This window comes from Halichoerus grypus, chromosome 10 (assembly GCF_964656455.1).
Source record: "Halichoerus grypus chromosome 10, mHalGry1.hap1.1, whole genome shotgun sequence".
Taxonomy (NCBI): domain Eukaryota; kingdom Metazoa; phylum Chordata; class Mammalia; order Carnivora; family Phocidae; genus Halichoerus; species Halichoerus grypus.
The window spans coordinates 33541620-33785412 of NC_135721.1; the positions used below are offsets into that span (position 1 = coordinate 33541620).

Sequence of the window (243793 nt, forward strand, 5' to 3'; positions counted from 1 at the left end):
TTTGAATTATCTTTCACCTAATGCTTTCCTCAACCTACCCTTGCCCATGCTGAACATCAGACCACTCACGAGTCTCCTGCGTCTCCCACAGCTTACAGCTTTTGGTTGAGATTTCTCCACAGAGAAGAGCCCCCCCGCATCATGGGCAAGTCAGGCAATTTCAATGTGCAACTCCCTCCTCTCTCGAGGGCTCAGGCCACAAAATATTTCTCAAGCGCTAATCACTGCAATGAATACTGAATTACCAGACATGCCCCTGCCTTTCAGGACCTCACAGTGTCACTAAAGATGTCAAAAAAACATCACTAGAGCTGTCACAAACTCAACGAGGTGAGAGGAGCCCTATCATGATAGGGCAAGGAAGCTGATTTGCTTGGCAAAGCAGAGCGCCTGACGGTCCCCTCTCAAATCGCTAAGGGCCAGTTAGCCCGGTTAACCAGGACCCTCAGGAGCATCAGTCCCCCCACCAGAAGCCCTACCATTAACACTTCTCCATCCAGAGAGAGGCTTATTTATCCTTACTCCGTCTTTCTTATCTCTAAGCCAGTTCTCTATGGCCCCCAGACATTCCCCCCATTTCCATGGCGACTCAACAGGCTTTGGCGGGGAGCCTGTCAGAAGCTTCGTGAAAGTGTAAATAGAGTGTGTCTACTGTTTCCCCCTTATCCATACACTTATTTGGCCCTTCAAAGAGCTCTAGTAGATTAGGGAGGCACGATTTCTCCTCACCAAAGACAGGCTGCCTTTCCACAGGAGGTGGGGCTCGCTCAAGTACTCCATAATCCCACCCTGAGAGGTGCTGCTGACTGGCCCGGCGTGGAAACAAAACTTGTGGGCCATTTCCCAGAAGCCCTCAGGCACCCTGAGGTTCTTGCGCATGGAGGCCAGTCTTTAGAAAAGGCTCTCCTTTCGTCCTGCCCTTCCATGATGTTGATCTTCTTACTTATTTGGGGAAAGACGTGTAGGCAAAATGAAAATAAAATACAGGGTGCTTACTTTCCACGACTCGGAGATTTAAGGCACTGTTAGCCGTCTGAACTCAAACAGAAGACAGTGGTAAGGTTATCTGTATCGCATTTCATTTTATGACACATCACCTTGTTTACACCCCTCTTCAGGTTGTTTATAGGGTATAGAATACCTTTAAACACTCTGGTCCTGTTTAGCCATTTTTTTTTTTTCCCATCAATAAAAAATTTTAAAGGCAGCCATTGTTCTAAGAAATGACTCTTGTACTTAGGGCACAAAGATGCTTTAATGGGGAAAGACAGTTTGTCTTGTATCTTGGCCTCCCGTATCTTTTTGAACCAGGCTTTGATGCTCTGCGGAGTTTTCTGACTCCATCGTCGAGCTATGCAGCATTTTGCAGTTATTAAGAGCAAATGAGTTTCTTCTTTAAACACAGGCCTCTGCTTAGCACATTTAGTACTATTTGACTTGGGTCTCAAGATAGTGCTATTCCCGGAATGGACTTCACATGCTGCAATTTTTTTTTTTTTTAATTACCCACAATCCTATCACAGATGCTGAAATGAGCTTTTTTTTTTCCTACAGCCTCTCCAACGACTTGCTGAGATAAAGAGACTTATACAGGGTACTTGTGGGTTAGGAATTTCCAGGTTAACTCTTTAATATGCAAGTTGTTACATATATAACCCATTCATGCTACTTCTGAAACTATCTTCTGAGCAAATACTTCAAAATACAAAAAGATCCAAATGCATGCAGATGTTCCTTGAAACACTATTTAGAAAAACAAAAAATGCGGATTAGACAGCAATGGGATAAAATATGTAAATTACAGCGTTCGATGAAAAAAGCAGGATGCACACCCACGTATGCAACTATGTAAAAATGCGTGTGAAAAAAGACTGGAAGGAATGCACACAAGGAAAAATTTTGCAAGGATGACAACCCAAGTAGCATTTTTTTTAAATTTCCGGAACTTTTCTTGCATGTTGTGATGTTGCTTAATTAAAAAAAAATGATTTTAATTAGATAATTGTTTCAATGGATTAAAGGAGTAGCTCAATCTTTTCACCTAAAGTAGGAGCAAAATCTCTCTCTCTCCCACTTTGTTATATAACCTTCATTTAAATTGGAGTTTTGGAAAGTCAGCCCCACTAACTCCCTGATCCATAAAATGTGCTTGATGGCTTAATACTAGAGTTGAAATCACAAATGACTTTAGAAGCCAGCAGGGAGGGAAGGGAGTTGTGCTGCCTGATGCCATCTGGAGAGCTTAGGCCTGAGCGCACAGGTATTTCAAGGGAATATGAGGGTTTGTTTTTGTTTTTGTTTGGTTTGGTGTGTGTGTGTGTGTGTGTGTGTGTGTGTGTGTGTGCGCGCGCGCGTGCGCACACGCACGCACTTGCCAATCAAGAGATTCATGCATGCGTGATTCTCTTGATTGGCACATTTTGGCCTCTAATTCAAATTCAAAAATAAAGGCATTTGTGGGCCAACTAGTACATGTCTACCAACTGGAATCAGCCAGCTGACAGCCAGTTTGTGACCTCCAGCATAAAACCCATTTCTGAAGTTACAGCCAACTGCCTGATCTCCGGGCATTAAGGCACCCCGACCTTCCCCATGTTCTCCTGCTCGCTCTTCTCCAGTGAGCCCTACGCCACTTCTGGCTGTTTTTATGAGGGTGATGAAGGATAGTAGTCCCCAGAATTACGAAGCTTTGTGAATCGGTCCCTTGTTGGAAGCCTTTCTCTTTCCAGACCGTGAAAGCTGGTGACATTTGTAATATTGATTTGTTTTTCTGTCTGTCGCTTACACTTAGTGTGCCGGGAGGAGTGGATTCGATGCCGTTCAGATATGGCCAGTCTCATCCCTGAGCCCCGTCAGAGCTATCAGATGCTGCCAGCCAGGCCCGGGCTGTTTCCAGCTCGTGGATCAGACTTGAGGAGTCAGTGTGTATATTACTGTGTGGCGGCACTGGTTTGCCACACCATTTTCCCAGTCTTCCCAGGTCCTTGGATATTTGACCCTGGATGCGCAGCAAGGGGCAGCTAACACCTCAGGACTGACCATCATTCCCAGTCCCTGCTATACCATGGACCATCTGGCCCCACAAGTTTTCGTGATGTCCGTGGGAGCTGCCCCGGGAGCCATGGCAAATGGCACCAGCAGGACCTTCTAGGAGCTTGTGCATTGATCAACTAATTAACCACCCATCAAGAAACAAATGAATTGAGCCTCCGCAAGTAGCCAGCTTTGGCTTTTACATAGTGAACCACCCCTTCCTTCCCTATCCAGGACGTATTGTGGTTACGAATGCCTCCTATTCGTTCTTGGTTTATTTTGAGCATGGCAGATGCTGCCAGATGTTTACTTTTAACGTGAGGAGAATTGCACTGTTCTTGTGGTTGAGGGGAAAGAAGGGGGAGCTCAGGGCTGTGGGCAAAGCTGGCAAGCCCCTCCACGGCCCAGGCCACCGGGGGCTCCTTCCCTCTCCCCTCCAGATGTGCACCAACCCCCACACCCATTTTTGCCAAGTCAGCAGATCCAGACTATTCCAAGCACGGAGGACCCCGCAGGTTCCAGAACCCAGGCAGCAGCACACATGGCCCACCATGTGGGGCACACCTGTGTAACTCGGATAGTGCCTGGGCTCCACCGGCCCTCACGGCACCCTCAGAATGGGATTCCCCACCATGGAGTCCCCTTCCAAACAGCTCCCTCTTTGGCAAGACCAAAAGGCAGAATTTCCTTGTGAATGATTTGGACTATCTGAAAATCACACTTTGGGCAGTCGGGACCATGGTAGGACCCCAAGACTAACCGCAGGACCCCACAAAGCATGATCCATTTTGCAGCTACAACCCTGTTGCTGGATCCCATCACTGTAGAGTCCAGTAGGACATAGGGGATCTTGTGTTCCCAAGGGGAGCTGAAGCTGGTGGCAGAAGCCAATGCAAATGCAGGTTCTTCCCACTGGGGGCCAAAGTCTTCCAAAGACATGGCAGGCAATTATTTACAATCCGTACCCTTTGAAGGAAAGTTCCTGATTCCGTGTCACCTTCTGCCACCTTCATCTGGACAAAGAGGGATGCTCTATTCATTTGTCCATCCTGTCCTAAGCATAGACCTGTCCAGTCTACCCTCTGCCCTTCTGCTTTCTTGGGCCTTAATCACCTAAAGGCTAAAAACGTCTTCTCTTATTTTTTTCTTCCTGGTGCCCAGAAAGCAGGACCAAAAAGCAGAAGTGCCTAACCCTAGCTTCATAAATTATGCCCTGGGGGACCTTCACATGGATTCATTCATATCATGCAGCACCGGTTTCTTCATCTGTCAAAAGGGGACATAATAATACTTATTTTACAGGATAGTGGCGAGGTATACATCAAGTTGGTAAATCACTGATCCTGTCACTTCATAAGTCCTCAATAAACATGAGCTGTCATCATCATTATTGTCTTGTACTGTTGGGTTCCACAGCCGACCCTCTCCAAGAGGTCCTGAGGCAGGATGCCCATCTCTCTGGGGGTCAAGGTGTCCGGGCCCATCCAGGCTACTCCAGCAGTGTATCCAGCCAGATGTGGTTCAGTACATGCAGCAGATGAGGCAGGCTGGGAGGGCCAGGACAGGACAGGACCACCCATCGGGCTGGGGAAGGTGCTGGCAGGACAGCCTCAGCTGCAGCTGCCGGGCAGCCATCCAGAGTGACAAGCAGAATGCAGTGTGCAAGGGTGTGGAAACAGACAGCAGGTGGCAGCTCAGCAACTGTCAGCAGCGGGGGCAGGGAGCGGCAGATCTTCCAGCATTTGGGAACAGGGTGTCCCTACCAGCAGATGGGCCCCAGCAATGGGCAATTCCAGAGGGGTATTCTGAAATCGAAGCAGACACACAGCATCATGAAGGTCCCTCAGCGGATCCCAGCACCCACGAGACGCTGGATCTAGTGGGGAAGAAGGCAGAGAGAATAAAGCAGGGCCCCAGACAGATTATCAAGACAAGGCTGCAGGCCCACAAAAAAAAAGGCGGGGGGGGAGAGGGGGCATTGCCAGAGGTTGGCCTCCAGCCTTCAGAAGGGGAGAAGGCCTTCGTGGAGCAGGTCCCACCGTGGTCCAGCCTGACCCGTGACCCCTGGGCCCAGGCCAGGCTACTCAGCAGAGCAGTCAGGGCAGGCCTGAGATTGTGCTCTCCCCACGATGAGGATGCAGGCGGGAGAAGCTGAAGGTCATCATGGGGTAACTTCTCTCTCTCTCTCTCTTTATCTGTCCAGCTACCGCACCAGTTTTCCTGATTCTTGCCCCTTTGCCTGTTATTTTTCTCCCCCAGATCCTACTTGCTAATAAGGAAGAACCAAAATAGATAGGGTCAAGCTTTTTTAAATGAAAAACCCAGCCCATCAGGGACCAACAGCTCTCCTGACTGTCATCTGGCCAGTGACTTGGCCACAGGCTTCTGTCATGTACCCAGTGGAGGGAGCTGCAGTGGTAAACACAGCTGGAGGGAGCTGGACCCCAACTAAGGAAGGAAGGTGAAGGTCCCCACAGCCCCTGCCTTGGGTTTGGCTCCCATGTGTCTCTTTCTTAGGCCCAGCTGACAATGCTTCATAAACTCTGTTCTGGACCCATGTCTTCCCAATGACCCTGAAGACTTTGTCTTGGAGACCAAGTGACCTTGGGAGCCATGCTCGAGGTTCATCTATGCTGGACCCACATCCCTGAAGATATGGAAACCTAATCCATATTCATCCATGTAGGTCAGTCGGCCTCACACTGTGCAGCTATGTTAGCCCCTAAGCTACATTTCTATACTATCTCTCAACCCACACACACACTCTTAGTCCCTAGCTTCCAAAGCATAAAAGCACAAGCAATGAAAGTTGGGACCTCATAAGGGCAGAAAGCAGTGACCAGGGCACCCCTCACCCCCACCCCAGTCTCTATGCACTTCAGCTGTACTATCCCTTTCCCTGTCATGGCTGGGCCTCTCCTCCTGAGCAAGGTGGTCCAAGGAGCGCTAGTGACCTGAACTTGGTGGGAACAGGCCAACTGCCTTCTCAGTTTGCTCTCAGGTTTAGAATATGGTTACTGGTGTGCATAACATTTGGATCCACCAGGAGCTAAGTTTTGTAGACTCCATCCGGAGCCAGGGTCACAGGACCCTTCCTCACCTCCAGGGATTCCTGGATACATAAAAGGCAGATGACCAGCGTTAGCAGTTGGAGGAAACGTAATAGGTACCTAGTGATAAAGAGCTAAGAAGCCATGCAGGAATGATAAGACAATCCAGACAGGAGCAAGGGCAAGAAGCCTCTTCCGCTCTAGGGCCAGAGGGAGAAAGGAAAGTGAGAAAGTCTGTCCAGTGGGAACTGCAACCACAGAGAGAAGGGTCATCTGATACGAGCTGGAGCCATGAAAAGACCTAGATTCTGCCAAAGACACCAAAGGAAGCAGAGAGAAAGAAATGCCCCACCTCGCCCCCTCCTCCCTCCTTCTCATCTTCTGCCAGGGTACCCCCCCTCCAATTGAGTGAACTTCCCTGGAAGCCAAAAGGCAAAGAGACTGAGAAATGTAGATCCTGCAGAGCAGCCTGCCAAGGTAAAGGAACTGTTCTGAGGGCAAATAGGCAATTGACCAGCACCAGCTAAGAACAATGACCGACCAGGCCTTGGATAGGCCAGTTGCAACTGTCTCTGTTTTAGGGAAATATTAGAACCACCTTCCCAAGGAGCAGCACCCTCCTTAGACCTCCCCGTCTCACAAAGATAGAAATGGATCATCAGCCCCGGATGCCCTGGTACTGTGTACACACAGAAGGTTATCTCATCACAGCAGAATGATACCCCTGAAGGAAACTGGGCAGTGTTTGTAAAGAGATGGTGCCCACCCTCAGGGGCTGTCTGGCTTTGTGTCCTAATTAGGCAATAGGGGATCCTTTGAGCCATTTCCTACCCTGGAAAAAAAAAGGGGGGCATGCCCTGTGCCTTGCTGAATGGTGAGGCATCTGGCTGAGGACTAGGAGGGAGGCATTGTCCAGGGCACCAGAGAACTCACCATGCTCCCTAGAGGAGATCAGAGAGCCCCTCTTCCCTTCCCTCTATCTCCTCCCCTAAACCCTGACCACATTTGGCCCAGCTCCCTTCAGGCATCTTCCAGGGACTCACTCAAGATCTCAGCTTGAGCTGGACATTAGGTTCATGTGCCCCAGCGTCTCCCTGTCTCCCTTTCTCCCTAAACCCCACCCTAGGAGCCAGTCCTCAGATGGAAAGCGCCCCCCCCCCCCCGCAAGGCCTTCAGCACAAGGATCCTAGGAATAAGGGTAAGGGAGGAGGCAGGGTGGGGAGAGTAAGAGGACATTTCTAAAATTCCTGGAAGAGAAGGAAGGCTTTACCCAACATGGGTTGAGAGTCTGAATATGAGGCCAAGACAACAAGCAAAATAGGAGGATCCTCCCCCACCCCATCTTGGTCCTCCTTTGGCAATCACAGCCTAACTTCTGCTCAGACATTGACATTTACTAGTGTTTCCCATAAGTCTCATATCCTCACCTTGTCTGCAAGTTCTCCACAGTCAGGAGCCCCACCTGCAGAGCCCAGAGCCCAGCACACACCTACCCCTCACCATGCTGCACAAATACTTCACAACGGGTCCTATGCTGAACAAGTTACCTAATTTTCAAGGCCTGTTGTGAAATGCAAAGAGGAGCTCCTTGTTAACAATTATTAAAAATTACGAGATGATGACAACAGAGCATTGAACAAAGCACAGGACTCAGAATTCTAAGTGGTCCTATGGGGTGTGAGTGGTAGCTTGCCTCCAAAGATTCCATCATCAATTCCTTACCTCCCTGTGTTTGCATGCCACTCCCACATTAAGAGGTGGAGTCTAATTCCCTTCCCTTGAACCTGGACTTGAACAATAGAACACAATGGAAATGACATTCTTAGACCTTCAAGACCAAGTCATATGAAGCCTTACAAATTCTGCCGGGGGCCTCTTAAACACTTGCTTTTAGGACACTCCCTCCCTCTTCAAAACCCAGCCAACATGCTGTGAAAACCCAAGTCACACGGAGAAGCCACGTGTAAGTCAACGGCCCCTGCCTGAGTCCCAAGGGGACAGCGAGTGTCAAGTGCCAGTCATGTGAGCAAACCACCTCGATCGCCTAGCCCCGCTGAACCTTCATAAAACTGCAGTCCCAGAGACATCTGACTGAAACCAGATGAGAAACCCCAAGTGAGAACCACCCAACCGAGCCCAGTCAATTCACAAAAACATGAACAATTATCACAAATTGTTGCTTTTAAAAGCTAAGTTTTGTGGTGGTTTGTCGTGCAACAATAAATAACTGGGACACGCTCCAAGGAATGGCATTCATTTGGAATACGATGTGAACGGCCTAGGTTGTGTGCCCCAACAGCCCTCCCCAGCACACAGTAGGAGCTCAAGAAAGGCTAACCGCAGTTCCTGACCACCGGTGTGTTGACACCAGACATGGGAACCCCCTGGCCCAGGATGTGCCCTCCCACCGGCGGATGTCCTTTGTCGTGACATATTTGCCATCTGGTTTCAATCTGACACCTCCCTGGCTGAGGAGGGCTTGGATACTGCTGTCTCCAGAGATTCATGACCACTTCCTCCCACCCCGTTCCTACCCATCCTATCTCAGGAAATGAAAAGCGATTTTTCCCCAGGGCCTGTTTACCCATAGCAACAGAACAGGATTTCCAAAACCAATCTCACGGCCAGTTCCAGTATCTGTCTTCACTGGAATAATGATACAGATGCGGCACCTGCCCTCAGATTCCATTTTCCGCTCTTGGCGTTTGTTCATTTGTTTCTCCAGGTTCTTCAAACATCTGATTACATTTCATACTTCGGATGAAAAGTTGTGAAGATGGAAGATTATCAGACTTTGTCATTTTCGTCAGCCGCCCTCTCTGCTCAGCCGCTTCTCGCAACCCTCATTCTCTCTCCTCACCCTCTGCCTCCCGTGAGTTCCCCTCGTGCCCTGTGAGCTCCTCTCCCAGTTGTGGGTCATACTGTCCTCTCCCCTGAAACCCTTCGAGGGCAGCAGCCCGGGGACGATACCAAGTCAGCATGTGGCCTGAAGCTGACAGAAGCTGCAGTCTGGCTGGGGATGGAATTCCCCCTGTGTCAACCGGACAAAACGGGGTCTGGGACCCCAGGCTAACAGGCCACTCCCTCCCTATGGGGCTCCTGATCATATGGCCCCAGTTCTTTTTTTTTTTTTTTAAAGATTTTATTTATTTATTCGACAGAGAGAGACACAGCGAGAGAGGGAACACAAGCAGGGGGAGTGGGAGAGGGAGAAGCAGGCCTCCCGCCGAGCAGGGAGCCCGATGCGGGGCTCCATCCCAGGACCCAGAGATCATGACCTGAGCCGAAGGCAGACGCTTAACAACTGAGCCACCCAGGCGCCCTGGCCCCACTTCTTATGACACCAACTCCCCCAAAATTCATCCTTCCCTGAAGTGGGTGGACGGTGTAGGCAAAACTAAGGGGCCAGAGACCCAAGGCATGAGACTGGGATGTGGAACCACGGTGGGGGTCCTAAGCCTGAGTCTCCCACCAACTGCTCGGGAAAAACGAAAGCTTCCAGTGAAACCCAGGCCGTGCTTAGTCCGCACAGCCTGACGTGTATTTTCATTTTGCGAATATAAATCGCCACTTTGGAGATTTTGGTTGCAAGACTGGTCCCCAAGTGATTTTCATTTACTACATTACTTGCAGGTAGTCTCCTGGGCTACCAGGTGGCTGGTGGCCTCAGGACCAACCACGAAAACGCAGCAGGAAACATTCTGGAGCTAATGACCGATGCTTTTCCCCTCGGGAGCTCCCTGCTGCCCCCACGCCCCACCTCCTACTCCAGCTCATTGGCAAGCAGCTTCTGCCTCAAGGGAAGGATGTGATAGGGAGAAATGGAAAAACACAAGCTTTGATGTCTGGGCAAGATTAAAATATTTAGGAGAAACATCTTGAATGAGAGCAGGGCTTCTCTCCACCCTTCCTCTACACTCCCCAAAAATAAACAGTGAAGATTCCTCTGAGACAGTGAGGGGAGGAGAAGGAGGGAAGGTGATAAGGACTGAGAACAACGGAGAGGCTGGTGGGTCCCTGGAGTCTGCTTGAGACTCTCTCTCTCTCTCCCCCCCCCCACTGCCCCTCCCACTCATTCTCTCTCTCTCAAATAAATAAATAAAATCTTTAGGGGAAAAAAAACTTGGACCCAGACCGGGACCCCCTGCCAAGCCTTCCCTAAGAGCATGGCTCCACCTCATAGAGCAGCTACTCTTTCTTTGGTGTTAACATCTGCAACCTTTCCTTCTCTCTATCAGCCCAGTATTACACTGCATTGTGGTCCTTGACTAACAACAGGTCTATATGTGCTATTGGACGGGGGCAGCTTGGGATGCTTTCTGCATGCCTTGTAATTGGCACATAATAGGCATTAAATTAATGCTTTTGTAGTTAAATTGAATTGTCCACCCAATTCTCTTTTTTAAATTAAAAACAGAAATCCTCATTAAAGCACCTACAGAGCAAAGGAGATCGTCCTAAAGAGCAAGCAAAGAAGAAAAACACAATTGGATAAACCACCATCAGGTCTTACCTGTTCCCATTCACAGCTTAATTTTTCCCACAGCGGTTGCTCTGAGTCTTCTCAGTTTGATCCTTCTCCCCTCCTCCACTCTCCTTGAGCCCCAGTCTTACCCCCAAACCCCTCATTCTGAGCTCGGTCTAGGATCTTGTCTCTTATCTTATTGAGAAAAAGAAGAATGTCTGATATGAACTCCCTCAAATCAGAAGGAAAATCTCTCCAAAATGATTGGCCAAAGGTATAGGGGCAGAGGGAAACTCACACACCATCTGGGTGAGACTGATAAAATCTTATTGGAGTGCAATTTGGGGATGTGAATCAAAATTTCACAGAAACTTTGACTAGATGGTCAACTTCTACAACTTTATTCTGAAGAAAGTATTGAATAAGTGCACCAGAAAGTCCACAAAACTGTTCTGTATAGTGTTGTTTCTAAAACACACCCTCCTAGGGGCGCCTGGGTGGTTGGTTAAAGGTCCCACTCTTGAGTTTGGCTCAGATCATGATCTCAGGGTTTTGAGACTGAGCCTGCTTAAGATTCTCTCTTTCCCTCTGCCCCTACCCCTCTGCCCCTCTCCCTCTCTAAATATAATAATAATAATAAAGAAAATTTTAAAATGAAAAATAAAACACACCCTCCTAGCCTTGTTTTTATACCGTTTTGCTTTCTGGGCTTCAGCTACTCAGGCCTTTTTTTAGCTTCTCTTTCTCCTCTCCCTTTCTCTAAAATCCCAAAAGTCCGTACATCCCACCCTAAAGTCTCCTCCATGTCTCTTACCCCAACCAATTGCTTCAACCTAGCCCAGACACTGCCTAAGCCACCTATAGAATATTAAACCAGGCACCCTGAGGACAGAGCATCCTTGTAGAGGGCACACAAAGTAAGGCTTGTGAAGGACCACTCCAGAGGTGAGAAAAGAGTGACCTATTGGTGCTTGCCAACCCCTGGCCCCTGAGTTTCCCTGACTCCCACTATGGTTGCACCACTCTGCCTAGGCATGGACAAAATCCTTCTCTCCTAGTTGATCTGAAACAGACTGGAATTTTTCAAAGGGGACTTTAATTCTCTTTGTGTGTGTGTTTTTAAAGAAGGGAAATAAATTCGATATACAGAACATTAAAAAAGAGAGAATTTGCATGTTTCTTATCTTAAAATAATGCCCACCTGGCAAGATATCTCTTCCCTGGTAAAGATCACTGAACTCCCAAGCCCTGGCTCCCTGTCTTTCAGTTCTGTGTGCAACCCCACAGCACAGCCCACCTCTCCTTCCCATTGGAACCAAGGGGGTGACAAGCTGGACATTGAGTGAAATGGAAATCGTATCTTCCCTTGTGATTTTTGTTCCATATTTTATTGTAAATTTTTATCTTTGAAAACATGATCCCTGAACATGTTAAACATGTTTTTCAACAATACCAAAACATATGTAGTGAAAAAACTTGCTCCCTCTCATCCCTGACCCAGACCCCCAGCTCCCATCCCCAGGGGCAGACACTGTTCTCTGGTGAGTGTAAATGGAGATACATATGCCCTGGCATATTCTACACCCTGTTCTCCTTGTCTTTTTCATTGGATATATCTTAGAAATTGTTCCATAGAGGGGCACCTGGGTGGCTCAGTTATTAAGCGTCTGCCTTCGTCTCGGGTCATGATCCCGGGGTCCTGGGATCGAGCCCCTCATCGGGCTCCCTGCTCCGCGGGGAAGCCTGCTTCTCCCTCTCCCACTCCCCCTGTTTGTGTTCCCTCTCTTGCTGTGTCTCTGTCAAATAAATAAATAAATAAAATCTTAAAAAAAAAAAAGAAATGGTTCCATAGTATACAAATAGATAGGCCTTATTATTCTTATCAGCTTTTTCTCATAATCCACACACCAAATTCCCTATTGATGGATATTTAGCTTGTTTCCAATCTTTTGCTATTATGAACATGGTACCATAAACATCTCTGCATGTTTCCCTTTGTATATCCCTTAGAAAAATGCTAGAAAGGAAATTTCTAGGTCAAAGCAAATGTGTATTTAAAATTTTGATAGATATTGCCAAATTGCCTCCAAAATTATTGTTCCAGTTCATACTTCTATCAACAATACGTGAGTGTTAGCTCCCTCCCAGTTTTCCCAATCATCCACCAAACTTTTTTATCTTTGCCAATCTGATATATAAAAAATGATGTTTTGTTATACTTTTATTTTGAATTTCTTTTAGAATAGGTGATATTGAGCAAGAAGTGTAGCATAAGCTTCAGAAAACAAACTCTGGTCCTTGACTGCTTGGGTTCAAGTCCCAACCCAACCATTTATTAATTGGGTGACTTTGGTAATTCACTGAACCTATGTTTTTGGTTCCTCATCAAAAAATGGGATTCATGGGGCGCCTGGGTGGCTCAGTTGTTAAGCGTCTGCCTTCGGCTCAGGTCATGATCCCAGGATCCTGGGAGCGAGCCCCGCATCGGGCTCTCTGCTCAGGGGGAAGCCTGCTTCTCCCTCTCCCACTCCCCCTACTTGTGTTCCTGCTCTCACTCTCTCTCTCTCTCTGTCAAATAAATAAATAAAATCTTTAAAAAAAAATGGGATTCATGATAATAATACATTCTTCATATAGTTATTGTGAAAAAGGCATAAGTGAATATAAATGTTAATTATCATTATTATATTTTCATATGTTTAATGACCGTTGTATTTTTTCCTGTGACATGTCTATTAATGTCCTTTGTGCATTTTTTTATTGTTTGTTATCTTTTTATTTCTGAAATACAAAAGGTCTTTATATATATTTGGGAGATTAACCCTCTGTCATATGTGTGGCAAATATTTTTCCCAGTTTTTCCTTGCCTTTGACTTTATTTATGGCATTTTTGAATTTTCAAAGTTTTATGTAGTTAAATATAACAATCTTTCCTTTTATGACTTTTGAACTTTAAGCTGTGCTCCAGGAATCTCACACTTCTTAAAGTAAGAATGAATAGCAACTAGAATGACTTCCTGCTTTTACTCCCTGCCTTTCCTCCCCTCACTTTCTCTCTGTCCTATGAATGAGCCAGGATTACCTCCTAATACCTCCTCAGTGACTTATCCAGGTTCAGTCTCCCTCTCCCGTCTATAGTCAAGAGTAAGACCAAACAAGGCACAGCCTTGCTCAACGGTGTTCAATAACTCCCCATTACCACATGAGCTAAGAACAAGCTTCTCATTAGAAGCACCTGCCTAAATGACACCAACTTACTTTGCCAGCTGGTGATTCCCCTAAATGTCTCTTCGATATTCCCCTAATAGTCTTTCCCTCCTCTCTGATTCTCATCACACTGTTTCATCTTTGTAAAGCCTCTGCCCATCTCTGCCTACCAAACTTCTCTTCATCTTTCAAAACTCATCCCAAACACCCCTTCTGCATAGTCTCCACTGATCCCCAATAATCAGACGTGAGCTTTTCTTCCCTTGTACAAAGCTACCTTCTTTGTTCTTTTCCTGAGATGTACATCTCAATCTGTCCTAAATACACCAAGAACTCTAGGGGAAATATGAGCTGCATTTCATTTATCTGTGCATCTGCCCATTTCCTTAACCTTTTGTTGAAATAAATTGTAGACACAAGTAATCAGATTAATGGGGGGGGCAGTGGCGGGGGTGAGGGAGGGATAACCAAGGAGTTACTATTCTCTGGCTAAACCATCACGCACAAGCAGCTGGGCTGGAGGCTGCTGGAGCTTCCTTCCCCAGATGGGTCTCCCGGGCTGTGTCAGATGATAGGTATTGGTTAATCTTCTTTCAGGTGCAAGTGAAAGAATACCTTTAAACAAAAAAGGGACTTGCTGGGGCGCCTGGGTGGCTCAGTCGTTAAGCGTCTGCCTTCCTCTCAGGTCATGATCCCAGGGTCCTGGGATCGAGCCCACATCCGGCTCCCCGCATCGGGCTCCCTGATCCACGGGAAGCCTGCTTCCTCTCCCACTTCCCTGCTTGTGTTCCCTCTCTCGCTGTGTCTCTCTCTGTCAAATAAATAAATAAAATCTTTAAAAAAAAAAAAAAGGGACTTGCTGGGTGGAGGAGCAGGTCTCTCTCTTCTCTCTCTCTCCACCCTCAGCCCCATGTCCTGTGTGTGTATTGGCTCCATTATTGGAGAGGCTGTCCCCTATGAGGGCAAGAGAGTGACAACAGCTCTCGTGGCCTATGGTACTTGCACATCCTTTCAAATTCAAGTCCAAAGAGAAGGGGTCTCTACCTCCCTCCTAGCAGCTCCAGCAGAGGTCTCATTGCCTTTCTCTTTCTTTTAATGGGTTAGATGTCCACATAGAGCCAATCACTATGACCACAGCCATGTATTGCCCCGACAGGTAGGGCCTGAACACCTCTCCACTCTCAGAGCTAAGGATTGAGTGGATTCTATGAGCCCATGGGCATGGTATACATCCTGAAATCACTCCACAGAAGGAAATTGACATAATGTTACCAAAAGAAGGAAGAACAGATGCTATTGACCAAAACCACCCAATAACCACTGTGCGGAATGCAGAGCACGGCTGCCCTCCTGGAAGAGGGGGATGGGCCTGAAGCCTCAACCCTGAGCTACTTCTCTCCTGCCTGCCGCTCTCCCCTGCCCTGTAGGCAATGGGTCTAGCTTCCAAACACAACATGGTCCCCCAAGGTTTGTGGCTTAGCCGCAGGACCAGTGTGAACAGATCCTAACCAAACCCCAGACCAGGCGATGGCTGGCGTGGTCCAGCCGGCTCTAAGTTATTAGAACCAGGAGTCCCAGCTCCAGTCCCAAGAGTTGTACAATTGTTTATCTTTGTTGGGGAAAAACTGCAGCCAGAGCCATAAATCACTGCCCAGCTGGATGGCTTCACTGAAATGTTTGTTTAAACAATGAAATCTCCTGACGGACTGAAAATATAGGACGGATCACCCCGTCCTTCTCGGGCCTAGTCTCGCAGGCTGGAGCCTGAAGCCTGCAAGAAGGACTCAAAATTGGCTCCCCACCCCCCACCCCCCATCCCTCCCACCCCCAATATCAGCACTAAAGAATGAAGCCACAGCATAGCTAATCTGAAACAGCAGATAATGCAAAAGCCATGTCTATCAATCTTTGAAATGCAATCTCCAGAGTGGTTTGCATTGGACGTGCCTTCCTAATGGAAGTAGCATTTCTTGGCTAATGTGCACAAAGAGGCTGCTTAAGGGGTGGTCCCTAGGACACAGCATGGAGCACGGGAGACCTGGCTCTGCCCAGACCACTGTGAGGTGTGGGCAAATGACTTCTGCTCTCTAGACCTTGGTCTCCTCACTTGCTACACGACAGAGTTATACTTGGTCTTTACGTTTTCTTCCAGCTCTCACTTGCTAAGTAAGGCAACCATGTGTTTACATTCCCCCAAGAAAGACTAGATAAACAGGAGGGGGCAGGGAAGGGAGAGGGAGAAGGAGGAAAAGAAGGGTGTTGAACTGGATGGTTCCCTGAAGCCCCTTCCAGCCCCGGGGTGCTCCCTTCTTTGCTCTCTGGTCCTTCAGAGAAGGAGGGAAGGTGAAGCCTCAGACTAGGAGCCTAGTTGGCAGACCCATAATCAGGGCCCAGTGCGCTCTGAGGAGGAGGTTAAAGGGTGACCATTCATGGGTGTGGGTGACATAGACCAAGTCAGACTGCAGGACGGGGCCTGTGCCCAAGCAGTACCTAGCTGTGGACGGAGGGAGCCCGTCGGGCCTGATGGGGCTTGATGGGGGCAGGGGAGCACCCAGAGCAGCTTCCTTCCCAGCCCCCGCCTAAAGGAAGAAGGCAGCAGAGACCTGAGCCTTTCCAGTCTGGGGCCTGAGACCCTGGCTCTGTGATAAGAGCTATGACAGGGCTGTGATAGAGTATGTGAGGCAGGGTATCGGACCATCTGGTCTTGGGTTTGCCAAATATTTTCAAGAACATACTATCTGTCCCATACTGTGGGAGGCTTTGAGATGCAAAGCTGAGTAAGACCAGGGTCTTTCAGGGTTTGTGATGAAGTATTCCAAAGGGGCAAGCGGTGGGATTGACAACAAGCGTCATGGTGGCGATTGGGAAAGAATGGATAAGGGATGGGTTAAAGATTATGTGAGGGGGTGTAGGGGGTAAATAGCATCTCTAATTGCTGTGGAGTCTGTGACGGGATTTTATGATGGGATGGTGTGGGGGGCCCATAAACTATAAACTGAGAATATGATGGAGCGTGTGCTGGTGGGTGTAACGGGGTTTGTGAAGGGGTAGTTAGGATGCATGATGGGTCATTAACACAACAGCCTTTTTCCCAGCAGCCCTAATGAGATCAAATTCTTCCTCTTAATGTGATCTCAGTAACACTTTATATTTATCATTTATAGCACTTACTACAATTGAAAGGAGTTCATTGTTTGTAATTATTTGCTTAATTCCTGTCTCCCTTACTAGGCTCTAAGAGCTGCAGAAGGAGTAGCTTCGTGGGCTCTTCACTTCTGTACCCCCACCCTCCACCCCACCCCAACACATAGCCCAGGGCTGGACACATAGTAAGTTCTCAATAAGTGTGATCAGACAAACAACTCTGTGATAGTCAGGGTGGCCAAGCCCTTCCCCAAATTCTTCAGGGCAGTTGGACGTCCTTGGAATAAGGAACACTTTTGTGTCAAGAAATCAGGTGACTTTGGTTCTGTTTGAAGGGAGGTATTGCCCTCTGGTGGCCAAAAGGGAGAAATACACTGAGAGGAGGCCGCCATCCCTCCCAATCCAGCCTCCACTAAGGGGCTGGGGGCCTGCAGCCACCCCTCCGCTTGTGGTCCAGCCCCCAGCCACACAGGAATCAGCCCCAGCTTTCCTGCAGAATGGTAGGAAATGGAGATCATGCAGACCCTGCCCCTTCGTCAGTTCATTGACCCTCCATCGTTTTCACATCATGGTCACCCAGCCCTGCCTGCTTTGGGCTGGGCTCAGCCCCACTTCTCCCTAACTTTGTACTCAGCCCTTCATCCTCGAAAGCAACTAGAACAGGGAAAGGGGGCACATGCAAACATCCTTGATGAAAATTTGAAATGAAAATTTCTCATCATCTGAGGTTTCACTTGGGACTTTGACCAAAACAGGTACAGAAATAGGATGGGGGTGGGGGCGAGGATTTTAATCAGGACTCAGTCACCATCATGTAGAGTAAAGATGCTGCCATTTTTTGGTGAAACTGGATTGACCCACTCTGGACAGTGGGTGTTGGCAGGGCTGCTGGGAATACATAACTTGTTTCTATGACTTCTCCTTGACAGACGAGTGCATTCCTCTGCACTTACTCTCTTCCTCCCCTTCCTCTCCTCTATCCTTCCCTTAAAACCAAATATCCCTTGGCCCACATTACAGTGGTGCCCAGACTTTTGTTTTTCTTAAGATTGTATTTATTTATTTGTCAGAGAGAGAGAGACACACACACACGCACACGCACACACACACATGCGTGCACACACACACACACACACACACACACACACACACACACACGAGCAGGGGGGGGAGGGGCAGAGGAAGATGCAAGCTCCGTGCTGAGCAGGGAGCCCGATGTGGGACTTGATCCCAGGACCCTGAGATCATGACTTGAGCCGAAGGCAGACACTTAACCGACTGGGCCACCCAGGTGTCCCATGCCCAGACTTTTTTTTAAAGTCCAACATTCAAACTAAGTTTATAAGACAGAGAAAATGGAACTTTACCTGCAACATAAAGGATTAGTTCCTTTGCAGTGTGAATGACTACAGTTTCACTCATTCAACAAATGTTTGTTGCACACGTAAGTCCTACTACAGACACTAGAGATTAACTAGGCAGCTCCCCTAAGGGAGCTTAGATTCTAATGGAGCATCCTTTAATTATACAGCTTTACCATGGAGTTCCTCATCCTCAGTAATTAATTGGAGTAATGATTTCCTCTTTGCTACCTCACAAGGCAATATGCATATGAGATATTAAGAGAGAATTGAACATTGAAAGGACTGGTTCACAGAAACACAGTCACCCTATAGAGTTAATCATATATATGTGTTTTGTACTTGTCTTTTTATATTTCCATGGAACATGTTTTATTTTCCTTACTGCAGTTGGGTGAAAGAAAGTGGCAGCGTCCCCCAAAGCCAACCAATGTAAGCATGCTTTTATTTTCCTTACTGCAGTTGGGTGAAAGAAAGTGGCAGCGTCCCCCAAAGCCATCCCATGTAAGCATGCCAACTGAGCACAAACAGTGCATTTGCTAAGCAAACCCAGGTGTGTGTCCCTTTGCCACTCCCCACTCTGACCCCTAACTCATTCTATATGGGAATGCTGAAGCTGTTATGGCCAGGGGTGTTCCCCTAAGGACATGGGAGCACCTGAGTATCCTCAGTCAGAATGCTGCTCCCCAGTGGACAGCTCGTTTCATTCCTTTCATTACTTCTTCATTACTTAATGAAAGACCTCCTTCTGCTCCCACAACACCACTGTCTGCTGGAGCCCAGGAGGCCCAAGACAGCACTGTTCCAATGCTACAGTTCTCACCAAGGTGGGGAAAAGTCTCCCCCACTATGCTTGGCTCTTTGTGTTAATTTTCCGAAGGGTGGCCTGGTTCTTTCCATTTCATTACAGACCCCTCTGTTCAATAACTTTAAAAGTGTTCCCCCAGGGCAAAGTTGAAAGACATATAATACAACCCACTAATGCCACCTTATAGCTCCCTTGTGAAGCAGCTCTGAATTTGCACCCCGCACCTAAATCCTTCCCAGCTTCAGGGTACGTCTGCACCCCACCCCCAGGAGCAATCAATACCAAGAAAGAAAGAGAGGCTGCCCACAGCCTTGTCCCCTACCTTCTTCATTCAATTTGGTCCTGACAATTGATTCTAAATCTTTCCTCACTGTTCTCTCGGGAGGCCCACAAAATTCCATCCATGTGTCCTACAATTCTTACCACAGAGATATAGAATCAGTCTCCCAGGGGACACTTACTGTAAATATGTAGGTTGGATAAGTGCAAAGGATCTTAAATTAAGTTATTAATACAAATAAATAAAATACAATAAATCAGAGTAAGAGAAAAATGGATTAATTAATAAAATAACTCTGCCAGGTTGAACCACACACATACTCAGAGCCCTTTCTCTAATCAAAACAACTAAAACATAAAAGTTAATGCCCTGTGTTTGTTCTAAGGTGACAAAGCTAGAATCTTTGACAGGAAAACACTTTAAGGGCAAAAAGAGAGGGCAAAAACTCCATCAAACCATCCTGGGTAGAGTATAATGCGCAATGAACCTTCAGATCTTATCACTGGGTCTACATCATATGCGTGTGTAACAGAATGGAGAAAACTGCATTTCTCAGAACTCCTCTCAGGGAGAATACTAGATATGGTCAGAAAGAATATTCTAGAAGCTGCTTGAATGGAGATATGGGCAGGGGTGGCAGGAGTCAGACCACTAAGGGCAACAACAAATGCTCAAGTGACAAAGGGTGAGGGTTCAACTACACTCTAAGGAGACAGGTTGTTGTCTAACTGGTGGGGTGTGCATTTTGGGGGCCAGAGTGCGATTGCTCAGGACAGTGAAGGGGAGGTGGAGACTGCAAGGAGGGGCCACTGAGGAGAGGCAACTTTATAGACAGAGGAACAAAAATAAGAATTGCAGCAGGTCTCTCATCAGAGACCATGAAGCCTGGAAGAGAAAAGACTGACATATTTAAAATACTGAAAGATTTAAAAAAAAAAAAAAAGTCATCCCAGAATTTCATACACAGTGGAATATTTTTCCAAAATGAAAGAGAAATTAAAAAATTTTCAAACACTACCTAAGACAATAAAATATCAGTAGGTCTCTCTTATAAGAAATGTTAAAGCAAGTTCTTCAGGAAAAAGGAATATGATAACAAACAGAAATCAAAGCTACACAAAAAATTAAGACCTCCAGAAAAAGTTAAAATTAAAGTAAATATAAAAGATTTTTTTTAATATTTTATTTATTTATTTGACAGAGAGAGAGATAGCAAGAGCAGGAACACAAGCAGGGGGAGTGGGAGAGGGAGAAGCAGGCTTCCCGCTGAGCAGGGAGCCTGATGCGGGGCTTGATCCCAGGACCCCGGGATCATGACCTGAGCCGAAGGCAGACGCCTAACGACTGAGCCACCCAGGCGCCCCATAAAAGATTTTTTTTTATTTCTAATTACTATAGTAGATAAGCGACTGCCTAAGCCAGAATAGCAGTAAAGTATTGTAGGTTTAGAACATAAAAGTGAAATGGATGACAGTAGCTTAGAAGTCAGGAGGAAAGCATAGGGATTACACTGTTAGAAGAGAAAAAAATTGAATAAGGAACAGACAAAACAAGGAAAGAACAAAACAAATAGAAAACAACTGGTGAGATGTTAAATTTTGATCCATATGAATGGTCTAAAAAATCAGATGAAAAGACAGAGATTGTCATGTGGGATAGAACAGTGAGATCTAACTACATATCTAACTATATGCTGTCTACAAGATAGCTGTTTACTTTTAACCAAGATATACATTGGTTAAAAGTAAAAGCATGGTAAAAGATATACTGTGTAAACACTCATCAAAAAAAGTATGGTGGCTAGATTAGCATCAGGCAAAGTAGACTTCAATACAATAAATATCACCAATGATAAAGAAGGATTAGTTATTTAGTGATAAAGGGGTCAATTCACCAAGAAGGCATAATAATCCTAAATTTGTAAGCACCCAACAACAGAGCTTCCAAATACATGAGGCAAAAACCAATAGAACTGAAAGGAGAAGTAGATTAATACACAATTACAGTTGGAGGCTGTAATTAAGTTATAAAACAAGTAGAAAGAAAATCAGTAAGGATATAAACAATCTAAACATCACTATCAATGAACTTGACCTAACTGAATTTATAGAACACTCCACCCTACAACAGCAAATTTCGCATTCCTTTCAAGTGCGCACCAATCATTTACTGAGATAGACCAATTTGGGGGGGACATAAAACAAACCTCAACAATTTTAAAGACTTGAAATTATGCAAAGCACTTTCTCTGGCCTAACTGGAGTTAAACTAGAAATTAAAACAAGAAGATACCTGGAAAACCCCCAAATATGTGAACATTGTCTGATGGGAGTATTCACTAGGTTGTTGCTGCTTGGTGTGAGATATATCCCTCTTCTCTAGCGCCTCATCAAAGTCCTTAGTAAAATCTGTGTAGTTTACTAATGCTTTAGCCCAGTAGGTGGCAGACTAGGACCCACAGGACAAATCTGACCCTTGGGCAGTTGCACTCTGGACTGTAAGCTAAGAATGGCTTTTAAAATTGTAAAGCGTTGTGAAGAAGGAAGAGAAGAGCGAGGAGGAGGAGGAGAGGAAGGAGGAAGAGAACAAGGAGGACCAGGAGGACGAGGAGGACAAGAGGATGAACAGCAACAGCCTAAAACAGTCTAAAATATTTGCCAACCTGTCCTTTAACCTCATAAAATGAGTTGAGAAGTATTTTCTCTCCTATTTTCCGAAAAAGTTTGTGACACATTGGTATTATTTTTTTCTTGACCTGTTTACCAGAAAAGCCTGGAGTTGGGGTATTCTTCGTGGGAAGGTTTTGAATTATAAATGCAATTTCTTTCATAGATACAGAGCTATTCATGTTTTTATTTCTTCCTTTGTCAGCTTTGATAATTCATCCCTCTCTGTTAAAGTTTCCATCTGCTATCATTTTCCTTCAATTTGAAGGATTTCTTTTAACATTTCACATAACACATTATGCCAGTGTTGAGTTCTCTCAATTTTGAGGGTTTTTTGTTTTGTTTTTAAAAAAAAAAAAAATTTTTTTTTTTTTAAGAGAAAAAGAGCATGAGCAGGGGAGGAGCAGAGAGAGAGGAAGAAGCAGACTCTCCATGAGCAGGGAGCCCGATATAGGGCTCGATCCCAGAGCCTCGATATCATGACCTGAGCCAAAGGCAGATGCTTAACTGACTGAGGCACCCAGGCACCCCTGGGTTATTTTGGTTTGGTTTGGTTTTTTGTTTGTTTGCTTTTTAATACCTTTGTTTTCATTTCATTTGAAGGATTTTGAATGACCTTTTCATTTTGGAGGTTATTTTTTTGCTGAATAAGGAATTTTAGGTTGACATCTTTCTTCTTATAGAACTTGAAAAATCCCTCTTCTGGCTTTCACTCTTTCTGATGAGAGGTCAGTGTTTGTTCCTATCTTTGGTTTCTGTATGTAATGTGTCTTTCTCTTCTTGCTGCTTTTATGATTTTTCTCTTCATGATTAGATTGTAGCAATGATATGGTGTGTCTTGGTGTGGTTTTCTTTGTGTTTATACGGCTTGGGGTTTGTTGAGATTCTTGGATATTTGAATTTTTAGCTTCTACCGAATTTGGACATTTTTCAGACATTTTTTTTCCAATATGTTTCTGCCACATTCACTCTGTTCTCTCTTTCTGGAACTCTAATTACGTAAATATTAGACTCCTGATATTATTCCCACAGGGCACTGAGTCTCTGGGGGCTTCAGATGGGAAAGTTGCTATGTTTGCACATTCATAGATATTTTCTTCTGCAATTTCTAGTTTATGTGCTGTTGAGTCCATTTAGTGAATGTTTCCCTCTGGGTATTGTATTTTTCCGTTCTAGAAAATTTAATACTTTGGTTCATTTTTAGATTTTATATTTCTCTTCTTGCCATATTCATGTTTTCCTTTAAATCCCTGAACATCTTTAAAATAGTTCTTTTAATAGTTCTTTGTATGCTAATTCAATAATCTTTGCCATTTATAGATCTAGTTCTTATCATTGATTTTCTCTTGGGTATGGGTAATGTCTTCCTTCCTCTTTGCATGCTAGTAAGTTTTTATTGGATGCTGCTGGACAATGTGAATGTTACATTGTTGAGTGGCTGCATTTTGTTCTTTCTTTGAAGATTATTGAGACATGGGGGGGGGCAGATAGTTGACTTAATTAAAGATAATCTAAAAGCTTTCAAGGTTTGTTTTTGTGCTTTGTTAGGGTGGATCTAGGGCAGTGGTTCTAAATTAGGTACGCTTTTCCCCCACACCTATCCCCAGGGTATTGGCAGTCTCTAGAAACATTTTTGGTAATCACAACCAGGAAAGTGCTACTGGCTTCTAATGGTTAGAGGCCAGAGATGCTGTTCAATATTGTAAGATACACAGGAAAGTCCCCCAAAACAAGAATTATCCTTCCCAAAAATATCGATGGTACCAAGAATGAAAAACCCTGATCTGGATTACCTTTACTCTAGGGCCAGTGTTACCCACCTACTAAGATAACTACTAATGCCTCAGATAGTTAATGTCTCTCCATGCTCCAGTCTGGCTGGTTGGAACTCGAACATCTTTCAACCTGATGTGAGCTCTGGACATTGTTCAGCTTACAGCTTCCTGGTAGTTGTTTTTCCAATAGTTGGCCCTTGCCTGGCTTAGGAGAGTCTTACCCCACACATGCACAGCTTAGTATTGACCCAAAACTCAAGAGAACCCTATGTGAATTGCTGGAGTTCTTTCTCTGCATAGCGTCCTCCTTGCTAGTACTCTGTCCCACAAATTCCAGCTGCCTCAGCCTCCCGGACCTCTACTGTCTGGCATTTCAATTCAATGAGCCCTGCAGACTGTGTGTGGATTGCCCCCCGTCCCTGTGCTGGGTACTAGGCAGAAAGCTTCAGGGATCAAAGAGTCCTCCGTGTGTATCTCCCATTTCTGCACATCTTGCGAGCCGAGGCACTAACTTCTTTGTTCCTGATTATCTTTTCAAACATATTGGTACAATGAACAGCCTTGAAAATTAAAGATAGTGTCTCCCTGTGGATCAAAGCACAGGTTTGTGTACTGTCCAGTGTTATAAAGGTAATGTCTCCCTGCAAGGCAAAAGTCAAGTAGGCTTACTGCCCATTATAAATGATTCTGGTTCCCTAAGCTCAGTGTTCCTCTTCTGTAATGTAACCCACTGCCTGTGCTTGTGTCACCTGGACCTCTTCACATTGCCCTGTGGGAACTGGGACTCAAGAAACCAGTGCAAATGCAGATGCTCTGGCTGTTATTGCTGTGAGTAATAAAGTCTTTTGTCTTTGACCTGGGAGTCTCGTGTCTTCTGCCAGCATCCATGAAAGAGCAGCAAGCTAACTTGTTAAGTTGTAAGTAGAATTTCCGCCTCCTTCACAGTTCTTCACATACCCATTCTAAACTAGGCACTACAATAGGGCTCTGATCACAAGAAGTGAACCACGCACCAAAAAAAGCCATAATCTGCCTTTCTGCAGTCTATAGTCTGGAGCAACAAAGATTTTAAAAGACAAACATAATTTTTAAATGGCAATAAATATCAAAAAAGAAATCAAGAAGTTACAACAAGAGAATGACAAGGGGGATGATTTTAAATGAAATGGTTAAGGGAGGCCTCTCTGAACAGGAGATATTTAAATTGAGCCTGAAGGATGAGAAAACAAGCAGACATAGGATGAGCAGAAAAAGAGCTTTCCAGGCAGAAGGAACAGCATCTACAACGGTCTCCTGAAGCAGAACCGAGTTTGGCACATTTGAAGACTTGAAAGAAAACCAACACAGATAAAGCATAGTGAGCCATATGCGTGTGTGGTGTGCTAGGTGAGGATGGAAAGATAGTCAGGGTCTGAATCAGAGGTTCTAAACCGTGACTCTACTTCTGCATCTACTTTAGGAATTTGTAAAAATGTCCAGGCCTCAGACCTCATCCCATATGAATTAAATCAGAACGTGTAAAGTGGAGCTCAGCCACCAATCACTTAAAAAATACTCCCAGGTAATTCTAATGTGAGGATGGGGTTGACGACCACAGATCTGGACCCTTATAGAAGTTTGGGTTTTATTGAGGAGTTTGGGCTTGAGTCAAAGAGTAATAAAAAAAAAAAAAAAACCACTGAAGGGACTTAAGCATAGAAAAGACATTTGATTTGAATTATTTTTAAAAAGATCTCTGGCTGATGTGAGAAGAACAGATCAGTAGTTGGAGCAAGGAGATAAATTGGGAAGTTACTGAAATTGACCAGGCAAGAGGTTAGAGGCTGGGGCTAGGATATGGCCATGAAAAGAATATTGGAAATACTGGGAATCCGGGCCAGATGAGTAGAATGGGGCCAGAACATGAATGCTGTGCCTCAGGACCTTTGTAGATACTGCTCCTTCTGCCTGCAAGGCTCTTTCCCTTGCTTATCCTATGTCTCCTCATCATTTAGGCTCAGTCTAAAAAATACCAGGTTGGGATGCTTGGCTGGCTCAGTTGGAAGAGCATGTGACTCTTGATCTTGGCATCATGAGTATGAGCCCCACGTTGGGTGTAGAGATTACTAAAAATAAATAAATAAATTTTAAAATTTTTTTTAAAATAAAAAAAATACCAGGTTAAGGAAAATTGACTTAATTCTGTGGGTATCAGAGGAAGGGAAAGGTATTTAAAAATCATGAATCAGGATTGCGTCCAGGTGAGCATGACAAAAAACATGACTTGCAGTGGCTTAAACAGAGGTTTATATATTTTTTTCATATAAGCAAGGAAGGAGTAGCATTTGTTCAGCTACTCGGTGAGGTCAGGAGCAACAGCTTGGTTTCTCCCTCATGGTTGCAAAGTGGCTGCTGCAGCTCCTTTGTAACCACATTCAAAGCAGTAAGGAGGGAGGACAAGTGGCACCAACCACAATTGTCTCTTTTAACAGGCAATGACAAACTTTCCCAGAAATCCTTCCACTCACTTCTTGCTGGTTATAACTGTGACTTCTTTACCTGAAGGGAGAGTAGAAAAGAAAGGATTTCGTTTTTTTCCAGATTTTATCATGCAAGGCAACAAGAACTGCCGAGTTTAGTTCTTGAGCTAAAGAATAATATCATCAAAGAGGTGTTTTAGGAAAGTACAGCTTGGGGACCATGGAAAAGTGGAAAGGAAAGAACTAGAAATGGAAAGGAGTTAAGAGGTTCCTGCAGTCAGTCAGTGGGATGAAGATCTGGATTAGAATGAAAACAGGAGAAATAATAAAGGGCTTCACGTAAACAGCATGTCTACTCACAGCTATAGGCGTGGGTACATGTGTTTCTGTGCTTTCACGTAAATGTGTATCACTTTTTGCAAGGTTAAAGAAATTTATGTAAATAGATGCTGATTTCTGTGCATTACCTTTGTTTTTCTCTGCGTCTATGACTGTGTCATTTATTCATTCAGCAAATACTTCCCGAGCCTCAGCTTCGTGCAAAGCAACGTGCCAGGCACTATGGGGAACACAAATATGAGTCAAGCACAAGTCAAGTGCCCTTGAGAAGCTTACAGACTAGGAAAGGAGAAAACACGTGTCCCCTTAGCTAAAATGCAAGTCAGTGAAACGATAAATATCATAAAATTATGGAAGTCCAGAAGAGAAAGTCATTACCTTAGCTAGAGAGGTAAGGAGGGAAGGTGGCATTTGAACTTGGCCTTAAAGAATTAATGGGGGCGGGGGGGGGGGGAGGAATGTAGGCAGGAGGCAAGTGACAATCAATTGGCTAGAAAGGGCAGTGAATAATAAACCTGAAAGAAAGCTGATCTGAAGAATTCGGATTTTATTTTGTAGACTAGCAAGTACCGTTGATCCTCGAATGACACAGGTTTGAACTGTGCGGGCCCACTTACGGGTGGATTTTTTTCTATAAATACAGTACGGTACGGTAAGTGTATTTTCTCTTCTTTGATTTTCTTGATAACATTTTTCTTTTCTCTAGCTTACTTTACTGTAAGAATACAATATATATATGTACTGTAAGAATACAATATATATACAATATATATATATATGTACATATAACATAACCAAAAATGTGTTCATTGACCGTTTATGTTAATGGTAAAACTTCCAGTCAACAGTAGGCTATTAGTAAGTTAAGATTTTGGGAAATCAAAAGTAATATGCAGATTTTCAACTGTGGGGGGGTGGGAGCCCCTAACCGCCCCCCCCCCACTCCCACCCGGCGATGTTCAAGGGTCAACTGTATTGATTCGAGTCCTACCAAGGGAAAAGTACTGCGCCAGATCCTGAATTTCTACCTGTGATTACGTGTCTATGTTTCCATATATATTTTTGGTGAACACGTATATGTTTTAGGTATGTACACAGCAGTGTTGCCCTCTCTGTTTGAATAGTCCATTTCTTTGTGCGGACATTTACACCTAACCTTGGCTATGTGTCATATATGGCCAGCAGATGGCGCCACAAAACCATAACTAGCAAGGACCATTCTGTCTCTTTCAGCCAAGTAGCATCTCAGACCCCATCAGGCCCTGCATGGAGAGAACCCAGGGCTTTCTAGGGCCTTTATCTGTTTCCATCGTTAGCATTATTCACCATTGTGTTCCCACGTCTAGTAGGGAGCCTGGCAAACTGAAATAATAAATATGTATGGAATGAATTGATGAAATGCTAACATGCTCCATGGGAGACATGGGAGATGGAGGAAAAGCAGAGAAGTACAGAGATAGTGGTGGGGATGTCAGCCACGTTCATAGAAGTCCCAGAGGGGTCCAGAGGGGAATTCATGAGAAAACAGTAAACTCAGCCATTGCTGCCACCTGCAAAACTTCCCCTCGTAATGTGGCATCTGACCCTGATTCTTTCCTTCTGCTTTTATTGAGTGCCCAGTGAGTACGAGGACCTGTGGGAAATACCACCTCTGCTCTCTAGGCGTTCACAGTCTAGGAAGATAAAGTTTATTTTAAAAAACACAACAACCAGGGGCGTCTGGCTGGCTCAGTCAGTGGAGCATGTCACTACTGATCTCAGGAACTTGAGTGAATTTAAGCCCCACGTTGAGCGTAGAGCTCACTTAAAAACCACAACAACCAGGGGCACCTGGGTGGCTCAGTTGGTTAAGCGACTGCCTTCGGCTCAGGTCATGATCCCAGGGTCCTGGCATCGAGCCCCACATCTGGCTTCTTGCTCAGCAGGGAGACTGTTTCTCCCTCTCCCTCTACCTGCTACTCCACCTGCTTATGCTCTCTCTGTCAAATAAATAAATAAAAATTCTTAAAACACACACACACACAACAACCAATACAATTCTCTCTGCCTATTGCTGAGAAACTTCCTTCCCATCCCACGTGAGAAGTGCTCTGTTAAGGAGAGAGCCACAGAGCCAGCAGAAGGTCCAACTGGGTCTATTTAGAGACCTTTTGGCCCAGAGACCTCTGCCGAGTGCCCCTCTGGCCCCTAACACCTCCTCCCAGACCCCTCTCCACCCCAGCTGCTTCAGGAGACTGTCTCTCCCTCAGATCTGGGCTACCCCAAGGTCTTGCCCTTTTCTGGGACCAAACCTGTGCCCTCTCCTACTCACCCTACCCGTGCTAGCAGGAGAAGGAAGGGCTCTGATTGCCCACAGTGATTACTGCCCTGGCCCTTTCACACAGGAACACAGAATCCACCTTCCATACTCACTTTGCCCTCATAGGAGAATTGAGGCTCAGACTTCTACAGCAAAAACCTTTGACCAACAAAGATCTATTCAATGGAACCAATTTCAGGTCAGTTGCACATATGAGGGGCTGGGAATATAAAGCACTTTAATGGTCTGGTTGACTTATCATGCATGGGTCTGGCTGCTTCCCCTTCTCTCCCCCGTCCTCCCCTCTGCCTTGCTTCTTTCTGAGCGGCCAGCAGCATGATTTGTCATGCCATTGCTGGTCAAGGGCTCCTCATGGCCCTCTGAGAAATCTCACAGACCTGAGTCTGATATTCAGGACCCTCTACAAAGTCCAGGACCCACCTCCTATTCCAGCCATTTCTTCTGTTACTCCTTTGTACCCACTTTTGCCCTATGCTCTCAGTACCTTGGATGTGCTTGCACTTGATCTCTCCTACACCTTTGCTGATGCATGACCTTCCCCGCCCTGGACGGTCCTCCGTCCCCATCTCTACATGGCAAATGCCCACTTGCCTTTCAAGGCCCACTCAAAAGCCAACTTCTTCCGAAGGCTTTTATACTCCGCCCCAACCTGGTGTGGTCCTCCCTCCTCTCTTGGCAGCCGTTAATTGTCGGCTTCATTCTCTTAATTCTCTCTTATGTGATCCCAACTCCTTCGATTCAGGTCTAACTCCTGCAACAGAAAAGCTGTCTTTGAGTCACTCGATACCTAGCAATTTGTCTGACACGTAGTAGGTCTTCAATCAATGCAGAGGAGGTGAGACACTTAAGGGTGTTTGCTGTACTTCAGGGCTATGAGATACGGGCCCAAGGAACCGTGAGCTCTAAGGGACACACGATATGGATGCTCTTTCCATGAGGAGATGAAATTAACACTGAGCACCTATTAGGTGCCTTCTGGCCCCAACCCATGTCCATCAGGCTCCTGGCCTCCTCAATCCTCAAGGACATGCCACTTTAAAAATATCTCCCCTTCTTCCCTCTGCCATGCCTATCTCCCTTTCCCTTCCTTCCTTCCTCTACTGAACCCTAGGGCTCCTGCCCACAAAACCCTGGGGAGAAAACAGAAGGGCTTAGGGAACCCATCCCCTTCTGAGCACGGAGATGAGGAAGTGATGGTCAGAGGTCACTGTCTTGGTCAGTTCCCGTTTCTGGAGCAAAGATGCCAAAATCTGTTCCTTTTTCTTGTGAAAAATGTAGGGGTTTTGACTTCCAAAATTCCCAGAACCAATACTGTCACTGTGAGCTGTCTGTGTTTCTGTCTGCCCGAGTCTGTATAAAGGGTCTGCCAAGGCTTCCTAAGCCTGCGCCTCATGGGTGAGTGTCTAGGGGCAGCCGTGGAAATGACACCTCATCTCCTATCCCTCCCCAGTTCTGCCGACACCATTAGGCCCGCCTGCGGAGGGGCAAGTGCATTAGGACAGGCCTGTCTCTGGCTCCTATTTCCTCCCAGGGACTTGCAGGAGAGTCCCTCCCCATGCCTTTGTCTGGCTTCTCAGAAGCCCCTGGAGAGGGTGGAAATTTAAGCTGTAACGTGGACTCAGAAGCGATGTGGGTCAGTTTGGGAAACTCTGGCACTGCCCTGCTTCCAAGCTTGAAGCCATCCCATTCCAGGGGCAAGTCAAGTCACCACCCATCACCGCTCCCAGCCTTGGGCCAGGGCATCACCTTCTGTGCTGTAGACCTCTGAAAAGGTGGACAGCACTGCTCAATGTGGAATCAGACTCTCCTGAGCCAGAAGCAGAGAGATGAAGAGGGCCAGCATGGGAAGTATTGGATGCAGAGATGGGGAAGGGTAGGAGACAGAAACATGCACATCTCCAACAAAGCCAAACCCAGAGGCTAAAGCCAGGGTAAGAAAGAGTGAGAGGGCGCCTGGGTGGGATCAGGCCTCATTGGGCTCCCTGCTCAGCAGGGAGTCTGCTTCTCCCTCTCCCTCTGCCCCTCCCCCTGTTCGTGCTCTCTCTCTTGTTCTCTCTCAAATAAAAAAAAGAATGAGAATGGGCATTAGGATAAAGGTTTGGATCACCTTGTGAAGGTCAGAGTGGTTTGGGGTAAGTAATGGTGTCAGGCCCTCTGGACTGGGCCCACCTGGAGGTTGCAGGTAAGAGAGGACAGAACAGGGCCTAGATAGTAGGTTCTCTCTATATATGCAGTGAGCAAAGATTACAGCTTTCTAGCAGGATCCTTATCTCCCCTGGTTTTCCTTTGATCTCTGCTTCTGTCTGTACCTGCCCACCCAATTCCTTCCTCCTTCTCTCATTCATTCACTCATTCAACAAATATTTAAAGTGTCTTTCCTGTAAGGCAAGCGCCATACTAGACAGTGAGTCCACAAAGATAAGTAAGATTCGATCAATCCTCGACCTTGTGGAGCTATTATCGAACTGGGAGCATATATTTATTAACAAATTGGTCACAATCCCGTGTGAAAGGGGAAATAAGGCAGGCAGTGAAAGAAGATTGAGGGAGGAGAATATAGTGGAGGGTCAGGGAAGCACTCACAAAGATATCTGAGCTGAAAGTCCAAGTGGGACTCGCCAGCCAGAGAAAGGAAGTGTGGATCTTCCTGGAGAGTGTAGTAAGCGCGGAAGTCGGGGGGGGGGGGGGTGAGTTTCCAGTAAGGGGGCAAATGCCATTCTTGATTGGACAGATCCCGAGTCAACCAGCCCCTGCTCAAGACCCCAGGGGCTACCCTCCTAGCAGAGGTTACCTGGACCCCAACCTAAGGTCCTCCATCCAAATCTCCCCTCCCCCCCCCAGTTACGTTTTGGTCCTGTCCAGGGGAAGCATCGGAGCTATCCCAGGCTAGGCTGACCCCAAGAATGACTCCACACTCTGGAACAGTCTGAGACAGCCTCATTCCTCGGGCCAATTCACTGCTCAGGCCGGCTCTACTAACCCTGCTCCCCGCCTCCAGCTCCTCATGCTATACCACTCAGGGGCCCGCCTGCTCCTGCGGGGTCAGCCTCTCCCTTCAAGCCAACTCCTGCCCTGCTCCCAAGGCCTGTAGTAAAGCAAGGCCTGCGCAGCAAAGCCACAGAGAGCCAGGGCCTAGAACGTTTGGAGATACCGGGCCAGGGCCTTCCCAAAGTGTAGGCTGGGACTTGCAGAGGCCTCACTGCGCAGAGCTTCGGCATGTCCCTTCGCAGGGGCCCACGCCTGCGGTGTGTGTTGTGCGCTGCGAGTCACCCCAGAGGCTGGGGGCCCGCTGCCTGATCAGCAGGGGTGCAGTACCCCTCCCCACAAGGCCCCCCCGAGACAACCTGAGCCAGGGACAGGTTGAGAGGGCAGGAGGCTGGGCCTGGCCCGCTGCCCGCGCCGGTTCTCGAGCTCCGGGAGCGCTCCCAGGGGAGGGGGCCCCCGCCGGGGCCCGGGCTGGGAGCCGGGCCGCCCCCGCCAGCGCCCCGCAGCGCCTGCGCACGCTCCCTCGGGCGCCCGCCCCGCCCCGCCCCGCCCCGCCCCTGGCCCGAGCGAGGCGCCGCGGGAGGAATTCCAGCCATTTCCTCTGCGCTGTGCGGTATGTGGCCTGCGCGCTGCCCGACCGCAGCGCGGGCCCGGAGGTGGGGCCCGGAGGTGGGGGCCGGCCGGCGCGGGCCCGTCACCAGCCGCGTCTGGCAGCTGCCTGGGCCTCGCTGCCCCGCTCGGGATTCCCGGCCAGCCGCCCCTCGTCCCGGGCCACCAAACCGGCCTTTCCAGCAGCCCGGGCCTGTGCGGCGCCCCCGGGCTCGGCTCCTCCCAGCGCCGCCGCCGCCCGCTCCTGCTCCCCGCCCCGCGCGGCCGCCCTCCAGCCTCCTGTGTCCCCGCTGCGCCCCCTCCCCGGCCGCCGCCGACCCTCGGGGGTCCCCCAGAATCCGAGTTTGAAACTGAAGTTCGCACTTGCTGCGTCACCTTCAGGCAAGTCCCTTAGCCTTTCTAAGCCTCAGTTTTGCCATCTGTGAAATGGTGACCCTAAGAATAATGCAGCCTCATTTGTGCCGCCCTGGGGTTAAAGGAGGAAAATGACGTGCCGGACAAATATCAACAAAAAAATGGTTTTTGTTTCTCTAGGTATCCTACTGTCCTTAGTTTTCCTAGATCTTCCTACCCACCCTGCCCATGGCCTCTTCCAGTCTAATTTGCCACGGGAGCAGTCAGGGCCAGCTTTACAGGTAGGCATAGTAGACGGCTGCCTCATATACGTACACAATGCCGGAAGGTCCAAAGGTGGAGTCTTCCTATGGATTATTTGTCCTCTGGCTTCTTGAAAAGCCTAAAAGACAGCTGTTTACTTTTTTTTTTTTTTTTTTAATGTAGTCTGAGAGCAGCCAGACACATACTGATTAGGAAAAGATGAAGAGGAGGACCTGGACGATGGGTCTGCAAACTTGGACTCTAGTTTTGCTGTTCTGGAACGGAGGATGGGCCACCACGTGCTCTCTGGGCTCCTCTTTCAAAGTGCAGATCCCCAGAGAGACAGAACATTCTTTCAGACTTTAACCCTTTGGAGGAGCAGCCAGGAAACAGAGCCATAGCCCCGGGCAACTGGGAGGGTGGGGTACGCTTCCCCCACCACCCACACCTGCCTCACCCGCGCCCACAGCTGCCATAAATAGAACACTAGGTGGTGTTGGAAAGCCCCGGGTTTAGCCAAGCCTGATCACCGACTGCTCTGCAGACACAGCACTAAAGAGCCATTCTGCCTCGGTGTTCCCCCAGATGGCCCCTTGTTTTGATTTTATAACTTTCATTCCAGCCAGAGTCCCAAGGCCAAGAATCAGCCCTTGCAGCAAGATGTGCCCCCCTCATTCCCCACACATGCTACAGCCACAGACCACATAAATCCAGGTAGAGACAGGTCCAGAAACACAGGTGCTATAAATATCCTAGTCCAGCCAGGAGACTGAGCTCTCAGGCAACCCCCTTCCCACCCACCCTTCTCCGAGCCTGGCACTTCCAGGCCCCAGCCTTGCTGCTGGCTGGTCTACCTCAGTGGGAGGGGTGGACTTCATCCATATCAGAGGCCTGTTTCCCCTTTCTGTCTCTAACGGCCCCTGGACTCCCAACCTAAGGGTTTTCCCTCTACTTAGGATACCTCTCCCTAACTCCCAACTGTAGGTGCTTCTTCTCTCCCCTGGTATTTTTAGAAGGCTTCTCCCATAGAACCCCCATGCTGAGGCCAGTCTTCAAGAAAGGCTGACTCCTCTTTCAAGATGGATGAGATGCTGCCTTTGGCTGGAAGGTGACAACCTCAAGCAGATTTTAGAATTTACAGTTTGATTCTAAATTTTTGGTAGCACTTTTTGTGCGGGGAAGAAACAGGCTGGAGGAGTAGATCTAAAAGAGGGGAAAGGAGAGGCTAAGAGTCTGTGCAATGAGAGGATTAAAGTCCCACTAGAAAAGAGAATTGCTTTCCCAGCAGGCTGGTTCCCAAGAGTTTAGTGGGATGTTCTAAGCCAGTCTCCTGGGCCTGGGACTCCGTGGGGTGCAGCTCACTGAAGCAGAGCCTGTTGGGCGGCAAGAGACTCCACGGGGGGGGGGAGGGGTTGGGGGGGGTTACTAAAGTTCTACCACCTACGGCTAAGGGACTCAGACACCAAAAAAATGTCCCCAGGAAACTCAAAGGCCCGATGGCTTGGAGAGAGGGGAGCAGGTTCGAAGATGATGAGTGAAACAGACCTGAACTACCTGTTTTTAAATGTGGTTGTAAAAAGAAACTTTAACTAGATAACTGCCCGTGTTAACACATAGTAGGTAATCCTTCTAAAAATGTGGTCACCTTCGTCTTCCAATGTGGGAGCATGCTCTTCAGCCCCTGTGCTGAGGAAGCACTTTGCCACCTCTGGCTCAACGAATCCCATGTCTGTAGAAGGGACCGTCAACTCTTCACCGTGGAGGAAGCGGCTACCCGGCCAGCACAAGAAAGGTGTGAATCCAGGGATCTGACTCTAGCGCTCACGACTTGAACTTCTGCTGTGGGATAACCAACTCTGCCGGTCTCTCTGGACCAGAAATGGAAGCAACTCCACTGCCTTTCACAGTGAGGGAGATGTTCCTGCAGCAGCCACCTAGCAGGCCTGAGTGATTGCAGCCTCGTTGAACTTGATGGCTCTCCTGAGCGGCCCAGGCAACCAACTCCAAGACCCCAGTGTGTAGGGGAACAACCTGTCCGTAGGAGCAGGATTCTGAATGGACTGGATGCAAGTCCCTGACTTGCTGACCCTCATCTCTCTCACTGAAATGCAAATATTCACTAAAGAGGTAACTATCGAACCTGCCTAGTTACATACCAGTGTGGACATTTTTTTTTTTTTTTTAAGATTTTATTTATTTATTTGACAGAGAGATAGACAGAAGAGCACAAGCAGAGGGAATGGCAGAGGGAGAGGGAGAAGCAGGCTCTGCACTGAGCAGGGAGCCCGATGCGGGACTCGATCCTAGGACCCTGGGATCGTGACCTGAGCCGAAGGCAGATGCTTAAGCATCTGAGCCACCCAGGCGCCCCACCAGTGTGGACATTTTACCATACTTAAAGTATTAGGGAGATTCACTGTGGTAACCTAAGGTGAAGGTAGGAGAGAAAGCGGGGCTCCCCCAGACAAGGCGTCAGGCCATACCAGAGCAGAGCAGAGATTTCTGGGGTCCTGAAGGACCACAGGATGAGAAATTGGTGTTCAAACAGCTGTTACGGATGTGTAACAAAAACATCACCTGGTTCCCAGGAGCTCATCCTTTCTCCTAACTCCGCAAACACCAAGTTTTTATTAGCCTCCTGGGCGGCCTTCCCCAGTCCTCCTTCTGGAAGTGCCAGAAGCAAACCCTGGAGATGATTAGAGGGCCGCCGACTCAGGCTGTGAGCGAGCCCAAAGGAATGGGTCTGGCTTTTGACCAGGATAGAGCTAAGCCCAGAAGAGAGCTGAATGAAGATGAGGACCAAGTGATTAACTGGGGCCTGGACAGCCAGGGACTGAAGCACGATCTCATTCACCAAGATGGTGAGCAGATGTGTTCTCTGAAACGTGGACCACATGAGGGAAAACCATCTTCCCTGAATTTGGAAGCTCTTCTTGCCAAAGCAGTTTCTTGTGCAGGCAGAGAGGGAAGAGGCTTCATACGGAAATGTGAGAATGGATGACACAGCTTTAGGTGGACTGACAGACCTCGAGGCTGCCCTGCCCTTCCCCAAATGCCCATCTGGGAGGTTGGCAGCTCCATGACTGTTAGAACTCAAACCTATTTGGGGGCAGCAGCCCATGTGACGAGTGTCAGCCCGAGCCCTGGATGTGTACTCTGGGATGGGGAGAGGGGTGGATGTGATGAAGTACTTTTAGGGCTTTTAGAGAAACAGGAAGTTCTGGAATCGGACTTCTTTCAAAACCAGTGGACAATATGGCAGTCAGAATTGTCATAACTGCTGGGTGCAGCCTTTGGAGAAGGTGAAAAATTACAGAGGGTGGGGGTAGTTGCCAGGCTGGGTCAGGGGCACACTCTATTCAGAGAGCTTCCCTAACCTTCCTCCATCATCAGGAGCCCCTGAAATTCCTCCTGAGACCCAACACTCAGTCTTGCCACCATCATCCACTTTTCATCCAACAGGATTAATCTCAATGTGTCCTTGTCCCTGTTTGTGTCAATTTCTACGATCTCCCTGGCTCCCAAGTCACCTTGTCTCCAGGCCTCTGATCCCCATGAGGCCCGGTCTTTCCCCTATTCTGTGGCCTTCTTCTATCTTCCCTAACTCCTGAAATTCTTCCCCCGTGACCTCTAGAGTTCATAATCTGTCTTGGGGCACATGGGTGGCTCAGTAGGGTAGGTGGCTGCCTTCGGCTCAGGTCATGATCCCAGGGTCCTGGGATTGAGCCCCGTGTTGGGCTCCCTGCTCAGTGGGAAGCCTGCTTCTCTCTCTGCCCCTGCCTCTTGCTCTGCTCTCTCTCACTCTCTCTCTCTCTCTCTCAAATAAATAAATAAAATCTTAAAAAAACAAACAAAAAAAGCCCCGAACACTACTGTTTTCTCCTGACCCCCAGGGATCATATTTCAATTTATTCTAGATCCTGGTTCACTCTCACTTTTTCCAACACTGTCTTAACTATTGGTGATTGCCATACACACACAGATGACCCTTCCAATACCCAGGCCACTCAGTCCCTTAATGCCTCTCCTCCAATAATTTTCCCTCCATGATTATGATTGTTGCGATTACCCACAGCTACAACTCCTCCATAATCTCAGTTTCACACAGCCCACTCAGTGACCCCAACCTTCTGCCTTTCCAGCTCACTTCCTTGCCTGATCCCAGCCATCCTTTGACCCCACCAGAACCTCCACAATCTGTTGAACCCACCAGCTTTTGCTATGGTCCATGCCTGTGATGTTCTTACTCCCCTCCTGACCTCGTGTAAGTTTCTGATCAGTCATTATAATTACACCCCCAACCCCACCTCTTTCTTCTACACACTCTCAATTCTTTGCCTCTTTTCTTTGTCACACTCACCTGGCATGACGATAGACCTAATGAAACCCAACTCTGACTACTCCACATCAGCGGCTGAACATGGCTCGAGAAAAACACACAGCCACACAGCTCGATCTCACTTTAAATCCATGCTCTTGGAACTTCACTGGGTCCTTAATGCTGCCCAGTGGTCATACTTATATTTCCCTGATCTGTTCACTCACTTAGGCTCCTAGATGACAGTTCCATACCTTCTTTTCTCAAACTCTGAACATTTCCTTCCCACCCTCACTCTCAGCTGCTAATTGGGTTCTTTTTCCAGTGGAAAAATACAAGCAACCAGAAGAGAGCTCTGCAGATGCCCGCCATCACACCTCACCTATTCAAGGACATTTCTTCAGCAACTCTTCCTTTTCTCTCCTACACCAAACTGTCACTCTCTGCTGGACCATTTCCATGGGTACACAAGCATGCCATTGTTTCTCCCAAATCTTAAAAAACAAGAAGGTCTTTTAATGGCTGTATTTCCCTTGGCAGCCTCTGTCTCATTTGTTTGCTCCCTTTTAGAGCAAACTCCTCAAATAATCCTCTACTCTTGCTATGTCCAGTTCGTCTCCTCTAGTTCTCTCTTAAACCAACCCCAAATCAGGCTTATAGCCCTACCACTCCACAGAAATTGTTCTCGTCAAAGTTACCATGACTTACATGTTAACTAAATCCAGTGGCTAATTCTCAGTTCTCATCTTATTAATAGCATCTGATCGAGCTGACCATATTCTCTTCCTTGATACACTTTCTTCACTGGGCTTCGAGGACACCACACTCTCTTGGTTTTCTTCCTACCTCACAACTCCTACCTTCTTGGTCTCTTTTTCTGGTGCCGCCTCTTTTGCCTGATCTCTAAATGTTGAAGTACCCAGGCCTCAGACCTCAGTCCTCTACTCTTCCTCATCCACCTCTTTTGATCTCATACAGGTATGTGGTTTTAAATACCATGGATACGCCCATGACCCACATTTATTTCTCTAGCCCAGACCTTTTCTCTGAACTCTAGACCTGTATTTCCAACTGTCTGCTCCATATCTCCAAACGTGGGATGTCCAAAATGGAACTCATGAGTTACTTCCACATACTTGATCTCCCTGCAGCCTCTCCCATCATAACTGATGGCAACTCTATTCTTCAGGTGCTCAGACCCAAACGGAGTCACTCTTGACTCCTGTCTTCCTGTTACATAAACATGAGATCTGACAGGAATTAATTCTATCTCCGGAGTACATTCAAATCCAACCACATCTCATCTCTGTCATTGGTGCCGAATGAGTCCAAGTCACCATCATTTGTCACCTGGATTACTACTGTAGCCTCCTGTCAAGTCTCCCTGCTTCTACTCTAGCCCTCAACACAGAAGCCAGACTTATCCCTTTAAAATATACCTTAGATCATAGCACTTCTCTAATCAAAACCCTTCAGTAGCCACCCCCTCCATTTCTTTCAGAATAATTCTTCAGTAACTCCCTGTTTCTCTGTGTAAAAATCACACCCCCAGAAGGGTCCTGCATCCTCTATCCAGTCCACTCACCCCTTACCTCTCTGTCTTTCTCTCCTGATACTCTTGGCTTCGCTCATTCTGGGAGTCCAGCCTCCTTGCTGTTCCTGTGCCTTGACACACAAGGCATGTTTCCACATGGAGGTCTCTGCTCTAGCTCTACCCCTTGGCCTGAACACTCTTCCCCAGAAATCTACCTGATGAACTTTCTCACTCTTTCAATCTTTATATCTTACCTTTTGAATGAGTTCCACCCTAACCACCCTGTTTAATACTGAAATTTGCCCTTTCCCCTATATCCAGACACTCTGAATCACCCTTAACCTGCATAATCTTTGGGGTTTTTTTTATCCCCATGGCACATATTACTTTCTAACATACTGTGTAATTTACATCTGTTATGTTTATTATCCATCTGCCCCCACTCCACACACACACAGAAACACATACACAGGAATCTTTGTCCATTTTGTTCATAAATATATCCCAAATGCTCAGAATAGTGCCTCGAATATGGTAGGGACTCTCTCTCTCCATATATATATATATATATATATATTTTTTTTAAATGAATGAAAAGAATCCAAACAGAGGGGAACTTATTTCCTTGGCCATCAGAAATGGCTAGCCCAAGAGCAAAGAAGAGAATGGAACTAGCAAGAGCAACTGGACCTGACTAGCAACACGTGATGAATGAGCAAAGTCAGGTCAAGTTGAAATGAACAACCAAGCTGCATGCTTATAATTACAGATAGAAAGAGAGAGAGAGAGGGATAAGATCTCCCACGTGGTAGGTAATAAAGTGACTTTATTTACCTAGCACATACAGAGTAAATACAGGCCTGGGTCAATGACACTGACTTACCCAATTGCCATTCGTGGGTCGTTGCTTTTTAGCTGCCCTCCCAGCCTTGTGTGAGCCATTTACACAGTTTGACAGAGAGGCACCAGAAGGAGTAAAAGCGAAAAGAGAGGATCCTCTGAGTGAGGTCTTGGGAAAAGAAACCCTCTCTCTTTTCCTATTCCCCTAAGTGCCTTCTCAGTAGAGGATATTGAAGTATCAGATGTTTCAGGAATTCTCCAGGCCCATTTCACGAGAATTCCGCAATCATTGGATGCAGACGGGTTCACAGTTCTGCATGTCTGGCCCCCACCATGTCTACTGTTAACACAGGCCTTCTGGAGGCCATTCCTTCCTTTCCCTCAGGGATTGCAGCCTCGAGGCTGACGGCCAACATATCCTTCCTCCAAAGATGCCAGTGTTATGAAAGGAGCCTGTGCACTCAGGATAAACCAAGTTAAGTGAGGCTTCTAAGGTCCTTCAGACTATTTGGTTACAGACACCGGAATATCAGCCGTGTTGCTGCCCCAGGGGCTTGAGGCCCGAGTAGGGTCTGGGGCAGGAGGCTTTCCCTATCCTAAAGAGAAATAGAATGTCAGAAGCCTTTACAGTCTTGAGACTTCACCTCAAAACGTACCTAAACAACCCCCAAGCATCCCTTTGTTTCCAAAAGACTGTGGGCAGAGGCTCTAGAAGATGTCTCTTGACCAGACATGATAACAAGACCCCAATGCACGGAAATACTCACACCATAGTGCAGTGCCCTTTCCACAGCGGGGACACACTCAGCTGTACCTTTCATCATGTAAAATATGTGTGCATTGATGGAGGCCACCTGGTGCTAAGAGAGTGGCCGATAGACATTGAAATAGGGTAAGCCCGTGTCATTGTCTCCATAGAATTCTTCCATTCTTGAGGAATGCATTCCTGTTTGTGTAACCCAAGTACAATAGGGAACCCTGTGTTGCTCAGAGTAAGCACAAAAACACAATAGAAGAAACAGCACTCCTGGAGAGAAATGTAATTTAAGTGAGTTAAAATATTTACTCAATCTCATGAGAATAAGTCAAAGGGGTTAAGTATATTCTCAGTAGACAAACTAAACTCTCTTTTTTCCATTCACAGCTGCCCCATTTTTTTTCCTCTTCACTCTCCCAAAACTCAACCCACACCCCTCCCCCACACCCCACACCTCCATCTCTCTCTCATTCTCTCTCTCTCTCTCTCTCACACACACACACACACACACACACACATACACACACACAGCTCTGATGCTTTTGCTCTTTTCCTGCCTCCCTGGATCTTTTCTTTTCTCCATTTCCAACATAAGGGTTTCTGGCTTACTCAGGCGGCTTCCAAGTCTTAGCTCCTTCTGGTTATTATTCTGATGAGCACAGGAGCAGAGAGCTGAGCTGGAATCTTAGGCAGCAGTAGGTAAAGCTATACTCTTGTGGAGATATTGCATGATCCTATACCTCTCCTCCATGTCTCTTTTTTAGCCCCCAGAAGGTGGTCCCAACATCCACATCTGTCAGCATTTTATTTCTAGGGGAAAAGAGAATGAGATGGGGAGAAAGGAATAAAAGGAATCAGAACATGTCTGGGGAAGGAAAGAGGCAGAGGTTATTTGATCTCTCTATACTTGGATGCTGACCCCAAACAGCATCTAGATTATCAGTGGGTTCTGAGACATTCCTATATTAGCCCAATGGCTAGCAAAAAAAGAAAGCCAGCCACAGCCAACAAGGGGTTAAGGCACAAAGTTAAAATAGAGAGGATTCTCTGGGCTTCTGGACCTGACTTGAAACCTTCAGTGTGAAGGCAAGTGCTGGGGAAAGAGAGAAAACATGGAGTTGTATTTTGGATGATGGGGGTTTTTTTTTTTCTTTCTTTTTTTTCTGATTACAGAAGTCATATACGTTCAATGTAGAAAACCAGAAAAATACAAGAAGGGATTAAAAAAAAAAACAATACTTGTGATCCCACCACCCAGATATAACCAGTAATAACATGTTAGTTCACCTTTCCAATGCTGTTCCAGTGCCTAAATATTCTTTTTAATCCAATTATAAAAGCAGTGTAATGCTTTTTTTGGAATTTTTTCTCATGTAACAATATATCATAAATATCTTCCCAAGTCATTAAATATTCTTCAACAATATGATTTGTTAAAGCTATTTATGGTTTTATCCTATGAATGTGCTATATAGATTTAACCAGTTTTTTGTGGAAGAGACTTTAGGCTGTTTCTGAGCATGGAATTTTAATTGTGGCAAGGTTATCTTGCACAACCCCTGTTTTCAGGCATGCTGACATCCATCCCTACAAGCAGATAAGGATCCCTTTAAAATCCTATACCCAAGAGAACCTTGCCGTGGCAAAAGTAACTCTTTACAAGCATTCAGTTGTCCTTGTGTTCTTCAGAGAAAGCCTGGCGTGAGGCTTTGAGCATCCTTACCTCTACCTGAGAACGCTAGACCATTCTTGAGCAGATGGAGAGAAAACATTTGTCATTCTGTCAGGAAGTTAGCCTAAATCCTTCAGTGCATTTGTGCTAGTCCCAAACTGGATATTATAGAAGAAAAGATGTGATTTCTGCCCTTCAGAAACTTGGAATCTTCTTGGGTTGATAAACATACAATTATGAAAGAGTTAGGTAGAAACCCAGGACTGTGTATGACTAAATGCTAACTCTGGTTCAAAGCACAATGGCTTTAGGAAGTGAGGAAGTATAGGCTCAATGTGGACTTGGGTGATTTGAGAAAGGTCCACAGTGGAGATGAAGCTCGGAGGTGGAGTGGACAAGGAGCATTCCACACCGAGGGGCCACGGCACCAGAGGCACAGGGATGAAGCACGGGAAGCAAGCTGGTGCATCTGGCTGCAGCTGAGGGAGAAAAGGCCAGTCAGATCAGGTAATTCACGTGTGGGGCACATGAGCAGAGAGCCAAAAAGCTTCTGTAGGTATTTCCCCTTGTGCTGCCAGTGTTAAACCAAGAAAGGAAACATTAAATCAAACAAATTCAAGCCGGGGTTTGTTTTTGTTTTTGTTTTATTAGTGGTGGAGATGATTCATAAGCAGAACTTCTCAAAGCCTTTAATATGCTGATGTATGTGGCAGAGTCAAGAGAGGGGAATCGGATTTCCCAAGAGTCTCTAACCATAGAACAGTTTTTGTCATGGAACATCTATCTCCTCTGGTGTTCCATGAAGCACAATTAAGGGCTAGTGAGCCACTGAAGATGTATGAGCTGGAAAGCAACACATGGGGGGAAAACAAAGTTTTGGAAGACTGATCTCATGGTAGAACGCAAGGTGAACAGGAGAGAAGAGTCTGGATTCAGACAATACAATTAGATGGTTGAATCAAGATTCAATGTAAGCAGAGGGGGCGTTGAAGAACACTGGGGCAAAGAATGGAGAACAAAACCTTGATTGTATGCAAAGTCTTTTGTTGGATTCTGGGGAGATATAGAAGCGTCAGAGTGCCTGGGTCTTATAGGAGTTTGAATGAGTATTAATCAGGATTTTGATTACAAGGGACAGAAACCAACTTGGGCCAGCTTAAGGAAAAGGGGGGTATTCTTAGGGAAATGGAAATGCTTCACGAAGAACCGGATCCATGTACTGGAAATCTGATAAAAAGTTCCCTGTCTATCTGGTCTCAGCTTCTCTGTGTGTCTGCTTCATGTTCTTTATATTCTGTCTCTCTCCTCTCCTCCCTCTTCTCCCCTCCTCCCTCTCCTCCCGTCCTCTCTCCTTTCTCTCATTTGTGGACAAAAATGGCTTTCCTACCTGAGTTTGCATGTTACACAAACTTTGCGTATAATGGTTCCAGACACACAGGAAATTAACTCTCCATCCTTCCTCCCCAGTTTCGGATTTCCAACAGAAAGAATCTTGTTGACCCAGCTTGGGACTCACCACTCTAACCAGGAGGACTGGTTTTAAAATAGAAACATGGTTGCAGGAGACTTACCCAGTATGGAGAGAATTAGTGTGGAGGCCACTTACCAGGGAAAGGTGTAAGCTGTGGGGTGATACTGTGACCTTTAATTGAAAGTATACTTCCGGAAGAGGTGAGCAGGAACAGGCTGCCATTGAATGGATGGACGACTATGAAGCTTTGAAGCAGCTTCATTAAAGAATGCATGTCCCTGTCCCTTTCCCAAACTCCTTCAGTTCCCAAGTCCTGAAGGAATCTAAGGATGAGGGAAGCCGGAGACCACAGTGGTTAAGAGCACATGTTTGGGGTTAAATTGTCTGTATTTTGGATCCTGGCCCTGAGGACTTGAGCAATTTGTGTAACCTGCCTGAGCCTCAGTTTTCTCACCTATAGAATGGATATCATGGGAATTAAATACTTGATGTGTGTAAAGTGCTTAGCATAATACCCTCAGTGACATAAGCAACATAATTTTTTAATGAAAACTAACTGATTGGGGCTGAAATTTCTATCAAGAAATCCAAATATCTTTGATAAACTGGGAAAGGAAAGATGAATTGGCATGGGCAAGTGGGTCCGCTTGGTTCTCCAGATATCCCCATGTCCATGGCCTCTGGGATGGGGGGGTTGGGGGAGAATAATAAGCCACGGAGATCTTGTGGCGCCAATGGGGACTTCAGAGGTCACAGGTCATTTGGGCTAGTCACACTTCCTTTTGTTCCTAGAGATTTAATATTTAACTGCCTATTAAATGATTATGATTTGGAGGAGAGAAGACAAGAAGAGGAATTGCTTTCAGCTGGCCCTCGTCTTTAAATAACCCGGGTACAACATCTTTTAAACACAAAGGAGACCATGTGCAAAACATTAGTTAAACTCAGATATAAATCTAGTCTTTGACCAGTCCAGAGCTAATCAATATGCTTTCCTACTCTCTTTGAACTTTGAGTTTGCTGGCAACAACAAAAATCCCAAACCCCATCCAAAACCATCGTCCAGACAGCCCCGCTCCTCTGCTCCCCTCCCTCGTGTCCTGTCTTGTTGACAGAGCTACTCTCGTTACCACATTCATTCCAGTGGTGATTCAAATTCTTCTGCAGAAATGGACTTGAAAGACAGAAAATTGCTCTTGTAATCAGCAAATGAGGAATCCTGGACAAGGAATACAGAGCCATGAGTATGGATTCACTCTTTGCTTTCACAGACGTATTTTTCTCCATTATTTTCATTGAAAATTACAATGAACTTATTTAAATAGCAAGGTAAACGGAGATGGAAAATTACCCATAATAAGAATTTCGATGAAAATATAGCCTGGGGGCGCCTGGATGGCTCAGTCGTTAAGCGTCTGCCTTCAGCTCGGGTCATGATCCCAGGGTCCTGGGATCGAGCCCTGCATCGGGCTCCCTGCTCGGCAGGAAGCCTGCTTCTCCCTCTCCCACTCCCCCTGCTTGTGTTCCCTCTCTCACTGTGTCTCTCTCTGTCAAATAAATAAATAAAATCTTTAAAATATATATATATATATAGGCTGGCCTGGTTTCAAGCACATCAAGGATACTTGGTTTAAACTGCAAATGCACATCTATTTGAAATGTGTTTGTTTAAATGTGTCAGTTTTAGGCACAACTAAATTACTCTGTTGCTTTCCAAAAATCAAGAATTTGCTTTGAAAAAAATCGTGCAGTTTGATGTACAAAGCAGAGGGGGAAGAAAGTAAGTAGTGGGCGAGAAAGACCCACCCAAGGGCTACAGCCAGCTTCCCTAGGAAGATTCATGACTAGGCCTCAACACGGTCCTGCAATTCATTTCAACAGATTTTACTCTAACTCTAAATCAAGCAGCAACTGCTACTGTTACCAGAACTGTCTTTGTCTCAAAAAGAGGAAAATTCAGGATATGCAATATAATCCTCCAACTATCTAAGAGAGAAACCAACCCATCTGTCATAAGAACTGAAAACACCAACTCTGTAGAATACTACACATTCAGGGCGCCTGGGTGGCTCAGTTGGTTAAGCGACTGCCTTCGGCTCAGGTCATGATCCTGGAGTCCCGGGATCGAGTCCCACATCGGGCTCCCTGCTCAGCAGGGAGTCTGCTTCTCCCTCTGACCCTCCTCCCTCTCATGCTCTCTGTCTCTCATTCTCTCTCTCTCAAATAATAAATAAATAAAATCTTAAAAAAAAAATATTTAGAATACTACACATTCAAGTTTCATACCTCAATATTATATATCTTTTGTTAAAAAAAAAAGCAGAGGGAGAGGAGCATACACAGAGGTGGTTGGATGCATCAATGATAAAGTGGCTTGAGTTGGTTAATTATAACATACAAAAACCATTCTACCTATTGCAAATCCTTTTCAGAAAAAGATAAGAAAATTCAATCGACAACACTTTGAAAACCTTCTGAGATACAACAAATGCATCCTTGCTCTTACCAGATGTATAAACATTTAGGTAATGCAGGGGTTTCATAACTGGGAGCATGTCATCAAATGCAGTGCTAATACTTTGTTCCTCCCTTTGACTTGAATGACATCTTCCCTATTAGGATCATTATTGCTTCATAGTGTAGGAGGGAAGAAAGGACCTTGAAAGGTCATTTGCCTTGCAGCCCAGCTAGCAGCATTGGTGTTACCAGGGAGAAGCTGGTTAGAAATGCAGAATCTTGGGGCGCCTGGGTGGCTCAGTTGTTAAGCGTCTGCCTTCGGCTCGGGTCATGATCCCAGGGTCCTGGGATTGAGCCCCGCATCGGGCTCCCTCCTCTGTGGGGAAGCCTGCTTCTCCCTCTCCTACTCCCCCTGCTTGTGTGCCCTCTCTCGCTGTGTCTCTCTCTGTTGAATAAATAGATAAAATCTTAAAAAAAAAAAAAAAGAAATGCAGAATCTTGGGTCCACCCCTGTCTTACTGACTCAGAATCCGCATTTTGACAGGACCACCAGGTGATTCGTATGCATGTTGGAGGTTAAAATAGACTACTGTAGGTCATTCCCTTGCCTCTGATCAAACTGTACACAGTGGACAGACTGGTCTCATTCAGCTAATTTCAGGTCCTTTATAGTTGGTCCTATTTGAGTTATTGAGTATATGTGCTGCCGAAGCGAGCACCCTATTTGAGTTATTGAGAGGAAAGGGGAAATACACTCATTTAGGGAGGTCTTACATAGCATAACAAAGCAACTTTTTTTTTTTTTAAAGATTTTTTTTATTTATTTGACAGAGAGACACAGCGAGAGACGGAACACAAGCAGGGGGAGTGGGAGAGGGAGAAGCAGGCCTCCCACGGAGCAGGGAGCCTGATACAGGGCTCGATCCCAGGACCCTGAGATCATGACCTGAGCCAAAGGCAGACGCTTAACGACTGAGCCACCCAGGCGCCCCAACAAAGCAACTTTTTCGGTACATTCAAGTGCCTCTTCTTGGAAGCCCTGCAGATGAAGTCAAAGGAAAGAGAAGCAGAAAATGGAATGGGTTCAAGTAACAACCTCTAATAAAGTAAGGGTAGTTCAGAAGCTGAGTCTGTAAGGGATGGGAGGAGCAATTTCATCAAACTACCAGTTCCAAAATTGTCTCTGCACTGTGGGTGATTTATAGCCCTGGAAGTTTAAAGGCTTGAGTCTTTCACTGTATTTCATTCAGATTAGTAATTTTTATCTAGTACTTCCTTGCAGCTTAAAATGAAGGCTCTGGAGCTACCAAAATGAATCTATCTGATGATTTGTACACTCATTCTGTAGCTATCCTGCAGGTTTCAGATTTGTAACTGGCTGGAATCCAGAAAACAAAAAACTCTGTGGGTTAATGGTAGCCCAACCTCTAAGCCAAAGGCTGAAGATTTAGGATAGTTAAATATGTGTTCAGTGGTCCTCAAACTTAGCTGTACATTAGTCACCTGGATTACATTTTTTTAAACAGCTTTCGTGAGGTGTAAATAACATACAATAAGCTGCATATGCTTAAAATGTGTAATTGGGTAGATTTTGATATATGTTATTTACCTATCACCACACTCAAGCTAATCATCCCTAAAATTGCTTGTGCCCCTTCGTAATCCCTCCCCCCATCCTGCAACAACTTGCTTTTCTGCCACTATACATGAGTTTGCATTTTCTAGAATTTTACATAAATGGAACCCTGCTTTTTTCTTTTTTGGTCTGCCTTCTTTCATGCAGCATAATTATTATGAGATTCATCCATGTTGTTGCATATTTTAATAGTGAGACCTTTTTATTGCTGAGTAATATTCCATTGTATGGATGTACTACATTTTGTTTAACCATTCACCACTGAAGGACATTTGGGTTACTTCCTGTTTTAAACAATTATGAATGGCACCGCTATAAACTTTAATGTAGAGGTATGAATATATAAGTTTTTACTTCTCCAGGCAAATGCCTAGAAGTAGGTGTGGCAAGCATACATTTAACTTTAAAATAAGCTGCCAAACTGTTTCTCACAGTGGTTCTACCGTTTTACTTGTCCACTAGAAATGCGTAAGAACTCCAGTTTTTCCACATCCTCTCCCGCAGTTGATACGGTCAGCATTTTTTATTTTCGCCATTCTAATAGATATGTAATGGTATCTCCATTATGGTATTAGTTTACACTTCCCTAACGACTACTGATGTTGAGAATCTTTTCATGTGTATATTTTTCATCCGTATTTCTTCTTTGGTGGAGTCTTTCAAATCTTTTCCTCATTTTTTTTAACTAGGCTTCACCCAGTGTAGGGCTTGAATTCACGACCCTGAGATTAAGAATCGCATGCTCGGGCGCCTGGGTGGCTCAGTTGGTTAAGCGACTGCCTTCGGCTCAGGTCATGATCCTGGAGTCCCAGGATCGAGTCCCGCATCGGGCTCCCTATTCAGCAGGGAGTCTGCTTCTCCCTCTGACCCTCCCCCCTTTCATGTGCTCTCTCTCTCTCTCTCATTCTCTCTCTCAAATAAATAAAATCTTTAAAAAAAAAAAAAAAGAATCTCATGCTCTACTGACTGAGGCAGCCATGCCCCTCCTCATTTTTTATAATACATTTTGTTTTGTTTACTTAATTGTTGAGTTTTAAGAGTTCTTTATATATATATATATATTTTTTTTTTTTTTTTTTTTTTTTAAGATTTTATTTATGTATTTGACAGAGAGAGACACAGCGAGAGAGGGAATGCAAGCCACCATGGCTCAGTTGTTAAGTGTCTGCCTTTGGCTCAGGTCATGATCTCAGGGTCCTGGGATGGAGCCCCGCGTCAGGCTCCCTGCTCCGCGGGAAGCCTGCTTCTCCCTCTCCCACTCCCCCTGCTTGTGTTCCCTCTCTCACTGTGTCTCTCTCTGTCAAATAAATAAATAAAATTTGAAAAAATAATAATAATAATTTTAGAATAAGTTTGTCAATTTCTGATTTAAAAAGCCTAGTAGGATTTTGATTGAGATTGCATTGAATCTATAGATCTATTTGGGGAGAACTGGCATCTTAGCAATATTGATTCTTCCAATCCATATATTTAGGTCTTCTTTTATTCTTCTTAGCAATGTTTGTTCAGTGTACAGGTTTTATGCTTCTTTTGTGAAGTTTGTTTCTAAGTATTTGATATGTTTATGCTCTTATAAATGCCAATATTTATATAATTTCAATTTCCCACTGTTTCTTGAAAATGTTTAGAAATACAGTTGATTTTTAGTATTGATCTTGTATCCTGCAGCCTCACTAAACTCACTTAGTAGTTCTATAGCTTTTTTGTACATTCCATAGAATTTTCTACATAGCTAATTATGTTACCTGATAATAAAGACAGTTTACTTCTTCTTGTCCAATCAGGATTCCTTTTTTTTTTTTTTCCTTGTCTTATTACACTAGCTAGAAGCAGTACAATGTTAAATAGAAGTAATGACAGTGGACAAGCCTTCTTTGTTCCTGCTTTTAGAGGAAAAGCAGTCAGTCTTTCCCATTAAATATGATGTTAGCTTTATGTTTTTCACAGATGCTCTTAAGTTGAGAAGTTCCCTACTTTGCTGAGAGTTGCTTTTTTAAAAATCAGAAATGGAGCTTAGATTCTGTCAAATCCTTTTTCTGGTTCTATTGAGATATTCCTATGGTTTTTCTTTTAATTATATGCAACTGTAAGATATTCATATGTTAATATGGTAAATTAAATTGATTTAAAATGTCAAACCATCCTTGCATTCCTGGGGTAACTCCCCCTCCCCCGATTATTATCTATTCTCTTTTTTATATATTTTTAGATTCTATTTGCTAAAATTTGCTTAAGAATTTTTGCATCTGTACTAATGAGGAATTTTGGTTTCTAGTTTTCTTGTAATATTGTTGTCGGGTTTTGGTGTCAGAGTAATGCTGGTCTCATAGAATGAGTTGGGATATAGTCCCTCCTCTTCAATTTACTTGCAGTGTTTATATATAGAATCAGCATTATTTCTTCCTTAAATATTTGATAGAATTCACCATCTGGGACTGAAGTTTTCTCTGTGGAGAGATTTTTAACCACTAATTCTATTTATTTGATAAATATAGAACTATCCAGGTTATCTATTTCTTCATGAATAAGTGATAGTAATTTGCATTAACCAAAGATTTTTTCCATCTTCTCCAAGTTGATAAAATTTATTGGCATAGAGTTGTTCTTAATATTTTCTTATAATACTTTTAACATTTGTATTAATATTAAAATATCTGTAATGATATCACCTCTCTCATTTCTGATACTAGTAATTTATATCCTTTCTCCTTTTCCTGATAAACCTGGCCACAGGTCTATCAATTTGATTGATCTTCCCAAAGAAACAGCTTTCAGTTTCATTGGTTTTTTTCCTCTAATGTTTTTATTTTCTATTTTGCTGGCTTCTTCATACTTATTATTTACATTTTTGTGCTTAGTTTAGGTTTAATTTGTTCTTTTTCTAGTTGCTTAAGGTGGAATCTAGGATCATTAGTTTGAGACCTCCCTTCTTTTCTAATATAAGTGTTTAGTATGTTAAATTTCCCTGTAAATCTATGTTTTGGCTGAATCTCAAATTTTGGTAAGTTGTGTTTCCATTTAGTTCCAAATATCTCCTAATTTCCCTTCTGATTTCTTCTTTGACCCATGGATTACTTAGAATTGTGTAAATTTGTTCCCAAATATTTGGATATTTCCCAGATATCTTTTTGTTATTACCAGGTTTTGCCCCAGATTAATTCCACTGTGGTCAAAGAACACATTTTATCTTATTTGAATATTTTAAAATTTCTTAAGGCTTACCTTACAGCTTAGAATATGGTCTATCTTGGAAAATTTTCTGTGTGCACTTGAAAAGAATGTGTATTCTGATGTTGTTAAGTGGAATGTTCTTAAAATGTCAAGTAAGTCAAATTGGTTGATAGTATTATTCAAGTCTCTCATATCCTTAATGATTTTCTGTCTACTTGTTCTATCAACTATTGAGACAAGAGTATTAAAACCTTTATTATAATTGTGGACTTGTTTCTTTCTCCTCTATGCTTACAAATATTTCACTGCCAAGTCCACATATGATACCAGTCAATTCAGAATCTCTGGGAGTGTGATTCAGGCATCAGTTTTTTTTTTTTTTAAACCTCTGAATGATTCCAATGTGCCACCAACTTTGAGAACCACTGCCTTATGCAGTCCACATTATGGATTCAACAGATTCTCAAATGCATTGTCTTATTTAATACCTTTGAGGTAGGCATTATTCATTCCCATTTTGAAAATGAAATTAAGCCAGGGCACTTGAGTAGCTGAGTCAGTTAAACATCGGACTCTTGATTTCAGCTCAGGTCATGATCTCTCAGTCATGGGATGGAGGCCCACATCAGGCTCCGTGCTGAGCCTGGAGCCTGCTTGGGATTCTCTCTCTCCTTACCCTCTGCCCCAACCCCCTGCTCACACTCCCTTGTGCGTGCGCTCTTGGTCTCTCTAAAAATAACAACAACAACAAAAATTAAATTTTTTAAATTTAAATGAAATTTTAAATTAAATTAAGTCTTGGATACTTGTCCAAGATGACACAGTTGATCAGAGAGTCTAGCTGGGATTTAAACCCAGGTTTTCTAACTTAAAGTTGATCACTTTGAGCTACTTGTATTTTGTTCTGTAAGGTATGTTTATGGACTTGAATTCTATCTGTATTTCTATTCTGTCCCTCTAACACACTCTTCTGGGTTGTGGGCGGGAGCCATGTCTAACCCAAAGCTTATAATTTGCACTGGACCTACCACAGTGTCTGTACTCTGGAGATGATTCTAAGGTTTCTCTTCTTCCTCTTGAAATATCTAAGTGTCTGGGGTCATCTGACCACAAAGTAGTCATCAATCTGCCTTTTTCATGGTCCATCCACAACCTAAGGTTGAAACCAGGCTGTAATTAACCCTGACATACAGGCTCGTCTCCAAAAACCTTCTCAGGCTGCAGACTATCAGCCTGCTTCACTCCATTAATATATGACATTGGCAACCAGGGACCAAGTTTTGCCCCCAGCCACCCATACAAATTTGGGGCAAGATTCTGAAGGAAGAGCAGGTTTGAGTGGATGCATCTCCTATGTGTAAAGGCTGTCTGAGTGCTTCCAAGTGCCAGCATGCCATGATTAATTATGTTGGCCAAGGATTAATATTTAAAATCAGGAATGATTTGAATCATTCCTCCAGGTGAGTTGCTCAGCTGCCCCCAGGGAAAGGATCAATAAAAAAAAAAGACCATTAATGCTTTAGAGACAATGTGCATTCCAGAGAGATAAAGAGAAAGACTAATGAGATAGACAAGGACTAAAACTCTTTGGTGTGCTTTCTCTCTCTTGTTCATAGGTATGTCAGCTTTAGTATAGACTAATGAGTCAATGTGAGTTTGTTCCTTCTCGTAAATATTCAACTATGCAAATCCTTTTCCCCAAACTGCCTTCTTGGACCTATGTTCTATATCTGTTATCTTCAGACCCCCTTACCTGACTTCTCTCGTTATCAATAAGTCACATTCTGAGTTCAAGACTTGGTAGTTGCTAATGTGACTTTTTCTGTGTTCTGAATGTTTTCTCCATTATTGCCCAAAGTAAAAGACAACCACAAAAAGTGAGGGAGCTTGGGTATTTTTTTAAAAGGATTATTTGTTACCCAAACAAGTCTACAATATTAAAGGTATTTAAAAAGAAAAACATAACTCATTTTTCCACCACTTTCTCTGCTCCCAAATTTCTTTCCAGTCTTCATTTAGATAAAGAACCTCATGATACAAGGTTCATATAATTCCTGTGTTCTACTTTCTTGTTTAATGTCACTTAAACACTTTTCATTGTCCTTGTATAGTCTTCCTAATTTTCATTTTTTGTGGCTGCATGGTTTTCCATAGATATACCACAATTTGTTTAACCATTCTCCTGCTGCTGTGCATCACGTTGTTTCCCAGTTTTCACCATTATAAGTGATTATTCCATAAACATCTAAGTACATATAAAGATTTCCTCTCTTCTTCTTTTGAATTATTTCCTTTGTAGAAGTTGCTAGGACTGGGGGTGCCTGGGTGGCTCAGATGGTTAAGCATCTGCCTTCGGCTCGGGTCATGATCCCAGGGTCCTGGGATCGAGCCCCACATCAGGCTCCTGGCTCAGCGGGGAGCCTGCTTCTCCCTCTGCCTCTCTCCCTGCTCATGCTCTCTCTCTCTCTGTATCTCTGTGTCTCAAATGAATAAATAAAATCTTAAAAAAAAAAAGTTGCTAGGACTGGGCACCTGGGTGGCTCCGTCGTTAAGCGGCTGCCTTCGGCTCAGGTCATGATCCCCGGGGTCCTGGAATCGAGCCCCACATCGGGCTCCCTGCTCCGCGGGAAGCCTGCTTCTCCCTCTCCCACTCCCCCTACTTGTGTTCCTGCTCTCGCTGTCTCTGTCTCTGTCAAATAAATAAATAAAATCGTAAAAAAAAAATTCATTAAAAAAAAGAAGTTGCTAGGACTGCTATTGCTATGTGGAAAGGTTTGAATGATTTTAAGGGGTGATGAGCCCTTAAAAAGGCAGTACCACCAGGTTCATAGCCCATGCCATATCTTGATTTATAAAATTAATTATGACACGGAAGAGCCAAGATACTTCCTAAAGCATCACTTCAGTCTTATCCCACACAGTGGTGCAAGTAATAGAAGACGAATGTATCTCCATTAGCTTATTCCTTACTCCATTGTAGCCTACTAAAAAAAAAAAAAATCAATTCCTCCCATTTTAAGTGATGACCTTTGCAATAAGTCTTAAGAAACTCCACAACAAAACCACGGGACAAATCAATGCACCTCCTGTGATAAACCCTAGAAATGAAATGAAGGCATACAATGTGTGCGGCAGGAGAGCGGTGGGGAGGGGATGCAGGTCAGATATGATTGGAACGCCAGTGTCACAGTTGTCCCCTGCAAACTGGTCTCTGGGAGCTGGGTCAAGGCAGCCAAGTTGAAAGCCAAACACAGACAGCAGCTGTTGAGAATGTAAAGTCTCTGGCCAGAGTGGGTAGAGAGCTGGGTGTGGTTGCCCAAAGGCCGATTTCCACCCCACCCTATAGGCCCAGTGACGGGATGAGAGGAGACAACTTCCCGTGGTGTGTTCCAGTCCTCCTTTCTGGGCTTAGTGGGAACGTCTGTGAGTGCTGGAGAGGGCTGCAAACTGCCTGTTGCACCACACACCTCCCTCAACATCATCATCCCTGGAAGACGCCCAGTTCTGAGAATGCCAGCGTCCAGAGAGCCGGGATCCAGGACTGACCTGCAACTACCACACAGTCCCAGCTATAGCCCTGGTATAAAGGACAAGTAAATCCCACCGAGGGACTAAGTGAGACTTCAGGGAGGATGCGGGTCTTTCCTACACTGCACAAGTAAGTGCTGAGCTGCACGGGCCACGCCATCCCCTTCAACTATTTCTCAGAATGTTTGACTGGGAGCCCCTGCAGGCTACATCACTGAGCAGAGAATCTTCGTTATGCATTTCAACATCACTTTTCTTGGAAACTCTGACTGCTCCACTGTCCAGAAATAATCCGTCAAATTTTTCACTTTGTTCAAGTCATAATGTGAAACTCCCATAATCAAATTCCCCGCATTAGGACCCCTGCTGATATTACATAACAATTGAGTCAAGAAGGAAAACAGGAAGTCAGACACTGACTTTTCTTTTTCTTTCTCTTTTAACTTTTTTTTAAAAGATTTTATTTATTTGAGAGAGAGAGAGAGAGAGGACACGAGCAGGGGGAGGGGCAGAGGGAGAGGGAGAAGCAGGCTCCTCACTGAGCAGGGAGCCCCATGCGGGGCTCAATCCTGGGACTCCAGGATCATGACCTGAGCCAAAGGCAGACAGACGCTTAACCGACTGAGCCACCCAGGCGCTCCCTCTTTTAACTTTTTAATCATGAAAATTTTTAAACACACACAAAGCGAGAGAGAATGGAATAATAAACCCCCATGTCCCCACCACCCAGCTTGAACAATCTCCAAATGTGCCAATCTTGCTTCATCTGTCACCCCGCTCCACTCCTATACCCCCACAAATACGCACATTTTTCTTTTTTTTTTAAAGGAATTTTTAAAAGCAAGTCCCAGACACAGTGTCATAAATACTGCAGCATACATCTCTAACCAGCAAAGACTTTGTTTTTTGACATAACCTCTGTGGGCACTAGTATTAATTTAGGAACTATTGATATTTGTTAGGCATTGAGTATTTGGTGCAAGATATTACAGTAAGATCCCTTACAGTTTATTTCATGAAATCTCAGCTCAGCTGAGAAACACCTCGGAAATTCACAAGCTCCCCAGGAGGAAGAAATGCCCTGGCCTGGAGAACATTACTATTTGCATTTCACTCATGAAGAAAACTGCTCAGCCAGCTCAGGGTAAGCTGTGGAGAGGCTGCAGTCCAGGAGATGGCAAAGCTTGGAACAAGAGCCTGACCTACTCCATCCCCCCTTGAGATTCAGGGTATTAGAAGGGCATTGCTTCCTCATCTGAAAACTGGCTTTTTTTTTTTTTTTTTAAACTACCTTACACCTACCACTTGAATTTACATTGTCAAGATAGAAACACCCAGGCTTCTTGAAAAGGTAACACCTTTAAAAAGAGCAGAAGATGGGCACCTGGGTGGCTCAGTTGGTTAAGCGACTGCCTTCGGCTCAGGTCATGATCCTGGAGTCCCTGGATCGAGTCCCTGGATCGAGTCCCACATCGGGCTCCCTGCTCGGCGGGGAGTCTGCTTCTCCCTCTGACCCTCCCCCCTCTCATGTGCTCTCTCTCATTCTCTCTCAAATAAATAAATAAAATCTTTAAAAAAAAAAAGAGCAGAAGACTTTTGACAAAGCCACTTTATTTACAGGCAGGTATGCATCGAGAGCACGGGAGATGTTGCTTCATGCAAAAGCAATCTCAGTGTAAGTATTTCTGTTTACTATATGCTGTTCCTTGGCAATCCTGCACCTAATCTATATATCTATACTCAGGAGATTTAGGCAGAGTAGCTACATTGGGTTGGCTTACCGCAGTAAGGATGGAGACTGCCTAAGCATAGCCTTGGGGGGAGTCTTTGACTCAAGGACAGACTGATAAACCCGCTCTCAGTCACGAAGATCCCACACTGGCTTTGGGCTTCTGCCTGCCGCCGGGCCTTCTAATTGAGTCTCCTCTACTAGAAACCCCAGGTCAGCTGGCATAGGCAGGCAGCATACTGCTGATCTCCCCTTGTTAATGCCCTCCTCCACCCAGCTCTCATCACTTTATGCAATTTGCTACCACAGCATCTGTCTCGGACTCTGATTGTCCCAGTTTGGACAGGATGCCCTCTTCAGGTCCAGGCAACTGTGGCTGGAGGTTGGGACAAGTTATACAAAGGGGCTGCTGGGGGCTACAGTTGTGGGTGAGGGCTGTGCCTAGAGAGTGGGACGGATTTTGTAACCTGAGCCAGCACTGTACGTAATGCCCACTAGAAACTGAGCTGTTCTCACATAGTTTGAGAAATGTTCCCTCCGTCTAGACCACCCTTCAGATGCCTGAGGTATATGACTTGCCCCTTTGCCACCTTCACTTCTTTCAGGTCTCTGCACAAGTCCCCGTTATCAGACAAGCCTTCCCTACCACCCACATCCAATAACACACATCCACTGCCGCTAGCAACCCCTTTATTCTGCCTTGTTTCCCCTTATCACAACCTGACACATATTTATTATTTTTTGTCTATTTTGGCCACTACTGTAACCCCTCAACTTAGAACAGTGGCAGGTATAAAGCAAGGGCTCGACACATTTCTGCTGAATGAGCAATCTCCTCAACAACAAGGTCTTGTGGGGCGCCTGGGTGGCTCAGTCGTTAAGCGTCTGCCTTCGGCTCAGGTTGTGATCCCGGGGGTCCTGGGATCGAGCCCCGCATCGGGCTCTCTGCTCAGGGGGAAGCCTGCTTCTCCCTCTCCCACTCCCCCTGCTTGTGTACCTTCTCTCGCTGTGTCTCTCTCTGTCAAATAAATAAATAAAAATCTTTAAAAAACAACAACACTCTCTCTCCCTCTACCCCTCCTTGCTGAGCATGTGTGTACTCTCTCTCTCGTTCTCTTTAAAAGAAATAAAGGGCGCCTGAGTGGCTCAGTCATTGAGCGTCTGCCTTCGGCTCAGGTCATGATCCCAGGGTCCTGGGATCGAGTCCCACATCAGGCTCCCTGCTCGGCAGGAAGCCTGCTTCTCCCTCTCCCACTCCCCCTGCTTGTGTTCCTGCTCTCACTTTCCCTGTCTCTGTCAAATAAATAAATAAAATCTTAAAAAAAAAATAAATAAATAAATCTTTAAAAAAAAAAAGGGGGGGGTCGCCTGGGTGGCTCAGTCGTTAAGTGTCTGCCTTCAGCTCAGGTTACAATCCCAGGGTCCTGGGATCGAGCCCCACATCGGGCTCCCTGCTCCGCGGGAAGCCTGCTTCTCCCTCTCCCACTCTCCCTGCTTGTGTTCCCTCTCTCGCTGTGTCTCTCTCTGTCAAATAAATAAATAAAATCTTTAAAAAAAAAAATACTATATCCCTCTCAGAGCTACACCACTGAAAGGTGTTCCTTCAACAACAGAAAGATTTATTACTTTCTTCCCCCACAGAAAAACCGCAAAAATATTTCCAACTTGACTCTAGTAGTGAGTTCCAAGTTTCATTAAAGAACTGGCCAGATGCTTCCTCCTAGCTCGTGTGGGAAGAAGTTAAGATAAAGAGCATTTGAAACTCTACCTCGACACACCTGCCTCATACCTTATTCCCTTCTGATACGTCTTCCTGTTTCCCCCAGGTCGGGGATATAGACCTGCCTCCCCAGGCACCTGGGGCTCTGGAAGCCCCCCGACCCCTCTCCACCTGGTATTAATAACAGATGGCTCTTAGTGGATTGCACACCTGCTATAAACCAGGCGCTGCCCCTTACAAATTGTCTCAAATTCTTAACCCCCAAACTGGAAAGAGCTGTAACCTGAGTGCTGTCTGGACAGCCCCTGTAACCTTGACTTTTTCTTTTTCTGCCTTTGTTACCAAGAATCACTTTCTTCCAGTGTATTTGCAGAAAGGGAGTTGGTCTCTCAGCTCCAAAGCCGGTCCAGGCTGCGGCCTGTTCCTCTGCTTTCACCTGCTTCTAAATTCCACATTCAGCCAAGGTCTCCGCTCGCTCTGGTGTGGGTCCTAGCCTATGCTCTGAGGCTGCCATTCTTCTTCAATGTGACACTGACGTGGTCTCAGGGGTGTAGTAGACAGAATAATGGCCCCCCAAGAATGCCCATATCCTGGATCCTGTGCATGTGTTACCTTACATGGCAAAGGACTTTGCAGATGTGATTAAGTTAAGGACCTTGAGATGGGGAGATTATCCTGGGGAACACGGTGTAATCACAAGGGTCCTTATAAGGGAAAGAGGGAGGCAGGAGAGTAAGAGTCAGAAAAGGAGAGATGGTGAGGGAAGCAGAAGTCAGAGAGATGTGAGGAAGGGGCTGAGGAATGCAGGCAGTCTTTAGGAGCTGAAAGGGGTAAGAAAACAGATGCTAGCCTAGAGTCTCCAAAAGGAACACAGCACTGCCAACACCTTGATTTTAGGTCTTCTGACCTCCAGATGGGTAAGATGATAAATCTGTGGTGTTTTTAAACCACTAAGTTTGTGGTAATTTGTTATACTAGCAACAGAAAACAATTCAAGGGATGACGCAGGGAAACCACACTTGTCTTTGTTGTCTTATACACACATGTGTAACCCACTTCATTGTAAGTTTGGGATAAGTACAAGGGGAAAAAAAGGTGGATATTAAATATGATTGTTCCCAGAGCCCAGTGGAAGAAGGTCCCTTCATCATCCCCCATTTCCTAGCACTGCTCACCAGTCCAAGGCCCACCCTCTTTTTCTTCATTTCCTCTGTAAACCCACTGTTCTCTTCTCCATGGCGAAATTCATTCACTCAGCAAACATTTACTGAGTACCTACTATGTCCCAGGCACTGTTCTAGGTATTGGGAATAGAACAGTGAACACAACAGAAAATAATACAAGCTATCACAGGGCTTATGTTTTAATGGAACCCTCCTTTCATGATATTCCCACCCAACAAGGTCTACCCAACCCTTACCCTCTACCCCAAATATGATCATCTGTAATTACGATAGAAATAACCCACAACAATATACTTCTCCAAAGTCTGAGTTACTCCATTAAGGATCATGCCATGTAGTTAGATGATTCCCAGAGTAATCCATGGTACGCTTCATTTCCCCAGTTCTTGTTCTCTTCCAAGTCCCTCTGCCAACACAAAGTCAAGATACCCCTCCTTATTCTTCCCGTGGTCTTCTGATCTCCTGTGAGTAACTCTTAGATCACATACACACACACCCCAAAGACAACCATCAGTCTCAGTCTAAATCCATGTTAAGGAGGCTACCTTCCTAACGGTAACATATTCTGCCCAACTAAATAAAGATATGGCTTTACTTTTTTATGCAGAGCAGCCCCAATCCCCCCTTCTCAGCTTCCACCTGTAGACTGCCTATGTGTGCACCAGAAACACCACCTGTCACTGTGTCTTTCTAAAAGGAAAGACCTTCAATTGTTACCATCATCCCCTGCTACCCAGAGAACAGGTAGAAGTTTGATAGATGGGCTTTTTTGATACATCGGACCATGTGAAATTCCTACCCAGGGCTTCCTCTACTAACAGATTCCACTAGGAAGTGAATCCGCACTCTGTGGCCACCATCCATAACAAACCCTGGAGCGTTACGAGACTTTTCTTCTTCCAGTTCTAGAAGGAACACCCAAGGGTAAGTACATTTTTTTTTTAAAGGTTTTATTTATTTGACAGAGAGAAAGACAGCCAGAGAGGGAACAAAAGCACGGGGAGTGGGAGAGGGAGAAGCAGGCTTCCCGCGGAGCAGGGAGCCTGATGCGGGGCTCGATCCCAGGACCCTGGGATCATGACCTGAGCCGAAGGCAGACGCTTAACGATTGAGCCACCCAGGCGCCCCAGGGGTAAGTACATTTTAATCACTTAAAATGATCCTCCCCTCTTCTCTTATGGTCTTTTTTTAAACAAATAATACACAGGTACCGTCAGGCAAATACTTTTGATTAAAGCAAATGTTAACTCTCTGGGCATTGAGAATTGCAGACGGAAAGAGTAAGCTATCGATTCTTATTAAGCTTACCACCATTAGCTCTATAAGGCTGGTTGCGGAGTAATTATTGCAATATAAATAATACATGGATTCTGTGTTTACTTGGTGCCAGGGACTTTACTAAGTTGCATTAGCTCATTAGTCCTCACCAACGAGTCACCTCACCTGTCCATATTTTACAGATGAGAAAATGGAGGCAGGAAGGGTTAAGAAAATTGTTCCAAGGTCACACTGCTCTTTGGTGGCAGAGCCAGGGCTCCAATGCGGGCTTTCCTGCCAGCCAGACCCTGACCACTATACGATACTGCTGCGCCACGCTTTAATAACCGGGAGGCTATTATCCAGGGTAGTACCTTCCCATTACAGTGGAAAACTTCCAAGTGAAGATAATAAAGGAGGAAAGGAAAGCCAGGTTTCATGAGCCAATACGATCACCCCGAGAATTAAAGATAGATAAGAAGAAACCTGAAGCCAGGAACAAGAAATGCTTTTTAAATTACAGCCAACTGGGGCTCCTGGGTGGCTCAGTCAGTTAAGCATCTGCCTTTGGCTCGGATCATGATCCTGGGGTCCTGGGACAGAGCCCTGCTTCGGGCTCCCTGCTCAGTGGGGAGCCTGCTTCTCCCTCTCCCTCTGCCTGCCGCTCTGCCTACTTGTTCTCTCTCTCTCTATCTCTCTGTCAAATAAATAAATAAAATCTTTAAATAAATAAATAAATTACAGCCAATTGAGCAATGGTCAGTTGGAAAACTTGTGGTTTAGGGTGGTGGTGTCGGGACTGGTGGCAACATTTATTTTGAAAGTGTCAAGGACTGCCACCTCTATTTAGATGTCTTTAATAAATGAGAGTCTAAAATACTCTAAAGAGAATCCCAGCAGAGACCACAAGCCAAAAATCCTTGGCTTCCAAAATAACGGGGGCTGCCTCTTCCCAAGTTACCATGCACAGAAGCAAAACTTGGCAGGGTCTGAAACAAAGGATTTTGGTCTTGTTCCTACCATTGGTCCCACAGAAGGAAGCAAAGCAAACCACTGGGTTCTATCTACAGCAACTCTGAGCACCCAGACCTTGCCAGGTGCCGCTCAGAAGAGGATCCCACCCTGCTCTTTGCCCAGGGAAATCGGCCCTTCTGGAGGCAGCTTTTAAAGACCTAAGTGCGGGGCGGGATTCTTCTACCCTTACTTATTTTCTGCAGAGTTCTGTTTCTTGGGGAACTTTTCCACATATAATCGAGCTGCTACTCTGACACCATTTTCATTGAGTAATTCATGGTGATGTCACACCAGCCAGGCACTAGGGGAAGCCCTGCTTTTATGGGTTGGCTCTTAATTTAGGAATTTTTATTTTCTGACTTCCCTCCCTTTTTTGCTGGACTCCACTGCTTTTGAGCAAGATGCCTGAGTGGTGAAGTGTTGCCTGCTTTTGAGAAAAGGAATTCCTGCTGGTTGAGAGGCAAGTGACTGAGTGAAGGCAAAATGTGCGTCCTGTAATAGTACATCTTAATTGGAGAGCTGGCAGGAGAGGAAGGATGTGTGGGCCCGGTGTAGGCTCTGTGCTCATGAGGGGGTTCATCAGGCCAAGCCCAGAAGGCCGGCTGGGGATTCACAGCTGCTCCCTGGTGGGTGCCACAGTCCTGTGTACCCGGGGAGCCAACGGGCTCCTCTCCGGCACCTGGGCAGCCACATCTAACCCACATCCCCACCTTCCTTCCTCACCTCTCCGCTGTTCTGTGCAGCGAGCTGAGCCGGCAAAGGCAAAGGCGAGCTTGGCAAACCTCGCCTGTAAAAGCCTAATCCAAACAGCATGTCCGCTGAGCTCAGCGGGGTGACTCATGCGCACTGATGTGTGAGGCCAGCGAGCAGAGATTAGGATCTGGCCCGCCCGCCAGCCTACCCTGCACTTCCTTTGATCAACTCTGATGGTTTTTAATTCTGCAGAAGCGGCTTCCTGCCAGGGGCAAACACTTCTTGGTGGAGGCTGGAGCCCTGTCGCTGCTGACCTATTTGTCAGCGGCGAGGCCGGTGTGTGTGATAGCGCAGGGACATCCTGGGCTCGCAGCCCACTGGAGCCCAGAGGGGAGCCTGCCTCTCTCTCTCTCTCCCTCGGAGGTGCCCAGGGCGACATCAGAAGCTGGCTCCTTAGCCAACACTGGCAAGGCCACGCGTGTGAGCAGCCGGGGCCTCTAACCCTGGTGCTGGCGTTGGTTAAGTCACCCGGTAGTAAAGAAAAGTGGGGCTCTCTCTAGGGGATTTGTTTTTTCTTTTTTGTAAACTGGGGCATCTCTAAGGACAGTATCTGGCACAAAATGGAGCACTCTCTGGGTTCTTCAAAAGTTCTTTTTTCACATCTGTTTTGCTGGAAATGGAACACATTTGGAGTATATGACTCTCTTGAACTTTTTTTGTCCCCAACTTGAGTGGAATGGGTTTGCCTCTGGACTCTTCCAAATCGCCTCAATGACCGATGCCAAGCAGAGCACCTGAAACCCGGGTCTCATTCTCTCTCTTTCCCTCTCATGCCATATCTTGCTCTCTCCTTTTTCTCTCTTTTCTCAGAAAGTGGATGAGTGATTCTCAACCTTGGCTACACGTTTTAACCACCCTGGGGAGTGCAAGGGGGTTTCAAAAAATCCCTATGCCCAAGCTCCACCCCAGAATAATTCAATGAGTCTCTGAGGGTAGGACCAGACATCAGTCATCTCTAAAGCTCTCCATTGTGCAGGCAAACTTGGGAATCATTGAAATTTTGGGGTCTCGTGGCATCCACCGTAAGCCCTAAGAATGGTTCTTATCTCCCCGTCTGTCCTCCCCGCCACCATTCAGTTTGAGGGCCTTCTGGAGTCTGGTGTGTACTTTAACCATGTTAAGGTAAGATGGTATCTGGTTATACAAAATATTGGCTGTAATTTTGAATTATGTGTATACCGGAACCAATTCCAAATACATTTTGCCCCATAGATTCTTTTCATTTAATACAAATGTTCGTGTAATTTTTTTAAAGATGTTATCTGGTTGGGATAACTAGTCTACATATTAAGAATTTGCTCATCTGATTAAATGTATCTACCATCCCACTGAGACTTAGAACAGAGAATGAACATGAGGAACTGAAATGCAAAATAGATGGGTCTCACAGGGAAGAAGTAGGGGATGGTTCAGCACACAGAGCAATGATCAACCCAGTTAGAATTTCTGGGAGGCGGGTTTGTTAGTGCTGGTGACAGGCTGTGAGTAGGGCTTCCAGATAAAATAAGGACCTTTAGTTAAATTTGAATTTCAGATAGGTGGCAGATAATGCAATATTGGGGACATATTTATACTAAAAAATCATTTGTGGTTTATCTGAAATCTGAAATTTAACTGGGAGTTCTCCATTTTGTTTGCAAATCTAGAAATCCTAGTTGAGGATGGCAGGCTAAAGAGGAGAATCTTGGGCATTTGAGGGAGTGGTAGGTCTCACCTGGGTGGTTACCGCCCTCCAGGAGGCGTAGGGAAAGCGTGCAGACACACGGGCCTGGCCCAGTGACTGGGGATGGCTACTGGCATGTAGTGGGTGTGAACCAGGGTGCCAAACATACTGCAGTAGGCGGGATAGTTCCAACGGAGGATTGTCCCATCTAAAACGTCAATGGCACCCAGACCAGTGCCACCTATTTCACCATTTTACTGAGAACTGACCCTATCACCTTCACATAGTTGCTCCCCAGAAAGCAGTGCACTGGCCACTCAGAGAAGTTCAGAGAGTGCCCCCCAGGAAAGAGCCAACCAGACAAAGTCCCAGGTCCTTGTCCCACAGCCTCCTTTAGTCCAACCCAACCATACAGCGGGTCCAACGAAATGAATCCAAGCCTTCAAAGCTTACAATAAGTACTGCCTCCTTCAGGAAGCCTTCCTTGACTGCTCCAATCTTCACTGATCTGTCTCCTTAACCCCTAAAATCTTTATTCTTCTAACTTAGTACTTGAACATATTCTTATAATACTTTCATGTGTTCTGGCCTGTGAGTTAGTCTCTCTAACTAGCCTGGGGACATCAGAAAAGTGAGATCAAGTTCTGGGTGACTTTGATCATGTTACTGATTGGTTGGTTGGCTTTGCTATTTGTTACTCTGGTGGCAGGGGCGCCGCCTGGGTGGCTCCGTCAGTTAAAAAGCATCTGCCTTTGGGTTGGGTCATGATCCCGGGCGAGCCCCACATGGGGCTCTCTGCTGAGCAGGGAGCCTGCTTCTCCCTCTTCCTCTGCCTGCCGCTCCCCGTGCTTGTACGCTCTCTCTGTGTCAAATTAAATAAATAAATAAATAAATCTTTAAAAACTCTGATGTAGCTGAAATTAAATGTACAAAAAGGTGAGGCAATTAAAGGAAAGATAAAAAGGGAGATGAGAAACCACATAGAGGAAAGGGAAGAGCAGGAACCGGAGATAAGATAATTTTGTCAATGGATATTAAATTTAAGTCTGGGCTCCCTGACAGGCAAAGCAAAAAGGGAAACAAAATTGGTTACATCACTCTTACTGTCTGAAAAAAAAAGGAAGCAATATCAGCTCATGCGGAAACGTAATGTCTTTCCTCATGCTAAAAGCTAAGTGAAATTTATCAGATCTTTAAAAGGCAGGACTCTGAGAAACATAATAGATAACGTCTTCACTTGAGTTTTCAGAAGATACAAAAAATGTGGGGTTTTTTTTCCTATCTCTTATGTTTCCTTTGTAAGAAATTTGGGACTATACTAATGAACCTTGGCTCAGTGAAGGCATTTTTATAAGGAGCTAAACTAATATATTCTAAATGTATTAATTTCCAGTGATCTGATTAATAAAGGGGTACTGAGAAGTTTTCAACTGCCCAGAGCTGTTATGACGCCTTTATGTGTGGCTCCCCTAGCAGCTTCGGACAGCCTTAGGGAAAAGGTGAGGATGCTGTAGAAACTAGGCTGTGGTAGGGGGTAGAGGAAGGATGGCTGGGAGCAGCTACATTCCACTTCCCACGCGACCTTGCTCCCTGCGAGCCAGAATCAGACTGCTGGAATTACCCACCCTGCCTAGAAGGTACTTCCCAGCCACATCCCCAGGAAAAGGATAAAGGAAAACAGTGTGTCACCAAGGGCCCACCCCAGAGCAGGATCTTGGGAATGGCTTGAGACCCTGACTGACCATGTGTATCATCCTTTTATGAGTGCTACGTTTGGGGATTAGTTTGCCGCTCTTTAAAGGCAGAGAACAAATAATTAGATGACTCAAAAAAGAATTTCCTTTTTTGGTTTTATTTGGGTCTTCTTCTTCTTCTTTTTTTTAACCAACTCCCTAAATGGGTGGGAGACTAAAACAAACAAAAAATAAACCATAGATTAAACCGCCCCTCCCCTCCCCTGGGCTGCACAACATCAGGAGAGGAAACTGTGGCCTGGGGCTTTGAAGGCTGGCTGATTAGCACACATGTTCCCCCCGCCCTACCCATCGCCCCCATCTCCGATGCACCAGTCCTTGTGCTTGGTGACTAACAGTGACAAAACCAAGATGAATCACCGTATGTCAAGATTCACAGATTATCGAAAGACTAAGTAGCAGGTCTGGGATGGGAGGTCGAAGCCAAAGGTAAAACTCTCTGACCTAGGCTTTGCTCTTCTGTTTTTAGATGGTGGCAGCTTCGATTTCCTTCCTGCTGGCCCAAAAAGGATGGCTGGAGCAAGCAGAGCTAATCTAGGTACAGGTGGAAGGGCTGCTTGAGCCATCAGGAAGCCTCCCCACCACCCCCTCTCCTCTCCGCACTGGAGGCCGGGGAGGGAGAGGGACAGCCTGGGAGAAGTCTTTCCCTCCTTCCGTGAGAGGAGGTCAACTGGTTGTGCTGACCCTGCTTCCTAAAGGGCTTGCTTCTCAGGTCAATGCATACTGCCCTTGGTGCTAGAACGTGTATACCGGACTCATTTCCAACTCTCTGGTAGGCCAGCAATGTTGATCCAGGCTCTCCCCTTCACTTGGGATTAGAGGAAGGGGGGTTAGTTGGGGTCATTTTTGGCTACCCAGCACCTGAACTCCTCTCCCAAGCTCAGGACATTTACTGCCTCATGAATCTTAGTACCTTAAGAAAGAGCCCCAAAGGCCAGATGCTTCCTTCTCTAGTCTCCTTTCGACATGGACCCACAGCGGGACTTGGTCAAACAGGTGTACCTACTTCAGATGGAATCAGAAGTTAACTGGCACCGGGGCACCTGGGTGGCTCAGTTGGTTAAACATCTGCCTTCGGCTCAGGTCATGATCCCAGGGTCCTAATATCCAGCCTGTGGCAGGCTCCCTGCTCAGCAGGGAGTCTGCTTCCCCCTCCCCCTCTGCCCGATGCCCGCCCCCCCAATCTCCGCTCATGCACACACTCTCAAATAAATAAATAAAATCTTAAAAAAAAACAGAAGAAGAAGAAGAAGGAGTTACTGGTACCAACAAACAGGGACAGGGGAGAAGCCTTTCTGGGGGATGTTGCAGGGCAACAAAAATATCCAGGCTCCCAGGGCAGTGGTGCCCGTGCGGGTGTCCAGTGTCCGGGGCTGAAGGTGGTAGCAGTGCGATATGGTGCGGAACCACTGGGCAGCAGCTGCCGTGGTATCCTCATCTCTCCCTTTCTATGCTGCGACTGTGCCTGTGGCCTGGGGTATGATCCTGAGTTCCTGGGCCCTGTGTTTTCTGAGCCTGTTTCTCCAGCCTTCTCTGTGATTCCGTGAGTTACTCGATAGCCTTTCAACAAATTCCTTTTCTGCTTAGATCAGAGTTGGTTTCTGTTGCTTGCAACTGAGAACCCTGACTCTGTCCAACTACAACTGGTTTCAGTCAATCGTTTGCAGATGCTTTTTTTTTTCCCCCTCACTGCCTGCATTCTTCATGTCTCTGCCCTCCTGGCAATTCCACAAGTAATCCAGAAAAGGAGGAATAAGCATGCAGAGAATTTGACCACAGCTGGGAAGTAAGCCAAGAGAACTCTGAAGAACGTGAATATTAGATCTCTCATTTTGCCAGGTGGGGTGGATGCAGGATTAAGGAGACAGAAAGCTGTAGGCTGTCCATCATATTTTATTTTTCAACCGAATTTGGTTTTACAGTGATTAGCCATGGCACTTAAAAATCCCATGAGGGTATGGACCAAGTCTGTCTTGTTTTCTCTAGTACCTAGGTCATACTGGATACTTAGTAAATACTAGCAAAGGGGTAATGATAGAAGTCTCAGGAAGAGAATTCAAGGAAGAGAAGCTTAATATATCCTTAATGCCTCTTTAAAAAAAGAATTGTCTCAACACTCTGGGAGCTGAAGATTAAGGCCTGTGAGTCGAGCCAACACTGCAGATATTTGATTGTGTTGACTGAAGAGCAGGAGCCTGGAGCTTTAGCCATCAGACTGCCAAAGACAGAGAGACAACACACTCCCAGGCAAGGAGAGCCTGACTTGGGTCTAGCCCAGATAGAATGCCGGTCTGTTTCTTCTTTGGAAGGGGGCCTGCAAAGCTGAACTGAGATGGTTCTCCGAAAAGCATTTTGAATCAACTTCAAGTGTATTGACAGTACTTGGTTGAAACCCCAGAACGGGGTGGGGGGTGGGTAGAGTTAGTTTGAATCTAGAAAACCAAGGGCAGGTTTCCCTATCAGCTACCTTAACTGTGTAAGAACCTCAGTCCGTCTGTTGTAAGCTGGTTTTAAGTGACACTGACATTTGGATTTGGATCCGCAGGATGCATTTGCTACAAACTGACTCTGATTCTAATTCTTGTTTGTGACATTAACCAATGAAACCTTACCTTAGGTAAGTCTCTTAACTAACTTGGTCTAAGCTTTCATTTCCCAATTTCAAAATCCCTGGTTTTAAAACAGAGGGTTTGGACCATCTCGTTCACCCATTTCCTCTCTAACATGTGACCTTTCTATTATTTTCCTTAAGGACAAGAATCATGTGTTCTTCCCATGAGAGACAATGGACTCTGAAAAACAAACTGAGGGTTCTAGAGGGGAGGGGGTTGGGAGGATGGGTTAGCCTGGTGATGGGTATTGAGGAGGGCACGTTCTGCATGGAGCACTGGGTGTTATGCACAAACAATGAATCATGGAACACTATATCTAAAACTAATGATGTAATGTATGGGGATTAACATAACAATAAAAAAATTAAAAAAAAAAAAGAATCATGTGTTCTTCTTCAATATACCCTTCCGTCCAAGTACAAAGCTGGACATGGCAGGCATACAGCCTGCAGTGTGGCTGTGTTCCAGAAAGGCCTAGGCCAAGACTCCTCTAAGAACCTTCTCGCGCCGGGACCTAGGGCCAGCAGTGATAAAGTTCGAAGAGGAAGAGCACCGGCATCCTTTGATCTGTAACCGGTACAGAGCCTTCTAAACTGCTCGAAGTGCTCAGGTTTGCTTCTGGAGCTGGACTTCCAAGGCCCCCACTTCGAGGCCAGGCTCATCTTTAAATTCACATTGAACAGTAGAAGATGGTTAAAGCCAACATTTCCAATACGGTCTGGGACCGGTGGAGGAGAGAACGGTGAAATATCATACACATGCAGCTATCTGTTAAAGCTGTGCTCTAGAACTTGGTTTTCACATGCGGAATCCGTGGCCACCCTGTCTGCCCGGGGAGGGTGCTGCAATGCTTTCCATCCTGGGCTTAGAATGGTGAGTTATAAGCAACAGCAGACAGGATGGTCATCTTATTTCCTCTGCTTCCTTCCGGGGAACAGGCAGGCGGACTGCAGAGAAAAGAGAGAGGGGGAGGAAAACAAGTAAATGCCAGCATGTGGAGCAGGGAGGAGAGTGAATGGCAACAGGCATGGGAGCTCAGCTGCCAGCAAAAATCTGATGCTCTGCATTGCTCTGAGGAGAGGAGGCAAGTCTTCCCGAATCCAGGCGCCCCAACATGATTGTGAAAGCCACACCCATGGGCCCACAGACAGCCAACACTGCTGTAGAACTAGTGAGACACCTTGGGAAGCTGCTCAGGTTTCTGGAGACATCTCTGTAAAAGCTGCCCTTCGTCCCTGGGGGATGCTTGGAACCCCAGTGGGAGGCGACCCCAGAGCTGCCCCCCAGAGCTGAAAATCCTTTTTTTTTTTTTTAAGGCAAAGTTAATTTCAGAAATTTTGTTCTCAATTTTGTTCTAGGGCTCAGAGCCAATTCCTTCGTTCCCAGTGGCCGCCGGCAGGGCTGACTGAGCAGGCGCAAAGAGCTTTGATGTCAACAGAGGTAGGCAGGGCAGGCCCCAGTGGAAAACTGTGAAGTCAGCAGAGTTATCTCCGGCACTCCTCCCTTCCCCCTTGCTTCCCCTTTCTCCACCCATTTCCCCCTCTGGCTTCCAGCTTCTCATTTCCCAGGGGACCCTGGAACATATGAAAACCCACCCCTCCAAAGATATGAGGGGGCCAGCTCAAGGCTCCAGCTATCAAAGTCTGCTTTTTTCTCCCCACGTCTAAAACAAACAAAGGCGTGCATTCCATACATTTCCTAAGGAAAGAGAGTGAATACAGAAACCTTGTCCTTTGTGCTCTCTTGGTGAAACCCCAAGAGCCTGGGGCCTCAAGTTTGAAGCTGTCTTCCTGCCTCCTGGGGCTTTAAAAGGAATCAAAAGTGCCTCAAACCAATACATCTGCTTGGTTTATGGCTCAAATTTAAACCACAAATTATAAAATGATAAATCGCTGTTCGAATCTCTTCCAGGAAAGACTATGTTGTCAAGATTAAGTTACAGCCTCATGGCCCTATGAGTGAGCCTCGTTGCTGACTAACTCTCTCACTCATTTTCCTGCTGGAGATGTTTTTTCTTCGTGAACTTTCACTGTTTCTGAATACTTTAAACAAAGAAAATGACCGAAGGCAGGAAAAACATCGGGGACTTCTTAACCCATGGAGCCTTTTTACAGGCTTTATTATGTAACGGCTGCTTTCGTTTTGTGAGCACCAAAGGAAGTTGAAGAAATCTCTTTCTTCTTGAGCACTTAACTCTCAGAGAACAGTGAGACAGGGCTTCACTCACGTGGGCAGCGACGCTCACTTCAAAACTCCAGTTGGAACGCGGAGTGTGTGGTAAATCAAAGCTGCCTTAAGGAATCTGGGTCTTAAAGTGTCTGTTCAGTGATTTGGGCAGGATTGCAGCACGAATTACTGTATTTCGGCCCCACGAAAATCAATTCTTTGGAATTCTCTTACGGGGCCTGGTCTAGCGACAGAGGAGTGTGACAAATAATGGGGCCCCATGCACGCTTTCCCATAAGGATGCTCCTCTCCGCCAGAGCTTTGGCAGGCAGAGGGAGGAGAGATGAGATCCTTGATCGAGGCCCCTACCTTGCCTGCCTGTGGGTCTGTCACGCTGACCTCAGTTTGATGACCTGAGGCTGCAGGAAGCAACTCGAGCATCCATGGTTGTTTCTGCAGCCCAGTGCCTTGGTTATACAACCCCGACCCGGTTTCTCCAAGGCCACTCCAGTCCTGAGGACCATCAGACCGTGCGTCAGAATCACTGCACCATTTCCTCCTAAGCTCCTTCTGGTTTAGTTTACACCTCAGCCCCTTCGGTCTCTTTCTTGGGGTCCCCAGGCCCTGCGTGGCAGCTTTTGTCTCTCTCTTCCTTGGGGTCCCTGGGTCCTCGCGGCGGTTTTCGCTTTCTGACATAATTCCACGGGATCGCCGGCGCCAGCCCCTGCAGGCCCTGCCCCAGCTCCTCTTGTCTCCACTTTTCCTGAAGTCGGTCTGCTGTCTTTACTGCTGCTTTTTCTGGGACACTTCAAGTTGTGGAGAGAGGGTTTTTTTTTTGTTTTTTTTTCCCTGTGATTATAGCTCTTTCTTCCAGTTTTGACTAGTCTGGCGTCTCTCTGATTATAGCTCATTAGGACTCCTGAAGTTAGAAGGCACTTTTTTTTTATGCTGCCTTGTTTTTATTTTTTTTAAATAACATGCATTATAACTTATTTTTTGTTTTTTTGGTTTTTTGGGTTTTTTTAAGATTTTATTTATTTGACAGAGAGAGAGAGATACAGCGAAAGAGGGAACACAAGCAGGGGGAGTGGGAGAGGGAGAAGCAGGCTTCCCGCAGAGCAGGGAGCCCGATGCAGGGGCTCGATCCCAGGACTCTGGGATCACGACCTGAGCCCGAGGCAGACGCTTAACGACTGAGCCACCCAAGCGCCCCTATAACTTATTTTTGCAGGGCAGTATAAAGATGAAAGCAATCGTAGTCATGAGTCCCACAGTCCACACAACCCCAACAGCATTAAAAATAATAGTCATAAAAGTCGTGAATATGTGGGAAGAAAATAAAAACAATTTTAAAAAGGTATAAAAGGAAGAATAAAAACTTCCCATTCTGCCTGAGTCCCTCCCCCCAAATATAACCACTCTTACTATGTTTTTATTCTTGGTACTACATATTTATGTATGTCCTTTAACAAAATTTTACATAAAAGCAGTCTTACTATACTTATTCTGCATTTTGCTTTTCACCCAAAATACAACCTTAGAGATCTTTCCACATGTGCACTGCAGATATACTCCCTTCTTTTTTTTTTTTTTTTAAGATTTTATCTATTTATTTGAGAGAGGGAGAGTGCACACACAAGCAGGGGAGGGGAGAGGGGAAGCAGACTCCCTGCGGAGCAGGCAGCCGGAGGTGGGACTTGATCCCAGGACCCTGGGATCACGACCTGAGCCGAAGGCAGATGCTTAACTGACTGAGCCACCCAGGTGCCCCATATACTCCCTTCTTTTAATGTCTGCAGAGTGTTTGTTAGAAGAGAAAGTGCCTTCCAAATGAAAGGCACTCAATTAATGTAATTCCTGCCCCCTTTCTGTCCCTGTACTTCTTCTACTCCCTGAGGACAGAGTGACTTAACCTGACTAACAAGCTTGGCAGAACAACCTAGACGTGCTGGGTTCAGCTCTGCCCTTTCTGCTCAGCACCAAGTTACCTGCAGGGAGTGTGCCTTCTGCTGCCGTAGAAGTAGGCAGAACTGGCTGAACGGCTGCTCGAGTCTGGGTTTCAGTGGCACGAAATGTCTCTCTCATTTAATGTGAGATTGCATATGGTATCACATCCAACTTTGTCTTTTATCAGAGTTATTTAAGCCTTCATCTGCCAGTCCTTTGTTTTATTTCTCAATTCGTTCAGAACTAGAGCAGGGAAGAAGGCTGCCATTTATTGGGCCTACCTAGGGTCCCCAAATATTATTCCTTATTTAGATATATCAAAATGTATTTGATCAGTTTCCTAATGATGAATGTTTAGGTGGTTCCAGTTGATGGCTTAAACAGATAACACCTCAGCAAACATCTTCATGCATATACCTGGGTGTACTTTTTGCAAGCACATCAATGGGTAAATTCCTTATATTACAAGTGCTGGGTCAACAGTATGTGCCATGGTGTCCCAAATAAAGATGGGAGAAAAAGCCTCCCTGGAAAGGAGGTACCAAGATAATAAACTATAATCATAATGGCAACAATTAACATTGAGTTATTTCTTGTTGTGTGCCAGATTCTGGGCTAAGCACTTTGTATATGCTAATGTTTTTTGATCCTCCTAACAACCAAATGACGTAGTGACGATTATTCACTCCATTTTACAGTTGAAGATCCTGAGATCAAAACTGTTAAATGATTCGCCCAAGGTCATAAGACTACTAACTGGTGGAGGTGGAATCCAAGACCTTGTTTGTGTGATCGCAGAGCCTGTGCCTCTGACCACCTGATAAAGGTGTTGCCCATGACACAGAGTGGGTGGAAGCCTGGCCAAGCCCTTGAGAATGTGTGAGGACCATTGATTCAGGGCTCAGCTCACACATGTATACATATGTAGTAGAGGGACTAAGAGTACGGAATCAGCAGCCAGGCTCTGTGGGTTCAAATCCCAGCTTGGCCTCTAACCAGCTGTGTGATAAGCACCTAGCTTTCCTCATCTGCAAAATGGAGATTTTTAAGAGAATTAAGTTATTTAATATTTGTCAAGCACTAAGAACATTCCCTGGTATAGAGTAAGGCCTTCATAATTGTTTAGGGTTTTTGTTTGGTTGGTTGTTGTTAAATTTTTATTTTTTTATTTAAATTTAATTAATTAACATATAATGTATTATTGGTTTCAGAGGTAGAGGTCAATGATTCATCAGTCTTATGAAATACCCAGTGCTCATTGCATCACGTGCCCTCCTTAATGTCCATCACCCAGTTGCCCCACTCCCCTCCCCTCCAGCAACCCTCAGTTTGTTTCCTAAGATTAAAAGTCTCTTATGGTTTGTCTCCTTCTCTGATTTCATCTTGTTTTGTTTTTTCCTCTCTCCCCCTAGGATCCTCTGCTTTGTTTCTTAAATTCCCCATATGAGTGAGATCCTATGACAATTGTCTTTCTCTGATTGACTTATTTCGCTTAGCATAATACCTTCTAGTTCCATCCACACCATTGCAAATGGCAAGATTTCATTTTTTTGATGGCTGAGTAATATACCATATCTTCTTTATCCATTCATCTGTTGATGGACATTTGGGCTCTTTCGATAGTTTGGCTATTGTGGATATTGCTGCTGTAAACATTGGGGTGCATAATTGTTTGTTAAGTAAAATAAATTCAAATAAAATGCAAGTATATGTAATAAAAAGTGAAAGTCCCCCTTGTCCTTAAGCATCTGCCTCCACCTGACCCCATTCAATCCTACTTCTCTCTTTAGGGGTTAATTGTTAGTGTCCATGCCTCCAGACTTTGTTTTGTTTTTTATATGTATTTATCTTTATACGTATATAGTTTTATTTGTGTGCCTATGCTATCGGAAGAGTACTTTACCATAGTGATTAATAAATGGACACTGGAACAAGACCATCTGAATTCAAATCCCAGCTCATCTACCTGCCAGCTGGATGACCTTAGACAAATTACATAACCTCTCTGAGATTCAGTTATCTCATAATCTCCACAATAGGGAAAAAGCCAGTACCTTCCTTGTATGGAGACGAGATGAATTAATATATACAAAGTGGTTTTTTTTTTTTTAAAGATTTCATTTATTTGACAGAGAGAGAGACACAGCGAGAGGGGGAACACAAGCAGGGGGAGTGGGAGAGGGAGAAGCAGGCTTCCTGCGGAGCAGGGAGCCCGATGCGGGGCTCGATCCCAGGACCCTGGGATCATGATCTGAGCCGAAGGCAGACGTTTAACGACTGAGCCACCCAGGCGCCCAATACAAAGTGTTTTTTTAAAGACTTATTTATTATCTATTTTAGAGAGAGAAGGTGTGTGCACAGGAGGGAGGGGCAGAGGGAGAGGGAGAGAGAGTCCGAAGCAGACACCGTGCTGAGGACAGAGCCCAATGTGGGGCTCAATCTCACGACCCTGAGATCACAACCTGAGCTGAAACCAAGAGTTGGACACTTAACCTACTGAGCCACCCAGGCGCCTCTGTGTATACAAAGCTTTTAAAACAATGTCTGATGCATAGAAAATCGTCCTCAATAAGTGCTAGATCTAATAATTATTCCTACATATGTTGTATTGGGACTTCTGTCTCCCTTGACAATACATCTTAGGGATTATTCCGCAGCAGTATATATAGGTACACCTCATTTTAAAGTCGGTTAGTACGACGTTTCATAGTACAACCACGATGTAGTATATTTAGATGTGTTCTAATGCAGGTTGTTTCCAGCATGCAGCCTTTTCTCATCTGAAAATACAGAGTCCTGGAGCCAATCAACACTAGCTTCACCAGCCATCCGTATATTTTACTTCTTCTACTTAACAAACATGTACGGTGCTTACTACCTGTTACACAATGCCCTAATCACCTTCAAAATGTTAACTCATTTAATAATCATTATGGTGCTTCTAAAGTAGGGGCTACTTAATCCCCATCTTACAGATTGGGAAATCGAGGCACAGAGAGGTTAAGTAACTTACCCAAGACTGCAGGGCTAGGAAAAGAAGGGCTAGGATTCCAAGGGCTAGGATTCCACACAGTCTGGCTCCCAAGTTCATACTCTTGACCTCTCTGTCCACACTCTGCACCTCTCTTCTCTGTTCTAAAATCCACAGCATCACTTCAGCAAGACCCTGAGCCTCATCTTGTCACATTTTCATCCATACTGTGAATGGGAATCCAGCCTCTTTGGAATATACTTAGGAGCATACAGGTACTCTAAAAGGGCAAACTGATGGCTACATCAACGAAACTCCTTAAACTACCAACAGCCAGCCTTACTAAGGACTGTTCGGACAATAGCCAGACAGCGTTGAGAAAGCCCTTCAAGTGATGATACCAACATTCGCCTTCAGAGGCCCCAGGTCTGGGCTCTCGACTCTGCCTCTCTGTGCCGCACTGGCCTGCTGAGCAAACTCACAATGCAGGTCAGCAGACAGCCTTAAAATAAACAAATATGTTTGTGTTGTGCCCAGTTATGGAACAGTGCGTATCCAATTAGGTAGTGCAAAACTCATGCAAATAATCTTTTCTTTTTTCCGATTCCTGCTGCATATGAGTCTTTCACAACTGACTTGGCCAACTCAAATTGCTAAAATGCTGAGGTTCAGAAAGTCTGGTCAAAAGTTTGCTAGTAAAAAATGAAGTCCTGCCTCCTCTGTCCTCCATCACTGCCCCCATCCCTACCCTCAAGCTACTTTAGCTTTTAGACATGTGGATACTAAATGCCTTTTTCCTTAAAGATATGGGTGAGATATTTCTTTTGGAGTATGTCCAGACAATCTGGAAAGCCCATACTTGATATTAGCTACAGGAAGCTTATTAAAAAAAAAAATACAGACGAGGAACAAGAAATAAAATTAGGGCAAAATATGGGCCTACCCTCTTTAGAAATCAGTATATCTTTCCAAACGGAAGATTTTCTAAAACTGAATGGGTTTTTTAAATTTTTTGGCTTTGTTAAGGAAAAAAATATGTATACATACACTTGAAATTTAATATTCTGGAAAGTACTTATTTTAATGATAACAGTTTAAGTTTTCATCTCAAAAGTTATTGCTCATTCTAACATACTAAAATCTGCATTTTCTTTTTATAAATAAACTTCTATCTCTGCGTTCTGTCTTTATAGAAAGAAAGTACTTAGGGCCAGTTTTCTACCCATCCCGATGCTTAAGTTTGGCTCAAGGAGCTTCCTGTTCTGTTCCAGCTGTGACATGTTGAAAGTAGACCTGACAATTGCAGACGACTTGCTATACTCTTTGAGCCTGGGCTGTGGCTCTAGCCCATGCTGTTTTAGGAAATAAGGTGGAAGACAGAGAATGGGGGGAGCTCTAATGGGAACAGGAAACAGGGTCTTCTCGGGGACTCCTTTCTACTCCTTTACTCTTCACACCATTCAGGGGGACAGAATGTCTCTATCACCTCTGCCTAATTCGTTCCTTTCACAGGGAGGTACTTGAGCCTCAGGATGGGACCACGGGCTCATCTTACCCTTAATTACAATGCATAAAGCTGGAGATTGGATACAAGAAACTATATCCTGGCAGAATTGATAAGACCAAAGACAGAAGCTTATTGAAAAAGAAGTGATCCATTTTCATTAAAAATATCAAACCACACACAAAGAGATTAATTGCCATGCCCTCCTATACTAGTATCATCTAGTGGAAACTGCTCTAACCCCTAGTCCCTGCTAAAGAAAGAGTTAGGTCCACCGGTCGTATTTTGTACCATGTGATCCAGCTCTCTGTTCTCACAGCTGATTGGGCAAGAGGTGGGCACCTGATTCAAGGACAGTCAATCCATAAATTGGCTAGATTCCCTTGACCTGTAGCCAGGTATGAAAAGAGATGCTGGGCAAATCAGAGTCCCTTTCTCAGAGAGGTGGCATGAAAACAAAGAGCGACGTCACCAGTTAGTAGCAGGGCAGAAAGGAGTACGGCTGCCCTATATTTCTAATGATGAAATGCTGTGAACACTTACGGATTTCTATGGGTGAGGTCTGCAGTGCCACCTCAAACTGAGAACTAGCTTTTAGCACTGGTTTCTCTGAAGCCAGCCCATTCTGGTTCCTGCTCTTGGGTTTCTGAAAACTCCCATTATCTTATCATGTATTTTTCTTAACATACTTGAGCTGAGTGGAATGAGTGCCTGATACTTGCAGCCAAAAAAAAAAAAAAAAAGCCAAACTAAAGCACTATCAAAAAGGCAGGCAAAAGTAGAGCCAAAATAAAGGGGACTGAGGAATCAGGAAGGTCTAAACCAGAAGCAACAGGAGTAGGTGACTTTGTTAAGGTTCTTGAGGTTACAAATAATGTTACTGAAACTAACTCAGGTTGACTAAAGAAGAGAAAGAAAAAAAGAATTCATGTATTTATGTGAAGGATGCTAAAGGGCAGCCAAAATTTTTAAAAACTAGTGTCAGCTCCTCAAAATGTTAATCCATAGGGCTGTTACCATATGACCAAGCAATTCCACATCTATGAAAAGGTATGTGCACACAAAAATCTGTACACCATGGGCGCCTGGGTGGCTCAGTTGGTTAAGCGACTGCCTTCAGCTCAGGTCATGATCCTGGAGTCCCGGGATCGAGTCCCACATCGGGCTCCCTGCTCAGCGGGGAGTCTGCTTCTCCCTCTGATCCTCTTCCCTCTCGTGCTCTCTGTCTCTCATTCTCTCTCTCTCAAATAAATAAATAAATAAATAATCTTTAAAAAAAAAAAAAATCTGTACACCAATGTTCACAGCAGCATTATTCATAATAGACAAAGAATGGAAAAAACTTAAATGCTTACCAAATGATGAATGGATAAACAGATATATTCATACAATGGGATATTATTTAGTCATAAAAAGAAATGAAATTTGATACATACTACAACATGGATGAGCCTTGAATAAGTGAAAGAAACTAGACACAAAAGACCACATACTGTATGATTCCATTTATGTTAAATGGCTAGCATAGGCAAATCCATAGAGACAGAAAGTGGTATAGTGGTTGCTAGGGGGTGGGCAGAGTGGGAAATGCAATGACTGCTAATGGGCCTGTAGTTTCTTTTCTTTTCTTTTCTTTTAAAGATTTTAAGAAATCTCTATGCCCAACATGGGGCTTGAACCCATGACCCTGAGATCAAAAGTCAACTGCTCCACCAATGAGCCAGCAGGGTGCCCCTGGAGTTTCTTTTGCAGGGGATAAAAATGCTCTGGAATTAGATAGTGATGATGGTTGCACTCCTCTGAATATACTAAAAACCACTCAATTGTGTAGTTTAAAAGGCTTAATTTTATGGGATGTGAATTATATCTCAATGAAACTGTTATTACAAAAATTATGTATGTACAAAAACAACAAAGCAAACCAAAAAAAAAGGAGTGTCACAAAATAGAAAGCCAGAAACCATACAATTCTCTCCCTCTCTCCCTGCCCCCATCACCTCTGCTTCCATATGAACGTTTGCTTCATACTTGTCTCTCTACAAATCAGTTTTCTTAGCTTTTTCATGCATACAGCAGACAGACTATGATCTCCGTAGTTCAAAACTTGTATGTCGTGACAGAGACTAACTAGATGATCACCTACCCATTTTCTCTTCTTTGTGGGCATATGACTGGACTACATTTCCCAGTATTGTTTGCAGTTAGCTGAGGTCATGTGATGAGTTACTGCCTTTAGAATGTGGGCAGAAGGGATGCATGTGATTTCCAGGCCTGACCAACTAAAAAACCTACTCTGCACTCCTCGATCGTCTCCCTCTTCCTTTGACTACAGCCTTAGAGAATAGTTGAACCACTAGATGGAAGGAGCCTGTGTACTTGATAAAATTTGTGGAGCATAGCATTTCCCCATCTCCACCTACCTACATTGAACGGTGATATTATGGAGAAATAAACTAAAGCTACTGAAATTTGGGGATTTGTTGCTGTAGTAGGTAGCTTCTTCTGACTCTATATGTCCTCTGTATAAGAGACTATCCCAGTTTGACTGGCTGGCTCTCAATTCCAATTTGAAATCTTTAAGTAAGAAAATTGTATTGGCCTGATGTTGAGTCAGGTAGTCTCCTAGTTCGGTCAACTGAAGCCAGAGCATGAGGTCACAGAATATGAATATAGTCCCCTGGGGGCCTACTCATGGAAGTGAGCAGCATTTCTCAGAGAAAAGATGTCAATTGTCATGGTTAAGTCGGAGGGGTGGGCATGAACCATGGAGAGGAATACTCAATGCCTGGAGTGGCTTTTCGTTTCTCTCCCCAACACATTCAGAGATACAGACCTAGAGACGGATATAGATACAGATAGAGATGATATAGATATATTCTAGTTCCTAATTCTACAAGTAAAGTTCCTTTTGGACAATTTGAAAAAAAAAATCAAGTCACCATTTTCTTTCCTCCTTTACTTTCCATTTTGTCCCTTCCTCCCATCCTGTGAGGCGATACAATATGGTATCTGAGGGCGGCTTTAGCTATAGCCTCACTTCACCACCTTCTGGTCCTGTGAGTGTGGGCAAATTATTTAACAGCTCTCTGTCTTGATTTCTCCATCCATGTGGGGATATCAATGATAGCCCTCACCGTAGAGGAGTCTCAGGAATATTAATGAGTTCATATATGCTTAGTGCTTAGTGTAGCACCTGGTACATAGTGAGAACTTGTTTATTGTTCATGATTATGATGCATCTGAAACTGCATTCCAAATTTTTAAAATTTTTTCTTGACCGTTCTAAGGATGGAAGGTGGACTTCATCTTTAAGTAACAACTGTTTTTATGTTCTTGAGAACCCAAAGGAGTGGCAACCAGTTGTTCCTGAACCAATGGAGTAATCCAAATGCAGATGTTTTAGATGGAGATGCTGAGGCTGCTGTTTAATAACACAAAAAGCCATGGGGCACCTGGGTGGTTCAGTCGGTTAAGCGTCTGACTTCATCTCAGCTCATGATCTCAGGGTCCTGGGATTGAGCCCCACATCGGGCTCCCAGCTCAGCAGGGAGTCTGCTTGTCCCTCTGCTGCTCCCCCCTCCCGCCCCGCTCAAATAATAAAATCTTTAAAAACACACACACACACACACACACACACACACACAAAGCTGTTTTTTATTGGGGATAGTATACCTCTGTCTGGATTGTTACAATGTCTCATGTCCTCTGTTGATGGTCAGAAATAAGAAGTTGGAGGGGCGCCTGGGTGGCTCAGTCAATTAAGCATCTGACTCTTGATTTCAGCTCAGGTCATGATCTTGGGGTTGTAGGATCGAGCCCCCATCAGCCTCCGAGCTGGGCGTGGGGCCTGCTTGAGGGTCTCTCTTTCTCTCTCTCTCTCTCCCTTCCTCTCCCCCCAGCATGCTCTATCCCTTAAAAAAATCAAGAACCTGAAATCTCAAAACTACTATTCTTTTTCACTAAAATCAAGATATGATAATGCAGTGTTCTGTGATGTTTTAAAACAAATGACTGTGAGAATTTGCTATCAAGAAAGTATTTTAGAGTTGCCTGGTTGGCTCAATTGGTAGGGCATGCAACTCTTGATCACAGAGTTGTGAGTTTGAGCCCCATGTTGGGTGTAGAGATTACTTTTAAAAAATGTATTTTAGGGCGCCTGGGTGGCTCAGTTGGTTAAGCAACTGCCTTCGGCTCAGGTCATGATCCTGGAGTCCTGGGATCGAGTCCCACATCTTCTCCCTCTGACCCTCCCCCCTCTCATGCTCTCTCTCTCTATCTCATTCTCTCTCTCAAATAAATAAATAAAATCTTTAAAAAAAAAAAAAAAAGAACTGTAAAAAAAAAAAAAATGTATTTTATTTGGTAACAAAAATGCCAGACAAATTCCCAAAGTAACAGAGTACACTCAGTTTTGAAGAAGTCCAATAAAGTTTGACAAAATCAGTCTCTGCATTCAGTGTGGAGTCTGCTTGTCCCTCTCCCTGTGCTCCTCCCCCTGCTCTCTCTCTCTCTCTCTCAAATAAATAGATAAATAAAATCTTTTTTAAAAATAAAAATTAAACTAAAAAAAAAAGAAATAAGAAGTTGGGGCCCCAGCGCCTGGGTGGCTCAGTCGGTTAAACATCTGCCTTCAGCTTGGGTCATGATCCCAGGGTCCTGGGATCAAGCCCCGAGTCAGGCTCCCTGTTCCGCGGGGAGCCTATTTTTCCCTCTCCTCCCCATTTGTGCTCCCTCTCTCTCTCTCAAATAAATAAATAAAATCTTTAAAAAAAGAAGTTGGGGCCCCAGGACTTGGGTCGAGAGTACTAGAGGAAAGCCCCATCCAGGAGGGTGGGGAAGCTCCAGGGCCATGGCAGGCTGAGAGCTAAGGGGAGGGACTGCTCAGAGGGAGCCCCTGGAAAGGGTTCTACAAAGGAACTTTAGAAGCATGATATCTGATATCCACTTTTAAGTTTTCTTTCTCTGCACTGTAATTCCCTTATGTAATCCTCAAGACTTCACAGAGTTTGTTGAAATTGCAGGCTTAGGTCTGCCGTGTCTTGGGTAATAGAAAGAAGGTTTTCACATTTCATGATAAGGTAGATTAGAGAGTGACGGCCAGCTGGAAAAGCCATTATGAGATGTCCAGGGGTGATTGGGGAAGAGTCCTAGAGCAGGTGACCAGTGGAAACCAGCATACATGGTGGAATATGTAAACACTTTCTGGAGATTCTCAGAAATATGCGGAAAGAGGACTGGACTTCCTACAGTCATATGAGATGGAGAGTAGAATCAGTATATGTGAAGAGAAGGCAATCTAATAAGGCTGGGAAATCTGGAGAATATCTCTCTTTCTTTCACTCTCTCTCTCTATAGATATATAAAACAAATGTGTATTGTGTGTATGCATGTGTGTATACTGTATTATCTACACTGGGTTTATAGTACATACTTTTTCACTTTATATCACGAGGCTTTCTTAGTATCCTTAAATATTATCAAGCACATAATAAGTATATAATGAATAATGGCCTCTTGGTACCCTATGGTGTGATTATTCCATGCTTTATTTAACTAATTCCAATTACTGGACTTTTTTTTAGTTTTTCACTTTTGTAAATAACACTGCAGTGAACATTCTTATGTAGTCTTTTTTGCATATTAAAAAAATTAATTCTGGGGCACCTGGGTGGCTCAGTTGGTTAAGTGTCTGACTGTTGATCTCAGCTTAGGTCTTGATCTCAGGGTCATGAGCTCAAGTCCCGCATTGGGCTCTATGCTGGGAGTTGAGCCTACTTAAAAAAAAAAGTATTTCTCACACTAAGTTCTCAGAACTGTATTTTCTGTGGCAAATGTTTTAAACGGTTTTAGGCTTTTGATAGAGATTGACAAATTGCCCATTGGAAAGATCATACCCAGAAGGACTCCATAACCACCATGCTCCCATATCCCCAGAATTGTATGAGTGTCCATTTCACTACATTCTTCCTAGGGTAACTTGCATATTCAGGGGATTAGCTGTGTTCATTTAAAGATGCTGAACATGACAGACACAGACACAAGAAGGCATTTGCTTGTTACCAAGGGATTTCACCAAGAAAATATGTCTCAATTTCCATGTCAAAAGAATTGCTTTTCTTTATTTTCACAATAGTCTTTCTTTAGCAGGGTTGGCTGTGAGGAAACATCAATATTTCTTACAGAGAGAACTCATTGGATTCCTTAAAGGGAGCTTATTCTTCATTCTCCCCTTTCTACTTTGAAGGCAATGTGAAATAATCCATCTTCTGGTGACATGATTGAGGAAAAACCTTGTGTTCAATTTTCTCAAGTTTACCCCTGCAGCTATTCTGGCTCTAGGGAAATGCCTACTAGTTCTCACATAATATACTTACAGTGACCAAGACTTTAAATATAATTATGGGGAATATTGGTGGGAAAATGTGACTGAGGCATGAGATCACTTACAGGACCAGATTGATTTATCTGATGTTGTCTGTGAGAACATGAAGGGTTTCAGAGAGGATCTGATGTCATAGATTTGAGAGAAACATCACAAATGATGTGCTCCCACAAACTCTCCTGGCTCTCCCTTAAGTGCACCCCTCAATTTAAGGATAACCATGAGCAGCTCAGAGTTCCCGGCACCCCAGGTGGGCAGGAACATATAGGCACAGTCTATGAGGGAACATCTACCTTGTTGGTGACCCTGCTCCCAAATAGGGAAGTGTGGGTCAAAGAAGACATTTATGCAAACTGTTCAATTTCTCTGACTTCATGAATTCATGGGAAGTGGCTCTCTGGAAGTACACTAGAACTCTGTTCTGTACCTTAAACACTTGACACCACAACTCCTCAACTGAGCAGATAGGAAAACTAAGCAAGAAGGTTAGTTGTATCTCCTGAATTGTAATTAAATCATAAATGAACCTGGGCTAGTTCTTGGAATCCTGTACATTTCCTTTTGTTTTTAACAGAACTGTTGCTGACTACCAAATTAATGCATGTGTATTATAGAGAGAGAAAAAAGTACAAAGAATAAAATAAAAAGTACCCATAATCCCAGAATTCAAAGATGACCACTGTTAACATTCTTGTAGATATTTTTTCACTCTTTTATCCATAGATCTATATATGTACGGTCATCTCTTTTATAATCCTGAGGTCATACAGGATTATTTTGTAATCTCCTCTTTTCTTGTAGCAGGTTGTTTTTTATTTTGCACCATTAAAAAATAAAATTGTGAGAAGACTTCTTGGTAGATACCTCAATAGCTCTGATTATTTCTTTTTTTTAATTTAATTAATTTATTAATTTATTTTTAAAGATTTTATTTATTTATTTGACAGAGAGATAGAGAGCACAAGTAGGCAGAGAGGCAGGCAGAGGGGGAGGGAGAAGCAGGCTCTCCGCCGAGCAGGGAGCCCGAAGTGGGACTCGATCCCAGGACCCTGGGATCATGACCTGAGTTGAAGGCAGACACTTAACCGACTGAGCCACCCAGGCGCCCCTAGCTCTGATTATTTCTTTTGGGCTCATTCTTAGAAGTGAAGTTGCTGACTTAAAGGTAAATCACATTTTAGGGCTTTGGATAAATACTACTAATATGCTCTCCGGAAATGTTAACCATCTTACACATCTATTAGCGGTATGTAAGACTACCTGTTTACCTGCCTCTTCATCTATGCTAAATAGTATTTTAAAAAAAATTTTTCCCGATTTGATTTCTGGTAGATGGTATCAAATATTCTTGTTCTTATACAGAATTATTGGTGATTTGTATTTCTTCCTCCGTGAAATGTCTGCTCCTGTCCTTAGTTTTGCCTATGTTGCTTGACCTGCAGTTGGGCCAACTTGGTGAGCCTGGTTTTGTGCAAAATCTGGATAACTGAGACTGGCAATTGCTCCACACTGACGAGAAGATGGCTTCCCCACACCCTTGGTCCTGGGAAGCTCCCTCTGGGCGCTTCCATAGGAATGGCTTCTTGCTTTGGTGAGTAGCCCATCTTATGCCATGGACTGTGTGTACATGGGTCACATCTTGCCACACAGGCTGGTGCAAAAATGCTGCCATTTTGAAATGAAAGTTTTAGGTCTGAGGTAATCTCAGATCATTTTCATTCAGACTACCAGATTCATAGATTCTCCCAAAACTTCAGCCTTCACAGTTTACATTGAGGGGACATGGCTATGGAGGCCTTATCTGGAAATGACCATTCAGTTAAGTGCAGGCCCCAGGTACCCAAGAATGAAGAACCCCTCCTGTGCCAGGAGGACATTAATGATGACCATGATTGGCCTATGCAACTGGAAATGCTCTGCTATTACAGACCATTCATACCTTGATCAAGCACTCAGTGTGGGCAAAGCCAAGCTTCAGACTAGGAGGAGGATGAGGAAAGATCCAAAAAGCTTCCTGACCACCTACATGAGGGCCCACATACGTGCACACCCATGCATTCTGTTTGCATGCACATGCACATGAAATTATCAAGAAAAGAAACTAAAGGGAATGACATGATCAAAAGCAAATAATTTTATATTTCTTCCTGTCTTTCTCCAAAAATAATTTCTGACTGCCTAAAGGCAAATTAATACAGTAACACCCATACAGCTTACTCCTCTGATGGACCTATGAAAGGTACTGAAAGACTACCTCCCTAAAGTCTGCAGGCAAAAAGGAAACTGCTTCTTAAGTACATTGGAAAGTCTTTATATGATTTAATTACACCCATGAAGAACCATAAACTAGGGGTGGGAAACCTCCAGGCCTTTAATCTTATTATTATAGTCCAAGTGTTTCATTGTACTTAAGAACCACTTAGACTTCTTACATTTCTAGTTACAATTTTTATTTATTTATTTGTTTGTTTGTTTGTTTATTTGTTAAGATTTTATTTTTTGTAAGTAATCTCTATACCCAACATGGGGCTTGAACTTACAACCCCGAGATCAAGAGTGCATGCTCCACTGACTGAGCCAGCCAGGCACCCCTATAATTTATTCTTTAAACTTTTATTTTTATTTATTTATTTACTTACTTACTTACTTATTTATTGAGACAGAGTGAGAGAGAGAGAGCGGGGCTGGGGGAGGAGCAAAGGGAGAAGGAGAGAGAGAGATAATCTTAAGCAGGCTCTACCCCCAGTGCAGAGCCCAATGGAGGACTCGATCCCACCACTCTGAGATCATGATCTGAGCAGAAATCAAGAGTTGGATGCTCAACCAACTGAGCCACCCAGGTGCCCCTATTTTTTAAATACCTGTTCTTTACTCATAGACTTCTGACATCTGGAGAGAGAAAAATTTAAAATAAAATAAATCTTACATTTTACATTTATTGTTATTTAAATCAGAGGCCATTTTACCTGTAGGCTTTTATGAGATTTCTTTACAATGTTTTGATACTATATTTGGTCATTTGGTTACTAGATTTAAATTCTGGTGTTTTTTGTTTTAAAGATTTTATTTATTTATTTGAGAGAGAGAGAGAGCATGAGATGGGGGAGGGTCAGAGGGAGAAGCAGACTCCCCGCCAAGCAGGGAGCCCGATGCGGGACTCGATCCCGGGACTCCAGGATCATGACCTGAGCCGAAGGCAGTCGCTTAACCAACTGAGCCACCCAGGCGCCCTAAATTCTGGTGTTTTAAAGGATCATAGAGTAGTGAATATCTAAAAATGTGCAACTGCGGTATCATCTGATGGTATACCTGATATTAAGTTTCTAGTTAATGAGGCTTAGTTTTATCAGGTCGTCTACAACAGCTTGTTGAGGTTCTACTGTGGTATGAAAATAAATATGGATGAGTAATATTGGACTTACCTCTGAGTGGGACATAAATTAGTCCAAGAAATATTATTTTCTGAGGACAATAAGAAATTAATATGGATGATAAATTGTTATCTAAGGAATGGTCATTATATTAGCTTACAGTACAAACAAAGTGAATAGTGGATAAGGGGGATAGTAGTGTGGAGTGGGGAGGAAGCATCTAGTAGGTAACTACTGGAGAGTCTAGGAAATCAGGTTCTCCAGCTGAAGGAGGAAGGAGGAGAGAAGACTTGGTAAGGAATGCACAATTCTAGAAATGTGCCCCTTTACCATTCTTCAGCTCAAGTTAATCTTCTGCTCTTTTTTGTTCACTCAACAAATATTTATTGAGCACTTTCCATATACCAGGTACTTTTCTAGGAGCTGGAAATACCAGCAGTGAACAAGACAGACAAAATCCTTCCAAACTTCTTTAAACAATAACCCGTATTTTCTCTTTCTGCTTTCACACCACCCTCTTAGTCTTTCTCCCCCTACAACCTGATATCCTTTCCCACCATCATGATAAAACAGCTCTCTAAAGACCAGTGACCTTCTAATCACTGTATCTAGTGCCCCTTTCTCAGTTCTCCTGTTCCTTGGACTCTAGTATTTAATATCATCTGATATCCGTCATTTTTTAAAGTCTCATCTCCTTTGGGTTCTGTGATATGGCACTAGGTTGTTTTTTGTTTGTTTGTTTTTGTTTTTTTATTTATTTATATTTTTAGATTTTTTTTTTTTAATTTTATTCATGAGAGACAGAGAGGCAGAGGAAGAACCAGGCTCCCCACTGAGTAGGGAGCCTGATTTGGGACTCGATCCCAGGACCCTGGGGTCACGACCTGAGCCAAAGGCAGACGCTTAACCGACTGAGCCACCGAGGTGCCCCAATATGGCACTAGTTTTGTTTCCTACAACTGTTACTTCCGACTCATTCTCTTGCCTCCTAAGTAAATATTGGTGGTCCCTCAAGTCCTACACTTTGCTTATTTTTTTTCTCTGTCTCTTAAATCTTTTCCCCTGATGATTTCTCATGGCTTACATCTTTGGCTCTATTTAGAAAAATCCTAAATCTATATTCCCGGACCCAGCCCTCTCCTAAACTCTAGTCCCACATTTCAAACTGTGTGCAGGAAGCTTCCACCTGGGCATCTGAGCATGATGCTAGCACGATCTGTTTAAAAGTGTTTGTACCACTCAGGGTTCTCAACTGCAAACAACAGAAACCCACTCTGGCTAAGTCACACAGAAAATGAATTCACTGGGAGGATATCAGGTGGCTCACTGGGTAGACAGGGAAGCCAGAGGACCAAGCATGGAAAACGGGCAGGAACCCAGGCAGTCTAGAGCACGGAGAGCACAGCCAAATTCACCCCACAGGAGGAGTCTGTTGAGGACGCTGCCCTGGAGCTGGCTGTCCCCCCAACTTCCCCCCTCCCCCACAATCAGTGCTGGACTTCAGTTTCTCAACCTAACTTCCAGTGTGATAGTTAACTGCTAGTTTTTGTGTTATTCCCCGCAATTTAAAAAGCTGAGCTGGGGCTTCCAATTGGTTTAAGTCATGACAAAAATGACCTCTAATTCCCCTCAGCTTCCCACAGAAGGAAAGGAATTCTGATGCAGGCCAATGAAATATGGCAATTAATCACCATATTTTATTTTCTATAATCACCTCATTTCTTGAAGTTGCCATTTGCATTTAATGCTGACATCATTTTCTCCATCACTAGGAACTGCACCTCAAAACTCTCCTTTACCTCTTCCTCTCCTTCAGCTTCTGAGGCAGTCATCCAGGTCTGTGAGGGTTTTGTTTGTTGTTCATTCATGTGTTGTTTCCCGTCACACTCTTTTCTTCTTGGACCTTTCAGAACAGGCCCCTCCCCTGCAACAGCCTCCTAACTGCATTCCTCACTTTCAATGCCTCCTCCAGTTTATCCACCCACAGGTTAATTTTTCTGTGACAACACTTTGATCATATCGCTTGCTGCTAAAACTACATTGTTGATAGATGTCTCAGCCTGGCATTCAAAGATCTCCACAACAAGAATCCCAATGAGAATAAGAGGCAAACTGGTGCAGTGAAAAGAACTTGACCCTCAGAAGCAGACTAACATGGGTTCAAACCCTGATTTTCCCACATTCTAATTGTATACTTCTGAGACTCATTTTTTTGGTCTGAAAAATGGGGGTAATAAAATATATCTCCAAGGGCATTTGTAAGTCAGCTCTTTGAAAGTCAGAATGGTGTTGCTATAATTTGCATTTAGGTTGCAACATCAACTCACAGATGCTTATAATGGACAATATTCAATTACAGACCTGTCTGATTCAAAACCTTGAATAAGGTTGTCATCAATGTGGTTTTAACACAGGCAGGTTGGGATCAGCATTCTACATGTTTTGGGGGCTGGCAATCTAACCATCATTTATAGCATTGTTCCTGATTTCAAACAGCTGACTTACAAATGACCTTTTGGAAATATTTTATTTGCAAGTAGAGAACTTCCTGTGTTATTCATTTTGAGAGTTGAATTTCCCTGATTGGCTGCTTTCCACTATAACATTGCTATTTTAAAGTATTTCCCTGCAGAATTTCAATTTTGTGAGAGGCTGCTATGAATTCCTTGTGGGGAAAAAGTGTATAGTTATGGTGGACAGATGAAAATTATTAGTTATCATTTCTAAGGTTTGCCCAACATCCAGTAAATGTGGTGAAGCTCTAGCACGTAGAAAGAAATTTTGAAGCTGGTTCTACAATCTCAAGCCCCACTTCATGGCATAAATCCTAGGTTGGCATTGGAAAAACTTAACTCTTCAGCTCACACTTGTTCTCTTTTCTCTGCTTGTCACGAATGTCCCCATTAAAGCTATCAACATTAACTTGCATCCACATTCATTCACTCACTCATGCATCCAACTCCCCCTAAGTGAGGCATGTTTGGTGATCCTCACAGGATAGATTTCATTCACATAAGCTCTTGCCAAGAATTTACAGGACTGTTAATTGCTCGATTCTTTTCTGAGGTCTGTAAGTCTGGAAAGTCTTAGGTGAAAGATAACAATCAAGCCAAGCTTGGTAAAACAATTATTTAATGAGCATGATATTTTAAACCAGTCTCTACAGATACAATTTGTGGGTGAGTGTGTGCAACATATTTTTTTGTTTTTGCATCATTAATGGTTTTTAAAAATTAAAACACATTTATGATATTAAAATAATATAAAAGTGAAATCCCCTCTATCTCTCTCTACCCTTGACTTACCCCACTCAATTTTATTTCCTAGAGGCAATTACTTTTTAACACTTTGGGGTATATCCTCCCACACTCTTTGTTTTTTCTCTTGCAATCATTTTAGTTAGCCCTAGGCATTCTTCATGGTTAGAAGCTAGAACAACCCGCCATTTAGCCTCATACAGATTCTGGAGCTCTTTCATACACTGCTTATGTTAAACATATAATTAAAATAAAGAAACTTCCCCCCCCCAAAAAATTTAAGTTTTGTTCTCTATCACACATAAGCTCATGTGGACGATCTACGCAATTCCAGGACCATAGGGTTTAGTCTTTAAAATAACATTAAGAAAAAAAAATAACATTAAGACAATGAAATAAAAGGAGTGGAAAGCCCAACATAACCTAAGAAAAACTAAAAACAAAGCAAATCAAAAAACACTTCATTATTTTTGACTGACACTTTTTTTCCCTGAAGGTTGTTTTATTGCAAAACTATAAATACAACACTGATATGAAATCTTTTAAGTAACTGATCCTCTCTAACCACTAAAAGGATGTCTTTTTGCCTTGGCATCAACCAACTGGGAAATAATGTTGCAAGAATATGGGGGTAGGGGGGAAAATCTGGGCTGGGGCTTTTGGCAATTTAAGGAACCAAGTAGAACCTTCCTCTTCTTGGGAATGTGCCACTTTCGGACAAGAACAGACAGGTAAAAACAGCACCATTTAAACAGCTCAGTTTTAACTTTTATTAATTTGTAAAAATCTTTTTTTTTTTCTGTTCCTTTTCTCCACTTGACATCAGAAAAAGTTTTAAACATCATGAAATTGATTTGTCTGGATATGGAGATACGGTACCAAAGCAAAGTGAAACGAAAAACCCAGAGGACACACAGAAAACCCTAAGTAAACCCCCAAGTTTGGTCTCGGGGGTTTACAGATCACAAGAACCGTCAACTCAACCCCCATGCAATGTGACTCCTTGAAGAGCTGTTGGATCCACACCAACAACACAGGAGACCGCAAACAACGTATTCTTGACTGACAGAAAGAGAAAAAGTCGAGAAGCCAGAAAGAGTTTATAGTTACCCCTCAAGGTCGTCTAGCTAATGAGGGCAAAACAAAGAAATCAGTGTAAGAATTTTTTATTTTCCTTCAAAACTCAGGTCAAGGCTTTGACAATAGATGTTGTGTATCTTTAAAAGTATTCTGAAACTGGGACCCCTGCGTGGCTCAATCAGTTAAGCGTCTGCCTTCTGCTCAGGTCTTGATCCGGCTCAGCTCATGATCCCAGGGTCCTGGGATCGAGTGCTGTATCAGGCTCCTTGCTCAGCGGGGAGCCTGCTTCTCCCTCTCCCACTCCCCCTGCTTGTGTTCCTGCTCTCACTTTCCCTGTCTCTGTCAAATAAATAAATAAAATCTTTAAAAAAAAAAAAAAAATAAATCTTTAAAAAAAAAAGGGGGGGTCACCTGGGTGGCTCAGTCGTTAAGTGTCTGCCTTCAGCTCAGGTTACAATCCCAGGGTCCTGGGATCGAGCCCCACATCAGGCTCCCTGCTCCGCGGGAAGCCTGCTTCTCTCTCTCCCACTCTCCCTGCTTGTGTTCCCTCTCTCGCTGTGTCTCTCTCTGTCAAATAAATAAATGAAATCTTAAAAAAAAAAAAAAAAGGCATTCTGAAACTCCTCCTACCATAAACCATTTTGACATAGAGGGGAAGGTAACTATGCACAGAGTCAAGATTCTACGTATAAAGAGAATGTTTTAAACTTGTATTATTTGATATAGCTATACTTACCCTTTTGCAATAATTGGACTCCTGGGGAATGGTGTATATTTTACATTTACCTGAATTAAATTGCACTTAAGGGGCTCAAAGTGAGGGGCAGGGGGAGTTCTGTATTGAAAATAATCTAAAGATAAATCCTTTGAAGAATCTAAATAACTACCCAGTAATTGGTAATTGTATAGTATATTTGGATTTTTATGTGTGTTTGTTTGATGATAATGTATGGTTATGTTTTCATTTTGAGGGATTTATGTTCAATCTTCCATTTTATTATGGCATTATTAAACAGCTTGTCAGATCTAATTTGATAAATATAAAACACAAAAATTAATACTGGTTGCTTTAAAATAGTGGGGCATTGGTTGTTGAATAATGTATTCGGTTTGACTAGTTTTCAGAGTTCTTCTATGTTTAGGTATCTAGCTAACGGAAAGTTGAGTTGGGGATATATTTAATCTCAGGCTTAATGAGATACTTACATGGATTACACTCACATTTAATTAAATTATTGCTGGCTGTCTTTGTTTAGCAATAGATTCCAGGAAAATTCCTATGGGCCATTGCACTGATTCACCCAGCATCCTATCATGGAAGCAGTGGGGCTAGGGGTCATAATACACTATGAACATACAGGTAGCACTGAAAAATTGTGTGGGTCTTATGGGAGAAATAAGGTTTGAAACATAAAAAGCCAGAAGCTAGACTAGGGAAAATTCTTCTAATTGTTTTTTTTTTTTTAAGATTTTATTAATTTATTTGTCAGAGAGAGCACAAGCAGGGGGAGTGGGAGAGGGAGAAGCAGGTTCCCCGCTGAGCAAGGAGCCCGATGTGGGACTCGATCCCAGGACCCTGGGATCATGACCTGAGCCGAAGGCAGACACTTAACCAACTGAGCCACCCAGGCATCCCCTTCTAATTGTTATATATGTGATATATATTTGGTTGTCACTGATGTCAAACAAAATAGTTCTATCAGGAATATACTCAATAATTCAGTATGCATAGTTTAAAATTCACCGTACATTTTATTTTCTTTTTTTAAATGGGAATCACGTGAAATAGAATTAATCAGAATTCCAGCAGCAACACTACAAACAGCTGTACTATATGTGCAAAGTGGTTTTTATGCATTCCAACTATATCCCAATAATAAAGACAAATTTGATCAACCGTGCTAGAGGAAAAACTAAGTTATCTTTTTATCCTCTCTATTAAAAAGTTTTTTAAAAACCACTGTCATGGGACGCCTGGATGGCTCAGGCAGTTGGGCATCTGCCTTAGGCTCAGGTCATGATCCCGGAGTCCTGGAATCGAGTCCTACATCAGGCTCCCTGCTCAGCGGGGAGCCTGCTTCTCCCTCTCCCCCCTGCTTGTATATCTATTAAGAAAAAGAGAGGGGCACCCGGGTGACTCAGTCGTTAAGCGTCTGCTTTCGGCTCAGGTCATGGTCCCAGGGTTCTGGGATCGAGCCCCGCATCGGGCTCCCTGCTTGGTGGGAAGCCTGCTTCTCCCTCCCTCCTGCTTGTGTTCCCTCTCTTTCTGTGTCTCTCTCTGTCAAATAAATAAATGAAATCTTAAAAAAAAAAAAAAAGAAAAAAGAATCATTGTCATATGAAGAAATAAAGTGTACGCAACCAAGAAATTTAGTAAAAAAAAAATATTGGAGTTATGTTGGGCAGTTAATTGAACGCTGTATTTCTTGATTTTGTAACATTCGTAGAATTTGCAGGCTTCTTAAAATGTGTACTCTGTTGTGATTTCTTTTCTGCGTCTAAATAAATACTCCATTTAACCCAATTTTGTGCTTGTTTTTTTAGAAGGGCTTCACAAACAGAAAAACTTTAGGCCCCACAAAATGTGGATCCTTCTCTGAATTAAAAAAAAAAAAAAAAATATATATATGTATTGTAGTATATCAATGGAAGTTCTTATTCTTTTAACTGACCTAAAGCAGAGAGTGTTGTGTGCAGACACAGAAAAGCAGCTGTAAGAATGAAGGCCTTCTCAAACATTAAGTGGGTAGACTTAATAGAAACTTACAGATATAAAAATGCCCATGGTAGAGGAAACTTTGGGTAAATAATTTAATTTTGAAACAGGAGGAAACTCTGGACACCATTTAGTCTGTAACCTCAATTTATCTTGGCTGCCTTATGGCTTGTCTCCACATGGTGTGGTATTCAGAAGACACACAGGTCTGATATCCAAAAAAGACATGAAAAGTAATTTAGATTTTTAGGGCAGATTTTTAAAGAGGCACCGGAGGGAGAAGTTTACTGCATGACAGCAACAAAATGTTTAACCATCCTTTCAACTATCCAAGTCCCTCTCATTATGATAGTTGCTAACCTCATATTTCTCATCTCCCTTCTTCAGTCTGTTCCTTTCTCCTGCAATTTGTCTAGAATGACGCGAATTGTTCCCTAACTCAGCTCTTAATTATTGTATACATCAGTTTAGTTCATGAGCATCTTACAGTGCTCCTCTTCATTACTCTGATCCACACAACCAAGTCCCAAGAAGAACTTTGGAAGCCACTGGAAGGTCTTTAGAAGGAAGGAGAATAGGGGTGAGCAGGGGAGGGAGGAGGACGATGAAGGTTGTTGTTTATATGTGCTTTGGTTACAAGTCCAGTCCTTCCATTTGCAAATGAATAAAGTTGAGTCCCAAGTAAGTTTAGTGACTTAATGCTCACCTACTTAGTCACATGGAGTTGGGCTGAGAACTCAGGCTTACTTCATTAAAACCCTTTGTTATAGTTCACTAATAGGCAATCTTATATGCCCCATAAGGGATTGCTTTGCATCTCTGGTGGAAAGAACACCAGGGGGAGTAAGGAAGCCTGAGTTCTAGCTCTGCTTCTACCAGGCTCCATGACCTTGGGCAGGTCAGGTCCTTTCTAAGGCTCAGTGTTCTCCCTGAAGAGGAGGCAAGGTGAACTCTTGGGTCTTGTCCAGCACTAACATTCCTTGCTTCCAGTCTGATTTGAGCTCTGAGACTGTGGCAGTGGTAGCCTTGAGTTAGTCAGGAAGACTCACCGCCATATATCCCGTACTAGGGTAGAGGGAGAACCCGGGAAGAAGGGAGTCCTCCTCTCACTTGTTTGCCTCCTTGGTGTCCTTGTAGGACACACGGGGTGACCATCTTCTGTCTGGTGGGGGGTTCTGGACTTGGGCTCCAGTGGGACTCTCATAACCCCAAGGGGCTATGAGAATCTCTCGACGCTCCTGGGAATCTCAGGCCAGAGGCCAACCCTTATCATGACCCATTCGGAACCAGCTTCAAAACCCAAGTCCCCAGGCCCTCGGCAGAACCACTGCGCAAGCGCAGCCACCAGTTCGGCGCGAGGCGGCCGGATCCCGAGGCCGAAGCAAGGTGAGAGGGAAGGGTCTGCAAGCCCCCGCCTCCATGTTGTCACGTGGGAGGCGGAGTCGGAAGCGTGACGGCGTGCGCAGGGGTGGAGCTACCGCCGCGCGCGGGCGCGGGGGCGGGGCGCAGCGCGGCGTTCGCGGTTGCTGCCTGGTAGGGAGGCCAGGCAGGCGGCGGAGCGGCGCGGCTCTCAACCTGACGGGGAAGTGGTCCGGACGGCTGCGGCTGACTGCCCCGGGACGGGCGGACGATCCGACGACGGAGGCGGGGGCTAGGAGCCGAGCCCGGCAACCTAGAGAGCGAGCGGGTCAGGCTCAGCGGCGGCCACCCTGTCGGTCCGCTGAATGAAGTGCCCGCCCCGCTGAGCCCCGAGTCCGGCGCTTTCCCCGCAAGATGGACGGTTTTGCCGGCAGCCTCGGTGAGTACGGCTGGGGAGTCCTCCGTCTTCTCCGCGGAGTGGGAGCCTTGTTCTCTCCACACACAGCCCAGGCCCTGCTCTCCACCCTGCCCCTGGGGATGGTAGTAGTTCCACTGCACATGTTCCCCTCGAGGCTACCGCCCCTCTGCTGGCTGCGGCGGACTCAGAACCCCTCCCCCCATGCCCAGTCCTCCTCAGCAAGACCCTCCCTTCCTCCCAGCGTCCCCTTCAGTGCATGGCCCTCCTTCCCGCAAAGTGGAAACCCCCTCTCTCAGAGAGGCCCCCCAGTAGCTGGTACATCCCTTTCCATACAATCACGGCTCCCCCCACAGACCTACCTTCAGGGTTGGGGCACCCCTTTCTGAAACCTTGACCCCTTCAGGGCACAATATTTTTCCTTTCCACATACTGAGCTGTCTTTCAGAGTGGAGGCACCCCTTACCCACGCAGGGGATCCCTTTTTAAGGTAGGGACCCCCATTTCCTCTTCAGGAAGAGGGCACCCCCCCCCCAGTCTTCACTTTAAATTTGGAGACTTCTTTTAAGTATATCTCCAAGTGTCTGACAACTTCCCTTCTCTCCTTCCACTTCTCTGAACATTTTGCAGTGGTGGAGAGAACTAGAAGAAATGAAGCATCATTTGCTTAATACAGGAAAGGAAGAGGTGCATCTGTGTTGGGGGACCCTCTTTAAAAGAAGGGTGAAAGCAGAAGTATTCTCTGGCTCTGCGAGCATGCTGGGGAGAAGTCATTCTGCCCAGTGACTCCATAGGAAAGGGGGCCTCTGTCAGGGAAAGAAAGGATTCTCCATTTTTGGTATATGTTGTCTTTGTGGAATGGAAGAGGTTATTAAGTAGGCTGCAGTATCCTTTCCGTGTTCCCTTTCAGCAGAATAAAGGTAGTATATTTTGTAACTGGCTGAGGGAATCAGAACTAGAGGCTGGTACTCAACGCCCTATAATCTGTGTCTGGAATTACTATTCTTTGAGGCCATTGGAATCTGGTTACTCTAAAGATTGAGCTCAACTGTTATGATGGTGAAAGAAACAGTTTCTGCTTTGGCTGATTCTGCAGTTATGTGATACCTGTTGCTGGATTTGTATTTTCGGTATTTTATGTGGAGGTAGTTTGTATTCAGACGCCTTTCTTGGTAATAAATCCCTGGTTGATTAATGTTCATGGATCAGTGTGTGATCTGGCCATAGGCCACACTTTATTCAGCCATATTGGGATTAGTTGAATTTTTAAAATCTAAAGTCAAAAAGTTAGTGGAAGAGCAATGGACCCATTATAGGTATTAAATAGTAAAAACTATAATTTTGGCCCTGAGCCTCTGTGGGAAGAAAAGAAAAACACACATTAGAGTTCTTTGAGAGTGGAAATCCTAAAATAGGAGACAACTGAGTGTTACTCTTTCCTCCCAAGGGCACCTGTTGTCCATTATCTAACGTTTGATGTCTTATAATTCCTTACATAGTGCGGTTGTTTCATTCTTGGCTCCTTTTAAAGAGGCATCAATTTTTCACTGCTTTTTTTCTTTCTTTTTTTTTTTTTGCCTCATGCCTGCATTTATTCACTAATCATAGTGGACTGAAAGACTTGCCCTATATGTTCACAAAGAGGTGCTCGTATACTAGCGCAAAAATTGAGTGTATTGGGAGATGTGGGACTGAGATACTGCACTGTCGGCTCCTCAGCATTGAGGAATGGTGGGAGCGCTACTCAAAGTAGAAATCAGCTTTTACTTCTTTCCTGTTGATTCCAAGGACTTCTGAAAGGCTTGCCAAGGCTTCATTTTCTTTAAGTGTTTTGAGGGAATCTTTCTCACCAATTGGGGGAACTTGTTTGTTTTGGAAACACTAGATATACCTTGTTAAATAACTTTATTCCTTCTTATTCAATTCATGAGGAACTGATATGAGAGATTGAAAGATGAAGAATTGCTGTGGGGGCTTCACTTTTCATAAAGAATGTTACAGCTGACCCTAACATTAGGGATTTTTTTTTATTCATTTGATGCCATCCTTGATTGGATAAGATTTTTCTTTAGATAGGTGTTGATCAGCTGCAAGGGAGATGCCTGTCTCTAAAGAGAGGAACCTGTGTCAGCAGAGAGGGAAAGAAATGGTTCCTGGCAGTATTTCTGGAGCTACTCCTGATGAAGATAGTTTTCAGCAGGAGCTCTGTGCTTTCTCTTTCTGTCCCCCCTTGTAAGAGTAAAACTAGGCCCTATCTTAATGGAAACCTCTAAGGGTTGGGGGTGGGGGAGGGGTAATGCTGGTATATTTTACTGGTAGTCTTTAAACAGAGCTTTACTTAGCTCTTGCCAGATTCCTTATTTCTGTTCCCTGCAGTTCATTAGTCTAGAGCTTAGAGTTACAGTGATCTTTATTTTATCGTAAGAGAGCTATGAATGTAAAGGCAAGCACTTGTATTCTAGAAGGTGTTTAAAACTTTTTTTTTAACTAAAGAATTCAAAACATGTGACGTTCATCTGGGGTCACAAGTATTGAAAGCATTTATTTATTCTCAAGGAAGTATACATGTATATCTCCTTTTGTATACCAGATGGGTTCTTGAAAAAAAAAGTGAGAAAACTTCATTTATATAAGCAGAAAAGTTAAGTGCTTTATAAACAGAATGATTCTAGAGAAGCTGATTATTTAAGGGAATCTTATGCTGGATCATTTTGTAAAGTGGAAAACTTAAAATTCAAACTGTACCCTTGATTGCTGAGTAAGTTTAGATAAGGAAGACACTATGCGTCTTATAAGATGTCTGAATTAAAGTTTTGTGTATTGGCTTTTGAGATCATTGAGAGCAATGTTAGGTGATTGGTTATGTTCTATGTGCCACGTTGAAATTATATACCTGTTGTATTACTTTTGTTTTACATAAAAACAGCTAAAGGATGCTTTTAATCTCTGCCGCTGATGAATTTTAGGCAGTTTGGCTGGCAGGTGCTTGTACCATGGAATTTCCCTTAGGCATAGTATCTTTTCGTTCACAGATTATGGTAATTTAAAAAGTTAGCACGTTGGAAACAATAAAAAAAGAAATTAGTGTGTGTGGGGGGGGGGGAATACCCTAAACAAACTATCTTGATAGCCTGCCTTCAGATCACTACACACACACCCCCACCCACCCACCCATCATCCTTAGTCTTTTTAGCATCTTTTTTTCATAATAAAGGTTTTAATTTTGAGACATTTATCTTGGAATTACCCTAGAGGTTAGTCAGTGCTTACACTTTAAAGAAAGCCTACAGTTAACCATATCAGTTTTAACTTTCTGCTCCAAAGGTTAGTTAAAAAACAAAACTCAAAAGTTCTTTTAAATAAAAATTTTAACAAATGAAATTGTAGGGTTAGTATCTATAAGAAACATAACATTTTGGTGCAGGGTATATGAACAAACAAGCAAAATGGGTGTGCTTCCGTTTATGAAGTATTTTAAGAAAACAATCTTTTTTAAAAGATTTTATTTTAGAGGGTGGGGGTAGGAGCAGAGGGAGAGAATTTTTCAAGTTCACTCCCCACTGAGTGCTGGACTGGCCGGGGACATGGGGCTGGATCCCATAACCCATGAGATCCTGACCTGAGGTGAAACCAAGAGTTGGACACCTAACTGACTGAGCCACCAGGCATTCCAAGAAAACAGTCTTTTTTTAACATCACAATATTAGAACTATGATTTCTCATCTCATACTCTTTCTTAAAGAAACAATGCAGTGTATGTTAAGTATTAATCTAGTCTTAAGCATTTTTTATTCACATAAAAATGTTTATCATACAATATTATTTGGGGAATTTTTTCTTTTAATTTATTAGTTGTCTCTTGAAGGGCTTCAGATAGGCTTAAATTATATAACAAGACATGAGTAGTAACTCTTATATGGTTACTACAACATCTATGACATGAGTTACTTTTTAGCATCCGAATGGATTAATACCTATTTTGTGACCAGTACTGTGCTTGGTTGTTCTTATGGGAAGGACAAATACAAGACATGCTTCTTGTCCTTTAGGAGTTTACTATCTGGTTTTAAATAGATATCCAGAGATGTTGAAGCATAAGTGAAGTACCAGAAATGGGACTAGAGGAGAGAAACACCATTTAGAATGCTGTGCTATGTATAAAGCATGTAACTTCTGAGAGGGAGCATTTGGAGATTGCTAAATTTACCTCTATAGAGCCTGGTTTTTTAAAACAATGAAATAATTTACTTAGCAAACTTATGTTTAAGTTTGAGTAACATGTGGGAAAAGTACTCTCTTAACTTTATCCGTGTGAGTCCCATTTCTGTAACATGTAAAATTTCAATATTCATAAGAAATTTAGGAAGAACTTTTTGATTTTGAAATAGATTCTAAGACTTTTAATATGTCTATAATCTACTTCTTCAACTATTACATCAGTATGGAAGATTTCCAAATGTATAGTATATTTCTGTGTCTCTGTATGATCTCTTGTCCTATAGTTTTAGCTCTCTCAGACTATTATAATGCCTTAACTTTGCATATTGCTTTATGCTTTATCTCATTTAATCTGTACACTAATCTTGGGAGAGAAGAAATTATTCTTTTATAGATGAAGAACCTGAGGTTCAGAGAGTTTGATTTTTTTTAAAAGACTTTTTGAATCCAGAGTTTTCTTTCTCCTTTCTTCTTTTTTTGGTGGGAGGCCTGATTTGTTGGATTTGTATCCAGTGAAAACAATACAAAAGAAGAAAGAAAAATAAATTATCTTTTTTGTAGCTCATCTGCATGTATGTTAACATGTTGATATATTTTTTAGTCTTTTTCTATGCCAATTTTTTACGTAGTTAAATCATACTAGAGATAAAATTTTGCATTCTAGTTTTTTTGTTTGTTTGGATGCCAACCGTTTTTTTCATTTGAACTCCGATTTTTCTGATAGTGTTCAGTTTCTTTTCCCTACCCTACTGCTGACTCTTCATGGTCCACTCATACATCTAACATACATGAATCTGAACTCTTCCTCTAAATCAGCTGCTTTTCCGTATTTTCCACTGTCTGTATCATCCAACCTTGAAATATCAGAACCATGTTTGATTCCTTCCCATTTTTGCCTACCACATTAACATCTCTTCTGGGACTTTTCAGTTCTTGTCACCTTTTCTCATCCCTTAATTTTCTTTTCTGTCACTATAGTTCAAATACTTATTATTTCATGTTTGGATTATTGTATAGCCTAAGGAATTTCCACCTGTCTAATTTTTTTATGGGGGGGTGTGGCCTTCAGGTTAATATTCCTAAAGCAGTACTTTGATTATGCCATTCCCTCTTTCAGCTTCATTGCCTTGATGACTGAATTCAAACACCTTAGCCTTGTTTTCAAGGTCTTCTATTATCTCCTACAATCTTGACAAGTTCTGGCCAAAATGACCTGTTTCTTGTTCCCCAGATTTTGTTGGCGCTTTCTCATCCCTGTGACGATTCTCCGTACCCTTTAAGGCCCAACTCAAATATTGTTTCCTTTCTAAACACCCTTCCTTATTTGTTCCCTTTCATTCCCAGCCCAAAGTATTGAACTTTTAACCTAAGAGAATTCTTAGGGCACTTATTACAGAATTTCTCTTCTTATAAGGTAGAAATAATTATGACAAGTCTTAAAAAATATTATTAGTCTTATTTCTCTAGCCAAATTATAAACCCATTGAAGGGGCGCCTGGGTGGCTCAGTCATTAAGCGTCTGCCTTCAGCTCAGGTCATGATCCCAGGGTCCTGAGATCGAGCCCCGCATCGGGCTCCCTGCTCGGCGGGAAGCCTGCTTCTCCCTCTCCCACTCCCCCTGCTTGTGTTCCCTCTCTCGCTGTGTCTCTCTCTGTCAAATAAATAAAATCTTTAAAAAAAAAAAAAAACCCATTGAAGGCTGACACTCTCATGTGTCTTTGAAATCTCACAGTACAATATTGGAGGTTTTATGGTCCAGTAAAATCTGGGGGAAAAAAATAGGGGACCAGTATATAATCAACAACTTACAGCCTTCACTTTCACCTTCACTTTCATAAAAGAAAGAGCTTTGAAGATGAAATAATTATTGTACACAATCTGAGAATAGAGTCCTTTAAAAAATTAGTCATTATGTTCTCATTTTTTTTCATTTTACCTGAAATGAGCAAAAACTTTGTCCCAGACTTTGTTGGGACTCTGGTAAAGAATTCCATGCCAGGTTCTAGGGTAGTGTTTTTCAAATGTAGGTCTTGTGCATGACTTAATTATTATGAATTTAGAAATTAATTTATTTGGGGTCAAGATCAACATTAAAAAGGAGGAAAAGAAAGAAAGATTATAAAATATCAGTGCTTCACATGATACTGTTTGAAGAAACTTTTAATTTCAGTTGCGTATGTTTGCCTTAGGTTGCAGTATAAAATTTATTTCTTACTGTGGGTTATAGTCAGGTGAAATACACACTTTTAGTGGCTGATCCCAATCCCTGAGAGAAGGTGGGAAGATTGACATCCACATGAAAAAGTGGATGAACAATCAGAAGTAGTTACAATAAATTGTGTGCTCTGTTTTCGAAAAGTTTTTAGGATCTGAATATAATGATTGGAATATAGTTAATAGCAGTAAAAATATATTGATAGTTCTAGAATCAGTGTAATTCAGGCAAACTCAGTATGTAGAAATACGGTTTCATAAAACTGGTAGGCTAGGGTATATTTTTTACTTTGCAGAAGGATTCACCATGTTGTGTTTTTTTGTTTTTTGTTTTGTCTTATTTTGTTTTTAAGCTTTCCTGATGAAGCTGTCTCCGTCTTGACTGGTTCTTCACCTCATTAGCTGTTTGAAATCTATCCAGTCTTTAAGGCATGGCTCAGTACATTTGTTTTTTCTGGAAGCTCTGCCTGATTATTCTAGTGTTGTACTCAAACCATGGTACTGTGGTGCTCCTAAAGCAGAGGAGGCTGAGTGATTGCTTACACCTGAGGGATCTGGGAGTATAGCCAAAAATTGGAGTCTATTTAACTTAAAAATTCATATGATTATTTTGCAACCATTATAATAAGGAATGGTCCAGACAGGAATCATTGATAGATACTGAATCTAAGGGGATACTTTGATGAGGAGCAGGTTGTTTGCATAGTCTTAAATATCTCCCCATATATTGCTCTTTAGTTGCAAAGAGGTAAAAAAAAAAAAAAAAAAAAAAGTAACTCTATACGGTGATGAAATCAGGCAACACCTTGAGTATGTGATCAAAATAAATAGCACTAGTGGACATTGTGTGCCTCTGAATGTAATGCCCTGAGAACACATCTTTTATGTAGTACTCCAGCCAGGAATGGATAACCTGAATCTAATCATGAGGGAACATTGAACTCCAAATTGGGGAACATCCTATTTTTTAAAATGGTGGGAAAACTGTCTTTTTTTTTTTTTTATGTTAATGTTATAAAGACACAGAAAGGCTGTGGAATGTTCCAGGTTAAAGGAGAATAGAGAGACATGACAACTACTTGCAACATGTGATCCTAGACTGGATCTTATTTTAGAAAGGAAAATGCTATAAAGGGTAGCATTGGATTATTTGGCAAAATTGGAATATGGATGGTAGATTGGATAAAAGTGTTGCATCAGTGTTAAATTTACTGAAGGCGATAACTATCCTTAGGTTATGTGAGGGAGTATTCCACACTGAAGTTTTTAGGGATAAAGGGTCATGATACATGAGCCACTCTCAAGTGGTTCAGAAAAAATGATGTAATATATATGTGTGCATACATATATTTCTTTGTATACATAGCCGTGTGTATGTATATGCAAGGAGGGAGGATGCTTATGGGCAACTAAAGCAAATGAGTAAAATGTTAACAATAGGTGAATTTGGTAAAAGCTGTATGGATATTTTTTGTAGTATTTTTGTTCTTACAGCTTTTCTGTAAGTTTGAAATTATTTTTAAAAAATCATGAACTTTGCATTAAACTCCATAATATAGCATTTTAAAAGTATAGAAATGGCTCCTCTCTCTGACAGTTTCAGGCAAACTCATGGGATAAAACTGGCTGTAAGAATAGTTCCATATCATGTGGTTTCCTTTTATCCCTAGGCCTCAGTTTGAGAAACATGCCTCTGAGCCTGAGGCAGCTGTGGTTCAAATTTAGCCGACAGACATGTTTTGTTTGGCCCTTTTGAGTGTTTTAAAAATTGGGAAATTTCACATAAAAATCTGGATCTCTGGAATGATCTTGCCCCTGTGGGCTTGCATTCCAGATGATCTATATACTAAGTGGTGTGTCAGATAAGCAGTCTCAGTCCTTACCTTATATACCTACCTTGTTTCAGGTATTTACTTTATTTCCTGACCTCTATAGGCATATGTTTGCAGCCTTTATCTAGCCCAAGAGGTGGTGGGGGTGTCTGTCTTCCCTGTGCTCATATGATTTGATTTGAGAATTAAGTTGTTGAACTGATGCCCTGTCACCTTCTAATGTTGTAGTGTGTATATCCTATAAACAAAGTCATTCTCCTACATAACCATACTACAACCAAGAAAACTAGGAAATTAATATTGATACATTACTACTATCTAATCATCAGACCCATTGAGATTTTGCTAATTGTCTTAATAATGTCTTTTATAGCAAAAAGATGCAGCTCAGAATCAAATGTTGCATTTAGTTGTCATGTCTCTTTAGTCTCCTTCAATCTGAAACTAGTAGCCTAGTCTTGGGTTTTATGACCTTGATACAAGATTACAGGCCAGTTGTTTTGTAGAATGTCCCTTAATTTGATGTTTCCTCCTGATTCAATTCATGTATCTTTGGCACAGATGCCACAGAGGTGAAATGTGTTTTGTCGCATTGCATCCTGTCCTATGGTGCATAACTGATTTGTCCCATTGCTGGTGATGTCCACTTTGATCATTTGATTAAGGTGATGTCTACCTGGCCTCTCCACTGTAGAAGTACTTTAAATTTTTTTTGTTGTTGTTATTAATAAGTATTTTGTAGGAGTTGCTTTGAAACTTTGTAAATATTTTGTTCCTCATTGGACTTTAAGTTTATTGGTTTATTTATATCTGTATGAACTCAAGTATCCTATTTTTTTCAATGGGCTATAATCCATTACTGTTTATTTTGATGCTCACCTTGGCCCCATTTTGGCTAGTGGATGCCCATTCACGCTGGCTTCTGCATTCTTTTGATATGTTCCATCATTCTTTGAGGACTTTCTTGCTTTTTGACACAGTGAAATGATTTGGACATACAATTCAGCTCATAATACATATGTATTTTATATAATCTTAAGTGGGGTTCAGATGAGAGTTTGAATTAAGTCATTTTAAGTTAGTTAACATTTTTTATGGTTCTGTAATAATTTGTAACTGCATAATATTTTATCTTACATTTAGAAATGGTGTTAAACCAGGGACTAGATCATTAATGTAAATTAGCTTGAAGACATTTGTCAGTGGGGAGTCATTCAGGATTATATTTGTTACTGTTCTTTTTCTGTGTTTAAACAATCAGCAGTTATCTTGGAGTAAGGTACTGTTAGGTGCTGTGTGTATTAGGGCGGTTGGGTAAAAGAAAATATATTTAAGCAGCAAAATCAACCATGTTTTTTTCCCACTTACAAAATTATGATCATCTTTCCTTCTCAGCAAGTATAAATATAAACTTCAGTGCATTGTATTCCATTATTTGGACATCTGGTCTCCTTAAGCTGTGTATATAGAACATAATTTAACTTATTCTTGATGACTGATGGTGGTTATTATGGGCATTGGACGTGGTTCTTTGCTGTGACACAGTGGTGCCTTCAAGAGCTTTCTGTGTAGGGCTGTTTGCTCCATACACTAAATGACTGTACATAATTATAACTGTTTTCCTTGCTGTTGCTTGTCACCTAGTGTCTGTGTGCTTTACCCTTTCCTCTCTTTATTGTATCATTTACGAAATCTCACCCATAACATTTGAGTTTATATCTCTTGAAAGATAAGGACTCTTCTTTGATTATCAGACCTTAAATTTGTCCATAATTTCTTTTTTTTCTTAAAATTAAAAAAATTTTTAAAAAGATTTATTTATTTGAGAGAAAGACAGCACAAGCAGGGGGAGAGGCAGAGGGAGAGGGAGAAAAGTAGACTCCCCACTGAGCTGGGAGCCTGCCGTGGGGCTCAATCCAGGACCTGAAAATCATGACCTGAACTGAAAGCAGATGTTTAACCATCTGAGCCACCCAGGCACCCCTGTCCATAATTTCTTAATATCAAATACCCAGTCAAATATCTTGATTGTCTCATAAGTGTCATTTTACAGTGGTTTGTTTAAATCAGGATTCAATCAAGATCCAAACATTGCATTTAGTTGCTGTGTCTCCTAAGTCTTTTAATATGTATTTTTCCCTTCGCTTTCCTTTTCTCTTTGCAATTTGTTGAAGAAACCAGACCTTTTGCTCTGTAGAGTTTAATACAAGTGCTAATTGTATCATTTGGTGTTTTTAAAACATGTTTCTTTGTCTTTTGTATATTCTTTAAATTGAAAATTTTGGATTTTTGTATATTTTATGTATTTCAGTGTGTTACCATTACTTTTTTTATGCTCACATTTTCCCATCATTGATCTGTGGAAGCATCTTCAGATCGACTCCTGAGTCCTGATTCTAGTGGTCTTTGCTGGCTTCCTTGCTTTCTGATGGACTTTTTAAAAAAAATTTTTTTTAACACTTCTGTTGCAATTTCTACAGTCAGCTGTTTCTCTAAACCTCATTCCTTTGGGCACGAAATGGTACTCTAAGCTCTAGAGGTGCTCATTGTTTCTAGCCTAGCCTTTCTTTTCATTTCCAGTTTTAAATCTGTTGTGGTCTGGGAAACCAGATAATAAAGCTGGTTTGACTTAGATGTAAGGATTGATTTGAATTTCATAAAAAGAGGAATCCAGAGATCAAGGCCTATGCCTATTTAAATTGTATGGTGTAGCATCTACGGGGACAGGATCATATCTAATAAATATCGCTAATGTAGGTGATATGTGAGTAACAGGATACCAGATGTTCCTCAGAGGAAAATAACAGACTTCTGAATGAGGACCTTAATAAGATTCGTGAGCTTTTTTTAGTTCACAAACTTGATGGTATATATATGTTTTAAATTGTAGACTGTTTATACTCCCAATATTTTCTTTTTTTTTAAGATTTTATTTATTTGACAGAGAGATTCAGTTATGACAAAGAGAGAGAGAGAGGGAACACAAGCAGGGGGGAGTGGGAGAGGGAGAAGCAGGCTTCTTGCTGAGCAGGGAGCCCAATGCGGGGCTCGATCCCAGGACCCTGGGACCATGACCCGAGCCAAAGGCAGTCGCTTAACGACTGAGCCACCCAGGCGCCCCTATACTCCCAGTATTTTCTTTTGTTAAGATTATCTTTCTTTTGTTTTTTGTGTTTTTTTGTTAAGATAAATCTCTGTACCAGTGAGATGTTAGTATATTATGGAGTCAAATTATGCTGTATTATATTTGTCATATCCCATAAGAATGCACTTTTTCCTTTTTAAATTTTTTTTCAGAGAATGTGCTTTTTCTGCCTTTCCAAAATTGATGACTTCCTAAAGTTGAGATGACTTCCTGTTTTAAAACAAAACTATTTAGTGTTGACATCTTACATTTTTTCTTAAACTATCTTTTGCTCTTACATGCTGGTCTTGAGATGACTACCTTATGCTAATCTTTAAGTGATAGTAGAATGCTTATGTTTAAGTGACACATCAGAGCAAATGACAAAATTTGTTTGCAATTTTCTTTGAGCCATTTGTTCCAGAAAAGTGTCATAACTGAATCCTGTTGATGAGTGAGTAGGAGGTTTTTTTTTTTTTTTAAACTTTGAAGGATATCCTGTTTTCAGTTTAGTTGAGGCATAGTCTTTGATTTTCTTTGCTTTGAGTACCTCTTGGCATTGGTTTTATTTCTTTAGTCTTCTCAGTTATAATTAGTGTGGATGTGTTTTTGGCATGAACAATTTCTGAGATTTTATGATCTAGTATTGTGGATTATTTGAGATAAATTGTTAGAACCAAAGTTTAGAGTAAAGCAAGATGATTGGGTAAGTAATTAGTACTTGACTTCTTGAAATTTTTCTTTGTGAATGAGATTTAATGATCATATGCACACTGAAACTCGCACACTGTAAAACTCCTTACTTGGGTTCATTAGTGCATACTGTAATGGCTAAGGGTATGGGTTAGTGTCTCATATAGACCACTTATTTTTTTGTTTCCTGGTTATAAACACAATAAGTAAATAGATTTTGATTAGCTTCTTTGGATCACACTTTGGCTAAGTGCATTGGAAAATTGGTGGATGAGACATTTGAAATCCCTGCTCTCATGAAGCTTTTAATTCTGTGGGGGATTCAGACCATATTTATTCAGGAAATATTTATTGAATGCTTGGTATGTGCTCAGCACTCTTCCAGCTATAAACAGAGCCCTTATGGAGCTTATAATGTAGGCTTTTAAAATACAAAATAATAAGAATTGTGATGAGAAGTATAGGAAGCTTTGGAAACATGGAGGGCTATCTTAAACCTCCACCATCCAGCCTTTGTGGGTTTTTGTTTTTTGTTTTTCCAGATGCATGTCTTTGTTCAGGGTATAAGCAGAAAAATAGAGGTCAGGACACAATGGCCCTTCCAGCTCTTGGAAACCGCTTAAAGGAATGATATTTACTCCTCCCCCTTCCCCCCCCCCCAATATACCTGAGAAAATGACAGGCTACCAATAGAGATCACTTTGGTTGCAATTTTCAACCTACACCGCTATTACCAGCTCTGCTCTCCTGGTGTCATCCTAATTTAAGGTAGTTGAATTCTGTGATTTCTGTCCTCTCTCTGTCACCTGTGTAAGCGGTAGTTTTCAAAGATTATTTGCTTTTCCTATGTCTTTGTTGGAGTGTGAGTCCTCTGATTGTTAAGTCTATGATCTTTTGTATACTTGAATTAGGAAATAGTCATTGATGCTATACTTTATGGACGACATTTCAAGAAATTTGGTTCACATGAATAACTTTTTGAAAGGGGATAGCAAGGCAGAGGCACTAACATTTATTCAGCTGTGATTTCAGGAACAGTGTCAGACACATTACATAAATTAATAACTAAGGGACCCAAACATCTTAATTTCAGCTTTTAAAAATATCCTCAAAAAAATACCCTCCAGCGTAACTCTTCAGTAGATTGAATAAAACTGAACCTGTTATTACAACCTTTACTTGGATGATGATTATAGTAATATCTGTAACAGCTTTTTGGTGACTGAAATTAATTATAACTCCCAAAATGAAAATTTAATAAATCAGCAAATATTTATTCAGCAACTCCTGCATGCCAGGAATCACTTTTATACTGGGACTATATCAATGAACAAAATAAACAAAAATCACTGCTCTATTGAAACTTATAGTGAGGGAGATAGATGATAAACAGATTTCATTAAATTACTCACAGTAGGACGTCAGTGACTCCTGTATAAACATTGATGTCTGCATTGTCAATTATAAACACACTATCCTTTTTTCATAGACTAGATAGTGATATGACCTATGTGGGGTTTGGTTGTGTCAGATAAACTTAGAGAAAAGTAATCTTGGGGGTGCAAAACGGATTGGCAAAACATTGACAACTGTGCTAAGGCCACTTTGTTATCATACATCTTAGTCACTGTATATCTGATCTTATGATAGGATTTTGGAATATATATACTTTCTTAGATGTTCATTCTCAGATTCTTAATTTGTGTTTTTGTTTCATCATTCATATTTAAGGTTTTATTGTTTATTATATTTTTTAGTATTTGGACATGTATTCCTTTCAGTTTTAATATTTTTTCTTGTGGAAGAATTTGATTGTATTTATATAAAATCTTATTTTTTTTTTTTACCAGGTTAATTAGTATACATTCATCTGTTTCTCAGCCTAGATTCAGAACTCCTGTTCAGTTACTAAGGAGAATTCCCAGGATGCAGCGGAGATCTCCAAACAGCTGTTTGTGGGTGGTGGTGATGGGGGAGGCGAACAGTGGGTTGTGTGATCAGCATGAGGTCACTTCTTTCACCTTGTGGCCCTCTTTCTTTCCGGACTTTAATACCTACTTTGGTACTTAGAGCAGTTTGGGCTATTTGCTGTGCTCTGAACAGTTGTTCAATAGTAGCACCTATAAGATGATACTAGATGTTTTTTGGATGAAACTCAGAAAGGTATGACTCTGTCATGGCGACAACAGAGAAGTTGTTTCAGTAGTTTGAAAACCACTGAAGTGGTTTTAAGTGTTCTGACCCACTTTAGGCAGTTGTTTTAATGTCTAGAAATGAATGTTTTAGCTTTTGATCTTTTCCTACTCTGATTTAACCTCCATATGGCCTCCAGATTATTCTTTGGATATATCAACAATTTGTCATTTCCCAGCTCAAAACCTTTTTATCATTTACAGTTTCTATGAGATAAACTAACATAGCTTGGTATCCAACCTTTACCACCATCTGCTCCAACTTTTGGGGGATCTTCCGTGGATCCTTTCAGTGTCCCTTTTTTTGCCATAAGATTTTGACAGACTTACCATATACCCTAAGGAAAATGAGGGAATTGGAAAACCAACAGATAAGATAAAGATACATTCCTGTGAGTTGTATGAGAAAGTGTCTTTAGACACTTTAGAGTAAGGTTTTGAAATTCGTTTTCTTCCCCTGCTTATTAATAGGTTCCTACCTCTCCTTACTGACATTTTGTGTAACCCTGGGTAAGCCAGTCTGCTATTTCGTCAGACTTTATCGGACTTCTTAAAAACTGAGTGTGCTCTGTTCCTTTGGGAATTTGTCTGGCATTTTTGTTACCAAATAAAATACATTATCTCTCTCTTTTTTTTAAGTAATCTCTACAGCCAACATGGGGCTCAGACTCAACCCTGAGATCAAGAGTTGCATGCCCTAGGTGACTCTAAAATACATTCTTGATAGCACATTCTCACAGTCATTTGTTTTAAAAGGTCACAGAATACCTCATTATCATATCTTGATTTTAGTGAAAAAAGAATAGTAGTTTTGTCAGGATAGAGCAAGCTGGGGGGAGAGGCAGAAGGGGAAGGGGGGAAGGAAGGGAGGGAACTTCAAGCAGGCCCCACGCCCAAGCGCTGAGCCTGATGGGGGCTCGATCTCATGACCCCGAGATCATGACCTGAGCCAAGAGTCAGATGCTTAACTGTCACCCGGGCGCTTTGAGATTTCAGTTTTTTAAAATCAGCTTTATTGAACTATGCTTTACCTATACTAAAATATGCTAATTTTAAGTGCACAGTAAGCCTTGAAAATTTTATATAGTTGTGTATCCACTGCAGTAAGCAAGATATAGAACATTTCCATTACCCCAGAAAGTTTTCTTATACCTCTTTGCAGTGGTACTTTCTACCCCCAGTTACTGGCACTGATCTACTTTCTATCACTATATTTTATATTTTCTAGAATTTCATATAGCTGTAACCTTATAGTCTGTGGTCTTTTGTGCTTTTCACTTAGCATAATGCTTTTGAGATTTTCCATGTTGTATGTTTCATGGAAACATTCCCTTTGTTCCTTTTTATTGCTAAGTAACACTTTATTGTATGAATATATCACCAATTAGTCTATCCATTCACCAGATGATGGACATTTCAGTTGTTACCAATTTTGGGCTATTATGAATAAAGTTGCTATGAACATTTGAATATGTGTCTCCCCATTGCCCCTGCAACCACTAATCTACTTTCCACTAATCTACTCTGTGGATTTGCATATATGGAGCTCATTTTTTAAAAATTGGGTTGTCTTTGCAGATATTTTTGTCCAGACTGTGGCTAAACTTTTATTTACCTAACAGTCTTTTGAAGAGTGAAAGGTTTTTATTTGGTGAAATCCAACTTACCAATTTATTTTGATGAAGTTCAATTTATCACTTTTTTTCTTTTTTATAATATGTGCTTTTTTGGTGTTCTATTTAAGAAAGTTTTGTTTAATCCAAGGTCACAAAGATTCTAAAAGAAAACTCTATTTCCTCTACTCTTGGCACTTCTGACACCAGATGTATGGGTTTTCCATACCAGGCAATTCTGACCTTAACTGCCTGGAGTTAGTGTACATCCTACAGGTTAAGGGTTTAGTCCCACAAGACTGCCTCCCATTTCCAATGCCAATTGCAAGTTTGGGCCTCAGGTACTATTGACTGACCAGTTATAAATGGATGATTCCCATGGTCCCCTCCTTGGGCTTGGCAATTTGCTAGAATGACTCACAGAACTCAGGAAAACACTTTACTTGACCATTACTGGTTTATTATAAAGATACACCTCAGAAATATTCAAATGGGGGCGCCTGGGTGGCTCAGTCGTTAAGCGTCTGCCTTCGGCTCAGGTCATGATCCCAGGGTCCTGGGATCGAGCCCCACATCAGGCTCTCTGCTCCGCGGGAAGCCTGCTTCTCCCTCTCCCACTCCCCCTGCTTGTGTTCCCTCTCTGGCTGTGTCTCTCTCTGTCAAATAAATAAAATCTTTAAAAAAAAAAAAAAAAAAAGAAATATTCAAATGGAAGAGATGCATCAGACAAGGTATGTGGGAAGAAGTGTGGAGTTTCCCTGCCCTCTCTGGGAGTGTCACCCTCCCAGCAATTTGATGTACTCATCAACTTGGAAGCTCTCTGAACCCCATCATTTAGAGTTCTTACATAGAACATTTGAACATCATTTAGGTTCATTACATAGGCACGATTGATTAAATCATTGACCAGTGGTGACTGAGCTCAGTCTCCAGGCCTTCTTCCCTCCCCAGAGGTTTAGAGGGAGGGCTAAAAGTTCCAGCTCTCTAATTACCTGGTTGATTCCTCTGGTAACCAGCCCCCATTCTCCAAAGTTACCCCGTTAGCATAAACTCTGGTATAGTTGAAAAGTGCTCCTCTCGGGGCGTCTGGGTGGCTCAGTCGTTAAGCGTCTGCCTTCGGCTCAGGTCATGATCTCAGGGTCCTGGGATCGAGCCCCGCATCAGGCTCCCTGCTCCGCGGGAAGCCTGCTTCTCCTTCTCCCACCCCTCCTGCTTGTGTTCCTTCTCGCGTCTCTCTCTGTCAAATAAATAAATAAAATCTTAAAAAAAAAAAAAAGAAAAGAAAAGAAAAGTGCTCCTCTCACCCCTATCACTCAGAAAATTCCAAGGGTTTTAGGAGTTCTATGCCAGAAATTGGAGGCAGAAATCAAATAAATATTTCTTATGTCACAGTTTCTCTCCTGTTACTTTCTTCTTGAAGTTTATTGTTTTAGCTGTTATTTTTAAGTGTGATCCCTTGAGAATTAATTTTTGTGTATAGTATGAGGCAAGATTTGCACATTGATACCTCTTTGTTCCAGCACCATTTATTGAAAAGATTTGCCTTTGTCCATTTATTTGCCTTGGTGTACTTTTGCTGAAAATCAGTAGACCACTTGTGTCACTCTATTTCTGGACTCTGTATTCTGTTCCATAGATTGCTATGTTTATCATTAAGGAAATACCACACTGTCTTGATTACTATAACTGTATAGCAAAGATTTCAATAAAATTTTCTTTTACATTTGAAAAATAGTGCAGAGGAAATAAATTTAACTTTAAAACTTTGTAGACTGACAGAAAGTGATATGTTTCAATGATTGTTAATATTTTGTATTTATATTTTAGATGTTAATATTTTATATTTATATTTTAGAGTTTACTTTTTAAAATTACTTTCAAGAATATGATCTCTTGATTCACTAACAATCTTGGGAGTTAGAGTAGGCATTAATATCTTTATTTTATAAATGAGGAAGCTATAAGATTTAAGAGGGTTAGTTTGAGATCATATAATTAGTGTGGTGAAGCAAGTGTTAGGCCTTCAAAAATCCAGTATAACACAGTACTTTCATTTGATCCTGTTCTCTTATGTTGAATATTAGAGAATGAGTGCTTTATGAAAAATTCAGTCATTAAATTTTATTTAATTATAGAGCTATAAGAGAACAGTTAGTCCATTTTCTTGGTCACCAAAATCAAGACACATTAAAAAATCAGAATTGGGCTTCAGGGGCACCTGGGTGGCTCAGTTGGTTAAGTGTAAGTAAATAAGTAAATAAATGAGGTTGGGGGAGAGAAAGAACTGTTTCGAGAATTGAGATATTCGTGCCAAAATGAGAACAAGAATAGTAAAACTTAAATTTAGACTGTTTGAGTATGTGTGAGTTACCTATATTTTCTTCTATTGCCAAACCTTATTACCTTAAGTCCCTTCCTTCCAGACCCCTACAACCTCAGATCTTAGGTAGGAGGTTCTTGAAGGAATACTGGTGAAAGGTGTTGACAACCGGGGTTTGGATAGTAGTAGTGAAAGAAGTGGTAGCATTTGGAATGTATTTTGAAGAGCCTATGGTATGCTGATGGATGGATGGTAAAGGATGAAGAGAAGGAATGAATCATGGATAACTAACTCCTAGTTTGTTAGCCTGATCTATTTGGTGGTGGTGTTTACTTGGTGTGGGGAAGACTTAGATGAATTGGAAGGGCTATACAACAGAGGAAGGGAAATCAGATAGAAGCTATTACAGCCTTTTTTTAAGTTTTTTTTTTTTTTTAATTTAAAGTTTTGTTATGTTTTCATAGAAAGTAATATCACATCTCAGACTGGAAAGGTAAGATGAAATTGCTGTGTGTGTTTACCAGGTTGTGTAGGAGTTGGCAAACTTTCTGTAAAAGCAACTACTTGACTCTGTTGTAGCATGAAAGCAGCCATGGACACTATTAAAATTGGGTGTGTTCCTGTTCCAGTAAAACTTTATGGACACTGCACTGAAACTTGAATTTCATTTATTCACATACTGTAAAATATTCTGTTCTTGATGTTTTTCCCCCCAAACATTAAAAAATGTAAAAAACCATTCTTAGCTCACAGGTCATACAACAAGCAGACCAGATTTGGCTGTCCAGCCATTATCTGCTAACCCCTGAACTTACGCATTTGTTTTGTGATTGCAGTCATATGTTGCGTTGAATTTCATTACCTACTTTTTCTACTTAATATATGTGTAATGTGCACAATTTAAGTTTTATTTAGGGGCACCTGGGTGGCTCAGTCGGTTGTTTGAGTGTCTGCCTTCGGCTCAGGTCATGATCCCAGGGTCCTGGGTTCGAGCCCCGCGTTGGGCTCTCTGCTCCGCTGGAGAGCCTGCTTCTCCCTCTCCCTCTGCTGCTCCTGCTGCTTGTGCTCTCTCTCTCCCTCTTTCTCTCTGTCAAATAAATAAAATGTTTTAAAAAACTTTAAGTGTTGAATAATCTGAATAAACCCTGGTAAAGTAAGAGTTTACAAAGTGGCTTTATATTTATTATTTTTTACAATAACTGTATCAATAATTGAAGGCAGATACATGTTATTGTAATTTTCTCTTCCATTTCTCTATGCATACAGATTTTGTTCTTTCAGATAAGCCTTTTTCATAAGCAGGGGTCATCCCCGTAGTTCTGGAACCACATTCTCAAAGACTTCCCTTAGCACTAGTTTGAAAAATCCAAAGAAAAGGACTTTGGTCCTGCTCATATCCAGTTTTTAATCCTACAACTAATTGTGTGTAGGAAGGGCAAAGCCATCATTTGGGAAGGTAACAGTTCTCAGTTGGAACCACTGTTCAGAATAATATGAGGGGAATTGAGTAGTTTCTCAAAAAAGGGACAGGGTAGAACACACATGGCCACTTGGGCGAGTTATGAGTTGGGCAAGCAATGCCAGATGGAATCTATTTACAATCATTGTTTAATTTTTGGATTTAATGTTATGATCTTTTCATTTACCTATTTGTATCACATTCACTTCTCTTTTCCTTCACTCTAGTTTTCATTGCCACTTGTTTGTTTTATCACCATCTCAAATTAAATTTTAAAAGTCCCTATTGAATGCCTCTTTCCCAAGAGTCTAGGTCTTACACCTCCGTGAAAGGTACTTTGTTCTCTTAAAAAGTCTATTCTCTCTCCATTGACTCCTGACAACTTCCAGTCCCTCAAATACTAATATGCTTTTAAGGCAAAGATCTTGGTCCTCTCCTGTCACTTTTATAACGACATGAAGGGTGGGATGAGAAATAAGGGTGGATCATTTGGAAACCTCACATATTAAAATATGAGTATATTTTGCTGCAATAATTGGCTTCTACTAGAATTCAAAAGCCTAGAAAACTCTGTTGCCTCAGAGTTTTCAGAATAGTTGATTCCACTACCTTTGTTTTCAGTTTTCTCCAGTCCTTATCTGAGACCCTGAGATTCTTGGTACATGTGTAAAAAGCATTCAGGATTTTGCTAATCTAGAGAAGTGATAGGTGAAGCACAATGGTAGTAAAATTGCTTTGCAGGCTCGGAGATGGTGGAGAGCATGGCTGGGAGGCTGGGAGAATTGACAACGTTTGGCTGGTTGGCTCCATTAGCTAAATATTAGTCTTCAGCTATATCACAGCATGCTTCATAGTAAATACTACATAATGTGCACACAATTTACTAAAGGAAAAACTAATAAAAGGTTTGGGGATGAAGAATAAAAGGAAAGTATTTAGAGTTATGTCTGTTGTGTAATTGTTTAAACTGAGAGTGGAAAGATTTCTTAGGAAAGAAATTACTGTTGGAACTTTATTTCTTAGGGACAAACCCAATCTAATGCTATCATAAGGACTAAAATGATTTAATTTCTCTTAAGTTCTTTCATCTCTGAGATTTCTTAAAGGGTCATTGTTGATACACTCTTTTCGTTTTTTTCACTTTTGTTATTTATCTATTAAGAGCCATTATATGCATTTCTTCTTAATGTGTTGATCTTTATTGTCAAATTTTTGTAGAATTTCCCTGTTCCCATTTTCAAGGCAATTCATGTGCTCATTTTAAATCATATTTATAATACCTTATTTTTATATCCTATGTAAATACACATAAAAATGGTTATTATAAACTTTTCTAATGTGAATGGTTTATTTAAAACTGGAATATCCTGTAGTCTTTGAAGAAAATCAAGTCCTTTTAAATGAAATTAGACAAAATATATGTGTATATTTTTCACCTCACATTTTTTCTTTTTTTTTTTTTTTTAAAGATTTTATTTATTTATTTGACAGAGACACAGCGAGAGAGGGAACACAAGCAGGGGGAGTGGGAGAGGGAGAAGCAGGCTTCCCATGGAGCAGGGAGCCCGATGCGGGCCTCGATCCCAGGACCCTGGGATCATGACCTGAGCCGAAGGCAGATGCTTAACGACTGAGCCACCCAGGTGCCCCACCTCACATTTTTTCTATCGGATTATTTATATTATTGTTTGTTGAACTTATCTTCTGTAAATATAAATCCTTTGTCAGCTACATATGCCCTTAATATTTTCCTTCAGGTTGCAGCTTGCCCAGTTATTTTCTTAAGGGTGTCTTTTGATTAGTAGGAATTTTTAAATTTTGATGAAGTCTAATTTATTTTTTGTTTCCTATGGCTAGTGCTTTTAAGTTTATGTTGTTTCAGATTAATTTCTGTACGTGGTATGAGATAAGGATTACAGTTCCTATTTTTCCTTATGAACAATAACAAACAGCACTGTTTGTTAAAGACTTTGCTTTACTTCCCAATTAAGTTTTGAATATTACATTATAAAATAATTAGTTCTCCAAGTAGTTACATGGTTAGCTAGCTGGTTGGTTATTGAAACTGTGCTTCTGAGGTCAGACTTACAGGTTCAGTCCTTCAGGATCTAGCTAACTTAGCCTTGTTTTGTGGCTGTCCTAATTTAGCCAGGGTTTTCTAACCTGCGTTAACTATTTGGTAGATTTGTATTGTTCTGAAGTAAGAAGGTATAGGATAACTCCCTTGTGCTACTAGCTAAAACATTAGAGCATATGCCCTACGTGATAATTCACCAATTTAATTTTGTGAAAGACAGTACATTATTACATTTTTAAAAGGATACAGTTTTCGTAGTAATATAGTGCCTAATGTGTCATGCTCAGTTTTTATGACTTACTGAAATAAACAATTTGTAGTAAACAGTAGGAAATAATTTTCCAGAGTTTTGTGGAAAGTGGGCAATGTAGATATGACATTATAAAGCCCATTTGTTAGTTTTGTGGGAAAATGATGAGAATTATAAAAATTAGGACAGGAAAATTTTAAATGTAGTTCTACATATGCTTGTGTCAATACATAGTCATATTGCATAGACCCAGTCATTGTCTTACATTTCTGAGATACTAGCATTGAACGTGAGTTATCTTTCAAGAGGCTGAATTTGCATTATATTACTCTGGTAGGATTTGTGCCAGCCTTTGGTTAATCATTATCTTGTTGATTATGTTTGGTTCAAGATGATTCATTTTTCAAAGAGTTTTATTGCAACATTATACATTTACTACAGGAAGCCTGGACGGAAATGGAGCATTAGGTCATTGGAGATTTTTTTCCTCCAATCTTTATTGCACCAAGTGTTATTAAAGTTAATTATTTTTCAGTAACTGAATTCTCTGTAGGACTTAGTATTTCATTAACCAAACTTTATAGGAGCAGTTACTCCTTTTTCATGGCAGACAAATGTGTCTTTGAAGATTGCTTAAATATTGGTAATATTTCATGCCATACTTTGACTACATTTAGATGGAATATTTTATTTTCATTAAGTTGAGTATAGTAATTGAGAATTTTGGAATCAGATATTTGATACTGAACCTTCTGCGCCTCCCCCCTGCTCGTGCTCTTTCTCTCTCAATAAATAAAATCTTTTTTTAAAACAGAGTAAATTATGTCTTTTTAACTTATTAATAGAAAAATTATCGATGGTAAAGAAAACCCAAAATGGATAAACACGGGCAGTAAAATCATGAATCGTCTTTTGCCAGCAGGTGATAACAGTTCTGTTTGCAGAGATATATTTAAGATCTCTACTTAACCAAATAATGTAATGTTTTTTTAAAAAATGAAAAGTCGGGGCACCTGGGTGGCTGAGTCATTTAAGCGTCCAACTCTTGATTTTGGCTCAGGTCATGATCTCAGGGTCGTGAGATTGAACCCTGCATCGGGCTCTGCACTGGGCATGGAGCCTGGGATTCTCTCTCTCCCTGGGCCCCTCCCCTACTCTAAAAATAAAAATTAAAAAAATGAAAAAAGTAGACTTTAGAAAGAGAGGAAGGTGAGTAGTGTAAACTCAACATAAATTGTAGATATTTTCAATAAATTAGTAATTTTAAATATCTAGGAAAAGTACTTTTTGGGGGTGCCTGTGGCTTCAGATGGTTAAGCGTCTGCCTTTGGCTCGGGTCATGATCTCCAGGTCCTGGGATCGAGCCCCAAGACTAGCTCCCTGCTCAGCGGGGAGTCTGCTTCTCCCTCTCCCTCTGCCTCTCCCCCTGCTTTACTCTCTCTCTCAATTAATCTTTATTAAAAAAAAAAATGCCTGGGAAATATATTTTAGTAGCAAATGTTTCATCTTAAAAAACAAAGATTTGAAAGTAATCATTTACTGACAGTTCAGAAGAAACCAGGGAACATAGAATAGTGAATAAATAACAGTTAAGCCTAATTAAGTGTATCATTAGCTCTTGACAGAGATTACAGTTCTGGAAATAATTCAAGATGTGTCTATCCCCACCCCCCTCCTCTAGCCAGGATTTGTAAGATGGAATTAAAGGAATATATGTGCTTGTAATTTGAATGTATGTAGTTATAATAGGATAGTGGTTAGGACTCTGGCCTCTAGAGAGAGTCATAGTGCCTGAGTGTAAATCCTGGCTCCCACAATTAATAGTTTCTGTCCTTGGACAGGTTATTTAATGTTCTGTGCCTCATTTGTGAAATGAGGATAGAACTTACCTAGTTCATAGGGTTGTTGTGAGGATTAATTAGGTTATTAGTGACTTTAGTGGAACTATGGAGATCAGTTTGCTACGGGATAGGCGGTGAATGGAAAATGAAAATGTCAAAACAGCAACTGTAGTTTATTCCTACCAGAGCTTTCTTTGGGGAGGTAGAGCAGATCTGACTTAAAATCGAGCATGAGTTCTTTAAGTTGATAGAAATGTGAATGTATACATGCTGAGAGCAAGTGACCAGTAAATAGGTGAGATGTGAGACGGGTAGGACATGTATAATGGACACAAGAACTACAGAGCACTGAGAAAGGATGAGTATTTAACCAAAGAAACAACTGTTTCATGGAGTTTGGAGAAAAGGAGGCAAGGATGCTAATTTTGAGGGGGTATTCTACCTGAAGTCTGCTATTTCCTTTTTGAAAGAGGAGGTATTCTAAAAGTACAAGAAGTGGTGGAGTTGAAAACTGGAAGAGAATTCTGAAGATTTGAAATAGCGGCTGAGGCTAACGAGAGTGGGAATTTCAGATGAGTTTGATGACTATGGATTTTGTGGTGGTCTCTGTGGTGTGTATACCCTCCATGCCTACTCTCTCTGCAGTATGCTGGTATTAGGAGGACAAAACTTTAGAGAGAGGGAGAAATGGTGTGAAAGGAACCAGGGACCAAAAGTTGAAGGTAATGTAGTGAGAGCGGTTGAAGGGGATATATTTTGGGTGCCTAAGCTGGTTAGGGAAAGGACTAAAGCCAAGAAAAGGCTTATAAGTAGGGAGAAAATGGAGGAGCATAACACCAAAGTTTCCATGAGGCTAAAGAATAAAGTGTGATGGGGGAAAAAAGTGAAAGCGTTGAAGGATAACTGGTGGTTATAGGCCAAAGTAATGAATTTTATTTCAGATTAGTAACTGTTCTGGGTGATGAGGTCTAGAGGGGTCACACAGGTGGATTTTCAATTGAGTTTTGGAGATAAAGACCATTGTAGTTGGGTATCTTCTCTTTAAGCAGGAGAGCAGCTATAGGATGTTCACATGGATCTGAAAGTAACTCAGATTGATGATGACCAAAACAGCAAGGATGATAGTAAAGCAGGCATTAAAATTCTGTGTAAGTCAGGGAGTGACTGGGAAGTTGGTTGATGGTAATAATGAAGGTTAGGTAGAGCCTAATTACAAGTAAAACAAAAAGGTTGTAACAGGAGACTTCTGGAGTAATCATATGTGTGCCGTAATAGGAAGAAGATAAAATGCTGATATCTTCTAGTCTGTTGTATGAGAGTTACAGAGAAAGATACGTGAAGTCTTGTAAGGGCTCTAGGGAAGTTTGTTTATAAAAGAAGCGCATTACAAAGGACATAGTGAAAAGCATTGGAAAGGAGGGTAACCTTTCAGGAGAGAGAATGAGTTGGGGGGGGAACCAAGCTTATGGAAATCTAGGGTCTGTCATTTACTAGTCAACATGGTGAATGTGTTAGGGAAACAAAAGTTATCTAAGTGTATTTGTGGAAGCATGGAAGGAGACCATTTTTACGAGGTAATGATAACAATTGCATGGAACGTCATTTGTGTCAGTCTAAAAAAACAATTTTGATAGGGTATCATTTGTTAATGGGATGAACAATGGCTGGGTAAATAAGGTTGCTAATATTTAGAATAAAAATATCAGTACTGTGTAGAGATGAGTAAGGAAGTATTTCGAAGGTAATTATGGCCTTTGCTATACACTTAGCTAGAAATAGTAATCTTTTGTGAATTCAGTGTAAATGCTTATATGGATGTTAATTTGTAGCTGTCAAAGCAAATTTAATTTCTTCATTCAAATATGTATTTTTTTCAAACTTTTTATTTATATGAGAGTGAGTGAGCACAAGCTCACTTGTGGGGGTTGCAGAGGAAGAGGGAGAGGAAGACTGCCTGCTGAGCAGGGAGCCCGCCACAGGGCTCGATCCCAGGACCCTGGGATCATGACCTGAGCCTAAGGCAGATGCTTAACTTACTAGCCCCCCCAGGCACCCCTCAAATATGTATTCTTATTCTTACTTGCTGGTCATCAGGATCAAAAACTCTTTTTTGTTTGAATTTTCTCAGATGAAAAGATAGTTTCAGAAATTGCAGCTCTAGGGCGCCTGGGTGGCTCAGTTGGTTAAGCGACTGCCTTCAGCTCAGGTTATGATCCTGGAGTCCCGGGATCGAGTCCCATATCGGGCTCCCTGCTCAGCGGGGGGGTCTGCTTCTCCCTCTGACTCTCTTCCCTCTCGTGCTCTCTGTCTCTCATTCTCTCTCTCAAATAAATAAATAAAATCTTTTAAAAAAAAGAAAACGAAAAAGAAATTGTGGCTCTAATTCATACTCAGATTTTCTTTGTAGAGACAATAATCCTCAGGTTCAGTTTGGCTCTAAATATCCTAACATTTCTAAATCCATACCTAAAGGATTGTTTTAAATCTTTTTTGGCATTTTTAGTGTTTTTGCAGACACTCACATAATAATACTAGCATACCTTTTGTTAAATCTTTGTTGGAGAAAATAGCACATAAAACAAAGGACTGAAATTTCCAGTGCTTTGCTGGGGAATATAGGGGAAGCAGGCAGGAAATGATGGCCCACCCCTGCATCCTTTAGTCCAGGTCTTTGCCATCTCCCTATTCTCCATGGATTGCCTGCTGTGTTCTCCTAAGGGATGGCCCAGATGAATGAAGTGAATTGCATCCTCTTATTGTTGACTATAATAGCAACATGGCAGTGGTATAGTATAAGTTCTTAAGTTTGGAAGACCATGGTCTTTAGAGTTATGACTTAGTTTAAAATTTGAAGTCCATGTAAATTTCCTTTTAAGTGAAGGATACCTGTATTCTAATTTCCATCATTAGAGTTGAATTTATGAAGATTTTGTGATCTATGCAATTTTCAGTTTGCTTTTCTTGGCTACATGCTAGCTAGGAATTGTAACTGAAGGCATTTTCATCAAAATGTACAGATTTGGGGCGCCTCGGTGGCTCAGTTGGTTAAGCATCTGACTCAATCTCAGGTCTTGGTCTCAGGGTCGTGAGTTCAAGCCCTACTTTGGGCTCCATGCTGGGTGTGGAGCCTACTTAAAAAAGTGTAGTGATTTAATTAAATGAAAATATAATTATAGTCTGTATCAGGTTCTGTTCCAAGTCTTTACATGTATAGACTCATTTAATTCTCACAATAAGCTTTATGAAAGAGTATTACTGTCCCCATTTTATAGATGAGGAAACTAAGACTTGGGTTGAATAACTTGTTCAAGGTCGTATAGCTAGGCTCAGTGTATGTCCATTTGGTTTATGAAGTTGAACTTATGACTATTAAACCTTTAAGAACTTAAAATGTAAGTTATAAGTATGCTATAACATTTTCCATAAATATCATTTAAAGGGAAGTTTATTTTTTTCTTCATAGTCCAGTAGACATAATTTATCTCTCTTTGGTAGTCCTTTTTGTTTACCATAGGATCTGAAATGAAAACATTTTGAATCTATATTATATACAGTACAGTTTTTCTAAACTTGAATAAATTTGATTTGTCATTATTAAGCAAACCAAATGTCTTAACATAGCTGTAATTAAAGTGAATATAACACAATTCATTTGAACATTATGTAGATTTTATTTGTAGTATAATGAATGGTATCATTTCCTATAGAAACAGTTGTACAAGGTGGCCATAAAGTCTGGAATCACAGATTAATATTGTAAATCATTTTAATCTGTATTTGTTTCTAGAGTTTATAGCTGCCCTGTATTTTATAAAGGCCTTTTCTACATGTTTTTGTGTGACTACTTCCTGGAGCTGAAGAGGGAAAACAGAACAGGAATAGCTGCTATACTTTTGTGCTGTGTATATGGTAAGAAGAAGGCCTGGACCCCAGCAGTTTGATAGGGAGAGATTCTCTTGCAACTCTATGGTAATGAGAATAATAATAAAAATATAATAACATCGGGGCACCTGGGTGGCTCAGTCCTTAAGCATCTGCGTTTGGCTCAGGTCATGATGATCGAGCCCCACGTCGTCGGGCTCCCTGCTTAGCGGGGAACCTGCTTCTCCTTCTCCCACTGCCCCTGCTTGTGTTCCCTCTCTAGCTGTCTCTCTCTGTCAAGTAAATAAATAAAATCTTTAAAAAAATATATAATAACATCGGGCGCCTGGGTGGCTCAGTTGGTTAAGCGACTGCCTTCAGCTCAGGTCATGATCCTGGAGTCCCGGGATCGAGTCCCGCATCGGGCTGCCTGCTCGGCAGGGAGTCTGCTTCTCCCTCTGACCCTCCCCCCATCTTGTGCTCTCTCTCATTCTCTCTCTCTCAAATAAATAAATAAAATCTTTAAAAAAAAAAAAAAAAATATATATATATATATATAATAACATCACCTAATATTTGGTGCTTACTATATATTAGGTATAGTGCTAAGCATTTTACATGTATTTATCCTTTTTAATCCTTGCAACAGTCTTACGAGGTAGATACTATTATTGTCTGTCTTAAAAAAAACTTAAGAAATCTGAGTTTTAGAGCCATTTAATCACTGGACAAGCTGTGTAACTAGTGTAACTAGTGGCATTAAACAGGTTTGGAATCTAGGTTGGTCAGATTTCAGTGCCTAAGGCTTAATCTCTTGTCTACTGCACTATGTGGCAGGTATTAGCAACAAACCTTTTCTGTAAGTGGCCAGATAATAAGTATTTTAGGCTTTGTGGGCCACATGGTCTCTGGCAGAATTACTCAACTCTGCTGTTTTTATAAAGCAGCCACACAATACCTAGAAGAATAGGTGGGGCTATGTTCTGCTAAAACTTTATTTATGGACACAGTTTTATATACTTTTTGTGGGTCTTTTAAGTACTGTTCTTTGAATTTGTTTTCAGCTATTTAAAAATGTAAAAAAAATAATTCTTAATTTGCTGGCCTATAAAAACAGGTGGTGGGCTTGGATTTGGCTTCTGGGCAGTAGTTTGCTGACCCCTGCTGAATGGCTTGCTATAATTGTTCTTTTCCCCACCAAGGATAACAGAAATGGAGAATTCTTCTAATGGTTCTTTATAGTAAATTAGTATTGTTAGGTACGGGTACAAGTTAGCAATGAATCTAGGTAAATATTCTTTAGAGCAGATATTCATGAAATGCCAAGATTGTGAGAGCTTTAATATTATAATTCTTCCCATTACCACACCATATGCTTTTAGAAAGCATAAATATTCAACTCTTAGTCATTCCTATTAAATTGCTATTTCATTCTGTAATCATCAAAAAAAAACCCTGATTCTAGGCCTTTTCTTTTTGTGTATTAGGTGCTGAGGTAATTTGATTCTTCTGCTAAGGGTGTTGGAAATACAACGAAGGGTTCTCAAAAAAGATGATTCTTGAAGAATTTACAAAATTGGCATCTTAGATTACAATTTGTCATTTATAAACTTGACCTTGTAGAATGAATTTAGTGTAAGTTTGGCTTATGTGCAACAAAAAATACTTCCAGATGTGATCACTGATATGATTCTGAATTAAAATGCTTAATGAAAACTTTGTGTTGACAGATCAACACTAATAAAATAAAAATCTATCCCTACACATAGTGAAGCTTATCAGCAAATATTTACATTTTAATATTTTGTAAGGAAAAGAGATACACTAAAACTAAATTAATTTCTGTTTGACCAATACCAATTAGAGGTGTCAGTGGTGTTGAATTAAACAGTCCTTTATAGGCACTATTTGGTTGATGCTGAGTCAGCTTCCCCGGCTTGTCTAACTCCAAATAAGCATTTAATAAATGTTTGGTATTAAATTCTGTGTGGTATGTGCTGAATCAGCAGGCATTCAAATGGAGGAAGCAAAAGATCTGTTAGCACGAAAGGAAAGGTTCTTTTTAGGAATTGTCAAGTTGAGTGAATCAGTCAGATTCTAGACAGAAATGTAGAAATTATTTGTATTAATAATAATATGTCAGAATCACTTAGTGGTTGGCTATTGCCTGTAGTATGAAATCTGATTTTCTTTAGGGTAGGATTCAAAGCTCTCCATAATTTGGCTCCGGCCTTCCTTTCTGGCCCTGATTTTCATCCTCAGGTGTTAACAGACTGTGTAATCAATCTCTATTACTCATTCACTTATCTACAAATATTCTACTTTGGAATGTTCTTCTTTCTCTTTTCTGTCTAGCCAGGTTTTACTTAGACTTCAAGACCTGAATCTAATGTCTTTTCTTTCAGTGGGACCACGCTTGTCCATCGTGATCTTTTGTCCCTTTAAATTCCTAGCACTTTATTGCCTGTCACTCTTTTGATAGCTGTTCTTATCCTGCTTTATGACATTTTTTTATTTAAAAAAAATATATTTGCTTTTATCACCTCAGCTAAATGGAAAATTCCTTCAGAATAGAGATCATACTTGTTTTTGATACATCTTAGAACTGGGGAGAAAAGTAAAAACTTAATGAATTCTGTATTTGTGCATATGGTAATTTTTTCTAAAATGCATTATTTCTCCTTCCCTTTAACTTTTATTTTGCAACAATTTCTTTTTTTTTTTTTCTTTTTAAGATTTTATTTATTTATTTGACAGAGAGAGACACAGCGGGACAGGGAACCCAAGCAGGGGGAGTGGGAGAGGGAGAAGCAGGCATCCTGCAGAGCAGAGAGCCCAATGTGGGGCTCGATCCCAGGACCCCGGGACCATGACCTGAGCTGAAGGCAGACACTTAACGACTGAGCCACCCAGGTGCCCCAACAATTTCAAACAAAATATATAGAAAAGAACTCCTGAATATTCTTCACTCGGATTCATAGTTGTTAACAATTGTGCCATGTATGCTTTTTTATTCTTTCTCTACATATATTTTTTTCCTACTGAACCATTTGAAAGTAAGTTGCAAGTATATTGCCCTTTTATCCCTAAGTACCTCATTGTACATTTCCTAATAATAAGGGCATTCACTTACACACCTATAGTTCAGTGATCAAAATTAGGAAATAAACATTACAATATTATTTTTAAATTCATAGACATTTTTAAAATTTCACCAGTTTGTTCCATATAGCATTTTTTTTTTCCTGTTCCAATCCAGGATTATGCATTGCATTTAAATTTTTATGTTTCTTTAGTGTTCTTGCTTTCCTTAATCTTGAACTGAACCATTCCTGAGTCCTCTTTTTTTTCTTCTTCCTTTTATGGCATTAACATTTTTGAGGATTTATTTTGTAGAATGTCAATATGGGTTTGTCTGATTCTTCATCATGATTAGATTTAGGATATGTATTTTTGGCACATATACTGAGTGATGTTGTGTCCTTAGAGTGCTTCATATAAGAGGCACATGGTAGATGTTTGTTCTATTATTTGTCATGTTTTCTCTGATCATTTGGGTAAAGTGGTTCTTTTCCTTAACAGAGCCTAAGGGCTTGCCGATGGTGGAGCTATTTAATATAAGAAACATTTGGGGGCATTACCTGCATTAACTTGAGGGATATCAACTTCTGTTTAATTTGGCAAATAATAAAATTTGAATCCTCATAGTGAATTATAATAGTCACTGGTGAGTTTGAATAGAACAGTGATCAAGACAGGCCTGGGCATTTATCCAAACACATACTAACGATTACTGTAAAGTTATAGTAATTAAAAAATTGTGGTGTTGGCAGTTGAATAAACAGGGAAAATATTTTTAAAAAGAACAGACTCAAATATATAAAGTATTTGGCATATGATGAAGGTTACATTTCAAATTAATGGGAAGAGGATGGATTAGTTAATGAATTTTGTTTGGGAAAAATAGAACCATTATGTGTCACATTTAGTTGCAGAAACCCAGAATCTTTTCTAGCTAGTTTGAGCAGAAAGGAATTTATTACATGGTACTAAATGACAGAATCACTAAGAGGACTTGGGGGAAAAAAAGAAATATAGGCTGTACTTCCAGGAATTTAAAAAAAAAAAAAAGACAGGCCTGGGTTCAAATTCCAAACCTACAGTTTATTGGTTATGTAATCTTTGGCTTAACCTCTCTTTGGTTAATTTCTACATCTGTAATATGCAGATAATTTAAATGCCTTTTTTGTAGGTCAAAAACAGTTGCATATTGGCAGTTTCATATGGTTTTATATAATATTTCTAAATTTGTGAAGATTAAATAAGACTGCATGTACCTCTGAATAAATGTTCAGTACACATTAGCAATCCATTTATTACTATTTTTCAGTATAGTTATGAAAAAATAATGTAAACATATGTCAGCATAATTATTGATCACATTCCAAAAAGAAATAACTGTTTTTGAGTTGGAGATATAACACTTCCTCCATCTGATAATATCATGTATAATATACATGTTTTGTAAAAGTTTTATATAAGTAATATTCAAACATAACCAAAACTTTATATGTAACTAAATACATGTATACACATACAACCTCCAAATATATAGTAATATAATAATATCAGGTATAACTAATTTTCACATAAGTAATTTTTAAAATACAGTATCTCAAGGGTGATTGAAATGTCTTAGGGTTGTTTGCTTATGCACTGAATGGTCTTGGACCCTATGCTCTTTGACTTTTTGTGTCTTTTTAAAAATAGTTGTTTTCTTATTGGTGTGTTCTTGTTTACCATAGCTTCACCTGAATCACTTTTTGATTTATTGCTTTTCATTTTCTGTGAATTGGAAAATAGATTACTTTGGTTTGTACACAGTTCTAATAAAGGGCCAGAGAAACCTTCCTGAAATTAAGTGATTTTTGAACTTAGTACTTTATGGTTTAAGTTTTGACTGTTACAGTTTCTTTTTGGTCATTTTCTAGGTACTCAGTTCTGGTTGGTTGAAGTTGAAAAATAAATGAGTTCTCTCAATTTGGCATAATATAAAATAAAATGTAAAATCACCTTTGCTTTCCTGATGACTCATTAGTTTTCTAATTATTCTGTGTTTTATTTTTTTTTTTTTTTTTTTTTTTTTTAATTTTTAAAGATTTTATTTATTTATTTGACAGAGAGAGACACAGCGAGAGAGAGAACACAAGCAGGGGGAGTGGGAGAGGGAGAAGCAGGCTTCCTGCCGAGCAGGGAGCCCGATGCGGGGCTCGATCCCAGGACCCTGGAATCATGACCTGAGCCGAAGGCAGACGCTTAACGACTGAGCCACCCAGGCGCCCCTATTCTGTGTTTTAGACAATCATATATTATCTTGTTTTCAGGAAGCTTTTCCCTAACTTAAATGTTGCAATACATATTTGTAATGGAGAGTCCTTTGGAAATGAGTATTGACAACTTCTGAAGTCAGATATCAGTATGCAAGAGCTTGCTTTGTTTTTTGTTTTTTGTTTTTTTAAAGATTTTATTTATTTATTCGACAGAGAGATAGACAGAAGAGCACAAGCAGAGGGAGTGGCAGAGGGAGAGGGAGAAGCAGGCTCTGCACTGAGCAGGGAACCCGATGCGGGACTCGATCCCAGGACCCTGAGATCATGACCTGAGCCGAAGGCAGACGCTTAACCATCTGAGCCACCCAGGCACCCAAGAGCTTGCTTTGTGATGGCAATTCAAATTTTCTGGTTCATCTCTTCAGTGGACAGATACAAATTAATTTGTCTACCGCTTTGGTTTTTGATCCAAGTTTGTATTTATTCCATTATTCTTCCCACTTACCTTGGGAGGGAGGTCTTATTTTATTTTCTGAATAGAAAGTTAATGATTTAAGAATATAAAGTTAGTAAATGACAGAGTAGAGATTCAGATTTTGAGGTAAACATTCATTTTCATACTTGTTTTGAAACTTAAGTAGTTTTGTCTCACATCGTTTAGAACCAGGATTTTTTGAGGTACTGATTTCTATAATAAAGAACTAAGATTTTGTATTTGGATTGTTAAATATTCTTTTTACAATATATTTATTTTGGAAGCCTGTTTCTTTTTCCCCCCTTTTTAATATAAAACTATAAAACAGATAACAAAAAAACCACACAAATGTATAGCTTAGTAAATTATTATGAAGTGGGCGCCCCTGTAATCTCAATCCAGAACCAGAAATAGAACTTTGTTAGCCACTCCAGAAGCTCCTACATAATGCCCGTCCCAGTCAGTCTCTTCCCTCCAAAATTCTCAATCCTGACTTTGTAGTACAGTAGTCCTTCTTTATCTTCAGGGGATAGGTTCCAAGACTCCCAGTGGATGACTGAAACCATGAATAGTACCAAACCATATATATATATATATATATATATATGATGTTTTTTCTTGTATATACATAACTACAATATGTGACTAATAGGTGAGTAGCATATATACAGCATGGATATGCTGGTCGAAGGAATAATTCTCATCCCTGGCTGGTCCAAGTGCGGCAGCTTGAGATTTCATCAGGCTACTCAGAATGGCACATAACTTAAAATTGATGAATTGTTTATTTCTGGAATTTTCCATTTAATACTTCAGATCGTGGTTGACTGCAATAAGTGAAACTGCAGAAAGCAAAACTGCGGATAAGAGGGAAACTACTGTAATCACTTCCTTTTTTTTCCTTATGGTTTTATACCCTAAGTGTCTGTTCCTAGGCACTAGAGTTTAGTCTTACTCCTTTTTTTTTTAAAGTACTTAAAATACTTCTTTATTATGATATGATTGTAAAAAGAGAAATTACAATAATGAAAATATCACTCATATATTAAAAGCAGTTATTTGGAAATTCAAGGCTCTACATAGTTAAAAACATGAAGTAATTTTAGGCACTTATATTTACTTTTATGTGGCTTTTTTCTTTTACACAAATAGTGCAAAGCAGGATAGTACTTTAACTTTCCTTCAACACCCATCTTTTTTCCAAAAGAATGTGTTCTATTCCTTTTCATGATGATTGACATTTGTATAGAGCTATATAATTCATAAAGTAGTTATTCATGGTCTGATTTAATTCTCACAACAGTCTTGTGATGTAGGTATAGTCTTTCCATTTTATGGGTGGAAATGATATAACTAGTATGCAGTGAATTGATTGGACCTTGTGAGTCTTTTCCAAAATCTTTCTTGTAACTGTTTTCCAAACTTTAGTCATTTGAGTACTACCTTCATGATTTTTCCCATTCTCCTACAAACTGGTACTATTTTATCTTATAATTTAGAATGACCTTTTTTATTAATAGGCTATTAGAACAGTTTTAAATTTATAGAAAATTGAATAGCACAGGAGTTCCCATATTCCCCCCCTTTCCCCCAGAGTTCTTCCCAATATTAACATGGTAACATTTGTTACAATTAACAAATCAATATTGATATTATTACTAACTAAAGTCCATAGTTCATCAGATTTCTTTAGTTTTTATCTAATGTCCTTTTTCTGTTCCAGGATCCCACCCAATTATCATGTCTACTTAGGCTCTTCTTGGCTATGACAGTTTCTCAGTTTTTCCTTGTTTTTGATGACCTTGACAGTTTTGAGGAGTATTGGTTAGGTATGCCATAGGATGTCCCTATTTTGGAATTTGTCTGATGTTTCTCATGATTAGACTGAGGTTATGGGTTGAGAGAGGAAGACCACAAAGATAAAAGTATCATTTTCATAACATCATATGTAGTTACATATATATATGTGGGTGCATATTATGTATATAGTAGTAACATGATTTATAACTTGATACTGACCTCAGTCACCTGTCTGAAGTAATGCTTGTCAGACTTCTCTGCTGTGAAATTATTCCCCTCCCCCTTTCCATACCATTTCTTTGGAAGGAAGTCATTATGCACGACCCACACGTAAGGAATGGGGAGTTATGCTCTACCTCTTTGAAGGCAGTGTATCTACATAATTTATTTGGAATTCTTCTACACAGGAGATTTGTCTGTTCTCCCCCATTAGTTAATATATTCAGTCATTTATATCAGTATGGATTTGTGGGTATTTATCTCATAATTTGGGTTATAATACAATACTACTTACCTTTGTTGCTTAGATTGTTCCAGCTTTGGCCATTGAGAGCTTTTTCAGTTGGCTCTTGTGTCCTTTTGACATAGCCCTGGCCACTTTTTTTGAGAACTACTTTACTTTTTTTTTTTTTTAAGATTTTATTTATTTATTTGACAGAGAGAGACACAGCGAGAGAGGGAACACAAGCAGGGGAGTGGGAGAGGGAGAAGCAGGCTTCCCGCTGAGCAGGGAGCCTGATGTGGGACACAGTGAGAGAGGGAACACAAGCAGGGGAGCGGGAGAGGGAGAAGCAGGCTTCCCGCTGAGCAGGGAGCCCGATGCGGGGCTCGATCCCAGGACCCTGAGATCATGACCTGAGCCGAAGGCAGACACTTAACTAACTGAGCCACCCAGGCGCCCTGAGAACTTCTTTACTTTCTAGCACTATAAGATGACCTGGTTTAGACAAGTTTATTTTAAAATAAAATTGTATATCACTCAATAGATAGAAAGTCATGTTAAGGAAAATTCTTAGGTTTATCTTAGAAATCAGTTATGTTTAAATATTGGGACAGTATTAGGTATTAAAAACTGAGACTTTCTCCTTAAAGTAATTAAAAGAAGGCCATATAAACTTCTGTCTTTCATACTCTCATATACTTCATACATTAGAGCATGCTGCTTTTTTCACAACTACAGTATAACTGTTTTTTAGTATTTACTTCAACATTTATTGGGATGTCTATAATGTGCTTGGTGTACCTACCATAGTAGGTACTGTGGGAGATTGAAAAGTATGAAATATTGTCTATCATAAAGAGGCTTACAGTCATATTTGGTCAGCAGTCTGTAAGAACAGTTGAAAAAAGTCTGTGGTATACCATTGGATATTAAGTACTGCATGATGGAGGTAAGGCTTATGAAAGTTAAGAAAGGAAAAGGCTCAGTGTTGAATAAAAGGAAGAGCTTCTTGGAGGTGAGATCTATGGTGGGGTCCTAAAGGTGGGTGAAGTCATTTCAGACCGCAAAGTGAACTGAGTCAGCATTATCTGCAGAACAGTGAGGAAGTTGGCTTGGATGGAGTCTTACATTGATATTAACTGGAGTAGTTTGAAAGCATCAGAACCAATGGATAAATTCCCTTTGACCTTTGTAATAAAGTTTAAAGTCCCTGCTTTATATATGACATGCATAAAAGTGTTAGTTCTAATTATGAAAGGTCTTGGATATTTTAAATCTGCAAATAAGGGGCGCCTGGGTGTCTCAGTCAGTTAAGTGTCTGCCTTGGGCTCTCGGGTTATGATCCCAGGGTTCTGGAATGGAACCCTGCATCGCATCGGGCTCCCTGCTCAGCAGGGAGCCTGCTTCTCCCTCTCCCCACCCCCTGCTTGTGCTCTCTCTCGCTCGCTCTCAAATAAATAAAATCTTAAAAAAGAAATCTGCAAACACAAATGTTATTAGGGATATTTCCAAGTGTATATCCTTTCCAAGAAGGTTATATACTTTCTCATTGAAACAGTGAAATTTAAGTTGTATAACTTTGTTCTTATTACTGCAGTAATGTGTTGCCAGTATTCTGACTAGGGTAAGATTTACCTTTTCTCTTGGTAGGTAATACATACAGACTGGCAGCAAACAGTAATATTTTCTTCCCAGACATAGAATAACATACATAATGGCTTTCTTTAGTCATCATGGTACTTGACTACTTTGGGACTTTTCTGATCATCTGTTATGATTATAATGTTCTTGTTGTTGGTTTTAATTTCTTAATGAAAATTTTCTAATTTTTGCATATTTTGTTTACAGAGTAATATATCGTGTTTGAAATTTGAAGTAGTGTATATTTAAAGTCACCTTTAATGAATTAAATATTAGATTTCCAAATTTACCTTTTAATAACCATTTAAAATTTTTATGTAGCTACTTTAGCATTTTAAAGAGAAGGAAAGGAACTATATTAAAAAGTAGACTCTGCAGTAAATTTTTAGCTACGTATGTTTTATTACAAGAAACCAGAATATTTTATAAATGTTTGAGACTGTTGGGGGGCATTATTAGAAAGTTTCTCTTCCCCAACAAGTCACTGGCAAAATTTTATCTTAATTTTCTTCCTATTAGAACTTTTTTCTATACAGTTAACAGATATATTCATATGAAGTTGACATACATTTACTGTATGTGTACATAACAATACAAGGCAGATTATTATCCCTCTCATATATTTCTGTGTCTTCATAACAATTTAACAGTGTTTTTTCTAGGGCAACATTGTACCACTATATTGCTCTGGGCTTGGGAATAGGAGAGTATATCTGCAGGTATCTTTAAAGGAACTACTAGAGTAAGAGGAGTTGGTAGTATTATGTAGTAGTAAAGCACTAGAATAGGAGTTTGGAGGGTTTTTTTTTAGTCCTGGCTCTGCCTTGTGTTATGTAACCTTGGAAGTCAGTTTCTACATTCTCATTTGGTTTATGTGATCTTCAAGCCACCTATAAATTATATCATTTTGTGTCATGATTCTGCAAACAAATGAGCATATTAGTGGAAAATACCATGACTAAAGTGGAATATCACTTCTTCAGGTGAAAAATGTTAAAATCTTATTCCTCTCCCCCCATTTTAAGATTTTATTTATTTATTTGACAGAGAGAGACACAGTGAGAGACGGAACACAAGCAGGGGGAGTGGGAGAGGGAGAAGCAGGCCTCCTGCTGAGCAGGGAGCCGAATACGGGGGCTTGATCCCAGGACCCTGAGATCATGACCTGAGCTGAAGGCAGACGTTTAACGACTGAGCCGACCAGTCACGCGCCCCCCCCCCATTTTAATGTAAACTTTTTTTAAATTCAAGTTGTTTAACATTAAGTGTATTATTTGTTTCAGGAGTAGAATTTAGTGATTCATCAGTTGCATATAACACCCAGTACTCATTACATCACCTGCCCTCCTTAATGCCCATCACCCTGTTACCCCATCCTCCCACTTAACCTCCCCTCCAGCAACTGTTTGTTTCCTATAGTTAAGAGTCTCTTATGGTTTGCCTCTTTCTATGTTTTTATCTTATTTTATTTTTCTTTCGTTCATCTGTTTTGTTTCTTCAATTCCACATGAGTGAAATCGTATGGTATTTATTTTTCTCTGACTGACTTATTTTGCTTAGCATAATACACTCCAGGCCCATCCATGTTGTTGCAGATTTTAATGTAAACTTTTAATTGAAGTACAGCATACATAAAGAAAAGATCATAACACAGAACACAAATCACAAAACATATACCAGAATTCCAGAAGCTCCTAGGGACTCCTACTTACTCCTCCTCCTCCCCTGTCTGAGGATAACCACTATCTTGACTTCTAACGCTGTGGATGAATTTTGGCTGTTTTTGACATCATTCAGTTATAGTTCTTGTGTCTGGCTTCTTTTGCTCAGCATTATATTTGCAAGATTTTTAGAGTTGTAGTTTGGTCATTTCCATTGCTATGTGGTGTTCCTATGTATAAGTATACTGTTGATGTATCTGGTCTCCTGTTGGACTTACCATAAAGGGGAAAAAAAAAAGATAAATCGAACTACATTAAAGCGAAGAACATGTGGTAGTTTTTTAAACTCTAGGGATTGAATCTTTCTAATTTATACTTTTATATACTGTTTGAATGAGACTTCAAGTTATAAACGGATGCTTCAATTTAGTTAATTTAACCTAATATCTCCCTATTCTCTTGAATCTTGCTTTGCTGCCTTTACTGAAAGAAAGGAATAGTTTGATCATTTTAATAGGATGCAAAAATTCTAAAAACATTTTAAAAGAAAAGATTGAGAAGGGCAATAATTTAATACCTTCTAAATTTTTAGTTTTATGACAGATGTAAGAATTGAACTTTTAATTCATATTTTACAACTTGTTAGTACTTTTGCCTTTTCTTAAAACTAGTATAAAATTAAGGGTATTGATGACTGTTGTTTAGATACAGCAACTTAAGTTTCTTTCACATAATTATAAGCTGAATGTGTAGGATTTTTTATATTCCATCAACATTTATCAAGCACTTATTTTGTGTATAGTCACAGAACTTTGGTTTTTTGCCTATATCAAGTATCGTGTTAAGTGGTAGGTAACACACACAAGTTTGTGATCCCTAAAATTTTTCCCAATGAGTCAATGAAAACCAAACTGTAGAGGCTTACAGCATTTTCTCTTTTTAGATTCAGTTCATTCTCTATTACCTCTTTATTAAGACAGCAACTTAAGTGGGAGTCACAGATCATTAACAGAATGTCAGATAATAGTATGAACTAAATAGCAAAAATTATATCTAACACATTTACTCTTTTGTAAATATAACCCAAAATGTAAAAAAAAAAAAAAAAAAAAAGGTTTAAGAAATGGTCTGCTCTTTGTTGCTTAGTTGAGTTTTTAATATATGCTGGGGTTTGTATATTTGAATAGCTAGGCAGAGATATTCCTCTTTAGCCTTTTCCTTTATCTTTTTATTCTTACCTGCTAAGCCTAGAATTTAGAGGGTTTTTTTGGGTTGGGTTTTGTTTTGTTTTGGAGAGGAGAGAATCCCAAGCAGGCTCCAAGCTAGCAGCATTGAGCCTGACGCAGGGCTCAATCTCAAGACTCCAAGGTCATGACCTGAACTGAAACCAAGAGTCGGATCTTAACTGACTGAGGCATCCAGGCACCCCTAGAGTTCTTTTTTATTTTTCAGTTCATTGAGAATGGATCAGTTTATAAAAATGAAGGATTTGGACTAGATAGTTACCATTTAAGGTTCCTCATTTATTCTGGTTTTTAAAAAATACCCAAAACTTAGTGGCTTAAAACAACAATCATGTTGGGGCGCCTGGGTGGCTCAGATGGTTAAGCGTCTGCCTTCGGCTCAGGTCATGATCCCAGGGTCCTGGGATCGAGCCCCACATCGAGCCCCACATCGGGCTCCTGGCTCAGCAGGGAACCTGCTTCTCCCTCTCCCCCTGCTCATGCTGTCTCTCTCCCTCCGTATCTCTGTGTCTCAAATGAATAAGTAAAATTAAAAAAAAAAAAAAAAAAAGGTCATGTTGTTATATCTTGCCATTACTGTGGGTCAGAAATTTGGGCAGAGCTTTAATCAGGCAGTTCTTCTCCATAATATTGTTTAGTGGTATTCGACTAGAAGGTCAGACAGTTTTATTTACATGTCTGGTAGGTACCTTTCTGGATTGCTGACAGGCTGGGCTTAGCTGGGACTGTCAAACTGAGTATGTATATGTGGCCTCTCCAGCATGGTGGTTTAGAGTAGTTAAACTTCTAAAATGGCAGCTCAGTACTTTTAAAGAAAGAAACCCCAGAGTCTTAGAATCTGCAAGACTTACTGATATCTAGTATTGTAAGTTATGCAACTTTTGTTGTTTAAAAGCGAGTCATGAGCCAGACCAGATTCAAAGGAGAGAGCTACTTAAGGGCATGAATACTGCAGGGGGTGGCATGGGGATGGGGGTGGGCGGAGACAACTTTGGAGACTAGCCAGGATCTAAAAAATCTATAACTTCACACAGTATATATAAAACTTCAATTTTTTAAACAATTGGTATTCAAATCATATAATTCAAGCTGATTTTTCATAAAACTCAGCTACTGTAATATTTTTATTTCCCTATAAAACTTCCAGAGTATTCTGCAATTTTTATTTTCCTCTAGCAGTTTGTCCACCTCAGACAGTTTTTCTGTTTTATTATGAAAAACATTTAATATACAGAAAAGATGAAAGAAACAGTGAACACCTATGTATCCATCACTTAGATTCTGTAATTAACATTTTGCTATAGTTAGGTTATCCCATGTTTCTTTATCATCAATATGTCTTATTTTCTGATGGGTTCAAAAGTAAGTTGCAGGGGCTCCTAGGTGGCTCCGTCAGTTAAGCGTCTGCCTTCCGCTCAGGTCATGATCGGAGCCCTGCATCTGGCAGCAGGGAGTCTACTTCTCCCTCTTCCTTTGCCCCTCTCCCCAGCTCATGCTCACTCTCTCTCTCTCTCAAATAAATAAATAAAATCTTAAAAAGTAAGTTGCAGATAATCAGATATAGATTTAAATTACTTTTCCTTCTGATCCTTTCACCTTGGAGGATAGTCAGAAAATATAAAGAATCTCTGTTAGTGTATCTTCTGTCTGAAAACTTACCTGTTGGGAACTTTTAACCTGCTTTATTTGTCACATATCCAGCCAAACTTTGGCTCTAGTCTAAGATCTTTAGAGGAAAAAGAGAAATCTTTTTTTTTTAATTATAAAAACAATCATCCACAATCCCAGCATAAGTACAACTATTAATGTTTCCTGTTCTTTTTCCATTTCATGTATTTTTATAATAATTGCTAGTGTACATAGCTTACAAAGATTTTTAAAAATAAGTGAAGTATTTAGATTATTATACAATAGCCTGGTAACTAGTGAGTATTTGATATTTCACTGATAGGACCACTGGTGGTGGTGCTGGTGGTGGTTGGTTGGTTGGTTGGTTTTCAGACCACTGTTTTTAGTCATGCCTCTGTTGGACAATTAAGTTGCTTTCCACCTGAGGGAAGCTATTGAACCTAATGACATGTTATTACTTATTGCCTGAAATTGGTTATATGTAAAGTTTATCCCATCCCTCTAACACAACCTTAAGAGTTGAAACTGAAGAGAAAGAAGTTGGAAGGAATAAAAAGTGACTTTAGTTCTGCATCAGGAACAGGTAGAAAAACTATATTTTCAACTTTGATGAAACATTTTTGTCAAGTAAATTTTCATTTTTACCACCAGTGTTCTGACAGGTATTCTCTGACTTGGGTTGAGTAAATTTCCTATTTAAAGTTTACCTGCAAGTTTAAGCATATTATAAACCTTTGGTGTCAAGTACAAGGACTAGATATGTGTATTTACTCTGAATTTTATTCCTGTTTGTTGTGGAACTCCTGTGAACTCTAAGAAGCAGTAGGCAGTGCATTACCACTTGCTAATATAATGTATACTTACATAAGTGGTAGTTTTAAATTTTTCTCCTAGCTGGAGCATAATTAGCTAATTAGAGAAGGCTAGTCAAACAAATTGAATTCTGTAATTTTAGGGATACAGTCTTATAGAAGATAGTTTTTGAGTCCTCCTACAGTGATAGGTGATTATACTGAACCCATCAAGGCAGTTGAGTGTCTTGTTTTATTAATAGAGTTTTTAGAGAAAGCAGTTCTTGATTGTCAAGATTCACTCTTCCTAGAATTTTACCTTTACTATAGATAGATAGATAGATAGATAGATACAAACTTATCTAACCTACATTCTTCATTTAATATATTGAGTATATTTCATCTTGTTTGGCCTTCTGTGGAAACAGATGGTCACTATTTTTCATGTAGTAACTTTAGATACTTGAAAGCTAATATTTGTCTTTTAGGCTTTACTGTGCTTGAATTAAATTATTTACATAATACAGAGCTTTCTGCCCATGAAAAAGCTGCTCTCTGGGGATTCTTAAAATATGCTTCTGGATGTTTGGTCATGTTTGGGTGTGCATATATTCATTGTCTTAATTAGCAGTTAGGTAACTTGAACTACATTGCTTAATTGCTACATTGTTGGGAATAGTATCAGATCTATCAACAAATATTGTGGCAAAATGAAATGAGAAAAATGGTCTGAATTTGATTTGACTTTTGAATATGTAGATTTACTTTGGGAAAGACATGGGGAATTTGATCTGGGCTCTGTTCATCCCATTTTTGGAAAATTCCTAGAATGGTAGGTTGATCGTGGGATTATTTTATGGGTGTTAGATCTGAAGTGATCCAGATGATATCATCCTCTACAAAGTGGGCTTTAGGACATCCCATGCTACACTTGGGAGTTACTACTTGTATCTCTTATTTATGTGGATCCTCCTCCGTTGGTCTGAAGAGAGTAGAAGGCTGGAGGAAAGGAGAACTAAATTTTCCCATCGTATTTACTTTGGTGTCAGCCTTTCATACTTGGTTCCTATCTAAACAGCACAGTAAAATTCCATACTAGAAGTACATGGGTGCTTCTTTAAATTTTGAGGATGCTTTATTTGACAGTAAGAATATTTGAGTTTTCGGGGCGCCTGGGTGGCTCAGTCGTTAAGCGTCTGCCTTCAGCTCAAGTCATGATCTCAGGGTCCTGGGATCGAGCCCCACATCGGGCTCCCTGCTCGGCGGGAAGCCTGCTTCTCCCTCTCCCACTCCCCCTGCTTGTGTTCCCTATCTCGCTGTGTCTCTGTCAAATAAATAGTAAAATCTTTAAAAATATATATATATATTTGAGTTTTGGATTTCAACCTATAGTATGGTAATGATTTCTCCTTTGTTCTTTTCAAAGTCAATGAAAACTTTTAATAGAGGTATAATGCAGTTGGGTAATGTTTGTTATATGCTTTCCTAAAAACTTAACTGAGACACATTTGCCTAGTTTATCAGTGACATCATTTAAACAATGATGGCTCTTGGCAGTGAAGAACTCACAATGAACTTAGAAGGGTAAATTCTGAAGCCAAGAGTAAGTTTAGTTCTGGATCTTGAATTGATTAATTATAGCAGAAACCCCATCTGTTGGAGCTCCCCTTTTCATAAGAAAATAGATGAAAAGCTTTTGAAAAGCCTCCTTTAAAAATTTCAAAATTCTGTAAACCTTTAGCTTGCTTTAGTTTTTATATTTGATTTTTCTTGTAGCTTTTCACAAATTAAAAAATGATTGCATTTAACATAAAATTAAAAAAAAATCAAATGTCTGTTTATGTGTTTGGGGTTTTGTTTTGTTTTGATACAGGAGCATTTGAAACTTCTTTGTGGCCAAGGGTAGCTGCTTCAAAATTTCTATATAGGAAGGGCTTAGGGGTGGCAATTTGTGTGTGGTTTGGGGGTAGGTGAGGGACGTTGTGAAGCTATGTTTTGAAGCTTGTTTTTGAATAATCACGGTATTTTCACTCATATGGTATATTAAAGATCATTCAAAGCAGCAAAGTTGTCTAAAAATGATCTTATTTATATATATGCATACATCACACATATAATTGAAAAAATACCAATTGTCCATATCAAATATCTATAGTTTGTCAGTTGAATAAAGTTGCTCTTTGGGTATCTTAAATAGAGAGGCTGAGATAAGGAATGGGGAGGATAAAGCCATCCATTAGCTCCACCACTGGCAGAAATGTATTTTACCCCTTTACTTATGTTGCCACTGCCCTATTTAGGCTACCATTACCTCTGATCTGCACAGGTCTAACAACCTCTTACCTATTTCTTAGCTTCTAGTCTCATCTCTCTCAAGCATTTCCTTTGCCTTAAGTCCATCCCTCCATTTAGCCATCAGGGGATGAGCTACTTAAATGGCAAATTTGATCTGGCCATTTCCCTGCTGTCCTCCAAGGGGTCTTCAGAGTGAGGTGTGTAAGATGATTTATTAGTCCAGGTGCAGGAAAAAAAATATTAGAATTTTTGTATTTACTTTTTAAATCCAAAATAAAGGAAAGAAATTATGTCTTACCAGTATTGAATAAAACGATTAACATGTTCCCTCAGTCAATCATCTGTCACCTAAGGAGGAATGGGAGTTCCACACTGCAGAGGAATTTACAGTGGGGCTCTCTTTCATTCACTCTCCATGTGTTGCATTATATTGCCATTTACCTGTACCCTGTTAAGTGTGCTTACTTATTATCTGATTCTCACAGAATAGATAACTGACTTAAAAAAGATTTCTTTGAAGAAACCAGAGATTTAAGTTAATGTTGATAAACACAAGAAAAGGGGTGCCTGGGTGGCTCAGTTGTTAAGCGTCTGCCTTCGGCTCAGGTCATGATCCCGGGGTCCTGGGATGGAGTCCCGCATCCGGGCTCCCTGCTCAGCGGGAAGCCTGCTTCTCCCTCTCCCACTCCCCCTGCTTGTGTTCCCTCTCTCGCTGTGTCTCTCTCTCTCAAATAAATAAATAAAATCTTCTAAAAAAAAAACACACAAGAGAACAAGAAGAAAATGGCACAGCAAATCCTTTTATTTTTGGTTCAAGCTCAAACATTACAGGTTTAAAATTCATGATCTAATCAGGTCTGATAAATCATCTCCCCAAAGTCAAAATTATTGAGAAGACTTGTTTGAAATATGTTTGAATCTTTCCCTATATATATATATATATATATATATATATTATGCTTTAAAATATTAACTAATAATCTTTAGTTACCAAAACCAAAAATAGTTTGTCAGGTCTTAATAATATTCACCACTCTAGGCCTGCCTAAAATTCAAATATTATAAGCATCATGGTGATTAAATCCCACTGGGAAAATAAGGCAATATATGGGAATGTGTGAAAGAAAAAGTTATAACCACAAGATTAAAATACTTGGTTCACTTGGAAGAGATAAGTATGCTATTTTCCAGCACACAGACACACAATAAACCGTAATGAAAGTATGAAACAGTTGCTGTTATTAGGAATATATCTAAGATATTTATTTTATCCATACTTTTCAAATTCCTATTTTTTACATGTTTTGTAATGTTCATAACATTAAGCACAACTGTATATGTATAAAGAATATATATATAGAGAGAGGTGTGAGCTCTACATTTAAAAACATTTTAGGGGCACCTGGGTGATGCAGTGGTTGAGCATCCGACTCTTGGTTTCTGCTTGGGTAGTGATCTTAGGGTCATGAGATCGAGCCCCCCATCAGGCTTTGCATTCAGCACAGAGTCTGCTTGTCTCCCCCCCCCTCCCCCGGCATGTTCTCTCTCTCTCTCTCAAAAATAAACTAAATACAATCTTAATAATCTTTTTTTAAAAGGCATTTTATTGCCGTATAACATATGTAATCATAATGCAGGTCAAGAAAGAGAACATACCCAACACCCCAGAAGACCCCCTTTCCTATGCTTCTCCCAATTAGTACCCCCCCACATCTCCAAAAATAACTGCTATCTTGATTTTTGACAATATTGTATAGTTGGACCTGTTTTTGTACTTTATGTAAGTGGAATCATAAAGCATATATTCTTTTGTGTCTGATTTCTTTTGCTCAGTATTGAGATTCACCCATATTGTATGTAGCATAGTTGATTCAGTATCATTGCTGAATGATACTTTGTTATATGAATGTGCCACAATTTGTTCTAATATTGATGGGTTTGGTTTGTTTCCAGTGTCTGTTACAGCTGCTCTGATTCCTGTATATATCTTTTGGTACATGTGTGTACATATTTCTGTTGAGTATAATCATAGAATTGCTGAGTTGTAGGGAATGTGTTTATCCCACTTTAATAGATAATGCCAAATAGTTTTCCATAGTGGCTGTATAGTATATAGTTCCGCCAGCAGTTCTAAGAGTTCATGTTGTTCCACATCTTTGCCAACATTATTGTTAGTCTTTTTAATTTAAGCTATCCAATGAAAATGTAGTTGTATTTTATTGTGGTTTCAAATTGTGTTTTCTTGATTACTAATAAGGTTGAGCACCTTTTCATATATTTATTGGCTAGTTGAATATCCTCTTTTGTAAAAAGTTCCTATTCAGGTCTTTTACTCATTTTTGTATCAGACTTTTTCTAATTGATTTTTAAGTATTCTTTGTATATTCAGGATATGAGCCCTTTGTCAGTTATGGTCAAATTACTTTCTCCTACGCTGGCTTGCCTTTTCACTCTTAACGGTATCTTTTTATGAGTATACAGTCTCAGTTTTAAGGTTGGTCCCACTTTTTTTTTAAGATTTTTTTTTGACAGAGAGAGACACAGCGAGAGAGGGAACACAAGCAGGGGAAGTGGGAGAGGGAGAAGCAGGCTTCCCGCCGAGCAGGGAGCCTGATGTGGGACACACCGAGAGAGGGAACACAAGCAGGGGGAGTGGGAGAGGGAGAAGCAGGCTTCCCGCCGAGCAGGGAGCCTGATGCGGGGCTCAATCCCAGGACCCTGAGATCATGACCTGAGCCGAAGGCAGACACTTAAGGACTGAACCACCCAGGTGCCCAAGGTTGGTCCCACTGTTAATCTTTCCCTTTATCAATAATGATTTCTGCATTTTCTTTAAGTATCTTTTGAAAGCTTTATTGTTTTGTCTTTCACATTTACATCTATAGTCCACCTGGAATTGATTTTTGTATATACTGTGAGGCAAGGGTCAAGTTCATTTTCCACCCTATATGGAGATCCACTTGACCCAGCATTATTTACTGGCATGAATCTTGTTTCCCTGGACCTCCAAAGTACTGCCTTTAGTCTGTATATGAGTGTGTTTATTTTTTGGATTCTCTTTTCAGTTCCATGGGTCTATTTGTCTACCTTTGTCTTAATCACTTTGATTTCATAATAAGTCTTGATATCTAGTAGGGCAAATGTACCTACCTTTTTCCTCTTGTTCAAGAGGGTTTTACTTATTCTTGACTTTCTGCTTTTCTTTATAAATTAGAATAAATGTACCAGATTCCATGCACATGAACACATGCATGCATACACACAAAGTATTGGAATTTTTTCTGTATTGCATTAAATTTCCAGATCAGTTAGGGTGAAAGTGGTATATTTTCATTGAGTCTTCAATCTGTGAACATAGTATACTTACCTAATTATTTAGGTCTTTAATTTCTCCCAACAACATTTACTAGTTATGTGTGTGGTTTTTTTTTAAGATTTTATTTATTTACTTGACAGAGAGCACAAGTAGGCAGAGCGGCAGGCAGAGGCAGAGGGAGAGGAAGAAGCAGACTCCCTGCTGAGCAGGGAGCCCGATGCGGGGCTCGATCCCAGGACTCTGGGATCATGACCTGAACCGAAGGCAGATGCTTAACCGACTGAACCACCCAGGCGCCCCAACATTTACTAGTTTTATGTGCAGAGATCTTGAACATCGTTTTATCACTTTTATTACTAGGGTTTTTTGTTTGTTTGTTTTTTGGTGCTCTTATAATCTTCAAGCCATTTTTTTTTCCTGTTTATTGCTAGGGTATAGTAATATGGTTGATTTTTTGTGTTGACCTATATCCATCAACCTTGCTAATAATAAGCTCACTGTTCTAATCAGCTGTCTATATATTTTTGGGATTTTTATATACATAATCATATTGTCTGTGAATGATAGTTTTATTTCTTTTTAATCTTTATTTCTCTTTTTCTTACTGAACTGATCAGGATTGCAGTATAAAATAGAAGTTGTGAGAGTAGACATCCTTGTTTATTTTGTTCCCTGTCAGAAAAGGAAAGCTTTCAGTATTTCAGCATTTGAATATGATGATGTAGTTTTAAAATTTTTGGTATATGCATGTTGCACTTACTATGGCTATATAATCAATTAAAAATTTAATGGCATAAAGCAACCATTTATTATGATCATGGTTTCTGTGAATTAGGAATTTAGATAGGGCACACCATGGAAGGCTTGTCTCTGCTTTGTGTTGTCTGAAGCCTTCACTGCAAGATGCAAAGGCAGAGGGAAGGAACCATCTGAAGGCTTATTTACTCGTATGTCTGATTGTTAATGCTGGCTCTTTGCAGGGAGCCTCCTTTCCCTTCTACCTGAATCCTTCCAGGTGGAAACCCTTCCATATGGGCTAGTGTGAGCTTCTTCACAGCATGGTGGCTGGTTTCTCCTAAAGCAAGCATTCCCAAAGCAGGGAAAGCCAGGTAGAAGCTGTATCCTTTTTACAGCCTCATCTCAGAAGTCATATATATATAAGCCTTTCTTTTGCCATACTCTGGTTGGAGTAGTCACAAGCCCCCACCCAGATACAAAAGAAGGGAACACACACCTTGCTTTTGGGTGAAAGGAGTGTCTGTCGGTCATTGTAAGAACACATCTATGTTTATGTATGTGTGTGTCTAGCTAGCAAGAGCGAGAAATGCAGAAAATATCTGCTACAGTGCCTTTTTAAATCGGATTAATAATGTTCCCTTCTATTTAATGTTTTTGTTTTGATAGATATTAAATTTCATTAAATCCCTTTTCTCTTGAAATGAATGATTTTATTTTCTGTTAATGTGATAAATTTCTTTGATTTCAATAAATTCAACTTGGTTGTGATTTATTGTCTTTTATATATTATATAAAATGGTTATAATGAATCAGCCATGTTTTAACACTAAAGTTTCAAAAATCATTGAGAAGTGATAATTCTTTTAATTTCTTTACAGTTCAAGTGGATTTTATTTTATTCAAAACAAAAGGGAAAAAGGAAATGTGACTTGCCACTTTGTACACGCATTGTTTATTTCCTAGTAGAAAAAATACTCACTTTGGGGGCTTTAACTCTGTTATTTATAGAAACTCTTTAGTATGTTTTGTGTTTCAGAAGGCAAAAACTGAATTTTGTATTTGAAGCAATTGTATTTTATCCTTAATTAAAAGAAGATAAGAAAAATGGTTATCTGAGGACAACAAAATTATAGTGAATATTCATGTAGTGTATTAATTCATGTGTTTCTGCCTATGCCTGGAGTTTAACCACTCTCCAAAGCAGCCCAAGTTTTTTGTCTGTATCTTTACCCTCTTTTGGCTGCATGCTCTCTTTGCTCCTTCAGTGTCTTTGTCTCTCTTTATAAAGAAGTAGAAAACTTTTCTTTACTTGAGAGAGCAAAGGGGCAGGAGAAGAGCTATCTTAAGAAGTTTTTATTTGTGCCAACATAGAAGGGCTTTGTGGTGGGCCATCTGGGCCGGGAGGATTTCCTCAGAATGTAAAGTATGTCATGAGATTTAGAGAGCTGGGATTTGCCCTAGAACTATCAGGGAAGGCAGCAGGAAACGTAGACAGAACTGGTTTATATTGCTTGTAACGTAGGGGGCAAGAATGGAAGACAGCTTGCCTGGTCTCGTGTCAGTGTATGTTTCCTCCACACTTAGGAACTTCTGCACTGGTAATGTATCTTTCCTTTCCTGGTAATGCAGCAGACCTGTCTCATAGACTTTACTCATGACAAAAGAAGTCTGAGGACTTAGGAATGAATCTAGATCAGTTCTCTTTTTTCCCCCTCCTCTCTTTAAATATATGTGTCAATAGCGGCATAAATATTTGCCTATATACCTTCATAAAGTATTTAAGACTGAACCCACTGTATAAACAAATATAATCCTGTTATGAGGGCACAGTGGGCTTTGCTCAACTTGTTCTTTCCTTGCCTCCTGAAAAGAATGGCCATTATATTATTCCTGAGGGGGAAAAAATTAAAACAGCAGCTTTTAATAGAAAATAATCCAAAAATGCCTCTCTAAAATAATAGCAAATCATAAATTGTGTAATTAAGCCTGACGTTTGCTTCTGTGAAGTCTAACCAAAAAATTTCATCAGAAGCAGAATTATCTGTTTTTAATTCTTCTGTGTTAAATTAAGAGTTTGGGGGGGAGAAGCCAATTTTAATTGTGAATGAATCCTGGTGATACAGTGAAGTAAAGTCCTTCCTTGGGACCAGCCACCATACTCAGAGTACTGCAGCAAAAATGTTTTTCATTTTTTTACTTAACACAGTTTCTCTTTTAATTTATGCTAGTAGATGAATTTTTAGTAAGACTGTCTTACAATGAAAAAAACACCATTCTAAAAATGGAAAATAAGTCAACAACATTGTGTTATTTCATTGAAGGCAGAAATCTTATTTTCTTAGAATCATACTGTTAACTGGAAGTAATTAGTATTATTTACTAACAAAATAAATTGTCAAGCTTTTAACAGTTGAAATGCCTTATTAAAACTTGGTGGAGAGAAAAGTGTGATTTTTGGAAGTAGATTATGATAAATAAGAAACCTTGTTTCCTGCATAAATATATCTTCCTAAAGGCTGCTATGTTTTTCTGAATATATTTTCTTTGGTTTATTTCCACAAATAAATTTTAGCTGTTGAAGAATCCATAGTGCATGACTTCTTGATTATAGTCCTTAAATATTTCTGTCTTTATGCAATAATATTTGAAGACAACCAATTCCAATTTAGAACAAAACAAAAAAATAAGTTGTTAAATCCCTTCTCATATGAATTTAATGTGGCAAGTCATTTGTAATTGTGTTTTGTGTTTTGAAGAAATAATGTTTAAAGACCAGGTCTTCTTTCAAATGTATTGATTTTTGTGTGCCTTATTAGCCTGAGAATATTCTTTTTGAACATTAATATATTTATACTTTTACAGAAATGCTTTCATTCATTATGTATAAAAATCTACAAATTAACCAAATTTGCATTGAAAATTTACTAAATAGGTTTACATTACAGCCTAAATTAGCTTTGCTTTTTTTTAACTGAGAAAATAATTTAAATTTTATTTACACAGGGGCGCCTGGGTGGCTCAGTCGTTGGACGTCTGCCTTCGGCTCAGGTCATGATCCCAGGGTCCTGGGATTGAGCCCCACATCGGGCTCCCTGCTCAGCGGAAGCCTGCTTCTCCCTCTCACACTCTCCCTGCTTGTGTTTCCTCTCTTGCTCGCTCTCTCTGTCAAATAAATAAATAAAATTTTTTAAATTTACACAGATTTTGTGTGTATCTGCAGAAAATTCATCTAAAAGAGTATAAGGTAGCAAAAATCCTCATAAATCCTGCTTCTTAGAGATACCTGTAGCCTCTATATCTGTATGTACATGTATACCTATGGATATACAGTTTTACACAGAATATACTAAAATTGTTTGCCTTGCAAATTTTTTTCTCTTCATAGTATGTTGTCACTCTTATTAAACTTATTTATGGTTACAAATATACATCATCCGTTTTAAGAGCTATATAGTATACCATAGTGCAACCATTTATTTAAACAAAGTTGCCTATTGATAGTCCTTTAAGCTAGTGCCAAATTTTTTTAAGTTGTAAACAGTGCATGGTATTGTAACTGTTTTCTCGTGTTTCTTCATTCTTACTAGCTCCTCTAATCTAATCTGCATTATCTTTCTACCCAATAAAGCCTGCCAGTGTCTTAACGTAAGTGCTTTAGCAAGGAGATCAGAGTTTTGTTCTTTGGATGGTATTGTGTATTGAATAATATACTTTTCTGAAATGGGCTATTTTTTTCCCCCCAAAGATTTATAGGTAACAACTAAGGGTCCTACCGTTAGCTCTCAAAACTGTCATAAAAACCATCTGGTTTAGGGGCACCTGGGTGGCTCAGTCGTTGAGCATCTGCCTTCGGCTCAGGTCATGATCCCAGAGTCCTGGGATCCAGTCCCGCATCAGGCTCCCTGCTCAGCAGGGGGCCTCCTTCTCCCTCTCCCACTCCCCCTGCTGTGTTCCCTCTCTTGCTGACTCTCTGTCAAATAAATAAAAATTTAAAAATTTTTTTTTAAAAAAAAAAAACATCTGGTTTAGTTGTTTTTAGGACATAAAACCTCAGTTTTTTGGAAGTAACATCTCTACTTTTTATCTGTTTTGGAATTTAATTTGCAAAGATCAGTTTCATTGTTCTCCAGAAAATAAAGTGAGGAAACCAACTATGATTTACTCATCCCCATAGTTCTTTTCAGAAGAGAAAAACCACTTGACTCCCCACACCCCCGCCAACGTGTAACACAGTATATGTTTTGTTTTTATGACACAAATGTTATATTACCTGTGGATTCCTCCCTGTACTATCCTTTGCCCTATATCACCAGAAGTAACTATTGTCATAAATTTTGTGTATATTATTCTCTTGCTTTCTAAATAATACATTATTTACTTTTGTGTTTTTTGAACTTTTATAAAGTTCATCTGACTTGCTTTTTATACTTACCAGTATATTCCTGAGATTCATACATGATGTTGCATGTAGCCATAGTTTACCACTCTGTAATATTCTGTTGAATGTTTGTATCACAGTTTATTTACCCATTTTACAGTTGATGAACATTTAGGTTTTTCCCAGTTTGTTTCTATTTTGAACTATGCTGTTGTAAACATTCTGGAACATGTCTCTTGGTGTATGTGTGCAAGAGCAGAGATTGGGAATGCCTGGCAGACAACCTGTTTTGTAAGTAAAGTTTTATTGGAACATAGCCATACCCAGTCATTTACGTATTTATCTGTAGCTGTTTTTGTATTACAAAGGCAGATCTGAGTAGTTGCTACAGAGGCTGTATGGTCTGCAAAGCCTAAAATGTTTACTATCTAGCTCTTTAACAGAAAACATTTGCTAGCCCTGCTGTAGGGTAGGACGTATACACCCGAAGAGTGGAATTGGCTGGGTAATAAGGTGAGTGCATCTTTAGTTTTACCAGATGATTCCATAGTTGGGTTTTTTCCCCAGAGTCATTCAAACAGTGTACCTCCTACCAGTACTGTACGAAGTTCACGTTACTTTGTATCCTTGGGAACACTTGATATTGTCACACTTTGTCACGCTTGCAATGTTTTGCCAGTTTGGTGAGTATAGAACAGTATTTAATATGGTTTTAATTTGCCAAAATTAATAATGAGGTGATGAGCCTCGTTTCGTATTTTCATTGCCATTTGTTCCTTTTCCTTTGAGATACTTAATCAAGGTGTTTACTGTAGGATTTTATGTCAAGGTTTTTCTGTAGGATTATATGTCTTATCAATTTGTAGGAATTCTTTATTCAGGATACTAATCTTTTACCAGTTATCTACCATCTTCTCCCAGTTTCTAAATTGCTTTTTCTCTTTATTGTGTCTTTTCGTAAGCATACATTCTGAATTTTAATGTAGGTAAATATCAATCTTTACTTTTATGGGTAATCCTTTCTGTGTCATTTAGGATCCTCCCCTCTACTTTCAGAGTATGAAGATATTCTCTCTTACTTTCTATAGGTTTTATAATTTTGCCATGAATTCTTTAATCTACGTGGATTTGATTTTTGTGTGTGGTGGAGATAGAGACTTCAAAATATACTTAAGTTTAATGAATTTGTAAATTTTAATTTAACTTGGGAAGTTTAGCAATTATTTCTTCACATTTTTTTTTCAGCTAGAATCCTTTTCTCACCCTTCTTCTAGGCCTCCCAACGACACAAATACTAGGCCTGGGGCTGCCTTGTTTTTTCCTCTGTTTAGATGGTATAAATCATATATATAATGTATACGTATGTAATATGCATAATCTAATAAAATTTTTTAAATAATAGAAGTCCTAATTTCAGAGATTATTTTCTCTTTTTATAAACAGTTCAAAAAGCTTGGTTATCCAAGATTCCATAATGTAGGGAATTAGATTGGGAAGGAGTGTTGCTATAGCCAGGCATAGTTAATCCTAACTGCAAAGAGGGAAGAGAAAAGGTAGCAAGAAAGATTAGAAATTTGAAAATGTAATACTTCCAATTATTTAATTAGAAATATAGTAGTCTCTAGGGCATCATTCTATCACAGTGTTTGCAGCACAAAGTAATTAATATTCTCAATGAAGATTGAGTCATCTAGAAGTGGCTAAAGTATAATTAATTGTATGCCCTTGTTAGGAAAGCAAGAAAGTATTTTATTTTAGATTTACACAAAATCATTGGCACTGAAAAGGAGCTAGAATATATAGGCATGTCTAATTCTGATGTGATGCTGGATTGCCAATTTTTGGATATTTAGAATAAAATATACTTATCTCAGCAAAGACAATATATTTCTTACCTCAGAAGCCAAATTAACTGATTCATTATAGTAAAAGCATAATGAACAGCTGTCATTGTAGTTTTAAACTATAATATTGAATATTGAAGCTTACTGGTTACATATAACTTTGCACCTCTAATAAAAGAGACTTGATTATGCCAATAAATAGAGTAGACTAATGGACTTCCTTTCTCTCTCCATTCACCTCCCTCAACCCCTGACCCCACCGTGAGTTTAACAACCCTTGAGAATTCATTTGTAGTTTATATTTTAGCTTTCAAGGCTAGAAACTATTTTGAGAAGGAGCAAAGACATGAGAGACTACTGTGGTATAAGGAAAAAGAGCTAATATACTTGGATTAGGAAAAGGGAATGAAAAAGCTCCCAGAGGGGTGCCTGGGTGGTCCAGTCAATTAAGCGTCTGACTCTGGATTTTGGCTCAGGTCATGATCTCAGGGTTGTGAGATCAGCTTCCTGCTGGGCATGGAGCCTGCTTAGGATTCTCTCCCTCTCCTTCTGCCCCTTCCCCCTTTTTTAAATTCTCCCCCCCACCCCTTTTTCTCTCCAAAAAAAAAAAAAACAAAAAACAAAAAGCTCCCAGAAAGTAGATATATTCTTTTTACTGAACAGATATATTTTATGAACAAGAGTGTAGTACATTAGAGATTGAGAGAGGAACAAAAAGAACAAAGTTTTCAAAGTAGAGCAAGAACAGTGGATTCTGTAGAGTCATCTGAGGGAGGAACTCTAACCCCAATTTGCTGTGTGACCAAGAATAACTCACCTGATTACCCAGAGTCCTAGTTTATTTATCTATAAAATGGCAGGAGGGGTTGTTGGTCTTTAAGATAGTCTCTTTTCTAGCCTTAGTAATCAGTGAGTGCAAATTTAAGTTAATTGCCTTATAGTCTAGTTTGTTGTTTTTTTTTTAAATTAGAACACTGTGTCTGGTGTCTTGATTTCTTAAGTTTCAAAAGCGATGCATTTTAACTTAAGATTAAGTAACATATAATACATTTTTATGGTGAATTTCAGATAGTATGGAAATACATGAAAAGCAAAAATTACTTTTTACTCCTATCTTTCTACTCTCACTCTCTTAGAAATAACGCAATCACCGGTTTGATGTATATCCTTCTAGACTTTTTCCTATGTGTACATTTTTTTAGAAGTATGTTGGTGCATGTGTGTATTTTAATAAATTATTCAGTATATATTGTCTTGCAATTTGGTTATTCAACTTAAGTTGTCTTGTAGATCTTTCAGATTTTAGTTTATATACCTACTTCATTGTTTTTAATTTTCTACGATGTAAACATATCATTGCTTACTAACCGCATCCATGGACTTTAGGTCGTTTCCAATTTTGTGGCAATAGTAAACAGTGTAGGAAAAAACATTACTATACAGGATAGAAACTTATTGAACCCTCAGTGTGTGGCAGTACTGTGTATTATTTTATCTAACAACTTCAAGCCTAAGATAAGTACTAATTAGCATGAAGAAATTACACATGAGGAAACCAGTCACAGAGCTGGCAAGTAGCAAACAGATTTACTCCAGCCATGTAGCACCAGAGTTCATGCACTATTCTTCCATAGCTTTTGTTGGATTCCCAAAGAGATTCTTGCCCCTGAAAAGGTGAAGAGCCAAGATTTTAGACAGGAAGGGGTTATAGAATTTTGGAGCTATAAGGAACTGTGGGGCTCAACTGCCATGTTCCTTTGTGTCTCCACTGCTGCTGACCTTGTAATAGATCATCCAAAGGGGGAAAGTTGAGAGTGCAAGAAGGAGCATTGTGATAATGTTTATACTAATATAGCAGACGTACTTGTCTTGGACAGATTATGACACACACACACACACCTTAACCCTGTCCTAGGCCACCATCACCTTTCACATGGGTTACTACAATAGCCTCCTGCCTGGTCTTATATTTACTCTTATTCTATTCCAGCCCAATTTCACACAGAAACGAAAATGACTTTTTCAAAATAAAAACCTGATTATGTCACTCAGTAGTTTAAACCCCTTTAGTAGCTTTGTGAAAAAAATATATTTATTTGGTCCTCCTGTGATTCTTTTTAAGAAGGCAGCGTAAAATAGAGTAAAGGGCACTTGAATTGTGAGTCAGGAGTCCTGTGTTTGAGTCTCAGGTATCAAGACTGATTTGGTGACCTTGGGCAAGCTATTTAACTGCTCAAGCTGTTTCCTCAAATATAAAATATAGATAGTGTGAGGAAGGGGATATGGTAATAAATATGAAAGGTACAATATAAATGCAGGGCATTGTTAATAGTTAACCTTGTGTTTGTTATGCCCTTTGAAAAATTGTCCTTGTGTCTTATCACAGTATCCTAGCAGGTCATGGTAGGATTTTTACAAGCTGAACCACCTTTCATGTAACTAAGTTTCACGTAATAAAAACCTCAGTCATTGGAGCACCTGGGTGGCTCAGTTGGTTAAGCATCTGGCTCTTGGTTTCAGCTCAGGTCATGATCTCTGGGTCAGGAGATTGAGCCCCGCATCAGGCTCCATGCTCAGCAGGGAGTCTGCTTCCCCTCTCCTCTGCCCCCTCCACCTTTCCCCTGCTTGTGGTTGGTCACTCTCTTGGAAATAAATATATCTTTTTAAAAAATTTAAAAAGTAAAAAAATAAGTTTAGAAAAGTTAAGTGACTTGACAAAAGTAAAAGCTGGTTACCATGCCAGTAGTAAAACTCAGTACTATAACCTTGGCATTGTCTGATAATCTTTCCACCAGGCTCTGTTACCTTCCCAAAATAATTAAGAAGATCATGTGTTTATAAAAATCACATAAATATTTTATCTGTGATTGTAATTTATTTTTTAAAAGATTTTATTTATTTGAGATTGAGAGAGCGAGAGAGAGAGAGCACAAGCAAGGCGGAGGGGCAAAAGGAGAGGGAGAAGCAGACTCCCCGCAGAGCAGGGAGCCCGACGCGGGGCTCGATCCCAGGATCCTGAGATCATAACCCCCAGCTGAAGGCAGACACCCAACTGGCTAAGCCACCCAGACTCCCCTCTGACTGTAATTTAAATATACAGCTCATCCTTCAGAAATTAAGAATAGTGTAGAATGGCATGTCCATATAATTTACTGACTTCGTCAGGACCTTTGGATTACAAGAAATGGCTTGCAAAAAGGGAATTTATTAGGTTACATAATTAGCTAGGAGGAATATTAGAGCATCTCTGAGAATTGAAGGTCCAGGACTTCAGAGATTGGAACTGGATCTCAGGGCAGTCAGAACTCTGTCACTAATGGCTCTAGGTCTTTGTCCTTATAGTTAGCAAACCAAGAAGGAATGGCTATAGTTTCCTCTTTGGGAAACTTGGGAGGATTCCATTTGGCCTATCCCATATCTCACAACCACTCCTGTAGGTAGTATTAGATTAAACCATATGAAATTGCTAATAGTTAATCATATTTTTTTTACCAACTAAAAAAGCCATTTCGTATGGTTCAGCCTATTAATAGTGTGGGGTGGTAGAGGGGTTAACAAGGCATCATTGATTAATGGCTCTGATGGGACTTAAGAAAATGGTGGAGTTCCACAGAAGAGAAGAGCTGCTGTTCTTCCCACCAGAAGAAGGAAAATAGGAAAGCATTCTGGGCAGACAAAAATAATAGTGACATAGGGATGCCTGGGGGGCTCAGTTGGTTAAGTGTCTGGCTCTTGGTTTTGGCTCAGGTCATGAGCTCAGGGTCATGAGATTGAGCCCCGTGTCAGGTTCCACACTCAGCATGGAGTCACCTTGGGATTCTCCCTCTCCCTTTGCCCCTCCCACTCTCTCCCCCCAAATAAATAAATCTTAAAAAAATAATAGTGACGTAATACAACACACACAGAGTGTGGCTCAGCTAGAGTTTAGCTGGACCACTATGGAAATGAAAAAAAAAAAACGTCAAATATTAAAAATTCTGAAGTTAGAAATGGAATTGTTCTTACTAGTCCTTAAGCATCTGAGAGTTTGACAGAACTGCCTTTTATGTAAAAAATGCACCCAAAGCTCTCAAATTACAACTTTTGTACTCTTCTGTTGTATCTTAACATTTATTGGATGTCAGACATGTCCTAGGCACCTTCCTCATAACCTGTTTAAATATGAAGAAATTGAGGTTCAAAAAAGTAAAATAATTTGCCTGAGATTATACAACTAATTGTTGTTAAAGTCTAAATTGAAGATAATTTTCCTTCCATACCAGTACTTCTCAAAGATTGTCCATGAAACACCTCTAAAGGCAGAAGAGAGTACATATGTATTCCTGAGAGGTTTTTAGGCATATATGATCCTAAATGTGAGTATTGTTTACTGCTCCATAATAAATGGAAATGCTGAAGGTTTTTTTTTCTTTTAACTCTGAGTTAAATTGTCTTTTTAAGAAGATGGATAGTACATTATCTCAATATGAGAAAAATGGCACACTGTGCCTTATTGTGCGAATGACTGATCCGGTTTATATCATTCTGGTGCAAACCATTCTTATGTAAGAATCTGAATTCCCCTCTGAATTTTCCTGCTTATAGTGAATTAGCCAACAACAATTGGAATTTCTGTACTTTTGGGTTATGACTGACCGAACAAACAGTGTATTCTAAAGATACATAGCTTTGGAAGTAGTTTGTAATTGCTATGTTGTAGCTAAACTTTGTTTAGTCTTTTTGTTGTTGTTATTACATACCTAAGGCAGATAAATATTAGCTATCTACTCTATAGAAACCACACTTTTTTTTTTTCCCCAAGAGGTTGGGACATCAGTGGGTAAGAAAGAACAGCAAGAATATATAGCAGTATTTTGTAGCATTTGGGGAGTATAATAGTAAAGACTGAAATAAAGAGTGCTTTTTCTGATCATTGATGCTGAATGTGAATGGTTCCCGATCTGATACATAAAGGAAAACTGAAGTGATTTGTACTCCTTATTTTCATAGAGAAGTAGCATAATGATGTGGTGATTAAAAAGGATGTTTCGGTGAGGTGCCTGGGTGACTCAGTCGGTTGAGCATCTGACTCTTGGTTTTGGCTCCAGTCATGACTTCATGGGTCTTGAGATCCAGCCCCGAGTCAGGCTGCACGTTCAGCAGGGAGTCTGCTTGAAGATTCTCTGCCTTTACCCCACTCCTATCCCCACCCCTGCTTGCTGGTGCGCACACTCTCTCTCTCAAATAAATCTTTAAAAAAAAAAAAAAAAAAGGATGCTTTAGATAGTTTATTGTCTTGCAAGTTTCCAGAAGTCTCCAAAGTGATGTATTTGGAGAACGTCTTGATGAAAAAACCAATTAAGGCGGTAGTATAATAATAGGGAAAGTTTGATCATGGGGAAAATTTTCATAATTTTAATTATGCGTCAGATATATTAACTTTTACTATTTTTAATTCAGATAGCTATGAAAATATTTACAGAAGTTAATCTGTGTAAAACTGGTGGTTTTGGTTTTTTCCCCAATTTTTATCATCTTTTTAAAGACTTACCTGAATAGATCTGATTTGTTGTTAAATTCTTTCTTAAACAGTTCACTTTAAAAAATCCGTATTTTCTTCATTTTATAGATGATAGTATTTCTGCTGCAAGTACATCTGACGTTCAAGATCGCCTCTCAGCTCTTGAGTTACGAGTTCAGCAACAAGAAGATGAAATCACTGTGCTAAAGGCAGCTTTGGCTGATGTTTTGAGGCGTCTTGCAATCTCTGAAGATCATGTAGCCTCAGTGAAAAAATCAGTTCCAAGTAAAGGTAATTATTATTAAAGTAGGAAGAATCTTGCTTTTTGAAACACTTTCTTTGCAGTAATATATAAAACTTGTCTATTTTATCAGTGACATTGAAATTGGGAGTATAAACTATATTTCTCTTTTGGATTAACTGTGACTATAGTTTTTCATTTTCTTTTTTTTGTATTCCCAAGAAATTCCAAAAGTTTACTATTTATTATTTTAAATGGGAATTTTTTTTGTAATACCACTGATTGTACTTAAAGGCTTTCATAATCTTTGTGTGAATTTTGTATATTCCAATTAGATAACAAATTTACTAATGGCAGGAACTGAATCTTCTTTTTGTGTCTCCCATAGTAATTAGTATTGTATCTTGAACATAGCAGGTAGGCACTCATATGTACTTTTTGAGTCAGTCTTTTTTGAGTCAGAAATTATAAAAGTCATCATAATTTAAATAGCCTTATTCCAAGCCTTCAGTGGTCATTGGTGAGCAGAATCCTGAAGAATTTAAACTCTGAGACTCATTACCAACCCCAGTACAATGTTAATTTTAACTTCTAGATATTGAGGGTTTTTGCAGGTTGAGAGAAAGTCATTAGGATGCTGTTATTCTGAGTTTGGAGCAGATATCCTGTGGCCTTTCCCTGCCTCCAACCACCTAGAAAGAATTTAAAATTCTTTCATGTTAATCAAGCAATTGATTCTATTATTTCATATATCTTCCTGATTTTTTTCATAGAGTAGGTAGACATAGGCATAATTATCCCCCATTTTGGCAGTGGGAAAAGTGAGGCTATTTATGAATTCTTTTCTGAATGTTGAGTTTGTGGTATATATGGTGTGGAGATAGACACATGTAGATCGCTGAATTGCAGGTCTAGTGTTCACGCTAATCTTGGCTAGCAGTAAGAATTTGGGAATATTCAGCTTATGGGTAATAGTTGAAGCCATAGAAGGAGGATGTAAAATGAGAATAAGGTTCCTGATTGTTGTGTTGGGAGCTCTAGTATTTCAGCAAAGAAAGAGTGATGCATGTTGCCAGATACTACAAAGAGGCTGAATAAAACAGAGAGTGAGAGGTGACCATTGGATTTGGCAATTATGAGATTACTAGAAACCTCCACAAGCAATTGTAGTAGAGTGATAGGATTGCATCTCAAATTACAGTATTTTGAGAAGCAGCAGTTGAGGAGAATTGTGGAACTGTAGCCACACTTTCAAAAATTTTGCCTGGGAGGGGAAGATGGTAGTAGCTAGAGGAAGATGCTAAATTGAAGGTCAGCTTTTTTATTTTTTAAGATGTTATAGACTCAAGCTCAAAGATATTTTGAGGACAAAGAGGCAGAAAAGAGGAGGATGATATTAGTGGGGGTGTCAGTGGGGGGTACTAATTGATGAGGCAAGTTTCCTCAGAGTTTGAACAAGGATCATAGAGCAGGTAAGAAACTATTGGCCTTAGAAGACTACTTCTTCTGAGATAGACTGGAAAGAGATAAAACTGAATGGGGCTACTAAATATTCAGTTGTTAGGGCTGGCACTTTTCATTCCTCTTCCTCAGGAGACAGTGATGTTCTTTAAGAAGATAAGACTGTTCCTAGGTGGTGAAAAGGGTGAGTTGGAATGATGAGAGAATGGAAGATCGTAGACATGAAAAAGATGCTGAGGCACCTTGAAAGCATTGAGGTGGTTCATTCTGCCTGGCTTTGTGGTTCCCATTCTTTTTCTTTCTTTTTTATTGTCTTCTTTAACTTATTATTAATTTTTATTTTTGAAGTATATAGTTGACATATAATGCTATTAGTTTCAGGTGTACAGTATCATGATTCAACAATTCTATTTATACTCAGTGCTCACCATGATAAGTGTTGTCACTGTCTGTCACCATACATTATTACATTAGTGACAGTATTCCCTATGCTGTACTTTGAGTAAATGAATGGATAAAGAGAATGTGGTATAGATATACAACATGATTCCCATTCTTAGACCTCCCACCCTAAAAGACGCTAGGCCTAGGTAGTTAATAATGGAGAGTTAGAGAGGTGGCTGGATTGATCTTCTCCATTAGTGGTTAGTAAGATAAATGTTTCAGTGACAGGGGTAAGTTTAGCAAGAGACTTAATAGAAACCACTTTGGCTGATAATGTTATATTGCAATCTTTAAATTTTTTTGAGGACTGCCAAGATCAAGCCAGGCAAAACTTTATTTAGTTATAAATTGATTTTAATAAAGGATTCTGGAGTTGTTAGAGTAGAATGAGGAGCCAGATCAGTTGATGTATGTGGGCTTTACAGGGAAGGTAAACTTGTTGTAGAGAAAGAATGTGCTTACCATCTATAACTGATGTTATGTACCCTCAGCTTCTGACCCTGTATAAGTACTTTAATTCTGAAAGAGAGAATGATGCAGTGTTTGGTTATTATCCACAGTATTTTTGAAAGCTTATTTTAAATAGTTCATATTAGTTTAAAAAATTAAGAATTTTTTATTAGGCTTAAACAACAGCACGTTGTAATTTTATGTTGAGAAAAATTTAAACATTTTTTCTGATTTTTTTTTTATTTATCAAGGTATTTCAGTAAAAAAATATAGAGAAATTTAAAGACCGCTTTTAAAAAATTTGGTAGGTCACGGTAGTTTGATATACCAGTTACTTAGCACTTACCTGTTTTGGTGTCATAAAATACAAATACAATTAAATATCTGTAGTTCCTATTCTCCAGGAACATACTTTTTGTAAGTTACTCTTTCTAGTATTTTTTTTAGTTGTCCTTAGTCGTAGTTCTTTGTCTCTGAAGTGAATTTAGGATCAATTTTATTTAACGCTCTTTAATTGAGACTTACCCAGTTCTGGAGTTATAGAGCCACCTGCAGCTGCTGTATTGGAACTTTTTTCCACCACATACTACCAATTCTTAATTCTTATTAATAACTTTATTAATTAGATACGGTGCTCGTTTCCATTGATTCTACTTCATAAGTTTACTATGACTGCTATTCTTAAAATGTGCCAACATGGTTACATTCTGACATGGGGTCCATTAGTGATTATTCTTTAAGTTACTTCATTACTTGAGGCCCAGACTTTGAAATGCTATCCATAAAATCAATTAATGGGGGAGTTGATTATATAATAATTTGGGGAAATATTATTTTAGAGGTGAGCATAATTCATTGTTAAGAATTAATTACTCTAGTTCCCTTTAGTGGAGAAATTTTCCTGACCAGTTATGTTTTCTAAGATTGATTTTTTTTTTTTTAAAGATTTTATTTATTTGACAGAGATAGCGAGAGCAGGAACACAAGCAGGGGGGAGTGGGAGAGGGAGAAGCAGGCTTCCCGCCGAGCAGGGAGCCCGATGTGGGACTCGATCATGACCTGAGCTGAAGGCAGACTTTTAACGGCTGAGCCACCCAGGCGCCCCCCACCCCAAGATTGATATTTAGACATCAAGAGAAATACATATTTAAAGTTTTATAATTTATTATTGGAAATTCTAAACAGCTTTATCTTGGAGTTTATATATAGTACACAGTAGAAATAATTGGAAAAAATATTAGGTGATTTTTCACCTTTGACAAATGTATATAACCTAATAGATCAACTATCAGTTTGTTTTTTTTTTTATTTTAGAGAGAGACAGAGAGCAGGGTGAGGAACAGAGGGAGAGGGACAAGCTCAGACTCCATGCTGAGCACAGAGCCTGACGCTGGACTCGATCCCACAACCCTGAGATCATGACATGATCAAGAATCAGACAGTTGGGGCGCCTGGGTGGCTCAGTTGGTTAAGCGACTGCCTTCGGCTCAGGTCATGATCCTGGAGTCCCGGGATCGAGTCCCACATCGGGCTCCCTGCTCAGCGGGGGGTCTGCTTCTCCCTCTGACCCTCTTCCCTCTCGTGCTGTCTCTCATTCTCTCTCAAATAAATAAATAAAATCTTAAAAAAAAAAAAGAGTCAGACAATTAACTGACTGAGCCACCAAGGTGCCCTAATCAACTGTCAGTTTTCATATTAAATAGGATTAATATATTATACGAATATTTGGAATAAACATTTTAAGCAAAGTATTTTCTAATGAAGATTTTTTTATAAAATACTTTTTTAAAAAATTTAAATTATTTTGTGGGTATTTTGTATTTTTTTCTTTATTGAAAAGGTAATTTCCCATACTGTGGAAAATTTTTATCTTATGTGAATTTTTTTTAGTCCTCTTTGAAATTAGAATTTACCATATTCACTTTCACATAAATTACTGACAGGACAGTAATCACTATCTTCTTAAGATAGCTACATTTTCTAGAGGATTTTTCTTTAGAAGTAAGGCTAAACCCCATGGATAAATAAGTGTGAAACCTTTTTAGGAAGCTGTGGTTAAAAGTGTAGTCAGCTTCCTTATTGATAAAGTCAACTAGTTTTGTAGATGGTGGTGATATGGAGGGCATGATTTGACTTTAGGTATGACTAAAACTAACTGTTAATGGTGTGTATGCCGATGGCTTAATGACATTCTACTGTGTCACTTCATAGTAGTATTGCCATTCAGTAAATGCCAAAATCAGAAATACACCTAACTAGTCATTTCAGTATTTTTAGTTCTCTTCTTTTAGTTTATCCTCTCCTGTGTGCCAGCAGTATTAAAAGCTAAGCCCTATTTTTTCTTGAGTATATTGTGCTAGACGCTTATCTGAGGTAGAAAGTTTTCCTAACAGTTTTTAAGTTTCTCATATACCTTCTTTTCTATTGGAGAATTTTTCCTTTTGATGGCCTTTGTTCATAATATATGCAGCAGTTGCAACTGAGTTCCTGCCAAAAGAAAAAAAAAATTACCTGTACTGTGGAACAAACAGGAAGGCCCAGGGAACACTTTGGCAGTATTAACTGCCAGGAAGACAAATTCTGTCACAGCTGGTGCCTGGGAAACCCATTAAGACCTCTTGGGGTGACCAAATGAATGTAATTTGAGAACACAGCCCAGTGGCATTATGTGAAGACAAGCTGTTAGTATACAGTGGTGTATAAGCAAGGAGTCAGATTTATCTGGAGGTGGGAGTCACTCATTTTAAACCAGGAAACTGCTGGTAAATCAAAAGTATCAAGCATTGCAAATGCCACTTGAGAAATGAGAGAACCCAGAGGCAAAATTAAGCTGTGGAGGATGTCAGTTTTCTAAAAGAAAACAATCCTAATTATGAAGAATCTGGGATAGCATATAGGCACAGGTCTGTATCATTGCCTCTTACTCCAAATAATATTTGGGAGAAGATAGAGATTGTCATAAGTTTGCTATAAATGCTGTTGATAAGTAAATTACACTAGTCAGGTTAGAAGGTGTGAATTTCTCTGGTGGGCCTTTGGGCTAAAATGACTGGTCATTGTAGGAGGAGATGGGAGAGTGTTTTATTATTTGACAACAGATCAGACTTCTGAGATGCTCTTTGTATATAGAAGTATATGAGTTGATAGGGCCTCAGACCAGGCAGCCATCACAGTTTCCAGAGTTCCGTTTCTATATGAAGGTCAAATCCTTCTTTGGTCATTTTAACTCAAAATATACTTGTCTGTCTGTCTTTCTGTCTGTCTTTCGTCCTTCCTTCCTTCCTCCCTCCTTCCTTCCCTTCTTCCCTTCTTCCTTCCTTTCTTTCTGTAGGCTCCATCCTGGGCTTGAACTCATGACCCTGAGCTCAGGACCCGAGCTGAGATCGAGTCAGACGCTTAAGCGACTGAGCCACCCAGGCGAACCCAGCTCAAGATACACTTTTAAAAAATTAGTAGCCATTAGGAGTTAAAATGACTAAAGTACACCTTCCTGTGAGACAAAAGGAGAGGAGCTTGACTATATGAAGAGAGTGGAAGAGGTCTGCAGTTGGAGCTGTGGGGCATATGATAGAGAATTTGAGATAAATAAAAGATTTTGAATATCAACTAGAGTTCCTCCATGGACTACCTTTACCCTTCTCCTGATCAAATATTTTCTCATTATTTATAAAGCTCAGACTATTTGCTGAAAATACTTACATTTTTGTCTCTTCTTGGAATTGCTTAAAAAGTATTTTGTGGAGGCGCCTGGGTGGCTCAGTCGTTAAGCGTCTGCCTTTGGCTCTCAGGTCATGATCCCAGGGTTCTGGGATCAAGCCCTGCATTGGGCTCCCTGCTCAGCAGGAAGCCTGCTTTTCCCTCTTCCACTCCCCCTGCTTGTGTTCCCTCTCTCGCTGTGTTTCTCTGTCAAATAAATATATAAAATCTTTTTTAAAAAAAAAAGTGTTTTGTGTGTCTGTTTTGATAATGTATATTTGATGTTCCTGCTAGATTGTAAACTATTTGAAGGCGGGACAGTTTCTTACTAACATAGCTACTCGGGATAACTCAGTAAGAACTTGTTAAATTGAATGTGGGAAGAAGAAAGTTTTAGGGGCGCCTGGATGGCTCAGATGGTTAAGCATCTGCCTTCGGCTCAGGTCATGATCCCGGAGTCCTGGGATCAGGCCCCACATCCGGCTTTCTGCTCACTGGGGAGTCTGCTTCTCCCTCTGCCTCTGCCCCTCCTCTGCTTGTGCTTTCTCTCTCTCTCTCAAAAACTAAAATCTTAAAAAGAAGAAGAAAGTTTTAGAAGTAGGAAATTGTGGTAAAAAAAAAAAAACTGCTTTAGAGAGAGGGATTGGGATAGATGCAGGAACAAGAGGATCTTATGGATGAGGGTAGTCAGGATTTTAGAATTTGAGATTTTGAAGATTTTATTTATTTGGCAGGGGGAACAGTGGTGGAGAGAGAGGAGGGGGAAAGAATCCCAAGCAGACTCCGTGCCAAACACAGAGCCCTACGTGGGGCCCAGTCTCCTGACCCTGAAATCATGACCTGAGCCGAAACCAAGAGTCAGATGGTTAACCAACTGAGCCACCCAGGTGCCCCTAGATTTTGAGATTTGTAATATGTAGCAGTTTCTAGTGATAACTTTACTGTGTGAATCTAGAGTGTAGTGAAGTTCATTAGTATTTAGGAATTGTCAGGCTAAGTTATTAGAAAGGTCATACGCTTGGGTCTGCCATCGGGAATATAAATTGTATGGTTAGTATTCTCATATCATAAAATATAAAAATTATTGTTGGCTTTTAACTGGCATTATGATGGTTTCTACTGTGATTAAAACTAAATCAGTACCTTCTTGGTTTGTAGACTTTTAGCCTAAATTTCTCTTTATTTCAGCTGGTTTGCTGCTCAGAATTAGAACTTTTACTTTTGGACCTTTGGTTACTAGAGGTTACTGTTGCTTCCAGTCTTGTAGGCTACTCTTTGAGATTATGGCTCAAACTTTACAATGCCCGAGCCCTGGAGGAGAGGGTGTGTGTGTGTGTGTCTCTCTCTAATGGTGCATTCCAGTCATGGATTTGTGTAACTGCAGTAATCATTTTTATGTTCCATTCTCCCAGTTCCTGATTTTCAAAGAATACACTTTAGATTTCTCAACTGAAAAACAAGCATTCACCCACAGTTCCTTTTTGTTTTTTGCCTCTGCTTTACTTAATGCATTGCCTCTACCTTGGGAGATCATTCACTCTTTCATCCAAATACTAAGGATTCCGTACCAAGAGCTATCTCAAATTAAACTATAGGATTGAAAGGGACCATGAAAATCTTCTTTTGGCCTTTTCTTCCTATTTTTATTAGTATCTGGGGACCTTGATGATTTAGTACTATTATCTACTTAGAATTTCCTTTTCCCATACTCCCCCTGGTAAATTCCTATCTGTTATCCTGGCACAGCTTAAAATGTCACTCTATATTAGGCAGAATTCTTTCTTTCTACTTACTTATTATTCCTTCTGCCTGGACTCAGATTTTCATTTCACTGCCTACTACAGTAGAACTCTGAGCATGTTAATAATCTCTCCAGTTTCTTCAGCAGTAAAATTAGGATGATAATAGTAAATCCCTCTTAGGATTTTGCTTAAAATTAAAGGATATAACTTGTAAAGTACCTGGGACAATGCCTAGCACATAGCAAATGTTTGATAATTAATATTACTCCACACCACTTACTGTATTGACAGTGTCTGTTTCCTTCATCTTTTCACTGTATAAGGCACTGTTTTAGGTGCTGCAGATTAAAGAAATAAAAAACACTGCCTTGCCCCCAAAGGACCTCAGGTAAACTGAGAAGACAGATCAGTATTACAAAATTATAAGTAATTGGTTTTAAAAAGGTAAATTTAGGGTGCTGTAGGAGCACCTAGGATAAATACTTAAACTGGAGTTGAAGCTTCCTTGTAGGAGGTAACATCAGCACTCACCTACCTTCATGATTTTCACAGCCACTTATTAGTGCCAGTTCCCAGATTGTTCCCAGATCTGGACTTCACTTCAGAATTGTCTATCTACTTACTAGATTATCCTGCTTGTGTGTATATCCTTTAGAATTCGTAACTGTAAAATATCCCCAAACTGAACTCCTTATTCTTTGTCTTAAACATTTCTTAAAACTGACTCCTCCTCTGCATTCATACTACCAGGCTCTTATTTCAGGTCCCCATCATCTTATGCTTGGATCACTGCCCTGAAATCTGCTCTTCACATAGCCACTAGAGGCTTTTCTCTAAAATGTAAATTGAAATAATTCCTTTTTTCAGCTCAAAACTTTGTAGTGGTCTCTATCCTCTATACTAAAGTCTCCATAATCTGACTATTGCTTACCTCTGCCATCTGAACTCTTCCCTCTTGTTCTACATTCTCACCATACAGAGAGTTTTTTGTCTGTCTCCTCCCTTCCATGCACACATCCACACCCCACTTTGCTATTACATTCTTTCTATTTCTTTACACGTACTAGAATAAGATCCAAGTATCTTATCACCTATGTTTTACCTGGCTTAACAGTTTGTTGTGCATTTCTTCTAGGAGATCTTTCTTGAGCTCTGTGTTCCTAATCATCTTTACAGAATTATGTGTCTTTGTACTTCCATGATACTATGTTCATATCACTGTTACTGTACTTACCACATATTTTCATTGCCAGTATGATTCTCTTGCAAGATTTTGAACTCCTTGATGCTAGTTAACTGCCTTTTACTCTTTTGTAAACACTTTGTTTCATCAGGGAGTCAGCTTGGATATTCTCTCTCCCTCCCTCTTCCTCTGTCCCACCCCCTGTTTGAGCACTCTCTCTCTCTTTTTCAGATAAATAAATTTTGGGGGCAGGGGGGGGAGGATCTAAGCAGGAAAAGAAGATCCAGCAAATGAGAGTGAGAAAAAATGGTCAAAGAGCTAAGAAGAAATTCAGGCAAAGGCAGTGTGTCCTTGAAACTAAGGACATTGTCCTTGCCTGAATACCGTCCTTGCCTGAATGATCAGCAGTATTCGATGCTGAAGGAACGTTGAGCAAGATAAGGACTGGAAAGTATCCGTTGAATTTAGTGACAAAGAACCAAGATCACCATCTTGGCAAGAAAAATGTCTGTGGAGTGGTTAGATGATAGCCAGATTGCAGAAGGTTCAGGTGCATTCCTACCAGAAATACACAAGGATTCCAGTTTCTTCACATACTTTTCAGCACTTGCATTTTTTTGGTTTTTGGTTTTGATGTAATAGCAATAATGTAAAAGGTATACAGCTATAGTACCATACCTAATGGGGTGTGATTGATCTTTTCGAGATGAGGTTTGGGACATTGAAAGAGCATGAAAAGTGGATTGCAGACTATATGTTTGTTTGCTTGTTTGTTTTCATGTAGTGGTTAATGGGTTTTTTGGGTATGTAACAAAAAGTAAAAAATATATATATATTTCAAAACCAGCTGTTCATAACAGCAAAAGCAGTCCTCAGAGGAAAATCTGTAGCTGTAAATGCCTACGCTAAAACAGATCAAATCAGTAACCTAACTTGAAAAAAACAGAAAAATACTAAACCCAATGCAATGCTAGCAGAGGGAAAGAAATAATAAAGATTAGAGATAAATGAAGTAGAGAACAGAAAAACAACAGAACCAATGTAACCAAACGTTGGTTTTTTACAACAAATGTGACAAGCTTTTAGGTAGAATGAAAATGAAGGAAGATTTAAATTGCCAAAATCAGAAATGAAGGTGGGACCTTTCAGAAATAAAAGGATTGTAAGAGAGCATTATGAATAATTTACATCATATTGTCTTATTGAAAAATGGGCAAAGGACTTGAATGGATAATTCTCTAAAGGAGATTTACAATTGGCCAACAAACTCAGTGAGATTCTCATTAGGGAAATGCAAATCAAAACGACAGTGAAATGGCACTTAATGTTAACTGAGCACTTTGTATTAAGTTTAACTATAATTTTAAAAAATGAGGGCCACCTGGATGGCTCAGTCGATTAAGCGTCTCCCTCTTGATTTTGCCTCTGGTCATGATCTCAGGGTGGTGAGATGGAGCCCCACAGCAGGCTCCACACTCAGTGGGGAGTGTGCTTGAGATTCTCTCCCTCTCCCTTTCCCTCTGCCCCCCCCCCCAAGATAAATATCTTTTTTTATAAAATGAAAATAGCAAGTGTTGGCAAGGATGTGGTGAAATAAGAATACTTTAGACATTGCTGGTGGAATTGTAAATGGTGCAGCTGCTGTGTTAATGTTTCCTCATTAAGTTATACATAAAATACCATGTGACCCAGCAGTTCTACTCCTTAGTTCTATACCCTTTCAAAAGTGAAAACAGATGTTCGAATGAAAACTTGTATGCAAATGTTTATGGCAGTACAATTCACAGTAGCCTAAAGATTGAAACAATCTAGATGTCCCTCAACAGATAAATGGATAAACAAGATGTGGTATATTCATACAATGGACTATTACTCAGCCATAAAAAGCAATAAAGTACTCATAAATGCTGCCACATGGATGAACCTCGAAAACATTGTGCCAAGTAAAGTAAGCCAGATGTAAAAGAGCACATATTGTATGATTCCATGTATATGAAGTATTCAGAATAAGCAGATATATAGAGATAATGCAAATTAATGGTTGACATGGGCTGGGGGGAAGAAGGAGAGAATGGGGAGTGACTGTTCAGTGAGTAGAGGGTGTCTGTTTGGGGTAATCAGAATGTTCTGGAGTCGAATATGGTTGCACAACACATTGTGACTATACTAAATGCCAATGGACTGTGTACCTTTTTAAATGCTTAAAAGGGTAAATTTTGTTAAAGGTATTTTACCACAATAATAAAAAAAAAAAGTCTGTACAACAAGGAGTCACCTGTTTGGCAGACTAGCAGATCTGATGACCGGTGATGTTAGCATAATTTGGAAGTTACTGTACATTCTTATAAGTGAAAATTTTCATGGGAAATTTCAAAAAGTAAATACAATAGGTCTCCATCTTCCTTTCTTCTGAATTATTTGGTCTGAGGTTAGGTCTAGGAATATCTATATTAAGGAAACATTATAGATGATTATGATACAAGTGGCCCCTAGCAGCTTGTTCTTGTCAAAAATGCAGTGTTACACCATCATATATGCAACAGTTTAGGGTGCCAAGTATTTTAGGCTCCATACATAAAAATTTTTTACTCTCTGTGCTTTTATGAAGAGAAGCGAGCAAAGATGAGATTCGCCAAATTAGATTTTATGTGTATGTGAGAAAACGGAGTCCAAAAGTTCAAAACTCTTCTGTTCTCAAATTTTTAAATGAACTTAGTAGATAAAGGCTGTTTGATCTTGTAGCTTTGAATCTTCCTAAACACACCAACATACCTATCACATATTTATTCCAGTCCTTCTACTCGAGGTTGCTTTATACATTTATGCTTTATTTATATGGAATAACTGTCAGATTTAACATTTATGGTTCTAGGATTTCTAAATAGTTTGACTTCAGTAGAACTGAAATTTCTGAAAATCAGTGATGTGGAAATTTGTGATTTACTTTGCATCATGTGTTTTAAAGCTGCTGTGTGTAGAGGGCAAACCATTTCGCTAGAGAATAAGTCTAGCTGCAGTGTAGCAATTTAGCATGGCCTTTTTTATAGGTCTGTTTTGATGAGATTAAGTTTAGAGACACTAATATTGTATGCTGCATACCAGAGGGAGCAGTTTGTTTACTTAGTTCTAAACACTAATGGACTTAATTTTTTAAATTCCCAATTTTTGAGGAGTATTTTGAAGTTTGATGTAAAGTTTTTTTCTTAACCACTTTTAGGCCCTCCAGGCCTTCGAGAAGCTATTTCTATGTCCTGTATTACCAACGGGAGTGGTGCAAACAGAAAGCCAAGCCACACCAGCTCTGTCGCAATTGCAAGAAAAGAAACTCTTTCATCTGCTGCTAAAAGGTATCCATTTATAAGGGAAAGAAAAGCTAACATTGCAAAATTGTCTGAAAGTGATAATTCATTCTACTTTTGAAAAAAAAAAAATGAAATAGAGCTGTATGGAATTAAAGTGAGCGTGTCTTTTGAATTCTTTAACTGTGAATATAGACACCCAGCCTATACTCACCGGGTTTACGCTCATGTATCTATCGAGTTGTGTGAGGAAGCTTTGTGTTCTTACTAAAGAAGGTATTTTCATTTCCTCGTTTTGTTTTCTTTTTAACAAACATTTGTTGATGAGATGTGCATCACAACATTTAATTATATAAGCAAGTTTTCTGTAGCAAGCAGTGCATTTAATACAGCAGTTTTTGAAGGAGAAATAGAATCTTCAGTATATATATTAGTGGGAGGCTGAACACTTTTATAACTTTTATTCTTTAACCATGACTATAAAATTAAGGCATAATTCAAAATACTATAGTACTATGTTGTGTGTGTGTATTAGGGGATGGTAGGCGGGCAGTAGAAATACTGCAGAAAAAAGTTTCAGTAAACTACAGATTTACATTCTGTATGTTCTTTTCATCAATAAATTAATCTGTTGTTTCAGTAAAATTGCTTACAGAATTTTTCCACTTTTGTGTAATTCCTAGCAGATTATCCCATATAGAATTTGGAGAGACCATAAGAGATCAACTGCATAATCTTACAACTGTTTACTTCAAAGAATAACTGAGGAAAAACCTTAAGTAATGGAATAATATTTAAAATGTACTGATAGCAAATCGTTGCCTTAATAAATAATGCCAGTGACTGAATTATTCATCTGTGTGGATTTATAGATATTAACTAAACATTTAGCTGCAGGAATGGTGAGGAAATGACAAGATCTTTAGGCCTTTTATTTTTTTATTATTATTTTTAAGATCTTTTATTTTTAAGTGATCTTACCCCCAATGTGAGGCTCAAACTTAGAACCCTGAGACCAAGAGTTGCATGCACCATGACTAAACTGGCCCCGCGCCCTGATCTTTAGGCCTTTTAAAGGCCCCTCCAGAGCATGCCAAAATGTATTGCCTATGCTTCCCTTTTAGGAGAAAAGGACAAATTATAAGAAAACAAATGCATTGTGGAAATTTTTAATATTTTTAATAAACTTCCTTGTATTTAATAATAGTTTGGGTTCAGCCCATTTTCTTATGTAACTGTAGTCCTGTACAGTGATCAGTATTATGCACAATAGTAACTCAGTAATCTTAAGACCAACTGACTTTTTACTTTATGGTGCTCTGTACTTTGCTTTTAAATCCCTAGGAGGAAAATTTCTTTTAGGTTGTACCGGGCCCACATAAGACTGGTGGCCTCTGCATTCAGGCTAGTTTGAAGACCAACAAGAAAGAATTTCTAACTCAGTTTTAAATTTCAAAGTTAGTCTGATATTTTTGAGGTAGAACTGTATTTCTCAGCACATACTTTTAAAAACTAAACAATAAATAGACAGCTGGGGGCTAGGTCTGAAGTCAGAAGGTATCAGAACTGAAACAGATTAAATATCATTTTAAAAATTGTATTTTAGGGGCACCTGGGTGGCTCAGTAGGTTAAGCGTCTGACTCTTGGTTTCGGCTCAGGTCATGATCTCATGGGACAAGGGATCGAGCCCGTTGTTGGGCTCCGAGCTCGGCGGGGAGTCTGCTTGAGATTCTCTCCCTCTGCCCCTCCCCACACACGTGTGTGCACGCGCACTCTCTCTTAAATTAATTAAAAAATTATATTTTAACATTTTTAACTCTTACTATGTGATAAATTGTATTTACTATGTATATTTGTTTAAAATGTTCTTAAACATACTTCCTTGTAGATTATGCACTTTAATAGTCAAATTATAAAATGTCCTTTGATTAAGAACTGTAGACAATTGATAATTTTCTGCCTTTTCAACCATGGAATTCAGATCTTGATTCCACCTGATTTGTAATGTCAAAAATGTGCACTATAAGGACTTATCCAATGATCGGGAATGGCAGGTGCTTCATTAATTAAGAGTCAAAAGTACAGACTCACAAGAATTTATACATAAATATCTTAAATATTTTACATAGATTTGTCAATTTTTTTATGAAAGGCTGAGAGTCTCACCCTCTTTCTAATTGTGTGTCTCATTAGATTCCTTGTTGACTATCTTGCATATAATATACCCATAAATTATTTTTTATAATTGTTACTTTCAACTTTAAGACTAAGAAATTTAAAACTCTTGCAAAACAAGTTTTTAGAACCCATCTCTTTCTCTTATGATTTTTTTTCTCAACTTTGTATAATTATCTCACCTACATAAAATTTAATGGCAATTTTTTTTTTTAGTAACTCTATTTTATGGAGTCTTCCAGGGCATTCAGCTTAGTTTCCATGGAAATTACAGTTCTCTTTTCTATGTGTATTTTGTCAGTTTTCTTTGTATTTAATTAATTTACATAATTAAAATAATTAGTGCAACTGGCATAAACAGGTTCTGGATTGGTGGGGGGATACCTAATTCCTGGTAAATTTAAAACTCAACTGGCAAGAGGAGAAATATACAGAAGAAATGGGAATCAGAATAATCTACTAAACATAGGGTTTTGTGTGCCTTGCACATCATTCAGTATGTTTTACAGAGGTAATGGAAGGTGTCACTGATGCTCTGATTTGGGTAAGTTGAAGTCAGTTAAGAGAGCTGCTGTTGTTCCCCAAAATCTGCCATGATGGCAAAATGCATTGGGCCATCTTGGTCCCAAAACAGTCTTCATAGGATATATTGCCTTAGAATTCTTATAAATTCTTTACTGAAGATTTTAATAGCTTCCAGAATTTTCAAAGAAATATTTTCATCATTAAATGAAAGCAGTATAAATTGTATTAGTTGTATGATTTAGGATTTTGAATTCTATGATCACTTTTTCCATCGTTTGAAATATCTTTTATTTGTTTAAATATGTGTGTTCCATGTTATACTTTATTTTACAGTGGTACAGAAAAAAAGAAAGAAAAACCACAAGGACAGAGAGAAAAAAAAGAGGAATCTCATTCTAATGATCAAAGTCCACAAATTCGAGCATCACCTTCTCCCCAGCCCTCTTCACAGCCTCTCCAAATACACAGACAAAATCAAGAAAGCAAGAATTCTACTCCCACCAAAAGGTTTTAACTGTTCCCGAGTACAGAGCTAGGGAATGGTTGTAATGATACCTAAATTCTGTGACGAGAAAAGTTGTCTATCCATGGATTCCAAGAGAAAAGCCTGGTGGCTTCCCCACCACCACCACTTCTTTGTTGCTAAAATCATATTTTAGTACTTTGGAGAACAAAGATTTAAGGTCAATTTCTCAGTTAAAACTGGAAAAAAGGAAACCTCAGTTACAAACAATTTGGTGAAAGGAAGGCCATAATAACCTATTTTGATACCAAACAATATTTTTATAATAAAATTACGAAAGTTTATATAAACTATGCATAAATGTATAACCATGGACAGAAAATTGCCATATGTAATTATCCTCATATTTTGGCATCATTACAACCTTGAACTTGCAAGGGCCCTTCTCCACAAATGGCTCTTCATTGTGACTGCATCTCAGTTTCAGTTTTGGGTTTTGGGAGGATAAGTTCTTGCTTGAGTAGAGAAATAAATCCATTTCACCTGGTCTTTTCTATGCTAAAGGCTTGCTTGAGGGCTTCTCTCTGTGTCTGTAATAATTAATATTTTAAAGTTATGAGAGGGGGAGAAGGGAGAAACATTCTAACATTGTGTGTGAGCCTAAATTGGGGATCTAAACCTGCATGCTGGGAGTTCAGTGCTACACCTGCCTTGTAATCAGACCAACTTAATGAAATTTGCCTGCTTTAGAAATGCTGATTCAAGCTTTATGATTCGGTATAGATATATTTTATTCAACATACTTCTGCTTGGAAATCTCAGGAAAGTATTAAACCATTCCCAGAACTAGCTAGGATCTTAGTAAAGTAAATGACAACCATTCCTCAAAGATTTATAATATATTTTTATTTGATCAATTTAATATTCTGCCTCAAATCCCTAATAGAAATTCGGGAAAACACTCTTCATTTGATTGATGCATGTTTAACTTTTAAAAAATGCTTTGTCTGTGTGTCTCACGCAGATTCTTATGCTATCTAAATGGTTTGTAATTTTTTTGCCTGGTCTCATGGAGTTTTTCTTGGATATAGTTTATTAATGTTATGTAACTTTGGATTGTGTGTGGTTAAAGGTGGCTTTTTTATGATCAGTCTCTTTAAGGTTCTAATTTGACTTGGTATCTTCTTTGTCCCAGATCTTTTTTTTTCAGCTTCTTAAGGTCTCCTGGAAATGTGCTTGCCATTCTAAATTGCTCTTTGGATATACTATTGCAAGAAGTATTGGAGACTGGATGAGTGGTAGGATAGTTAACAATGCAGCTGAAAAATCATTTATAAGTCAGAAATTTCATTTATAAATATATGGAATCATTGTTGATAATACAACATTCTTGTGTTAAGTCATGTTTATTTCTGATCATGGGTAAAAATTGTCTTTAAGGAATGTCACAAGAGTTTTACCTTTAATCCCACATTTTACTTAGAAAGTGTCATTTGTACCATATACACTCTAATTACACAAGAATATAAAAGGTGAAAACAGCAGCTTTGTAATAACTATGAAAAAGTACAGGTTTTTTCACAAACTCACAGTTTCACAAATTATGAGATATTTTACTCGGATTTAAGCATATGTATTTTTTTCTATTAACAAAAAGTACAGATTTATTTTTTAATCAAGTAATATTTGTTCTAGTGAATCTTCTGAATAATAGTGAAAATTATAAACAGACTTGGTCATTGCCTTGTTTAACTCCTTCACTCATCCAGGCAGACCCTTTCAACTAATCCTTCCTTCTCTTTTCTGGATTAGCTTTAAGGAAATGTTTTGCTGCTTTTATGTTCTATTTAAGCTGTCAATTACATGTCATTGCTACTCATAGAATTTTTCTCAAAGAAATTAATATGTTTCTTCCAGCATAAAACGACCACCTACAGTTGAAAAGTCACATAATTCATGGGAAAATTCAGATGAGAGTCGTAATAAATTATTGAGAGCAGTTTCAACATCAAAATTAATATCAAAAGTTATAAAAAATACAGACAAGTAGGTATTACACTTTCTTTTTTTTGTGGTACTTTTTTTTTTTTAATTGGTATTACACTTTCTTAGTTACATCTGAAAATTAATAATACTGTGACTGTCATGCTTACATGTACAATTATATGCCTGCTTTGGATCATTATTTTTGAAATCTATGTTATAATTTGGGGCGCCTGGGTGGCTCAGTCGGTTAAGCGGCTGCCTTCAGCTCAGGTCATGATCCTGGGGTCCTGGGATCGAGCCCCACGTCTGGCTCCCTGCTCAGCAGAGAGCCTGCTTCTCCCTCTCCCTCTGCCTGCCACTCTGCCTACTTGTGCTCTCTCTCTGTTAAATAAATAAATAAAATCTTTAAAAAAAAAAAAAACTATATTATAATTTATCTTTTTTTCTTCTAAGTGTATTTTTTAAGTGTACAAAAAAATCTATCTTCCTGTTAATGTTCCCTACTCAAATAATAAATCTCACTAAACCCCTAAGATTTGAATGTTTTTTGCAAGTTCTTTCTATGCTTTCACTGTTTAGATGATCTTATGAAATATTGTTTTATATAACAGTATATATTAGAGGCATATATAACTGGGTGGCTCAGTCAGTTAAGCGTCTGCTTTCGGCTCAGGTCATGATCCCAGGGCCCTGGGATCAAGCCCTGCATCAGGCTCACTACTCAGCTGGGAGCCTGCTTCTCCCTCTCCCTCTGCCCCTCCTCCCCGCTTGTGCTCTCTCTCTCTTTCTCAAATAAATAAAATATATTTTTTAAAGTATATATTAATAGGGGTGCCTGGGTGGCTCAGCCAGTTAAGCGGTTGCCTTTGGCTCAGGTCATGATCCCAGGGTCCCTGGGGCTCCCTGCTCGGTGGGAAGCCTGCTTCTCCCTCTGCCTGCCACTTCCCCTGCTTGTGCTCTCTCTCTCTCTCTCTGTCAAATAAATAAATAAATAAAATATTTAAATATATATATATTAATAGTTGAGACCATTGACCAGCTTTTGAAAATACTGATGTCTGAATTTCACTTCTAAAGATTTATCTTGGGTGTGGCCTAGGCATTGAAGCTTTTACGAATTCTTTAGGTGATTCTAATGATAAGCCAAGTAAAATTATAACATAATGTTTTGAATTTTTTTTGTAGGCATAAAGATGTCATCATCAACCAAGGTAAATTTAAAATCCTTTTTAAAAAAAATATTTATGCTTTTCTACACCAGTTAAATTTTTGCTAATTGTTAAGAATATTGACTTATTTTCATTCACTGTACTTTATTAGCTCATAATAAAGACAAGTGCATTTATTATAGTCATTTAAGAAAATGCCCAGTTTTTATTGTAAGATATGTCATTTTTGTCTCAACCAGCAAAAATGTCAACCCGTGAAAAAAACAGCCAAGGTAAGAATAAGCTACACAGTTGGTCGCCTTCTAATTTAATTTCTTCCTGGATCTCTTATTTGGCTTTTCATTATTTATACTATCTGACTTTCCTCTTAATACGAGAAATAGGATAGTTTGGACTAGTGAATCCAACTATTTTTCTAAAAATCCATTTTATTTCTCTGAGCTCTGAAGATTCATGGTCAGTAGAGATAAATATGTCATTACGAAGAGGTATAAAATACTAAGAATTTCCCCCCATTTTAAAAAAACAATAGAAGTACTGAGAAAAGCCATTTAAAAGATTGATAAATTTTAACTCAATTTCCTGTCTTGCCAATCTCATTGCAAATAATCACTCATTTCTTGAAGCTAAGACTGAATATATAATGAGTCTAGCAAATCCATTTCCTCTTGAATTTTTCTTTTATATTAATTGTAATTTCTGGCTACTTGCTGTTGTTGGCTTGTTCTGACCAAAAAAGAACAGACTTTCTATAAATCTGTATTTAATTTAATTGCAAAGTAGGTAAGTTCTATTATATCAGTTTTATATTCTCCTCAGATTGCCTGCAAATTTAATTGAAGCATGCTGTTCTAAATGAAAGCATGTCCTTTCTGTGCATGCTTTTTACAGCTCATTTCTATGTGTCATAGTTATTCTCTGGGTTATTAACTAGATATTATGTGGTTAAAATTTTTGTAAGAGATTAACTTGATTGCTATGGATTTTTACTATTTTTTATTCTAATAAGAGAAATACTTATTTGTAATCTTTGGATTATTTGTTTTTACGTAGAAATTCTAAATGAAGTTCATTTTTGCTGTCATTCTTCTATAGTTAGGTTATACCTTCTCCCTCTTTTATAATTAAGCAGATAGCTTAAGTAATGGTTGAAAGGGAACAATGAAATTTTATTTATAAAGACAATTCTTATTATATATCAGAACACTTGTTTAAAAATAGGGGTAGTGATAAATAGTAGAAAGAGCTGTGAATGGAGAGTCTCTGTCTAGAATTTGGTCCTGGCTCTTCTGCATAATAGCCTTGTGACCTAGGGAAAATGACAGTGTCTCAGTTTTCTAATCTGAGAATAGTACCTATAAAGCTTACTTCACATGACTGCTGAAGAATGAAATAATGTATATGAAAGCACTTTAGGGCGCCTGGGTGGCTCAGTTGGTTAAGTGTCTGCCTTCAGCTCAGGTCATGATCCCCAGGTCCTGGGATCGAGCCCCACTTTGGGCTCTATGCTAAGTGGGGAGACTGCTTCTCCCTCTCCTTCTCCCCCCCTCACTGTGCTCTCTAAAAAAATATATTTTTTTTTTAAAGAAGATTTTATTTATTTATTTGAGAGAGAGCACAAGCGGGAGGAGGGGCAGAGGGAGAGGGAGAAGCAGGCTTCCCCTCTGAGCAGAGAGTCGGACTTGGAGCTCTATCCCAGGACCCAGGGATCACAACCCCAGCCAAAGGCAGATGCTTAACCGACTGAGTCACCCAAGTGCCCCAATAAATAAAATCTTAAGGGGCGCCTGAGTGGCTCAGTCGTTAAGCATCTGCCTTTGGCTCAGGTCATGATCCCAGGTTCTGGGATCGAGCCCTGCATCGCGCTCCATGCTCAGCAGGAAGCCTGCTTCTCCCTCTTACACCCCCCCCCCCGCTTGTGTTCCCTCTCTCTCTCTGTTTCTCTCTCTCTGCCAAATAAATAAATAAAATCTTAAAAAGAATGAATAAATAAATAAATAAAATCTTAAAAAAAATAAAGCACTTTAAAAAATAGAAAACACTGTAAAACTATAAAACGGCGCTATTATTATTACATATTTTGCTAAAGAGCTCAAATTTTATAAGATCCTTATAGAGCTGCCTGCCACTTTCTCATGTTGTGGTATGTTCTTTGGAAGGAAAAAGGAACGTAAGATTAGTATATAGTAAGTGAGTGGTTGTGTTGGTGACAGTTTTCAAAGCCATTCGGGTAAGCAGACAAATAAATGTATTTAAGAGGGAAGAATTTTGCTACAGAAGCATCACTAAGCAGGGTTTTAACCAGTTTCTAGGAAGAAGGATCAAATAAAAAGCTAGAAAAGGATATAGAAAAATGAATTCTGTTAAAAGACTTTTAACTCAAAAAGGTTGTCCCAGATGTTGGAATTTAATAATATCAAGTGTTGCTTGCATTAAGCCTTATTTTTGGAATTTGAGTCTATTATTTTTTCACTTTAATCTGTTATATTCTGTCTGGATATAGACTCTGTCACCAGAGTGTACCTTCATAGAAAACTCTGATGTTTCAGTTTGTGAGGTAGTTGAGGCTTAACTGTAATTGAGACAGAGCCTATAGAAAGTAGATGGGTTCTAGATGGTTTAAGAGATAAGATAGGTAGGGTATGGGAGATAAGAAACAGCAAGATCTATCTATGAAGAATAGCTTGAGCAACTTGGTAAAATGAGGAACATTTGAGGTGGTGGTGATGTGTGGAAAAGAATAAGAGTTTTGGTTTTTCAGTTTCTATAAGACTTAATCTAGTTGTAGAGATGTGTAGCACACAACGTAGTATCAATGTTTAAACGTGTATTTTGGAGTCCCGAGACCAGTTTCACCGTTTACTTAGCTGTGTGACCATGAGCAGGTTATTTTACCTTAAGTCTTTGTTTTCTCATTATTGAGACAATCATAAACCCTCAGAGTTAATATAAAAATTAAAGATAATAAAATGTACCTGGCACATAGTACCAAATAAATTTTAGTTATATTAATGTATGTGAATCTGACAGTATAATCTTGCACTCAGATACGTGGGGTAAGATGAAAAGATAACCGTTAAATAGATTATCTTCATTTGATAGAAGTTGTAGATATATTTTTAAAGTTTGTATTCATTTTGCATGGTGTATTTTACAACACATTTTCTTATACTTTAGGTATTAATCCAAAATATCTATCATTTTTGTACAATCTTTTAAAAATATGATTTATTAATTTCTATAGCTCTTTTTTGACAATGACAAGTATGACTTGCTCCAAGCCATCTTTTTTGATTTGGAAAGAAGACTATTTACATTTGGTACATTTAGGTGAGTGGTAGCAGAAAAAGCTTGACCTGAAGGGCCTGTATCCTTCAGCCACAGTAGAGTACAAGAAGAGCTATGAAACTGCATATTCTGATCGGTACTGAGGCAGAAGGAAGAGAATTATAGTTGAAAGCAGTAGGAGGTGGAGTGGAATGGGATGTACACAGGACAGTCTGAGGCTAGGTGTGGGAGGAAGGACAGGTTATATCACCAAAAAGAGACTCTTACCAAGTTCAGTCTTTACCTACACTCAGGTCCCTGAAACATGAACCTCTCTTCATCACTTTTCTCTCTAGTTCTGTTGGATTCTTCTCCCATTGCAAGAGAAAGACTTAGCACATCAGGTTAAACTGTGAATAAGTTTTCCTATAGGCTTATTCATTGTTAGATGCAGTGGTTAGGTTCTAATACAGTACTATTCATTTGATAAGTACTGATAAAAGTTTTTTGAGCTAACTTAGGGGACTATAAGCACCTTTTATAAAATTATCTATTGGGGAAAATAGCTAACAATCTGATAAATTTTGTAATAAAATTAGTACAGTCTATAAACTCATCCTTATGGTAATCAAGTATTTTATATTTTTTTAATATGGAAAATAAGTGTCATATGTCCTCCTTTCTAGAAGAGAACCTGAATGTCTTCAAATTATAGCACGTTACGGGGTTTTTTTCAAGCTTAAATAATCTTAAATCCTTTTTCTCTTGTAGCATCTTAAACTTGTGCTGTTTAGAATTAGTACATAGTTAATTAGTCTGGTCATGTTGAGAGCCTGAATGACTCAGATCCCTACTGGAGAGAAATATGCTTAATTGAGGAAAAATCATCAGTCATCATATAACACTCTTACGTCATTTCATAGTGCTGCCTCACTGCTCTAAGCTTAGATGCATTCGTGCTTAACTACCAGATCCATGCAGGAACTATAGGTGTGTTTAGATGAGAGATCAGTTATTGTAATATCTTAGAGAATTGAGAAGTAACTGTCTCATACTAGCTGTCTAAAAATGACTATAGATAAAAAATACTTTAAAAGTCATTTTGAAATATATACTATGTAAAACACTTCAGTAATTTGGTGTAGCCAAAACAGTTGTCCAAATAATCTGAAAATACTAAACTCGTTTACAAAATTAGAGAAAGGGAAAAAAACCTGAATAATCTTGTCATTTTAACAGCCATTATAGTTCTGATATGTTTATTGTGCTTTATCAGATACACATTTTAAACATTCACTCTTTTAACAAATAGTTATTGAGTGCTTATTTTGTCAGGCCCTGCCCTTAGGCACTTGGGGATATAGCAGTTACGGTCTCTGCACTCTGTGGAACTTATATTCTACATAATAAGAAAAAATAATACTTAATGTGTCAGGAGGTAATACATATTGAGAAAGAATGAGGAGAGTAGAGAATTGCTATTTTACATAGAGTAGTTAGGGAAGACATTTCTGATAAGGTGACATTGAACCACCTGAAGGACGTGAGTGAAATATATGGAAATCTGGAGAAAAGAATTTCATGAGCAGAGAAAACTGAAAGTACACAAGCCCTGAGGCAAGAGCTTTCTTCTCTGTTAAGGGACAGCAAAGAGGTCATTGATTATAGTGTACATACAATTTTGTATTTCTAATCATTACATTTATTAAATACAGATTCAGTCTAAGTAACAGAAGCTTCTTTAGGCCCCTCACTTAGGAAAGATAAGTAAAGTGTTATGGCAGAAAGAGTGCAAGAATAAGAAGTATGAGACCTAGTTAGGGGTGAAATGACCTGCACCATACAAAGTTTAGAATCAGAATCCTAAAGGACTAAAATTATGAGCATGAGTTAGGACTTTGCCAAAGGAAATTATGAAAAAAAAAAGAGAGAGAGTATTCATCCAGTAATAAAGTTTTCCCTGTGACTCTGAGACCTTGGACCTCAGTTTCCTCACATACAGTTAAGGTTTAGACTAGATGTCACTAAGAGTCTCTCTTAATAACTTTTAAAAGCTCGTTCCTGCAGCAAATAGAAAATGGAGGACAGCTCCCCATACCTTAACTAACTTGCTTTTAATTTACCTTTTAAAGAATTTGAATGTAGGTGCTTTTGTTCATGCCATGTGTTGTTTTCTGACTTGTTGGCTCCAGGCATGTTTTGTCCTAAAACCTGATCACGCTTCCGTAAACTGAGCAATGTATCTGAAAGAATAGCTAAAATTCATCTATAAGGATATAAAGGATAGCAGTGTTCTACTGACACTGTCTGTATATTGTGTTACCTACTGAGAGGGAGCATATACCTGCTAAGGGGGTATGTAGTTTGAAACAAACCAAAAACCTTAATTGAGCTACAGATAGAATTTATCCCTTTTGTTACTAAGATGGTATCCAAAACTTTGCAGTTCCTGAATTTAGGAAGAAGAATGCTAGCTTTAAGTCTGTTCTAGTGTGAACAGGCAGAAAAGGCAGGAAACCAGGTATTGTACTTCCAAAAAATATACTCACTTGAGAAATTTAGATATTGGATCATTTTAAATAGGCAGCATAAACATTACTTGTATCCCTAGGGATCTGGGCTTTGTCCATGTATTCTCTATATTTAAAAGGAAACCAGACAGGGGAACCTTTTCTCTGTTGGAGGGTTTTTTTTTAAAGTCCTATGAAGCAGAGATTCTTATTTCTTGATGTTGTTAACAGTCTTCTAGATTAAAATGTTTAAAGGCTGTCCAGTTTTTTTTTTAATATAAACAATCCCAACTTTTAAGAATATGTGTTCTTGACATCCTCTTTTCCTTATCTTCAGCTGAAAAAAGTCCCAACCTGTCCCCTTTGGACATGGAGAATATGACTTTTCGTAACAGAACATCCTCGTCTTGTGCATATTTATTTTATTCTGGTTAAAGACTTCACCCGTACTGTATTTTCACAACCCATAGGCATAAGCTTTTTTAAAAATCTAAACTAGAAAATGCAATTAGCCAGAAAAATTTCCATTCCTCAAGCATAGTTAGAAATCCATTCTGTCCATGGCAGTTAGACTCCACATGTGTTTCTTACTCTTTCATTTGTTACTGTTTTCCTGAAGCATTTGGAAAAGAATTCTGAAACTTGTTATTAGGCTTAGCAGAAAAGAGGTATAGTTGATCAGTGATACATACCAAGATTGCAGAAAGAACCATAGCAAAACATATGCCACCTTCCTGAACTATGCAATTGGTTCTCCAAGGAACAGTTTTACCAAAAATATTCTGTTGATTATTTACTTTAATAAAGCTTTTTAAACTTTTTTAAGATTCCGAAATATTTTAATCTTAAAATATATACAAATAATATCACAAGCACCTGTGTATTGAGGACCCAGATTTATTAAATCTTTACATTTTGCTTTGACTCAGGTTGTTTTGTTTTGTTTTGTTTTGTTTAAGATTTTATTTATTTATTTGAGGGAGAATGAGAGAGAGCACAAGAGGGAAGAGGGTCAGAGGGAGAAGCAGACTCCTTGCTGAGCAGGGAGCCCGATGTGGGACTCGATCCCGGGACTCCAGGATCATGACCTGAGCCGAAGGCAGTCGCTTAACCAACTGAGCCACCCAGGCGCCCTAAATCTTTACATTTTGCTTTGACTCGGGTTGTTTTTTAAAAAAATAAAACATAGGGGTGCCTGGGTGGTACAGTCGGTTAAGCGTCCGACTCTTAGTTTTGACTCTAAGTTTGGGCTCAAGTCTCAGGGTCGTGAGATCGAGCCCTACATCAGGCTCCATGCTCAGCACAGAGTCTGCTTGGGATTCTCTCTTCTTCCTCTGCTCCTCCCACTTTGCTTGTTCTCTCTCTCAAATAAATCTTTAATTAATAAAAATAAAACATTAAAGGTGAAGTTGAACCCTCTCTTTAATTCTGTTTAATTAAAATTTCATATACAGGCTTTTATTGCTCCCTTGGGACCTCCTGGTTCTCTTCCTGTTACATTTAATTGAAAAAGAGGGGTGCCTGGTGGCTCAGTCGGTTAAGCATCCATCTTGATTTCAGCTCAGGTCATGATCTCAGGGTCATGACATCAAGCCCTGCATCTGGCTCTTCGCTCAGCATAGAGTCTGCTTGTCCCTCTCCCTCTGCTCCTCCCCTCACGTGCTCACACTCTCTCTCTCTCTCTCTCAAATAAATAAAATATTTTAATTTTTTTTTTTTAAGATTTTATTCGTGTATTAGAGAGAGAGCACAGCAGGGGGAGCAGCAGGCAGAGAGAGAGGGAGGAGCAGACTCCCTGCTGAGCAGGGAGCCGGACGTGGGGCTCAATCCCAGGACCCTGGGATCACGACCTGAGCTAAAGGCAGACACTTAACCTACTGAGCCACCCAGGTGCCCTGAAATAAATAAAATCTTTTAAAAAAGGAAAAGAGCTAGAGGCAGGGCACCTGGGTGGCTCAGTCAGTTGAGCATTGGACTTTTGGTTTCAGCTTAGATCATGATCTCATGGGTCGTGAGGTTTAGCCCCACCTTTGGGCCCCCACATTGGCCTCCACGGTCAGCGGGGAGTCTGAAGAGTGTCTCCCTCTGCCCCTCCCCCTACTTGTGCTCAAGCACTCTCTCTCTCTCTCTAAAATAAATCTTTTTTTAAAAAGAGTTAGGTAAATATTTTGCTATCTGAAGTTTCTCTTTTGAATTTATTTTTAAATTAAATCCAACTTGGTATATTCAGATAAAATGAAAAAAATTTCAATTTAGTGCTTAAAATAACTTTTCCTGGGGATATAAGTGATTTGAGGGAGTTTTTAAAATACAACCATATTAAAAAAAATACAACCATATTTTGCTTAGTTCAGAAAAGTTTTCAGCAATATAACAACAAGTCTTTTGGAAGTTTTATGTGTCTCAGTGTTGGACTAGACTTCTTTCCCATCTTTTCCCAAAGAAAGCCTTTTTTAGGTAGTAAAAATAATCCAAAATGCTTAAGCAAATGCCCATATCTGATTATCTTGAAGTGATTTTATTACAATCAGAGTTGTAAACAAAATAACAAAGAGAAATCTGATTAAAGGAGTTTAGATTCAAGAAAGTAGCTACAGGTGGACTCATTAGTGTCTTTAGTGTTAAGAGTTGATTAGCAGTTACGTAAGACTTGGTCATGGCTCTATTGTAAGCTCCTAAGGGGCTAGGTTCACTTCTTTTATATCTTCATTGTGCACCCTCACCCCACTCCCCCTGCTCCTATGTGATTAAGAATTCAGTAAAATTTACCAGTCAGTAGAAGTCTGCCTATAGAACAAAGAAAATTAAGGTAGCATTTTACTACTTGGTCATATTTTTCAGACCCGGGTTTTTGTCCTAGCAAGTAAAGCTATGTAATATTTGGCAAGCACCCCAACTAAGAATTTTTTAAATCTGCAAAATAGGAGGGTTAGATTATATCCTTCTAAATTCACACCCCCTTTTTTTAATTTGGGGATCTACATTTTACCAATTTTTATAGCTAGACCTTTGAAAAGGGGTGAAATTTAGACTTTATTGTACAAATCAATTTATTCAAAGTCCAAAGATTCTTATAGATTACATTGTTTCATTGGATTTTGAAATATTAAATTATTACTACAATATAACCGGATCATTAACTAGGACTTGAAATCTTTTGAGAATTTATTCTTTTTAAGAAAAGATTTTAGCCTACCTAAAATGCTCTTTGTCACTTTCTACTAACAAATTATAGTCAGTATTTCTAGCTTTTTGTTTACCAACCTGTTCTTGAGCTTTATGATTTGGGGGAATAGAACTGGTAAAAGCTCACACTAGATCAGGTGTATTCAGGGTGGAATGGCCATAGACATCTATGGACTCTGGGAAACAAACTGAGGGTTTTAGAGGGGAGGCAGGGTGGGGGGATGGGTTAGCTTGGTGATGGGTATTAAGGAGGGCACGTATTGCATGGAGCGCTGGGTGTTATACGCAAACAGTGAATCATGGAACACTACATCAAAAACTAATGATGTACTGTATGGTGACTAACATAAAAAAAAAAAAAGCTCAGACTAAATTAAGATTCTCCGATTTCCTGTTTGCTGGAATTAGATAGCATCACACTCTGCTACATTATAGTTAAATATAAAATTTAAATTCCAATTTTCAGTGAGGGGGGGCTCTTTAGTTCTAAAGATTGTAAAATACAAATAAAGTGGATTTCTAAAGTGGAAACTTTTGGGAGAAAGATGTGTTAAACTGTAAACATTATAGAAGTTCAGAAGGTTTTCTATAGGCAGTACCCATTATACAAATTAGTATAGTCATAGTCCAAAACCCTGAAGCTCTGCTGTTGCCTTTGAAAGCCTTTTTGTTGTTTGTTTAATCTCCAGGTCCAAAAAGGGAGCAAGCTATTGGGCGGGCGGGGGGGGGGAGGGGAGGAGGCACTGGAAGAACTGATCTTAGAGCAGAGTATGCCCAGTACTAATTTCCTTCTCCACTTTACCTTTCACTATTAGTCTGTGAAAGATTAATGAATTTTGATAAGTATGTTTTAAATACATAAGTAACTTTGGGTCACCTGGCTCTCTCAGTCGGTAGAGCATGCAACTCCTGAGTTCAAGCCCCATGTTGTGAGTAGAGTTTATTTAAATAAGTAACTTCGGTAACTAGTTATTTATATCTGTCTGAATCATTTCAGCAATAGTGCTTTTCTCAGAACACCTTAGATAACTCCCAAAAAGTTTGGATTAAGGAATATGAAGGTCATTTTGCAGTTTGGAGCACTTTGCAGGATAGGACGGCCTAGGGGAGATGCTAAAGTAGAAGATTGAGTTAACAAGAGTAGACCAAAGGGGAAGTGCTAGCAGTGAGAAGGACAAAGGAAGGAAAGTGTTAAAATCAAGTGTTTCAGATTTCTGCCTAGGGGCACCTGGGTTGCTCAGCCTGTTAAGCATCTAACTCTTGTGGCTCAGGTCATGAGCTCTGAGTCATGAGTGGGGTCATGGGGTCAAGCCCTGCGTCAGGCTCCATGCTCAGCGTGGAGTGTGCTTGAAATTCTCTCTCCCTCTCCCGTTTGCGCACGCTCTCGCTCTCCTCTCTCTCTTAAATAAATAAATAAATAAAAATTTCTGCCTAGTGTTCACTCTTTCCAAAGATAATAAAACAGAAATATCTTCCTCTTTTGTACTCTGATTTCCTACTATTGGGGTCCAAAGCTCAGGCTTCTATTTGGATTATAAGTAAGCTGTATTGTCAGGTCATTGGACTTCTGAGGACCTTACTGCTGTCTGAATAGTACTATCCAATAGAAATATGATGTATAACACATATGTCATTTAAAATGTTCTAATAGCCACATTTTAAAAAGTAAAAAGACACAGGTAAGAGTAAGTTTAATAAATTTAGCCCAGTATATCCAGAGTATCATTTCAGTGTGTGATCAGTCATTGACATATCTTACTTTTTTTCATACTAAGACTTAAAAATCTGTATTGTACAATTACAGCATATCTCAGTTCAGACTAGCCACATTTTAAGTGTTCAGAACCAGTGGCTATTGTTTTGGATGCTGCAGGTCTAGAACATAGTTTGAGAATAAAAATGTTTCACAAGTTCTAAATCATAAAATTTTGGAACACAGTCTAAAAACTCATTTGACCTCTTTGAGCCTTGGTTTCCCCTTCTCTACAGGTAGGGGGTTGGACTAGGTGAACTCTTAAATTTCTACGAGTTCCCACATTGTATGTGTCTAGAGAAACAAACTCATGGTATTTTGGGATTGATTATAGTATTTTTATCAACAGTATCCCACAGAATTTCTTTTTTTATAATTAAGCTATCATTGATCAGATTCAATTAAGAATATTTAGGGGCACTTGGGTGGCTCAGTCGATTAAGTTTCCGACTCTTGATTCTGGCTCAGGTCATGATCTCAGGGTTGTGACCACGCTGGGCATGAAACCTGCTTGAGATTCTCCTCTCTCTGCCCCTCCCCCTCCCTCCCTCCCTCTCTTAAAACTTGTTTTTTTATTTGGCATAAACTTGTAAGTGGTAAAGCTGGAATTCAAACCAAGGTCTGTCTTTATCACAAACCTTGTATTCTCTCCACTATACTGTATAGCCTCCCACTTAGTCCAAGGAATTTTCACAGTGCCAAGTAAGAAATAAAATGTTGAGATTAATTACATTTCACTAAAAAGCAGCTTTATTATTGAATACTGAAAAGCTCTATACTGTGTTTACTAATTATCATGAAATAGTTTAGTAATTTCTTTTTCTCAGATTGTTTTTCTTGACCACCAGAAAATATAACTGATCTCATAATTTTCTTTGGTCTCATGGCCCATCCCTTCTTGACTTTCATGGTACTGTAGTTTTACAGTGAGAACAGCCAGAAAGTAGCTTTAGGGCAAAACAGACAAATGGACTGTTAAGTCCTTTGACTGTAAGGTCAAGAAGTCTGACAATCTCAAGAACAAGTTTGCAGTGAGAATCTATACCCAGCAATGGTTGAGGAGAAAAGAGACTCTTTTTACCTGATTCCCAAGGTAAAGACTGTATTCTTTTAAAAAAAAAAAAAAAGTCGCAGACTGCTGTACGCAGGCCAGAAGTGCGTTTTCACATGGTATTTTCCCTTTTTTTCCCCACAAGGATGAAATATTTAAGAATTGGGAGATACAACAATAAACTATAGATTTCCCATTTCTCTTGGGGAAAAAAAGGGAATATCTAGCAACACTAGGCCCACCCGTTTCATGGACGTAACTAGCTGCTGCCTCCCTGACATGAGCATGGGGTGTGCCAGTGGTCCCAGATCCCAGTCAGTCATCCTATATTCTCTCACTGCTCTCATTTTGGATTACCTGTGTGCGCCAGTAGATAGTCAATTTGTGACCCCGGTTTTAAAGTGTACATGATGGGGTGCCTGGATGGCTCAGTCAGTGAAGCATCTGCCTTAGGCTCAGGTCATGTAGGGTCCCTTGCTCAGTGAGAAGCCTGTTTCTCCCTCTCCCTCTGCCCCTTCCCCCCACTCATGTGCTCTTTCTCGCTCTGCTTTCTTTCTCAAATAAATAAAATATTTTTTAAAAGTGTACATGATAGAATTCTAGCTTATTTACCTATATGTACTGTTCTGTGGACAGTCGATTTAAAGCTTATGAAGAGATAGTGTGTTAAATCACGTATTATAAGCAGTTCCTAGACAGGGTTCAGAATGGTACAAATTCTTCTCAAAGGGAAGGGAATAAATACTTGTTGAGGACCTCATATTATCCCTTACAGTGTAATGTCTTATTTAGTGAATCATAATTGCAGGTGGTAAGTCGTAGTACTATTTTGTGTATTAGGAAAATGAGGCCAGAGTCATACAGCTAGTCAGCAATAAAGCTGGAATGCAGATCTTGATCAGTCTTTTCCCAAAGCTCATGTTCTTTCCACTATGATACATTGCCTCCCTCAATCTCAGGAATTGTTATAGGTTCCTAGATTACATATTTGGACCTCAACATATATACTGCCAGTTTCCAGGCAGAGAAAACATTTTCATCCTGACATGCATTGCCATTTTTATTTTGGAAAAGTTGACAAGCACTAGATAGTTTCTTTGCTTTTACTTAGTTGCTTGTGCTGCTGAGGAGAAAGGAATAGTTGATAAAGGATAATTGACAGAGGGAGCAATATGGTATTCTGAGCTGTCTCTATTAGCAAAGGAGAACTTTTGTTTTCTTTGATACCACTATTCCTAAACCCATTCCCTTGGCTGGACATCTGATCTCCTCTAAGTGGTAGAGACATCTGCTAATAGTTTTATTTTTTCATCCAGAAAGCATTTATGGTATACGCCTCTGATCAAAGATCCTGGGGGGAAATTCCAAAGGACAGGATATCTGCCTCTAAGAATTTATATATATATTTTTTAAAGATTTTATTTTTAAGTAATCTCTACACCCAATGTGGGGCTCGAATTTACAACCCCAAGATCAAGAGTCACATGTTCTACTGATTAAGCCAGCCAGGGACCCCAAGAATTTATATTCTTTTAAAAAAAAAAACATGAGGGAAATTATATAACAAATTGATACCTATAAGAAAGTGAACTATACAAAAAAGGACAAGGAGATGCTGATAAAGATGATTGCAGAAGAGAAATAGTTGCAACTGGTAATCATTTAGTTCTCCTCAAGTCCAGCAATGCTAAAAATCATCAGGAAGCAGAGCCCACTCTTAGATTCAGAAGTAATAAAGACCTATATCATGTGGTGTGAAAACTGTGGCGTGGGAGGTCTTAGCCTGTTCTTAGATCTAACCATGAGGCCAAGCACAAGTGAGTAATAATAATAAAAATAACTTGAACTTCTCACCCATAACAAGCACAAATACTTGCAGACGTTCATCAAGTAATTTATCTTTCCTTCTTCCATGGTTCTCATTATATAAACTATTGAATTATGTATTCTCCTTCGTAGCTTAGGTCATTATTAGAGGTCCTAGAGTTGTATCAGCCTCTGGTTGATGACCACATTTTCAGTCTGTTTCTGCTGTTTTTTCATATCATGCCAGACAAGTTGGTAAGTGCTAGACACATGCTATGCTTTCGTACTCAGTCCCTTATTTTCTCCTTCCTGTTTAGGTTTTCTTGTGGCCATTTCACCATCACTGTCACCATCTACTAAACTTACCTATATGTAGGTCATTAGGATGCTGAGGCCGAGGATGGGTGTTGTTTTTTGGTTTTTGTTCTCAAGAAACAATCTCGTCTGCTTAGTGAAGTTTTGTTTCCTTTTGTAAAAGATACGCAATAAATATTGATTTGATTCTAGACTTGTCTTTAACATCTTTAGTTTTAGATTGTTGCAGATCTTATAAACAACTATTGCTTTAAGTAAATAAAAGATGTCTTAGAACCTATACTGCTAATTAGAAAACTATTTCCTAGCACTGTCTTAAAAATGTTAGTGTATTGTAATTGAATTAAATTGTTTAGACCCAACCCTGATCGTTGGAACAGTTGTGAAGTGAGGGAAGTTGGTCTTCTTTCCCTTCCAGCTATACTCGCTGTGTGTGGCAGAGCTCTTGTCCTCTCTCTGCATCCTGACTTACGATGCTGTATGACTCCTCTCCTCATGGTGTAGTCTCAGGCCATGTTTTTTGTATGTCTCATTAAACATGAGTAGGTTGGGACGCCTGGGTGGCTCAGTCAGTTAAGCGTCTGCCTTCAGCTCAGGTCATGATCCCAGCATTCCGGGATCGAGTCCTGCATTGGGCTCCCTGCTCAGCAGGGAGCCTGCTTTTCCCTCTGACCGTCCCCCAACTCATGCTTGCTCATGTGCTCATTCTCTCTCTCTCTCTCTCTCAAAAAATAAATAAAATCTTAAAAAAAAAAAAATTAGTAGGTTGATCGAGTAGTATGTTAGACATGTTTGTTGTCTGCCCTGATAATCTCTTTATTTTCAACTGTCAGAAAAACTTTCATCCTAATTTTTTTTCCATTTTTCTACCTCAGCTTTCCTGGCCTTCTTGTTTAGTTTAATTGTGAAAATAGTTATTCTCATTTAAGGAAATGACCAATAGTTTTTTCCTACAATGTTTTAGACAAGGTCTTTATATAAAAATAATTATGTATAATAAGAATAAAACTGAACTAGCTATTTTTTTGTCTTGTTCTTACTATATCACCTTAATAATCCACTTTTCTATGATTATTCAGAAGATTGACTTAACTTTTGTCTTGTGTTTTAACAGAAGGAGAATATGTTAAAATGTTTATGCGAGGTCGGCCAATTACAATGTTCATTCCTTCTGATGTTGAAAACTATGATGACATCAGAACAGAACTGCCTCCTGAGAAGCTGAAACTGGAGTGGGTGTATCCTTCTCTACTGTGACAGCAAATTTGTTTGCTTTGTCTTTAGTTTAAGAAAAATTCATTTACCTCACCTCTATCAAAATTGTCTTTATACAAAAAAAAAAATGTAATAAACATTGTAACCACTTGAGAAAGTAAAGAGATCTTACCGCTCATCCTTCACATATTATATATATTTTGCTATTAGCAATTTAAAACCACCCAAATTAATATCTTTGAATAGGGCAAGTGGTATTATTGTATGAACATCGTGGCAGCTACTTACAGTGTGGTAGAGAAGGCATTAGGCTGGAATGGGAAGACTAGTGTTTGAGTCTCAGCTCTGCCACCCCCAATGAACCTTACTTCCCTTATAAAAAGAGGTTAATAACTCCTACTTTACTGAGCTATTGTAAGAATTAAGTAAGGAAACATCAGTTAAGCATTTTGTAACTTGTGAAATGATGTAAATTATTTTAAGAGCTCAAATTAACAAGATTGGTTCTAATTCCAGAATTAACTTCTCAGCCAGACTTTGTAAAAAAATGACTACATAAAAGACCTCCCTTAATTTCACTTAGAAATTTTTCTCTTAGAACCTTTGAGAAACTCCATGAAACAGAATGGAGCTAGTAGTTTGAACTCAGCTTTCTGCCTCTGTTCTCCTATAAGCTCTTTCCCCTACCCTTTCATTCATTCCCTCATTTCTGCAGAAATTAGCTTGGGAAAACTCACCAATCCTATAATTCTGTACAACTTTTTAATAAACACTCTGCCTACCAACTGTGCCTGGCTGTCTTACTCATTATTTAGGTCAAGCATAAATGTAATTTTCTCCGCTCTTCTTTTGATCCCTCTCTTCGCTTTCTCTCCATTTACATTAGGTGTTCCTTCTATGCTTTCTCCTAGGATACTGTTACTTTTCTTTCCACAATTTCTAATGATGTATTTGGTGTTTTTGTCATCTTTGCCAGAGCATAAGCTTCAGGGACACAGGCCTCTGTTTTGTTCAGAACTGTATGTTCAGCCTGTGCCTGCCACACGTTAGGAACTCAATACGTATTTGGGGAATGAGGAAACTAAGATTTATGCACATTAAAAACTCAGGATTGCACCCTGGATAGTGGCAGGACTTGAGTTTCCTAGTTTCGATGCATTCCTGTTTTCTTTATACCTTCCTCATTCCCTTAGGTATCCATGAAAAACTTGTTAGTTTACACCTTAAAAATTGTGTTATTTAAAACCCTTGACTTTGTGTTTAAGATACGGTTACCGAGGAAAGGACTGTCGCGCTAATGTTTACCTTCTTCCTACCGGAGAAATAGTGTATTTCATAGCATCAGTAGTAGTACTATTTAATTATGAGGAGAGAACTCAGCGACACTACCTGGGTCACACAGACTGTGTGAAATGGTTGGTATCATTGAACACTTTTTTTTTTTTCTTTGTCATTTTTGCTTTTCTTTTTAATTTGGGTTTTTTCAGAAATGGTTTCTTGTGGAGAGCTCTCAGATGTTAAGGATATTATGGTCATTCTGTAGAATATATTTTAAAAAGTGGCATTTTAATATGGGGAAGTTCTAGTGTAACTTTTAAAGCATTTTTATTTCTTCTGACAATTTAATTGATAATCTCCTGGAAAGTAATGAGCCATACATACTAAGAACAAAATACTTTGAGCTTGGTTGCAAGATGTAGAAAGAGTTTAGATATAGACAGGAAAGACATCCTTTTAAAAATTTTGCTCATCACTCATGTTTAACATGAGAAATGTGGGCATATATGCTGCCCTGTTTTCAGTTTGTACTTAAGAATTTCTTGCCCCAAGTTTGACTTACAAGATTTCAGCATGAAGAACTAATTAAAAGTTTGGAGGTGCTATGTGTGAGGATGTTCACTGTGTTCCTTTGTAGAAAAGCAGAACTATTAGAAGAGCTGTTCAGTCAATAATATGCAATAATTGCTATTTTATATAGCAAACAGGGAAAATGCTGACATTGTAATAGATTACATTTGCACAGTGCAGTACCACATCTTCAGTATGATAAAACCATCTGACTATGCATGTGCATGTGCAGGACTAGAAAGGAACTTGAACAGATGAAGACAGTTTAACTTATCCTGTCACAATTGTGAATTTAGTGTTCCATTGTCTATTTTAGTTTAGCAAAGAAAGAAAAACTATGGCCAAAACTTAGATGCTTGATGTTTATTTGATTTGCTAAAGAAAATAAAGCAGATAAGTCACAAGAATTTTTTAATGATTAAAAACTGAAAAATATTTGACAGATGTTGTTACTAAGGCATATTTCGGCTGTTTCACATGTTTCCCATATTTAAAATTGTTGTTAATACTGTTTTTTAGCCTTGCTATCCATCCTGACAAAATTAGGATCGCAACTGGACAGATAGCTGGAGTGGATAAAGATGGAAGGGTGAGTGGCATAGTGTTCTGCATGCTGTACCAATGACATTGCCATCAGAATGGAATCGATTGTAATTTTAACCATGTCTTGTTTATTTTATTCTTTTAAATGGCAACTAAGGGATTTCTAGTATAAGCAGGGAAAAAATATAGCAGAATGTAAGAACATTCCAAAAAACAAAAGAGAATCATACTACTTAAATATTTTTCTCTAAAAATAAATGTTCTCCCTAAGGAAACTATTTACTTGTAAAATTGGGAGGACTCATAAGCTTGTTACTTTTTTTTTTTTTTAACGTAGCATAACTTATCAGTGTTTGCCAGAGGATACTACAGTTTCACTACATTGATGGACCTCTTGATTTTATATATGACTAGAACTGATAACACTTTAAAATTTTCAGTTCCTACTCAATATTATTAGGTTGGTTTACGTAATAAATCCCTTACTTGTAAGGATCAACAGTAGTATTGATGACTGATTAACATGTGTCTGATTGTACCCATGACATTTTCTGGCTTGAGTTTATTTAAAGAAAAGGAGTTGGAATGGTTATATTGGATGACTTCTAAGGCCCCTTCCAGTTTCAAGTTCTGTTTAAGAACTGTTTAGCAATTTATTGGACATTGATTAGGAAAAAAAAGTATTAGTTTCCCAGGAATGAAGGTAACGTTAAAAGCAGAGTATCCAGAGCAAATTTGCCTGGGTTAGAATTTAACTCTGCCTTTTAATAACTGTATAACTTTGGGCAAGTTATTCAAATCTCTCTATCTCCGTTTCCTCATCTGTTAAATGGTGATTATTATAGTACATAGTTCATAGGATTATGAGGATTAAATTAATTAATACATGTACTTAGAATAGAATATGACATAGTAAATACTAAATCATTTGCAGCTACTATTATTATCACTGTTGTTATTTTCTTGTTTTCATAGTATGAGAAGAAAATACCTACTCAAGATTCTTTGGGGTCATGTCTAATGCAGTAGCTATTTTATATTAGATGTTTATCCATCCCTACTGCTTTTTAAAGATGGCAGACAGTTCTGTGTGGTAACAGTATTTATTTGCATCCACCTGAATACCAGTTAGTCTTGCTAGCTTGTATTTTTCCCCTTGTTTTTGCAGCCTCTGCAACCCCATGTCAGAGTGTGGGATTCAGTTAGTTTATCCACCCTGCAAATTATTGGACTTGGGACCTTTGAGCGTGGAGTAGGATGCCTGGATTTTTCAAAAGCAGTAAGTAACAGTTTTTAAAGAAGTGAGCAAGCTGCATAAAGAAGCAGAAAAGAAGATAAGCTCAGTTGTGTGTATGTGTGTGTATTCATAGAAAGTGCTAACTCTGAATTGTTAGCTATTGCTTAGCAATGGACAGCATTTTAACCTAGGTACTAAAGTACTTTGGTTTAAATGGGATACAGGTTATTATATCTAATTATACTTTTGTTCTGAATCCTATTCTGAAATAGGATTCCTGTAGTTGCAGGAAATGGTTAGAGGAATATATACATAGCATGGTATAATTGAAATGAGCAGTAGGATGTGCTTTTTTGCTTCAGCTTGAATCATGGAAATCTATTTTATTTAGAAAATTCACAGACCTGAAAGTTGGCCAGTTCTGCACAAATATTGACTTTTCTTGATGTCATGTTGGAACAAATGAAATAATCAGACCTTTGTGGGGTGCGTGGGTGACTCAGGTGGTTAAGCAACTGCCTTCAGTTCAGGTCATGATCCTGGAGTCCCAGGATTGAGTCCCGCATCAGGCTCCCTACTCAGCAGGGGGTCTGCTTCTCCCTCTGACCCTCCCCCCTCTCAGGCTCTCTCTCTCATTCTCTCTCTCTCTCAAATAAAATCTTTAAAAAAAAAAAATCAGACCTTTGTGCTTACTAAAATCATGAATTATCTTGGTTCTGAATTGATGACAACATGAGTTTAAAATTCAGTATCTAGCAATCTTATCTAAACTTTGAGGCTTTATTCTGAGGGGAAAATAAAACGAGGATATTACCCATTGAAACATTCTATTTTTTCTTGAATTAAATACAATTATCATAGATTATACAGGAGATCTACATTTTAGGATCCATGATTTTAAATTTCAAATACAAACACCCCTCCAGATTTTATTGGGGCTCACTCATACTTTAGAATATATGTATATATTCAGGGGCGCCTGGGTGGCTCAGTCATTAAGTGTCTGCCTTCGGCTCAGGTCATGATCCCAGGGTCCTGGGATCGAGCCCTGCATCGGGCTCCCTGCTCAGCGGGAAGCCTGATTCTCCCTCTCCCACTCCCCCTGCTTGTGTTCTGCTCTCGCTCGCTCTCTGTCAAATAAATAAAATCTTAAAAAAAAAAAAAGTAGAATATATGTATGTGTTCATATTACCTCTTCAGTTCCTAGCTGTCAGCAGGTTTATTATGGATTATGGGAGTTTTGTGGGACATGGAGGCGGAAGGGACATTTTTAGAACTGAAAGATAAATTTGGGTGGACATAGGAACTTTGCTAGCTTTGAAAGTACTGAATGTCCAGAGGTGCAGTGAGACAAGAATTGTGAGAAAGGCATTTACAAAAGGTGGTAAGTGGACAGAAGGTTTTTCACTACCTTTCTTACCCTTAAATTTCTGTAGCAGGAACTGTTGTCATCTTATTGATAACATTGTTACAGTGTTAAGACTGTCTTGGATTGCCTCACTCTAACTTTTCCTAGTTTAGGTAATTGTTTTAATATAGGCTAAAAAAAGATAGAGAAGAGAGTAATAAGCTCTCCCCTTCCTCAGTACCTCTTTTCACCACAGTATTTCTTTCTCCCATATATGTCATTAGGCATATACTGCAAATGCTAATGGAAAACAATTTTTTAGTATCCACATTTTTTTTCTTAAAGTGGGAGACTTAAATTATATGAATGAAAATAGTTTCAGAAAAATAGAAAAGAGGGGTGCCTGGTTGGCTCAGTCAGTTAAGTGTTTGACTCTTAATTCAGCTCAGATCATGATCTCACGATCGTGAGATCAGGCCCTGCGTCACGCTCCACACCTGAGTGGTGAATCTGCTTGAGATTCTCTCTCTCCATCTCCCTTGGCCCCTCCCTACCCATGTTTACTTTCTCTCTCTCAAATAAATAAATTTTTTAAAAAAAATTTTAAAGGAAAATAGAAAATTTGTTTTATTTATCTCATTTATCCATGTTAATGTAAGTCAGGTATATCATGGAAAACTGTATTGCTATCTGACTAACAGAAGTAACTTAGATGGCAAGTGGAAGTTAACCTGGGGGAAAAAATTAAAAATAGAAAATATTTTTAAATGAATCTTCATTATATTTCTGAAGAAAATAGAGTCAGGAAATAGGATAATCATTTTCTTTCAAGAGCTGTGAGTTTAAAGGATTTGGGATTATCTTAATATTGGCAGTTTTAATAATACGGTATTTCTTCTTAGAAAGTCAACTTTAACTGAAAATTTTTAAATGCCTTTAATTGATTTTTCTTTAGGATTCAGGTGTTCATTTATGTGTTATTGATGACTCCAATGAGCATATGCTTACTGTGTGGGATTGGCAGAAAAAATCAAAAGGAGCAGAAATAAAGGTAAATCAAAAGAAGTTTTAATTATTATTTTTCAGAATACATTATTTGTTTTGCAGATCCTTGGAAGTATATTGCGTATCCTTAAGTTGCAAGAGCATACCAACTGGCCATATTCATTAGATTTATTGATTTGCCATTATTCTAATGATATTAAGAATACCTACCATTTATTTTTTTTTAAACAACACCTGTTTATAGTCTGTAGTTTCTGTGATAGTATCTATAGATCCTGAGGTCAATTCTTAAAGTATTCTTAAGATAAAATAGTCAAGCACCTTCAACCAAATTCCAGTGATATTTCAGACACATTGTACTACAGAAATGCCAAAGTGGATGGTTATCTCATCTCAAAATTAACTCTGAATACTCTACCTGGTTTCTTCTTTAACAAAATTTGTTACTTCATTCGATCTTTAAAGTTTTAAAAATCTAAAGGAAAAATTCATTCTAGGAATATAACTGACATAACCAAAAAGCAAATGTAACGGTAAGTTTTTTGGTCTTAATTACATGTATGGGATTATTACATAAAATGCTACAGCATTTATAATTGTTGTAGAATAGGGTTGATCCTTTTGTGTGTATAACTTGTAAGAGAAGAATATAAGGTTAACATTGCAACTGTGTTCATATGGGTGGCAATGGCCTCCCTCTGAAAGGCTTTCAGAGGGATTCAGAGTGACAGGATGACTATAAAAAGCCTGTGACATATTTGCTGTACTCTTAAATAACATCACATTCCTCTTTAGTTGTGCGTGCTCTCTCTCGTAGCAGTTTTGTTTGATATAAGCTTCAAGCTTTCAGCTTGTTGGTCAAAAAGAGATTCTTTTAAATAGTGTAAGTTAATCTTTTGAAAGAGTAGATTGATTGTACTTGAAAAGAATATGACATGTCAGGAAACCTCAAATCTTGAAAAACATAAATGAGGACATAGATTGTCTTTCAGCCATCATTCAGAGTAATTTAACACTGAAACATGGGGACGTTATACCGAAGTAAAATGGGTGAATTTTGATCCTTTGTAGTAAAGGCTACCAGATGAAGTCTTGTGGTTTTCCACCTACTGGCCACTCTTTGATCTCCTTTCCAGGACCTTAAATGTTGGTATTCTTCAGTTATATCCCATGTCTTCCACTGGTATCGTGTGCTCTTATGGCCTTAGTTACTGTCTGCTGTGTCCCATATCAATTAACTCTAACCCAGATCTCTCTCTAGCACACCTATATTTCTTGTTGCCTGCTAGGCATCTTTCTTTGAATGTCCTGTCCTGCAGGTCAAAATCAACATGTCCCATTCTGCACTAGTCATCTTCCTCAACCCTCAACCAGTTTCGCCTCCCACCATATTCCACCTACTTGCGAAAGCGAGAAACTCTTTTCCCCTTGCTTGTCACACTGAAGTTCCTTACGCACTGTATCCCAGATGTCTGTATTAGAGCTCTTTCCAGTGCAAGTGACTGCAAAACAACTGAAAGATAAAGAGAATGTATTGATTCATGGTTAGGGAGAAAAAGAACACATCTAGAAAAGCTCAGAGGGGAATTTTGTCTCCGGAATGACTTGATTCAGGGACTGGATCACTGATTCTCTTCTCTCTCCTCCTTTTCCTGTATGTTGACCTTATTCTCTTCCACTGTAGGTGAGCTCTATTTCTGCTTAAGTCACAGAAATTTGGGGAGTTGATACATACCTAGTTAATTTATATAAGTTTAAAATTCAGTAAGGCAACTTCAAAATCTTATTGACAGAAATTAAAGAAGACCTAAATAAATGGAGGAATATACAATAATCATGGATAGAAGAAAATATTATAAAGATATTACTTCTCTGCATATTATTCTATACTTTCAACATAGTCAAAATCCCAGCATGAATTTCATGGAAGTTGACAAGCTTAGTATGTGTGGAATTACAAAGGGATAAGAGTAGACAAAAATAACAAGGTTTATGAGGGTGTGAAGTAACTGGAACTCTCATACACTGCTGTATGTTGAACATAGAAATCGGCACAGCCATTTTTGGAAAACTGTTTGGCATTACCTTCTCAAGTTGAGCATACAGATGTGCATACCCTCTACCATCCTGTTCCACTCTTAGGTGTAAACCCAACAGAAGTATATCCATGTGTTGACCAAAAGACAATCAAAAATAATGGTAGCCAAAAAAAGGAAGTTACCCAAATGCCAATCAGTAGGAGAATGGATAAATCAATAATGTGGTCTTTACATACAAAGGAATACAATACAGCAATGAGAATGAACAGTTTACAATATATGCACCAGTATGAAGTGAATCTCACATATGTAGATAAAATGGGGTCAGACACAAAGGAGTACATTCTATATGATTCCAGTTAAAACCAAGTAATCTATGCTGCTACAAGTCAGGATCATGGTTACTTGAGCAGACGTAGGGGATAGTGTCTAGAAAAGGTATCTAAGTTATTTCTGGGATGTTAGAAATGTTCTTTTTCTTGTTCTAGATGCTGTACAGAAATGTGTTCAGTTTGTGAAAATTTATCAAGCTATGTACTTAGGATTTGAGTACTTTTCTGTATGTATAATATAAACCAATAAAAACTAACATAAAATATCCTGGGGGCACCTGGGTGGCTCAGTCAGTTAAGTGTCTGCCTTCTGCTCAGGTCATGATCCCAGGGTCCTGGGATCGAGCTCTGCATCAGGCTCTCTGCTCAGCGGGGAGCCTACTTCTCCCTCTGCCACCCCCCGCCCCGGCGCCTTGTGGTCTCTGACGCTCTCTTTCTCTCTGTCAAATAAATAAAATCTTTAAAAAAAAAAGTAAAATATCCTGTAAGGCTACACTTATACCCAAAGTGATTTAATTTCATAGATTACTTCAAGTTATGTATTGAATATCTTACACTAGCATTATGGGTTTGTATACTGGGAGTATTTGTAGTTAGTTTTATAACCCTCAATTAATCCATTTGGCATAAGATTCAACTGTCAAGTAGTTTTGATTCTTGTCCAAGTGAAAACAAGGGACTGATCAGTTTTTAAAAGGTAGCATCAGGGTGCCTGGCTGATTCAGTTGGGAGAGCATGTGACTCTTGATCTCAGGGTCATGAGTTCAAGCCCCACATTGGGCATAAGATTACTTAAAAAAAAAAAAAAAGGCACCTCTAGAAGAGAGAGGACTAATTTTTGTTTTGTTATTAACATTATCTTTAAAATTTACTTTGACCTGCTACGTATATATAATCATTGTGGAGAATTATATAGCAAGAAAAGGTACTGCCCTTTTTCTCATCTTATAACCTGAATTCTAGTTAAGGGGGAAAAGCATTTAGATTAGATTGTTTGGGTTTTATATATGTGCCTGTAGAAGGCCCTCAAACTCAGATGTTAGTAGAAATGTAAAATTGGCAGAAATATTGGAGTCCTAGGAAAATTTCTAAATTTAGATCAGTTTTTTCGTTTTTCATTTTATTGGTATAAGAACATAAAACATAGGGGTTCTGGGTGGCTCAGTCGGTTAAGCATCTGACTTTTGATCTCAGCTCAGGTCTTGATCTCAGGGTCGTGAGTTCGAGCTCTGCCCAGCATGGAGCCTACTTTAAAAAACATAAAATGTACTATGTTTAACTCACTTTGTTCATAAGATTATCATGTTGATTTGCAAAAAAGAAATGCTTTCATAGACATGAAGTTCTTACCTAAGTTAAAAAATGGACATTAATGGGGCACCTGGGTGGCTCAGTCAGTTAAGTGTCCGACTCTTGGTTTTTGCTCAGGTCATGATCTCATGGGTCATGGGATGGAGCCCCATGTTGGAGTCTGCTTGAAGATTCTATCCTCCTGCCCCTCCCCCCACGTGTGTGTGCACTTGTGCACTTTGTCTCTCTAAAATAAATAAATCTTTCTAAAAAATGGATATTATTCACCCTGTAAGTAAACAACAGCTAACAGTAAACAGCTGTACAAGCATGTATTTTTTACCTCACTGTTAAGTTTGAATAGGTGCTTTTGCCATAAAATATTTGATAATTCAGTTGTGATTTACTGAATACATAGAAATATGCTGTTTTAAAAAATATCCTCAATTCAGTAATTTCAGTGAAAAAACTGTATTTATAATTCTTTTGTGACTCTCATGCCTGTTTCTTCCACAGTCTCACTCTAGTTCTTTTTAAACTTAACTCCTGTCCTTTCTAGGTTTTTTTGAGGAAAGAGCATAAAACGTCTTCGTTTTTTGGTTTGTTTTTTTTTTTTTTTTCATTTCTGTAGGTATCAGTAGAGTGACCATTCTGTTTATCTACTTTTTAAGCCCTCAGCCTGATGATGAATCTCTCAATCAGTAATATTTTCTTGGTCCATAGTACCAAGAAAGATAAGACTTTTTTTTTTTTCCATCAAAATGACAGTCTGTCTTTATGATAGAATGTACATGGCTCTTGCATTTGCTAGTTTTAGTGTACTTTTACCTGAATGTGTAAGAAATTAAAAGAATCTAAAACTAATTCATACATCTTACTAGTGCAGAGTTATTATATGTAAATAGCGTAAAAGATGATACAGTAGTATGAGGACATCAAATTTAAATCATTATTCTAAAAATCTATTAAAATTTTTCAGGAAAATTGATCTTTGAAGAAAAGACATTTTCTCAAAATGTTTCCCAGTCTTTGATTGTCAGTAGCTATAATTGGTACTTATGGAGATAAGGATATACATTCATCTAAGGCTTTATTTCTCTATCCACAGACAACAAATGAAGTTGTTTTGGCTGTGGAGTTCCATCCAACAGATGCAAATACCATAATAACGTGTGGTAAATCTCATATCTTTTTCTGGACCTGGAGTGGCAATTCACTAACAAGAAAACAGGGAATTTTTGGGGTAAGGATCAGAATGTTATAACTTCATTATAAAACTTTTGATTTTTTAATTGTTGAGTAAACAAACATCATGCCAAAGGGAAAACTGAAAATTCTCTTTGTTTCATTGTAGAAATATGAAAAACCAAAATTTGTGCAGTGTTTAGCATTCTTGGGGAATGGAGATGTTCTTACTGGCGACTCAGGTGGAGTCATACTTATATGGAGCAAAACTACTGTGGAACCCACCCCTGGGAAAGGGCCTAAAGGTACAGTATTCTCACATTAAAGTCCTCACTTTTAATGCACACATCCTGCTGTTGCAGGCTGGCTCTTACTCCTCAAAATGACTTTGGTTTTTAAGGTTTTTCATGATAATCTGTTTTTTAAAACTAAATTCTTTACAGTTACTCACTGAGCATAGATAACCTACATTTGACTCTATTCAACCTTTCCTTTTAGGAGGTTAATACAAAGTAATTAGAGATGATATAGATACGTTAATTTAAACAGTATAAAGATTAAGAGAGAAATTATCCTGATCGTTAGTGTTTTGTGAAGCCTTCACAAAAGAAATGGTATTTAAGCTACACCATAATGAATGTACAAGACTACAAAAGATACAGAACCTTGATCCCAGTTTAGGGAAACAGTGCAAGCAAAGGCAGAAGGATGGATATGAATGTGAGGCATCCAGGATAATGTGAATCAGTTTGTCATGTAAAAGTTAACAGAGATAAGAGCTAACCAATTTGAAAGAAATTTTATTTTTTTTAAGATGTAATTTATTTGACAGAGAGCACAAGCAGGGTAGGGTGAGCAGGAGAGGGAGAAGCAGGCTCCCTGCTGAGCAGGGAGCCCAATGTGGGGCTCGATCCCAAGACCCTGGGATCATGACCTGAGCCAAAGGCAGCCACTTAACCAACTGAGCCACCCAGGTGCCCCAGGAAATTTTATTTTATTTTATTTTATTTATTTATTTATTTATTTATTTTATTTATTTGACAGAGAGAGAGCACAAGCAGGGGGAGTGGGAGAGGGAGAAGCAGGCTTCCCGCCGAGCAGGGAGCCCGATGCGGGGGTCGATCCCAGGACCCTGGGATCATGACCTGAGCCGAAGGCAGACGCTTAACGACTGAGCCACCCAGGCGCCCCCAGGAAATTTGATTTTAAAAAACAGTTTGTAATTCCTACTATCAGTTTAATATATACTAAGTAATTGATAATTTAAGTAGGGATTAAGGTACAGATTTTTTTAGGATGCCTGGGTGGCTCAGTCGCAGGTCATGATCCCAGGGTCCTGGGATCGAGCCCCACATCGGGCTCCCTGCTCCGCGGGAAGCCTGCTTCTCCCTCTTCCACTCCCCCTGCTTGTGTTCCCTCTCTCGCTGTGTATCTCTCTGTCAAATAAATAAATAAAATCTTTAAAAAAAAAAAAAAAAAAAAAAAAGATTTTTTTAGTTATACACAAGAATCCTTAAAACTGGTTGTTGAGCTCACCATAGAAGAAGAGTTACGAGGCCAAGGGTCCTTTATCCCCCAGTTAGATAACCAGAAAAGACCCTGCAAGGATTACAGAAGTGAAATTTTCAAAGAAAAAAGTTGGGGCACCTGGGTGGCTCAGTTGGTTAAGCGACTGCTTTCGGCTCAGGTCATGATCCTGGGGTCCTGGGATCCAGCCCCACATCAGGCTCTCTGCTCAGCAGGGACTCTGCTTCTCCCTCCCCGCCGCTCCCCCTCCCCCCGTGCTCTCGCTCTCAAATAAATAAAATCTTTAAAAATAAATAAATGAAAAAAGTTAACAAGATAGAACTCTTACTTATGCCCCTGAAGAAGGGAGGAGAGAGTTTCTAGGATTATCAGTGCTCTTATAGGGAAGTCAAGAATAAAAACCAAGAACTGTCCATTAGTAGTTTGCAATATCAATAGAACATTAAGGCCCCCGAACACCTAAGTATAGAGCAGCCAGTCTCAAGATGGAGAATTTTGAGAATCCAAGATGAAAATGGAATGGGAAGTAGAGAGTTACTAGAGTCAGTCATTAGTCTTTTTAAGGTTGCCTAAAACCTGAAAGTAAAACGGGAATTGCCGGTAAAGAAGAGGAGACTAAAAAGAGAGAGATGAGAATACCTGGATTGGGCATATGAGGAAGAATTATCCTTGAAAAAGAGCAAGAGCCTCCATTTTATTCTGAGACTGGAGCCTTAGGAGCTGAGATATCTTATGTGAGTAAATGGGGGGTGGGGGAAGGTCTTGCAGGATGACACTGATCTCAGTAAAGGCAACTCTGTTAAAGACTTATATTGAAGTTTTTATTTTAATGGATTGTAAAAGAATAGTAATGTAGTAAAGCATCACATAATCAGACTCTGTTACTTTAGAGTTCTACTTGTTGGAATTGGGATCCCACTGAAACCTTTGTCTTATCTGTGGATATTGGACTTATAATAAATGAATAATAAAACCAAAACCCTATAAATTTAGAGGTATTATTTTCTAAGCAATTAATGATTAAAGCTATCCTTATCGACTCTCAAAAGCCTGTTTCCAAAGATCTTAACAGCTGATGATTAGTAGTTATTTATAGTATAGTAATAAAGAATGATTATCCTAATTACTACATTTGTGGCACATTTCCTACCTTTCTCCTCTCCTTTTCCCAACATAGCAAGACTAGAGGGTTCAGTCTCCCTTGGGCTGAGTCTGGGGGTTTCGATGAGGCAGTATGCATGTCCATGTCGTAAAATGGGACAGAGGAGGGAAAAAGAATAAACTCGTAGTTTGGTCCCCTTCTTTTTCTAACTACAGCCCCTTTTCCCAGCCCTCGTAGTGGGCCTTGGCATTTCTTTAGCTTTACCTCAAACTGATTGTCCTCAGAAATAGATATATTCTTTTTTTTTTTTTTTAAAGAATTTATTTGAGAGAAAGAGAGCGCATGAGAGAGCACAAGTAGGGGGAGCAGCAGAAGGAGAGGGAGAAGCAGGCTCCCCACTGAGCAGGGAGGCCAGTGTGGGGCTCCATCCCAGGACCAGTCCCATTTGCGCCCAAAGTCTGCTTTGCCCTTTTCTGTGGTAGATGAAAAAATTAGAGGAATGGCACTGAAAATAGCCTTTTTTCAACCCCATTTTTCTTTACCGTTTAAGAAAAATAAAGCTGAAAAAATACCCAGAGTACCATGCTTCCTTCAAAGTAGAAGGTTATGAGAGAAAATTAGAGACCTTGTTCTAAAATCAGTGGTTGGGAACAGAGAGAGATTCTTTATTAACAGCAACAGGTTGTAGCAGCAGAAAGAAAACTAGCTAAACCAATCAGACTCTTGAGAAACCACAAGAAAAGAGGTGGAGATTGACAGGGAACCAACCTGGGGTTCCTGAGACATTTCCCCTGGGGAATGGCAGAGCATTGCACCCTGGTTTCTCTTATTCATCCACCTCACCTTAAATACACTGAAACAACTTTAACAACTTCCCTTTGTCTCCCTGGAGTCTCTGCATCAGACCGTGGAAATCACCACCAATAACTTAAGAATAAGGGAATCCTTGTTTCTCTGCTCAGAAGGAAAGGCCTAATTTACATGTCTGTCTTCCCTAATAGACTTTCCCAGGACTAACACAATGTCTGGCGTTTGGTACTAGCTGTTTGAAAATTATTTGTTAAACCTTTTGTTAAGGAAATGACCTTAATCTTACCTTTGGGTGTTAGTGTAGGAATAAAAGTTGAGTGGTACTGATGAAAGCACTATTTTCATGAAAATGTGGAATTTGTAGACTTGTAGATTTCTTACCATTGTGCAGATTTTTATACTATATTTTTGGGGAGATATACTACAGTGGCGTTTTCCATATCCATTCAGCTGAATTTCTGAGTTTGGTGGGTGAATTGGATAGAAATTAATCCTTAAATTGTATTACCAGTGATCCTGATCTCAATCATTGGCTGTGCTTTCTTTAGCTTCTTTTGCCTGGTTTAGGTTCAAAATTCATGAGAAGGATGGCAGTGGATTGAGGATTCTTAAGAAAAAAGAAAGAACAATGATACTATCAACTACCTTTCCCACTCATCTCTGTTTTCTTTTTCCTGGGCTCATTTGCTCAGTATTAGAAATGTGAGGGACAGCATTGTCTACCAAAACAGTGACTTAAATTGTTGACATGTGCTGAGGTGGGAGGCAGGGAGAGGTTTTTATTTTGGTTTTTGTCTAAAAAACTTGTGGCTTAGCCTTTGCGCAAAGAAAATCTGCATATGAACATACAGGAAATAGGAAATCTAATCTTCGTAAACTGCTGGGCACATGAAATAGACTGTATTGTACTCTGCCACGTGACTGATCCTGTTATGGGCAAACTTGCTAAGAATTTTGTTTCTTCCTTTACATTTGAGGGTTTCCGTTCTAGAAAGGACTAGAGGAAGGGTTTGATGAGTGCAGTGAAATAAATGTATAACCTTAGATCAGAACACTCAAAGTTTCCATTTTTAAATTCTTGCCCAAAATTTCAGTAGATTGATCCATTTTGCATATTCCCTGATACGTATTTCTGCATCCATGGCTGGCAGCCTTTTCAACCAAAAATACTGTGATAACATGTCTGATAAAGGGACGTTTTTAGATGGCAGAAGTTTAATTTCATAACTGATTCGTAAAGTGTACAACATAATGATATATGTATATATGTCAAATGATTACCACAAATTCTTAAGACTTACTCTCAGGATCTTTAAAATATACAATATAGTATTGTTCATTGCTATACATTATTACATCCCCAGAACTTACTCATCTTATATCTGGATGTTTCTACCTTTTGACCATTGTCACCTATTTCCCCCGCCACCACCTCTGACAACCACCAGTCTGTTCTGTTTCTATTAGTTCATTTTTTTTAGATTTTACTTGTGAAATCATATAGTATTTGTCTTTCTGTGTCTGACTTGTTTCACTTAGCATAATACCCTCAAGGTCCATCCACGTTGTTACAAATGGCAGGATTTCCTTCTTTTTTTTTATTCCATTGTGTATTTGTGTGTACACCACATTTTTTTTTTTTAACACCACATTTTCTTTATCAGTTCATCTGCCAGTCAACACTTAGGTTGTTTCAGTATTTTCTGTTTATCATGTGAGTACAAGGTACTTATTTCCTACCTATATGAGAAAGTTCAGATTTTTCTTTTATGAAATAATTCATAAGTTTAAAGTGGGGGGAGGGGAAGTTGAGAATATTACAAGATAATTTCCATTATTCTTAAATCTTTAGGGAACTAAGAAACACCATTTTACCTACTCTCCAAATAATCAACATGAGCACATTTGCCCAGTTGCTGATAATATAACATAAATTTCAAAGTCTCCCTGATATTCAATTTTATAGGTAAACAGGCACAGAAAGCCCTCCAAATTATCCTTATTTGAAGTCAGGGTAAACTGCTTTTTAAGGAAACTTTGTTTCTGTTAGAGATGTGAAGAAAGGGGGTATTTGCAATTAAGCTTGGATAGACTTGGCCATGATTACACCTGGAGATACAATAGGTTTTTAAATTCAAGGATAATTATTTTTCTTGGTAGGTATTTCAAACATTACTTGGCTTAAATTGGAATGTCAGAAATACAGGCCCATGAGAAAGAAATCTTTGACCAATAATTTGTTATATTGGTAAATACTATCTAAAGGGAATTTTGGTAATGTGTTTAAATTTGAAACACAGAAATTTTATCTCAATTAGTATTAGGTCCTCCTCAGGAAATAACTCTTAAGGGGTAGGAGGTTTGAGAGTAGAAATCTCATGGAGCTGATACTACTTAGATATTTTTATTCTTGATGAAGCATTTGTTCCTCAGGTTTATTTTCTGTTTTCTAACATTCCATCGTTCTAGGAAGATCTTAAGTGTTTAATGAGGTGGTCATGTCTGGAAGACTGAATTTAAAGCAAAAATACTATGTTGCGTTTTTCTACATTCTGATGGAGATCCATGAAATTCCACATCTCTGCTTTTGTAATTTCTTGCATGGTACTCAGACTCTCTTTTAATTTGACTATGAATTAGAAAGTAAGCTCTTTGCCCCCACCCCCCACCCCCTGCGCAACAATACTCTTTAAAAGTTCACACCTCTCAGATGTCCTCTCGGTCACATCAGGGCCATGATTGATAATTGGCTGGCTGTCTTACTGGACACAGTTGTGGTGGTGTTCAATGTTTGAAGTATTTTTAGGTGATAAATGTTGATGTGAGCTGAGGGAGTTGATGTGAATAGCAAGTTTGTGGGGGTTCTCCCAGCTCTGCAGATTTGAGCAAGCTCTACTCCAAATCCAGCAAGCCCTTTCTTTCCTTTCTCCCTGCCCATCTCTTAAATATCTGTACCACTAGCTCCCTCACACTGAGTAATTTTTAGAGTCAGCTGTAGCATTCTTCTTTCAAGGATACCAGAGCCCTACAAATTTCAGTTAATTTTTTAAATACACTGGTAGCTCCTTTAAATAGGTAAGTAAAAGTGAACAATCTCAATGACAGCTTTATTGAGATGCAGTTCACAGACCATAAAACTCACCCTTTTAAAATGTACAATTAAGTGATTTTTCGTACATTCACAGAATTATACACCCATCACCACTGTCTAATTTCCAAACATTTTATCACCCCAAAAACAAACACTGGACCCGTTAGCAGTCATTTCCCATTTCTCCCTCCCTTCAGCCTCTAGCAACCATTTGTCTACTTTTGGTCTCTGGATTTGCCTCTTTTGGACAGTTCACGTAAATTGAATCATACAATATATGGTCCTTTGTGACTGGCTTCTTTTATTGGAACCTTAGTGTTTTCAAGGTTCATCCATGTTGTGGCATGTATCAGTACCTCATTCGTTTTAATGACTGAATAATATTACATATTATGAACATACCATATTTTATCCATTCTTCCGTTGATGAACAATTTAGAAAATGAACAATTTTTTCAGTTTCATTGAGATATAACTGGCATATGTTAAGATATATAACATAATAATTTGATTTGGTGTATGTTTATATTGCAAAATGATCACAGTAAGTTTTGTTTATATCCATCACCTCACAGTTATAGATTTTTCTCTTTTTTTTTTTTTTAAAGATTTTATTTATTTATTCATAAGAGACAGAGAGAGAGGCACAGGGAGAAGCAGGCTCCTCGCTGAGCAGGGAGCCCGATGCGGGACTCGATCCCAGGACCCTGGGATCATGATCTGAGCCACCCAGGCGCCCTAGATTTTTCTCTTTTGATGAGAACTTTTAGATCTACTTTCTTAGCAGCTTAATTTTCAGATATATAATACAGTATTGTTAACTGTAGTCACCATGCTGTACATTAAATTCCAAGAAGTTATTTATCTTATAACTAGAAGTCTGTACCTTTTAACCACCTTCACCCATTTCTCTCTGAATAATTTTTAAACCTGTAATTTTTTTTCATTATTCCAAGTGATATGAGATTTACTTATTGACTTACTTTGGCCATATTTAAACAAGGCGCTGCCTTCCCATTTTTAACTTAGTAACTAATTCTACAGGGTATCTTCCAAAGAGCTTTTACTCTTGCTCTGCCAGTCTCACCAGCCAGACAAAGAGGTTCATTGAGGTAAGGTATCATGAATACCAAAGAAGTAGTTCTCAGGAAATGAAGTGGTTATAGTTTGAGTACTAAAATCTTACCCTCAGGGGCGCTTGGGTGGCTCAGTCACTAAGCGTCTGCCTTCAGCTCAGGTCAGTGATCCTAGGGGCCCGAGATTGAGCCCCACATTGGGCTCCCTGCTCAGCAGGAAGCCTACTTCTCCCTCTCCCACTCCCCCTGCTTGTGTTCCCTCTCTCACTGTGTCTCTCTGTCAAATAAATAAATAAAATCTTTAAAAAAAAAATCTTACCCTCACCCTGAAAAAAGAGGGTCTGATGGGTGCCTGGCTGGCTCTGTCAGTGGAGCATGTGACTCTTGATCTCAGGATCATGAGTCTAAGCCCCAATTGGTGTGGAGGCTACTTAATAAATAAATAAATAATATAAAGAAAAATGATCTCATTATATATAAAATATACACACATATATACTATACATAGCCAACCCTTGAACAAGGTGGGTTTGAATTGCATGGGTCCACTTATATGCAGATTTTTTTTACAGTACAGTACTGTTAATGTATTTTTTAAGATTTTATTTATTTGAGAGAGAGAGACAGTACGGGGCAGGGGGGAGGGGCAGAGGGAGAAGGAGAGGTGGACTCCCCACTGAGCGGGGAGCCTGATGTGGGACTCTACCCCTGGACCCTGAGATCATGACCTGAGCTGAAGGCAGAAGCTTAACCAACTGAGCTACCCAGGTGCTCCTCTTAAGATTTTCTTAATTATAATTTCTCTAGCTTTCTTGGAAGAATATAGTATGTAATACATACAACATACAAAATAGGTGTTAATTGACTATTGATATTATTAAGGCTTCCTGTCAAGAGTAGACCATTAGTAGTTAAGTTCTGGGGGAGTCAAAAGCTATACACAGATATTTGACTGCACAAGGGGTTGGTACACCTAACCCATGTTGTTCAGTGGTCAATTGTGTGTGTGTGTGTGTGTGTGTGTATAAATTGTTTTTTAATATCCACGTGGACTTAAGATATTTTTTTTATGGCCCTGCCTTGTCCCTCCCTGGGTACTTGTAAAGTGCTATGGGCATATAAGAAAGCTGGGCTGTCATTCAGCCATGACATTGGTACAACCAAACTGGTTTTTAAAATACTACTCTAGTTGGTCAAAAGGCACTGCTCCAGGCTACTAGTGCCCACTTCCATCACAGTACTGTTCCCAGTCCTCCTTTTCTTAGCAAGTAAAGGGGCAGTCTTTGGCAGAGCAGAGGGCCTCCACGTCAGCAGTGGTTATTTTTTTTTATATATTTTATTTATTTATTTGCCAGAGGGGGAGCGCCAGGGAGAGGGAGAAGCAGGCTCCCTGCTGAGCAGGGACCCTGACCCTGGGCTCAATCCCAGGACCCTGGGATCATGACCTGAGCCAAAGGCAGACACTTAACCGAGTGAGCCACCAGGCATCCCAACAGTGGTTATTAAATGTTAAATATTATGGCTGTTACCTCAGCAGGAAATGAAGACTTTTGGGAAGCTTAAAAGAACATTGAGTGGACTTGAGTCCTCATCACAGCTTTGTCACTAGCTATGCGGTATTGGTTAAGCCACTTCTATACCTCTGTGTCCTCAGCTCTAAAATCAGAAAAGTAATACCTACCCTACCTACCAGGTAGGATGATTATAAGAGATAGTAAGTTCTGAAGCTAATGTATCCTCTGTTGTCTGTGGAATTATCACTACTTCAGCTTATCCTTTTGTAAGAATTATTTTGAAATGTTTTCAGAGTAACTAAATATTAACATAAATGCAGAAGGGTGAACTTTTGATTCTTTATTCTGTCAAGTTTTCTTCCAAAAAGACACTAAAGTGATGGAAAATATCAATAGTGTTTTTATTTTTTTTCTCTCATCTTATTAGGTGTTTATCAGATCAGCAAACAAATCAAAGCTCATGATGGCAGTGTGTTCACACTTTGTCAGATGAGAAATGGAATGTTATTAACTGGAGGAGGGAAAGACAGAAAAATAATTCTGTGGGATCATGATCTGAATCCTGAAAGAGAAATAGAGGTAAGGATGAAAATTTTAAAATACTAAGTCTTCTAAATGCTTGTCTTCATCCCACAATAAGTTAACACACTTTCCTGGGAAATTGGTACACATTTTTATCATTTCATTCTCTCAAAAAGCAGAAAGAAAAAGACTATTCATTAAACAAACTTATTGGAAAGAGTAAAAATATACATATACATACATATATATACATATATATATAGGGCAGACTAAGTAGTTTTTATTTCTGAGATTACTTTTTTAGTAATCCAAAAATATAACCATGCAGACTTAAAATTTCAGCATTCACCAGATACAGTATCCAACTCTATAAAAAATAACCAGTTTGATTTTAAAACTTGAAAATAATCTTTTAAACAATGGGCTTAATGATAATCGCTAATTATCCGTGTATGTGTCTGCTTCATGTCATGCACCAAGAGTATCCACCACACCTGACAAGTATTCTGTGCTCAGGGAAAGTTTGCTAATTGAATTGAGGTCTCTGGAAGTGAAATGGTTAAGAATAGTATTCTATAGGTCAGTGTTTCTCAAAGCAAGGGCAAATTTCACATGGTTTAGTATTGCTTCTGTTTTTTTGGTGACTTAAATTTTGAATTTGTGCTTAGTGTTTTCAACACGTTTTCCAGACAAAATCTTTTCTTAAAAAAAAGAAGATCCCAATAGTACTGCTCTTGGGTTTTATTTCCCAGAAGATAGACAAGAAGTCAAAAGAGTCACTTTATCACAAACTTAGGTTCATAATGGAAATGCCACTTCCTTTACTAATTTTTTTCCACAGATAACTCATATCCTTTGTAATCAAAAGCCTCACCATCTGTTTTATTCCTCCCTTTGCCATTTCTAACATCAATTTGGATTATCTTTGGAATTCAATTATTTGTGCTTTCAGCAGTCACTTTGGGTCCTCCTTCATAAAGAAGAATTGCATTATTTCAGAGTCATTGCTTGGGCTTATTATCTTATTAATACACCATTCACCAAGAGTATACCATGTAGTGCATTAAATGAGATCTCCCAAGGAGTCCTATGAAGGACACTTGTAACACTTCACAATATACGGCTTTTTAGTTAACAAATTTCACATGTGTTATTCTTATATTTTCTTCCTTACAACAATCAAGAATAGGTAGGATATATATTATTATTTCCCCATATTATAGATAAATTTGTCTTAGGCTAGATGATGTACCCCAAATAAAATAACTGGTAAATAACAAAACCAGACCACATTTTTCATGTAGTCTAATAGAACTTTTTTCCCCTACACCTAACCCAACTCTTGAAATCATATAAAATATAAATTTAAAATGTTGATGATAGTGCATGATAACTTCTGTGTAATAAAATGTAATTGAACAAATAAACTCATTAGTATAATATTACCATGTGACTTTCAGATTTGGAATTCTGTCATTTATTACCCCATAATTGCTTACAGCTATAAATGCAGTCTTCAGGTAGTAATTAATACATGTTGTTATGTGTATGGTGACCTTACTTTTTAGGTTCCTGATCATTATGGAACAATCAGAGCTGTAGCGGAAGGAAAGGCAGATCAATTTTTAGTAGGCACATCACGAAATTTCATTTTACGGGGAACATTTAATGATGGCTTCCAAATAGAAGTGCAGGTAAGATGTATGGTTTTAACCATTAACTGAATATTTTTGAGGATACCCTCTGTTTCTTATAACAATGGGTATATTTTCATTTTCAGGGTCATACAGATGAGCTTTGGGGTCTTGCCACACATCCCTTCAAAGATTTGCTCTTGACATGTGCTCAGGACAGACAGGTGTGCATGTGGAACTCAGTGGAACACAGGCTAGAATGGACCAGGCTCGTAGATGTGAGTAAAGCAAAATGTGATCATAATCTTCCCACAGAAACTCCCTAAAATGGCAGTTGGGAGCAGCAAAGGAAAAAGGACTCAGCATTGGTTAAAACCAAGTGTTTTTATATAGTTTAGTAAAGGGGATGAGGTAAGGGGAGAATGTTTAGTCACAAAGTATAACATTGAACCCACTCTAAAGAAGCAAGTTAGGGCAAAAGCTCAATTTTTCTATCAGCTTCAGTAGAAAAAAAAAGATTTGACATATTTATGGAGCATTAATTGTTACAGAAATGTTTGGGCCTCTGGTGGTGGTGCAGTTGGATTCAGTAAGCGCTGCTCACTGACAGACTACTATCTTCTTTTAGAGTTGATCTCTTACTGTATTTTCTCCCTTCCCCACCCAGACATCCACCTTTTCTAGCCCAAAGGTGTATACAGGTTCTTTGCAGACTAAAGAACTGTATACATGTTCGTTGTTATTATCCTTACTGTTCCACTGCCTAGCCACGAGCTGGCTGTCCTTTACCCTCGCCACTTTGCCAACATACCCCTTCCTGCTCTGAAATTCTTTTTCCTCTCATATCAGTGTGGTATTTTTCATTGGCTACAAAGAAGTTGATTGGAATTCCATGTTTATATGAAACCAATTATTTTCAAATGTTTTTGCCACTATTCCCATAGATCTAGGGAGACTTTCTCATGTACTCCCCAACAGCTGTCTGTCTCTCTTCTAGGAACCAGGACACTGTGCAGATTTTCATCCAAGTGGCACAGTGGTGGCCATAGGAACGCACTCAGGCAGGTAGGGTCTTGAAGGGAAATGTGAGCTGAGTACTCTGAAGTGGTGGGATGTTTAATCATTATTCAGGAATGTTCTCGATCGGATCTAGAGAATTAATCTTTTTAAGTGGCACACGAATATGCTTGTTGCTCTTATCTGTTATGTATCCTCATTCAATCATTCAGTAATTCTTGAGCACCTACCATTCGTTAGACACTACTCTGGGCCTACATCAGAGTGCAAAACAAAAGTCCCTGCCCTCTGGAGCCCACATTTTAGTGTGTGTGTGGAGACAGGATAAAAATATAAACATTATAACTATCTAAATTAGAAAATGTTAAAAAGCCATGGGGGTGGGGCATTGAGCAAGAGGGATTGGGAGGGGGTGCAGTTGCAAAAGATAAGAGTGGTCAGGATCGACTTCATTCAAAAGGTGATAATTCAGCTGATTTGACCCTCCTTGGAAGAATTTTATATGGTGTCAAAAATTTCTCTCCTCATTTTCTTTTAGGGAAGGGAACTGAAACTGAAATAACCCAGTCGAGCTTTTATAAATTATTTATTCTATAGCTTTTATCATCTTGTCTTTTTTTAATGTTACACAGATTATAAAGGTATATTTCCTGAAATTGTTACTAACGGCTTGTCTTTACAGACCTTATGTAGTAGTACCTTTCCAAGGTTATTAAGTAACACGTATTTATTGTCTGTATTTTTGAGTCCTTTTTATTGCCTCTGCTAGGAAGTAGTCTTCATCCATAAATAACTTTAATTTCTTTATTAAAGAGGCAGAAGAAAAATATGAAGTAAATTTCCAAAAGTTAAACCCGTAGAAAATGTGGAATGCTGATTTCTAATGAGGTGAAACTATTGTGAACACTTTTGTTTATATGACAGATACTTCAAATCATTTCATTTAATTCTAAATTTAGTCATTTGGAGTTTTTTTATAGCACGTTTTTCCCTTTGGTTGTTGGATACAAATTAACACTTCTAGAACGTCAAAACATTCAAATTCCTTTTCCTATACAGCACTACAAAATCTAGAATCATGGAGGGGTGCCTGGGGGCTCAGTGATTTAGGTGTCCGACTCTTGATCTCAGCGCAGGTCTTGATCTCAGGGTTGTGAGTTCAAGCCCTGTGTTGGACTCCACACTGGGTGTGGAGCCTACTTAAAAAAAAAAATCATGGAAAAACAGGTCTCTAATGATAAACTTTGAAACATGGATGTGTAATAAAGATGCTATTTGATTCTGAAAGAACTGAATTTTAGAATTAGGCTGCTAGGAAGGGAGAGTAATTGGTGAAAACTTGCAAATATAGACAGCCATACTATCTCAGATTTCTCCAAAATGCATGTTGGTATTAGATTGTTACTTCAGCTTAGTCAGGTGTGTGGCAAGTCACTTTGTTGGATTTGAAGGAAATTATTTTCTATTTTACAAAAAAGTGTTAAGCACATTAGAAACAACCTGAACTATGGTACTAAACTCATTCCCAGAAAACCACAAATGAGTTCACTTCAGATCTGTTTTTTGGGCAGATGAACAGATATCACAAATGCTGAAGTCAAGACCTTACACTAAATTATTTTTATATATTTCTTTAAACTTTCACCAGAGTGCAACAAAATATTCATTGATATCTCCATTGCACAGACAGAAAACCAAGACCCATAGAGCTTATCACTTGTGATTGAGCTAGGATTTGAACTCAGATTCTATATGGTTCCAAAGCTGATCGCTTTCCACTACTCCATTAATAATCTTTGACATGCGCTTATGGTGTTAGTAGCATTACTTAGAAATATTGTAAGGAAAGTTTACCTTTGAAGGTTAAATCACTGGCTGACATACTTCAGAAACATTTACTATACATACAAAGGAATTAAACACTGAATAGAGTGCAAGGGCTAGAGGGATTTGAATCATTAAGACACTGCTTCATTCGATGAATGGAGCTGGGTGTATGTGCACGTACATGTACACAATATATACGGAGCCCTGATTTTTGAGGAGAAATTTACCTGATTTAAATTCACTGAAGTTACTTTCTAAGATTTATGTAGCTGCAAAGTCATAATGAATAAGCTTAAAATGAAAAGTCACTCAATTTACATGACTTAAACTAAAGCCAAGCGTTTCCTCTTGGAGTTGTGAGTAAGAAACACCTTATAAATGGGAGTGATGTGGGGCGCCTGGGTGGCTCAATCGTTAAGCGTCTGCCTTTGGCTCAGGTCATGATCACAGGATCCTGGGATTGAGCCCCACATCGGGCTCCCTGCTCTGCAGGAAGCCTGCTTCTCCCTCTCCCACGCCCCCCCTGCTTGTGTTCCTTCTCTCGCTGTGTCTCTCTCTGTCAAATGAATAAATAAAATCTTTAAAAATAAATAAATAAATGAGAGTGATGTGATAACTAAATAAAAGGTGGACATTATTTAGAACCTAGGGGGAGATGTAGTTATCCATGTTCATTCCATTCTATACATTACTCCTGTCTTTGGTTTCGCATCTGGTTAGATTCTGTTGATTCTTGGAGAACTTTCTCATTTATTTTTTTTACATGGGTCTGTGAATACCTGGCTGTAGTGTCTAAAACTGAAAATTCCTCAGTGTAGCCATTCAGATTATTATCACTGACCCCTCAGCCTAAAAATAAGTCACACCTAGGGCAAGGAATTTTTTTTTTTAATATAGTGCAACACGTGTCCAAATTGTGCATGATCCAGAAAAGGTGACTAGCAAAATGTTTAAAGATCTTTTCATGTCCAAATCTAGAAATTTACTCCTTGTAATCAAGAAGTAAGCACAAGTGTGGGTAAATTATCATGGTGATAAATAAAATTGTCATTTAAAATAAAGTATTACTACTCTAATTTCTAAGGGGAAAAAACGTATAGCCCTAAGTGGACATAGTTCCTTCCTTAACATGCCAATTCTCACATAATAAAGGATGATTTTTTAACAGCTTTATTGAGATATATACCATAAAAGTTATCCATTTAAAGTATACAGTTTAATAGTTTTTAGTAAGTTCACAAGCTTTATCACAAGCTAATTTCAGAACATTTTCATTAACACAAAAAGAAACCCTGTACCTATTGGCAGTTACTCTTCATTATCCTCACCCACTTCCCCCTAGGTCTGTTTCTATAGGTTTGCCTATTCTGGAGATTTCATATAAATAGAATCCTACAATATGTGGTCTTTTGTGACTAGCTTCTTTCACCTAACATTCATATACAAGTTTTTGTATGGACATGTTTTCAACTCTCTTGAGCATATACCAAGGAGTAGACTTGCTGGATCTTGTGATAATCAAATTGTTTTCCACAATAGCTACATCATTTTACAATTCCACCAGCAAAGTATAAGGGATCCAATTTTCCCACATGCTCACCAACACCTGTAATTGTCTGTATTTTGACTATACCATCCTAATGGGTGCAAAATGCTTTTTCGTTGTAGTTTTGACTTGCATTTCTCTGATGGCGAATGATGTTACCTTTTTTAGGCAATTACTGGCCACTTGGATCACCTTTTTAGGAAATGTCTACTCAAATCCTGTGCCCATCTTTGAATTGGTTTGTCTTTTTATTGTTGAGTTCTAAGCATTCTTCATATATTCTGGATATAGTACCTTATCAGATATGATTTGCACATATTTTCTTTTGTTCCAAGGATTGTCTTTTTTTCACTTTCTTGATGGTAACATTTGCGACAAAAATTTTTAAAGTTTTATATAGTCCAGTTTATCTATTCTTCCTCTTGTCTCCTGGTCATTAGGATTTATTTCTGTGTTTTCCCCCTAAGAATTTTATAGTTTTAGCTCTTACCTTTGGGTCTCTTGATTCATCTTGAGTTAATCTTTGTATGTGATGTGAGGTAGATATCCAACTTCATTCTTTTTCATGGGGATATCCGGTTGTTACACCACCATTTTCCCCCTACTGAATGGTATTTATACCCTTGTTGAAAATCATTTGACCATAACTGTATTGGTTTCTGTCTGGACTCTGCATACTATTCCATTGATCTATATGTCCATCCTTGTGGCAGTATCACAACCTTGTGTTGTAGCTTTGTGGTAAATTTTGAAATTAGGAAATTTGAGTCCTCCAACCTCCAACTTTGTTCTTTTTTGAGGTGGTTTTAGCTATCCAGGATCCTTTGAATTTCCACATGAATTTTAGGATAGGTTTTGTCAGTTTCTACAAAGAAGCCAGCTGGCATTTTGATAGGGATTTTTTTTAGTAGATCAGTTTGGGGAATGTCAATATCTTAACAGTATTAAGTCTTTCAGTTTATGAACAGGAGATGTTTTTCCATTTACTTAGATCAATTTCTTTCAAAAATGTTTTTAGTTTTTATTTTTTTAAGCTTTAAATTCCAGTTAGTTAACAAAAAGTGTGTATTAGTTTCAGATGTACAATTCAGTGATTCAACACTTCCATACAACACCCAGTGCTCATCACAAGTGCACTCCTTAATTCATCCCCCACCCACCTCCCCTCTCCTAACCATCAGTTTGTTCTCTATAGTTTCTTGGTTTGCCCCCTCTCTTTTTTCCCTTTGCTCATTTGTTTTGCCCCCCCCTTTTTTTTTTAAAGATTTATTTATTTGAGAGAGAGCGCATGAACTAGGGGAGGGGCAGAGGGAAAGGGAGAATCCCGAGCCAACTCCCCACTGAGCACAGAGCCCCACGTGGGACTGATCCCACGACCCCAAGATCATAACCTGAGCAGAAATCAAGAGTCGGATGCTTAACTGACTGAGCCACCCAGGTGCTGCTGTTTTTTTTTATTTATTTTCTTTTTTTAAAAGATTTTATTTATTTATTTGAGAGAGAGAGAACACCAGATGGGGGAGGGTCAGAGGGAGAAGCAGACTTCCTGCTGAGCAGGGAGCCTGATGAGGGACTTGATCTGGGACTCTGGGATCATGACCTGAGCCAAAGGCAGATGCCTAACAGACTGAGCCACTCAGGTGCCCTGCTGTTTTGTTTTTTAAATTGACATATGAGTGAAATCATACGGTATTTATCTTTCTCTGATTGACATATTTCACTTAGCATAGTACTCCCTAGCTCCACCCATGTCGTTGCAAAATGACGAGATTTCATTCTTTTTTTATGGCTAAGTAATATTCCATTGTGTATATATACCACACCTTCTTTATCCATTCATCAATCAGTGGATACTTGGGCTGTTTCCATAATTTGGCTATGGTAGATAATGCTGCTGTTAATACTGCAGTGCATGTATCCCTTTGAATTAGTATTTTTGTATCTTTGGGTAAATTCCTAGCAGTGCAATTGCTGGATCATAGGGTAATTCTGTTATTAAATTTTTGAGGAATCTCCATACTGTTTTCCAGAGTAGCTGCACCAGTTTGCATTCCCACTAACCGTGTAAAGAATTTCCCTTTCTCCATTTCCTTACCAACACCCGTTCTTATGTTCTTGATTTTAGCCATTCTGACAGGTGTAACGTGATAATTCATTGTAGTTTTGATCTGTATTGCCCCAGTGATCAGTGATGTTGAACATCTTTTCATGCATCTGTTGACCATGTGTAATGTCTTTAGAAAAATTTCTGCCAGGGTGACTGGGTGGCTCAGTCGTTAAGCGTCTGCCTTCAGCTCAGGTCATGATCTCAGGGTCCTGGGATCAAGCCCTGCATCGGGCTCCCTGTTCAGCGGGAAGCCTGCTTCTCCCTCTCCCACTCCCCTTGCTTGTGTTCCCTCTCTCGCTGTGTCTCTCTCTGTCAAATAAATAAATAAAATCTTTCTTAAAAAATAAATTTCTGCCCGTTTTTTAACTGGATTATTCATTTTTGGGGTGTTGAGTTTTATTAAGTTCTCTATAGATTTTGGATACAAACCCTTTATTAGATATGTCATTTGCAGGTATCTTCTTCTTTTCATAGGCTTTCTTTTATAGTTTTGTTGATGGTTTCCTTTGCTGTGCAGAAGCTTTTTATTTTGATGAAGTCCCACTAGTTTATTTTTGCTTTTGTTTCCCTTGGCTCGGGAGACACATCTAGAAAGAAACTGCTACGGCTGATGTCAAAGAGGTTACTGCCTGTGTTCTCCTCTAGGATTTTTCTGGTTTCAGGTCTCACATTTCGGTCTTTAATCCATTTTGAATTAATTTTTGTGTTTGGTGTAAGAAAGTGGCCCAATTTCATTCTTTTGCATGCGGCTGTCCAGTTTTCTCAACATCATTTGTTGAAAAGACTTTTTCCCATTGGATAGCCTTTCCTGCTTTGTCAAGAATTGACCATAGTGTTGCAGATTTATTTCTCAATTTTCTATTCCATTAATCTGTGTGTCTGTGCCAGCACCATACCGTTTTGATCACTGCAGCTGTGTAATATAACTTGAAGTCGAGAATTGTGATGCCTCCAGCTTTGCTTTTCTTTTTCAAGGCGTTTTTAGTTTTTAGGGTGCAAATTTGCACATCTGTTAAATTTGTACCTAAGTATTTCATTCTCCTGATACCATTTTAAATTAAATTGAGAAAAGTTTAATTTTCAGAATATTTATTATTAGAATATATAAATACAACTGCTTCTCAAGCTATTGATCTTGTATCCTGCAACTTTGCTAAACTCATTTCTTCTAATAGTTTTTTAGTGGACTCCTTAGGGTTTTCTATAGGCAAGACTATGTAAACACTACAAAGTGTTTTCTTTCCAATCTGAATGCCTTTTTTTTCTTGTCTAATTGTCGTAAGTAGAAGAACCTCCAGTACAGTACTTAATAGAAGTATCTTAGAAGGAAAGCCTTTCACCACTAAGTATAATGTTAGTTGTAGGTTTTTCATAGATGCCGCTTGTCATGTTGAAGAATTTTCCTTCTCTTCTTAGTTTGTTGAGAATTTTTAATCATGAAAGGGTTTTGGATTTTGTCAAATACCTTTTTTGGCCTATTGAGATAACATGTTTTTGTCCTTTATTAATATGGAGTAGTTAAGATGTTAACCTTGTGTTCTTGAGGTAAATCCTGTTTGGTCATGGTATATATGTTGCCAGATTCAGTTTGTTCATATTTTGTTGAAGATTTTTGCATGTATATTCATAAAGGATATTGGTCTGTAGTTTTCTTGTGATGCCTTTGCCTGGTTTTGGTATCAGGGTAATAAGCATATAAATGGATAAAAGTTAGTAAATACTAGTAATTGTTAATCATTAGTTACCAAAATCTTAGATCTATCAAACCAATAACTATAAACCATTTAATTAACAAATTACACTTAGGCACCACACCCCACATGTGATTTTCAAATATAACATTCTCTCATTTTTTTAATTGAAGTACAGTTAACATACAGTGTTATATCAGTTTTAGGTGTACAATATAATGATTCAGTAATTCTATACATTACTCAGTGCTCATCAAGATAAGTGTATTCTTGATCCTCTTTATCTATTTCACCCCACCCCTCTGGAAACCACCAGTTCTCTGTATTTAAGAGTCTATTTGTCTCTTTTTTTCTTTATTTTGTTTCTTAAATTCCACATGAGTGAACTCACGGTATTTTTCTTTCTCTGATTTATTTCACTTAGCATTCTATCCTCTAGAATATCCTCTAGGTCCATCCACGTTGCAAATAGCAAGATCTCATTCTTTTTTATGGCAGATTAATATTCCATTGTATAGTTACCATATTGTCTCATTTTTTAAAAATTTGGGCTTCTTGATGAGATTTAAAGTTTTTCATAAAGCTAACAATATGTGTAAACCTGAACTGTTATGAATTTGAAAGTTTATAATCTCTGAATTGTTAAAAATATATTCTGCTTGATTTTTCCAAGACCCCAGTTGATATCCTTCCCCTTCCTATTTTTTGAAACCAGTTTCTCTAAAGGCACTTACCTACCACCCTCAGACCTCGGAGGAACCACGGATATATTTACCATCCCGTCAGGATATCAGGTCTATATCAATTCAGACAATTCTCCAGGCACCTTACACAGAACTTTACTCTGGTGTTGTTTGGACCCAGTTCTGTTTCCAAACCAACAGCGTTTTTGCCATAGTCATTTTATAGGCTGGTAAATGGGGGTGAGACACCCGAAATTAGAGAAATCAATAGACCTGAAGTGATGATAAGGAGAATAAAAAGCAAGGATTAAAGTTGGAAATTGTTTCAAAGAAAGAAATCCCTAAAATTGAGTCAGTATATAGAACAACTATTTATAGCATATCTGGATATAAAGGGGAGTGGACAGACTGAGAGAGGTGACTTCAAAGAAGATCCCGAAGTTTCTGGTCTACAGTGATAGTAATAGTGATAGCTCTGACAAGGAAGCAGGCTGGGAAGGTGAGCGTGGTGAGTGGGTAGGTAAAAATTTTGTTGTTGACATGGAATCACAAAATCCTAGACCTGGAGAGATTTAAGTGTCTGACTCAACTCCTCAATTTTGATGGTGACTGTCACTTCAGCAAACCAGCATGTAGCTAAAGTACTGTTGACTCTAAAGTTCTGAGTCTAAAAAATGCTCCTGCTGTTCAAAAGGAGCGATAATCAAAGACATATTAGTGTTAGCGGAGACTTTTCTTTGACATAATTAAAAGAGAAAGCTTCTAATTAGAAAAGAATAGCTTTTTTCCTCTGTAATTTAGTGTTAACTTGGCCCACGGGTGCTCCTGAGCTCATTTCCCATTGTGCACAGTGTCTTTGAACTCCATCAGCATGAATCTCCCTGAGTTCTGCCTTGTTATAAGTCCAGTTCTGAGTCACTCTTCAGATGCTTATTGAGTTCCAGCAACTTGTAAAGCACTGAACTAGATGCAGTGGGTAGCACAAAGAAATATGAGACTTGGTCCCAACCCTAAGTAGATTATAACCTATTTAGATACTACATAAAGAGATAAAGAGCATTTCCTATTAGTATTGTAATATTACTTGAATAAACAGGCACTAATACTTAAAGATCAACAGAGAAATTACAGTGAGTCTTAGTGGTCAGAGAATGCTTCACAGTGGAGGTATTGGTCCTACCTTGAAGTTCTCGGATCTTGAAGAAGCAGTGAAGAGTGAGGAGCTCATATTAAGCAGGAGGAATGGATTGAGCAAATGTGAAACTATGAGCCAACTGGATTAGCACATTCCTAAATTCTTTTTTTTTTTTTTTATTTTATTTATTTATTTATTTGACAGAGAGAGAGAGAGAGAGACAGCGAGAGAGGGAACACAAGCAGGGGGAGTGGGAGAGGGAGAAGCAGGCTTCCCGCAGAGCAGGGAGCCCGATGCGGGGCTCGATCCCAGGACCCTGGGATCATGACCTGAGCCGAAGGCAGTCGCTTAACGACTGAGCCACCCAGGCGCCCCATTCCTAAATTCTTCTTGATACCTAAACAGTGGAATCCAAACTCCTTAGCCTGGCCTTTAAAGCTCATTAAAAATCTTTTCCTCACCACTCCAGCTAGAGTGGTCAAGTTGTTATCCTTTATATACATGCCAACCCTTTTTGTAGTTTCTTATCTACTGCTCTGTTTATTTGGTGCCACATCTGATGTGATGAAATCCTAGACCACCCATCTCCTCTGTGATTACTCCCTGCTCTGAGACTTCATAATCCTTACAGCTTGTATAATTCATATTACTTTAACTGTTTACCACTTTATACTCATTCTGTCTCCCCAGTTAGATTATAAACTCCTCTTCTGCCTCCTTGGCTAACTCCTTTTTTCTCTGGATCCCTAAATGTTAATGTACCTCAAAGACCTAGAAAGAGCACTTTCTATGGAATCATACCCTTCCCTTGTGTGATATTAGTGAAAAGCACAAGGGCCAGAAGCTCTCTCAACCTAACTAGTTGGTTGATGACTGGTCAGATGTTTTAAAATCAGAGCATTTCATTGTTTTTATTTGTAAAATAAGAGGGTTGAATTAGGCTTCTCTTCCCCCTGTTTTGACTTTACAGTTTTCTGATACTAAATTATTCCTATTCTTTTAAGTAGAAGATCATGAAGAAGGAAGGGGGTGGCACAGGGCGGGGGTGGGGGGGTTACAAACCTGCCACCCAGAGGACACACTTTATATTATGACGAATATTTTTTTAACTACTGTTATAAACATATATATACATTTAGGGACTTTAAAATTGATACTTTCCATCTAAAATCTTGATTCTTTTCTTGCCACTAAGGAAATCAATATAGTGTCTTTTTAGAAAGTTGAGATAAATGATGGTACTACTCTTTGGTACGTGACCCACAGGTCAGAGTAATTTAAATATATCACCAAAGATTTCCCCTCTGTGATACCGAGCAATTACATTTAGAAGTATGCATTAGGTCCTTTAGGCCATATAAAGCCTGATAATGATGCCAAATTATCTTAAAGCAGAAGCTTGGTTCCAGTGTATATACTCTGGACTGAAGTAAGAATACAGTTCAACATCGTGAAACTTAAAAACTTATTTCTTGAAAATTCCCTTTGCTAGAGGATTTGTTATCTTCTCCATACATTTCTTAGAGACAGAGGTCCTGAGCCCAAAAGTCTTTTCTGAAGGTAGAACATAATTCATGCAATGGAAAGGGTGGGAACTTTAAAATTATTGCTGGGATCCCTATGGAAGTTACTTTTTTATAACAAAGTTATTAAATTATTAACTAAAAATTACTTGATTAAAGTAGGATAATTAACCTCTGATATATAATTAAAGAAATAGAAAAAGTAGGTTTGTTTTTTGGAGAGATTTTGATAGCTACCATCTCTAATCAGTCAACAGTTCAGAGTTGTAGGTTTCTGCATGTTACACCAACAGACATTCTGGGGTTTGTTGTGGGTTTTGTTTTGTTTCCTACTTTTTAAGGGAATTTCCAAAAAGAAAATTATTTGCAATTTTCCTAGGAAGATTAAATTGACTTAGAAATAGTCTTAAAACAGTAGTTTGGGGTCAAGGGGAATGGTAGTTGGGGCTCTTCAGATAAAAAATGGCAATTTTTCGGGCGCCTGGGTTGCTCAGTTGGTTAAGCGTCTGCCTTCAGCTCGGGTCATGATCTCAGGGTCCTGGGATCGAGTCCCATGTCGGGCTCCCTGCTTGCTCAGTGGGGAGTCTGCTTCTCCCTCTGCCCCTCCCCCCCACTTGTGCTCAATTGCTCTCAATTAAATGAATAAAATCTTTTTTAAAAATGGTAATTTTTCAAATGCCTAAGATAATAAAGTCTCCATAAATTCATTAAAAAAAACTTGAAATCTGGTGCCTACAGAAGTAGCACTGTATCTCATTGTTATTTAGGTCTGTCTGATCAGTCTGGGTTGGAATATTTTGTTACCCTTATTCTGAAAAGGCAGTTCACAGTTCACTTGGCATCAGCTTTGGCATTTCTTGCCTCAGAGGCTACAATGGTAGCCATAAAAATCGATTAATAAATTACATTCTCAGAAGAAACCTATAATCTATGGGTACTGTCCAGTTGCAGTAAAGTAACACACCTTTTGAAATGGAAATGATCACTAAACATGCAGCGTAGAACTTCACAGTACCAGTCTCCTACTATTGGCCTTAACTCAAGCATTCACAAATAGAAGCCATTTCTCTTACCAACGTAGAAGACAGAATTTATGAATTAGGCTAGCTACCTAGAAGTTTCAACCATAGCTCACAAGTTACTAAAATTCACTCATGAATGTTTTTAATTCAAGAGGGATTTCACTGATGGTAAGAGTTGGCGTCTTTTTTTTTTTTTTTTTTTTTTTTAAGATTTTATTTATTTATTTATTTGACAGAGACACAGCGAGAGAGGGAACACAAAAGCAGGGGGAGTGGGAGAGGGAGAAGCAGGCCTCCCGCAGAGCAGGGAGCCCAATGCAGGGCTCGATCGCAGGGCCCTGGAATCATGATCCGAGCCGAACGCAGACGCCCAACTACTGAGCCACCCAGGCGCCCCAGAATTGGCGTCTTTTAGTCTTTCATCTTCTACCTTGCATGCACTAAGGCATGTTAAACAACGTCACTAAACTTTTTTTTTTTTAATTCTTTCATGCCATTTTCTCTCTCCTAAATAGTATTTCTTTTACTCTGAAGAGGAAATGGTCTCTTTCTGGGTATTAGTTTTAAAATTACAAGGAACTGTCAATATGATTTCTGTATTGGCTTATTTTAGTGATGGATTTTTTTTCCCATCTTAAAAACAAAACTTGCTAGTCTTGTCCCGTTCTCTCCACACCAAACATTTCTTCCTACACACTGCACTATTAAATAATTCTTCCTAAAACTTGGCTTTTGTCATTTTCAAGACTTACTTTATATTTGTTTATTCATTCTCCAAATATTTATTTAGTGACTGATCTGAGCCAGGCCATGCCCAACTCTAAACTCCTTGAAGCAGCTGTGTATGCTGTTTATAACCTGCTTTTTTCTCACTTATCCAGTTTCTAGTTGTCTGTCCTCAGTTGCCAGTCTTTGCTTTATACCTCGTATTTTGCCATGCTTTTCTGAAGCACCATCCTTCCCTTCCAGTGCCCCCCCCCCTTTTTAAGATTTACTTATTTTAGAGCGAGTGAGGACGGTGGTGGGGGCGGGCAAGGGGAGAGGGAGAGCGAGTGTTAAGCAGACTCCACGCTGGTCAGGGAACCCAACACGGGGCTCCATCTCAGGACCCTGCGATAGGACCTGAGCCAAAACCAGGAGTCCAAGGCTTAACCAGTGCCACCCAGGCGCCCCTTCAAGTGCTCTTATAAAAAGATTTGATAAGTCATTTATTATATAGTTGAATTTAACCATTATCTTACCTCTCAAAAGGCTTTTACATTTTGACTTTTCCTGTAAATGTGAACAATAAACTGTCTTTGAAAGAATTCAGAGCTGTGTGCACATGTGGAGGTATTGGAGAGGCAGAGCGCCCCCTGCTGGTTCCTTTGAAATCACACTAAATGAAGGGCCCAATCACACTAAATGAAGGGCCCTCTGCCTTCCCCTCCCACCTTCATACTGCCTGTGCTCCTTCCCATCTCCAGAGCTGTGCAACTGTCCCTCCTCCTGCCACTGAACCGCCTGTACCTCTTTCCCTCCGTGTTCAGCTCAACCTATCCTACGTCCTTCCTAAAGGTTTTTCTGTCTTCTATTGTTCATTTCCCTTCTGTGAGCTCCTCTATTATATATGGTCACCATCACTGAGATTGGCCCTTAAATGTCCTTTGTTTCACTTGGGTTCTTTTTCCCCATCTCTAATCTTCAACAACACTGATCCTATCATCTTAACTTTCTGTTTAGATGCTACCTAGCAAAGAGACCCAGTTGAATTGAGTGAATACCTGAATAGAAATGAGAACATGCCTAGGCCCATATATGTATATTGTATTTAGCAACATTTTGCAAAATGAATTTATCCTTCAATGATGGATGATGGAAACATGTCATTTAAGGGCATTATTAAAATTTGTTGAAATTTTTTAAAAGGGAGAAAAAATCCATCGTTTTTTTCTTTAAGTGCTAATATCTAAAGAAAATTTTGATTTTTACTTCTTAACAGGTGGTTTGTTCTAGATGCAGAAACCAGAGATCTAGTTTCTATCCACACAGATGGGAATGAACAACTCTCTGTGATGCGCTACTCAGTAGGTAGGCAGATTTACCCCCATCCTGGCATTAACAGCATTTCTCTGTCATTGCATATTTTCACTTCCACTAAAGCTGACTACTTTTTTTCTTTACTCTCTAAACTTGTTAACTATTGAATATGTTTCCCCCAACATCAGATTAAGTTCTGTTGCAGGAAACTGCAAAAGATCTTCTAAAGTTAAACAACATTCTAAATCATCAAATTTAGAATGAACTGTTACAACTGCATTTGCAATTGAAAGCAGAATACAGTACAATCAAATCCTATTTTGGGGGAATTACACATACTTAGAATTTTGAATAGGTATTAGGCTGAATGTTATATCTATTTAGTAATCTTTTTATATGTAAGAAAATATAAAATAAATTATAGTACTATTCAAAATACGCACTATTATAGGCTGTTCGAGCTCTTTAAAATCTAGTTGCATTACTGGCTACATAGTATTGATTAGTTTTGTTAATTAGATAAAATACTGAGCAACTCATAAGAATTTGATAAATTCATTTAGCCTTATTTGAATAATTCTTTATACTTTATTCAAAATGTTAATTATGTTTCCATAATATTCCCATTCCTTTTTCCCATTATTAATATGGTTTTGATTCATATCATTCTTCTCTGGAGTTAGTGTGAGTGACATTTGCTTATATTTGAAAATATATTCCAGTAGTTGTTGGATCAGTGTGGGATCCAAAGGATCTTTTTGATTGCTTCTAAGTTGTTTAAAAGGAAACACAGAATACAATTCTCTGAGTTGAACATGGAAGGAAGAGTATTTGCTCAGGCTATAAGCCTGGCAAGTTATCCTAAAGCAGAAAAGGTTTTCTGTTTGTCTTGGCTTTTTTAGTGCTGTACTAGCAAATTACTACAAACATAGCAATTAAAATCCAAAGATCAGTTGGACTTTATTGACCATCTGTTACATGGTAAGAACAATAGAAGAGACCATAAAAGAAGAGAACATAGTCGCTTCCCAAGTTGGAGAGGTCATATGTGCTCAGCTGAAATGAGCAATTGAACACTCAGCTTATGAGTACTGTGTACTTAGACCCATAAGAGCAGGTTAACTTCCCTGGAGCCAGTTTGTAGCTAACTAGAAGGAGATGAGCCTAGAGTCTAAGACCTGTGAGTATCTCCAAGAAATGACTGGACTAGATGGCCATGTTTTTCAAATCTGCTTAGTGATGGAAGGATTCATTCATCAAATACCAAATAACAGTTAAATTAGATTTAACATTTGTAAAATATCTTTCACTTAGTACAGGTCCAATAAAATAGCAAATCTGTCAATACATTTCTCTAGTTAACACTTTTTCCTGTCTCATTCTAGATGGCACCCTCCTGGCGGTAGGATCTCATGACAACTTTATTTACCTCTATGTAGTCTCAGAAAATGGAAGAAAATATAGCAGACATGGAAAGTGCACTGTAAGTAGTTAAAGTAAAATAAATTAAGCTGTAAAATTGTTGGAAAATTTTACTTTTAATAAGTTAAATTTTTACATTGATGTATCCATTGTTTTCTGTCCTTAACTGCTTTAAACTTTAATCTCTTTGAAAACAGATTACTTAACGGCAGAATATTACCATTCCCTGTGTGCTTTAGAAATGTTTCTTCTTTTGATGGGAGTTTAATACCTGTTTCTGACTAGATTAAAGGCAGTTTCTTAAATCAAAGCTGTTTCCATAGGAAATCCTTAGAATAACACTTTTTGAAAATGGAGTGAGTCAGAAATGAAAGGGTATCTCACTTTTAATCCCAGTGTCCCACATTCCTGTCCATCCCCAACACCCTGCAATTTCCTGTATCACCTCTTTCACCACTAAAAGTAAAGTAATTTATATGGAGATCTGTCTGCATAAAGAGAGTTAACAGAAGCATATTTCCTTTAATTTATTCTGATCGACTTTGTTATCATTTTAAGGTAGACTTGATTCAATTCTGTAGACATACTGAGTACTTACCTTATGGCAGGGATTCTGCTAACTTGAGAAATGTTCTAGACACCAGGAATATATGTAAGATTTATTCCTTATCCTCAAAAAGTATACATTTGAGCTGAGGGCAGGACAAGAAAGGCAGGCAATACAGCATAGTGGTTAAGAGCACTGACTTGGGATTCGACCACCTGGATTTGAGTTCTTATTTCACCACTTACAAGCTAGTGTGACCTTGGGCAAGTTACTTAAAATCTCTGTTTCAGTTTTCTCATCTATAAAATGAGGATAACAGCTGTTTCTGCTTCACTGGATTAAAATAAATTAATGCATATAAAATACTTTGAATAGTGCTTGGCAAATAATAGGTACTCAATATGTGTTAACTATTTTTATAGAAAATGAGGTAGCTTGGTGTGTATGTTAGGAAAGGATTAGAAAATTACTTGATGAATTAGTGGTTAGTGGCAGCACAGATCACAAAATAGTTTTAGGGGATAAATAAAAGAATTTCGTTTTTAGAAGCCTATACATAAGCAAAATCCAGGCCATTTACTACTATTCAAAGAAGAGACTTGCTTATTTACTTTGTGTGTATACATGTGTGTGTGCACACACATTATTTTGTACCATAGGCTAAAACCAGCCTATAAACTGATCTACAAGCAACATCAAAGTTTCAGAATTTATCCAAAATAATCTTTTTGCCTTGATAATAATTATGAATCATTAACCATTAATTTATTGAAATCTCTTTTAATCAGCTTATTATCATAATATTTGTTATATGAAATAGTACAGTAATGCCTCATTATAACCACATGAGCAAACGAAATGTTCCACTGAAAGGAATTTTCAGGTTACTAAAGTTTACCCTACCAGGCTCCTTAACCTTAATTAAGAAAAATTAAGTTTCTCTTAATTTTCTACCTCAATCTTTTAAAAGTTCATGTCTTAATAAACAGAGTATGTCAGTTAAAATTTAATCTTGTGGAATCATATAAAATTTTACAGGTAGCCTTGTAGCACACACTTGGCTCAGCTCTTATTTCACTGATGTAGAGACTGACTTTCAGACAAAAGACTTGTCCTTGGTCACATCTTGACTTGGTGGCAGATCCAGGGCCTGAACCCTCTTCTCTTAGTAGAGCAGACTCTCCAGTGTAATATTAATGCCTCAGATTTTTCAGTATCTGTCTCATTGTCCTATGCTCTTACAGTACAACTGATCCAGAAAGGAAACAGCAGTATATGACATTGGATAATGAGAATGACCTTGGAAGTGTTGAGAAATGGCAGGCTTATCAATTGCATAAGACTTGGCCTTCTCCAATTAGGCAGCTTTTATCTCTAAAGCATTTGAAAGTATTATTTTGAGATATCCTTAGGAACTGTTAAAAGTTGATAGTACTGCTTGAGGCTGTAATGAAAGGCTCAGCTAGTCTGCTTTTCTAATTATCTAATGTTCTGTGCTTTGCTTCCAGCTCTCACTTCTCCTTGCTGTCTGCTTCCACCAGCTGGTCTTAGAGTTTCATGTTAACTGCTTTTATCTGTTGTCTGCTAGGGTATAGGTATAGGACAGACAGAACAGAGCTAATGCTGGTTTTGCCGCTTACTAGATTGAGACTTTAGGCAAGTAATTAACTTACTTGAGTCTTAATTTTATTATCTTAAAATTGGACATTATAACAGTTCCTACTATATAGGATTGTTGTGAAGGTTAGGAACTACTCTCAGAGTTGCAAATACAAATGCTGTTTTCTATTTTATTTCCAATATTTTCCTAGTACTAGTCAACATTTAAGTAACCACCATAGCTGCAGAAGCTATTTAGAACTTTAGAGAATGTCCCTTTAATAAATTAACCAAGCAGTTGGAGCCTGTCCCTCTTCGTGGCATCATTTTATGTGCAAATGTCAGTTGAGAAGATGACTGGTACCCGAGAACATAAACGAGTACTTCCTGGGAGAGGGGCGTGGCAAGCTTGAGAGGGTTGTTACAGGCCAAGGCCTTGCTCACAGTCAGAAGCTAAGAAACAAACAAGATCCATTTTAGAGAAATGGACTTATATTATGCAAGTTCTCCAAAGCTGTTTTATAAAATACCAATTTCTGGAGCACCTGAATGGCTCAGTCGTTAAGCGTCTGCCTTCGGCCCAGGGTCCTGGGATCGAGCCCCGCATCGGGCTCCCTGCTCAGCGGGAGGCCTGCTTCTCCCTCTCCCACTCCCCCTGCTTGTGTTCCCTCTCTTGCTGTCTGTCAAATAAATAAATAAGATCTTTTTTAAAAATAAATAAATAAATAAAATACCAATTTCTAAAAGCTGTAAACTGGTAAGGGACTGAATCCTAGTTTCTTCTGGCCAATCAGGTTTTCTGTCTATAAACAAGCCTCAGGAAACCAACTCAGAATCCGAATGCAAGTTTATTCATTTAAAATAAGGTATATAAATGCCAAGGGGACAGGACATGCTCATCTTGCAGCCAGTACTTCCCTTCTGGCAAAAATATGCATGTGAAACCAGAGTATAATCAGGAGGTGAGCAAACGTAGCACGTACATCCCCAGTAAGTCAATAGCTGCCACTGGAAGTGGTCTTGGTTCAGGTCCCTCTGTCTTAGACATTATGGGTGCTGTCCACGTTTGCCTCTGTGACTCATTGCTGACCACCTACCTGAATAACACTTTCTTGGGACAGATTCATACATGCAGTCAGGTTGTACTCTATCCTTGCTGGCCTTGGACTTATGATGACTCTTACTTCTTGGCCTTTTTCTGCTTTGACTTATTCTATGTTGATTGTAAAGTTTAACTCTCAAGAGGTCCCTGGGGAACTTCCACTGCAGTTTCCATAAACACACAAAACTTGCTCTTCCATTCATTGAATTTGCTTGCTATTATGTAGCAACCTCAAACACCTCAAGTTTGTTTACTACACATGGCTGGTCCCAGATCTTCTCTTTGAAGGAACCCCAGTGATCTTGCAAGAAGTTATGTGCTCCTGGGGCGCCTGGGTGGCTCAGTCGTTAAGCGTCTGCCTTCGGCTCAGGTCATGATCCCAGGGTCCTGGGATCGAGCCCCGCATCGGGCTCCCCGCTCTGCGGGAAGCCTGCTTCTCCGTCTCCCACTCCCCCTGCTTGTGTTCCCTCTCTCGCTGTCTCTCTCTCTCTGTCAAATAAATAAATAAAATCTTTAAAAAAAAAAAAAAAGTTATCGGCTCCTCCTAAGCCTGACTTCTCTGGGCGGGGTGAGGGATGGAGAGGAAGAGAGAATGGAGTCATCCCTCTATACTGTTTGTTTGTCTGTGGCAACCTTTCATTTTCTCTTCTGTGACCTGTCTGCCCTCTCACTTCCCACGTTTGCCCCTGGGAGCACACTGTCTTCAGCTGCCCCTGTGCTCTCCGCATTCCCTCCTGCACACACCCCAAACCTACTTTACCAGATCTGTGGCATTTTCTGCCTCTTAATTAGACCATAAAATTTAGAATAACCTTTTTTCTTTCTTTTACTTCCCGTGAAAACATCCATCTTCTTAGTGTTCAGTACATATTAGAAAAAGTGGCTTGATCAAACTGTAGGATTCAGGGGTTCATGGTTGTATCCTGTATTGAGTGTGTAAGCAGTTTGATTTCTTTCTTTTTGAGAGAGTGTGAGTGCATGTGTGTGCATTCAGTGGGGGGAGGGGCAGAGGGAGAGAGAATCTCGAGGGGACTCCATGCTGAGCGTAGAGCAGAGCCTGATCACGTAACTCTGAGATCATAACCTGAGCTGAAACCAAGAGTCAGACGTGTGACTGAGGCCCCCAGGTGCCCCTAAGCAGTTTGATATTATAACTGCTGCTATAGAAAAGTTTAGGCTTTGGATTCAGGAGCTCTTTTTAACTTGTCTCCTGCAAAGCCCTAAGGTGGGGCTGGGCTGGGCTGGATATGATTTTCTTTGCTTTGCATATTGGGCTTCTCTTGTAAGATTTAATATGTAAGAAAGATTTTATAGCTAAAAAGAATTTGAAGACTGCCAGTTGGCTATCTGAAATATCCTTGAGTGTGAGTTGAGGATTGATAACTATATCAATATATATACACACACACACACACACGCATATATACATATATATACACATACACATTTATATATACACACACATAAATATACATACATGTTTGGGGGGGGTTTTTTGTTTTTTGTTTTTTAAAGAACAGCTTTCCCTTGAACCAGCAAAAGTACATCAGAAACGTGATTGGGGTGGGGGGGTGGCGCCTGAATGGCTCAGTCAGTTAAGTGTCCTAGGATCAAGTCCCACGTCAGGCTCCCTGCTCAGCGGGGAACTTGCTTCTCCCCTGCTTCTGCTCTCTTGCAAATAAATAAATTTTTAAAAAAAGAAACTCCAGGGTGGTGTCTGGGAAGGTAACATTATAGACCCCAAATAGTTACATTTAATCTTTTGCTTATTTATTGGAATCCATACCAGGGAAAAAATACTTTGTTTTTCCAGTATGAATTGGTAACTTCCCCAAGGTCTTTTCTATATTGGGTACTTTTGCTATTCAGGAGTCCTTTTTGAGAATACTTTATACTGATTTACCTTCTAAATATGTTCTGTGTCCAATACAGATGGAACTACATGATTATGTATACATATAATGCTTTTGATGCTCTTTTAAATAATGTTATTAAAGCCTTTTCACAGTCCCAGATGATATTTTTAAATATTTCTACATTAGTGTGAATGCTTCTTGGAGGACTGCACTTTGCCTGATGAATCTGGTAAAATCCTTCATGCATGCAGCCAGCAGTTTTCTTATCTGAGAGGCATGGCTTCTAACACCAGAGCCAGGCATCATCAGATTCGTGTGTACCGTGAAAAGGATTTCTGTGAACCTTATCCTCCTTCCAGATTCAGAAAATATCCAGTAACCAAATGTGTCTTTATGCCTTTGAAACTTGAATTCTTGTGAAGCTGGTAGGTCTCCATTGTGCCTAGCAAGTGATTCCCAACCTGTTTTCCAGTACACCTCCTAATCTCTGGTGATTTCAGGAGCTTCACAGTTCTCAAATTCACAGCATTTAAATTTATTTAAATGTATAAATATATTTGCCATACAGCACTGTGGGGGAGATCATAGCTCCAGAGAGGTGTCGTTAGACTTTCAGAAGGTAATAGAGTAATTAGAGTACTTTGTGTGAATCATTAGAAACTGCACCTAAGGTACTTTGAATTTTTTAATTAAAAAAATGTGTGCAGAAAGCTAGTGATTCAAAAAGTACAATAGAAATTAAATATGCTTTACAACAGACTGTAGGAGATAAAAGTGCTTTTGAGTCTCATTGTGCCACCATTAAGACCTGTGCGTGATTTAGCTTAGAAATCATCAAATGCTTACACAGGCAACAAAATACAGCATTTAGTAGTTTTTTTGTCTTAATTCCCACAGTGTTAGTAGAAACTAGAGCAGAATAAGATCTTGTCTCCTGTTTCAGGAATGTTTTAATGAGTCAGGTGGTCATATTGGATCCAGCTGTTCTGAAGGAGTACATGTTGGGTGACTTTTCCCCAGAAATATTCTTTGGAGATAAGAGTTTTCCTAGGAGACCTCCACATGCCCATGTATCTGCACCATCTTCCCCAGCCTCTGGGGTGTACCATGGATGCTAAGAAGCAGCCCAGGAAAACTGTACTCTCTGTGACCAACCTAGAACCCTTTACTTCATTCTCAAAAACTTAAGTCCTTCTAAAGGGGACACCAGTGACTTGGAAGAAGACCCGAGGGAAGGTGATCTGTGAAGTGTCCTTTAAGGCACAAGTCTACAAGACTCCTCTTTCTTGGAAGTCTGACACAGGTAATAGGTGCTTGTTGCTGCTGTCTAGGTGGAGAGGCCAGCAGGATACTCCCAAGTTCCAGGTGCTTAATGTTTCCACTGTGGTGAGATCTCTTTCATTCCAGAGTTATTGTTTTGTTTTTGTTTTTTTAAGATTTTATTTATTTATTTTAGAGCTAGAACGCGAGAGCATGGGGGAGGAACAGACCACCCTGAGCGCAGAGCCCGACGTAGGGCTCGATCCCACGACTGAGATCATGACCTGGGCCAAAATTAAGAGTTGGACGCTTGACCGACTGAGCCACCCAGGCGCCCCCATTCCAGAGTTCTACTAGAACTCTTCATGTATCACGTGGCATCTTTGCATACCTGCATCTTCAGTTCCCAACAAGATAGGGTGAAAAAGAACTAAAGACCTGCTGTGAACCCTGGTCCGTTCTAGAGGCTGTGATGCTCCACTGTATACATTAGGAATTCCAGATGAATGGCTCTACTCAGAAAACCTGTTGGCTACTAAACTGTTTATTATTCAAAGCGCTAAATGCTTTCTAATAGTTGATCTGTTATTCCCTAGGGACATTCCAGCTATATCACACACCTTGACTGGTCCCCAGACAACAAGTATATAATGTCTAACTCAGGAGACTATGAGATATTGTACTGTAAGTATGAATGATCACATCCAGCTGAGAAGTGTCTGTCAGGGGCGCAAATGAACAGGCTGTGCAGAATTTGAATTGTGTAGAGTGCATGCTGGCTCTCTGACTTGACAAAACATATGTTACCCTGAGCTAAGGAATGAGAATCTCAAATGTGGTTCACCTCTCCAAGAAAGTAAGGAATTAACTTATTATATATGTAGACATGTAGTCCTAAGAAATTACTTAGGGAGATTGCTGCTTTAATATGGCTTTGTATTTAACTTTTCCTGGAGAGAGGAAAGAGTATAATGCATGGGTATTTATGCTTTTTTAAAGAAAAACAATTTCAGTGGGGAACAATTTTGTAGTTTTATAAACCCTGTTAAAGGCAACACTGTTTTTTCCTTTTTAAATGTATCTTAACATTTTTCAGTGTATGGATTATAAATACAAATAAACGTGGCTAGTTTGAATCAAGATACACTTTCAGATACATTTATACACAGGCACTATGGTTATACTTCCTGTTTCTAAATTTAAAGGGGACATTCCAAATGGCTGCAAACTAATCAGGAATCGATCAGATTGTAAGGACACCGATTGGACAACATATACCTGTGTACTAGGCTTTCAAGTCTTTGGTAAGAACATGACACCTGATGGGAAAAGATGGCTTGTGGGGTTCTTATATATAATAATTACTTGCTTAAATTTCTAAATGAAAAAGAGTCTGCATGTGTTCTTCAGTGTTATCACTATTAATGCCAGATTCAGAGAAATGAAGTGTGTTAGGATCAGATCAGTATGAAGTTCTCTGCAGAATCCAGCAGACTTTTGTTCCTCAGTAAATATGAAAGACACTTGAAATAATAGCACAGATCGCCTTCCCATTTTTTTTCTCTAAGTGAAAACTGAAATATTTTAATTTGTAAAGGCATTTTTAAAATAGCTTCATTGAGCATACTACATAATTCACCTACTTAAAGAGTACAGTACAGTGGTTTTAGAACTAGTGTGCCCATCACCACTGTCTAATTTGAGAACATTTTCATCACCCTAATAAGAAACCTTCTACCCATTAGCAGTCGCTCCCCACCCTCCCTCCCTCTGCACCCACCAGCCACTAATCTACTTTCTTTCTCTAATAACTTAGTCTGGACTTTCATGTAGAATGTTTTCAAGATCATCCACATTGCAGCGTGTATCAGCATTTTGTTTTATGGCTGAGTAATAGCTCCTTGTATGCATATACCACATTTTGTTTATCCATTATCAGTTGACAGACACTTGGGTTGTTTCTACTTTTCAGCTAGTATAAATAATGCTGCTGTGAACAAGCATGTGCAGGTCTTTGTATAGACATGTTTTCATTTCCCCTGAAATGTACCTAGGAGTGGAATTCCAGAGTCCAATGGTAACCTTGTGTTTAACCTTTTGAAGAACTGCCAGAATGTTTTCCAAAGTGGCTGCACCATTTATATTCCCTCCAGTGACATACGAGGGGTTCCATTTCCCCACATCCTTGTCAGCAGTTCTTACTCTCTTGCATGTGAATGTCCAGGTGTCCCAGCACCATTTGTTGAAATATAAAGGCATTTTTAGTAGACATTATTTAAAGATAAAATTTGGAAATCATTCCTAATCTGATGTTTTAGATATTTCTTGAAATCTTTTCTGTGACAGTTTTGTAAGCCTTTTCCCAATCTGGGGGTATCCTTCTGAAAAAGTTACAAGACAAATGGAAAGTTAAGATAATAAAGCCTTCTCTGCAAAGAACTAAAAAGAGATGTTCTACTCAGTAATTAGAATACTGGATAGGAGGGGGACATCAATCCCTTAAGCAATGTCCAGAATATTAGTACTTTCCCTTTAACAACATCTCTGCCTTCTGATTGGGGGGGGGGGTTCTCTCCTCCAGCCTGTTTGCAGATCAGAACAGTTCCTTATGCTGTGTACATTAGAAAAATAATCCATTCTAGGTCCCTGTGCTAAACACAACTTCTGTAGAGATGGAGGAGAGTACTGGGCTAGCAAGAAATTAAAAACAAAAGAACTCTGACTCGTCCAAACACGATTTCATTATTCTGGGTGAAACTGAAACAGTAGCCAATAGCTGGTAGTATTTATTTAAGAGATGTCAGTTAAGAAGTGTTTTGACTTGTTTTAGCGAATTTACCAAAAACTTCTTTGTTCTCAGAGGCCAGCATCTCAGCCCTTCTGTATTCCGTAATTTCCATCTAGTCTTAATAGGGTTTTGTGCTAATTATGTTGAACATGATCACCAGTGCTTCATAATGATTCAGAATAATTAAATTTGTTATGTCTCTGGAAATAAATAATAGTTCTATGAAAATTCTATGGGATAGCATGGTAGACTAGTGGATGGCCTATGCATTTCCATTAAGATAAGAAAGAATCTTGGAGGTTTTCTTCTAAGTGCCTGCTTGAAGAGAACAGCAAGGAAAGAGTGTGTACATTTTACACAGCTTCCCCAGAGTCTGCTTTGAAGAACTAGAGCTGTAGCTTTGTTTTTCTGCACCTTGCTATACAAGTAACACAATTTCCCCTCCCAACTAGAAACTTTAAAAAGGAGGAGCTTATTTGCGGAGGTGAATTAAGCTAAAACTATTTGTTAGCACCACCTGCTGGTTACTAGTGAGTACTTTTGTTTCTTTAAATTTTCCATCTTGAGGCTATTTTCACTGAATTTTATTAGATTTTGGGTAAAACTTCATCCTTTGAATGAAGTGTTGAGCCACTAAGAAATCTGAACACAGATTAAAGTGAATTAAGATTCTAAAATTAAATAAACCCATGTGGCATCACAGTTATATTTTAGACTAATTTTTCTACACCCCTGTGTTCCCATATCAAAGGTGTCTGGCCAGAAGGATCCGACGGGACTGATATCAATGCACTGGTGCGATCCCACAACAGGAAGGTGATCGCTGTTGCTGATGATTTCTGCAAAGTTCATCTGTTTCAGTATCCCTGCTCCAAAGCAAAGGTAAGATCAATTTAATAAAAACTAGCGTTGTAGGGCCTTTTGTCTGGGAATATTTTTGTGTCGATGATGAGAAGAGATGTGTAGAGTTACTCCTCACTGCCTGTGATGCCATGGGGCCCGGGGGAGGGGGGCGGGGGGCAGCGCCCCCGTAAGTGTCCAGGCCAGCACTCCTTGTTTACTCCTTTGCCATTAAGGTCAAGAAGACCGTTACAGAAGACAGTTGTTTTATTCATTTTTGTTGATCAGTAATTTTTTAGCAGGTATTTAAATGTCTCCTAAACCTACTAAAACATTTTGTTATACATACGATCAACATTATCAAAGCTCCTAGAGCTCCTAGTCCTGCATGCCTAAATTCTCCCCTAGCCGTCTCAGCAGAAGAGTTACTAAGCTCTGACAAGTGTACTAAACTGACATCCGGAAGAGATTATTTATGATGTTATTTTTTGAAATATATGATCTGACTATATGGATGTATATCCAGTTACTCTGTTTTGTTTCTCCCATAGAAATAGGTATCAAAAGGAAATTACTGCTAGCTCCATTCCTCAGATTTGCTGACTCTGTGACTTGAATGACCTCCCTTAGCTAGTCGCTTCCATTGCTGTAAGCAGGCATGTAAATGTGAAGAATGAGCTTAATTTTCCTGTCTGATTTGTTTCTTCCAGGCTCCCAGTCACAAGTATAGTGCCCACAGCAGCCATGTCACCAATGTCAGTTTTACTCATAATGACAGTCACCTGATTTCAACTGGTGGAAAAGACATGAGCATCATTCAGTGGAAACTTGTAGAAAAGTTATCTTTGCCTCAAAATGAGATTGTAGCCGATGGTACTCTAACCAAAGCCCCCATCTCTTCCATCGAAAGTGTCATGCAGTCTGACACTCCCACACCACCTCCTTCCCAGCCCTTAAATGAGACAGCTGAAGAAGAAAATAGAATAAGCAGTTCTCCCACACTTCTGGAGAACAGCCTGGAACAGACTATGGAGCCCAGTGAGGACCACATCGAGGAGCAGAGTGAAGGGGGGAGTGAAGACCTCGGTGAGCCTATGTATGAGGAGCCATCCACTCAGAGTGAAGCCATTCTTACCGAGGACCAGCAAGACCCCTCGCTCCTGTCTTAACAGCAGGACTTCAGTGCGACTCTCTCCTCCTTCAACTGCGTGTGATCTTGTGATAGAGTTCAGGTAACAGGCTGGGGAGTGGTGGAGATCACTCTTGATGGAGATCTGGGTTTCCACACGATCTGTTTTCAGTAGTCTTACCTGCAGTCTCTCAAGTGCGGCAGACCTAAAGGTTCAGTTGGGTGTGTGTTGAAAATTAACCAAACTTTTAATAGCAGGAAAGGCTGAAACATTGTCTCAGAAATTACCTTGTATGTAAGTGGTATGATGTCAATACTGGAAACAAAAACAGCAGTTGTATGGATTTAAAATAAACCCCTTGTTATCTGAACAGGTTTTCTTCAGGAACAACCCAGAGGCATCACAAACACTGTTACTCATCTACTGGCTCAGACTGCCTTTTTTTCCCCCCTGAAGCAGAAAAATCAGAAGAAAAAAACAACCAAAAAAGAAAAAATGCACTCTGAGATATCCTCCCACCCCAAATGTCTGGTGGAAATTTTTTAGTGAAAAACTTGAGTATTGCCACCTGCAGTGGGGTTGCCTTGAGTCCCAACACCATTTCCTTACATGAGCGCTAGATGGGCAGACATGCTTGCTAGTCTGCCCTCTGGTGCTGCCTTTTCTAAGTCGTCGTGAGGAACAGTCCCTTCCTTTCTTGTGTGCAGATCTATTTTATCTTAGAACTAAGAAAGCAGTGGTTTGTTAAAGAGCTTTTAATGTATATTAAACCATTAATACTCAGAAATAATGGATTCCTCCAAGGATTCCTTTACTGGCGGAACATTTTTCAATGTTTGGCATTCAAGTGAATGGAAGAAGAAAAACCGCATGCCTATAAAACTAAACTGTAAGAATTACTTGGCTAATTTTAGCTTAGCCTTCCTCATAATTTGTTCCTTTGATAATAGGAGAAATATAAATACAGTAAGTTTGAATTGGTGCTTGAAATTCATTGGTTTAGTTATAATTTTTATATAGATTATATTGAGGGGTAAGACTGAAAATTACAAATTCTTTTTTATAGAAGTATGAATAACAGTCACAGTAATTTTTTATAAATTGCATACTTAACAGACTTCCTATATATGGTAATTTTTCTCTGGTAGAGTTGCTGTAAGCCTTGCAGTTCTGATGTGGCTGTCCTCTGCTATTTTGGGCAATGCATGTATTATGCGTTGGATAGTTTTGTTTTTTTGTCAGATGACTGTTTTTCTTAAGTACATGTTTCTACTATAGTTACTGACAAATATGCATTTCCTATATATTTGTTTATACATTGATTATAAAAAAACTGTTTTGATTTATTTTTTAACTTGCTGAATTTTTTGTTAGATCATGTTTAGAAACTTTGAATGAGTTCATAAGTCTTAAGTATAAGTATGCAAGTGTTTACGTGATTGTGCCATTCCAAAGTGCATCAGAACTGTCATTCCCTTCTAGTATCTTCTCAGGAGTAATACAAATCAGGTATCTCATCATCATTTGGTAATTAATATACAAACTGCAGTGAACTCCTAAGGACACTCACATTTACATTCACATGCTGTATGTAAGGGTGCGGGTATGTGTGAAGGGGTGAGTGTAGACACTCTGTGTGTATCTATCTAGGAAGATATACGCCACATTGAAAATACTCAGTGTGTATCTCTATGTGTATAGGTATATGTCCATGTATATCTCTTTCCTTTTGTTTACAGTTGTTCAAAAAAAAAACCTCAAAGTAGTTCTCTTCAAAAGAAGAGATATAGATTCCAAGCAATCCCATCTTTTTTCAGTATGTTCTATACATAATTATCAGAGCATCCATAAATATCAGGCATATATACTTGCCTTATAGCAGTGTAATTAATCATCAGGTCAGCATGTGCTGAGATGAACAAGTAGTTCTAGAAGAAAAAGCATTTCTTTAAGTACCTGGGCAATACAGCTCTCCATGATAAGCAGGGAGTTTATTTGGGGACACCAGTCACCTTTGGGGTTGCTGTGTACAATGAGATTTATAATCGTGATACTCTTGGGTGGTAGTTTCAAAAGACACTACTAATGCGCAGAAAGCGGTCCAGCTCTCTCTTGCTGGCAACTACTGTTTAATGGTCAATTAAATCTGTGATAATGGTTGCAAGTGGGTGGGATTATGAAATTGTAGATGTTTTTAGAAAAACTTGTGAATGAAAGTGAATCCAAGTGTTTCATGTGAAGATGTTGAGCCATTTCTATCATGCATTCCTGTCTCATGGCAGAAAATTTTGAAGATTATAAAATAAAACGATCAAAATGTTTCAGGCGTCTTGACTCTTACTTCGCTTATACTGCTCGTTTCCGTAACTGTCCGGTTATCAGAAGACACGGCCGTTACCGCTGACCGCTGCCGGGGATACCCCCGTTCTGGTCTCATGTATGCTTCCGCTTACTAGGGGAATAGCTTCGTTTTAATTTATTCCATGTCTACACTTTGTCTAATGTTTAACAGTGGATCATCCTGGCGATCCTGGTTACCTGCCTGCCAGCCTCCTGTCACTGCCTCCCGCGTCCGCCTCGGTGAAGTCCTGGCCCTGGGCAGGGGCCCTGCACCCCCGGCTTCCTCCTCCTCTCCCGTGGTGCCTAGGGACACATCCTCTGTGCCACAACCATCAGTTGGCCGCTACATATTTTTCTTTCTGAAAAATCAGGTTGGGAGCATTCCATACGTTGCTTAGTTTCAAAAGCATGGAAATGGGGTTTTCATCGTTACCTTATTCATCCTTGGTGACTATGAATCTATGTTCCCAGCCACTCCTATCACTCACCCCGGAGAGGCTGCCCTGGGGCAGGAATTACTCTCCTACCAATTTGGGAGACAAAATGGCTTGACAGGCATCAGAACAAACCCCCTGAACAATGTGATTTTTCCTCTCAATAAAAAGAGGAGATCCATAAAGAGGAAATGATGAAATCGATTTTAAACATACTGGCCTGTTGGTATAACTTCTAGAAGGAACTGGGTTTCCAGCTTAAAGCTGGAACTGAAATGAAGGGAGTGAGTTTAAGAACATGTTTTTAGGACAAAGATGACCAGGCTTGAAGAGCAGTTAGATAGGACCTGGGTCTAGAGAAGCACCAGTGTGGCCAGCACGCCTCCAGCAGCCCGGGCCTTCATGTGCTGGTGGAGTGTTACCCAGTAGGCAAGGAGATGGGGAGATTTAGCAAGTGGCCCATGTTCCTTTTACTTAGGCAATGGCCATGCCTGGATGTCATGCTTCGTAACCATGCTTCTGCCACTCCTACAAGGAGAAAGACTTGAGGAGCGTGAAGAGGGGAGAAAGGGGGAGAGAGGGTCTCGAGCAGGCTTCACGCCCAGCGCAGCACCCAACACGGGGCTCGATCTCAGGACCCTGAGATCATGCCTGAGCCGAAATCAAGAGCTGGGACGCTTAACTGACTGAGCCACCCAGGTGCCCTGAGAAACACATGCTTTAGAAACAGGGAGGACAGAGGAAAAAATGAGGGTAAATAGGGTAAATACAGAGAATCTGGAAACAAGAGGGCCTGTGTCCATCTCCATCTTGGCTCCGGGGGGCGGGGGGCGGCGCGCGGGAAGACTTCCCACAGTGATGCGGCACATCTGTCCCCAGCACGGAAGCCAGGCCTTGCTGGAGAAGCCTGCTCTGCCTGGGCCCCAGGACCGCAGTCCTCAAGGGACCACAGAAAGGTCTCCAGGCCTCTTTACCATAAAACAGATGTAACCCTTAGTAAAGAGGCGGCTTTTGCTCTCCTCCCAGGGTCTCAGACCTCAGATCACGTTAAATGTTCTGCGCTAATTGGTTCACCTTTTCCAAAGAAAACCTGAATTTCTACTCGACACTCATTAAGTCCCTACAATAATCCTTAATGCTCTAATATAAAGAAGGCAAAGGAATAAAGAGAAATAATCCCAAACGGGGAAAAAAAAAAATTCACTGACTCCCCTGGAAATGTCAGCCTGTTTGATTTCTGTGTCCATGAGTGACATCCTCAGGAGACCATGGCTTCCTGAACTGAATACGTTTCTGTTGGGTTTTGTTTTCTGTTTTGGCCAGTCCAGAAATCTGGCAGAGAAACTTCCTGGTACCCCTTCTGTACCCGGACAAAAACCTGAAGAGGTGGGCGGAAACGAGTGCCCAGGGGCTCCAGTAGGGCACCCCCGCATATCTAACTGCTGTCCGACAGGAAGCGCTAACGGCTCGTGTAACCCAGGCGTTCCGTGTGCTAACTCGTTCGGTTCTTCCGGCAATCCTAAATTTGATTCCCTCCATTTTACGCACAAGGCAACTTGAGGAACAGAGAAGTCGGGTCACACTACTAGCAAGTGGCTGAGCCAAGACTGGAAGCCAGCGCCTCCTGCCCCCCGCGCCCCGCTGCTAGCGCACCACAGAGGACTCAGTCGTTCCTACTACAAAGAATGAACTAGGTTAAACGAGTTGCAAGCACCGAAGAGCAGCGTAAGGAAAAGCTACAAAGCAATTC

The 243793-nt window shown here is 40.0% G+C and overlaps 1 protein-coding gene and 1 long non-coding RNA gene across 7 annotated transcripts; both read left to right on the top strand.

Moving 5' to 3' along the window:
- The first annotated feature begins 32474 nt into the window (after positions 1-32474).
- LOC144379209 (uncharacterized) lies at positions 32475-68503 on the top strand. 3 transcript variants are annotated; one of them, XR_013441672.1, is made up of 6 exons: positions 32475-32886; positions 56107-56157; positions 59937-60039; positions 65196-65301; positions 66026-68173; positions 68309-68503. It is a non-coding gene; the product is annotated as an uncharacterized LOC144379209 (long non-coding RNA). The 3 variants fall into 3 exon arrangements; XR_013441673.1 differs by having other exon boundaries at positions 66026-66328; positions 68102-68503; XR_013441674.1 differs by having other exon boundaries at positions 66026-66094; positions 68102-68503.
- Positions 68504-95056: 26553 nt separating this feature from the next.
- EML4 (EMAP like 4) lies at positions 95057-241590 on the top strand. Of its 4 annotated transcripts, XM_078056238.1 has the most exons (24): positions 95057-95360; positions 156223-156405; positions 168549-168678; positions 171665-171838; positions 173712-173840; positions 174966-174991; positions 175189-175221; positions 189952-190075; positions 191318-191467; positions 192420-192489; positions 193612-193722; positions 195984-196079; positions 200803-200937; positions 201049-201184; positions 210427-210578; positions 212090-212215; positions 212302-212433; positions 213153-213220; positions 226688-226776; positions 228111-228208; positions 235108-235195; positions 235717-235815; positions 238051-238181; positions 238850-241590. In XM_078056238.1, exons 1-24 carry the CDS (start codon positions 95336-95338, stop codon positions 239306-239308), a joined length of 2964 nt encoding a protein of 987 aa, XP_077912364.1. In that variant the 5' UTR covers positions 95057-95335; the 3' UTR covers positions 239309-241590. The 4 variants fall into 4 exon arrangements, with proteins under 4 accessions (XP_077912364.1, XP_077912365.1, XP_035930782.1 ...); XM_078056239.1 differs by lacking the exon at positions 175189-175221; XM_036074889.2 differs by lacking the exon at positions 171665-171838.
- Positions 241591-243793: the final 2203 nt, after the last annotated feature.

Excerpts from the sequence above, each read along its gene's own strand:
- EML4 (XM_078056238.1), top strand. The coding sequence starts at position 95,336 with ATGGACGGTTTTGCCGGCAGCCTCG. Across the intron at positions 201,185-210,426 it reads CCCTGGGAAAGGGCCTAAAG|GTGTTTATCAGATCAGCAAA; the intron begins GTACAGTATTCT and ends TCATCTTATTAG. Across the intron at positions 235,816-238,050 it reads ACTAGGCTTTCAAGTCTTTG|GTGTCTGGCCAGAAGGATCC; the intron begins GTAAGAACATGA and ends CCCATATCAAAG.